The sequence below is a fragment of the Macrosteles quadrilineatus genome, unplaced genomic scaffold (assembly GCF_028750875.1).
Source record: "Macrosteles quadrilineatus isolate MER2022 unplaced genomic scaffold, UCM_ALF_1.0 Scaffold_4__1_contigs__length_99947679, whole genome shotgun sequence".
NCBI lineage: Eukaryota > Metazoa > Arthropoda > Insecta > Hemiptera > Cicadellidae > Macrosteles > Macrosteles quadrilineatus.
This window is the reverse complement of record NW_026542597.1, coordinates 38,915,991-39,164,504: the sequence shown is the minus strand read 5'-3', so window position 1 is coordinate 39,164,504 and position 248,514 is coordinate 38,915,991. Positions and strand designations below refer to the sequence as shown.

General features: G+C 35.9%; 5 protein-coding genes and 2 non-coding genes across 9 annotated transcripts; 4 read left to right on the top strand and 3 right to left on the bottom strand.

Annotated features, from left to right (window-relative positions):
- Positions 1-18,781: 18,781 nt before the first annotated feature.
- On the top strand, positions 18,782-111,849 carry LOC128991545 (proto-oncogene tyrosine-protein kinase ROS). 2 transcript variants are annotated; one of them, XM_054414527.1, is made up of 39 exons: positions 18,782-19,017; positions 25,061-25,120; positions 71,228-71,287; positions 73,224-73,314; positions 77,769-77,989; positions 78,694-78,804; positions 81,633-81,780; positions 82,373-82,489; positions 82,779-82,984; positions 83,407-83,501; positions 85,065-85,274; positions 86,300-86,435; positions 86,712-86,898; positions 87,924-88,255; positions 88,367-88,567; positions 90,539-90,728; positions 91,844-92,005; positions 92,288-92,449; positions 92,858-93,033; positions 93,557-93,766; positions 94,428-94,610; positions 95,456-95,722; positions 96,139-96,335; positions 96,887-96,997; positions 98,129-98,316; positions 98,895-99,089; positions 99,899-100,107; positions 100,649-100,796; positions 101,875-102,119; positions 102,391-102,545; positions 103,583-103,785; positions 104,543-104,767; positions 105,405-105,626; positions 105,986-106,314; positions 107,397-107,591; positions 108,083-108,321; positions 109,165-109,356; positions 109,943-110,094; positions 110,433-111,849. In XM_054414527.1, the coding sequence occupies exons 1-39, from the start codon at positions 18,907-18,909 to the stop codon at positions 110,720-110,722; spliced, it is 7,131 nt and encodes a 2,376-aa protein (XP_054270502.1). In that variant the 5' UTR covers positions 18,782-18,906; the 3' UTR covers positions 110,723-111,849. The 2 variants fall into 2 exon arrangements, with proteins under 2 accessions (XP_054270502.1, XP_054270501.1); XM_054414526.1 differs by having other exon boundaries at positions 78,694-78,933.
- On the bottom strand, positions 72,542-72,648 carry LOC128993673 (U6 spliceosomal RNA). The gene has a single exon (XR_008490802.1). It is a non-coding gene; the product is annotated as a U6 spliceosomal RNA (small nuclear RNA).
- A 1,442-nt stretch (positions 111,850-113,291) lies between the features above and the next one.
- On the bottom strand, positions 113,292-137,695 carry LOC128993253 (smad nuclear-interacting protein 1). Its single transcript, XM_054417038.1, has 5 exons — positions 137,524-137,695; positions 125,488-126,089; positions 123,722-124,044; positions 116,843-116,908; positions 113,292-114,066 (listed from the first exon to the last, which is right to left on the bottom strand). The coding sequence occupies exons 2-5, from the start codon at positions 126,049-126,051 to the stop codon at positions 113,448-113,450; spliced, it is 1,572 nt and encodes a 523-aa protein (XP_054273013.1). The 5' UTR covers positions 126,052-126,089; positions 137,524-137,695; the 3' UTR covers positions 113,292-113,447.
- A 991-nt stretch (positions 137,696-138,686) lies between these two features.
- LOC128991722 (lysosomal Pro-X carboxypeptidase) lies at positions 138,687-159,311 on the top strand. Its single transcript, XM_054414847.1, has 10 exons — positions 138,687-138,877; positions 141,060-141,201; positions 141,727-141,870; positions 141,980-142,078; positions 144,237-144,415; positions 144,567-144,724; positions 154,453-154,625; positions 154,815-154,973; positions 157,359-157,546; positions 157,678-159,311. Exons 2-10 carry the CDS (start codon positions 141,082-141,084, stop codon positions 157,889-157,891), a joined length of 1,434 nt encoding a protein of 477 aa, XP_054270822.1. The 5' UTR covers positions 138,687-138,877; positions 141,060-141,081; the 3' UTR covers positions 157,892-159,311.
- Positions 159,301-184,029, bottom strand: LOC128991721 (glucose dehydrogenase [FAD, quinone]-like). The gene is made up of 12 exons (XM_054414846.1): positions 183,959-184,029; positions 173,545-173,758; positions 169,136-169,385; positions 168,495-168,658; positions 167,759-168,013; positions 166,816-166,993; positions 165,434-165,609; positions 164,556-164,698; positions 163,424-163,561; positions 162,253-162,452; positions 161,515-161,679; positions 159,301-160,835 (listed from the first exon to the last, which is right to left on the bottom strand). The coding sequence occupies exons 1-12, from the start codon at positions 183,973-183,975 to the stop codon at positions 160,708-160,710; spliced, it is 2,028 nt and encodes a 675-aa protein (XP_054270821.1). The 5' UTR covers positions 183,976-184,029; the 3' UTR covers positions 159,301-160,707.
- Positions 184,030-194,774: 10,745 nt separating this feature from the next.
- Positions 194,775-194,879, top strand: LOC128993677 (U6 spliceosomal RNA). The gene has a single exon (XR_008490805.1). It is a non-coding gene; the product is annotated as a U6 spliceosomal RNA (small nuclear RNA).
- Positions 194,880-195,807: 928 nt separating this feature from the next.
- Positions 195,808-247,074, top strand: LOC128992191 (beta-galactosidase-like). 2 transcript variants are annotated; one of them, XM_054415652.1, is made up of 12 exons: positions 195,808-195,965; positions 217,996-218,168; positions 219,542-219,692; positions 221,194-221,257; positions 222,175-222,269; positions 223,094-223,274; positions 224,351-224,572; positions 226,111-226,241; positions 229,012-229,269; positions 231,427-231,558; positions 239,411-239,617; positions 245,395-247,074. In XM_054415652.1, the coding sequence occupies exons 1-12, from the start codon at positions 195,891-195,893 to the stop codon at positions 245,596-245,598; spliced, it is 1,893 nt and encodes a 630-aa protein (XP_054271627.1). In that variant the 5' UTR covers positions 195,808-195,890; the 3' UTR covers positions 245,599-247,074. The 2 variants fall into 2 exon arrangements, with proteins under 2 accessions (XP_054271627.1, XP_054271628.1); XM_054415653.1 differs by lacking the exon at positions 195,808-195,965 and adding an exon at positions 206,066-206,152.
- The last annotated feature ends 1,440 nt before the right edge of the window (positions 247,075-248,514 follow it).

Genomic DNA, 248,514 nt, shown 5'->3' with positions numbered 1-248,514 from the left:
CTTTTCCATTCTATACACCAACCCAAGTTTCGTCTACAGATGCAATTTGCCAACGAATATCACCTACGTATAATCTCCAAGAAGTGGTAAAAAAGGCAGAAACCAACCCATACAATAGATTTAATAACTCCAAAAGAAAAGAGTTTACTGTGATAATAGGATTTTCCACTGATTTGGTAATAGAACATTATATTGCAAAACATGACACGATGCAGAAGAAAATCCATTTTAAAATCAGAAAAACCCATTGAGAGAAAAGAATTTATTTACAAAAATAAATACCTCTGCCTTAAAAAAAATAAGGTTGCCAATGACACAGAAAAATAGTACACATAAAATATCAAAGGTTTATACAGCTATAAGACTGATTAATTTTGATGTTTGCCATATAGATGATTTCTCATTATGGTCAATGAACCTCTTAATGTTTCATGAATAATAATTTTCAAAAAGGATCTGTCCAAATCATATTGTTTCCAAAAGTTCACAAAAAATTTTGATAATGATACTGTACTTTATTTTGACAAATTCAATAAATCACAATTTAAATATTAAGAGGGTTCCCTACCCCCATTGAAAAACGTCAGAAAACCGCTTCGCGCGGTATCATATAGCGATTCTAGTTTTGACATTTAAATTGTGAACCAAACACCATTTTGTACATAAAGAGTGGTTCTACTAAGTTTGCTTTTTAAAAAATGTCTATGCTTACGCAATCAAGGGCAACGACTTGTCAAAGTTAGTGAACTTTAACTGTAAAGTGACGTATACTAAATTCATCATTTTGTTGAAACTATAAAAAAACTTGCCATGCAGTGGAGAATCAATTTAAAATCATAAATAACTAGTGGAACCCCGTCGAAATCGACGGTTAATCTTGAGGTTTTATGTAAATTCAGCTAACTGCGTTGGATAGAGTGAAGTCATTAAAATCTTAGTTATATGAAGGGAGGATAAGCAATAATAAGTATGACGATTGTGTTCCCTAAAAAACGTGATTGATGAATTCGTTTAACACAATATTTCCTACCTTTCTTTCTATCGGCTTTAGGTTGCCCAAAAAGTTTTTTTAGGAGTCTTATAATTGTTTGTTCATGAGTTTGTTTCATACCAAATCCACTTTCACTATATGGGAGAATGAGTTCATATAATTAGTCTATCATGTTACGGAAAGAGTCAATATTTATTACTAACCACTAATTCCATCTGCTTTAGGAAAATCATTCAGATTGTATCCGGATTTATAAGTAAATCTTCATCTTTTTTTATAAAAATATCTGATTCTCCAGAAAGCAGTAACATTCTTACTTCGATCTCAGCAATTTTAAATCCTTCTCTTGCCACATCGACCCATGTATTTAATCATCCTGTTCTTACTTGATAATTCATTAACTTATGGGGTAGTTTTGCCTTGGTTATATAGATCACACAAAGCTGTGCATGTATTTCGTGGATTGGAATGAACCAAAATTGTAGGAAATTTTATCACAAATCTTGAACATTTGCGGAACCAAATCCATAACCTAGTCCAGCATTGGTAACAAATTATGCAAATGCGATGAGATGTGACCTAGCTACATGTGTACATCAAAATAAAAACCCTGTACACATTTTTTTTAAATACCTGAATTTACATTAGTTCACCTACTTTACCAAAACCATAGACTCCGTAGTTAGTCTATTCCAAAACTTGAACACAGCTCTCATCCTCAACGTACTCATCTATGACACAATTTTCAACCCGATTATCAAAAACTGTTATACCAATAAATGAATCTCAGGTGTTCTTTCTTGAATTTAAAAATAAATGGTGATTGAAAGTAGGAAAAAAAGGCAAGTGCCAACCTTACAATATGTATAAGCTAACCCGATAAGGAATAGTTATATGTTCCTTTGAAATTGATAAGTCACACTTATTTCATAATTTAAAATTTTCTAAGAGCAATAAAGCATAGATTTTTGAACAAAACATTTCAAATGTATCATAAATTCATCATTTTGTTGAAACTATAAAAAACTTGCCATGCAGTGGAGAATCCATTTAAAATCATAAATAATAATGTAAACATTTAATTTTGACAGTTTCAGTAGAACTTTGAATACAATTTTAATATTAACAGCTGGTTCATTAAAAGTAATGTAAAATTATCCATATGGTCGAAATGTAAACAAAATTGCAGAGTGAACTTTAAAGGCCTCTGGGGCAGAGCCCCAAGGAAATTTACATCGTTTCTCTTTTGAGGGCTCTCCTACAGACCAATACCCGGCACCCCTACCAAGTTTCTACGCCCAGCCGTTCTCTCAAATTAGCTGTGACAAAAACCTCGTTTTCCTCCATAAGAATAACATGGGATGGGAATTTAAAGGCCACTGCGGCAGAGCCCCGAGGGAATTCTCCATGTTTCTCTTTTGATGGCTCATCTACAGACCAGGACCTTTCTTTAGACACCTCTACCGAGTTTCTACGCCCAGCCGTTCTCTCAAAATAGCTGTCACAAAGAAAAACAGTTTCAAATTAATATATAGATAATGTAAACATTTATTTTTGACAGTTTCAGTAGACCTTTGAATACAATTTTAATATTAACAGCTGGTTCATTAAAAGTAGAGTAAAATTATCCATATGGTCGTAATGTAAAAAAAATTGCAGAGTGAACTTTAAAGGCCTCTGGGGCAGAGCCCCAAGGAAATTTACCTCGTTTCTCTTTTGAGGGCTCACCTACAGACCAATACCTTTCTTTAGACACACCTACAAAGTTTTTACGCACAGCCGTTCTCTCAAATTAGCTGTGACAAAAACCCCGTTTTCCTCCATAAGAATAACATGGGATGGGAATTTAAAGGCCACTGGGGCAGAGCCCCGAGGGAATTCACCATGTTTCTCTTGTGATGGCTCATCTACAGACCAAGACCTTTCTTTGGACACCTCTACCGAGTTTCTACACCCACCCGTTCTCTCAAAATAGCTGTCACAAAGAAAAACAGTTTCAAATTAATATATAGATTCCGTTAATTCAAACTGTTACGGAATTTAAAATGCCCTTTAAACCACATGACTGTTAAATTAATGTTGTTGTAAGAGTGAAGTTACACTGTTTCCTACATTGGAAAATTACTTATATTGAAAGTATTGGCTAGTGAATCTATATTTTATTAAAAGATTTTGTTGGATTTTTGTATTCAGCAAATCGACCCCTTATTTTTACAGGCACATTGGGTATCCTCTATATGTGCCTTTTTCGGGTTTGGATCATGGTGGAAGGAAAAAAACATAGGTGTGTTATTAATTCCCGTCATATGCTGACGTCACTCAGATTGCAAACGAAAAAATCGCCTGATTGTATTGCCATACAAGTATATTTGTTTTGATTGTAATTGTTTTTTAATAATTTTTCTAAATGGTGTTTGAAATCTGGGTAACGTCAGCATATGACGGGAATAGCACACCTGTCATATGTTTCTTCCTTCCACCATGGGTTTGGATGATATCCAAGATATCCCGTGAAAGCCCTTCGTCCTAAAGGCTTTTTAAATTTCAGAGTTTGAACTTTTTCAAGTTTACATCAAAACTGATGGCCATGATACAATTTTGTTTACAGCCATACGAAAATGGGGTTATTGTTACAGTTGGTGATGTTTTAGTGAATTCAAGTAGAATATTGTAATTTTATTTGTATAAAATGTAAAGAAGAAAATGCCTCAGCCATACGCTAGATTTTGTCCTGTGTAAGGACCGCAACTCAAAATGTAATGTAGCATATAATTTTAAGATTAGCCTAAATTTATTTCGTTTCCGGTATTATTGAGCGGAGCGAAGCGAAGCTATACACTCCTGCTTTGGTTTTACAAATACTCCTCCTGAACGGCTGAAGCGATCTGCACCAAATTTAGCACAATTATCTGAAATGGCACAAATCAGTCCACAGGGTTTTCTCTATGTGGATTTAAACTTTTGGAAATTTAACATGGGCCTTATGAGTTAATTGGTTGCCATATCATTATTTGCGAGATAACAATAACATACTTCCAGTATGATAAATATGTTTGGCCATCACTCACCTCATTGAAATCAGGAGAACACAGTCCTAGGCATAGCACAGTTCATTGCACATGCACATTGATAATAAATACAAAAATAAAAATAAAACTAAATATAAAATCACAGACTATAAAGTTCTCAACTCCGACGTTTCGGAGTTGAAAATACCATGATGGAAGGTAGAAAATACAGTTTTAAAATACCATGACGTTTAGAAACAATAAAATAGTAAACAAGAGTCGCAACATATGTTAGTCAACGAATCATCTAAATAGCACATTACAAATACCATACAGATAAAAAGGGAAGAACAATCTGATTAATAAAATCCAGCATAATTTATTACAAGATGAATAACCAATAATTATGGTCACCGGAATAAGGCTGATGCACCATTGACTTTAAATAATCCAAATAGCCATTCCATTAGGTGAACCAAATATAGGCCTACAATTGAGTTTGGATACTGCAAGTAGACTTTTCATTTATGTTAACTAGACGTACCATTCAATAAAGCAGACTTTGAATGGATACTGCAATTAGGAATTCGGCGGAATTCCATAATCCAAAGATACCATCACTGAGTTTGGATACTGCAAGTAGACATTCCATTGACGTGAACCAGACGTACCATTGATTTTGAATACTGCAAACAGGCACTCCATTTATGTGAATCAAATGAACCATTGCTTTGGATCCTGCAAGTAGACAATTCCATAATTTTTGTGAACCAAATGTACCATTGAGTTTGGATACTGCAAGTTAACAACTCGTTTACGTGAGCCCGACGTATCATTGGCTTTGAATACTGCAAATAGACATTCCATTTATTTAGGTGTACCAGAAGAAACCATACCATTGATTTTGAATACTGCAAATACACATTCCATTTATTTAGGTATACCAGAAGAAACCATACCATTGACTTTGAATACTGCAAATAGACATTCCATTTATTTAGGTGTACCAGAAGAAACCATACCATTGACTTTGAATACTGCAAATAGACATTCCATTTATTTAGGTGTACCAGAAGAAACCATACCATTGGCTTTTAATACTGCAAATAGACATTCCATTTATTTAGGTGTACCAGAAGAAACCATACCATTGGCTTTGAATACTGCAAATTGACATTCCATTTATTTAGGTGTACCAGAAGAAACCATACCATTGACTTTGGATACTGCAAATAGACATTCCATTTATTTAGGTGTACCAGAAGAAACCATACCATTGGCTTTGAATACTGCAAATAGACATTCCATTTATTTAGGTGTACCAGAAGAAACCATACCATTGACTTTGGATACTGCAAATAGGCATCTTATTTATTTGAACCAAATGGACCATTGACTTTGGATACTGCAAGTAGATTTCTCATTAGAAGCAGGTTTACCATTGATTTAGGACTTCTCTCTAAGTTTTGTAAGTTGCAATAATTTCGTTAGTGTCCTTTTAAGTGTCTTATTAATTAATATTGAAAATATTTCTTTCTGCGTTTTGGGTTGGGAGCTTCAATAATAATTATTCATCTATACGTTTGTTAACTAAATTATCTTCGTTTATGGTTATTACCATTATTCCTAGACTAATTGTACACTAATTTCATTTAAAAAGGAAATGGCCTATAATTCACACACCATGATCATGAGTTTAATTTTATTGTCTTACTATGCTGCAAGTAGACAATTCATTTATGTGAGCCAAAATGTACTTTTTAAGTTTGGATACTGATACTGTAAGTAATCAATTAGTATACGTGAACCAGACGTACTATTCGCTTTTAGAACCTCGAACCTGTAAATATACATTCCATTTAAGTGACCCAGGCGCCTTTGGATACTGCAAATCGGCATTTTATTTATGCGAACCAAATGTATCATTGACATTGGATACTGCAAGTACACATTTGATATATGAGAACCAGATGAAACATAGACTTTGGTTCCTGCAAGTAGACAATTGGACAATTCATTGACGTGAACCAGACTTATAATAAATTGACTTTGAATACTGCAAATAGACATTGTATTTATGTGAACCAAATATACCATTGGTATTGGATACTGCAAGTATTTAATCTCATTTTGCGAGGAATAGAATGAAGCATTGACTTTAGAAAAGTATTGGATAATAGGCTAGCTCCGCTCAATATTGCAAGCAGACAACTGCATTTTACACCTATTTTAATTATATGTATTTTCAAAATATTAGAAACTATGAGATGGCAACCCTGAATACTGCTTGTATTGTTATTGAAAACAGCTGTTATTGTTGTTTTTAATTTGTTTATTTTTAGCCCTATTTCAACAAGTTAATTTTTTTCGAACACAATTTTTTTTTAGGATAGATTATAATCATGGAAGTTGAAGTCGACATTGTTGATGTGTGTGATCAGAAATTATATATTGTAGGAGACACTGTAACGCTTATCAGGAAAGAGGGCGAATAGCAAATGAAGCAAGACGATTCCGCAAAAGCGAATTTGCAACTCCTGGCGAAAGTGTTCATGTATTGTGTTGAAAAAATTTACCCATAAAAAGAATATTGGCATTTTAAAACGAAAATGTAGCTGTGAAGAAGGAAAAAGGAAAAGTGTGCGCTTGATTGATGACCCGGTTTCAAATAATACTCACTGTTTGTTTTGTGGAAAGTTTGTCGACTTCTCATCTAAACATAAGCCGAAGACCGAAAGTGTGAAAGTAAGAACCACACAGTTTGTTGAAGCCATAAAAAAATGCTGTGAACTACGCTGCGATGAATGGTCATTGTACGCGGCAGGTTGGCATACTGCTCAGAAGACCTTGTATCTGCAGGTTTTGTGTCTATCATCAATCATGCAGTGCCAATTTTCGTAGTTGGAGAAATATTCCTCAAGAATACTGCCCTAACAAGAAACCTTCAGAAAATGGGCGGCCAGCAAATGAAAGACAGTACAGGCGTTTCTTCGTACTTGTGAATTTTTTTTATGAAAATGAATAATATCTTCAGGGTGGACAGAGCCGTGCTTATGATCGTAAGTACAGGAATACAGTATACTTTTGTAATACTACGGAGAGAAACATTATAATAGTGTAGAGAAATCAGACATAGGCTACTATAACATTACGTGATACAGCGAATGGTATTCTTCGAAGTTATCATACAAATACATCACATTCTAGTGACATTGTGTTGCAGAAAATTCAACTAATTAAGCTGCTGCAACAATAATTTTAAAATTACGTCAAATCATTTACTAATACTAGCGTCGATGAGTACCCATCACCTAATGAACTAACAGCTGAAAATGCATTGAATTTCATTCCTAATACATTAAAATTGCTGTTGTCTAAATTGTTTGTTGGAAAGGATACGTCAGGAAAAATTTGGTTAAAGCATTATGGGTGATATTTAAGTTCTTGAAGTTTCTCTACTAGTATTTATACATTCAAGCTATCAAAGGCTTTTTCTATGTCTAGAAAAATACTTGTTGCTTGGAGTTTTTTCCCATGGTTATTTCTTCGCATAAATTTGCAAGAGCTGTATTTGTTGATCTGCCATGTCTAAAGCCGTGCTGGGATTGAGTAAACTTTCCTTTGTCCTCCAGGTATGTATGAAATGTTTACCTTTAGATATGACATTTGCATATTTTACCTAATTGAACTGCGGAATCGTTCAAATATAGGCCTACAATTTAATTAGAACAAATTTTACTTTTCACATATCAATAAACATGCACCATAAAATCACCTCTATGATAATACATTTTAGCCTCCTAATCACATATAAATACTGCACCAATTATTTAGTATAAGACTAGGGTACCGGTTGTTATGTTATACCATTAAGTTACACCTACAGGTTTATATAGGCCTAGTCAATGGTTATACGAACAAGAAAATGATAGAATGCGATGGTGTTGATGTTATTTGTTTGTCAGTAAAGATTAATTTTAGGCTACCATAACATTTTTATTCAAATTATTTCGGCAACATCGATCATTTATCCAACACTACCTAGCCTTATCGCCAACACATTGGATAGGATAGTCTCGAAAAATTCGCACAGTCTGTTGAGGCAATGAAAATCTAAGCCTCATATTGTCAAATGTACCTACACTCCGACATAATTTCTCCACAAGGGTTCGTTTTATCAGTTGATTTGGGTTGATTAGTCATTATTAATTATTATGATCAAAATCAGAAAAAAACTCCTCCAAAGAGGTTACGAAACCTTTCTTGGTACACTCTCCCTGGTCTGTTTGCGCATGTCCGGGCCGGCCCGCAGGCGCGGTGTCGGTGTTTGTTTGTTGTCCGGCACACCTGGGCAAACACCAAAGTAAAGAGTGAAGCAGTGAAGGACACGAAGAGTCTGAGAGGTGAAGATTCTGCGACAGCTGGAGTTGAGTCAGGAAAACAGGTATCAGCTCCGGGGGTGGGGAAGCTATCAGACTTTGTGATAAAGTGATAGGGAAGAGTAATCCTAATTGGGAATAATGGAAAGGTAGCCTACTCTAACTTAGGTGTAGGTATAATTCAGCATTGTTAGGTAAGTAATCAGACTTAGGGATCAAGAAAATTCTCAGGGATGAGAAGTCATCAGACTTAGGGATTGGGGGAATAATCAGAGTTAGGGATCAGGGAAAGTCTCAGGGACCAGGGACGTGAAGTCATCAGACTTAGGGATGGGGAAATAACAGACTTGAGGATCAGGGAAAGTCTCAGGGATGTGAAGTCATCAGACTTAGTGATGGGTGAAATAACATACTTGAGGATCAGGGAAATTCTCAGGGATGTGAAGTCATCAGCCTTAGGGATGTGGAAAATAATCAGACTTAGGGATAAGGGAAATTCTCAGGGATGTGAAGTCTTTAGACTTAGGGAGGGGGGAAAACAATCAGACTTGGGGATAAGGGAAAGTCTCAGGGATGTGAAGTCATGATGGGTGAAATAACAGGCTTGAGGATCAGGGAAAGTCTCAAGGATGTGAAGTCATCAGCCTTAGGGATGTGGGAAATAATCAGACTTAAGTCATCAGCCTTAGGGATGTGGGAAATAATCAGACTTAGGGGAAATAATCAGACTTGTGGATGCGAGAAAAATAATATTTACGAAGAGAATAGTTTACGAGAGTTACTTACTGCTGTCAACAATCAACCTGAAGGATATCCTGGTGTTTTAAAATGCAGTGTGCAATAGCTGGCAGCCCAATACTGTACAAAAAGGTATCTAATACAGTGACTGTAATCGTCAGTGTGAAAATGGCTATCTAAACTGTAAAATATAATTTAAATTGATTACCATAGTCCGGTAGCCTAATCGCTCATGCATTTTCCACAATATTTTCAGTCCATCTTCAATGAGATCACGGCCATGATTTAACTAGATTTGGCTCAATTCTGGTTACTGCGGCTCTTTCCTGTGTCTGAAAGAACATGACTGCGGGTTATATTTACACTCTCGGCATTGTGTAAGTTAACACACATATACTAGCGTAAAATTAGTGTTCTTTAGTCGTGTGTAGAATAATTTTAACATATTTTTAAAACCAAAAATTACATTTATCAATATCAATTTTAGTTAGCTAGGTAACATAGCGAATCTTCGGAAAAATAACTATCCAAACCAATATAAAGAACGTTCTATTTACAAAAACCCGTATTTTTAAATGTTTTACCACAAAATGAAATTAATATCGCCATTTTATAGCGTTTTGGATTCTAAAAAAGTATATTTTTACTCCCCACCTCCTTAACATCTTAATGAAAAACTTGTTACATTGACTGATATATTTATTGACAACTGTGCTGATCATTGTTAATTTTGATTGTTACATTGCAAGACCATCATAGGATGTTACGATCGTTGGTTCCTTTGGTTATTGCATTTCGTGGTCGTAGAGAATTTGGTAATCATTGTTTACTTTTGCTATTGTATTGTGTGATCGTGGACGCGGTGGTAATCAGTGGCTCCTTAAGGCACATATCATACTGTTTATTGCATTGCGTGGTCGTAGAGAATTTGATACGATTCAAATTTTCTTTTCGATTTAAATTTTTGAGAATTTGGTAATTTGGTGGTGCGATTTTTCAAAGACTGTGCTAATAATTTTTTCTCCGGTCTTTGGGAAACAATTGTTTCTTTTTACATAGATTATAACACTTTCAAGTTAGATGTACACTACACTGTTTGCTGTATTTCTGCATGTTGTACTGTACACAGCTATGATACTGTAGGCTGTGGCGCGCTAGATTGGCGCACAATGAGCGTTTCCTCCCGCCAAGGCCGCTCTGTTTGCCGCCAATTTGCTCTTTTCCCTCTGTTCAGTTCCCCAACGGCTCTTAACCTATTTTACCATTAAAACTATTCATAGAGAACCAAAATTCAACCACAAATGCCCCCATCGCAGCAAACCTGCTGACTAAGCGAATTTCCATATGCCTGAATTGATTTCCAATTATATCTATAAAATTAACATTTAAGTTTAACGAGTAACTAGGTTTGCTGCTACAGGGAAACTAAAGTGTGTTTTTTAGTCAAATATTATTAGCTTAGTATATGATAAATAAATTTGCCAAGTTTGATCAAAATATATCATAAACAAGCAAACTACATTTTACAATATTCTCCATAAGAAACATAGGAATTTTAAATGAAATTTTTTTTATTTTCTCCGTAACAAATAAAAGTACAAAACACTTAGACATACTAAATTATTTGTTTTTCAAGCTCTTTAAAAAGGGCTGGAGAGAAATTGGGAAATTTTGTGTTTTGAGGGTAAGAAAATGAGAACCCCCATTATTTACCCGTTAAACCCCGTTCCCATGGTCCTATCAAGCTGGTTCTCGAACTCATTAAAGCTTATCCCACCTTACGCCTTTAAACCAATAACTTCGCCAAAATCAACAAAAATTACTCAAGTTATCGTGTTTACGGACACATATATAATTCGATATAATACATATATAAAAATTTAAACGAATTGTGCTTTTCGCCTCTGGGGACGTCAAAATGAAAAAGTAAATCGGTCCCAGGCCTAGGTCTTAACCGTGCCACCAACGGTAATATAGCTACTATCCTATAGGGAAATTCGCTATACTTCCCTATAGGAAAATTCGCTATAAGTTCGTTTTATTGATGCATAACATCAATGTCCTGCGATGAGAATGACTTCTTATTCATTTTCATGAGTGCACTGAAGGATAATTTTCAAAAATTGTTACAATTGCATGACACTTTTAAAATCTAACATTATAGTTAGATAAACTGGTAGTGAATTTATGTCTAAAAATACCACACCTGTAGACCAACAAGTCAACGACTAACAGATTCAAGTGAAAATTACGTTACGTAAGTAGGTACGGGAAATAATTTTATTCTAAAGATGCTGTACAACTCTAAGGTTTTGTTTGTAATTGTTTTTTGTTATAATCTCCATTTCGTCGTGTTCTGATTTGGATTGCGAAAACATTAACGACTCGTAATTATTGTTAATAATTGTCGTTTCGGTACAACATGATAACAATTCTAAACGTTTGAGTGAGTATCAGTGGTGTAATATGTACTCTCCTCAGCTGTAATCATTTACATCATATAAGCGAATAGTAATAAAATGCAAAAACATAACTAAAGTAGTGTTTAACCCTATATAACACAATATCCTAGACTCAAACGTATTAAATTTACACAAGAGAGCGCAGCGAACGATTTCCAACCTGAAGGTGAGTGAGCGTAGCGAATGAACTTCAACCAGGACGTGATTGAGCCATGCGAATACTTATGAAGTTAAGCGGGGCAAGGCCCGCGGGTACAGCTAGTTTCCAATGACAAATCAATGTAATCAATGACAAAATAAAAGTAAATAAAATAACCTCATAGTTCCATAGTTTATATTTAACCAGCTGTTAGTTAAAACAAATTATATTGCTCTAAAACAAATCGAAGATTACAAAGATTGCTTTAAAAAATAATTTGAACATCCTAGTATTTTACTATGTATATTTAATTATACTGTAATCCTTTTACCGAAGAATTGAACGTATCAACGATTAGCATTAGATATAGTATAAATAAGTCAACCCTAAGTATGTCTTTACATTTTTATCCAAATGCTGAATTTGTGACACAAAAGCTGAATGTTTACAGCTGTTATGTTAAGCAAATTATTTTATGCCAAAAGCTAGTTTAGAATCTTAGCGTCGGCTGCTAGACTTTTTAAAAACATAAAATTTAATTTCTAAAAAACTTGGACCCTAAACTAAAATTATGGCTTCGACATTCCCTAGTTCTCAAAATTATCTTTCTTTCAACACAAAAATCATGAAAATCCGTCGAGTGGTTGATTCAGAATCGTGAAATAAAAAAACACTGTTTCGTTTTAATATTATAGATTGTTTTTTGACAACCCCTATGGACAAGGGTACTTTATTTACCCACTATACTTGAAACAGTAGGGACTTTGAGGAATGATGCTGTCATCTACAGGGTGTTACAGAGACCAGAAGGGGCGTCTGCTCCACCCCCAGCCCTCAGCCACCACAGATACCCAGCCAGGCCAGAAAATACAAACATTGTCATCATTCATTGTGGGACTATCTGGCAAATTTCACTGGATATTTGGATAAGCATGGCTGAGCTTTTGAAACAGCTTCAGAAAAACTATATTCCCTCTAGCTGTTTTTGAGGGAAGTTTTATCAAAGCTAAATACTGTATGTAGGGGTTTCAGAGGAGCACCAAAAAAATGTTCCTGAAGGTCAGCCTGATGCTGATAGATCAATAAAGAAGAGACAAAATACGCATGCAGTTACAGAAAAACACGTATTTGTAGAACAATCAGAGTAATTTTAATCTTGTAAAAATCACGCTTAGGCGAGGAGAAATATCTCTGCATTGGAGATCTACCTGCTTCTTTCACAAACATTGGCTAATTAAATAGTCCAGCACAATAAAGTAACACCTACTTGCTTGGGATTGTTCAGATTTTTTTTTATTTAGACAGTATTCCGATCAATGTCGAAACACAAAAACATCAGATTAAATTTTAGTTTGTACTACATTAGCTCAATATGCCACTGAACACAACTGCAGGACAACAAATTACTGTATACCTACGAAAGTTGTTTGTACAAAAAAAATATTATACCGTACTTTATTATTATATTATTAATCTATTCTATATATAATTCAGTTTTAAAAATCTTTGTACAACTAAATCTAGAGTTCTACTGGACCGATTTTATTAACTAATGGGTCGTTGGAAAGCTTAAGTCGTGTAGATTTGCAAATAATTATGAAAGTTTGTTTTCGTTATGATTTATCGTGACATCTTTAAATAAACATGTTTTCACGAAACAAACGGTGTCACGAAACAACGGTGTTTTTCACACTTTTTATTTGGGTGCGACTTTTTGCGGCCTTTTTGAGTGTTTTCAAGAAGTGTATGGTATCAATTTGTAGGAAATTTTACTCTCTTTCAGAATATCACCTTCCACTTTAGTCGATTTCCTCGCCATTTAAAAGTTATTTGCAAAAAAGCTAAGCAACCTCCGAATTTATAGTAAAGAGAAAATACTGAGTTAGGGATATTTTTGTTAAACTTTGTACGGGGATTGCCCAACTCCGCGCAGTGGTCAAATTTAATCCGAGGAAAAGTTTTATGGCCCCCGAAGGGTTCAGCCCAACTCCGCGCGGTGGTCACTTTTAGGGCCGATTCCAACTCCGCGCGGTGGCCACTTGTAATATTAAGGTTAGGTACCCGTCAATTACAGACCCATCAAAAAGTGTTTGAGACAGGGTAAAAAGTGTGAAATGTTAATAGTTAAGTGTAAAATAAATGAATTTGACAATTTAATCAAAATATGTTCCTTTTACAGGAATTTACAACAGTTTACTTATTCGCCATAAGAATAACATGAGAATTTAAAAATAAGAATTCTTTGGCATTTTTTCTGTAACTATTATGGCGCTTTTACGCTTCGATATACTGAATTATTTGTTTTTAAGCTTTACAAAGTGGTTTCAAAAGAAATTTCAACCCGTTATACTTTCATAATATATACATAAGCCCCCGTTCACATGGTTCAATCGTGCTGGTTTGTGAACTCGTTCGAATAAACGGTTTACACGTTCACACCAAATTTAATCAAAATCAGATCATTTTGCTCGAGTTATCGTGCTAACAGACTTACATATATCCACATAAAAAATATATACCGGTATATATATATATGAATTTGAACGGATGGTGTTTTCGGCCTTTGGGAAATAAAAACGAAAAATTTAATCAGTGAGTCCAGGTCTTACCATGAGACCTACGGTAATAGCCTATTCCCTATACAGGGTGATTGATATAAGTGTGCCAGCCGTTTTATTCGAAAACCATAAGAGATATCAAAAAAAGTTAAAAGGTAAGTGCCTTGGATGTTTTATTTAAAAAATTATAGTCAAGCCAAGAAAAATATTTTAGCCACCATTTTTCCAATATGGCCGCTAACTTTGATTTTTCTTATGGAACACCCTGTATTTCATGATGTATTCTGGTAGAAAATGTAATTTTAAGACGATTTTATTCTTGTAATTATTTTCATAAACCTAACCGTTTCAAAGATAATAATGGTTTAAGTTGTGAAATTTTGAATGGTTTTAGAATAAAACAGCTGGCATGCTTGCTTAGGCCTTTATCGAAACTCTTTCTCATGCAAAAATTTCAAAACTTAACCATTATTATCTTTGAAACGGTTAGGTTTATGAAAAAAAATTACAAGAATAAAATCGTCTTAAAATTACATTTTCTACCAGAATACATCATAAAATACAGGGTGTTCCATGAGAAAAATCAAAGTTGGCGGCCATATTGAAAAAATGGTGGCTAAAATAATTTTTTTGACTTGACTACCATTTTTTTAATACAAAATCCAAGGCACTTACCATTTAACTTTTTTTGATATCTCTTATAGTTTTCGAATAAAACGGCTGGCACACTTATATCAATCACCCTGTAAATGGGAAATCCGCTAAAACGTTGGCCTGGGTCTGGATTCAATGAAAACCCTCTTCATAGACGTAAAATTTGCCAATTTTAATAAGATGTAAAAGAAATATGCTCGTAAACCAATTTCAGCCAATTTTTTCCCCAATTTGAGGTGTATAGCTAACTGTTTTATGAAACAGAGATTACAGCCAATTTTTTGAAGCAATCTGTGGTTGTTTACAAGACTAACATTTTTGAATTTGGTACTCAAGTTTATCAGTAAGCTCATAAACCCAGTGCTAATGTGAATGATTGAGTATTGTAGACTTTGGAACATATAAATTTACAGTCACTCTTTCTCACGGGCTTTTTAAAACTTCTTATATTAGTGGTTTTTAAGCTTCGTCTCCTGTTTTGGGTAGGCATATACCTTTTTACTTTCCCTTTCTTATAAATGATTAAAATATATATCATAATTTCAAACTTAGAGCACAAACTCTCATCCGTCAGGGCTGTGAGAGCCAAAATTGACCACTGCGCGGAGTTGGGCATGTGCCGCGAGGGACCCGAAGTGACCACTGCGCGGAGTTGGGCAGTCGGTTTTGACAGATTTCTGACCACCGCGCGGAGTTGGGGTAAGCCCCTTTGTACAACTAAATCTAGACTTCTACTGGACCGGGCTTTGTACAACTAAATCTAGACTTCTACTGGACCGATTTTGTTAATTAATGGGTCATTGGAAAGCCCAACTCATGTAGATTTGCAAATAATTATGAAAGTGTGATTTTATTATATCTTTGTGGTAAAAAAGTAAAAATAACAAAAATAAATTAAAAACTGCCTTTTCAAGTTTCTGTTTTCAAGTTTCTATTTGTAGCCAGCTTTTGGCTGCCTTTATTAAGCATTTACAAGAAATGCATAGTAGTTGTTTGTAGTAAATTTTATTCTCTTTCAGAATATCCCATCCACGTTGGTCGATTTCCCCACCATTTAAAAGTTATTGGCAATAATCTATGTGATCTCCAAATTTATAGTAGTTAGAAAATACTGAATTAGATATATTTTTGTTAAACTTTGTACAACTAAATCTAGACTTCTACCGGACCGATTTTGTTACTTAATGGGTCGTTAGAAAGCCTAATTTGTGTAGATTTGCAAATAATTATGAAAGTTTGATTTTATTAGATATTTGAGGTGAAAAAAATAAAGATAAACAATAATACATTTAAAACTCATTTTTTTCCAAGTTTATATTTGTAGCCAACTTTAGGCTGCCTTTATTGAGTATTTTCAAAAAACACATGATAGTAATTTGTAGGAAATTTTATTCTCTTTCAGAGTATCGCCTTCCACTTTGGTTGATTTCCTCACCGTTTCAATGTTATTTGCAAAAACGTTAAGCAACCTCCCAATTTATAGTGGTGAGAAAATACTGAATTAGAAATGTTGTTGTTAAACTTTGTACAATTAAATCTACAGTTCTACTGAACCGATTTCATTAAATAATAGGTCATTGGAAAGCCTAATTTGTGTAGATTTGCAAATAATCATAAAAGTTTGATTTTTTAAAAGATTTACTAGGTCGTTTGACTATAAATCAATGATAAATAAATACATTTTTTGAACAATTTGTGTTGTACATCATTTAGCTGTGTGCTTTAGGTACGTCCGATTTTAATAATCTATAAATGAAATGGAAGCTGGTATTTCACAGAAGGTTCTTAGGTTAAAACAAATAGAATAACGTAATTAGAATTAAGTAAATATATCTAAAACTAAATTCCATATCCAAGATATAATCAAATTTATATTTTCTGATTGAGCGATACAGTATCTTAAACTTAACTGTTTAAAACTATCAATATCTCAAGTGAAAGCCTAAGAAGTATTTTAAGACCAAGACATATTAAAATAACTTAAATAAAAATAGAGTTACGTATCATTGATTGCAGATAAGTACGGTACTAAAACGATTGTAATTATTGTTGATTTGTGATTCAGCAGTGTGTTTTAGGTAGTCCGATCTTAATAATCAATAGCTCAAATGAAAGCTGGTATTTCACTAAAGGTTTTTAGACCAAAACGTACAGGGGTAACATATAGAACTGCTGGAATACAACTTTAATTGAAGTGAAAAATAAAAATAATAAAATTTAAATTCTTTCAAAATATACGTCAAAATGAATGCCGATGCTTTATGGGAAATCTGTGGTACGTCCATACCTTTAGTTTAAAGCCAAAATTATGAAAATCGGTTGGGTAAAAGAGCTAACCCGACTCGGAAAAGAAAAACCAATAATTTTTATAGATGGCAATAATTGGCTTACCAGTATGCAACATATAATTATCTAATGTTATGTGCTTAATCTGTACCATTAATATTAGTGAGTAAAGTGGTGTATGGATTTCATAACCATTATTTTACTAGAGACCGTTGTATTTAACCACAACGGGCACTGTTGCTAGTATTATTATATTATACAAAAATTGTTGAACTTAATGTAATGGTAAGTTCCACAATAAACCATTAAGCTTAATGTTAAGCTTAACCATTAGACTGTTAATTTATCTCTTTAATTAGTGAAAATAGTGTTGAGCTTTGTTTAGTGACACAAAATAGTATGAATAATTTCAGAAATATTTTTAATGAATGGGATTACTCCATTACATGATTTATTAATTGATTTTAGTACATTGAACACACATACTTTACTACAAATAAGGTCCGTTGGGAAATACAGTAGCAATTAATTGTTATTCGTATGATAGTTTGAAAGTTAATGGTAAAATATTTTACAATTTATCTAAGTTAGTTTACAATAAAATAATTTAATAAAACAAGTAACAAGATAACCATAAATTGTTGAAATTAAAAGCTAATGGTGTAAAATACTGTGCTGACGATCCCTGCAGCACATTTTTTTAAACTGTCGCCAAATATTTACCTGTAAAAATTCAAAATAAACATTAAAAAAAAAAAAAAATAAAAATACTTTTTAAAAATACCACATTTTTAAGCGCACTAAAAAGTAGAAAATAATTTATACCTAAATACCTGGAGAGAATAAATACTTGTAATATTTAAAACGAAAAACGTGGGGTATTATTATCTATTGCATGCGCCCCACGTTTTTCGTTTTAAATCTTACAAGTATTTATTCTCTCAACATATTTATAAATTATTTTCTACTTTTTAGTCTTTAATGTGTAAATATGTTAAATCTATTTTATATGGCCTGTTAATACAATATAACCAAAACCTTACTACTGTATATGTAATCAGATGGTTTACCTTTACTTTGAAATGCTTGCTTTGCAGAACCTGTACACCTTAACCTCTCTCTGCTCTTTTTTAACTGTCAAATTTAAGTACAGTATTTACAGCTGACTTCAATTGCTATATTTATAATCTTTCAAAATGTAAACATGGAAAATTTGGAAGCTCATGGGGCTTAGCCCAAGGGAAATAAGAAAAATAATTAAAATAAAGTGATACATTATTGCATTGTCATCCATTTGTGAGCTATGTTTCAAATTTCAAGTCTCTAGCTCATCGGGAAGATAGTTTAATTGATTGCAAAATTCGTACCGGACAAGAAAGCGAGCTCATTAAAACGTTTTATAATACAAATCTACGTATTCGTTTCGTTTACTAATTACAAAAAACTGTATTACCATTCATTAGTGCACCCCTATATACGGGGCGTGTGTCTGAGGGTGGGGGAGGGGTGGACAGTTTACAACTTCTGCTTCTCTTCTTCATCTTCAGTAGCGCGCCGAACTCGAGTGATGCACGGTCTGTCCGCCAGGCGCCGCGTTTGACATTTCGTTTGTTTACGCCCGCGTGTGTTCATCAAGTTGTGTTAGTTACTGTGCAGTGTTGGTTGTTCATGGCGTGCAATTTTACCTGACAATGCGGCTGTTGGTCGGATATTGGACTTTTCTAGTGATTTATGTTGTTTTTACAAGTGCCTTCATCGTGCCGAATTTCGAGAGCCAGTGTGAAACGAGATGCCCCCTTCAGGTAATTATTTGTTTGATTGAAAACAATTCACCCTTTATCCATGGTTGAGTTAAATGTATTTAGATTCTATGTTTGTTTTAAAACTAAACTTTTGAATTTCAGGTTCAATTTAGGTTAGTTTAACGTTTATTCGTGACTTGTCTCTGTTGTTTTCAACTATGTAATCATGACTGCAATAACATAGATAAACAATGTTGGAAACATTTTAGGTTAGATTGTTAAACGAGTAGTTGGTACTTGTGTCATTAATTAAGTTACACTATAAATAAAATGCTGTTGACGTTCACAATTCAAACTAGATTACTGCACTAAAACAACTGAAATATCTTTCAGATATCTGTTTATCACTGTTCTGTGTCGCGAGTTGTGAGGAATAAATGCTAAACGGGGTCTTATCGGAGAGTTTAACGATCAACGATCAAGGTTGATAAAAGCAATAAAAATCTTCATTACGCATCCTGTAAACATACGAATCTGCGCGTTCATTTGTGTATCAAAAAAGACTATCCCATATTTACTGGTGTTCCAAATTTTGAATTGGTGGAATGGGTGTTTTCACAAATCAAACTTTAGAATACTGTACCTGCGATTTTGGCTAGGGATGAGATACCTTGGGTTTGCGTCATTGTTATTCTCTTGACAACCCCTTCAAATGAGAGGTCACTATGTGTGGTTATAGGCGCAGATAAGAGAATTTTATTAGGGTGTGTTGCCTTTTCCCCCATGAAGAATTTTCCACAAACTTAACTAAGTTATAGGTTTCTAGTATTGTACTAGGCTTTTAATTAAAGTAAACCCTCCGTCAAAATGCGTACAGACCTTCGCTTGAGTTATTGTGTTGTATAAAATAGGCTATGTTTCATCGCGCTCAAGTAGTATCTTTCATTCTTTCAGGAATGCTGATAAGGTTTTGAAGTTATTGTTCCCTCGCCCAGTGTTATTCCCGCGCTCCTTCCCACGGTCCGCCGATGAATTCTCCCACTCATACTTTTTTTGCTAAAAAATAGTGTATATCGCGCACTGTGCACTGTGCAGTGTGCAGTATTCTGACCTGCGGGAAGCCAAAGTCAGCCTTGTTCTCACGAGGGAAATGTCTGTTTTATGATTTATAGATAAACAATAAACAAAACAGTATTTGGTTTTTTTATAATTACCAAATCTTCAACTTTGGTTTAATGTCGTGTTTAAGTATTTTGATAGATTCTTAAAGTAAAATAATGAACTTGTTTACGTTGGCCCAATGAATACAAAAACTATTGGCCTGTCAGTGAAATTCGACGAGTGTTACATGAAGCAAAGATCTAATATCCAACCCTAAAGTTACTGTATGATACTTTGTATAGCGAGAAAGAAGACTACAAAATTGTTAGGTTCGTTGTTTCATGTAAATTAGTTTTTACAACATTAACATTAGCAATACGTTTTGCTATAATATTATTTCATCTGCGCTTCTATATCGAATAGCTTTTTAACTTAATATCATTGAGTTTAGATTTTTATCGCTATACCGTGTAAAATACACCATCAATGATTCCTCACCAATATTTCTAAATTAAATATTGTAAATTGCAACCAAACTGCAAACGTCTTGCTAATAAATTTTCTTGTTCTTCACTTTTGGCAATGCAGTACTGTACCACAAAACACAAAATTAGTATTTCAGTAAGAGTTTTAGGCTTACAGTCCTCTTTTATTTACGCTAGGTACCACCATTGACTATGTAAAGTAAATGGTACCACTATTGCTAAATCAAGTATAGTTTTGTATCAAGTATCACGCTCTCCTCAAGTTTAACAATGATTATCTAATGCAATGGTAATAATTATTACTGCACTGTTATCAATAGTTTATTGTTCTGAGAGCACATTTTACAATCAAGTGTCTTAGACCTTGTCAAGATTGACGATGGACCTGGTCGTACAATAAAATGTCACATATTGAAACATGGACCCATGATGGAATAGTAACTAATAGACTATGTTCTCCCAGTTTTTCCATCTCACTCAACGGCAAAATGGTAAAAAAAACCTTATGCTTATACCTTATACCATGATCTATTAATTAGTCAATGCTTATACCTACATGACTTCTCTAGGGTTTATCTTACCAAAATGCAACGGGAGTATTACCCTACCCATGTACGGTTATTCAACATGTAATAATCGTTGTAACTAACCGTAGATTTACCTACCTAGACCTATTTGCAGGACGTTACAATACGATAACTTTAAACATTTCGTTTCATCCTATCTCGATGGTAAATATACAAATTCCCATATTCCCTTTTTAACTAGGCCTAAAACAATCTATGCAGCCGCTGGTGGTTTGTCTGATTTTGTCCAGTAGTATCCCCACTATGTGCTAAATACAGAGGAATCTGTCGGTGGTCGCGAAGACTTCAATGAAGGGTCAAGTGATGACGTCACGGTGGCTGTGGCTGTAGGCAGGCAGTGTGTGTACTCGTGCAGCTTGTCGCACTACAGTGTCTGCTAAACAAGGTCCATCACGCGATTCCTCAAAGCGTTTTCGCAAATCAGCTGAGTGTCGCCGACAAGTTGCATTAATTTGTCCACTTGCAGAGGCGGCTGCTTTCATTCGCGAAATGTTTTTGCGTAGTGACTATGTGTGATTGTATAAAATGTAATGTGAAATTAGGGCGGTATTTATGTATTGTTAAATATTGTTTTGTAAATGTTCCTTATGTTAACACCTTTCTAAATGGTATTCAGTCTCTTTGAGATTTAAAATCGCCTTTGGCAAGAAGTAAGCCTACCTACCTATGGTGGCCTCTATGATGGAAAATAGTAAAAGTACTATCCTGTTTTTATTGTGTTATTAACTAATATTAGTATCAGCGTTTTTACACAATTTCTGAAAAAATGCAGATAAAATAAAAAGATAATAGCTCTATGTTGTTTAAATATTTTAATTACGATGCATTAATGCATTGTGCTTGTTTAAGCTAGCTGTCAGACACGAGAGTATCTGGATAGTATAATTATTGATTGCTTTAAATAGTACAAGTGCGTCCTAGGCCTATAGTAGTAAAACTCAGTGTTTTTTTCATGTGTGTTTTATTTCGGTAACGTTCACACGCGCTAATGTCGCCTTAAAGTTTCTCTTTTGTTTTAGAATATACATTTTTTATTTGTGTTTTGTTTTACTGTTTCGTTATAGGCCCCTAATACTAGAGGAAAAACTTTCGTTGACGATTATATCATCTTTTTAGGCCAAACTTTTTTAAATATAAAGTAACCTGAAACAAACAATAAACTAAAAATTATTTTACAGAAACCTATCGAAACTAACCATTAAAGTTGTCTTCTTCTGATCCGTATGGATGATTATTGACGGGAGTGTTAATTTATGTCATAAGTTAGGCCTAATTACTTTATAGCAAAATTTGTATTATTTGAATTTATAGCTCGCATGATTTACAATTATTAAATCCTAACGGAAGGGTTTCCAACGACATTCTGTTCCGGAAACGGATCCTCGCGCCGTGGACAGGAAGACACGGGCTGTTGGAGTCCTGTCCAGAGCGACCTGCCGGGCACCCGCCCCTCTGGCTCTGGGCTGGGTACTCGCCCCCCGCATGTCGTTGGCAAAGCAAACTGATTTTGACGTCGTCCTCTCTCTAGCTGCGCAGTACCACCATTACAACGCAGGTGCCTACTGCCAGCCCAGGGAAGACCTACGAGGCGCCTCAACAGATATCCACCGCGCCTGTATCGAATGTCGTACGTTGCCTGTCCACAACAACAACACGGTCTAAACATAGGCCTGAGTGATTGTTTTGGAAAACGCAAGTGAATAGTGTTTACTGGGCACATACCTATCTAAGTATGTGTGGAAATATGAGCATCGTGTCGTGCCACTTAAGCCGCGTTTACACCGGAGTTTGAAACACGAGTTGCAAACAGAAATTGCAAACATCTCTAAAAACGCACATTTTTAGACGAAACATTTTGCTGTTGCAAACAGTTTTTCAGTGTTTGCAACAGAAATTTTTGTTTCCACTTGAAGTCGGTAAAGATCAAAGGGAGTTGCAAACTCTTTGTTTGCAACACTAGTTTCGGTCACTATGAGCCGTTGAAACACGAAACAGAAACATTTCTCCGCCATCCCCTTCCCTACATCCTCCACTCTCACTCACTACGTGATCACTCGCACCACCCTGTGTCTCGACTCAGTGTTAAATTAATCGGAAAAATGCTGTTTGACTGTCAATGAATTAACACTAACCTCAAATGACAAGGTCGTCTAATTTAAAAATAATAATAACGTCTCATGTGGATTAAAAGACTTATAATTAAGTCCTTGTAATCTTTAAAATTAATAATAATTTTAATTTGATGATTCATACAATCACCAATGTTCACCCAGCATCGTCTCGGCCTACGTTGATATGACAACACGACACACGCCGCCGCGGCTATCCTCGACACTTGACATCCTCGGAATAATCAGAACCAGAACGAGGCGAGTCATAATCAAGGTCGAAATTATTTCAAACATTTTCATGAAACGTGGAAACAAATCATGAAATAAAAATTGCAAACATTTATTTGAAACTACTGTTTGCAACTTTTTGTTTGAAACTCCGGTGTAAACGCGGCTTTACACCTATTTTACCCAAAATCATTATTCATTATACCATAGGTCAAACTTATTCCCTTGTAGAGTAATAGTGTTCATAAGTTCAAACATACTCTTTGTCAGAGTGATATTTTTTTGATCAGGTAAGCATAATTAAAATTTATTTATGTTTGGCTGGTGACCGGTAACACGTTGTTGTCTTATAGTTTTGCGTTGTTTTGGAAAAGTTCCTGATTTATGTCAGCATTTAAAACAGGGTGAGTTTTAATTGCCCCCTCCAAATTTTTTCTACATTTTTTTAAATATCAATATTAGACCACTTCCAAACATTGTTGGGTAGTAAGTACTTCATTTTAACAAGTTGTTCATTTTCGGCCGCCCTTGGATTCGCCATATTGGATGCAAAATATATTTTTCAAATGTAAAGGTGAGTTTGTGACCCATTATTTCAAACACGATTTTTATGCTGATTACAATGCCACAGTCCGTTTTTAGAAATATTGATCCGTTCCAAATTTATGAGGACTTTTTTTATGAGGACAAGATTTCTAAACTGGATGTGGCATTGTATTCAGGGTAAAAATCTTGTTTGAAATAATAGGTCACAACCCCACCTTTACAGAAAAAAAATATTTTTCATCCAAGATGGCGGCCAATAATGTCCATCTTGTCAAAATGAAGTACTTACTGCCCAACAATGTTTGGAAGTGGTCTGGGATTGATGAAAAAATGTAGAAAAAGTTGGAGGGGGACAATTAAAAATCATCCTGTATACATGCATGACTTAGAAATTAAAACGACCAAATAAAACTAAATTTTTTTACTAGTTCTTTTCCTTTATACTGTATTATACGACAACACAGTATAAGAAGTCCTTCCACCAGTATATAGAGTAAAGATTTATGCATTTTTTAGTCTATTTTCGAATTGTTTTACATAAAAAAAACCTCTTTTAAAGTACCTACACTGTTTGAGTGCAAATTTGCATAATTCTTTAAACACTTCAATCATGTGCTCCCAGCTTCTACATCGCTCCGACTGCCAGTACTTTGGTCAGTACGATCACAGAAAACATACTACTATAACCCCCCCTACTATAACATACTACTATAGGTATAGTAATATGTTTTCTGTGGTACGATTGAAATTGAACAAAAGCATGCCTACATGAGTAACAAAGTACCTAAACAATACTGACTTTTAATTTCAATGTGATAAGATCAGCTGATTTTGATTTTATTACATTGTTGCCATAAAAAAATTGTTTTACTATGGTGGATTTAATTTATCGCGTTCATCGATCTGATCTACTGTATATAATTTTTTTTCTCTGAAGAACGCATTCAAGAATTTATTTAACGATTTTATTTAGTTCCGGAGTTCTGCATTTTGCAGTCTTGACGTTAAGATTATTTAAACTAGTAAAATTTAATGGCTGTTTCAGAACCAGACAGATGACGGGCACGGTGACGTAGGTTGTGGACCTGACTGCAAAATCCAACAGGTGAGTCAAGTTATCCATTTGTGTAATCACGTGGAATGTAAAAACAGGCGTTTTGTGGAACTTTTCAGTTTAATTTCTGGATTTGCGTCACCCGAAAACCCACGGGTAAGGCAAATCACATGTCCGTGCATTGTATATCACAGACAAGGGAATAATAATATTATAATACTGTACTGTGTTTACATTTTTAACTTTATTGATTTTACTAGCATAGTAGGCCTACCCGTCCTTCGTAAGGGGTTGGAATATAAGTATAAAACTCTTATTGCAGTTATACTCAAGCTTTGCGTTTGCAATAAGGGAGGACACAGTTTGATAAAATTACCTTTTTTTAATTTACAGTATTCTATAGTATTACACATCTACCATAGCCATAATGTTCTACCACTTCACCTAAACAATAGAGAAAAATAAATTATCAACAATTCGCAAAATGTCCCAAATTATTCATGAAATGAAAAACATAAACATAACTGTAAACAATCCTACTTTGACAGTAAAGTTCTCATTGCGAATCACAGTTTTTTGTTGCTACTTAGTTCAAATTAGCTGTTTTCATAAATGCAAAAAAATTAGTGCTGCACCCTGTTGGTAAATCTTATAACTTTTTAATGCTTTTCCATATCATGGAACCAACTTTTTTAGTTGAAACAGCTGACTAAATTCTTTAATTCCCTTTAAATATGAATACTCATCATAAGGTTAACATCGGGGAATTACATAGCTTGTCACATATGTGCGGAAAAACATCTTCCGCAAACTAAACATATGTTATACATTTGGGATTTGAAACAGTTTTTATTACTTAATTTTAAACATTTAGATTTTTCGCCTCTCAAACTGACTCTTCGGTTAAAATGTTTAAGTTTTTCCACTCAGCAAAGCTTTTTAGACACTTTTGTGATATTCGAATTTTCTTATATGGACCACTAGTCAACGCATAATCTTTTCGTTGTACCGGCGCACCCCCCAAATGAGTCATCTAATCCTATTGACCATGGAGCTGGGTCGGCATCTTTGTATTGCCATGTTTCAATTTATCTCTAGCCTACTAAATAGAAATTTTGTATTCGATCAATATTTGCACAAAAGGCTAAAAAATAGCCACACGTATTCTCTCTAGTTATAGTCTTGAAAACATTTTGGTTTTGGAAAAAACCGTTATATTGATGTATCCCCTAAACAAAATAAATGCAAAACATTTTCATTGCCAAAATGAAATACAAATTAACCAAATATATTGTATTCTTCACGTTACAATCCCTACTGTTCGAATCAATATTGATTGTTTATCCTGGAAGTCTAAATATCCTAGTAAAGTGTAAAAATTTGAATTGATCTAGTTGTTGTGAAAACTTGATCTAAATGTATAGGTAATCAAAGTAAGTTGTTACCAACACTAGATCAAACATACCCCACCCCCTCACGGGAATATGTCTACATCGTCATAAAAAGTAATTTCTTTAGATAAAAATAAAACCGTGGATCAGGTTTGTCGCTCAAAGCTCTGGAGCACAACGACAATTTTAAAAGTCGCCTAATTTCCCTTGCCAGTTTCCCGGACGTGTTTTTGACTTTGGCGCCCTCGTGTGGCGGTAAACGGGGCTAATTTCACAGTCAGATGAGATTTGGTCACTTCCGGTGTTCAGGGGCGTACTTCCGGTCAGAGGCCACCCTTACAACAGGTGGCGAGTGGAGGAGTTTGATTGGAATAATGACAGAAGACAAGAAAGGGTGTGCGGCTCTAAAGTAAAGGTAAAGGTAGGGAAGTCTAAAGCACCACCCATTCATCCTAAACCAAGGTTAAAGAAAATGTGATGAAGAATTTCTTCGTCTTTTGAAATCATAACCGGATGCAATCTATATTAATTTTTTATTTAGCTGTCCAACAATTGTAGTCCCATAATTTTAATTTAAACGCTATACTGTTTTTTGGTCGCAATTATACATTATCGATTCACAATTTTGTTTTTAAACGGTTTGATTTAAAATATTGAATGATTGTTTTGATTTAGGTAACTAAAATATCTTTACTAAATTTACTAAATTCAAGGCCGGCGAAGCACTTGGTGGTCTCTGAAACTAGGTTTAGGTTGACGCAGTAAAGTTAACTACAAAATAACTCACTGGTTAATTAGTCTATATAGTTTCGTACCGCTATATTTGCAGTATTCGTCACATATTGTTTAATGTTATAGTTGTATGTAAGCAACTGTTGAGTAGTGTTTTAGAGTCGAATTTCAACCACCACTAATTCTGTGAAAATACTACAGTAAAATGTAATGCAACTTGTAGAATTCCACTACACTCTAGGCCTAGATCGAAGAAGTCTACAAATTTTGAAGCGATACCGTACTGATTGTTTAAACGTTTTCTCTAAGCTTTGTACTTCAGAACTACAACCAGAGATAATTGAAGTGGTGTACTGTTGTAAACAAAACATCGGTATAATTGACGGAACATGTAATGTAATGTTTGTGAAACTGATACAGCTACATTACGGGTCGTAATACTTCGAGCCATCGATTTTGAACATTATTCTTGAATATTTTTTGAAAGAAGACAAAATGTTTCTTCATGTATCTCCGCAAAACTAGATACCTCATTACTCAGATGAATGTGTCAGACCGTACAAGACTATGTATTGTGAGAATCGACCAGAAATTAGTCTTTACAGAAAATTGTTTCACTATCTGTGGAAGAAAATCATCGTAGAGTTAACGAACTGCAATTGCCAAGACAAAGTGCACCTGTCGTTTAAATTATCGCACACGAGAAATGCTTTCTATGCTGCAACATAAGCAAGGAAAATTAGAACACGGATTATAGACAGACATGAACAGCATATTACGTGTTCCTTCTTAAAATTAAATGTATAGATTGAAAAAAGGTTAATGGAGTTAAGGCCAATGGCGTTGGCGTTGTTTAGCTTAATCAATTACCGTAGTCAAACGTCCTGTAACTATTCATATACTTGAGAAGCCAAGTTTCACGAAGGTGTCATAACGTGATAAGAGGTCTGGAGAGTCTGGAGTTTGTAAGAAATCGTTACCACTACTTCGCTCACTGTCTTCTTTCTTATCATTTCACTCACTCAAGCGCAAAATACTGTTTCCTCTTTATTACCAAGTATACCTTTCCGACCGTGGATAAAAAGATGCAGAGCAATATGTTTCACAAGTTTTCACAATGTCCCCTGTTATTTTTGGATTCTTCTGTCCGCCTGTCGTTGCTTTTTGCATTTTAAACACCCAGGCACAACATACGAATAAGAATATGAATTTTCTATTTTATCCATCAATTTCACAATATTTACATTAGTAATTAACAATATGTATATATTACCTTTACATCAACAAAATATTAGTTCCCTTTTTCCACTTATGAAGACTGTAGTACGAAATTCCTTATTCTCTGTATACACTAACTTGGCGTCTGGACCCTTGACTACCTGCGACCGGGCCGGGGCCGTCCCTTGCTCGCTCGCTTCTTGAGCAGCTGTTTCCTTAATTAGTCACCTAGTCGCACCCCCACTGCAATTATAAACTTTTTTAAGCGGGGCGGAATTTTACATTTTTATCTGTACGAGCAAAAAGTCCATGAATAAATAAGTAAAATGATACCAAACTTGACCATATTCTTATTACGTTTGTAGAACCTACAGACTTATATGTACAGTAGCTACTGAGGAATAGAAACTTTATTAGGGATAGAAATAAAACTGTAATATCGTTATGTATGAATTATTTTTAATTGAATCAGACGTGCACCGCGAATCTGCAAACACAAATATGAATAGTGATTTATATATTTAAATTTCCTAATATTGTTTGGGGAATAAAGTTTAGAAAGTAAAAACGTGTAAAACTTGTTGAGGTGATGTGGTTTGTCACAACCTGACAACCTAATTCATATGTTTCATTGAGTAGATCTAACCAATCACATTTAAGACTATTGTAAACGTGAAACACTTTTAAACCGTACGTTTCATTAAGTATACGTAATGTTATTTGTTAAATGGTAAAAAAAAACTAATCGTAAATGCGAGTGAAAGTAGCATTTGGCTTGAAGAATCAAAATTGCGTGATTTTCTACGGGTCAAATTAAACTTAAAATTAATCAAACAATCATCATGTTTCTAAGGATATGGGAATTGTCGATACAAAATTACAGAATCATGTGCATGTGTTGAGTAAATGTTTTTAATTAATTGTCTGCATAAAGCGTATGCCTACGACGGGCCTGCCGTAGTTTTTCGGTAGATTATATATATTTCATCAATAGCATTTCTCCACGTCAGAATCGTCGTCACTCATCAGAGGTCTTAGGACGTGAATCACTCATTTCCCGGAAGACATGGGGGTTGGTTTAAAGATATAAAAATGGATATTTTACCCAACCCCCCCCCCCCTAACACGACATATTTTTAATATGAATAACATTGTTAGGTATTTTGGTAAATTAAATTTAAATACAATTATATCAACCAAATTAAAACAATTTAAACTTAAGCTTAAGTCAACGGAATGTGGTCAAGTTTGGTATCATTTTTCTTAATATTTCATGATTTTTTTGCTTGTGGAGAAAAAAAATTAAAATTCCATCACTCACAAAAAAGTTTATAATTGTAGTGGAGGTGCTACTAGGTGACTAATTATGGAAACAGCTGCTCAAGAAGCGAGCGAGGGACGGTCCCGGCCCCTCCGCAGGTAGTCAAGGGTTCAAACGCCAAGTTAGTGTATACAGAGAATAGTATCCACTAGAGGCTAGTGCGAAATTCCCTACAATCTTTGCGATATAATCATAATCCCTCAATACAGCTGGTATAGGGACGCCGAACATGAATGCCGTTCGATTTGCGCCGTTAGTCACACACTGCGTCCTGTTCGGTAAAATCGGATCAGGCATGCAGGATCAGGTTAATTTGGAAACCATTTAAAAACTATGAATTCTGATGGAAGTCCCCAGACTGCATCTGGTCCGGTCCGCTAAGATTATTTCCGATGGAAAGAGATTGGCTTCCAGCAATCTCCCTGCACCGGAGAGCTCGCGCATTTATGCGCAGATGACTTATACCATTGAGTATGCTTGTATACTCAATGCTTCTACTCACCACGTGACAGTGACAGTATGCACTTTTTTATTATTGGTGTTCTAAAGACATTTCATTCGGAAGTACTGGAAAATCTTTTTATTGTCCTAAATCAAACGGGGAAACAAGGTATGAAATCCTCCCTCGTATTTTGTTCTACTGGAGTTTATACCATGTACCCACAAACTCTTCTGTCGCCAATATTCTTCCTCTTTCGAGGCAAGAGCTGCTGCAACTACGAAGAGATCTCTTCTTCACTGTCACTGCCACTAATTGCTTCGAGAAACTGGGTTTTAACTAGCTAATTTGTTGATGGCTAAAAACTTCTCCAACTCGCAGTACCGCCCGCCTCGGAACTGGAACGCCTGATGCAGTGTGTGTAAATTTGACGGATCTGGTGAAAAACGCCGGATCAGATTTACCTGATCGGATGTTTAGACATTCTCCTCTTCACCCGGAGTCGTATCTTGTATCTTGCGAGACGCTCAATCACGACATTTTAACATACAAAATTTCCTCTTCTCTGCATGTCATTCATCCACTCCCGTAGTCGGTGCTTGGTGGCGTAACGCGATACAAAGCATGAATGACACCCAATCAGTGTAGGTAGGCGGAGGTATGCGGTTGTGTTCGGGGTGTTGTCGGTGGGGGGGGGGGGGGGTGAAGCCGATATCCGGTGTGACGGGATGGTACAGGAACTACGGAGAGTGATCTCATGGTCACAATGGTCACATCCAGCCTAGAGCAACGGTCAACACATAGCACGACTATTGACTTGACTTTTGGTGGCTGAAATAGACATATCATCTGTCATCTTGAATCCATCCCTTATTCGTTGACCATGTGATTTGATAGTTGATGTGGCATACAAGTTGCTATGGCACTTCGTCGTCCTTTTATTTTGGCGGGTATGCTTGGTCAACAAGTTGGTGCATTTGACAAAAAGCCTAAATTAACATCAGTACACAAACACAATCCACCTTCAACAACGTAAACTTTCATGTTTAAACTAGATAAAACTCATTTCTACCAATTTATTGTCAAAGACACAACTCTTTGGGGTAAATAATTTTAAATTTCAGGGCTGTGAGAGGTTTAACTTACTTTATTTAATTTTTTTTAATTTTTTTTTATTTTTTTTTTATTTTTATTTTAAAATCCAACTTCCAGCCAACATAGAGTTCTATGTGAGAGAATCTAAATTTTGATAGTTCTTCGTGTCGGATGGAATTGCGGTGTGTTTTCAGGACGCAATGACTTTCATTATGAAACTTGGAGTTTTGAACAAATACTATCACATTATTTATCTCTAATAAAGAGAAGGCATTCTGTCACAGCTATATAACTAGGTAAACCTGGTTCCTTGACTATTTAATTAACACATATTACGTTAACCAATAACCAATTAAAAAAATTATGAGCAAATAAAAAATATTGACAAACTGACCACAAATTTATCCTCCAATCGCAAAGACAAGCTCGATGACAATCAACTGAGAAACAAATGCGTTACACAGTAATCGTACAAGAGGCGTCCTTTTGACGAAAGAAATGAGGCCAGAAGTCAGATAGGGGTCTCCTACAATCGCGTAAGAGTATTTTTTCCGTGTTTTCTTTTTTCAAAATGTCAAGGCATATCTGTAAAGTCAACGGGAAAACGCCAGAAACGTAGAAGATAAACTAGAGACAAGTATTTATAGTGTCTTGTAAACAATTATCTTACCAATTTATGTAGTTGTTTATTACTTTTTTACTGACTTTTTAATCTGAATTTGATATAATATTGCAGATATGTCTTTTTAAACTCTTTGTATATTTGAAAATTATTTTTATAGTTCTTTCTCATTACGTACCCAATATTGTTTGTAGGCTTACACTACGTTTACCATAATCTTTCTCTTTTCAATTTTTATACTGTGCGTTTATTCCTTATGTTTTAATGTTGATCGTGTTATTTAGAGTGAATTGTTGTGTTACAGTTTGAAGTAGCTAAATATAATTTAAGCTCATCCGTCGCGGGATTTCCGTTGTTAAACAGGCTGCGTCATTTCCCGCGAAATTTAATCAGTCTTCCGACAGCATCGTCAATTAGTTGTTTACATACTCGTTCCGAGGTCTTTGACTTCAGGAACTTCAGTGGTGGTTGACTCTGCAGTTCTAGCAATTTGACATTTTCCTCTATGGTATTTTCGAAAACGCCATCTATGATAATCACCACACATTAATCGACACATCCAATTGTTTAATTGACACAATTATCTATAGTTTTCAAGTAATTTTACATTATAGTACTATCGTACTTCATGATATTTGTAAAATGTTTACGTTATTGTTCTATGTCGATCATCACAACTTGACAATATGTTTTCTGCTGTGTTTGAAGCGAGTATGAATGAATACTCGATGACATTTAGTAGTTTTTCTTCTTTGACATATCACTCTGCCGTGTTTGATGCTGCCTATATATTAGGCCTCTATGTATGTTTAAATTGTGGATTTTTCACTTCCCAACCCATATTTCGGGTATAAGAAACTTAAAACAAAAAGTTTCCTTGAAAGTTATCATCCGTCCCACAGATACACCGCATATATTCTTTAGGGGTGACAGAAAATGATCGGCATCATAGGCTAGTTGAGGAGTGTAGTTGCTATTTATATCTCACAGCTTTATCTGAAGAGTTTGCTGATGTTCTTTGTACCAGATATGGTTGCCAAGAAAAAAGTAAAAAATATTACATTTTGAGACAGGTATATTACGTACAAAGGAGTGACATCAATGATTCAGCGCCTTTGATTTTTATCTACGAATCATTGTATTTTTATTTGATTTTTTTATCCGACCATTTCAGCTTAAGTAAACGAGGTACTTTGTAGATCTTTCTTTTGACATTAAGGTAATCCAACATTTACATATAAATATAAAATTTAAAATCTATAATACCTCAAATCTAATAACATTATAATTTTTTAGGTAGTCAATTGGTTTTACTGCTCGACTTCAAATTTGAAGGGCACTAGTTCTGGTTATTGATGCTGCCTAAAAACTACAGTATTTACAAGTAAAGGTTCTCACCCGTTCCCTAACAAAGGACGTAAAAATGTTAATCGGATATGGTAAATAACCATGAGTAAAATAATATTGTTTCTGTGCAACACCAAATGTATGAAATAACTCTTGCAATGCAATAAACAGTATTTCCCAATGGGTATTATTAAATTTTTAAGCCGAATATTTGATTGTATATGTTTCTTGTAGGCCTACTAATGAGCATTGTTCTCTTTACACTCTATATCAATTTAAGTTACTGTACATGTATTGTTTTGAATTGCCTTCATAACGTAGCTTAAGTCACGACTTTTTAGACTATTAAAATGCAAATGGCATTGGTACATACAAATAAATTAATAACAAGGGGTGACTACAATGGAAGTAATAAATATACTATTAATCTTTGGATTTCGCAGCCACTTACATAACCACTTTAAGTGTTCAAGGCAAATCCATAACTTTTTATTACTCTATGGTGTTTATAAACCTTAACTTGTTACTCTATGGCGTTCCCACGCGTTAATGAATTCGCCACTTCCTACTTCCGGAATTTAAACGAACGCTTCGCGCCTGGGCAGACTGCCTACTGAGTGGACGATTAATATGCATGTTATGGTTATTTGGACTCTCGCCGGGGGGTGGGCGGATAGGGTGTAGGATATTTGAATATTACCGTGTAACTATGGAATTATTCTGGGAAGTGAAAGACTAAATTGAATAAAGGTAAAATTATATTAGGTGCAAAAGTGTTTTTTTATTATTATTAAAACTGTGCACTTTTGTGATGGTGCATTGCAAATAATGCATTTTTCATCACTCTGTATTCGAAAATAGCCCATTTCACAGCTGAGATATTCGAAAATCATCAATTTCCATACACCAAAAACAAATAGTGATCAGCTGACTTTTTTTGACATAAACATTACTTTCGCTACATAAACATTACTTTCGCTACACACACAATAGCTTGCCTGCCACCAACAAAGCTACAACTGAAGTCGTTTTGGCAGTTTGTTGATGTCCAATCAGACCAATTTTACACTAAAATTAATTGCAAATCCGTATTTTGTTTAGATTATAAAAATTAATATATTACGAAACATGAGATATTTTTAAGTTTGATTAAGTAGTTTTTTCATCGTGATGAAAAATTATCGTTCATTTCTCGTCACGAAAGACCTATTTCGGGGCGAGAAAGTGTTTCCCATGCTCGTCTTCGATTTGCATTTAAAACACACGACTTCGACATATCCGAAGTGAAAATGATGAAGACTCGCCGAGGAATGCCGACTGGTCTCTGGCTCCTCACGATCCGCAGGACGGAAGGATACTCCCTGCCGTCCACTGTTTATGAAATAAGGCGAGCCTTTTACTGCAAGGTGGAAGTACGGCAGTACAAGCGGCCCAACGGTCCCATTCAATGCCACCGTTGCCAGGGCTTCGGCCACGGATCGGGCCAGTGCCACCGCCAGGTCCGCTGTGTCCGCTGCGGTGACACCCATCCAGCGACCGAGTGCCCCAAGGAGCCAGCAGCCCAGGCGAAGTGCTGCAACTGTGGTGAGGCCCACACTGCCAACTACAGGGGCTGCACTTGCTACAAGAATCTGCAACGGGCTTCGTACGCGGCTGCGGCGAAATCGTCCACGGCACCGTCGGGCCGTCAACCGCGCCGGGTCGACCCACCGGCTCCGAGACCTGACCCAGTGGACGAAGAGGCGCCTGGGGCTCCCGAGGTCGATGACGAGGGCTTCCGGACTCAGCGCAGAAGACGTCGTCGAGCTCCTCGGAACCCGGACAACCGCGGCAGAGCTTCCGGCCCGAGACCCCGAACACCCACCCCTCCTGTGGAGCAGTCCGCCGCCCCGGCCGAGACCCCGAACCCTCGAGTGAGGCGAACTCCCCGCCCTCGCCTGGAAGTCCCACCTCGCCAGCCCAGCGGCCCTGCCCGGCAGCCCAGCAGCCCAGCCCCGCAGCCCAGCAGCCCAGCCCCGCAGCCCAGCAGCCCTGCCCCGCGTCCCAGCCGCCCTGCCCAGCCTATCGAGCCGGCCTCAACCCCGGCCCAGTCGTCTAGGAGCCCGTCGCAGCAGTCTGAGCTGGCTCAACTCATCTCCACGCTGAGGAGCATGTTGGTCGTCGTCGAGCGACTTGTTGACCAGTTGACCCAACATCATGCGTAGACTTCGCATCCTCACGTGGAACGCCGACGGGCTTGCCGACAGACGCTACGAGCTGACACAACTCCTCACTGACATGGACGTTGACGTTGCCCTCATCCAAGAGACGCATCTGCGCGGTGGGGACAGGTTCAACGTCCGAAACTACTACACTCACCGGACAGACAGGCCTCTGCAACAACGTCCCAGTGGTGGCTCGGCGATACTGGTTCATCGTCGGGTCACCCACAGGCCGATCGTCAGGAACCTCCCGCCTGGCATCGAAGTGACGACCATCGCCCTCCAGCATGACGGTGCAGAGCTGGAAGTCTCCTCTGCCTACAACCCCCCAGCGAGACGCCTCGACCCCGGACTCCTGGACATGCTGCTGCCCCCCGGCACCCCGGCGCTTCTGGCAGGCGACCTCAACGCGAAGCACCTAGACTGGGGTTGCAGGAGAGGCAACTTCACTGGAGCCGCTCTCAGGCGCTACCTCACTGCCCACCCTCACATCAACGTGGTTGCCCCGGCCGACCCCACACACTACCCCCGTGCTGGACACCCGCCTGACATCCTGGACATCGGTCTGGCTGGCTCGTTCGATGGCCCAGTCGAAATCTTCGTCGTCTCCGACCTCTCCTCCGACCACGTCCCGGTGATCATCGATCTGCCACAGGGAGGAGTCCCCGACCGCCCTCCAGTCCGCAGGAAGAGGGTGAACTGGGCGAAGTTCGCCAACCTCCTGGCCAACGCCCCTCGACCGCCTCCCCCGCCACCTGAGACGGCAGAGGAGCTCGACCAGCAAGTCCTGGACCTGTCAACGCTGCTGCAGGACACTGTGGTTGCCGCCAGCTCTGACGTTGACCCGAGGGCCCCCCCACCACTTCCCCAGGGGCTGCGGGAGGAGATCACCCTGCGACGTCGCCTGAGGAGGGCGTACCAACAGTCCCGCTGCCCTCGAGCGAAGGCGGACTTCAACCGGCAGGCCAGGAGGTGCTCCCGACTACTGGCTGAGCATCGGTCCCAGGAGTGGGAGGACTTCGTCGAGGGCCAGGCTGACACCAACGACGGCATCTGGAAGATCGCCAAGGCTCTGCGCGGCACGAAGACCCACAACAGGCCGCTGCATGGGGGACGCGGGCTCGTCTACTCGCCCGAAGACCGTGCAGAGACCTTCGCAGACTCGCTGGAAGACCAGTTTTCCCCACACCCGGACGTCTACGACGAAGACTTCTGCGAGGTTGTGGACGACTTCGTAGAGACCTACGAGCCGGACTCCGACGAAGAGGACATCCCCCACGTGACCGTCAGCGAGGTGAAGGGCCACATCGCTCGACTCCGTCCGAAGAAGGCCCCTGGACCGGACTCCCTCGGGACTCCAGCACTGAAGAACCTGCCGGCTTGGGTGATTGTTGTCATCACCTGCCTCTTCAACTCCTGCGTGAGGCTGGCCCACTTCCCCGACACCTGGAAGCTGGCGAATGTCATACTCATCCCCAAGCCCGGCAAGGACCACATCTTCCCCGAGAACCACAGGCCGATCTCCCTCCTGCCTGTGCTCTCCAAGATGCTGGAGCGGATCATCCTGGCGAGATTCCCCGAGGAGTTCTTCTCTTCGATCAGGACTGAGCAGTACGGCTTCAGGCGGGGCCACTCCACCACCCTCCAGCTGCGGCGGGTCCTCAACACCATCGCTGGAGCGATGGAACGGAAGCACCACTCGACCTCAGTCCTGATCGACGTGAGCAAAGCCTTCGACCGGGTCTGGCACGAGGGACTTCTCTACAAGCTGGCGTCCTCCCCTCTACCCGGCTCGATCTACAGGCTCGTCAAGAGCTACCTGACCGCTCGCCGCTTCAGGGTCTCCGTTGGACGGGCGACCTCCACACCACGGCCAGTCTCTTCGGGTGTGCCACAGGGGTCGGTTCTCGGGCCGATACTCTACCTGTGGTACACCAACGACATGCCCCTGGCGCCGAGAGTGCAGCTCTCGCTCTATGCAGATGATGCGCTCTTCACTGCCACCTCCGCCAACCTGAGGATGTCCAGGGTGTATGTCCAGCGACAGCTGGACCTGTTGCTGCCGTGGCTGACGAAGTGGCGAGTCAAAGTCAACGCTGACAAGAGTGAGGCCATCTCCTTCACGAGGTCGAGGAGGCAGGACGATGGTCAACACCTCCACCTAGACGGGGCCAACATCCCATGGAAGCGCCGGGTGAAGTACCTCGGCGTCCTGCTGGATCAGCGACTCACCCTGACTCCCCACGTCGAGAGGGTCTGCGACCTCGCCAGGAAAGGTCTTGGCGCCATCCGCCCGCTGCTCAAGTCACGGAAGTTGTCGACGGCTGCAAGAGTCCGACTCTACACGGCCCTGCTTCGGCCTGTCCTCACGTACGCAGCCCCTGCATGGTACCACCTCACCTGCAGAACCGCTAGACGGAGGCTGCTCGTCGTCCAGAGCAAGGCTCTTCGGCAGGCGACAGATTCACCCTGGTACGTGAGGAACTCCGTCATCAGGGACTCCACAGCAGTGACAACTCTCCGAGACTTCGTCGACGGCCTTCGAGCGAGACTTGAAGAAACGGCGGATGACTCTCCGTGGGAACACATCAGGGACCTGGTCGCTGAGGATGTTCCGCAGCTTCGCCCCCGGATCGACGACTAACTCCCAGAACGACGTTGACGTCTACAGGTAGCTGAGCTACCAGGGCTTGGACCCACAGCAGACCGGAAGTATATGCTCCCAGCGAGCAGGCACTTCCCCCAGACGTGGCGCTAGTCGCCACAGCCATATACACTTGGACTTGGAAAACACCATCTCGCCTCGAAATAGGTCACTTTCGTGACTAGTAGTGAAATATACTAGGTGTACAATGCAGTTTTCTGCTTGCATTATTGAGCGGAGCTAGCATATTAATCCAATACTTTTCTTAAGTCAACGATACAACATCTATTACTCGTAAATGAGATTAAATACTTGCAGTATCCAATGTCAATAATCTATTTATTTGCAGTATTCAAAGTCAATTATAAGTCTGGTTCACGTAAATGAATTGTCTACTTACAGGAACGAAAGTCTACGTTTCATCTGGTTCTCATATATTAAATGTCTACTTGCAGTATCCAATGTCAATGATACATTTGGTTCACATAAATAAAATGCATATTTGCAGCATCCAAAGTCAATGGTACGCCTGGTTCACTTAAGTGGAATGTCTATTTACAGGTTCTAAAGTCCACTAGTGGTACGTCTGTTTCACGTAAACGAATTGTGTACTTGCAGTATCTAAACTTAATAGTACATTTGGTTCACGTAAATTGTTTTCTTCCAGTATCATAAATCAATGATACACCTGCTTCACATAAATAAGAAATCTACTTGCAGGATCCAAAGCCAATGGTAGGCTTACTTCGGGTTTAATTAAATGGAATGTATATTTGCAGTATTTAAACTCAATGGCACTTTGGTTCACGTAAATGAATTGTCTACTTGCAGGTCCAATGGCTATTTGGATTTAAGTTAATGGTGCATCAGCCTTATTCCGGCGACACTAGTTATTGGTTATTCATTTTGTAATAAAATTATGCTCAATGATATTAATCCTATCGTTCTTTTCTTTTTCTCTGTACGGTATTTGTAATGCACTATTTCGATGATTCGTTGACTAACATATGTTGCGACTCTTGTTTCCCTTTTTATTATCTCGCAAATAATGCCATGGCAACCAATTAACCCATAAGGCCCATGTTAAATTTCCAATTTTTTTAATTCACGTAGGGAAAAGCCCTGTTGTCCGATTTGTACCATTTCAGATTTATAGTCCAGGAGCAAACTGCACATATCCAGCTTCCGTGGGATTTTTTGTGAAGGGAATGTGTGACTATGTGGAATCTCTTTATTATATGTCACACAATGGTGTAGTACCGGGTGTTTACCCTCAAATTACGGGGTTTGGTTTTTATGACGTCTTAAATCCAAGATGGCCGCCATGTGTGACATCTATTCATTAAATTGATAATAACTCTTTCCAGAGTAAAATAATCGAATTTTAATTTATACCATTGAATTCAGCTCAAATGGTTACCGAGATATTGAAGGCGGAAAACACAGAACATTGTCCCCAAGCCAGACCCCACTACCCCAATGTTATCCTTATGGGGAAAATATAAAAATGTATATCTAGCTTATTACTCAGCATGTCTTAATAATAATTGGTATATGGCTTCATTTAGTAGAGATCTACTTGATTATGACCTAAAATCCCCCATTTTTACATTTCCGTGGCAGCAAACCTGCATACTCACTTCCCATGTTATTCTTAAGGAAAATTTTGTGCATGCTTGTTTATGAACATACATGTTGAGAAATGTTAATGTGTGGCTCCATTTTAATTATTTATTGAAGCATTTGCAATTCGTTGAGTATACAGGTCTGCTGCCACGGAGGTATTGTAGCAATAAAAAAATCTCACAAATGATAGGTATAAAATAAAATAAAATATACTATAGTTCTGGGTCATTTTATGTAAATTCTTGTGATTTTGAACCAAGCAATTATTGTATGAGTGGTGGTGATAGATAGGTAATGACATAGAATCGTGTACTACCAGGTGTTTTGTCTGAAAGTGTGGCCTAGCTAGTGTTTTTGGCCCGCCGTCTTGGATCCACCATGTTGGATACTAATACAAAATTTTAAATCTACCGCTGGTGTTGTGACTCATTATTATTAACTAGATGTTTACGCTAATTCCAATTCCGAAAACCGTTTGTAAATACCGTTTTTCGTTTCGAAGATATATTGAAAAGAAAACTCCCCCCCACATACATTTCTTACGGACGTTTCGTACTTTGATTCATTTTCAGATTATTTTTCTCATTTATCCAGTTCTTATTATCGCTTGTAATTCGTTCTATTCTTAAAGTATTCAGTGATGTAAGATCTTTTATTTAAGCTATCGATCATTAAAATCGGACGAGTTAGAGTTGAGCTATGAACCACAACACAATATTAAATTTAACTTTTTCCAAATCCGTTTTTATTAAAAGATTCATATCTCGGGTTGTTAATACGTCAAAGGGTTCATTCTAGTCTCAAATTACTCAGTAAATGGTTGGTTTAAAATTGTATTAATCACTAAATGAAATCTGACTAATTAAAAATTAATCATGGACCTTTATTTTATATTTATTATTTTATATTTATTATTAATAATTATTTTTATTTTGAAATTTGTCTTTGGTTAAAGCAATTAAAGACATGCAGGGCTGGCTGGCCATCAGGGTTACAACATTTGTTTGGTGTAAGTACAAAGTAAATTATGTGTGATGAGGCATATAAGACATATAAGGCGTATAAGAGGTTCCACGTCTAAAAATTGTAACACTGGTGACCTTACGAAACGTCCGTAAGAAATTTATGAAGGAGAGTTTTTATTTGAATATCTCTTCCAAACGACAAAAGATATTTAAAAACATATTTCAGCATTGAAATCAGCGTGAAAATCTAGTTCATAATGATGTGTCACAACACTAGCATTGTATAAAAAAAGTTATTAATATCCAATATGGTGGATCCAAGATGGCGGCCGAAAACACCAGCTTGGCCACACTTTCAGACATGTCATTACCTATCTATTGCCAACAATCATACAATTGCTTTCAAAATCCTACAAAATTACATATGCCTCACAACTATGGTCTAATTTATTTTATTTTCTAATACCTGTAATTTGTTTATAGCTACAATACCCCGTAGCAGCAGACCTGTATATTATTGACCTGTATTGCTCAAAGAATTGCAAATGCTGCAATAAATAATTAAAATGGGGCCACACATTAACATTTCTCAACACGTATGTTCATAAACAAGCATGCACAAAATTTTCCTTAAGAATAACATGGGAAGTGAGTATGCAGGTTTGCTGCCACGGAAATGTAAAAATGGGGGATTTTAGGCCATAATCAAAAAGATCTCTACTAAATGAAACCACATACTAATTATTATTAAAATATGCTGAGTAATAAGCTAGATATACAATTTTATTTTTTTCCCATAAGGATAACATGGGGGTAGTGGGGTCTGGCTTGGGGACAATGTTCTGTGTTGTCCGCCTTCAATATCTCGGTAACCAATGGTCATAGAGCAATGATTCAAAACACCAAATTGTTTGATTTTTTGAGCTGAATTCAATGGTATAAATCAAAATTCGATTATTTTACTCTGGAAAGAGTTATTATTAATTTAATGAATAGATGTCACACATGGCGGCCATCTTGGATTTAAGACGTCATAAAAACCAAACCCCGCAATTTGAGGGTAAACACCCGGTACTACACCATTATGTGACATATAATAAAGAGATTCCACATAGTCACACATTCCCTTCACAAAAAATCCCATGGAATACATTTTGCCCCCCGACTATTATACCTTCCCATGGTTGGTTACTACGATTGTCTAAATTTGGTGCAGATCGCTTCAGCCGTTCAGGAGGAGTATTTGTAAAACAAAAGCAGGAGTGTAGTACCACAGACAATATAATACTTTAATGTTTATTCCATTGTCTGTGGTAGTACTGTATAAGAGCGTCGCTCGCTTCGCTTCGCTCCGCTCAATAATAATGTAACGTAGTACCTCAAAACATAGGCAAAAGTTACTTTGGTTCTTAACAGTTTAATGGTTAAACTTAAACATCTAGACAAGTTTTACGTGTGGTGAATTGTTTAAAGAACGTTTGAACAGGCGATCCAATACATATATTTTCCTAAGTGTAGGCCTATTGCCTTGTTGCTTTATTCTTCTTTAATGTTACAACATAATAAATTCCCGTTTGCATATTGAAACTTCTCAGTACATTATTGATCAAATGGTTTTACTCATTTATTTGCAGCGTTTGAATAAGATATAATTTTGTTCAATTATGATTTTTATAATTTTTTACCCTCTTAGTTTAACTGGCACAATACTTCCATGAGGATGTGAATTTAATATACATTAATTTAATTTTAATAAGCAAGTCAAGTTTTGTATTAATTTCATTGGATTGAATGCGTTGTCAGTGTACACGGTTTTTCGTATTGTAAGTCCTAACGTGATAGATTTTTCGCAATGGTTTTAGTTTCAAAGGTTTATCACCTACTTCTTTCACTGCTCTGTCCACTATTTTTAGAAATGCCAATTTTTAATTGATCGAACAACTAAAACATACTTCATATACTGCCATATTGTTGTACAAACTAAACAGTACAAACAAGAATTGCAACAGTGACCAGAAAATTGGCAACACACATAGTTTTCAATCAGCAATACTGCACTATGTGCTTCAATGGTTTACCTATATTACTATGATATAAACTTAATCTAGTACATTCACTTGGTAATCTAACCGTACAGTTTAGTATCATCTCGTAGTCCGTGTCGTAATCATTCTCTTGTCTTTCCTCTTCTCTAGAAGATGACAGTTACAATCTCGTGATTGACCGTTTCCTCTTCAGTCCTTCTGTTTCTTCTTCTTATACTCCTCCTCCCCCTCCTCGTCCTTCTTCTTCTTCTTCTTCTTAATCCTAGGTTTTCTTCGTTCGACAAGTTTAACATGAATATAACATAATTTCTATTATTCCGAATCTGACCTGTTTCATACTTTTAAATCATTCGAGGATGAAAGCATGGACATTTTGTTACAAAGTGTGAGACGTTATGAGGAAAACTAGGATTTAGATGAATAGTTAAGGCTAATGATAAGCATAGCTTCTTGTATGTACACTCTACCGAATAATGTGTATTGTGTGCTAAAATGTTAACATTCAATGTATTTTTATGATGATGTTTTGTTCTACCAATAATTAACATTCAATACTGTTCAGTTTTTGGGTTCCTTTTGTCAATAGTGTTAAACATTTTAATGTTATACGTATTGGTAACGATCAATACAATACAATCCATATTAATGAAAACTACAAACCAAACCTATTGATTTAGAAACCTTTCAGTATTAAAATGTGGCACCTATGCTACATTTCATTTGAAACATTCATACATGTACAGTTTCAATTGATTACTCGAACTTATTTGAATACAAATTCAAAGAAATGCAGGAGAAACTACATTTAATTTTTAATTAGCAATAATGTCAATAGCTGATTCCAACACACTGTTAACACAAAACAACATATTTCTTACATTACATGTAATATATAATATTTCGATCAGTAATCGGAAAGTGTTGTAGTTTTCAAAATTAAAAACAATTAAGACTAGAATACGAATACGAGGCAAATGGTAAACTACGTGTCCTTTCGCTCTAAACGATTATGAATCCTATAAATTCCACTTGAGATTACAGTTAATAGAAAAGTTCACCTCTTCGTCACTATTTCCTAAGGCCTTCCAGTTGGTTTTTGTTGAATTTTGTTGAGCTACGTAAGCGTACATAAAAACGTCCTATATTTATATTGTCAAACGATTCCCATGAGAACCCCTTTCCCCCGAAGACACTCGAAATATCCCGTCCTCATGCGATAATTCCCTCAAGAAGCACTATAGTCCGCCGCCGGGGAATCTTGTAGTGGGATGACAATGTTGGTGTTGGTGGGGATGCTAATTTCATACTTCCTCATCAGACTTCCACCTCCTCGCAGCTCGGACAGTGGCCACTCGGTCGGCGACCCGAGCCACGGACTGTCCTAGGGTCGGCGATCTAGGAGGCGGTGCATACAACCACAGAACAAATACTACATATCTAACATATCGATGGTGCTGACAATCGTCATGTAGCATACTACACGCACTGTAGTAGGTTCTGGCATTGACTAGGATGCTGAAGTAGACATCCTATCTATATGGACCAGCTGTAGCCATAAAAGTTAGTCACTCACATAGTTTGCCAAAGGTGAAAATTTAAATTCTTTGTTCTCAAGAGAGAAAATAATTTTATTCTATAGTAATCACATTAGCAAAGAGTAAATAGTTGACGCATTTGACAGAAACTAGTGATTTAAATTTGTACAATCTGTATGTGGCGTGATTAAGCTACAATTCCTTACTAATATTTGTAGTAGGATTTCTATGCTACTCATCTTCAGCCTTAAGATTAAGAAAACTCCATCAGAATATATCTTAATTACCTCCATTGCCTGTTGTAAACTTGTTGTAAATTTGCGTGATTTAGTGAAACAGTCATCATTTAAAATGCTGCTGATTGAAATTAACCGATTGAACAGTTTGTAAAATTTTGATTTGCACAAATAATTTGAACTGGAAATCATGATTTAATTATTGGAATATTAAAATTAGTATACTAATCTGATAAAATTGCAAGGTGGATTAAATCTTGTATTAAATCTTAGGTACCAAGATCGCTTAAAACATCGCCTGTATTCCGCTATTAGAAGTAAAAAGCAAGTTTTCGACATCTTGTAATCTGAGCAATTCACATAAATTATTATTATTCATGATAAATTAGGTCACTAAGGTTTGCACAAACAAACAAGATAAGAGCAATCTATAGCGTTAAGAAGCTTCTACAAAATATTGGGACGTAATATAATTCTGCATTTACAGATGTCAAATAATGTAATTAAAATATTGATTGTCTCCAAACAATCGTTATTATTCTGCTAAACATTGTTGCTCACTTTGGTACGTTTCACAGTTTTTTATATAATTTTGGCAATGCATTTATTTTAAGCATAATACATATAACTTAAATATTGAATTAGAAACCGCATAATTTTGAAATAATTGTAAGAATAACACGACTGACTTTTTTACTTTTAAAGCTACACAAAGTACGCTCTAAACGCCCTTAATTTAATTGAGTCTTTTATGTAACTATCAACTTATTTTGCTATGTAAACTACTTGATACAGAATATATTAATATTTGTCAAATCTATGAAAGGGTCATTAAACTATGTTCTTTATAAGTAAAATATTGTCTTCATTAGCCCATTCCTTTTATAATCCAATGCCAATTTAAGTATCGTCAGAAACTACAATCTGTACAACTGTACATCTTTATTTTATAAGTCAACTTTATTGACATGATTTGATAAAATGTCGAAATTTATTGATTTGTATGTTGTTTTTGTTTATGTTTACTCTCGGACTGCTGACGTCATTGTTGTTTTGAGGCTTCTCTTGGCGCTTTATCCTAGAAATCATTGAAGATAATGTCCGATCTCCAATGACAGAATTTAGAATTACCAGAACTTGCTGGTTTCAAATCAAATCACGTTTGTGCTGAAACTCTATTTAAAAGAAAAATCACGACTTCAATAAAAGATGCTGTAAACTCAGAATCGTTCTCGCTTGAAATTAAGCTCCGGTGTTGAAAATTCGCTTTCCTGAAGAAATGTCACAATTTTAAAAGATGCTTTACCACAAGAATAGCTCTGAGCTCAGCACTCCAAATCTATCATTGTTTAAATTTAGATTCAAGGTAAAAATTCATTTCCACAAAATAAAATAATAAATGACAAAAAACAACGTATTACCATGGTATTACTACCTACACTCTGTACAAAGTACATACGGCCGGAACATTCGAGCCCACCACTAATTGTACATACAAAGACCCAATCTACCGTCTTTTTACTAATTACCCCCCCCCCCCCTTCTAGGTGAGGTGCGCTGATCAGGACATCCTGTGCTGTGATTGGAGCAGACCCCCGCCCCCCACCCCCTCGTGGGAACTCGGACCTTACTTCCGCTAGCGTCCGATGCTGATGCTCTTGACTCCACAAGAGTAGTGATCGGAATATCAACAACCCTTATCGAGTGGGGGGAAAAGTAATTCCCAAACACCTTTATGTAGAAGGGTGGAATTTAAAATTTAATTTCAGTGGCATTTGTAATTGTTGTTCAATAAGAGAGTCCAGGCATTAGTTTTTTACCATCTTACTTACCAATCCTTAAAAAAAGGTTTATCATAATATCTTAAAAGTAACACATAACATCTGGATTCAGAATGCATCTTTCTCAGAATCTATCCAGCATTAGTTTATTTTGCGAGCAAACCATTGTGCAAGTCCGCCAATTGTTTGACATTTCTGTAGAGGAAATGATATATCTATCTAATTTGCTAATCGAGCTATATCTTCTACAGGGTGTCCCGGAACTCTCTACCAATATTTTAGGGCATTGCTCCTGGGTAGGAAACATACCTAAATATCATATTTAAATTGTCCGCAAGTCCTTAGTTACTCCCACATCCACCATTTTGTTTTTTCAGTTATTATTTTTTCTAAAGAATGGTTAAACATTCGAAATGACAACTTTGCACAAACATTTATGACAAATAAAGACTTCCGGACAATTTAAATAAGATATTTAGGTATGCTTCTTTCCCAGGAGCAATGCCCTAAAATATTGGTAGAGAGTTCCAGGTCACTCTGTACACTTCACCAAATTATTGGACTTTATTGTTACACAGTATAAATTACTAGTCCAGTATTCTACCCACAAGTATAACTCTATGGCAAAACATTTTCTTTAAGATTTTGATATATTGAATTGCCTATTAAAAGTTTCTTCACATCTCTTTTTACTTTTTAAATTTGGTATGTGGTTTTATTTAACCTACTTAGGAAATCATAGGTTAATCTAAAAACCACACATGATGATTTGTACCTACATCTATGATACATTCCTCTGCAGGACGACAGCCCCGGTCTATTTCCAGGCGATGAGTCCACTTGTGATGTTTTGTTATGGAAATATCTCGTCACTGCCAGAAAGTGAAGCCGGAATTTCGGTTTCGTGGGCGGAATTTTGATTCTTCGTTTCCCATCTCTTGTTACATTCGTAAAATAGTTGTTAAACTAATTATTTTTAGCTCACTTAGGCCTATGCCTACGTTTTAAATTATAGTGTACTATCTTAATTTTTTGTTTGCAACTGTTTGTAAGGATTGTTTACCAGCTATTGTTATCGCGCTGTTGTTTACTATTTTTTTGTTCTTTATTACACAAAAATCATATAATGTGTTAATCATGGTCAATCCTTGTCAATTTTATGGACTTCGTCTTGCGTAAATATAAGTGTAAACATTTGACCGAGTGCTAGAAATCGCGAGGAATATTACAGAACTCAATAGAATAGAACTGTAACTGTAGAAAAAGTGTGAATTTCTTCTTGAAATGGCATCTCAGTAACAGTTTACATAAGAAACACAACCCTCGATAAAAGATCGCAAATAGTATTCAGTCCATCTTTTGGACTGAAGATGGACTGCGTTTGAAAATTGAATAGCAAATAAATAACGCACTGTATTAATTCAATAATTTTAGCAAAATGTCATACCAGTTTTAAAGAATTTCCCGATTTTACTTTCTAGTTTTTCACCCGACGTAATTTGTTTTTACAAAATATTCAGATGCTGTGATATGTTAACCACATGGATTTTTTTTCTAAGAATCAAATACTTCTTTCTAGAGAATTCTACTACACAACACTTTCAACACCTTTACCAACCGACGAAATTTGTCGTGACAAAATATGAAGCTGTAGGCAGTTCATCACCAGTGCAACAGGAGCGTCTTTCAGTATAATTGACACTTCCATTTTACGGTTGTTAGTCGGACGATTATTAAGTGGCTGCGTCTGTGCCAAATGCACATCTACATCCACATCCTGTCAGCGGAACTTCCGGTAGTTCGCGCCAAAATTCCCCTGCGACCGCACGCGTGCACGTGCCGCGATGAACACTGTTGATATCTAGTAATTTGAACGTGTTTATTTTTTTATAAAATCATACATATTTAGGTAGAGTTTAAAAATATAGTACAGTAGTTACATATATTTATCGTGAAGTTAAAGAGTATATGATTACAGTATTGCAACAGTTGCCAGCCATAAATAAAAGCATGGGGGGGTGGTGGTTGGTGCCAGTTCTTTGGGGTGTAATTAAAAAAGTCAACAACTTTGTATTAATATTTTGACCGATCAATGAAAAGAGATTTGAAAAAAAACTTTGGCGTTAAAAAAAAAACTAGCTGTACCCGCGGGCTTTGCCCCGTTTTACTTCATAAGTGAGCTCGTTCGCATGGCTCAATCACGTCCTGGTTGAAGTTCGTTCGCTACGTTCACTCACCTTTAGGTTGGAGCTCGTTCGCTGCGCTCACTTGCCTCCAGGTTGAAGTTCGTTCGCTACGCTCACTCAGCTGGACCCGCGGGCTTTGCCCCGTTTTACTTCATAAGTGAGCTCGTTCGCATGGCTCAATCACGTCCTGGTTGAAGTTCGTTCGCTACGCTCACTCACCTTTTGGTTGCAAATTAGCTGTTGTCATAAATTTAAAAAAATAATAGTGCTGCACCCTGTTGGTAATCCTTGTAAGTTTTTAATCAGCTTTTGCATATCATAGAACCAACTTTTTAGTTGAAACAGCTGACTAAATTCTTTAATTCCCTTGAATACTCATAAGGTTAACATGGGGAACTATAGAGCCACTGGGGCGGAGCCCGAAAAGATTTTTGGGATAAGAATATGTCTATATGTTAATCGGGAATGTGAGCTATCATCATGCCAAATGTCAGCAAAATCCGTCCAGTGGTTAATGCGTTTACTTGTCACAAACATACATCCATACATCCAAACTTTCTCATTTCTAATATTAGTAGGATGCACCCTTCTAATTCAAGATTAAGTCCAAGTTAGTGCTGTATCAAATACACAAGTGGACGAGGGGAGTTCTACACATTAACCCTCAGTAATCTTATCGTTTCTCAAACCCGAAATTCATATCGCATTATCAATCAACCGAAATTCTAGGGACGTTAGGCCCCGGCCACACGAGGCGGTTTAACCGCGCGAAGTTAAGCCGCGCGAAGTTAAGGGCTTCGACAACACATTGAATCAAATGAGAGTGGCCACACGAGGCGAAGTTTAGCCGCATGTGCGGTTGAGCCGCGACATGTCGTCCCCCGACCGCGCGAAGTTAAGCCGCGTTGGAGGGGATGACACACGTAGTCTTATGAGAGTGGCCACACGATACGGTTCGACCGCGCGGCAGCCGCGCTTATTGGAGATATTCTTCGGACATTTCCAGTGGTTTTTGAGTTTGTATTGTGCATTTTTTACCGGATGTGTGTTGTTCAAACAATGTTTGATACATATGAACTCCGAACAATGGTTTCGCATGTGCTCGTAAACGGTTTGGAACACAAAAAATTGTTTTTCCGTTATGAAGAGATGGACCCAATGATTTATGTTAAAGTTCCAGATCACCGCACGCTTTTAATGGACAATCTAACATAAGTGTCTAATCTAACATGACTAAAAAGAGTGAAGTGAACTATGTTTTAATAGAGAACTGATACTGGGAAAACCCAACAGGAAGCGGTTCATCCGCCCCGTGTGGCCAGGCACTTCGCGCGGCTTAACTTCGCGCGAAGATAAGCCGCGCGGCTTAAATTCGCCTCGTGTGGCCGGGGCCGAAATCACCGATTCATTAATTGATCACATCCGTTGTAAAGGAAGCCCATGTCCAATGTTTAGACAGCAGTTCCGGTGGTTGGGAAACACCCCGATGTCACTGAACCCCTTATCAGCGCGCTGAGTTTTGATTTAGAGGTCTAATTATCCAGTATTCTGTCACGTGTCTGGTCTGTTTGAGACTATCTAACATCTGACAACCAGAGAATGGGGTTTATTAGAAGCAACATTGAAGTTAGATAATTGAACATTTTTTACATCATCACTCATTACTGCAAAATACTAAGGCACGGGGTGCTGCAACTCATTTTTTTATTTTTGATTAAATACAATGTTACTTGTCTGTTTGACTATGTGTTCTGCGCAAATTTGTTTTGTAATTATTGCATCTCAATGTTTATCCTACACAATATTCGCAAGACTGTTTCGCATGAGTGCAGGTTTAGTCTTATTTTATCTCTTTTTAGAGGCTAATTATTACAGTGACCACCCTATTCATCTGTTGGAAATGGAATATAAAATGATAAATGATAGATAAATGAATCCTTCTATTAGTTTTATTTTTCTTGAAAGTACATTATTAAAGTTAATAAACGAACAAAAATAAATTGAAGATATTAAACAGCTCAGTAGAGTACAGTAGGATGATGGCGACTAAACATACCTGTCACTAGGCCCCGTTTATGCACCAAGAGCGGGAGTGGTAGCGACAGCGGGAGCGATTTCTAACACCATTGAGTTAAATGGGGCTGTTTATGCACCAAGAGCGATAGCGATAGCGGTTGACCTCCCGCTGCGGTTTCTAATTCGCCCGCTGTGTAGTTAGAAATCGCAGCGGTTGCTTGGGATAGAGCGGTTTTCAACTACATTGAGTCAAATGGGACTGTTTATGCACGGCGGGAGCGGGAGCGGCTGAAGCCAGGGTTGCCAACTTGACCCACGAGCACGTGCACTTAGGACAAATAGTTGTGTTAATTATTTGGCAGAGTTTGGGTTGGCAAGACTGTGTCCCCCTTCCATTCTCCTTTAACCAACCGCTACCGCTATCGCTCTTCGTGCATAAACAGCCCCATTCACAGCGGGAGCGGGCCCGCTATCGCCCGCTTCCGCTCTTGGTGCATAAACGGGGCCTTTAAATGAGGGCAATTTTTACAGCGTTTATTCATTGATTATAAAGTCGAAGCCTACAAGCACATCGTTATTAGGTCTGTTTGTCTTCAAAATGGTATCATGTGCATCAGCGCATGGTTTAATTTGTTTTCACGTAAAATAAATCACCTTTGTTTTGAAACTTTCATTTTGTTCATGTTCTATTTTACCTCAGATTACATTTTCCTTTTTTGGCGGAAACAAACAACCAAAACTAGTTTAACTAAATGTAAAGTTCGATTAAAAGGTAAAGCTACAAAATACCTTCCACATTAAATAATTATTTTGACAGTTTAATGTTTGGTAAAACTAAAAATCATGGGCTGTATACAATTTATTATAACGATGTGTCCAAATTTCTTACCACAGAGAAAGGCATTTATTTCTCTGTGGTCACCAGGTGTTACAGTTAACAGTTATAGAATATAAACAACCACATATAAACAATTTATTAGGCCCTACTTTCTTCAAATTGATCGTAGACAACTAATGAAACGACAGTATAATCAACCCATAATTTAATAAACAATGGGTTTAGAAATAGAATAATTTAAGTAACAGTATTTACAAAGATGTTGAACTGTTTTCAGAAGACCTTTGTTCTCAAAGATGCGATCTTTCAAATTGATTGTCTGCTGTCTGTTTGCCAAGTAATAATTGGAGAAATTCAATATTAATTTTAAAATCAACCAATCAACAGAACAACAACGATAATGCCAGCTGAGATTGTTTTAATCTGAGTTGAAGTAAAGTATTTGAGGCAAATTAATACCAGTTTCGGATAACCTTTTCAGGTCATTGCCATCTGCTACGGGTTATCAGCTTGATTTTTCTACTTTTTTGTTTGTTACTTAATACCCCCAACTGGAGCACGCTGCTTCGTTCGTGTTATTTGATAAATGTTTAAATTGTTTTTGCATTATGTTAGTAGAAACTGAAATATAATATTTTTTTGGTGAAGAAACCGCGTATATGACTGAAACATGTTATTAGGTTATTATTTTCCGATTGTGGAACATTTTGGTACCGTATAATGTGCTGTGAAATGTGTTTCGGCCCTAAAGACTAAAGACATGAATACTGAAGAGGGTTGAAAAAATGTATGTTCCTAAACTCTTGTCTTCCATATCCATCGCTTTACGGCCAGAACTCTAGTTTAGAAATTAAAGCCAAAATACTTAAAATACAAAAAGTATTTTTTTAATTAACATGTACATAATATGTCATAATTTTACAACTAACTATGCAAATTAATTGGATAAGCGTCCCACAAACGAACGTAGGCTCCTGTTGAGACGTAATGCAACTTAATGTTGTTTATATTGTGATTCAGGTGGACTGAAGGCAGCTTGCTTAGTTTAAGTCTAATAAGGCGAGGTAATATTTTTGAACAATAATTACAAAAAAAGGAAAAAATCTAGCAAACGTGAAATAAGAAGGCATACATCAATAAGATATAAATAAACATAATTCAAGATTTTCAACGATAATGTTTGAAATTCCTCTTCATCCTAAACTTAGCCATTTAATCCCATTTATCCTTGATATTTGCAACTTCGTTGTGTGATATGTTTCTGTCTATAAATTAAGAAATCCAATGAAATACAATTTTTTTTTTAAATCTCCAAAAAATTCACCTCACGAATTATTATTACGTCGTACCTGTTTCACCTCTAGTTTTCATAAAGGGTGTATACTGTAAACGCAGACCATAACTGCGGTCAGTAGGATCTATACAGTAGGTGCTAATACATTCTGAACCGTGAGGCTGATTCTGTGTATCCCACTCAAAAATATTCCATAACCCTTACAAACTCCATTCACCCCCAAGCAACACTGCAATGACCTTCCCCTCCAGATATCCTCTAAGGGTCAATGCGGGCACCCAGCCCCGACCTATCCTTAAAACCGTGTCTTGTCTTTCGTTTCTTAATTCCTCCCATCAACTCAATTGTAGTGTTCCTATAACCCCGGGCTTGTCACATTCAATGTACCCTCCCCTCCCCTCTCTTCACACTCAGCTTCGTTCACGGCTAATTTTTTCTCATTAATCAATTGAAACCATTTGTTTTTCGTGGGAGTCCGTCACGCTTATGATTAATGCGTGTTTAACAGGAGTCATTGCTTTATTGCTTCTCTGGCACGTGTGGTTTTGTGATTTCGTATCAAGAATTGTATAAACTTTCTTAGTGTGTTCGTAAAGTATTGTTGATTGTACAAAACGAAGTAAATTCATACAATGTCTACATTGTTATGAAAATATGATCTAAAATATAAAATCAATCAATCTATTTTACTTTGTTTTCTTTGAAGACTATTTATTTTGCTGTGAAATGTGTGAATTTTCGCTCTACTAATACCCTATGTTTATTGTTTACCGAAATTTAAAGTCTGGGCAAACTGGAAGTCTCGTAAAACAGCCCGAATAGTTTGCGATTCGGTAAACAATAAACAAAACTAGCCTTCCAGACCGGAGTCATATTGTTGCTTACTCACATTGGTGGAGTTTCTAAATTTGTTTTAGACGAAGAAACCGCACATGTTTTAACCTTTAAAGTATTATATTGTCTGTGTTTTAATCCTTCAGAAATACAAAATGTCACATCGTAATATACACACACAAGTTTATTCTTTGTCTGAGAGTATTTGTAGTCTTGTAGATTCTTCGGCTAAATATAAACAATTGATAAGTGATACAGTTTGCTAGTGAGATGTACACAGTTTTCAAAATAATTGTATTTACCTTTTTTCCACAGTTCAATGAGTTGTAACTTCCGTAATTTTTTGGTTACATCACAGCTCAGGGACTAAAAATATGGATTTTAATACACATTTTGTTGCTTTTTTACGTATGTTCTGAACGAAAAAGTATGAATATTGACTTTGACTAAATGTTTTTCTCTCATTCGAGGGAAAGTTATAGTGTCCGGTTTTTTCTTTGCTAATTTACCCAATACAAACAGCGTATAAATACAGTAGCAATATATACTATTGCATTTTGTTTATGTTAGTGGATCTTGAAGAAATATTTGAATAAACAGTAATCATGAATACAGTCTGCTTGTACAAGACATTTTATATAGTAGAATTATCGTCAGTGAAGGAAAATTTAATGCTATCAGGGTGAGGTGTCATATTTAATCCATTTTGATGCTGTAGAGAAACTTTACTATTTATTCTTTGGCAATATGAACAAGAAAATGTTTTAATTATTTACATTTTGTTTTGTCCAAATGCATTGGGAGCGTACAGTATTCTCAGCACGTGCGTTGATGGAATCCAGAACTTTTTCCAGCGTGTTTGATAATAAACACCGATGGGAATGAAAACAAAGACAACCGAGTTGGGGTTCTGCATTCTTTCATTTGTACGTCTTTGCCTGACACTGACAGGCGCTTCATTTGACAATTCCGCTCCTCCATCGTTAGGGAAACAAACACGACATTATAGGCTATCAAACACTTTCCCATGGTGCACTTTCGTGCATGTTTGATAAGCTTGTTACTGTTGACGGGTTTGAGAGAAAGGCTGAAGTTAACACATACAAGTTGTGAAATTAAGTATGAATTAGTTACACTATTTACCTCATAGAGATACAATTAATTGTCCATATTGTTAGTAAAAGTGTGTTACAGTAATTTTCTGCCACTTAGTAAAGCCACCGAATAAATAGATTATACCGTGAGTAAAATCATTGAACATGACATTAACGTCTTTTAGGATCTGGAAATTTACCGGTAACCCATTTCAAACAATTTGAAATAAACCCTAGATTATGACACAAATATACATAAACAGAGTGATGCTGGAATACAACATCTGAAAACCGTATGTTTTGAGCAGCCAATTAAAAGACAAAACAGAAAACGTAGAAACAGTAAATTGGTCGAACCGAATCTGGCTTGTGTGTAACGATGAATCATAATCAATCAAATGAGCGTGATATCAAAGTAGGTATGTGGTAAGTTAACAGGTTAAAATTAAATGCACCTCGCACACAGCTATTAGCAAATTTCCCATATAGGGAATAAGCTATTACCGTAGTACTCATGGTAAGACCTGGACGTGGGACCGATTTTTTTTTTCGTTTTGAGGTCCCTTGAGGCCAAAAACACCATCCGTTCAAATTCATATGTATATATATATATTTATATATATATTTATATATATTTATTTATATATGTGTCCGTTAGCACGATAACTCGAGCAAAAATGGTCCGATTTTGATGAAATTTGGTACAAACGTGTAAACCTACATTTATTCGAACGAGTTCGCGATCCAGCATGATCGGACCATGGGAACGGGGGTTTACGGGGGGTTGTATGGGGTAAAAATAGGTTTTTCCCATTTTTGACCCAAAAAACATAAAATTTAGCAATTTCTTTCCAGACCATTTTGTAGATCTTAAAAAAACAAATAATTTAGTATATTGAAGCGTTTTTATGCGCCTAATGGTTACGGAGAAAATTCCAAAAAATTGTAAATTTAAAATTTCCATGTTATTCTTATGGAGAATAAGTAAACTGTTGTAGTTTGCTTGTTTATGAACATATTTTGATCAAATTTGGAAAATGTTTTTATTTCTTACTAACTATTAACATTTTACAAAAAAAAAACAGTTTTACCCTCCCTGATGCAGCAAACCTAAGTACTTGCTAAACTAATTTTTTTTAAATCGGGAATAAAAATGGTATATTTTTAAGTAGACATTTCAGTGTAAATCAAATCAGTCAAATGGAAATGTGCTTAGTCTGCAGGTTTGCTGCGGCGGGGGTATATTTCTTTTATTTATTGTAGCCTACTATGAATATTATAACACTCGACATGATCAAATGTTAGTTAAGGCCATAGTTTTCCTCTGTTTTATTTTTTTTAGTAAGTTAATTAGTCTAGATATAAACGAAACTGTAAACTTGGTCTCTTTTTATGTTTTTGATAATCCCTCGTCATGTTTACTATGAGTTTTACGATGTTTGTTACTTTGTTGTAGGGTCATGTAGTGTTTCGATAACCTTTGAATCTCCAGAAATACCGTTAATCTTCTTCGACTTTACGTAATACAGGCAGTTGTTCTTTTAGGGGTGGCGTCTTCCTATTGATTTTATTCTGTTACTAGTTTTTTTATCAACTGACAACTATTGTTTTCTGGAGCCATTTCTACTGAGATGATAATTATTGTAACATTGTACTTATAGAGACAATTTTTTCTGGAGCCACTTCTACTGAGATGATAATTATTGTAACATTGTACTTATAGAGACAACCAGTGTTCGCTGTTCTACTGTTAGGACCTTGAAAATGTTTGGCCAATTGTTATTACATTCCAGTTTTGATGCTGAGACAAAAGATTTTATTTTGACACGATTGGTAATGACAAAATAGTACAATGTCAAAAATAGAACATACAAAATAGAAAATGAACTCTAGTACAATGTCGTTTAGTAGCGGGTTGTATCTGGGAACTTGTGTTCGTTTTTATTTTGTTCACGCTGTAGGTCACCAGAATATTATTTTCTTAGTACGCTGTTAAATTGCGTTAGCATGCACTTTCAAATACGTTATATACTTTTCACAGTTTATTGTAAATTAAATTAAATGATATCGTATATGCGTAGGTTCAAAGGTCAATGTTGAAAGTCAGTGACAAACGGCATAATACTCAGAAGTGTCTGAACCCTGTACTTTTTCAATTATTCCCCTCACCAATTGACTTATCAAACATTGGGATGCTCATTATACTGCAGCTAAAGACTGATGAGCCCGCAGGACTTTGGCTTGGGCTAACACTTGAATTACATTTATATAATGACTATCATTTAATGGGAATGGTTTAAACGCACATTTTAAAATGAGTGGAGATGTCGTGTCTCGTGTCAATGTTTAGAGGGGTTTGCAAGTTGTAATGTATTGTATTAAATAACAAGATGTGATTTTTTGTCATCAGGAAGTGAAAAGGTAAAGAATTTTGCTGTAAAATAGATTATAACCTTGGTGTAGATTGAACCTTCAGTAAACATAAACTTGCCAGCTTTATCACTAGCTGTTGATATCAAAATATTTGTATGTGGTAAACTGTAGCTTTTGAAATACTCAATTCAGTACATAAGGCTAAATTATGGCTAACGTATTCATAATCCTCGGTGGGGGACTGTGCATGTATTTATTGATTTTCCTCCGTTTGGGGGAAAATAAATAGATGTAAAAATAAATAAATTTCCAAGTGCCACAATGTCCAACTAGTCCGAAATTGTCCAAAAAGTTTCAATTATAAAAGTATAATGAACAAGACCACATAAACTTTTAATGTTTTCAAATTGGTTCAAACGTACAGCACAAGTGGTTAAAGAAACGTGGTTATGACTTAATTCGCTGACAGACCACGCATCCAATTGCTGCGAAGTTATTGCAAGTGTCGTGCGAATTCATAACCACTTTGTTAAAGGCCGGTAATAATAAAATTAGTCTTCTTCTAATAAATTAGTCTGCTGCACTACATAGACCTACACTCTGTTGACAACACGTTGTAGCTTTGAGTGTATGTATACCGTGCGAGGTCTATTTGCGTTACCTACGACGATTAGGAAATCGTGCCACTTGTAAATTACACTTGAAGATCTTGGACGTTATGATACTTGTAAAATTTTGATTTTTGCACATTATGTGGCTAGTTGATGGTCTGTTACATTATGAAACACCCTCCTGTGCGTGTGTGTGTGTGTGTGTGTGTGTGTGTGTGTGTTTGTATTCACCGAATAGTGGCATCCTTCACAGGCACACGGCCGTACTGTGGCACCTTCAAAAATTGTGGCACCTTTTTCAGGGTGCCACAGCTAATTCGATCATTTTTGAGGTTTTCCAGCATTATTACGTCGTTTAAACATCACATGCCACAATTGAGTATTTTTGAACTCGTTTATGTGAGTTTAAGTAGCGCAGGTACACACCGAATTGTGGAACACGAAACCACACAGGTAGCTAGCGCGCCTCGCGCCGTCCGCCGGAACTATAACTTTCCTAATGCTATGTTGCCAATTCTCGCGCCAGCCTACACTCGAAATAGTGGCACCATGCCACAATTCAGTATATATCAACAGTGTGTGGACAGGATGCCACTATTAATGAGTTGTAGAGCTTGAGCAGTGTGTAGAACAGTGCAACAAGCAACTAATAAACTAATAATACTATACTGCCACGTACTATAAAACAATTTAAGTACCATAAATAATATACTTTTGCTCCGAGTGGTGAACAATGTTTTACATTACAAATAATGTGTGTAGTAAATAATAATTTAAATTAATTTTACCTAACCCGCAATGTTAAACTTCCCTATCCCAAGCGTGATGTATACAACTTCCTTACTTCTCGAGTGATGTAAAGTATCAAAAACTCACTCGGTGATGTAAAGAAACCCATTTAAATAACATTGAGTGCTTAACTTAAAAAATATAACTCTATGGAGCCAACGATGTTCAACGCTAGAAATCAGCTGTGCGCTTGAATGTTATTAGGCCTATTATGCTTTAAAGTATTTTCCTACCTAACCTAGCTTTTGTTAGTAAAAGAACGTTACTGATAGAAAATGAGTGAAATGGATAGTGAAAAATATTTTACCTACGACCGTTTTTTAAAGTAGCCATTTCAGTCCAGTTCTTAGAATTGAAAAGTTTCACTTTACAGCTGTTTACTTTCATATCCGCATAGTTTCATTTCATATCCGCATAGTTTTCTCATATCCACACAGGTAACGGACCAATGAGGTTCAAGTATTGAGAGAAAAGAATTAAAATTGTAATGCTTCGAACGTCAACTAATCAGCTGATCAGCTGATCAGTTGACTAATTTAATTGTTGATCCAACTTGTTCATGTTGATACTCGCGTATTCTTAATTAAGTTGGTGGAAGTCCAAAAATAAATGAAATATTTGCCGAATTGTACCTGATACAATATTATTTATGGTAAGAATGCTGCTGGCAATGTAATATTTAACGAAGTTTAACAAACACGTAATTACAGGAAATCAGCTGATTATACAACAAGTCGTTGCATCACTTTCAGTGGCAATGACAATACACGAAAACATAACCTCTCTAAAAAGTTATCAGTAGTGATTGTTAGTAATTAAATCCAGATTGATAGTAATTAAAAAACGGTCGTAGGTAAAGTAGTGTACGCAACTCGCGTTAATAGTCTTTACGACACTCGTAGAAGTTTTTAAGGCACTCGCCAAGGCTCGTGCCTTAAATTTTCTACTCGTGTCGTAAAGACTCACTTAACGCAATCGTTGCGTAAACTACTATTACGTAAACCCATGTTTATTGTCGGGTCAGGTAAAATATTGTACGTTACACGTTACGCAAGAGCGTGCTGTTTACATCACTGAGGTGAACATTCACCTGCGTTAAGTAAAAACGCTCTTACTACACTTGTAATGTAAATAGTTATTACGCAACCATTAAAAAATTGATTTTTGTTTACAAACATAAATTGGTAACGTAGTTATTTTGTATCAGTTGAATTTGTACACTGAAACAATACAATGTTTGAGGTTAGAACGCTATATAAGTTGTCCTAGACTGCTTTTTTTTATCTTACAAACTATTTCGTGCTGATACATCTATTTTTTTTTACATTTTAGTCATGTTGACAAAATATTTTGCAATTACATTTCTGAAATCAGTCAGTAAAGGTAGATTTCGATGCATCATTGCTGAAAGTTATGTTTTGCTTCTCACTCTCAGAGTATTCCAAAGACATCTAATGTTTCAATCCATGTTCAAATGTTATATGAGCTAAACATATAACCGAATCAATTAAAGTACTTAAATTAAAATACATATTATTATCAACACGCATAATCTAGTTCAGATTATAATATCATCTCACAATCATATTTGTAAAACCTACTTTGGTGTTTTAACCAGTCCCCACTAACAAAAGCATAAAATGAAAGGTCCTAAAGAGGTTAACATTGAGTCATAACAAAAGTAGTTTAAAAGTTGTAACCGTGATACAGTAAATAATTTGATATTGTTAGATATTATACGATCGTTTTACAATTTTGTCAATCTATCTGTTACTTTCATACAAATGTATTTTTATTATTCAATGTTTTGTTTTGTAGAACCTTTAGTATTCTCAACTGTATTAATAACTAGTAGAATACCCGTCCTTCGTACGGGGTTGGCATATAAGTAGAACATGATCATTGCAGTGATGGGAGAGGAAACGGTTTAAGAAAATATGGTCTTTTAATTTATACGGTATCCTATAGTGTAGCACACATATACCTATAATAAAAGAATGTGTTTAATGGTTTGCACTGTAAACGAAAACCTATCACAATAGTTCCAAACATGTTAATAGGGCAATTTTCTAACATATTTTAGTGAAATTATAATCAGGCAAACGGGAATTCGCTTAGTCTATAGGTTGGCTGGGGCAGGGGGGTTATATTACTGTTTACAAACAAATAAATCAAAAGAATATACCTCACAACTCAGGATAAGGGCCTAGGTTGATAAGGCAATATAGAATGTAGATTATTTCCTATATCCATCGAATGATTTCTTTTACAATGAATTATTATAAAAATAAATAAATATTATTACAACATTTCACAAAATTAAGTATATTTAAGTATAATTAACAAACAGACTCAGTATAGTTAGATCATAAACAAATGAAGTACTGTTACCGAAACAATCCTATAATAATGAAATTACATTTACATATGGTTTGGCAGCTTCTTTAGGTAATGTTAAATAATGTTTACATTCAGGCTAGTGACATCATTATTTTAAATTTATAATCCTTACCCTCTCTGTTCTAATATTCGTGCAGTATTTAATAAGGTTTGAACCAGCTGTGTTGAATTGTGAAATCAAAATCAACTAGTGTACCTGTTGCTCGAATTCGAGCAATTGCGAAGCATTACAGGCGACTCAAAGATTATGGAAATACTCACGATCTACACAACAGTTAGATATAATCAAAATCTTTTGTAAATATCTTATCTTTTTTCAAAAAGCCGATCTTGTTTTTAGTGTAAAAAAACATTATTTCTATTTCTTCTACTTGGTTGTGTTCTATACCTTTCTCTATGCTTCCATTGTTTGCAAATCGGTTATTTCAATGATTGCTCAAGAAATGTAGCACAGTGTTAGTTCAGTTTTATTTTTAGCCTATATCAAATTGTCCAGGATTTCTCGCTCTTTTCCATTGTAATAATTACACCAACCCAAGTTTCGTCTACAGATGCAATATGCCAAAAAATATCACCTACATACAATCTCCAAAAAGTGGTAAAAAAGGCAGAAACCAACCCATACAATAGATATAAGTTAACTCCATAAGAAATAATTTTAAGAGTTACTGTGATATTAGGATTTTCCACTGATTAGGCAATAGAACATTATATTGCAAAACATGACACGATGCAGAATAAAATCGATTTTAAAATCAGAAAAACCCATTGCAAATACTGTACTTCATTTTGAAAAATTCAATAAATCACAATTTAAATATATTAACAGCTGTTTCATTAAAAAGTAGTGTAGAATTATGCATATGGTAAACAAATTTGAAGAGGCAACTTCAAAGGCTTCTGGGGCAGAGCCCCAAGGGAATTTACCTCGTTCCTCTTTTGATGGCTCATCTATAGACCAAGACCTTTCTTTAGAGACCCCTACCAAGTTTCTACGCCCAGCCATTCTCTTAAATTAGCTTGGACAAAAACCCAGTTTTCCCTCCATAAGAATAACATGGGATGGGAATTCAAAGGCCACTGGGGCAGAGCCCCAAGGGAATTTACCACGTTTCTCTTTTGATGGCTCATCTACAGACCAAGACCTTTCTTTAGACACCTCTACCGAGTTTCTACGCCCAACCGTTCTCTCAATTTAGCTATGACAAAGAAAAACAGTTTCAAATTAATATATAGATTTGACAGTTAGTTAGTTCTGCTTGTTTACATTTTTAAACTTACTAGGTTTGTTCTTTGTTACCATGGATACCATCAATCAATATTTACTTTTAAATCTCTCATCTCAGATTTTTGAAAGCCCACGGGGCAAAGCCCTAGATGAATATCGAAGCGGCAATAGTTCTATATTATGTATCCTCGGAGCTGTAGCTTCATTTGTGTGCAATTTAAGCATAGTCGGAGCAGTATTTTTTTTAGATTGGCTCATACAAACACACACACCGACACCCCCTCTTCTTTATAATAGTGTAGAATATAGAATAGAATAGATAGATAGATAAACCTATTTCAACGTACAATATCAGTTTTAGGAAATTCCTAATCACTGTGGGATATATTTAACTTCACTTATTATTTATTTAATATGTTTCTACTTCTTGAAATTCTAACTGGGAGGCGGAGCAAACAGTTTGTTCTAAAATGAACTTGAAAATTTTAAAGAATCTTTTTCTGTTGGTTTACTTAAAGTATATAATGTTCTACTATGAATGCAAATCTTTAATATAGTCTAAATTTCCAGTCCCACCCTCAAAAACTATGATATTTAACAGTTGAATCTTTATAACGTATAAACACATTATTTTTAATCGGTCATCAAACTGATTCTTGAATTAGTAGTTGCAAGAGTACACAAAACTGCAGAGAGTCCTTGAAAATGCTTGTGCAATGATGTAGTTTTAAATTATAAAAGAAACCCTTCAAAAAATTGTATTAACAGGACCAGAGGACCAATATGCACATGGTATTTCATTTGTATAAGGCAAAAAGTTCAAATCATATTAACTTATGATTGCCAATAGATTTTGGGTTTCCTTAAAACAATTATTTAAAACTGTCTGCAAATGTCAATAAAACTAATTTTATAAGAAATTGTAGATTCTTCTGTTGCTCTGTAGGCGACCATTTTGGTCACACAAGGAAGTCCAAACTTATATCTTAGTTTGAACAACGTCATCTTGATTTTACATTGCTCAAGATACATAATCGACACATAGGCTTTCAAAAAAAATAAGTAAAGAAAGTAACTAGTGATGGACCGCGCAGACATAGGAACAGTCTAGACTTGCCTGTTACTGACGTTTTCCAAACGAATATAGAAGTTAGATCTACATTCTTCATTTTAGGCTTGAAATAAATTTGTTTGTGGGTAAGAGCGAATGAGTAAGCATGAACAATAATTTTACCCTTCTCCCCGACACGCCACCATACCACAGCATCTTACTAGCAGAGCTCAAGGTCATTGACGTAATTGTAATGAACTAAATTTAGACTTCCACCCCCCAATGTCACCAATGGGCCCTAAAGGTTGGTATGTAACAATTCATGACGGTTGAACAATGGCCTTTAAAATACGCTTTTAATTTGTTTTCTAGCGTTTACCGTATCTTAGAAAAAGTTAGTTTACAATAATTACAAAAACTTGTTGGGCGAAAGAAAAATTCTAAAAAGCTACAAATTAATTAATAATATATGTATCTATATCGTATTAAAGTGTGTTAAAGGTTTAGCGTTTGGTTTACAATGTAAAAATTTTCAAAGTCACAAAATGGTTTCTGAAACTCTTTATACAACTCTCCTTTATAAAAATTTAAAAAAAATATTATCCAAGATATTGAGCTCTTTAGCCACAAAATCCACCGTTTTTTTTCTTACCTGAAGAAGAAATAAAAACAGTAGCAGCCGACGAACTTTGTTATGTCATATTTAAAAACTCATTTAAAAGTACCGACTTTATTTCAAGATTTAAAATAGAAAATATAAACTTTTGAGCTTTTAATTAGAACCAATAGTGTCCTAGACTAATTGACATCTTTCACACGAAGTGTCAACGATTTACCTTTAGTCTAAATGTCAAGTTATTTTGAAGCTGGACGTTGAGTTTTGGTGCCGTTTTCATTGGCATCTACCACTTCTAACCTGCACTAAGATGGCGGACCAGAACTGCTTGTATGTTAGTTATATAGATGTGCTCCATCTATTGGTCTTATGTGATCGTTGATTTAAACTAACGGAATTCTGATGAAAATTTGATCATGAATTATTAGCAGTTTTGCAGGGATGATTAACAATAGTTTTTTTTAATTTAAATTGATTGTTAGTTGGCAACAAATCTTAGAGATGTGTATACATTTTTAGGACAAAATTGAATTGGCAGATGCCATGGTAAAGAAGCGTACTAGAAAAAGTTACTGTCGCCTCATCCAATTTTTACAGCAGTCAGCTGTTGACATGATAGGCGAGCAACCGCGACAGTGAAGACGGGGAACAGCTGATTTCATGTTCCTAGTTGGCAAATTGTCTGCTAGCTACTAACGTACACATGCATAAGCCATCAGCGGTAGCACCAGTAGCCTCAATGAATATATAAACACTTGTGTTAAGGTTTAAATACAGTAGTCAATGTTATTACTGAATTTGATACTATATATTGTTACTAATATATGAAATGGAGAAAAACGTTACCTTAAAAATACAAAATTTCCCAATTTATATCCAGACCTTTTTAAATAGCTTAGAAAACAAATAATTTAGTATATCAAAGTGTTTTTGTACGGTTATTGGTAACAGGACAAATTCAAAAATTGTAAATTTAAAATTCCCTTGTTATTCATATAAAGAATATTGTAAAATGTTGTAGTTTGCTTGTTCATAGATATATTTTGATCAAACTTGGCAAATTTATTCAAACAATTACAAAACTATTTGGATCATGAACGGTAATCTAGTTTTCCCAAGGTAGGACACGTGAATTGGAATTTTGGCGTTACAGGCACAATGACAGTAACAATCAAACAAACGTACAGATATTGACACAAGATTCGTTTCGGCTATCTTATTATATACAACGTAGAAATAACCAAACACTTCATGAGTCTACGCAATGTACAGACAAAACAGTAAAGACTTTATAATCTTATAACTAACTATCTGCCCATGCTTCGCAACGGGGTGAGAATCTTTGGGTCTCTAAATCCACCGTAAAAAAATATTATATTTCGTGCCTAGGGCCTACAGTGAGGTTTTGCCGACTCGATATCGGGTTTTAAGTTCGGGACGAAGTCGAGAACGTGAAACGATCGAGAGCTGCAAACCCATTTTGGCTCGTGGTACGAGCGCTATTTTTCACCCAAGTATGTTTTGCAATATAACGTTCATCTTATTTATGTGAAATATTTTGAGGGATCAGCAAAATCAAAAATAACAATAAATAGTTGTCTAGGCAGCTGTGACAAAAAACAAGTCTATTGCAATGCCATGGATACAGCTTGTGCATTTAATTTACATTAATGTTTTAAGTAAATAGGCGAACAAGTGATTTTGCGGCCCTAGGGATGTAAACCCCTGCTCGGTCCCCATATGACGATGACAGCTGGCATGGCCAGCAAAACGTAACTTTCAGCCACCAATATAAACCAGCTAAATGTATGTAAAACAGCTAAAAACATCATAGTGAGGTGAAAAATTCGTTACGCATACTTTTACATTACCATGAATTAATTATATGCATACAGAAAAAACGGAGTCATACTTATTGCGTATTTTAATGTAAACTAGTGGCTTGTAGGGACATGGTCCCTAAAAAGCTACGGAAAAGGAATTATTGTTGGAATATTTAAACAAACTCAGAATCAAATTATCTATATGTCAGGATAGGCCTAGATATCCCACTACAACATATCTTTTGTGCAAAAAAAAAAACACAAAACAGTTTGTTGTTTGTCTTTGTTTGCTTTTGTTTATAACGTTATGTTCAACCAGAGGTTTAACTGCTAAAGGCAGCAAACATGTTTATGAATAAATATTGGTTTATTAAGGTAGCTTTGGTTTTTTGGTTAATGCTGATAACAAGGCTTCCCCGATTGAAATACAGTATTGGAAATTGACTTCGTCAAATAAGAAAAGGCAAAAAATGGTGTGTTGAGATACCCTACCCAGTTATTATTTCTAAGTCTATGCTCATTTTGTAAAGGTTTAACAAAATTATTCTTAAGTAAAGGCATCCCATTGACTGAACTTGGACCTAAATTTGTTTGTGATCAACATTAAAAAACCACTATTAGCCTAGTGTAAGTATGTGGTGTTAATCCTCCTAAAGGTGCGATTGATTTACATATTCTACCAAAAAAGGGCCTAGTCAACGTCTAATTACTAACTATTTTGCGGCTAGTTAGGGTTCCATTACCCAGTTATCGAAACTAATCTCGACATAAATATTTTTGGTTCGTTTAAATACCTGTACGAACCTACTTCATCTCTATTCCCAAATTGTTTTCTAAGAGTAACCGTTGAGGTTATTCCACTTCATACAAAATATTGATTAAGCACTACAATAAATTTCAAATATAAATGTTAGTAAATTAAAAAAAAGGGAATAAATCTTTTACATATGTTTTGAAATAAAAACAAAGAAGATCTTCTTTTAATCTTGAATCGTTTCTTAAATCTTGAAAACAATTTATTTCAACTTTGACATAACTAAAAAGTCTTGATTATTAAAGGTAACGTTATCCCTTTACATAGTTGGTTTTATATAGTATACATTACGTTGCAGAATTGACTGGTAAATGAGTAATCCAAATGTAAGCTTACTTGCTAATGATAAAATCACGATCAGCTAGATTGAAGTAAACAAAAATCAGCAGTAAATGCCTTCTAATGCTATTCTTATGGAAAACATTGTACGTTATATCTAATTTTGTGTTAAGATTTTGGAAATTTCACTATTTTTCCCGCCGTCACGGGATAAAGACCTTTAATTTGAGCCCTCTCACGTCGTTCTACGACTTCCCAGTCGCCCACAATTTTGACGCAAAGAATCGGCTTACGTAATTAATATATAGATAGAATAAATGTCTTGTATATTCCCATGAAACTGATAATTTACCCAGCACATTAAGGCCTTTATTCCTAGTATCTCAGTTCGTAAACCATACATACAATGTGACGATAAAATATCAACAAAATAGCATGTAGTTTTATGTAATCCTCACGACATTTCATTTGGTCCATTGACTTTAAATCCATTAATTGTAAAAATTATTGGAGCTTTGAAAAAAACTTCATATAAAATCCTTACACTAATAAAAGACGACGTCATGAGCGCGGGAAATGAGCTACAGTGGCTAGGGCATAGCCACATGAATACAGAACGGAATGAAGGAACTAGAACGGAGAACTGGCAACAGCGCACGCGAGAAGTAGGGGGGGCGCACACACCGCTCAAGCACTACAACGCATTAGTGGCATCCTGTCCACACACTGTTGATATATACCGATTTGTGGCATGGTGCCACAATTTAAAAACTGGAATGTTAGATGTTAAAATGGAGTGTTCATTAAAAATATCGATGCAGACATGTTTCTACCACCTTCCTTCATCCACTGGTGGCCGCAGGTTGAAAGATGCCACAATTAGGTGTTTGCGAGTATTCGGTAAAACCCCGTATGTGTGTGTGTGTGTGTGTGTGGCGCCGTCTCATCAGTATACGGAGCGTGGAGTGTGCGACGGTCGTCGGATTACGTGGGCCGTGGACAGACAAGGCGTTGTGCTCATTGGATAATTACGGGGTTGTTTGAGAACCCCTCCTCACCCCCTCCCGGGACAGTTAACACTTAACAGTGAGGCACACAAAAGAAACCGAATGTTTACAAGCAAACAAAACCCGGACCCCAGCGTGGTTAACACTTCGGTAATTGGTTAGAGCTTGGTGAAGAGTTGGACAGAAAAAATCAGTTGAATGCTTTTGTTTATGCGTGGTTATAAACCAATCAGATGTCCCATCCTCGTCGGCATTGTCGCATCCGGACCTAGATGCGAACGAAGGATCAGATGATTGAAATGAAATAACTTAGAAAAACAGCATTATTGGCGTTGGCGAGCGGGAGCCGGTGAGGTAGGACGACGACTGGAGGGAGATACAGCGTGTTTTCGGGTGATCCAGGTAGCAGTGGGAACGGAAGGTGGTGTGATGGAACAACCAATAGGGTGAGTTTATTTGACCAGGCTATATGACGTCACATAGTAGCTATGATATCCAACGTTACATGGATTCAGCTAGCAGAATCATAAATCGAGAAATATACAATTTATTTAAGTTACACTACAGTTTATGAGGTTAACAATTTACATTATGATGATTGGGTGGACAAACACATTTCTGAATAACTTCTTGATCAGAACTTCTTGAATAACTTCTTCTGGTTTTTTTTGTTTTTTTCAAACACATTTCTGATACCGGTCAATAGGCTCCAATTCGCGCCAATCTTAGTCTGTTGCAGGTTGAATCCTGAGAAAGTCAATAGTGTTTGATGGTTCGAAACCGGGTTCACTGATAATTGTACTGTCTAAACGATCCAGTAGACTCGTGGCTACCTACTATACATGAAGATTGGCTACACAAACAATGTCAGACACCGTCCAATAGGCTCCAATCCTCACCAATCTTCTACTTAGCCGTAGCCTTGACCCTCTTGGCTGCATCTCCGTCGCTTTTCACTTTATATCGTTTATTGGTTCCATTTCCAAATCCCCCAGGCACTGGGTGATGCTGGTTTGTTAAGGCTTAAGCGATCTGTGATATAGCCAAAACTTCATAATTTGTAGTTCATCTTTAGATTTTGATTTATCAGCCATAAAATAATTGACTGCATCTAGAGAAACCTAATTTTTAATATAAAAGTCATACAAGTTTTATTTTATTATTAACGAAGTCCGGAAGCTGTCAGAAAAAGGAAGTAGAAATTTCTTGGTTAAACCGTTACTTTCTTTATAGATACTTTGTAAGCCTACTAATCATGAAATTTAACAACACTCTACCATTATTCATCCTTAAAAAACGTGCTACAAAAAGTGAGACAGGAAATGACCAATAGAGAATACTACTGTTTCTGTTTTACCGCATCATACAATGGTTCGGTTGAGAGGGTTGATCTAGATGATCTGTCGGCGCTTCAGTGGAATTAGGGGAGGTTTTAACACTGTGAAACTGACCATCAGCTGTCTGGTGATTGTTGTAACTGACCCCATCCCCCTCCTCCTTGACAACCCCATCTGGTTAGTTTACGCCCTGAGCTCTGCGCTTCCCTCTTCAACACGGTGTCTTCACACCCCGACCATCAGCAGATTAATAGCTTGCCGACAAGAAAATCCACACGTTGTGTCAAACAGTTAAGATTTATGTTACGGAGTTTTGGAAACGTAATCTCAGTCTCAGTTCTAGCTTGAATGAGGTTTGCGGAGATTTAAGACGTTAATTGAGTGCTGTAGGTTATTTAGGAGATCACGGAAGTTGGAATTCTATATTGTGGTCTGTACTATTGTTTGGGTAACATTACTGACCAATGATTTATATTCTTGTTTACTCTTGATATATGTAGTTGCGAAGAACTAAATCGTATTCTGAGCTCTGAGCTGACGAATCACAGTCTAGACTGATACGTAATATTCTCAACTACTGATAGGTGATAAATTATATTCTGGACCGTCGATTTATTCTGTGCTGCTGAAACATTATTATATACTGCTGTTAATACTGTACATTCACTAAGGAATGGTCTGGGTTACCGGAACTTATTTTATAATAATGGTGGATAATATCAATATATTTAATTAGGCGAGTAAGGTACAGTAATGTCCGTGTGGTGAAAATTGTGATTTCGTAAATAATTTTCTCTATGTTTTTTTAAGATCTCGTAGTAATCTGGAAACGATTTTTAAATGATTGAGTTTATGCTGTTTACAAAGCAGTTACCACAACTTGTTCACAAAATTCATCTTCAACATAATAATGTTATCTTCAACTTAGTGTAACACGTTAGTTGTATGCGGAACACGGAAGATATACTTATCAAAACTGTGCCAGATACGATCAAAACTTGTACAAATTCTCTCACGAAGAATTTCTATTTGAAATACGACCTTCGCACTCATTATCCAAGTTATAGTGCAACAGAATGCAAATCAATTGTCTTGGCGCCGGCTGTGTAAACGCTTAAGTGAAATCAAAATCTTGCATAACTAGTTTTTTCACAATATCAGGGAAAGATAACCTCGTGTGATAGAGATACAGTATCAGCAGCGTGCACTTTGGTGTGAAAAACTACTTTTGATTATTGGAGGAGTTTGCCATGAATATCTGCAGTGAAATGAAGGGGATTGTAATTTTATTCTGAACTAGTGTTCCTGTTGCTCGAATTCGAGCAATTGCTAAGTATAACAGGCGTTATTTTAAACCGAATTTTAACCAAGTCTGTAAATGTTTGTAGCAAACTTATTTACTGTTTACAATTAACATATGGTCTTCTTATCACTTTTAATTTCTGACAACAGCTGGAGTTTCATAACAATTTTTGTTTCCCATGTTAATCTTATGGAGAAATATGAAACTTTAAAGGGCCCCAGGGCCTCACTCTCTAATTATTTCCCTAAAAAGAAAGTTTCCTGCACAACTTCACGTTACGCTCTTTCCAATGACACCAAAAACATGCCAATCGGTTCAGTAGTTTCGGAGGAGTAATTGTCACAAAAATCTTGCTTGCGTATTAAATAAGTATAGATAGATTTGTTCCATCTCATTTGTATGCGAATACTCTGGGAAATAATTCAATTTTGATCTAGACAAATAAAAAAGAATGCATATTGCAGGGTACATTTGAGAGCTCATAAATCTTTAACTAGGTATTTATATCTATAGCCATTTTAGAGCATTGCGTTTAAAACTAATGGCGTGTAAATTTGCAAAAAAGATCATCTTTGACTATTTAAATAAGATAGCCTAACCACGTGAGGGGTTAATTTGGTGATTTTTTTTTAGTTAATATGTCTACATACGAGTCAATTCATATGTCAAAATTTACAATATTCTACTTGAATTCACTAAAAACATCACCAGCTATAATAACACCGTTTTCGTATGGATGTAAACAAAAATGTTTCATGGCTATCTGTTTTGATGTAAATAAAATGTAAACATGAAAAAGTTCAGATAATTGACAACATAATTCAGCACAAACCCTTCAATTTTAAAATCCTTCAGAAAGAAGGGCTTTAAGGGATATCCTCCAAACCAGCAAAAGGCACATCTAGAGAGAGATTTAAATTGATACCCAAATATGCCTATAAAAAATATTTAGGGGTCGATTTGATGCACATAAAAATTACACAAATTATTTTAATAATATAGATAGATTTTATTTATTTATGTTCAATTTGTATATATTAAAACTTATCGACAGCATGTTTTTTCAGTGCTCAAGAGGATGTGAGCTGTGGCAGAAGGCCCTGGAAAGTAGCTGTCAGGTGGTTTGTGTAAGTATATTATGTATCTTATTTATAGTCTTAATTGATTACCTGTATTCAATCGCTATAATAGTCTGTATTATTGAAAATCTCTCAATTTTTTTTTAATTAGACCACCAAACAAAAATATGGTTTCACGTTGTGGTTTTTTCAAGAGTGGTACAAAATCCTCTTACAGATGAGTGCTTGGAATCATCCCAATCACTGCAAACCTGCAAAATGGGATTTTTGTAGGTCATTCCATTTTTATTCAAACGAGGAACAATCAAGATTATTTAAAATTTACATCCTTGTGAACTGTGTTTTAGATTTAGAGGACCCGAACCTAGTAGTAGCATTGACTATATACCAATGGCAAAACCATAATATTTATCTATAGTATATAGTCAAAGTTAATGGTAGTATATAGTGTAGTAGTAGTGGCCCCATTAGTTGAGCAATTACAAAGTGTGTTTTTTTTTTGCTTTTTTTAATGTTTTTTGAACCCAGTGACACACTGTACAAAGTGTGGCCCCGGCCTATATAAAAACTTCCTAACTTTCCTACGTACCAGTAACAGCTGATTTCCCCATGAAGGGAAATTTGATTAGTGATGGGATGAATGTATTTCGGATCAGCTGGTTCTACTGTTACATTGTTGTAATTTAACAATTCGTTTATTTGCTCAGATACACAACGCTGTATTTTGAAAGTAACACGTGAGATGTAGTTAAAAGGGAAAATCGGGTTAGAAGGGATTTATTAAGAGAGGGGCGTATACACACCTACTAGTACGTCATTAGTTCCGGTCTCGGAAAATTTGAGAACTTTTTAAAATTTCTTAAAATTTTCACATGTTCTTAAAACTTGTGTACACAACAGCAATGGTAATAGGTATGCATTAAATTATACTCGTAGAGTGGTGATGTCGGGCATACGACTTTGCTTTGTAGGTCTGTCTACTGTATTTCTTAATAGTTTTTATTCTGATTTGATTTTTATTGAATCCACATCCAGCCACCGGTTGATAGATGTTTTTAATTTCATTCTCATCCTCTTTAACTAAAACTGTTTGAAAAGGGAAAAAATTATAAATTAAAATGTTATATAGAATAATCCATCAATAAGTGAATTTAACATTTTTTAAAATACCTATACTTTCTTTTAAAATTTTACCTAATCCATCCTGATTCTAAAACAGAACAAAGTAAGCTATGAATAAAAATCTCTTATTGAACCTAAAAAAATGATTTATTTAACTTTCATGTATGGTAATTTTTCTCAAAAAATGTGGAACGCTTCACGATTTTGCGTGTCATCCTTGCGCAGGGGCCATGCTAATCTTCTCTGTATCGTTCCAATTTTAGTATATGTACTGCCGAAGCAAGTACGAAAGATAGATGGAACAGTCGAGTATATATGCGAAGAAGCCAAACCAACTTTCTGTCGTCTGACGCCTACTTTTAACAGGCCGTATTAATAATGTTTGCTATGTAAATTAGTTTTGAATTGTGTTTAATAGTACACAATAAGTAACTTAACATGACGAAAGTGTTTGAAAGGTAAGTTAAATCGTTAAAAGTATTACTTTTACTACTTAAAATACCGTAGTTCTCACAAAAGTTTACCGGTAAGTACTGCTAGCGCTCCTAACGGCGCTAAGCAGTACTACGTCGAATCGAAACTCGCAACCGTACAGAACGTTGTCAATGGAGGTAGAGCGACGGCATTTTAAAACATTCACAAATCACATTGTACTGAGATTAATTAAATAATAATATTTAAAACTACTTTATAACAAACTCAGTATTATCTTTGACTATCAATACAACTTCAGTACCCAATAGTCAATGGTATTATAATATGTGGTTTTACCATGAATGTTTAATTTAAGTTATCCAAACATCAGCTTATAGCCTAACAAATTATCACTCCCTCCCACCTAACCTATCTGTGGATTTTTCAGAATGGAACCCAGGAGCTGGTTCCACTCAAGGAACTCTACTGTGTAATGGGATGCAATGATGCTGTGAATAGATATTTTCATGAGCTCAAAGGTATGTCTTGACATAGACTAAAACATACATGCTGCATGTTGTTTAGTTTCAACTCTCCAATAAAAGTTGCCAAATTCTTTTTTCATTAAATTTCACTAGAACCCTATAAAATTAACCAGGCACCCAGTAGATCTAGAAAAGGCTAAACACACTTTTGGATTAGGCTTAGGCAAAGCTTTATTATAGAAAATAATCAAAATTCTATGTTAGACATGTAATTTGTCAACTATTTACCACTCAACATGCTCATTGAAGAAAGGATTAGGATTTTGGAAGACAAGACTGGGCGTGGGTAGGACTACGTTAGAAAGCAAGAGTGCCAGAAGAGAGGAGACATTAGATGAGTGGCTAATGCGCTGGGAACAGAGTAAGAAAGTGAGGGAAACGTTCGTATATATTCCAAACATCAGAAGGAGACTTGATCAAGATTGGGAGATATACCATTATTGGACACAGTTTGTCACAGCATATGCAAATTGCAAGGTGAATGTGAGTGTGGATGGATGGAGATTTAACTTAGTGGAAGAGGACCCAGACAGCACACTTTATCCCAGGGACATCCCATAGTAGTCCCATATGTCCTGAGAATGTCTCGGGATATGTGCGCTATCCTCAGGATATCCCGCAAAATCCCGGGACGAGTACGAAATCCACAGGATATCCTACAATATACCGTAATGTCCCGGGATTTGTAAGTTAACCTCAGGATATCCTGTAAAGTCCCGGGATATGTACGAATGCCATAGGATATCCCAGAATGTCCCATGACATCCCGGGACATGTACAAAATCCACTGGATATCCTGTAATGTCCCGTAATGTCCCGGTAACAAACTGAAGAAAAAAAATACTACCACTGATGAAATGTACAGTATATCTAAATTTAAATGTTCAACAAGGCCAATATATAATAATTTGTTTTTTTCACTAGTGCTTTCAGAAACTTGGTTTCCATCTTCAGGCTGTGTTTACACTAGTACAAAAAGTAAATATTTACTTAATAAATTAATTTTAAACAAAGTTAAAACAGATGATTTAAAGGATATTGGAAAAATAAAAAATAATATTAGAAAAATTAATCTTTTGAATTTTGGATATGTTACAGTGTTGTTCTTGATGTAATTATTTTCAGTAATTCCGAATTTATAATTATTGGGCCGTCTTCATTATTTAACAAATAATTTTGGTCTGTTTTTTTTTTTCTAAAAATAAGATTCCCACGCATTAAGATGTTGAGGTTTTATAATTTATTTTAAAAGTTTAAGGTTTCCCAGATTGAAAATATGTCTTGTTAATACTATGGCTAGCAAGGGTTGACTTTACTTTACTGACATATTACTACCACTGAGTTCAGGAAAACTAGAGTTCTATCATAGTTGTGTGGAATGTGAATTTAATTCTAACTTTAAATTAATAAAACAACAAAAAACTAATTTTAATTATATAACAATCAATTATTACAGTGCTAATCTAATGGTGATTAAATAATCTATATTCAAATACCAGTATCCTCTCCAACTACCAGAAAAACAATTCAACTACTTGAGGCCTAAACAGATTAACAGAATCATATATAGCCTATACTGTAGTATCAAAAATATTTTAAGTATTGCGACCATTGCAACTGTCGGCTACTCTTTAACAACTTGAAAACATCCATAATCAACAAGCGCAGATAGCTCAGGAGGTAAGGTAAGAGGCTCACAAGGCGAAGGTACCAGGTTCAAAACCCGTCTGGGCCAAAAACTTTTTTCTCGTTTTTTTCTTCAAAATTTGTGTTTATTAACTATTTAATCAATTTACTAAACTTATAATTAAGCTTTTCATACTAAATCTATATTATTTTGTGTTTTTTATGTTCAGGCCCAGACCACACTTTATCCCAGGGACATCCCATAGTAGTCCCATATGTCCTGAGAATGTCCTGAGGACTACCCTGGGATGACCTCGGATGTCCCACGGATATGCGTGTGAGCTTATCCTTAGGACATCCCCGGGCGGGGACATTAGGCATTCCTGTGGATATCCTGTGATATCCCAAGTTGCCCATAGGACCACTATGGGATATCTTGCATATCCTGTCGCAATATCCGTGGGATGTCCTGAGGAGAAAGTGTGCTGTCTGGGGAAGTATGCAGATGCGGAGAAATAGAGACCGCGAGTCACGTATTGATGTTGAATTGTCCACTTCAGGAGGCAAATATGAAAGAACAGGAAGAAGTCTTGGATAGGAAAGGTCTAGAGAAGAGAAAATGAAAATTGATCAAAGACAAGGAAACAATTGAGATTCTTAGGAAAGTAGTTAAGAAATACATACAGGCTTTTTAATTTTAAAAAGAAACAAACATAAACAAAGAAGGAAAACTTTCTCCATGAAGGGGAGAGGAAAGGTTAGAGCGAATTCCAATTATCCCTATTGCTAAGGTGGTAGGGGGAAGGGAGTCATGATGTGTCTGGACGAAAATTATAAGTGGCCGAAAGGTGAGAAGAAAGACCATTTTTCATGGTTGATTGGCCTGGCAAATAAGTCCCAGACTTAAGCCAGGTGGTGGTGGGAACGAGGGGCTTTGGTTATCATGGTGGAATTTAGGTTATCGTCACGAATACTAGAAAAGACCCATAGGTCATAAACACAATCAGATTTGGGCCATAAACATCATTTGTTTATGTTTGATCCATACCAGTATTTTTCTAGTATTCGTGGTTATTGTTGATTAATCAAAAGATGATCTTTTACTAACTTTCGCAAAACTAACTGCAAAAACGGCAGATAAACTGCGAACTCAATCAGGCCTTTTACCGTCTCCACCTTTAACAATAAAACCAAGAAACCCGAAAACGCCAAATAAAAAAGATCAATACGAATCCTTCTTCTCCTATGTCTAGATTGCACACGATTCCTTGCGCTAGGTTGGCTAGTTATAGACTATTGTAAAAACATTGAATCTTTTAAAACTAGAGAACCCGAGCGGCTCATGAAACATAATGCCGAGGAAAACGTTATGCTTAAATTCAAGTAATTCTAGTTACAACTTAGAGTTGTTTAAACACTTGTTAGAAACTAATTTTAATATCTGTATTTGCGTCGTCAAGGTTCACCTACATTATTTCTGCTCTCAGTTTTAACTGATAACTAACTTCTAATTAATGCTAAACGATCTGCTTCAATTCGAGTTAACATGATGCTACAATGTTTTTCCAGCATTGAGAGAAGAAAACTGTTGCCTTACTGATAACCTGTGTTAAGTAATTTAAGTTGGGTCATTTACATAAATACTAATTCCTTCACTTGTTTGGTCTAATATTGCCACTAAAACTTTCAATAGCAAATGAGTTTTTGAAACTTCTTATTTCGACTTGAAATGTCTGGATTGTGTTGGTGAATTCAGTCAAAAAACTTTGTATAAGTTTGTCCGTGGAACTGGCAATATAACCTAGAAGTAAAACAATCCATTTGCGTTTTTCTAAATTGAAGTAGAGGAGTAATACAAAAGTTAACAATAAAAACATAAGGTCCGCCAAGATTTGGTATAATCTTACTACCGGTACCGGTACTTGAACTTATCATAGTCAAGGCATTCTTAATAAATGTTTTGAAATATCTCGATCCGTCAATGTCAGAAGTAAACATTTCTTCCATGCATTCATTTCATCTGACATTTACTTTACCACCGTGAAAACACTATGTGCTTCGTGTATTTTATCACTTCCAAAGTAAGTTGCATAGCAGAGCTGGCCAATATTATCCATCTCACCAAGTGAATGTGTATCTGGATGGGTATCTGTTAGACCAGGCCTCTCTTTTTATAGTCTCCTCATACGCATAAGATATCTTATTATTAATTGTCTCATCCTCCCGTTTTCAATATTTCTTCTTTGAACTTGAGGCATTTCTGATCTTCCAACAAAACTGATTAACTGTTTAACTTGGTCTTAACCTACTGAATATTACAAACATCAATATTTACTCCCAAAAAGCTAATGAATTTCTTTTTATAACCAGCTGTTTTTTGTTTTTAAATTTGTTCTATGTATTTCTTATGGGGAAAACCCGACCTTTGAGAGGGCCTCACCCCCTTAAGAGTAAGAATTTTAAAATTCTAAAACCTTAATGCAAAACTACATATTGAGACGAATCTTTTGACACCTTAAACGTTGAAATTGGTCCACAAATAAGGGAGGAGTTGCGTTAACAAAAAACGGCTTCACGTATTATATATATAGATAGATAGATAGATGTATGAATTAATTTATTACCCATGAATACATACTCTTGAAAGGTATTGCACTGTGAAAATGTGACTGAAGAAAAGCATTTCTGCATCAACACAAATCAAAATTCGATACAGTTCATAACATAGACCATTGACCCATTTATCACAAGTGTATCAACACTCTTAAGTGTCCAATTATTCCTCTATTTTTTGTCTATTCATATGAAACGACTTTTTACAGAGAGGATAGGCACACTGCCTCCGCCGGCACTCGTGGCAGATTCCCTTACAGCCACCTCTCTCAGCCTAGAGTGGGATGGTCCGAGACTTCCTAACATCAGCTACCTGGTCCAGTGGAGGTACGAGGAGATAGCAGACACATGGCAGTACTGCCGCAACCAGAGCTGGGGGCCTCACGCTACTGTCCGAGTAGACAATCTGCAGCCCTACACCAAGTATAGGGTGAGAGAATTGATTATAGAAATGTTGTATTAGTTGATTGTGTAAGTTTTCTTGTTAATTTTAGTTTCATATGTATCTAGGAGCTTTGTATTGTGTCCGTTCCTGTTCCTGGTGAAATCTATAGTATTCTCTGATAAGTTTTCATACCACGTAAATGGGTTTCTTGATTGTTATCTCAAGAGTTTCATTTCCGATCCCTGAGTCTTTTGGTATGTCTGATGTATTCTTATTGGCTTCAGAAAAAATTATCAATTTAGACCTACTGGTAAAATTATTTGTAGGATCAGGAAAGGCGAGAAATATTTATACACTCTCCTCCTTCAAGTAAATGGTCCCAAGGTTCAAAACTATCTTCTAGCAAAGTCCACCCAGTGTCAAGTCAGGGCTCCTGGCAACTTGGACAGTCAAAAAGGATCCCAAGAATAAATCCATGTAATGGGATTTATATGATGTCAACCGACTAAGAGATAATGTAAATTGAATAGCCAAAGCACTACCGATACTGGACATTTTCTTGTATTCAATGATTGGCATCCATCTTGGAGAAAGGCAAGTCAGATGGCCTCCTGGAGCGAACGGATGCTCAAAAAGTAAAGTCGTACACACTAGCTGTTACGGACTATGTTAAAAACCATACCAAACTAAACCAGTTAACCTTTATAGGTATTCTCTTTAACCTGACACCTCACTCTTTTATGTTTCAGTTCCGCATCGCCTTGCTGCTGTCGCCCCACCACACGGAGCCTATAGTTTCAGAGCCGTCTCTAGTGATCAGCACATTGCCCGGGGGCGCCCCTGCCTCTCCCCCCGCCATAGTACGCACCACCGCTGCCGACCCATCCCGTGTCTCCGTGTCTTGGGAGCCCGGTCCCTTCCCCAACGGTCCCATCCTCTCCTTTGTGCTGCAGATCAATGAGTTACCGCAGGGCTACACGGCCCTCAAGGTAACATGGAGAAAATTATAGCAATGAACCCTCAAAATGCTTTTTGGCATTGATTTTTCTAGTCGTGATAAAATGCTCTTAAGCATCGCTTCTTTGTGTATGACTCAAAAAATGTAGAATTGAGCTTTTTAAGATGCTTTTTAGCATGAAACTGCATACAAAAATGAGACGATAGAGCAATAAAACATTGCCATACACAGTTTTATTTATTATTACATACATTGAAAATTGTATCTTCAAGCTGTATAAAACATGCTTTTCTTCTTGAATAATTCTAAGTTAAAATGCTTTTCCCACTCCTTTACTGTTTCCATGTATCTGAAATTATCATGTTGCATACTGTGCTTTAGGCATGCTATATTCTACAATAATAGTTGAATCAAACTGAAAATGAATTGAAGAAAAAAAAATCAAAAGAATAATAATTCTATTTTAATATTGAAACAGGCAAGCTTTGTAGTTTACCAAAGGCTCATAGAGCTTTTAACATGTAGCTGATAAGTGACTCTAACTTATAAGTGGCTCTGAGAGCTTAGCATAAGGATCTAATACCAAAGGTTGGATCTAAACTACTATATAGTTTAAGATTGACAAAAATAAATCACTTTCATTTAACAACTGGTGTGGCTTTCAGAGCTTTTCTTGCCAGTCAGAAAGGTGTTTTGGGAATATGTATTTGTCACTAAGTGATATGTGTAGCTGGGATTGGTTCTGGCAGTTTTGTTTTAAACATTGTGTCTAATAAAATTATAAGTAATAATTTAAAAGTTAAAATATACTTTTTGTTGTAATAACTCTTATTTGCTTGGCGTCTTTACCAAAGGCTACATTGTGCTTAGAAAATCCAGGAAAATTATTTTGGTTTAATACAAAACCTGTGGTAAAATGGTATGATTATTGTGTACATTCCATCTTTTCTATATTAAAAAATAAATAATGTTCATTGCACTGGTATCCCAAAAAACCTTACCCATTCCATCTTTTCTATATTAAAAAATAAATAATGTTCATTGCACTGGTATCCCAAAAAAACCTTACCCCGAAAATGTTTGTTTTTTTGGAAATTTTACAACCCCAGTGTACATAAACAAAATGTATAGACTAATATCAGCAATTCGGTATTATAACTGAATTAGGGGGGTACTTTGATCAATTTATGACTTTCCAATATTTTTTATTCCATTTTGTATTTCAATCAGATTAACATATCTGTGACAAATTTTTATACAGTTCTATACTTTTTTTTAACTGCCAGAACAATCTTACATTCATAGAAAACACATTCCCTGAAAGGGAACGGGTATTCTATTGTGACCCTTGTTTTAAATGCAAAAATCCACCCAAAATTGTTGTAAAAAACCAACAGTATTTGGATCTGCAGCTGATGATCTACTAATAATTTTTGTTCCTTCTTCAATCTTTTGTGCTTTTGTCTGTTGTCCTGAGTGTTTTTATAAGCATGGGTGGCATTCAAATAGTTTTACAATACTAGCCCACTATTGTTTCATAATTAATCACAATTATTAGAGTAATATAACAAACTTTGACTTATTTAGTCGGAATAAGTAAAAAAAATGAAGAGTCAAAAAAAGAGTAAAGTTTCTGGGTTAAATCTCTTGAATCTGTGTTGTATCACAATTTCTTCACAACAACCTAATGAAATAGGGAAATACATAACATAATTATAGTTCGGCCGCTTAGAAAACGACCTGCGCGCTAATGCTAAACCAATGCTAGAGGAGGTCGCTTTCTAAGCGGCCGAACTATAATCAGTTATAACCATGATAATTTTAAATTAAACAATTACTGTTAGAATATTGTTAAACATTTTACTAACTAGCTATTTACACGTGTTTGTTTCACTAACCTAAGTGTCCTTTGTTTGTTTCTATGAATTAATATTTAATTACAGAAACATCCAGCATGCCATGTGTCTGCATGTTTTCGTAGTAGTGATAACTTTGTATAGTTTACATAATAATTTTATATAATTTTATGATTGAATTAGTTTTCAAGCTGTCAAAATCTATTATTTCAACAATTATTAAAAGTTAATAAGATGCAGGCCACTATACAACTCAAATGTAGATCAAATTCAGTCCTGATCAGTTACAGAATTAACAGTATTTTTATCAGCTTGTTAATCACAGTAAGAATTTGAAAGACGATAGTTTCATATTCATAGCGAGTCCGCAGTTTGCTAAACAGGTAGCTCTGTGGCTGCTCTATGGTTGGTAAGATAAACATTACAGGTTCTGAATCATCTAAACATCCACTGCTTTATCACTTTGGTTACTAGTGGCTTGCTAATGTGATTTATATGTACGTAGTAACAACCTACTCCACTGCCCTTAGATTTCTGCTCAAATCAGCAGTCTTTTTGTGACAGTTGAGATTTTCAAAATTTAAAAAATTAGAGTTAAGGAGTTAACTTCTTGTAGTTTTTAGAGATCTAAGTATTTTAGTGGGAGTTTGGAAGATAGTTGGTAACACGGCTACTGAGAGTCCTCTTATTAAATTGTTGACAATGTTTATTTTGTAATATAATAACCGATAAATTGGATCAATCATCAATGTTGACTTAATTTTCTTGTGTTTATTAAGGCATACTAATAATAGGGGTGGTGTAAATATAGTTTGTCTGTACAACGCACACGTTTTAGTTAGACGAGATTGTTTACCAACCTAAACTTCCCCAGGACATACCAGCTTCGGAGAACAAGGATTTCTACATGTTCCAAAACCTGATGCCGTCGAGAAATTATTCTGTTTCCGTCTCGATGAGAAATGCAGCTGGCCTGGGTCCTGTAGCCACTGCCTTTGTGACAACCCCGGCTTTTGCTGAAGGTGAGAGCTTAGTGTACAACAAAGAATGTCAAGCCTCTAGAACTATTGTTATCTAATATTTCAGTTATCCCTAAGTGTATAAGCTATGTACAGTAATATATTTGTTTATTACCCAAACAGAAATGAAAAGATTTTCAATAATGTGTATGAAATTAAGTAAACCTAAGTGTAACCTCTTTTTGCTTTATTATGACCCTTGAGATTTACATTAGCTCTTGGCATGTTAGCGTTACACTATTACTTTTGCCAAAAATAAACTATTAATCTTCTTACAATGTTCAATAACAATAACCAATATTTTCATCTAGTTAAAAAAGTTATCCATTTGGAAAAAGTTTTTGAAAGAAAATACAGGTAGAGGTCGTGCGGAACGAGGTGAAGCCTGAGATTTTCGGCGGGAACGGTCTAAAGCGGGGAAATCCATGGTGGGGGTAGGAGACGAGCCGATCGTCGCCTCGCATAGCGACACTTCCCCCGCCACACCACTATTCCCCTCCAAGCTTCACCTCGTTCCGCACGACCTCTAACTTATAATCAACTGTGGCTTTCAACTACGATTTCATTACTATAAAATGTTATTTGTTATTTTCAGTCAAAGAGACTCAACAGCTGATTCTGATAATGGGAGCCAGGAACACGGTCATCAGCCAAGCTGCAGATCTGTTAGACGATCCTGTAGTCATGTACAAGACAACTCATCATATCAAAGGTTTGTGGTTGATAAGCGAGTTTGAGGACTTGAGAATCAACTGAGAGTGTTTTCCTACTTGTCAAGAAAAATTTACTTATTCTTTAATAGGCTACTGTGTATGTTCTGTAAAAACTTAGGAATTCAAACATTCAAGTGTTTTTTTATTGTTGTGTATTTTATTATTTTATTTCAAACAACAAAAGCATTGTTAACTCTTAGTTACTTACATCCAAGCTCATCGTTTAACTAACCGACCAATTAAACTCACTTCAGTGTTTTTAGCTAGACAAACCTTTATGTTTTATAGGTGTGGCGGTGCATGTGCGGAAGGAGTTGCTGTTTGTGTCAGACTCGTCCAGTACCGTGTGGGTGTCGTCATCTCGCTCGTACACAACACCGGAGCCCCTTCTGCGTGGGGGCTCGGGGGGCCTCATTCCTCACCACCTGAGTGTAGACTGGCTAAACGATCAGCTGTATATCCTGGCACAGTCAAAGGGCAGCGCACTCTGGCAGGTGAGAGGTTTTACAAGTGTTGGGAAAAGTCAAGGAATATTGCTTTTTTTTGGCCGCAACATAGAGTAAAAGGGTCTAGGTTTTGAGGATTTTTGTCAGGATAGTAGGTTTATCTGGATAGGAAAGAGTCCTCTTTTGCACAACTAACATCAAATACTTTACACCACAATATTATGAAAGGGCGGAATTTTTGTATTTCACTGTCACTCACAGCACTTTCAACCGAGGAAGTTATGATGAGTTAAGAGAGGATTTGCCTGAGTGGACTCATACATTCATGTAAATCTACTATACCAACAAAGATTATTGGTTATGTGAGGAATATAGAATATATTGAATAAATCTCTCAAACTCTTATACTGATGCTGTTTTATATTCTACAATGTTTCTTCCTCTCAATTGACAACTCGAACATATTTCAGGTGGTTCGGTGTAACCTAGATGGCTCTGGGTTGACAGTTGCAGTCGCTGGATTCGTCACTAAACCTCACCATATGGAAGTCGACCCTTATAATGGGTAATTATGTCTAAATAACAAACAAATATACCTGCAATGCTACATTGTGTATCTTGTATATCTTGCATTAGATTAAGGAAACACCCAAGCTTGTGAAAAACTTTTGTAATTTATTCTACTGTAGTATTTAATTCTGCTTGGAACTAGTTCCACACTAAAAGGCTGGATGAATGTTAGTTTACTGGTTCGAAGCTTAATTATTCAATTCAATTATTTAAGATGGGAATCCCACTAGGAGCGTATTTTAACACAAATAAGAGTGCAGGATAAGTGTAGATAGTGGTGCGATCTTGTTAATTCTTGAGAGTAGTTCAAAGGTGTTTACTAGACTCACCTTCACCTACATTCTAATTTAGCTGAAAGACGCACATACTAAAATGTCACTGTGTGATATAAATGATTGAATATTTTAAATGATTTAATGGTTTTAATAATGAAATGGTCAAATATGATTGAGTTGTTGAAATTACCATGACTGAAACTCTTAAGTGATCTTTGCCCTAAAAAAACTTCCTGGTTAATTAATAACCATAACTTACAATAAATTATGTAGTAGTATTCAATAGTGCATCACTCTTACTTTCTCCCCCTATACCATAGTATATGGAGAAAGTAGCCTATTGTTTTCGTCAAAATTTTCGAGTTTGAGTTTTGAGTGGATATATTCGTTTTGGGTCCCCCTGGACCCAAAAAAGTGGTTTTCGAAGTGATGTCTGTGTGTCTGTGTGTCTGGATGTGTACAGAGCTAGGGACTACACCTGTGGTCCGATTTCAATGAAATTTGGTATGTAGGTTCTAATCCATGGTATCTCCAGGCGTTTTTTTCAATTTTTTAAAATTTTGATTTTTAATGGGGATTTTCCCATAAAAACCCATAAAAAACCGGAAAAATCACATTTTCTCGAAAATCGCCCGAACGATTTTGATAAAAATTTAGTATGTTGTAGCCCTTTAAATTCTGAACAAAATGGTACAAATCCCATTTCTGTAAAAATTACGGTTCAAAAGTTATGGTAAATTTTGTTATTTTCACATAAAAACCCCATAAAATAACAAAAAATAGGATTTTAGAAAAAATCCGGTTTTAGTTTAACATAGTATGTTATGGTCCTTAAAGTTTTGATAGTTTTTTCATTAAAAAAAAATATTTTTAATGGGAATTTCCCCATAAAACCCTATAAAATAACGGAAAAGTAGGATTTTCCCAAAAACGGCCCGAACGATTTTGATAAAAATTTGGTATGTTATAGTCCTTTATATTCTGAAAAAAATGGTATGAATCCCATTTCTGTAAAAATACGGTTCAAAAGTTATTGTAAATTATGTTATTTTCCCATAAAAACCCCATAAAATAACGGAAAAATAGGATTTTCAGAAAAATGGCCCGAACGATTTTGATAAAATTTTTGTATGTAGTCCTTTAAATTCTGAACAAAATTGTACTAATCCCAATTCCGTATATTTACTCTCACCGCTTACACCTGATAAAGGTTGTTGACAAACTTATGGGAGAAAGTATGTGTCAGAATGCTAATACCGTTTATTTTATATTGTGTTCTGCAGCTACCTGTTCTGGGTGGTACAAGGCCCGGTGGGAGGAGGTCTCTACCGACTGGACCTGGCAGACATCAGCAACGGAGTGAAACACGAGGTCATCCCAGACCAGATATTGGCCAGTCCTCACCTCGGGGCCTTCACTGTCGACCACACCAGCTTCCGCATCCTGGTACCCAACCAGGCGGAGAACACGGTCGTAGCTGTGTCACTGGACGGGTGAGTTCTTCACTTTATGATACTGAAGTAGACATTATCTAGGTGGACCAGCTGTAACACATTTTTAATAAAAAAGAACATAGTTGAATGAGCGCACACACAGAATGTGCTGATTTCAAAATGTATATTTTCTTCCTCAGTTTCCTCACTGTGATTGTTGATGTAACATAAAAGATGCTGTAGGTTGAACTCTCAGTTTTGTTTGGTTAACATGAGCAACGTGAGCCTTGAACTCGCCCTAGTTTGTGGAACATGCTTACTGGTTTTTAGAGCATACTGGTCTAACCACCAGTAAGCATTTTTGGCAAAAAAGGGCGAGTTCGAGGCTCACGTTTGGCAGCATTCGTCGTTGCAACTCGAGCAAAAAATTCCGCTAAACATTCAGCAGAACATCTGGCAATAGTGTATTGCAAGCATTAGAGTACACACAGATTAAAAATAGTCTACTAGATCAATAAGAAAATTTGTGAATGTAGGTAAGTGTAGTTTTGAGTAGTTATGACCCAGATGCCTTTTCAACGATAAGATAGAAAAGGAAACCAGCCATGTAAACATTCACTTGCTAAAGCTGTAACCAGTTTTGAAATAAAAATTAGTACTTGAATTGAGGCATCACTAGAGTCTGTCAATGTGAATTACTGATTTCCTTCAAAAATGTCAAAATTGTTAACCAAACAAAACTGAAAGTTCAACCTATAGCATCTTTTATGTCACATCAACAAGCACGGTGAGGAAACTGAGGAAGAAAATATACATTTTGAATATAAATAGTCATATTTTAACTTCTGGCACTCGTCTTTGCTCGTATACTTTGACTCGTCCCAAAGACAGACAAAAATGGAGCGCAGGTGAGCACGAATCATGGTGAGACAAACTGTCCCGAGCGTACACGAGCAGACCAGGTACTCTATCGCGCTTGCCTATATCTGGCAATAGTACTGCTAGCATAAGAAAACCATTTAAACTAACTAAAACCATTTAAACTAACTGTTCTCGAGGAAAATTCTAATTTCCTTGCATTACAGCCATGAAGTGACGGATATTCGCAGTAACACACAACAGCCGCAGTTTCACAACGTCATTTCCCTTGCGATGGCTAACGGCCTCTTCTACTGGACCAATGGGGAGAGAGTCCTGACAGAGGAGTATCACGCTGGACAGGTATGTATCATAGCTTAATTGGTGTACATTTGAATGTGAATGTGTCAACATTATTTATTATCAGTACCGGCACTGTTTGTCAGGAAAAGTAGACTTTTCTTGCAAAGGAATTTTTCTAGTACAAAGTAGTTATATCTAACAGTCTAATGATTGAAGGATAGTGCAATAATATTCCAAACCATTAAGTAGTAATCTATCCTACAGTTTTCAAATATAATTACGAACCAACAGTTGACCACTAATTATGATAGTGTCTGGCTTCTTTGTTACAAACAGGACAGTTATTTCCACAACCTAGTATACACTGATGAGGCTAAACCAGCGTTTGTGAGCATCACTGTGAACTTGCCTTCGTCCCAGCCTATACCTGTGCCTGTGAACCCTCCAACTGGAGTACAGGCTGTGCTAGGATCTCACACGGCCAAGGTGTCTTGGACTGTACCTCACCTGCTGGGCGGACAGGGTCAGTTGGTCAATTTTTAATTAAAGTTTTACATGTCATTGAACTTTTCCCAGTTTCAGGAACGGTTTAATGTTATTATAAATTTTACTAAGATTTTATTTTTTCAATGAGTTCTTTAGAGACTATTCCACAATTATATAAGAAAAAATATTTTGTCGCAGGTCTTCTGGATTATGTTTATTGGCATTGGCATTTTAAAAATTGTTTTAAAAAAACCGTCCAAATCTCGTTCTTATCTTTGTATAATGTTGACTTTCTATTTGGTAGCAGCATTAACACACTCGCTGCCCATCAATGGCCGGCGCAACCCAGTGTGGTGCGACGCAGTGTCAAACGAACCCGATTGACGGACAATTGGATTTAAAATTGCCAATTGCAGGGAGAAAGACCGGACAACAAGTCAATATCTAAGCTTGCCAAGCAGGGATTTTACGGGGAAATTTTCTACCAACCTACACCACAACAATAGACTGGTTTTAGATACACAATACTAACGTGTACCAACCGTCCTTGGCAAGAGCCTGAGCCACACTGACTGGGCAAACAATGCATTGGGTTCTGTCTCCCTGGTGACGCAGCCGCAGAGAGCGTGTTACAACCAAATGTTGCATCAAACCTGCTCAGGATCGAATCAGAAAACTTCAGATTTACTCGGCTTTCCAAACCATCGGCTTGACAGACTAAAATCATTGTCTACATCTATCTACATCACTCTCTATAACTGTGTTTGTAATTGTGACAATCCATATAAGGGTAAATATAGTAAAAGAGATACCTGATGAAGATGCTCACACCTGTGGTGAAATTCAGCGCATCATAATACCAGAATACAATACTCGTATACGATTGTAGAATACTACTTCTTGAAGAACTCAGGAAGAAAATGTTATCTTAATTATTGAAATGGCTTTTCATTCTCAATGCTGATTTTCCCTGGGTTTATGTCTACTGACAGAATTATTTATATTTTAACAAAAATAAATGATTTTATTATTATCAAAATAATTAAAACAAAACTTTTGCAGGTAAAGGCGCTTGGCAAAACTGGTCTTACCAACTGAGCATCCGTAACACAGCAGAAGAGCTAGTCAATGCAGAGGAGCTAGATTGGAGAGAAATCAACTCAACCTATTACACTGTGCACGACCTCAAACCAAAGGCAGAATATGTAGTGAAGGCTGCGGCATATACGAGTGCAGGCATTGGACCTTGGAGCTCCGAGTTTCGAGGGAAGACTCTGCGTCAGACAAGTGAGGCGAACGCCCCGAGTATCTTGTGGTCGGCCGCTGAGGGCCTGCTGAGATCTGACGTGACAGGGGAGCGAGTGGAGACTCTGATACATCGGGACACGCTCAAGGTAAGATGTAAATAAATATTGATAGTACTTTAAGGTTAGAGTTTATAACAAGATTGGAATACACTTGGGGTAGGAATAAACTTGAATGAAAACAAATAATTTTTCCAACAGGACAGAAACGGATACCATCACATCACGGACATAGCGTGGTATCGTGACCAGCTGTACTTGGTCAGCAACACAAGTCACGTTCACTGGTACAACGTGACCAGTCATAAACGTGGCCGACTACGTGACCTGGAGTCTGTGGGCAGTATAGCCGTGGACTGGGTGGGCAGAAAACTCTACTGGTCGAATCCCAAACAACAGCTGGTAATTCACTGTTTTATGTATATAATTTTTGTGAATGCTGAGTTCCATTGAAATGGCTTTACATTGCCGTCAATGTCTGTGAACAAAAAGTTAAAGGCTCTAAGTGTATTTCTTTTGTTCCGACTAAAACACAATCTTGGTCGAGGTATTTTTTAGGCTATTTAATTAATAAACATAAAAAAACACTATTTATAAATACCGGTAGTAGAAAGTATGTCTTAGGTATAATTTATCATAACAGTCAATGTCATGCTATGACTGATAGTACTAACTAGGGTGGTCTGCCGTTACACTTTAGACGCATAAATGAGCGAAGCATTATTTAAAGATTGTCAATGGCTAAAGCAGCTAACAACCTACAATATTTTCCCTTTCAACAGATTCACCGTTTGTTTGCCCGATATTATTTAAGTTCTAAAGAATGAAAAATTTATCTGATACCTAGTTCATTTATTTAGTTAAGAATAAGAATTGATAAAAGGTTATTAGACATGTGTATTTGACATTTCGTTTAAACGGTCAAGAGCTTCTTTCTTGTAGTTGGTGTAGCGCTTCATCACTAATGGTTATGTCAAAATAGAATGGGTTATTTGCCTTCAGCCAAATAAGTGCTTGCTGTAGTTTTTCACGTCGAACTTTGAAATCGATATGGCCAAAGACGCCTTGACGTTGGACAATGATGACTTTTAAGTTTTCGGGTAGTGTAGGTAAGACAGATGCTATTTCATTAATATATCTTGCTCAACAATGATGTTACCTTTGTAGTGAAACTGAATAGCGGGATGTACTCGTGCAATAAACATTTGTTCTACAATAGTCAGGTCAGTTAATTCGTTCGGGACACTTGACACATCCATATTATTTAACGCCGTGAATTTAGTTGCATTTGAACGACAACGCGAACAAATCGGAGATTGGTTTGAAGCTGTTTGTTGTTGGGGATGACAGTTAGTGCAAGTGTAAAATTTTAGTGCATCTAATTCATGTTGGAATTGATTAGCTAACTGCCTATCATTATCAGCTTCTTCCGCCACTGCTTCATCTGGTTCTTCTTGTTCACGACGCCACTCTCTTACAATATTTGCATTATTGGTGCGTCGACTAATATTACGACGTGGCCTTTGAGGCATACTCAAAACAAATATAGCAAAACTGTTACTTCCATAGATAAACTGTTACATTCCAACTTTAACCTAGGATGAAAGTAAACATTGAAATGTAAACAAAACAGTTACAAACAATTAACATATGTTTATCTTATTTAAATGAAACGAAATAAACCCATATGTCATAAACCCAATATAATTTTTCTTTCAACTTACATTAAAATAACAAGCGAAATTGCGTGACCCGTAAAATAAAATCCAGAAGGAAATTTGCAAATATTTTTTACCAAAACATTGTGCTCAGTATTCTTTAGCTGTTGGCCAAATTTCATATCAATTGGTCAAGCCATTACATTCTGATGATCTTACAAAGAAGTTACAAAGTGAGGGAAAGTGAGCTTCGCTCAATTATGCTGCATGAATATCATGTTAATTTCAAAGTTTTATACAGGTGAGAATTAATTTCTGAATGTAATGATAATGATGGTTATCACATCAGAAAAGTTATTCCTTTCCCTTCAATACTAGAAAAGAAGGATATTGGAAATTGGACTTGTTAGACACTCACTTGAAAATGTTGAGCTTGTATCATGACTATTGTTCTAAGTCTCCCTTTAAAATCTTTCACATGAGCTCTTTCAGAACCAATGTAACCAATGTAACCAATGTTTTCTCCATATAATCACATCTCCCATGACAACTTCTATCTCAATCTATGTTCCTCATATCGATTCAATCCCAATGATAACATTCATAAAGAAACTGCCAAATTGCAGCTGAAGTTCTTGACACGAGGCAAATCCAAAGTATTGATACAACTTTATCCAACATAACATCTTCTGAAGCCTGCAAATTATTTTTCCAGATTATCCGTGGCAACCTGAACGGCAGCCAGCAGGAGCCGTTACCCATCCTCACAGTTGCCAAGGAGTTAAACGTAGACGCTGTAGAAGGTTTTATCTACTGGTCCACAGGTCACGCGGTGGAAAGTGCGAGGCTCAACGGCAAACACAAGAAAACATACTATCCTGCCGAACTGTTTTCTGGCAAACAAGGTGAGATTTTAGCAATTTCATCCATGTTGAAGATTTGTATTTTCATGAAAATATGTGTATTTCTTTTATTCCATTGTAGAAATAATTTAGATGAATTTCATTATCTATTTAGGGTAAACATTTTGTATTGTATTTTTTTTTTTTGTATAGTAAAGTGGGTTGGTAACATATAGAATTTTTGTGAATATTACTTTACTACCATCGATGATAAACATACTTGGGGCAACACTGAAGAGACTATTGTTTCTTTAGTGATACAACACTGACACACTAGCACTAGAACTGTTAACTATTAGCTCATGTTTGGCGTAGTAAAACAAAATATTTGCCTATGCATAAAATAATATAGCTATTTCAGCAGTAAATATATTCTTATATACTAAAAAACTGTTACGAATCTTATGACAGCTAGCCTGGCCATACTACTTGACCGAATTACACGCGGTTGGTACCAAATGAAAGATATTTGCCAGTAGATGTGCTGAATCCCTTTGTAAATTAAAATAGGCTCAAAAATAAACACGAAAAATGAATTTGAAATTAAAAAAAAAATAACATGGGCCTTATGGGTTACCGATGGTGACAAAATTATAGCAAAATATTAACAGAAAATCCAAACAAATTCCAATCACATGTTTATTTACAGTGTGGGGTGGAAAATAGAGAAGTCTGTACATTACATATTTTTGATCGAGTAAACATTCCACATTGGTTTGACCACGGGGCTACCTCTAGGAACCAATATAAAAATAAACTTTTCTTATGGAGATTTAAAATAGGGCAAAAAATTGAAGCTTATGACAGCTAGCCTGACTATACTGCTGGACCAAATTACACGTGGGTTGTATTAAATATTCAAATGAAAGTCGGTCCTATATGAGCAGGTTTTATTTTTATTTTGGAAATATTTATGTTAATTGGGTCAAAAATGGAAATTAAACTTTTCATATGGAGATTTAACATGGGGCTAATTCTATATATTAATAGACAAGCATGTTTATTAAAAACCTTTTTTCTCAGCTCCTGTGCATCGCAGGGAAAATCTATGCATACTGTTGGAAATATATTTGCCTGTAGATGTTCAGAATCCATTGTTTACTATCTTCATTTTTCAGTTATGGGTCTTACGATTGACATGGATACTCGGTCGGTTTTTTGGATCGTGAGAAGTTACGAAGGATCCTCACTTTTTCGAGCTGCTACAGCAGACAGACTGAAACATGGAGAAGAAATCGAGCCTCAGAAAGTGTCCAGTTTACAGTACCCCAACATGCAAGGTAGGTTATTTAATGGGCAATGAAGTTAAAAAAAAAGTTTAAATTCCACAAAACAGATATTTTGTGATCATGATTTCCTGTAAGCTTTCTAATAAGTTGCCTAGACAGGTTACGACACTTTCATAAGGAGTGTTTCAGATATAAGATAATTTTATTTTATAATGAACCATTATTTTTGCATTGATAGGGAATTCAAGTAAACAAAGTGATAAGCCAATGTTTTAGTGTCAGATATTTTTTGGCTGGTAAATAGTTCTAACAATCTGTTCCATGACATTGCAGGACCTCTATGTTACTTCGACAATCATCTAGTGTGGTTGAGAGATGATCGCTACGCAGTCATAGGAGACATGCAGGGACAGAACTCTGCAGTCCTCAGTGGCCTTAGTCTCTCTGAGCTGAACATGGTGACTATCATGGATCACGCTCTGCACTACGCCCCAAGTGAGTTCAGAATCTGTATCTCTTTATTGTCAATTTCACCATTACATTTGCTATATGGTTTATGGCAAAGTCATACAATTTTATATATAGGTACACACAGTATATTCCTGATGGGCAGTAGACTTGTCTCATTATTTTCTTTATTACACTGTGATTTTTGTCTCGGTTCAGCTATTAAATCAGCTGATTGTAATTCAAGAATCAGCTGTGGTTGCATCTTATTGTCTTTATAAAATTTATCAGTTATTATAGATTCTCTTACAAAGTATGTCATTTAAAGAAATTACACAAATGAAGCTAGTTACTACCTGCTTTACACAGGCAGTTCCCTTGACTTAAATTCAGTTGAATTTTATTCTCAGAAATTTTTTCAAACACCTTGAGGTAAAAATATTTCATGTTTATTAGGAGGAAGAAAATTGTCAGAAGTGAGCGTCATTCCACAGCCGATATCTCAACAGTCATTGAGAGTTGAAGGAGGTTTTGAAGAGTTTACAATACTGTGGGATCCGGTCACCAACGTCAACTATGGTCAAGTCTTTTATGAAATCAAAATCAGAAACCTGAACAAGAAAGACATAACAGTAAGTGCAAGTCTCTGACTAATGTTTAGAGTAAAACTAGTTTATCTGCCAGTGTAACTGTAATTGGTGAGTTAATTAAACATTATTAAATTAATTTGAATATGCCTGATCGTATCAAAAGAAGTTTATTATAGAACACTCAGCTTGTCCTGAGCTCTTTATACTGAGGCATATTTTTCAAAAATCACCAGAAAGCAGCTAGTAAAGGCAATATAAAGGCAATATTCTACCTCAATATATTTTTTCAAACACCAGAGTAATTGTAATTTAAATATCTAGTAAACTGTGAGATTAGACTTTTTTGTTGTTGTTTTTAATTGTTTTACAAGCTAGAACGTCTAGGCTCCAAGGACTCTTAAGATGCCTGAACCATAGACTATAACTAATTGTAGATAAACAATTTACGACTCGGTTACAAAGAATGACAATGAATAAATGACAAATGAGTGATTGTAAGGGGCTTAAAGGAATTAATAAGAAAGCTATAAGACACAAGACATTTTTATTTACGACTTTGTTACAGAGAGAGACGACAGAGCCTTTCTGGGTTTACGAGAGTCCGAGTGAGTTGGTGCCATACTCTCCACTGTTTGTGAGTGTGCGAGCACTGACCTACTGGGGAGCCTCATCGTCTGCTAGGGCGCTTCTCCACTCTCCTCCTTCTATACCCTCCCCTCCCACCAACCCCCGAGTCTTTGTGTCCTACAACAGGAACCCAGTCAAGGAGAACAGAGTGAGCATATCCTTGTGTTTTAAATTGTTAGTTTGATGCAAAAGTACGTCTAACAATTTTAGTGAGTCTGTGGCTCAGTTGGTAGCGTCACTGACTTCAGGCCCAAGGCAGCGATGTCGTGGGTTCGGATCCTGGTCACTGCCAAAAACATTTTATCAGTACAGATCACCTTCATACCGTACCGGCCCACTCCTTCCTTTGCTGTATACGATCCACGCACAGGCAGTTATTCTATGTAAACGGGCAAATGCAAGGTTAAAAGAGGCTGCTGACCTCTTTCAAAAAAGTCCTGAGGTACAGAGTAGTGGTAGTATGACACTCAGGAAACATGGGATCCAGTTTAAATCCTGTCAATTACAAATTTTAATGGATTGCTATGTAATGCGGCTTAGAGCTGATGAAAAAAATCATTTTGCTAACCTCTTCAAAAAAACAATGCTATCTTTCAAGTATTTGTATCCATACCAAAAGCTGTTTAAAAATTGCTCTTAACAAGTTTTACCAAACACTGGTCTTAAAAAACTTTGACCCAATTTATAAAACTTACACAATAATCCATGTGTAATATTAAGTTGCTCTTAAATTAACTCAACAGCCATTTCTTCCTCACACTATTTAGACACCGATTCTTCTAGTCATATTTGATTGTTCTCGCTTCCAGGAGATCATCGCCGTGTTCCGATGGGACTCGCCGGTGTCGCCCAACGGTGTTGTGGTCAAGTACCAGGTCAAGTGTTGGTTGGATGGTTCAGACTTCCAGGTGTGTGACAACACAGAACTGCCTGCCTCAACCCTGGAATATGTAGTTCCAAACCTGCCTCAAAATACCACCATTTACTTTAAGGTACGCCATGGATCAATAGAAATACTCTTTGATTCAGTGCTTGTCCTATTGAGCTTAACTTAATGCTGACTAATAAATACTGTCAACTTCAAGCAACATGTGACTATAAGCTTTGGACATGAGGCTCCACCACTTTTAAAATAGACTAGAGAATGAAAGACAATTACCTGGATCCTGTCTGGTGTTTTTGTAACCTCATCTACAGAACGATCATTATCAACATGTAGAAGGTAGGAATCAATAACATTTTACTTAATTCACATGTTGAAGTGATTCAAGAAAAACAAAAATTAAGGTAAAACATGTTGATTTCTCCAAGTTTCTTCCTGTATAAGCCTTGCATTGCACCCACTGATTTCTATTGAATACACTAATTTCTAATCAAGTAAAACTGAAATGAGATCTTATGATAAACTATGTCTATCTTCTATATAACAAATTATTACAGAAACTACGGGGAAACAATAATTTTAGACTGTGGCACAATTTGAGTTGATCCAACTACAAGCACTGTGAGTGGCTCATTCAACTGTTCTTGCTGGACTATAGATTGGATGTATACTTCAAAATTACAAATTCGATAATTAATTGTACTGTATAATTGTTCACTATTCCTTCATTCACATCACGATAATATAATGTGATAATGTGCCACTTTCCCTTAGAAAAGTATAGAATTGGTTATTGTCATTAAACCTATACATGTAATAGACAGTGTCACATTTAAAATCATATCAAGCCTAAAAAATAGCTATGATTGATACCTTAAATATACACCTTACACGACTACAACACAGACTTTGCGTATAGCAATGAATTATTCTAAACTATTTGACGTCCCACAGGCAGCTGCTTGCACAGAGGTAGGCTGCGGGTCGTTCACACCACCAGTTTTTGGAGACTCTGGTATTGAGACACCAGTGCCTCGGCTGCTGCTCTCTACTGGCGACGCCGTGCAGATCACAGACTGTGACAAACGTGAGAACCAGACGTTGTCTCGCAGCGGTGCTGTCGTGGACCTAGCGTACTCTAGCCATGATGACCGAGTGTACTGGATAGACGACAACAACCATCTAGTCACATCTCGGCTGTATACTCCGGAGAAGACAAAGGTGAGGGAAAGATCTGAATGGCTTGTAACGGTTTTTGGACATTTTGAAAGGAAACAGTGTTAATGCTGGTATCGAACCTTCAACATAATATGTAATATGTTTCTAAGAACCGATCTGAGTTGAATATTGAGCACTCCCAGATACCAGCATATACAACAGTCCAGATTGTACTAACATCTTGCACAGAAGTGTCCGTTGTGTTTCCCTATCCATCATTTGTACTAAATGTTGTTTTCCTTCAGGATTGTTTTTGTTTTGGCTTCTACACAGTACTCTGTGTAGTGGTTTAATTAAATCCCAGATCCCAAAAAATCTTAAAAACTTTTTCTTTTCAAGCGTGATTTAAAAATTCCTCAGTAACTCCTTAAATAACAAAATATCTTATCAACATCTTTAGTTTGTGCCATTCTGTTCAGTTGCTGAGCCTCAACAACACAGGACTGAGTCTAGCTGTAGACTGGGTGGGAAGATTCCTGTACTGGGCCGAGCGTAGTTACAACAGTAGAGCGTCTGTCATACACTCGCTCGACCTCAACACTGAGCGGCCGACACAGCGTGTTGTACTCTCCCGTCCTGCTCCCGTCGTCAAACTCCAGGTCCATCCTCTCACCAGGTACCCTAACACTGTTCATATTTGATTGGGTAGGAACTTCAGCTACATTGTGCCATGATATACTAGAAGTACAAGCTGTTTTTGAAATATTAAAAAATGTTTTAATCTTAATGTTATTTATATTTGGCATACGGTACAAAAATAGTTATTATAAAACTAAATGTTATTTTGCATGTAAATATAATTGTTTGAAAAGGTTGTTGGGAATACTGTGTACTGTTAGGGAACATTAACTACTAATATTCATGTTAAAACACTAAAAAATATGTCTATAATAACTTAAACTAGTTTTATTATTAAAGACTTAGATGTTAATTCATGTCCATAAAAATTTGTTTTGCCTTCTTCAGCAACAAAGTACAAAACTATAAATTGAAAACACCAAATTTATAGTTCAATCAGATTTGAGAAAAAGCTTTTTATTATAACTTTGAAAATGAAGGTGAACAATCATTTGACAGACAAATTAAAAAATGTATGACTCTGTTGAGGTTAAATTGTATTAAACTCTAGTTTTCAGTATTCGTACATACTAAGCTCATATTTTTCAGTATGCTGTACTGGGTGGAGGAAAGACTACATGGTATAGGAAGTCTAATGAGAAGTAGGACAGATGGTTCTGAAATACGTCCTTTCTTCCCAACTAGCCTAACAGTTTCCAGGTACCATAATTCTTAAATACTTCTACTTCGCCTCTTAAATAAAGACATTTTTCATTTCATAATTGGAACATGTACTTCATAGTTTTACTTGTAGTAAATACTGAAGCCATTATTCATAATGAATTTTAACTCCATGATACTTTATTTAGTTTCTCCGAACAGAGGAGGTACGTTTGCTAACATTTTGTAAAGTTCATAAACTGTCAATGATCATACATTTTCTTCATTACATTTAAAGTTATGTAACACTGTTACAATTAAAATAGTCACAGTATAACTGATATGGTATGCACACGAGGCCTTTCTGTAAATTAAGGTCTATTTCTAGTTTCTACCAAACTCATGTTCAAAGAAAGCTACGGTAAAAAGCCACTAATCCTACCTTGGCTATGATTCCTTGCTTAATCCGACCTTGCCATCTCATATTGATGAAAATTTTATTGTGGTACTATTGTGTCAAGGTCATGCATGGGGAGACCATCACCATCTCCAACAACAGCGGCAAAAATCCAGATAATCCCCCCAGGATCCCGGAAACATTTATTCATCCTCCGCAACGTGACAAACTATTGATCGTCTCCCAAGGACATGGGAATATTATCATTGTCTTCTACGATCATGGAATAATCCTAGATAAATCCAACGGTCATGGGACATTAAAATTGTCTCCAACAGTCACGGAAACCATCATTATCTGCGATTGCGGCAATAACCTCCTAAATATCTGCTGCGGTAAAGGAAACATCACAATGTCTCCCGCGATCGTAACAAGTTATTAAACCTCTCCTGCGGGAACATTATTATCGTCTTCCACGATCCTGTGGGATCATTAAATGTCAGCAAAAACAATTAATTTTGTCATTTAATATGCTTCTCGGATAATAAGACCTTTCACTGTTCCGACGATGTTGGTGACGGGGGACGGATAAACAGGGTTGTACTGTAAATACAAAACCTCCCTAGCAGGATTCTCGCATTGTTACCAAAGTAGTTGGATGGAAACCTTAAGCTGAGGATAGACCTTGTACATATTTATATTTTGATTTCATACAGAGAACTGTATCTGTATTGTAGATCTCCCTCCACTAAAAGCTGTAACGTAGTTCCTAAATTACTATATGTATGTGTTAGATGGACCCGTAATGCATGTAACTGTCCTGACGCTCCTGACGTGGGCGCTGCCATTGCCATCGACCAATCAGAACCTGACTCTCCACAGCTGCTGTTTGTTGACGCGTGGACCAATCACATTGTAGCATCAGATATGGACGGCTGTTCTTGTAACATGCTTGTCAACACTTCCTTCGTATCTGCAGCTGGTCAGTACCAATCATCGCTCTAGATTTATGACTAAGTATATACTACATTTGGATTAAGTTTGGTTATTCAAAAGAGGGTGGTTAGTAATTAGACAGAAGAATCTCTTTTATTTGGAAACCTCAGGACTGGATCTTTGTTTGAATTTAAAAACCATTAGATTTTAAAGTAAAGATGAAAGGGTGGGTTTCCAAACCAAACATGGGATTTGAACAATTACAAAACTTCAGATATCAGGTTCTGACTTTTTTGTTTACATGGCACATATGCAAAATCGAATGAGATAAAATAAATTTCTTTTGATTTCCTTCCAAATTTTTTCTCAAAGCTAACTTATTATAAGTCAAATTCAAACCATTTGTAAAACCTATTTTTTGCCTTTTTGGCCTTGTTGTTTGCTTTATCGTTTGTAACAGATTCCTTTGTTCCCCACCATGTTTGAGTTTTATTATCTTTTTATTGGTCCACAGATTTTCTCAATAGGTACTCAACAGGTAAAACCTTTACTCACCACTTCTATATATAGACTTCATTCTAACACTTAAACATACTCCATCTTACCTAACAATATTGTGTTCAGGCCTACCTCCCACCTCAATGACAGTAGATCATCGTCTGGTGTATTGGTCCAACGCCTCTGAAGGGAGGATCTACTCTGTAGTCAAGGCTTCTGACAACTCGATGATGGCCAGTCTGGTCGGAGGAGTGTCATCCATCAACGCTACAGGAGTACGCAACATAGCAGCCGTCGGTTCCCACCTACAGCCTTACCCAGGTAAACGATTCACTCCTACATGACGTTAAATATTTATTACAAAACAAGATGAGTTTAAAAACTTTATTTTCTTCAGTTTTATTTTCTCCTCTAACCATCTTAAAACTCATGTCAAACTAAAACTTCACTACTTCTTTACTATTTCGGCCATTTTTGGGTAACTGGGAAGAGTGACAAGTGATTTGATTAATTCAATCAACTCTGTGAAGAAATAATATTCTGTGAAATATCAGTGTTATGTGACCTGTTATTATGTATCTAGGCTCATGTACTTTAATTTTCCCAAGTATGCTAGTTCTTATCTTAATGACATTTAAAAAAAGTCCTATTCAAAAAATGAATGAATTAATTTAAATTATTCTTCAGAAAACATATTTATACTATGTTGTCCTTGTAGTTAGGAAGAACGTATAATTAATATATCACACAGACAGATAAAACTTAACCCTACATAAAAAAAATTGTTGTCCCATTTAGCTTCTACCTTGTTAACAATAAGGTGCAATCTTTATAGAAATGAAATACAGGCTAAGACTAAAAATTGTGGTTTTTAGTAGTATTTGTTACAATTAACATAGCCTTGGTTAAACACTCTTAAAACATCCCCTATTCTAGAGTCACTGATTTAAATTACTGATATTCAATTCAACAATCACATCGGCTAACGATGGTTCGGCCACTTTAAAATGTTTGTCCTTGTAATACAGGAATTGGATTTTTAACACTTCTGTATGGCACCACTTCTACAAAACCTAAACAATGTATTCTCTTTTTGGTGAGTTGAGTAACAATCGTAAATGTGTTTCCAGTTGTCCATTGTCTCACGCCCAAGCAGACGACTGCCGTACCTCAACTGGTGAACCGCACAGATCAGACTATCACTCTGGAACTGCCTCTGCCCGAGCGAGAGAGAGATTGTGGAAACGTCTCTCTCGCAACGGTCCTTTTCACCGTCTTCTACGGCCCCAGTGATGCATCTCCTTCATGCTTAGAGGACATAAAGATGTGCGGGAAAGTGGTGGGTGACTTGAGTTTGTAGTTTTGTTGTTTTTAAGTGTCTTTGGCTCTGAGATATGAGTAGTAAATTTTGAGGAAATAAAATGTGATAGCTGTTATCAATATTGGACTCGATGAACGGAATTACGTTAAAGCTCGGATAGTTAACTTTAGTTAGATGGACTTAATGAAGTTGATAATTAACTGCTCAAAACTTATAAAATAGTAAAATTAAACACAGAACAGGTAATGTGAACAATTTGTAGTAAGTGTGTATTTGATCTAATTGTAAAAAAATTAAGACTGAGTATATGATTTGGGAAAAAAATGTTTTCAGGAAACGTAATGTTCATTGAAACACTTCTATACAAAGTATATTTGGATCCACATTTTTTTTTAAATAATAATGGTCCTCAGATAAGTTACAAGACAAAAACTGGAAAAGATTTGTGGCTTTTCTGCATGACTTAAGTGCATTTTTAAACCAACCATCTAAAATCATTTGATAAATAAACATCTTGTCGAAATCTCTGTTGATAACTCGTATTTTTCTCACTCTACAGGAAAGTTTCGATCGTATAGTCACTATTGAAGGACTCCAAGAGCTAACGGAGTACACATTCTTCTTGACGTTCAGCAATCACTACAGCGAGCTCCAGGGAAGTGAGGACACATTGAGTGAACCAGTGTCATTCAGAACACTTTCTGCTGGTAAGTTGAACTGGTTTGAAGGTGTCTCTTGTGTTCTCAATTGATGAAGCTATAAATTACATTATTCTGTCAAAACATCTTGGAGTAAAGGGCCTCCACTGTTTTGTTTTCCTTAATTTAATTTCAATTTATTTATGTCTTTTTCTCTCTGCGCTACCAAGTTATTCATGTCATTTTTTATTCTCTGTTTTTTTCTGTAACTGTCACAAATGCACAGATCTTGAGTCTTTGTGGACGCATTTTCCGAATTAGCTTTTGATACTCATTACATTATGTGTTACCTTATTCAATCCCAGTAGTGTTTATACAGTGGTGTAGTCTTAAATATTCCAGTGTGGGAATGCTCACTATTTTCACAGAAAAATACAGTTCGCTTACCCAAAATGTTGGTTCTTTGGAAAAAGCAGAGTGGGAACGCCGTTCCTGCACCACTACACCACTGTGTTTATAAAAATCTCATAAAATAAATCTATGTAAATACAAATAGAAAGATGAGGAATCAATTTATTTCCAAACAAATTTTTACATTAATTTTTGTTTAGTTAATCCTAGCTACAGTAGTGCTTACTAAACTTTTGGACGCATCCAAAATAGATCACTAAAAATACTTAGTTTTTTGCAATTTTGTAAATTGTTAGCATTTTATTGAAATTCTGGCACTTCACCTCTCTTCTTACACACGTAGTATAAGTTGGTAGCATACAGTAGACTTCCCTCTTATCCGGACACCTTTTAGCTGGACAAAACACTCAGCGAAAATGACATCTCTTTAACCGGACAATATTTACCAGTACATTGGTTTAACTGGACTAGATCGGCAGGAAGTGGGTGGTACTGAAACGAGTGTTCTCGTGGGAAAGATTTGAGACCAGTGATCACGTGTCTAAATACAATGCTCTCCTGTCGAATACCACAGTAAACGGTCCGTTTTAACGAGTTTTTGGGGAGGTTGGTTTAACCAGAAAAACCATTATCCGGACTGGCCTCGGTCCCGAGGAGTCCGGATAAGAGGGAGTCTACTGTATTGCTTAATCTAACAAAATAGAATAAATAATAAATCTAATCCATCTTGTTTCAGAAATATCGCCACCACAGAACGTTTCTGTGATACCGTTGAGCCCCACCGCCTTGAGGATCTTGTGGAACCCCTCGACAGTGGAGTTTGTCAGCTACCAGGTGTTTTGGCGTAGGAGGGTGGAGGGAGAAGTCGAAGGGATGTACCACCAGAACGGGGAGTTGCGCAGTGAAAGTTTAAATGACAACTTGACCATCAAATGGGCAGACATCTTTGATCTAAGCCCCGGACAAGAATATGTTCTAGGGGTGAGTGATTTACTACGAAATTAACAAATTTGATTCAAGTACTTATAATTTTGTTGGTTTGGACAATTGACGGGTAATTTGAATAATGAATTTATGTTGAAAATATTTGTATACATAGTTTTGTGCCATGGTGGAGTCACAAAACCAGTGACAGAAGGCTTTTAGAGTTGGATTTTAACAAGAGAAGAGAAAATACTGTTTTTATATAAGGAGAGAACTACTATACTCCTGGTTTTGCGTCAGACCCCATCTCATGCAATTCCACTCCTAGGTGCGAGCCAAGACAGAAGACCACAGACAGTACTCAAACACTGTTGAAATGATCGCATCGACCTTCCCCGACCCGGAGGACATCGTCTTGGAAGCTGCAACAGCCACATCACTCAACGTGTCCTGGCCCAAGTATATCAACTACTCGTATGTCTCGTAAGTACTATTATTTTTATACCAACCATATTGCCATTTTACACTTTTTTTCTAAAGGAGGAGACCAAACTTTGGTCTTATGACCATTTTATATTGACCTGATGTTGTAAATTACATTAATCAATAGCCCTTTGACAAATGATTGATAATTGATAATGGCCTCTGAGTCCAGCAATCCACATCTTGATTAATCAATAAAACAACATAGGCCTACAGTGATGACAATTGTTTAAATTTTCATCCTATTTTACTTCTTAGAATGAGTATTAAAATATAAAAAAAATTAGAGATATAATTCTTTACTTTAAACATCTTTGCCACCAAGACTGATATTCGAATATATAATAGGTTACGTACCTTATTGGTCCATCTTCAGTCTTATTTTAGTCAATGGATGACTAGTTTCGGGTACAAAGACCCATTGTCAAATCCTTTTTCAAAACATCATGTAGAAGCTGGTCAAAAATTCGACGGAAGTCTTCATCATTATATATAAATACAGGTTAACACATAAAGTTTATTATTTACAAAACACAAGTTACGGAACATATAAGACGATTGATAGGCCGGCCACATTTAACACGGGACAAACTGACGCAGGTTACACGGCGGACACGACAGAATCTTGTCAATTCTTTGCATATTATCCTTCCTATAATATTATTATATATGTATTATTAATATTAAAAAAATATTAAAATGTATTCATTCATATATAATTATAATCATAAAAAAATTATAAAATATGTATTTATATTATGGTCAAAAATAGATGTATATAATATGCATAGATAATATGCAATCTTCAGAATTCTTTACTTGTCAATCAAGAAACTCTTATAAGGTCAAACTACTAAAGCAATTAATTTATTGTTATGAAATTTATTTTGGATCATCAGATTAAAATAAAAACAACTGTGGGTGAATTCATCCTTTTTGAAACCAAGCAAGAAATGCCCGTATTAGAAAATCCTATGATTATAAATTAAGTCTTTATGTCTGTACAAAATGGAAGTAATGTGCTGTGTATTGTTCAGGAGTGAACTGGAAAGCTGCTATCTAAGAAGCCAAATTTGGGTTCCCGTACCTCTGCACAGCTCTTCCTCAACGGCAGAGTTTTACATTTTAGAAAATTTGACTCCGAAAACACTGTATTCATTCCATCTCAAAATTACATACACGAATGTGAGCACTCCCTACATCTGGCCGTCTGACTACCGTTTTACATTTGAAACTTTGGGTAAGCACAATTATCTTACATACTTAGAAATTACAATCTCTAATTTACAACTCATAAACAAATAACAATTTTCAACTTCACAATTTCAATGATCCTAAGGAAGTAGTAGCAGTTGGTATTTCTATAATACACAAACACATATCTTGAGTGAACTTAAATCAAAATTCAGGATCTGTACTATACTACTCTATATCTACTCCATTAACTATCTATCTACTATCTACACATCTACTAACTACTAACACCCCATCAACTAGTGGTAGTATAGGCACTTACTCTATAGTATAGGCTTTCTCTATTCACCAGCAACGGAATCAGTTTATTTGGGCTCCGGAGGTATTGATTAAAATGAAATAATGTTATCAATCATTGATATAGTTCCATGAATCTTATACTTCCACTGAAAAACTGAAAAATACTACCAGAATCCTTTGGTTGAAGTTGGACCTAGCCAAAGCTGGAAAACTACTGAAGAAATACCCCACACAGAACCAAAACATAGTAAACAAAAACAAAACAATAGTAACAAAACATAGTAGCACCAAAACAAAAATTGAGATAAAAGTTTGAGATAAAACTATAATTAGTTTAGTACAAATGCAGGGTAAAAACAAACCATAAACATGTCACACAAAATGGTTGCTCAAATGAAACCACTTTGTGTTAGAAAATGTTTGCAATAACTTAGCAAAATATTAAGTTTTCCAACTACACGACATTTCTTTACAGAAAATTAAAAATGTTGTTGTCTTTGAAGGTGACCGCCCCAGCAGACCTGGGTCACCAATACTGCATCAGCTGAGAGGCAATGTTAACCAGGTGGTCTGGGATGAACCGCTGACTGACAACGGCGCAAAGGTCGACATGTACTGGCTGGAGGGGCGAACGGACGAAGGCGTGAGGGAAAAACGAGAGGCAAACTTCTCATCAGGCGAGCGGCACAGCCCTAACGAGGACTGGGTCTTGTACTACAATGGATCCAGTAAGTTCTGAGGGAGTAGTTGATATTTTTGTGCGGTGTTTCCCAAGAAAATTTTAACTAAGTAGTTGTAAGATACACAAGTAAAAAGTAATTCTGTATGCCAGTAAAGTGGTAAACATTTGGTCATCTGCATTTTGAAAGTGATTGATCTGAACTCCATTGTAAATTTTGAACAGTAAATTTATCAGGTAATCGGTTCTTTATGGATTCATTGCTCATGAAGTTAGCCACCAAACCATAGCAAATGTGTAAATTTTCCTTTGGATTTCCTAGATTGCTACCCTATTTATGCTTCATGTTATGTTTTTTTTTCGAACAGTATATTAATTTCTTGTAATGGATGTTCTTTTATCTCAAAGTATGTGAGGACAGTAGTTTTTTTGTGTTTTGATAACTAAATTATCAATTGTATTCTTTTAAGTACCATTTAGTAGATGGTAAGTAACAAAGCAACTGGGTTTGAAGGTAATTTTAAAAACAGAAGGTAAGTAGGTACGCTATTTTCTCTTCAAATGTAGTCTTGTCATCTTTTGCTTTTGTGAACCAGCCACTGTTGAAACATGTTTATCTATTGAAACATTAATGTAAACGTATTGTAAAAAGATCATTGAAGACTCAACATCCCAATAATTTCCAGAACCGTACTGGATCATGGCAGAGCTGAGTTCCTTCATGAAGTACCAGTTCCGAGTGAAGGCCAGGAACACGTATGGCTGGAGTGAGTTGAGTGAGCCGAGCGAGTGGTTCTCTCTCAACCGAGCGGCCATGTTGCCTTCGCAGGAACTTGGAGTCATTGTGTGGGTCCTGACACCTCTGGCAGTCCTTGGGCTCATCCTCACACTCATGTGCCTGATGTGCAGTAAGTCACGATTCTTTATGGACAATATGAAATATTTGATTTTAAGAAAAATCCAGTTTCATTCCTCTATGATCAGAGGCAAAAAATGTTTTCAATCCTACAAAATGTGTTGCTGATTATTAGTGTCAGAACTTGTTCCAGAAAACATAAAACATATACCTGTTATGACGATTCCCTTGCTCAAAAATGTAAATTATACTCAAATCTTTTGCTTAATGGTTTATTGTAAAAAGGTTTGTTTTTAAGGTTCATCTGTTGCACAGGTAATTTGTTTTATTACCATTTTAACTTCATTTTGACATCCGCTACTTTACAATATTCACCCTAGCAGTATAACAAACTGTCTTCATATTATCCAGCTGTCTTCACAAAGAGAGAGAAAGAGAAGAAGACTCAACAACTGTTGAACATGAATTCCAACATACACATGCCGGGAAACACAGATGTCGAGTTAGCCAACCTGAGGGAACTGCCGAGACGACCAAACTTTGTGCAGAACATAAACGCCTTGTACACTGCGGCAGACTTCATCCCGACTGATAGTGAGATAGCGTTGTTGCCTCACATCCGGAGAGAGCACATCACACCAACAAAGTTCCTTGGTAGTGGAGCGTTTGGAGAAGTGTTTGAAGGAAAAGCAAAGAATCTACCAGGAACGGACGGAAGGGAAACTAGAGTAGCAGTAAAGGTAATTGCGTATTGATCAATACTTTGGTAGAGTTAAAATAAAAACCTTTCATAAATCTAAGGATTAAACAGCTTGTCAAATGTTTCCTATTTGGCTCTTTGATGTAATACATTTTATTTGTTGACTGTGTTCATGCTGACACAAAAAAGAGAACTCAAGGAAAATTTGAGTCAGTGATTGAAGAATTAGATTATATTAATCATACTTTTGAGGAAACTCTCAGATTATTAGGCGAAAATTTTAGTATATCAGCCACCTTATTTACAAATCACTTACACTATCAAATATTTAAAAAATCGGTGTAATATGGTTTTGTCATAATCCCCCAAGGCTTCTAGCTTGTTTTATCAAAAACTAAATTCAAAGTAAATCATTCACACAAAAAAATATACCAACCGAAAACTTCTATACATAAATGAAAAGAACAGATATTAGAAAAAAATTAACACCTAAACAAAAATCAGAAAAGGAAAAATACTGTAATAAAAAGTACAAAAATACACAAAAAGAACTTGAGACTCAAAAACGAGAAACTGATAAAGCACACTCCAAAACCATTTATCTAGAGGAAAATCTCTAAAGGAAATACATTTTTCCTACAGTTACCTAACAATGTACATGTTCTCTCTGGTTTATTAACATTGTCTCACTCTAATTACTTTGTCTCACTCACTCCAGATTTGCAACGTGAAGGCACAAAATAGTGAGCGCGTAACATGCAGACAAGGTCCTATGCGCGCAAAATACGTTGGCAGCACTGGCTGTAAATCAGCTGGTCAGCTGTTGTACTGTTGTATCATTAAATTTAATATTAAAAGTTCACTTCTGTGTAAAAATATGTCATGTTTCTTTACCAATTTATTTGTTTTTAGTAACTGTAGGAAAAATATAAAGTGCAACTCGAGTGCAAAGTGCAATTGCCTCACTCGAAAAACCATTCCTAGTAAGTATTCCTCTCGAGTGAGTCAATTGCTCCCTTGTTGCACAAATAACTATAGGTACATAGCAAGATGACGAAATAAATGAAAAGTTCAACACATTTAGTTTAAAACCTGCTTGACAATTCCTGTTTTCTCCCGCAGACACTCCGTAAAGGAGCGTCACAACAGGAGCAGTTGGAGTTCCTCAGGGAAGCTCAGCTGATGAGCAACTTTAAACATGAGAACATTCTGCAGCTGCTGGGAGTGTGTTTGGACATTGACACCTTCTTCATCATCATGGAACTGATGGAAGGAGGAGACTTACTGGTCTACTTGCGGTCCCATCGCCCACTTATTGTGAGTTAACTGACTAGTTGGTTGACTTTGCGTTTGTTTTTATTATTTTGAATCAAAGTAGTTGTTTTTGATAACTTCAAAATGCTTTTTTTTAAATTCCAAACACTTTTTTTGCATACACATCCGTTATCTTGGCATTGACTTTCAATAGAGATGAAGGACAACAATGCCCTTTATAATAATAGTACCAGGGACTATTAAATAAATCAAATAGCGGTAGTATCAGATTTTAACTAGCTTGTTTGGCAACAACAGGAGCTCGTTGGTGACCTTCATTTACGGAATAGTTTTGTATATGGGATTCTCAAGGAGTCACAACATTTGCTTGAAACGTATACTTCCTCAAACACAGTCAACTCATGGGACAAAAGTATACTTATTAATTTGATAATTCTACCTGGCTTTTATGCCAAATCAAATCAGATAACGGTTTATAGATATGTTAATTTTTGTCAGGATAAAAGTTTAATGATTGTGTTCTCTTCTTGCAGACAACAGAGTCCAGCCTAACGCTGCCTGATTTACTGTCCATGTGTGTGGACGTGGCCCGTGGCTGTAGGTACCTGGAGGAGATGCATTTTGTTCACAGAGACTTGGCGTGTCGCAACTGCCTCGTCTCCTCCACTGACCCGCATACACGTGTCGTCAAGATCGGCGACTTTGGCCTGGCGAGGGACATTTACAAACACGACTACTACAGGAAAGAGGGAGAGGGTCTTCTTCCAGTCAGGTATACACAGTGTTTGTTTAGGTTTCCAACTAAGAAAATATTTTAACTTTTAAAATATATATTTTATATAAACTTAGAACTTCAATATCAGTAATCATCATAATAATAAAAGAAAAATAATAATATTCAAATCATAATAAATAATAATAATCAATAATCATAAAATAAAAAAAAACTTTGATAGATGTTGCTCAATCATTATCTGAAAATAAAAAGTCTTTTATAAAATTTTTCTACTAGCAGTATGTTTTAGGGTTTCATCAAGTTTTAAAAGACAAAACATTAAATAAATAAATACTGATGAAGCACTACTATTACACTCAAAATTTTATATCTTAGCAATGTACATTTTTAAAATTTAATAATTATTAAATATTGTTAACAACTACTGCGACAAATTTCTAAGTGCTCAAATTGTAAAAGCTTAAGTAGGTCAAACACTATAAAAATAATCTCAAAGTAATGTTTTAAAAGTTAACCATTGTAGCAAATCTTCCAGCTCTTGGCTATTTCAAAGCAAAATCAACCATGTGACCAACACTGTAAATCTAAAGCGTTTTAAACAATCCAGATTAGGCCTAAAAATGTCAGTACTTCATTTTTAGGTATTGCCTTCCGGATTACTTAACAATATTATTCTAGAAGGTATTTAACCTCTAGAATAATAATGTCAGTACATCAAACGATCTATATAACAGATGTTTTAACTTGATAAATGCTGATAAGCAAAAAGTTCAACTCTCCTATCCATATTACATCCATTGCATATTACGGTCAGTCAACTCAAACAGTGGTCTATATTGTTTTGTGACAATTGATGTAACCAAAGTGCTTGATCGTCAGGTGGATGGCACCAGAGTCGCTGGTAGACGGAGTGTTTACGTCACAGTCAGACGTGTGGGCATTTGGAGTGCTCCTGTGGGAGATCATGTCTCTCGGACAGCAGCCGTACCCGGCCCGCAACAACCTAGAGGTGTTACACTACGTGCGCAACGGAGGACGTCTCGGGTGTCCACCCAACTGCTGCCAGGAGATGTAAGTACTATTCAACACTCCGTAGACAAAGGGGCGTAAGTACAATATGATGAGTACTTTCGTATCTTCCTCTAGCAAGCGACAAATTACAGAAGGTGAAAACTCCTTAGAGTTAGGTTTGTAAATACAGATAGAACTTGACATTCCATCATCATATTAAAGTTACAGCCAGAAGAATTAAAACAAATGTTAGACAAAAACAGCGTGTGCTGATATGAATTGACAGTTCCTATCAAACGCGTAATCTTTTTAACCAATCCAAACTGAAAAAAAATGATTTGGTTTTAGCAACTTTTATGTGTAATAATGATGTTCAATTGTTTTAAATTTCTTCATCCATCAGGTTGTAAGTTATTTTTGCGCCTTATCAACTCCTCTTCCTAATTCTTATGCCACCTTATAAAAATGTCTAATTGTTTAATTTAATGTGTACAGGGACTTTCTAGCAGGTTTACTACCTGCTTTCTACTTAATCATCAGTTTGTTACATCAAATACATTTTTTTACAATCTCATCCGAATTATAAAAGCAAGTTTACTTGTACTGGAAAGAATTCTAGAAATAAAGTTTTACTTTGTTGTTCCAGGTATGATCTTATGCTACGTTGTTGGAGTTTTAATCCAGAAGAGAGACCGATGTTCATCTACTGCCTGGATGTTCTGATGGAGCTCAAGAGGAAATCGGCAAACGGGCAAGCATTGGGCATCCCAGAAGTGCAAGAGACTGTACATAAAAAAGGTACGTGAAGAAAGACACTTGGGCTTAGAATATTAAAGTTGGGTACTCTTGGATCTTGGAAGTAGAAGGCAAAATAATATAAAAAAATTAAAGAGAAAAAATCATGCTTTCAATATAATGTGAGGATGTTGTGACAATATGGGAAAATAGAGTACCTTATAAATACTTTAATACTTTGAATCTTCTTATATTATGTATACCGTTTTGTTTGATATCTTTCAAATTTTTTACCATCACTCACCAAACAAAAACTTTAATATAGGCTTGCTTTACAATTATTGTTTTAGACCTTTATATTAGCTGTAACTTAATTTTACTATGACAACTTATATTTTCAGACGAATGGAGGAACGAGGGAGAACAATTGCAAACAGATGCTGGTGGCACCCGTAAATATCTAGAGTTGATTTATGACGAAGGTTACGAAATCCCGAGGCCGTTGCAGCAGAGTGCATTAAACGATGTCGCAGAAAAAACGAGCCTGACAGTCAGTGAAGACGAGGTTTCTAGTTTGGACAAGTTGCTGCCTGTGACCAAAGCTAGTCCTTACACCAATGTTGTTAAACAGCTGTCAATCGCTGAGAGTTTAAGTGAAAACACGATAAGCAATGAAGACATTCACAGGTAGTGCAAAGTGAACGTTGACGATTTTAGTGCAATTCTAGACGCTCTGTAAATATGATAAATATTGTGAATATCGTTATGTAAAATTCCTGGGAGGATTGAATGGCGTACACGTGAGTGATGTTCTTATAATTACCATACCAGATTGGCTGTCTTTGAAAACAATGGGTCCATTATTAGACAGTCACTTTACAACACAGCTTCAGCTGAATACAATATAAAAAGAATTTGGTTATGTTTAAAAACTTGTAACTTTTCCTATTGGTTTATTTATTTTTCTCTGTTCAAGAAAGTAGGTAGATGCAAAACAATCTATGTTAAAGTATACAGAACCTGTAATTTACTTTCAATCAAAATCATAGCTTTAGAATTACCAAATTATTGTAAAACCTAGTGATGCTTAAATATTTTAACTTTCTGTGATAGTACAACTCATTGGTGTGCTCAGTAGACAAATATGAACTGAATTTTGTATGTTTTATATGATGATTGCATTTATAAAACTGATGTAGATAATTTCTTATTTATTACTTGTTAAATTAGTTGTAAGTTAATGAGAATGTTATTCTTATGTTATTATCAGTATTTCTCTCAAGTTTGATGTGATTTACTTTTGGATTCGATGAATCAATTTGTTGATTATCATTGACAATCTTTTTGTGATTGACGAACAAAATTTGTCATTCACACCACTTAGAGGTTTAATATCCTATTTGTTAGTGTTGTTTTTGTCTACCTAGAGTATAATGTAGATATGTCTGATTAGTTATATTTATAACAAAATATGTATACTATTTTCACTTTATGTAGTTTATTGTAATAATTTAAATTTGAAGCATATGATAGATAACAAATCACAATCAAAGATTTACAAGTTAATGTTATTATTATTTGTTTGTATTTACTTTGAAATTTATTTGTATAAAATACATCACGTCATGTTTATGGCATATCTCGATAAGAGTGAGAAAGAGTACAAATTATTTCCGAGCCAAAAACAATATATAACAAGGTAAAGTCAATCTAAGGATGTTACTTACTTCTAAAAGTTAGTTGTCTTCGGTGCCTTAATGTGTTATAATGTGCTCAAATTCGTGAAATATATAATTTTGTTAGAATTATAACAGTTAATTGTTTCTATTCTATTCCAACCTCATTCCAATTAAAAAGAAGACTCGAGAACTGCAGATGGCCATATAGGCAAGCTTTAGTTGAGTGGGGCCATACATTTTGAGAGCGGCAATGACTTTGTTCTCTAATATACACAAGATTTTTCCCACCACCAAACTCATCATAACACACAGATGAACTTTTTAGTTGTATATAAAATGTCATTTAGGTTATGTTATCTTTATTTACATTATGTTATTTGTTTGTTGGTGTTCTATAGAAACGCCAACAGTGAATTCAGCTGATTGGTGAAATGAACTATTTGGCCTATAGTTGATCAGTGGAAAGAAAATTATGGATGCAGGGGAAAAAATACATTAAGCTATGTAAAGCATGAACAATGCAAACAGTTTAAGTGACTAACAATTTTTTTACGAGTTGCTAGATAATTGCAGGTTCACAGAGACTTTGTCATTAATTTCCATGACTTTCCATGACCATTTACCATTGATTTCCATGATTCACAAACTTTACTCAAAAATTATAATATAACGTACACATCCAAATAATACTGCCTGGACAAGTTATTTCTCAGATAATACTGAAATATGTAAGTATGTAACAGATAACAATGGAGAGTAATATATTTTGCAAAAAATATGGTATTTAAAATAAGGAAGGAAAAAAGAAAACCTAGCCTCCTCTGTCCCCATAGCTGGCCAAGTTCTCTCTCCACTTTCTTTCTCTTTCCTATATACTTTTTATAATTTATTTTTTATTGAGTTTACAGTGTTTACAAAATTTAGCTTCACTTTTAGAAAAGACTTAAGACAACTCAAAACATTATAACAATATTTGTATTGCAATTTGAGTTGTAATAATAAAGTTGTGGCATTTTAATATACACTACTGTTGCAACAATATCCTACAAATATTAAATTAAATCATAAGATAAAGTGGGGACAGATTGCATTGAACTAATACAAACTCAAAACTCATAAACTAATACAACTGTAATAAATTGAATTGTCGAACATTTTTTTAAAATCCTGAAAAATGCTACAATAATCGGGGCTACCGCCGACTAGACCATTGAAAAGTGACCTCAAATCCATCCATCATTTGGGTATTTCCATGACTTTCAATGACCAGAATTTTTGTCTATGACTTACCCTGACTTTCCAGAATGTGGACACCCTGAATTGATAATTTGATTTAGCCAATTACATTTCCACTCAATAGCAATTGTGGTGGCTCATAGCTTGAGATAATTTCCATTTAGTAGTACTAAAAAGTTTCATTTTCCTTAGTTTTCATGGGACTGTTATTTTTTTTTATTCAGTTACAACTAACAGTTAAATCTAAAAGAGATGAGATGGAACATAAAAATCATATATTTACTAAGCTATTAATTTTTTTATCGCTTCATTCACAAGAAAAGAGAATTTCAGATTGAACTTTATGAAATATACTATAGAAGGAAAAGTTCTGATCAAGAAGTTATTTAAAAGGAAAAGGTACAGTATATAAAACTTGTTTGTACAAATAATCATTGTATAATTACAATGGCCCACAATATTATATACAGTTAGAAAAATCAACATTTAATTTTCAAAATACTAATCATCGTTATTTACATCATCGTCAGCCTCCGAATCTTTACTGTGCTCATGAAGAAGAACATACTCTCTCGAACTATAACCGAATTTGACCACATCTCGTTCCTTCAGTTCATAATATTTTTTCGGCTCGATTTTATTGTTGTTGAGGTAAGTTCCATTAGCAGACTCCAAGTCGATGACGTACAGTTTAATTTGTCTCCCCTTGGACCCGTCGGCTCTGGTGAACGGGACGAGGCGATACTGCAGGGCGGCGTGTTGCTTGGAGCACGAAGGGTGGTCTATGGGAATGTCCGCCACTTTGCGATCCCTACCCATGAGATACGCACTCTGACGGTGAATGTGAAGCACGGGCAAAGACGTTTCTCCCTTGAACGGATACAGACGCCATCGTCTCTTTGGTTTCCTCGCCTCAGGAGGTTCGCTGTATTTGATCACGACTCCATTGTAAGTGTTAGTGTCCTCTGTAAGTTTGCCTGACAATCCAAAATCAGGCTTGGCAGCGTTTTTGGCCCCTTCTTTTTTCTCTGTTTTTAACTCTTTTTTACCCCATTCTGGTTCTTTCTCACTTTCTTGTTCTTTAACGTACTTACTACTTCGATCTCTTGAATCTGAAGATCTGTAAAGTAAGAATTAAATATTAGACATATTTTTTAAATAATTTAAGTTAAGTAAAACAGTTTCTTTTAATCTTGAATTTACCCACCCAAGAACACAAAGCAAGGGGTTAGCTCAGTAAGTAATGGCTGGACTAGTAGGTAAAGTCACAGAAAACATACTACTATGCCAACCGCATGGTAAAAAGCATTAAGCGGTTTGAGAGAGCTTTGCCTGTCAATCCGTAGGCAGCGCCACCAGCGTTGCCATGCAATAGCATAGCAACGCTGGTGGCGCTGCCTACGGATTGACAGGCAAAGCTCTCTCAAACCGCTTAATGCTTTTTACCATGCGGTTGGCATTCTGGGTTATAGTAGTACGTTTTCTGTGGTAAAGTGCAGAACTTGTGTACTAGAGGCTTGGTTCAATGATTCAATGCTTGGTATCAAATCCCGCCAATGACCATTTGACCAATGGCTATGTGACATTGTTTTTACCTGATGGTGAGGAGGCCACCTTAAGGGTGCGCTCTACCTCAGCTCGGAAATCTCAGCTCAGGCTTCAGTAGCTATGTTGCGCCATTGAACAGCGCCGCGAGAAGCGTTTGCAGACGTTCACGGCAACTGTCTTTGTAAAATACCCATACATGCTAGTAAAAAACAATGAGTGGGGTTTTACAGAACAAAGAACAATCTATGGGACCCTGGTTTTAGAGTTTTAAAGTAACAATTCTATAATGAGTTAAAGTAGTTTAAAATTGCCGATTTTCGTCTACATTCAAAGAAGATTTTCTGGCTCTATGGTATGATACTAAACATATTAAACCACAACAATCTAGATAATTTAATCCTCTTCAAAATGCCACCCTAACTTTGATTCTATGCTAAGTGTAGACTTCGGAAACACTGTTCCCCTAGACCCTTGCGTTTACACAAAACGGCAGGGGTAGAGCGGTGTAGGTGTATTTATTTTGAAAACAAAGAAGGATACGTCTTTCAGGCGATGAACAGTTTTTCACTATCTTAAATAAAAGTCATATGACAAAAGAGTGATTTTATTGACGGCACATCACTGTCAATAAAAGAAACAAGATCATCAACTTTGTTGGTAGTTTGTAAAGGTCATAAAAACAATAAAAGCTCTAAGAACTTAAAATACTGTTTTCCCGATAAAGTAAATTAGTTGTATTGAATTCAAGTTTTTTTTTAAGATCAACTAAAGGACCCATGCTGCTCCGCAGCGTTAAAATAAATATAATATCCGAGAAATGAAATCAAATTTATGATTTTTTATTGAGTAATACAGTATCTTGAGCTTAAGAGTCCTTGGAGCCTAGACGTTCTAGCTCATAAAACAATGAAAAAACTACAAAGCAAATTTCAAATCCCGTATACTAGATATTTAAATTAAAATCACTTTGGTATTTGAAAAAATATGTTGAGGTGGTAAATAACTAACTCTTCAGCGGCTGTTTGAAAATAACAAAAATAACATTGCTCTTATGGGGGGCAAATCCAAGATGGCCTTTGGATTCCATGGACTCCCTTGGAAATACATTCAAAAAACAAACAACATTTCTAATCTCATAGTATACAAGATATTTACATTATGATCATTTTGGTGTTTGAAAAACTATTTTTGGTTGTTAATTAACTCTTCAGCAGCTGTTTAAAATTATCCAAGATGGCCACTAGCCTCCAAGGACTCTTAACTGATTCAAATGATCAATAGCTCAATTTAAAGCCCATAATTTACTGATTATTTTGAGTCTAAAACATATGGAAAAACATTAAAAATACTGGAGCTATTCATTTTTAATCATAGAAACACCTTATGAAAAATAATTTTTATGTTGCTTGTTCACCTTGCGTTTGCTTGAAACTTGCCCGATTTGAATAACTAATAGCTTAAACAAAATCCGGTATTTGACTGAAGGTTCTTAGACTAAAATATATAGGATTATAATTCTAACTGGTGAAATACATATTAAATTAAAGTAAGAATTTGGAAATAAATCAAATTATGTGTTTTGGTAGAGTAATACAGTAGGTAAATATCTGCCGATGCTTGATGTGAAAACTTGGCGTGCATACCTTTAATTTGAGACCTCAATGATAAAAATCAGTCGGGTAGAAGAGCCAAACAAACTGGGAAAAGAGAAACCAAATTTAACTCCCATAAGAAATACATGGGGAGCAAATGTTGTTTACGTATAAGCAGAGTGGAATTATAGATAAATATATGCCGATGCTTGATGGCAAATCTGTGCATGCAATACCTTCATTTTGAGACCTCAATCATGAAAATCGGTCAGGTAGAAGAAGAGTCAAACGAACTCAGCGAAGAGAAACCAAATTTAACTCCCATATGAAATACATGGGGAGCAAATTTCATTTACGTATACACCAAGTGGGATTATAGATAGATATATGCCGATGCTTGACGGCAAATCTACACACTCTAAGCTTCATTTTGATATGCCATATTGTGACATAAAAAAAACGAAATGTTGTTATGTTTATCATACGGTAATTAATATGATAAATGTCATAATTTATCATATTTTTTTTTTGGTTAATGGCCGTTTACAATTTACATAAAATTTGATTGTATTACTTTAATAATACAATATTTTGTTTTAAATACAATTTTCCAACTCACGGAGGTAATACATAGGCTATTTTAGCATATGACGGATTATCCAACAAATTGGTTATCCGAAACGGCTCTCCCCCCTTTATTTCGGTTAACCGGGATTCTACTCTAGAAAAATAGATGAATAAAAAATAAATACATACTCATTTCTTCTCCTGTTGTCTTCTCTTTGATTTCTTGACTCATTTCTTCGTGTGTCATCTGCCGCTCTGAAAAGATAATAGTAGGTGAATACCCAGAAAGATAGTTAAATATTTATTCATAAGATGTTTCAGATAAGGCGATATCGAATCTGAAGATTTACAGACATTGGCCAAAATGGTTTTAAAGTATTAGAAGAAACTATAGGGATCAAAAAGTGTTACAAATTGTAATGCATTTAGAATAAATTATCAAATACTATATATCCCTAACATTTCTAAAATACAGTTAAAATGCATGTAATAAGACCAATGTTCTAACCCAAAGTAGAAGGGGGAGAAGCCTAGTAGTCACCTACCTTGATAGTTTTTTTTTTTTTTAGGGAGAGGAGGGAAAATGCTTTTACGCACACAGGTAGCCAGCCTGTAGTGTGAGACTCCTGAAATTATCAGACTACTCACTAAAAAACCCCCTCTACTCTGTTGGACACAGACCTGGAATTGTTTGTCACATTACTTCAAGTCAGGCCAACATGTGACCTAAGCCCTCAGGGCTCGCACCGTTTCTGGCATTTTGATTCTTTATGACCTACACCGCATCCCGGTCAAGGTCGATCTTCTTGGCGCGGAGGATACCCTGGATATAATGTGACACACAGGTCCAATTGTCCTCACCCTCCGTCATAATCGGTATGACCGTGTCCACCGACAGCAGTCCTATTAACTGTTGAGCCTCCAGGCGGGGCCTTTCCCAGCGCTGGCAGTGGAAAAATGTATGTTCCACGTCATCGAGAATGCCTGGGCAGTATATGCAGTCGGGAGACACGGCTTTGCCCATCCTGAACAGGTACGACCGGAAAAAGCCGTGTCCCGTCAGAAATTGGGTGAGGTAAAAGTCCACCTCTCCGTACCGCCGATCAACCCAAGGTTGGACTTGTGTATCAGTCGCCTGGTCCAGAGTCCCCGTGTCTCCTGTTCCCAGCCCTCCTGCCACAGCTGGTAGGTGCGGGTGCGTTCCTCTTTTCGTGCCTCGTCCTCCCCACGGCGCCGGTAAATTGCCTTTCTCTCCGCCGCCAAAAGTTTGACGGGGATGACTCCAGCAATCACCAGGACGGCGGGCTCGGACACTGTTCGGTAGGCAGATGCTACCCTCAGTGCTGCCTGACGCTGCACTCGGGCGAGCCGCATCCTGTATGCCTCCTTATTTAGTGCGTCTGCCCACACCTCCGCACCGTACAAGAGTACGGACTGGACCGAAGACATTAACAGCCTTCTACGACTGGACCGAGGCCCTCCGACATTGGCCATCAACCAGCTAAGAGAAGAAACCACCCTAGCGGCCTTGTCCGCTGTTCGGAAGATCTGATCCCGCCAGCTAAGCTTGCTGTCTACCATGACCCCAAGATACCTGGCAGAACGAACAGTTTGAACCTCGACGGCTCCCACCCTCAACGGCACGATGGTGTCAATCCGTATGTTTGTCAAAATCACAATCTCGGTTTTGCTCAGAGCAAGTGAGAGACCGTGGTCTGCCATCCATGCGTTTATGGTACGCATAACTCGGTTTAGCTTTAGCTGAGCCAGCTCAACGCTACGTGCAGCTATCAAAGCTGCAACGTCGTCTGCGTACCCAACCAAGACCGTTTCCTCAGGCATTTCAGACCTCAGAAGGCTGTCATAAGCGACGTTCCAGAGGTCTGGGCCGAGTATGGAACCTTGGGCAGCACCAGAAGTGACACTCATCGTCCGCGGGCCCTCCGCAGTGTCATACGTTAGGAGGCGAAACCGGAGATAATCCTCTATGATGCGCATGAGGTATGCCGGCACGTGGAAGGTGTTCTCCAGAGCGTCCAGCATATCGCACCACCTCGCCGAATTAAATGCATTTCGCACATCGAGCGTTACGAGCAGCACAACCCTGCGAGAGTAGTGGTTAAAATCCTCAGCTCTCATCACTGCTTGCTTCACCTCCTCAATCGCATCAATCGTTGATCGCCCCGTCCTGAATCCATACTGACGAGGGGAGAGGTCCCCCGCAGCGACAACGGCTGAATTCAGCCGGGAACGGATCAATTTCTCGAGGACTTTGCCAGCCGTATCCAACATACACAGAGGTCTGTAAGAGGATGGCAGATCTGGGTCTCCCTTGCCCTTCCCAACAAGCACAAGCCTAGCTGTCTTCCAGCACAAGGGGAAAACCCCTTCGACCAGGCAGGCGTTGTACATGCTCAAAAGGATCAAGGGGTTGGTAGTCAAAACCTTCTTGAGGACTTCACCGGGTACCCCATCAGGACCAGGAGCCTTGTTGTTCTTCAGGGATATGACGGCCGCCACCAGCTCTTCAGGGCTGAAAAGTGGGACGTCGTCCACCCTTCCGAAATCCCGCAGTGGTCGCAACGCGTGAGCCGGGAAAAGGGACTCGACTATCCTCTCCATAGTGACCCTGTCCATAACGGAAGGTGGAGAGCGGGTTCCAAGTTTCTTGGTTACAAGTTTGTAACCCAGGCCCCACGGGTTGGAATCAACATCGTCCCTTAATTTATCCCAGCAACTGCGTTTACTCCGATTGATGGCTCGACGAAGATACCTCCTAGCCGCCCTATAAGCATCCGACTTACGCCGTCTGTCTAGGGGTTCTCTAGCCCTGGTAGCAAGTCTTCTGGCTCTCAATGCTGCTCGTCGCAATTCCGCAATCTCGGCAGTCCACCAGTACACAGGACGCTTATTGCACCGGTATCTCCTGCGAGGCATAGATTCATCGCAGGCCGAGGCAATCAGTTCCATCGTGGATGCAACTAACGCCTCTGCGTGAGGCACGCCAGTTGCGGGATGAATATCCGGCGTTCTTCGTAGGATGGCTCCATTGAATTTTGCCACGTCCAGTTTTTTAATGTTCCATCGAACGGGCACTTGACGAAACGCTGCCACTTGTCTCTGATGACCATCCAGGACGTCAAAAATTATGTACTGGTGGTCACTGCCCGTGTAATCCTCCAGGACTCTCCAGGCTGTGATCCTTGGCAAAAGGGACTCAGATGCAAGGGTAATGTCTGGGATCGTCCCCCGCATCCCAGGGCGGCGGAAAGTTGGCGTGTTGCCCTCATTCAGTACAACGAGTCTGGCTCTGGCAGCAAAGTCCAGAATATACTTGCCCCGGGAGTTGGTGAGGGTCATTCCCCACTCGACAGCCCTAGCATTAAAATCACCACCCACGACGACGTGTCCGGTGGTATCGCGCACGCTCTCTTCTAGGCGGTCTATCTTCTCACGAAAGTCACGGATGGCCTCGTTGGGAGTAAGGTAGACACTGAAGTAAGTGACATCCCTGCACCGAACCCAAACGAAACCTCGGCCATTCGCGTGACCCCGCACTTGTACTTTAGCTGCATTACGAGCCCAGAATGCAGCAGTACCAAGACTATCAGGGAACCATAAAGATGGGTCCCTATCTCGATACTGGTACTGTTCGCTGATTAAGAGAGCGTCGACATCGTGTTCGAGGGCAAACTGACAAAGAAGTGCGTCAGCCGTCCTGGATCGCTCCAGATTGCACTGAAGGATTCTTATCTTCGTGGGAGAGATTTCGCTTGCTGTAGAGCAGTTTTAAATACACTACACTGCCCAGATCCAGCTATATGCTTTACGTGTTTGTCAGCGAGCCCATTTTCTTTGCAAAGGAAACAGGACTCGACTTTGCAGTCCTTACGGATGTGACCAACCTCCCCGCACCGAAGGCAGTTCTTGCTTCGGTCGGGTCCCTTGCAGTTTCGGGAGGAATGGCCGAAACAGAGGCATTTAAAACACCTCTTCACTTCCACTCTTCGTCTGAGCCTGCAGTTGACCCAGCCGACTCTCAGATGCTGGAGTGCCAGCACCCTAGTGGCAAGCGCGTCTGCCATTTCGGCGATTGCCATCCGCTGCTGACTCCTATTGGGTTTTGTGAGCCAAACCCTTAGGATGGCCGTTTGCCCGGCAAGCTCGGGTACAGCTTTCTTCAGGGCCTCAACAACGTCACTCTCCGTCGACACACAATCAATGTCTCGAACCTCAATTGATGTCTTGGGCTCAAGAGCACGGACGGTGCCCTGGCCTTCAACAGCTGCCTTCAGTTCGGCAGTAAAAGCAGCCTTGTCTTTCGACTTACCCAGTTCAAGGAGAACGTCCCCTTCCCGGGTTTGTCTAATCAACCGTACAACCGTATCGGTCTGCTCCGGTTTAGCTTTGGCCTTTATTATGCCCAAGACCTCGGCAAAAGATCTCCCCCCTGAGGGTTTGACAAGGATTGCCTCCGTCCTGGGCTTTTTGGGCCGCGACCTTTTCGGAGCAGGGACCGAGCCGGGCCCAGTTTGGGCCACGCCGGTTGGCTGTGCCTTCACTGCCTCATTCTTCATGGAGGCGACCTCCGCCCGCCTCAATTGCCTCTTCTCCTTTTTGGAAAGGCGTTTTTCCCACACAGCCTCAGGTGTCTCCACCACTGACCCCTTTCGGGAACTTCCCTGAAGGGGGGTCGTGGGTTGCTGTGCCTGTCGGCGCCTCGCTGGAGCTGCAGCTACGTCCGAAAAGGATCTGGACACAGCAGACGAGAGGTCCGTCTGAGTCGCCTTGGCCTTAACCGTGGTCTTTTTGGTCTGGACGCCTTCTTCTCTTTTTGGAGGACTCTCCGATGTGGAAGGCCTCCGACGTTTCTTAGAGGGCAGCGCTCTTTCATCGGGCAGGGACACCACCTTTTCGGCAATCTTTTCCATGGTCGCCTTGCTTACCAGACGGCAGGCAAAGACAAAGCCAAGGTCATCCTCTAGTTTGGCCATTCCATTTTTGACCACTTGATTTACGGCTCTCTGGGTCCGGAAGGTGTCCAGCATAGCCTTTTCCATGGTTTTATACCCAACGAGGCCATCCGTGACTTTCGTGAGAAGATAGACCGCCTAGAAGAGAGCGTGCGCGATACCACCGGACACGTCGTCGTGGGTGGTGATTTTAATGCTAGGGCTGTCGAGTGGGGAATGACCCTCACCAACTCCCGGGGCAAGTATATTCTGGCATAGCCATGGTCTTTTCCATGTCACGGAGCCGGGTTTCAATGTTACTATCTGCGTCAAGATATTCCTGACGCAGAAGCACAATCTCAGAGCTTTCCGACCGCGACGTCGCTGTGAGGGTTTCCTTGATAGTACCTACCTTGATAGTAGTAAAGTATTGCACACAAACAATGCAAATGGCTATTTTTTTTTTAATTAGCAATATTACATCTATCTATCTATACTATTATAAAATACCCCCGCCGCAGCAAACCTGCCGTCTAAGCGAATTTCCATTTGGCCGAATTGATTTTCAATTGATCTATTTAAATAACATTAGGTTTAACGAGTACCTAGGTTTGCTGCTACAAGGAAACTAATAAAGTAGTGTATTTTTAGTAAAATATTGATAGCTTACTATAAAATAAATAAATTTGCCAAGTTTGATCAAAATATATCCATAAACAAGAAAACTACAACATTTTACAATATTCTCCATAAGAATAACATGGGAATTTTAAATTTACCATTTTTTTAGTTTTCTCCGTAACCAATAACCGTACAAAAACACTTTGATATACTGAATTGTTTGTTTTTTTAAGCTCTTTAAGAAGGTTTAGAGAAAAATTGGGAAATTTTGTGTTTTGAGGGTAAAAAGTGAGAAAAACCAATTTTTACCCCATAAAACCCCCCATAAAACCCTGTTCCCATGGTCCGATCATGCTGGATCGCGAACTCATTCAAGTTTATCCCGCCTTACACCTTCAAACCAAATTTCATCAAAATCGGATAAAAATTACTCAAGTTATCGTGTTCACGGACACATATATATATATATAAATCTATATATATATATAAAAATTTGAACGAATGGTGTTTTTGGCCTCTGGGGACATTAAAATGAAAAAGTAAATCGGTCCCGGGCCTAAGTCTTACCATGAGACCTACGGTAATAGCTACTTCCCTATAGGGAAATTCGCTAAAAGCGGTGGTGTCTGTGTGTATGGGAAAAGTAAACGCGAAAACTACTGGTCGGATCGGGCTGAAATTCGGCATGGTGATAGCTCATATTCCCGATTAACATATAGGCATATTTTTATCCCAAAAATCCTTCCGGGCTCCGCCCCAGTGGCTCTGGAGCAAAGGTTCCCATGTTAACCTTATGAGAAATGGAATTAATGAATCTTAACAGCTGTTTCAATTATACAAGTTGGTTCTGTTCTATGATTTTCAATAGCATTAAAGTTACAAGGATTACCAACAGGGTGCAGCACTAGCATTATTTCTTTTACATTTATGGCAACAGCTAATTTGCAACCAAAAGGTGAGTGAGCGTAGCGAACGAACTTCAACCTGGAGGCGAGTGAGCGTAGCGAACGAGCTAACCTGAAGGCAAGTGAGCGTAGCGAACGAGCTAGCCTGAAGGTGAGTGAGCGTAGCGAACGAACTTCAAAAAGAACCGAAATTTCTTAAACCATGTCCTCACTCATAACTGCTATAAGCATTTGATACTTATGCCAACCCCGTACGAAGGACGGGTACTCTGCTAGTTTAATATAAAATTGTATGAAAGAACTTTAACTTCTTAGACACTAAAGGGAATCTAATATTTTTTTACACTTACGGTTGGAACTTGATGTTTTTATCAACTTTTTTTCTTTAGTTCTCAAAAGCATTTGCAGTTGTTATCCAAATTAAAAGATGCATAAATTAATAGTATTTCTATATAGGTAACGATCTAGGAAAATTATTAGATCAAACAATTTAATCAACACAGCTGATTGACAAACAATAATCGTTTTAGGCATTAGGGAAATATTTAAGCTAGCAACTAAATACCTGATTTAAAAAATATTCACATTACCTGTGCTTTGCTTTCCTACCCCTCTCATCTTCACTGATAGGTTCTTCTTTCACTCTGACACCACTAAATGCACCAGTGTCTCTCAATCTGTCAGTCTTACTCTCTCTGGATTTGTATCTACTGTCTTCTTCACTGCTTGAATCCCCTCGGTTCTTCTGTGGTCTGTTATGTTTTCTCTGGTAGTTTCTTTCAGGACTCTTAGTTGATTTCTGAGCTTTCCGTTTAGGGCTCTCATCGCTATCCGTGTACTCCGATGAACTTGATGAGCTTCTTGATCGCTTCTGTTTCTTATTCATTGAGCTGTGAGTGGATTTTTTCCTAGTCTGGAACATAAAGAACTACATTATCATTGGTAGTAATAGATGACGAGGTTGATGCAATATCATGTTTTTTTTTGTCCTAGGACGCTAGACACGAGCCCGGGATTGTTTTTCACTTCAGGCTAGACCTAGGGGTTGCGGCATTATCACTTAAATCAAATCCATTGGTGATTTGGCGGGACCCCAGGGATTTACGTGGTTTAACGTCCGCACTAGTGAGTACTACCGTACTACGACTATCCGCAGTACTATACTGATAATTAGACCAATTCGGTAATACCAAGGCAAAACTGTAGGTCCCTTAGTTGCCATTAGCTGTATGGGCTTTAACTAAAAGCTGTGTATAAGGAATATGTCGGCCTTAGTCACTAACAAGACTACAAGATCGCGCCACTCATCTCCATTCATACTTGGCTTAAAATACCTACTTTGTATGGGCGTCATTTCAATGAAAAGTATTAAAAGGGACCAAAGTCCCGTGCTCTATCCACTAGACTAGCTCGCTCCCCAATACCAAGTAGGCCTTCCATTTAAACAAAACCCATTCAAACCTAAGCCTCGGAGTTGAAAGCCCGGTTTTCGGCTAATGGGCTTAGGCCACATGAAAGATAACATTTACTAAAGATATTTACAGTCATTGTAATCAAGTATAGTTTAAACTCCTTAGGAGCCTACTTAGGATTTAGGGTTTAACGGTACCTTTTCAAATGTTCTAAGCACTTATAACGCCAAGCTAAACTGCCTTGTGCACTTAATTTGTTGTGAGTTTTCCACAATTCTATATTAGTACTAAAAATTTTCCAATAATACACATGACCAAAACATTTGTTTCACAGATTCAATACCTAAAATTATTCCACTATTCTATATTAGTACTAAAATTTTTCAAATAATACACATGACCAAAACATTTGTTTCTCAACTTCAATATGAACCATAGATAAAATGAAGCCAAACATTACATTAGACAACTAAAAACACAATTTTCAACCCTGATGTTACTGTAATTCCTAATTAATGAACTAGAAACATATGGTTAACAAATAAAAATGTTTCTATACATATCCTTAAACAGGTCTCTTTGAAAGAAGTAGGCCTATACACACAACTAATAGCATTAAATTACCAGTACTATTATTTAGATACGATACCTAATTTAATTTACAAAACATTACGTTGGTTAGAAAATGACACAAGAAAGAAATGAAAATTCTTGAGAAAAGATCAGAAGTGTTTTCATAAATGTCTGTTCATCGTGGGATTAAGACTGTATTCACTTTTCCGTAGAAGAAAATTCATCTAATGTAATTTTCATAGACTACTCCCTAATCCAAAAAAGTATTAGGCCTAGGCCTAATCAAAACAAAATTACAGTTTGGTAAATCTATCCTCTCCAACATTCCGTTATCAAAATGCGAGAAAAAACAGTGCAACAATGACACTCACTTTTTTTACTTTCCTAGACGTAATTTTTTCATCTGACTCCATCATTAACGTGAGAGATCCTTCCTTCGCCTTTGAGATAAGCCTGTTCCGAAGCTCGCTCTCTTCCCTCTTCAACCATTGTTCTCTCATGACTTCCTTGTATGTCCGGGAGCCAGTAGCAGGAGTCTTACCTCCATCTGCAAACGGGTCCACTCGCTCGGGGGAAATCACAAGTTTACGATGTCGTTTCCTGTAATCGTCTTCCTTTTCAGCAATTGTTTTACGACGTTTATCCGCAAAAGGATCACTGTCTGCTCCTGCTTCTGCAATTTCTTTGTAAAGAGCTGCTGGAGCAGTATAAGTGTTCTTCTTACTCACCAGAGAAGGTTCATCTTCAACATCATCATCCACAGCAATGGATTTAGAATACCCCTCAAATTTATTTTTGCTTCCGTATATTTCTTTGTCAAACGATCCAGAATCCCCAAAGCCAACTCGTTCTTCAACCTCACTTCCAAATTTCTTCTTCCTCGATTGAATCTCTCGAATTTGCGCTTCAATTTCTTCATGGGTTCTTGGTATCATTATTTCAGTTTAAGGACACACTATTTTGCTCTTTTAACCTAAAACAAGTATATAAGAAGTGATACCAATTAAGTAACATTAGGCCTACCTACTTAAAGCACTAGCCTACTTCCACTTTCTTATGTTTTGAAACTGAGGCTTAAGCCTAACTTATCTCTAAAAATCTAAAAAAAACTTTATAATCGACCTTACAGTGTAATGGGATCCAAACGCTAACTTTAAAAATAGTTGAAAATAGACATAGGCCCCTTACGAGTACACGTCTAATTGTCACCACGACAGATTGGAACCCCAAGAAAGGTGGTGCCAATCTGGTTTTCGAATCATCGAGGGACGGTCCACGGTGGAAGTCTTTAAATTCCTAAACGAAAGCATACCAATCTTCAAGGTCCTATTTAGTAGATCAAAACAGCACAAACCTGTTTAAAACGTCAAGTTTAAAATTTGGAAAACGTCTGATACCTACTAAAGTATTTGGCACCATTCCATTAAACTTTGCAGTCATGTTTCTAATGCAATGAAAAAAAAATTAACATTATTTACTTATATTAGGGAATTTCCCTATAGGGAAGTAGCTATTACCGTAGGTCTCATGGTAAGTCCTAGGCCCGACACCGATTTACTTCTTCATTTTGAGGTCCCCAGAGGCCAAAAACACAATTTGTTCAAATTTGTATAGGCTACATGTATATATATATATATATATCTAGGAATTTATATATATAGGCCTAGGTACATATAAAAAAGGATGTTTGATAGGTCAGGACAATAACTAGAGTAATTTTTGTCAGATTTTGATTAAATTTGGTTTGAAGGTGTAAGGCGGGATAAACTTGAATGAGTTGCGAACCAGCATGATCGGACCATGGGAACGTGGTTTAACAGGGGGTTTTATGGGGTAAAAATGAAGTTTTCTCATTTTTTACCCTTAAAACACAAAATTTATAAATTTTTCTAGACCTGTTTAAAGAGCTTAAAAAACAAATAATTTAGTAGGCTATATCAAAGTGTTTTTATACAGTGAATGGTTTCGGGGAAAATTGTAAAATGTTGTAGTTGGCTTGTTTATGGATATATTTTGATCAAACTTGGCGGATTTATTTATTTCATACTAAGCTATATTTTAATAAAAAACACACTTTATTAGTTTCCCTGTAGCAGCTAACCTAGGTACTCGTTAAAACATAAATGTCAATTTAATAGATTAATTGAAAATCAATCCCGGCAAATGGAAATTCGCTTAGTTGGCAGGTTTGCTGCAGCGGGGGTATTTTACTTGTTCAAGGGACGGTCCACGAAAGAATTCATGGAACGTTTTGACTTAGACCCACCTTGAGTTATACCTCGTTTTACAGGTCTCTGTTAGTAGATCAAAACAGTGCAAACCTGGTTAAAAAAGGTTTATTCTTTCAGAAGTTACAGCTTGTCAAAGATATGATAATTTATCATTCAGTTTACTAATATTATTTCAATAAAACGGTATTTTTCATGCATTATTGAGTGATAAATTATTATATACTTGAGATGTTGTAATTTCTGACTGAATTTATCTTTTTGTAACCAGGATTGCGGTTGCACGCAAGTAGGCTTGCGTTATAAATTAATTACTTCCTTTGTGGACTTTGACAAGTGACAAATTAGCAATTCATGTTGATTTATTTGTCATTGCAAAAGAAACGCGACTGCGAGGTTTCATTTATTTGAGCCAAGTACTTTAATAAATATTAGACGTTTTACAAATTTTAGCCTTGAGTTTTACTTGCATAGGTACCATTTTAAAGTTTATATATAATTCGTCTAACTCCGATAAATAGAAATTTTACAAATTTTGATCATTTAGCATTGTTTAATGAGTAATAAGTGTACAAACAATTATGACTATTGCGTTGGTCATTCAATGAATAAAATATTTCCCATACCGTACGTCACCGGAGTTATTATTACCATGTTAACTGGTTTTTTTCCTTTTGGAAGAACCTTTAAACAGTATTAAAATTGTATTGGTGGATCTTTTGTGGCAAACACTGCCGTGATCTCATCAGTGTAATACAAATTGAATCTATCCTTTTATTTGAGAAAATATAACTGTTTGGTGAGAAGGCACGTTCTTATTTCAAAGGGAGGTCCACCCTTAAGCTGTTTAAGTTTGATTTTTTCCTTTGACTTGTTGGTTACCATAGCATACTCCTGTGCCAACGAGTAACCCTCTAGCATAGTTTTGAGAAATCGGTCGTAGGGTTACTGATTAAGCTAGGATTCCTTGATGCGGCAAATGTCAGTTGTCGCTGTCTTATCAATTACATAAAGTTGTCAAAGATGTAATCTCTCTTCGGAATGTTAAGTATAGTGGAATATACTTGTAGTGAAACTGGCTTAAATTAATCTTGAACTGTTATGGGCCTCGTTCATATGGTCGTGCAACTTCATTGGCAACAAATAATGCAAATGATGAGAAAGCCATGCTGCATAATTTCCAAAAAGCAAATTCTGTAAATTGTTACGTACATAGTGACGTTTACATGCATTGTTGTTAATCAACGTAGCTTATAACGGACAATGAGCTCTATTTTAAAAGAACATTCGACCTTTTAGTAATTACAGTTAATTACTTAAATGGTTATTACTCTTTCTGTAATTTTTCGAAGTGTAGTTTTATTTTTTTTAAAATTGTGGGCCACAATCCGTAATAGGTCACTGCAAATCATCTGTCAACCATAGGTACTATTTTAGGCAATGTTTCTTTTTTGCATTTGGATGTTATTAGACACGATAAGAGCACAATGAACTTCTTCTGCAGATGAATAATCTGTTGGTCAAGAGAAATATAAACCGAATGATAAATGTCACAATCCAAGCCCAATAAAATGGCTATGACCTGAACTTTTTTGTAGTATCAAGTTCAAGCATTTATGTAGCTATCAGGGTTAGCTACACAGTATTGTTTTGGCTGCTGCTCGGTGAACTTTGAGAATATATTTTTTTGAGATATAAATTATATGGATTTTGTTGCTGAGTAGCACTTCTAAATGTGCACAGCCCATGTCGTTGGTCTAATAACATTCAAAGGCTCTCTAAGAGTTTTAAAGTTCTTATTTGTATACATATCTATATTATGTTTTCACTATGCTGAATGAATACATCGAAGTAACCTCTCTGAAAACCCTGCAGTAAATTGCAATTTTCCAGCTAAATGACTTTCTAAATCTTGCACATATTATTTCTACATAAAAATGTAATCCAGTTGCTGTAAACCCCTAATAATTTAATAAAGTATGAACACGGTTCATGTAGGTGACGTGCCTTTCTGCACTTGTATTATTTTGTATTGTAAGTTTATTACACAACCGAAAATTTGTAAAATGATTGGAATCTTGTATGACAATAATCTCATGAACCATAGTATGATGATGTGTCTTGATAAAATGATAAAATATAGGCAAAAGTGGTCAAAAGGCAGGCATCAAACTGTACAATAGATATAGATAAAAGATAATTCAATAACAAAATAATTTTAAGAGTTACTGTGATATTAATATTTTCCACTGTTTTTGTAATGGAACGTATTGTAAAATATGACATGATGCCGAAAAAAATCTATTTTAAAATCAGAAAACAACACTGCAAATACTTCTTTTCTGAATAATCCAACTCCGTAATGTGGGTTGTTACAAATTCAATTATAAACAGCGGTTTCATTAAAAAGTAGTGAAAAATTATCCATAAGGCCATAATATAAACAAATATGGGGAGGGAACTTTAAAGGTCACTGGGGCAGAGCCCCGAGGGAATTTACTTTGTTTTTCTTTTGATTGTTCATCTACAGACCAAGACCTTTCTTAAGACACCTCTAGCTACCAAGGTTCTACGCCTAGCTGTTCTCTCAATTTAGTGGATACAAACTTTCCAATTAAATATATAGATTCCACCATGTTAACTTTATGGGAGAAACCCCAACTTTGATGGAAGATCCTGCCCAAACTAATAAAGATTTAAAAAACGAAAACCACTTTGCAAAACTACACATTGGGGCCATTTTTTTGATACTTTAATTGTCAAAATCCGTCTAAAAATGAAGGAGGAGTTCTGTTCACAAAAATCGGCTTAGCGTATTATATATAGATGCTGCTGCGCCTATTTCATGTGGTGATAAAATCAACTGTTCATTATGATGAAATGTTTCAAAAACGGGCTAAATGTAATGTCCCAAACCTCAAATTTATTACCTAAGTCTATCCACAAGAAACAGTTTACAAACTAAATATGTAAAAATTTACAACTAGCCTAATAAATATGATTTAAAGTGATAAAGTCTCAGCTGCGATATTCGTTGTTGGTAAACAGTCAATAAAGTTCACAAAACTGGCTAAAAGTAGTGTCTCGAGTTTCTAAAAGTAATGTCACATTTTAGTCAAGGCACAATAAATAAAATCATAGATAAAACATACTCCCTTAGTAGATTTCTCATCCTTATGGAACAGCTGGAGACAATTTTATTGTTAGTTCTGTACGGTTTATGTAGAGGTCGTGTTTTGTTTACAATTTGTTTCCCGTTATTACAGTCATTTAAAACCTCGTTTAGCCAAATAATACGATCTAATCATAAACAACAACTTGTCCCCTAGTTATACCCTATAACCAAACAGTATAGCAGAAATCAAGAAATTAACCCTAAAATAATGGAAACAAAATTTTGTCGACACTAGCCCCCAGTGTCACCGTACATTAACTAGACACTAAAACGTGCTTTAAAATTTACAATGGGGGAAGTCTACTTGTGGTTGGTTAGTCTATGATAATATCCAAATAAACATTTACAGATTTAAAACTTATAATCACGACGTAAAATCACACCAAAACTCGACTTATTAGTTGTCTTGGTCAACAGAGATTGAGGTTAGTTAGACAAATATTCAGGAAAGACAACAGCTGATAACTTCAGCACCAGTGGTACAATCTAAAACAATTAAATACCACAATGCACAGAATTTAATGGACTTTCGAATGAGATAATTTGTTATAAGAATGATTATAGGCCTATATTTTAGTGAATAAAACGTGGTTTACGACTGCGACTACTAGTCGCTCTGCCACTTCACGAACAGGTAAAAATTGCTTGATTTGTTTTTGTTATTGTGAGATCATATGTAATTATATCGATATGATTTTTGCACCATGATATAGGAAATTTTTTCCTTATTTCAGAGGTATCACTAGTTGGTAGACAAAAATATCCTTTGTTATAATTTTTTTGAAAATAACCATGTTTGGCAGTTTTGTGACGCATACATGGTGCAACTGACTTGCAACTGAAATTTTCAATCACTTTAGTGCTTAATTATAGTGATCTAATTGTAAGATTAAGTTCATCTATGTAACAAAGTACGTGTTTAGAATCTTATCTTTCTAAAGGTATAAAAATTATTCCATTTTACAATAGTTTTTAAGCATTTATTTGGATTTACCCAAAACCTTGCAATCAGTGGCGACGACAAGAGCCCGCAACTTTGTTTACCGGGCCCTCCTCTCCCAATAATCTTTAAAAACATTATCTCATGTATTACCGCCTAAACTTGCACTTTAGCTTGGCACGGCATCTCCCGTGGCACCGAGGCGTTATCATCGTCTTACATGATCACAGTAAAATCCAGAATACTTCCCGTAGTCATGGAAGAAACATTATCATAGTCTACCATGATTGCAACCAAACCTAAGACATCATTATCGTCTCCTGCGTTCACGGCCCAATCTCCCGTGACCCGTGGTGATGGGGAAATATTTTTTCCCGCAATCGCGGCAAATCCAAAATATATCTCTCCTGGAAATAGAAGCGTCATATCGTCTTCCGCAATCCCGGCAAAATATTTAATATATCCTGTGGCCGTGGATACATCGTCAACGTCACCCGCAGGGAAATGTTCTCGTCAATATACGCGATCGCGGCAATAGCGTAGACCTTTTCTATCAATTTTGTGAGCGTGATCCTCGTGGATATAAAAGCTTTTACTTTTAATTTGGCCTTATTATATTGAGTACTGAGAAAATCGGCTCGAGCTTGATTTTCTGACTTTGTGCTTGATCTCTCAAGATTGCAGACCAGGCTCTGCTCGACTCAAAAATCAACATTATATCAAAATCAACAGTTTCCAAAAAGCAAACCGATTTGAACCGATCTGATTTGGCCCGAGGCCATAGGTAAGTAGGTAACATTTTTTACCTGACTCGAAGTAAAGAAATCTAAAGTGCAGCCTCCTGATAGTAAGAAATAAAATGAAATTAAAATCCTTCTTTAGCATCAATGAAAAAATGGAACTATTTATTAGCTAGTGTCCTAGCCACCGAGGTTAATTCGCCGATTTGATTGTAAAAAACTTGTAAATTTCATTTACAGTAGAGTCCCGCAAACTCGGCACCTGATAACCCGGCAGTCTGGATAACTCGGCCATCACCTGGTTCAGATAATTAGTGATTTTTTGAGTCCGAGTTAAACATGGACTCAAGCCAGCTCAAGTCATTTGTTGTTATATCTGATGACTTAATACTGACTTGTAATATAATTATAAATATAAATAAAAAAGACGATTAAAAGCTTTAAAATCCCATTGTTCTTATTTTTAACCCTAGTTCCCCATAACCCGGCATTTCACAAACTCAGCACCCTTCCAGTCCACATTACGCCGAGTTTGCGGGACTCTATTCTACTTGAATCAGCATAAAGTGCCCTCTCTGGTGTGACCTGCTGGGGGCTAGGAGGATTAACATGTTTTATCCATCGATATATAACTACTACTGGATTGCGCGCTGTCCATAAGAGCTGTGTAGGGAAATTCGGTCGCGTACAGGTGTGTGTGGCGGGACGTATCGCGGTGTTGCAGGCGCCCGGTAGGGGCAAAACAGCAACTCGCGCCGCCGCCCGCTGCTATTCCCGCCAACGAACTATCCCGCCACTAGCAACCCCGCCAAATCTATAATAGTTTTTTTTAACAATTCAAGGTCATGTATGAAGAAGCAAAAGTAAACCACCTGTGAATGAATCATCCTGCCAGTTATTAGTGGACGGATAGCACTTTCACGTGGTAGTATGGTTAGCAATGTATGAATTAATGAAATATGAAATAATGATTTATTCCACCATAATTACATTACCGTACATACAAATGAAATAAAAACTTGGAATTACGTTGCCACAGCATCCAGTTAATGTGACAACGTTCAATAAAAATTAACAATATAAAGTACATTCTATAAACTTTCAGTCCAGTCCACACATGAAAAACACCTGGCCGCAATCTGTGGCGTCTTGATGACAGTTGTTAAATTAAACAAAATAACAATATTATTACATTAATAGATATTTACAATAAAAATATACGGTATTAAAAAATGAATCCTATATAAGTAGTATAAAATCATGTAAATCGACAATTTAAAACAAGATAATGCAGATTTGATAATTACAATACAAAACGTTAAATTTGCAAAGATTTAGAAAAAAATTCTTTATGTTACAACACTATTTTAAAAATCTATATTTGGCGTCTCAATTAACCACTTTTTTATTTGAATAGAAAATGACTTTAAATTTGCACTGCTTTTGATATCGTGAGGTAATTGGTTGAAATATTTTGGCCCTTGTACTGATAAGACTGTCTAAATATTGATTTGTTTACTTTGGGCAATCTAAATAATTTTTGACTGTTGCTTCTTGTGTTGTATGAAAGATTGTTTTTTCCATTATTCCCACTTCGAATATAAAAAAGTCTTAATACTTTATAAAAGAACAGGTGGTGAATTAGAAGTATTTTTAAATGGACAAATAATGGATAGGAACTATGTCCTTTCTGAGACGGAAGGTCAAAATTCTTCAACCGCGGCTAAACAGAAGAGATGCTAGGATAAAATCCAAGCGTGAAATGATTGTAGTGTTTAAGAAAAAACTTAAAGCACCTGATAGGTTATAGATGTTTTAGAGGAAAAGTTGTCAGGATTTCCGTTAGATTTAATTGCCCATTCTATGAAAAATAGTAACACCAGTAAATTCAGGACCGTGTATTCAGAAGAAATTAAAGAATTTGCACTCACTGTCTATTTTTACCGTCCTAAGGCATATAAATACAGAGACAAAGGCAATTTATTGTTAATTGCGATATTGATGACTGTGAAGAAAACGATGTAATTGACTTTCAAAGCGAGTGGTATCTGCGGAAACTGGATCATACTACAAGAATAATGTATCAATATTATATGTCTGGTTTTATTGTTAGAAAAATATTAGGTACAGTAACATGTGAAGAATGTGTTAGTCTTTTGACAGCTGATGAATGCAATTTAAGTAGCTACACCCATATGTCTAACGTTGACTTTGCAGAGGACACACACGAAATTAAGCTGATAAAGTTAATCGGAAATTTGTTTTTTTTATAATTTGCTACAGTCATGCTAAAGAGCAAACCATTATTGCACTGTCAAAAGCTAACAAAATTAGTACTTTTTAATCATGCGTGAAATGTAGGCTACTCTGTGTGGTACTGTATTCAAATACAGTAAATGGTTTTTATAAACTGTGCTGTATTTTTATTGTTTAATTTATCAACCTTTTTATAAAACTCATAACCCAAACCATCCAAGCCATTTTTTAAATAGGCCTACAAATACTATGTTATCGCCCAACTTTATAACAATGTAAATACACGTTGTACTGTATAGCAATTACCGGTAATTGATTAGGCCTACTTACTTAGCCTATATACTTTTGGTTTTTAATATAACTATATAAGTGAGTCAAAATATCCCCCGGTGAACATTTTTCGTGAATCAATAATTAAAATAGGGTAAACAAATGGTATCACAGCGTCAGTGCGATGTAAAACCCAAGCACCGTGCGGGTTTCTTGCCCGTACCCGACGCCTTCAAGTGCAGAACGCAACCACTGATTTCGGCTCGGGCTAGCGAGCTCAGCCAGCAATCCAGTAGTAGTTATATATCGATGGTTTTATCCTCCTAGGCTGGGGGGCCACATTGGTTCTAAATAAGGCCCTATTATAACGCCTTCACACATTCCACGAGGACAGTTGATGCAACCTGCATGACTGATGACAATTATTTTACTTAGGTTGGTAGAGAATTCATATTGATCGGTCAAGTAATAGTGACAGTTTAGCTGTTGTAAACTACTTGTCCTAGTGCTCTAGCTGGTGTTAACAAATTTTCCTCAACGTATAGTAATTCTCATAGCCTACAGCCTAAATATTGTTATGCTAGGGGGATTGTTAATCCGTCACACAATCGCAGGCCCCTGTCCCGGTAAAATTTCCCAACTTACTGCGACTATTATAGTCGTGCTGCCAGTTGGAGGATTAGGCTAATTAACCTAGGCCTACGCATCAAACTGAAACAAGAAATAACGGTATTTATTACGTATAGGTGCCTCTAAACAAATTTCTAGTTTTGATATCTTACTTTAAATAGTTTTTTACCTCCTGAATCCAACCATTATTTTTCACCGCTGATGAATATTTCTTAAGATATCGCCGTAATAATATACAACAGTAATAAACATGGTAGGATGGATAACTTAAGTTACAAGTGGAATGAACTGTGGGTTAAAACTAAGCCTACAGCTGACTGTTTTCAACCACACGACAAGCAACTGGAAGTAACAACTTTTGAACTTTATTAACTCACTCTGATTCTGTCATCGGCAATATGCCTAGTGACGTCATTTTACTTCACTACAACTAAAACACGATACCAAAATACTCATACTCATACGTGCTGCGTAGTGCTAGTCTGCTATGCCCCGGGCCGTCACAAGTTCAGGTTAAGTTAAGAGAGTAACATGGTTGATGAGAAGAATAAGTTGATCAAACATGATAACATCATTGTAGAAACATTTCAAGTAATTCTGTAGTCAATAATGTTTTCTATAATTTAGGGATTTCGTCACATTATGGAGATGTAGATGGACTGGTGGACTAATTACATGTAGGCCCTAGTTATTATTTAGGCATGTCAGGGTGGTAGATCGTGCTTTATGTAAATTGGTGACTTCAAGCATTATAAATAGTAATTTGAAGTGTTTTTCTCAGGATTTTAATAAAAAAAAAGCAGGCATTGATGGCCATACATTTGAAAAAGTCAACAGTTGTAAATACCTAGGAGTAATTATATCTAACCAAAATACTGATGAACTAGAAATCCAAACCCGAATAAATTCAGCAAATAAATGTTTTCATGCTTGCAATAAATTACTTTCATCTAAATCTTTGTCCCGCAAAACAAAAATCAGGCTGTACAAAACAATAATTTGTCCAGTTCTCCTATATGGACCAGAAACCTGGAAATTAAATAAAAGAGATTAAAAGAAACTAATAGTATTCAAAAATAAAATTTTAAGGAAGATTTTTGGAACAATATTTGAGCAAGGAGAATGGAGAATAAGACAAAATAGGGAATTAAGGCAACTGTATAATAGCACAGATGTAATTGGAGAAATCAAGTGCCGAAGAATCAGATGGACTGGTCATATAGAAGATTTGGAGAGAATTGGGGCAACGGTGGATGATGCGAAAGACCGGTTAACTTGGCGAAGATTTGTTGGTGCGGCCAAATATCACCTCCTATATAATTGGCCCTGGCAGTAAGTAAGTCTGCAGGCAACATAAACCAACAAATCGATACATTATAACCTAAACTTAAACTTAGCTAATCCAACCTACCTTCAAAGGACTTAAGGGCCATTTTCAAATCATAGCCTAAACTTAAACTTAGCTAATCCAACCTACCTTCAAAGGACTTTTAATGCATTCACCAATTCACATAGCTTTATTTTGGTGTAGGTTTAAAATTTCCCGTAAAATCTCGTCCGACAATGCTTTTGTCCCGGTTTTGGGGATTTTCTCTCCTCAAGCCATATTACAAAGCCACTGACTACTGATCCAGGCAGTGCTGCTACCTTTGGGTGTTTTAGGGAACTACGTCCAATCTCGGGCTAACGTAGTACAATCGCCGCTGCTCTTTTTGTTATTTGTCAGATTGAAATATTTGAATGCCAATTGCGTTTTCTGTTACGGTTACGGTACCGCGTCGGGGCTTCGCCCGGGCCCTGCCGCCATTGGCGAGCGCCTGTTGGAATGCCTGCCGCACTGAACGTGTTAACTGAAGGTTCTTACAAGGCTAGCCCAGCCAATGAGATTTTCAAGAACAAAAAGCAAACATAGGTTGGCCATTCAGCATTTTCAATTAAGTTAGGCTTACTGGTGGTATAAATGATGATTATGAGAACTGGAGCAAAATCTAGATAGAGATAAAGCCTATTGTAGCAAATAGGCTAATTGTTCAAGTTTTGCTGATTTGTTTAGTTGTCACGAGAAAAGAAATCAGTAGTTCCTAAGTTAGGATAGCCTACCCTTTAAGACCCTTTAAGTAGGCCTACTAGCTTAACACAAGAATAATACTTTTTGGTTGTGTACTTACAATAATTATCCTTATTGGAACAAGTTTATGCTAGGCTATACACATTTCAACAACGATTAACTTAATTCTTAATTGTGTTATTTTTATTATAAAGGACGAAAACACAAAACAACCAACACACACACGTAACGATTCTAAATTTGAGCCAATCGAGCCCTTTCTTTCCCCTTTCTTTGGTTGGATTGGATTTTGTTTTGGATTTCTTTCCTGTATTGACTTGACTTTGCTTTGACACAACTGTAACTCACTCCACTGCACTCTAATAACTCATACTCACTCAACACGACGGTCTCAGTCAGTACGATGTGAACAAATCTTTGCTAATTAACTTTCCCCCAATGATTATACCCACGCCCTGGGAGTTTTGTGATATTAGCATTTTAACATTTTAATTTAGGTACTGTGGAAATCAGTTATGTTAGGTCCTGTTCTTGTTTGATATTTTTCGTAGACCAATTGTGTAAATAACGTTTTATGCGCTAAACCACATTGATTTCGATAAACATTTTATAAAACTCTAAAATATCATCAAGTTTTTAGCTTTAACCATCTTCCCCCCAAACCCAACGTTCAATGTGGTGTAACCTTTTACCATATAATACGGGGGGTATTTTAAACAGTTTGTATCAAAAGTTAGGGACCGTCCACATATTGGGTAACGCTCAAGGAGCGGGAATTTGGCTAAGCGTTACGCAATTTTACACGTGGCTGGATTCTGGATAAGGTTTTCAAAATCGTTACGGTAACGTACTATGTTTTTCTAACCGCCTAAATGTTTTCTAAGTACCAAAATCTAAAATCTCTTACTTTAGAAACAGTATTTTTGGTAAAAATATTTATATTTTTATTATAGGTTTAATTTTGAATAGTTTTTTTTTGTCTGGAACTGATATTCTAGTTCAATAAAGTCTTATCAACCCCAAGCTCTGGTTTACCTACCTGTTATCTCACAATTAATATTACAAATAAATAATATCATGGCGATGCGGACCAATACCATACCCATAAGGCCCATGTTAAATTTATAAAAGTTTTAAATTCACGTTTGCGTTTGCTCCGCTCGCTTCGCTTCGCTCTGCTCAATAAAGAACTCCGGCCTGATAATAATAATAATAAATAATAATAATAGGCCTAACGCCTAACCAATTAACCAATATGAAGCAAGCAAGCAAGCAAAGCAAAGCAAAGGTTATCTTTATCTGGCCACCTATCAACCGGCGTGAAGGATTGATTTGATAAGAATTGTTTTAAAATGTGAAATCATCAGGAAAAAAACATTTAGTTTTGTTTGTAAGTGGGCCCATCAACTCAATTCTAGTGCCTAGTGAATAAATAGGCCTAATAACTTATCCAGGTAAACTAACTTAAATGGTTCTTTAACTTACTTTGTGATTTGTTCTAAGTTTTTTTTTTTTAATATATTACAATAATCCTATTTTAAAATATTATTACTTGTCGTTTATGGATATACTTTAATGGTAATGCTGAACTTGTAACTTACTACAGTAACTTACTTATGTTATAATTGCATTTCTTTTAAGTTATACCTTATCTACCAAAATTAGGCTAGGGTACAGTTTCTTAACTGGGCTATGCTAATATCGATTGAAACTATCGAATTGAAACTATTGATTAACAATCGATATTTTAAAATATATCTATTATAAAACTAGGTAAACCATCATAACCTAACCTAGCCAACCAAACTTGCTGATGGTGAAAAAATTTGCATGAAGGTTTAGGTTCCCTACTAATCAGATCGATAGTTTCAATCGATATAAGCATAGCCCAGTTAAGAAACTGTACCCTTAGGCGATTTTAAGCACTTATTACCTTTGGTCTTTTTGGGAGAACCTTAACTTACTATTTTACCTTGAAAATTGTGTTTGAATATCGCAAAAAGCGCTAGAAATCAATGATTTTTGGGGCTTGAAAGGGTACACTTCTGTACTCTGTTGTCAAAATAATCGATATATCAAAATCCATATTTTCATTCGGTTGTTTTGACAACAGATAACTTACGGTAAATTAGTCTACCCTAAATAACTATAAACTAACTTTTAAAATTGAAATGGCCGAAATAATGAGAAAGTGGAGAATATTATCCGCTCATTAAAAATAATATCCTGTTATTTAAGTTAGTTTCTGTAAAACAAAGATCTTAAAAATCACAACAAATAACTTATTGTAACTGCTGTACCGTCAGTTGACTTTTAAATTTATTGAACCTAGCCTAAATAAGCCCCAACCTAACCAAACCAACCAAACCTAACCTAACCTAACCAACCCAACCTAACAAGCAACCTGGCAGTATGACACCAACCAATGAATAGGTTGGTATTGAAAGATTTCCCAATTCTAAGCAAATTTCCCAAACTAACTTAATTCTCCCGACTAAATTAATAACCCATTACGCCTATTTCCCATTAAATAACCATTTTAAACATAGCCTTTTCCCCCGCCTAATTTCCGATGATAAACCACATTAGATGGTTCCCCCATCCAAAACACCGAATTCCCACCTGTCCCCTAGTGAGTTGGGGTTATTGCTGGTAGTATCACATTTTTGTCAAAATCTTATTTGAACGTCGGATCCAAAACATTCTTGCATATTCGTGATCTGCTTAATAGTATTCCGGTTAATTTGAGTCCCTACATGACGTGTTTTTGTAAAAAACATATTTTTGGTAATTATCGTAAGTTAGTTTTTTCACGTTAGGCCTATGGTCATATTCCGCGGAATAAACATTATTTTCAGAATCAGCGTTGGATTTCGAGTAGAATGAAAAAAATTCAAAAATCGTGTTCAAACCTTAAAATGTATTTTAACCCACGAAGATAACAATTTAAATTAATTATTTGTTACAACATTTGAAGAAAATCGTCGAAGCCGTTTTTGTTATCTTTGTGCAAGCAAGCATACATACTTAAGCAAACATTGTTCATATAAGAGTATAGGATAGGATATAGATATATGTAAATGATTTGTCAACAGCTAAAAGTAATACTTGTAACTTAGCAAGTATTACTTTAACAGTACTTCAACCTGTTGCCAACTGAGGTCAAGAACACAAGTCCAAGGCTGCTCAAGTCGAGGCTGAACGAGTGGTTGCTGAATCACCCTTTCTACAGCATCAACGAGTTCATCGAGTGGAGGAACAGCTGAAATTAGAAAATCTGAAATTTCCCAATTCCAAAGACTTTATTCCACTAATGTACTGTAATTCTGTAATAGGTACTGTAATTCTCTGACACTATTACAATCTTGAAGATTGTTAATAAAGATCTCTCTCTCTCTCTCTCTTATTTGAATGCGTTGTGATGGGGCGATTTATATCGAGTTGCTCAAACCTAAATTTGGCTAGTCAGATGTTTAGTCATTGAAGTTATGACTGGCTGCAGAAAATTGTCTTGTCTCAACTCAAACTCAAGAAATAAAGTTTGATATTTCACAATCATCTCAGGTTATTTTCAGACTGTTTACAGTTGTTTATGTCTTATGGAGCCTATTATTAATTTTTTTAATTTTGTTTCAGAAACAATTTAAGAACCAAAGGGATGGATTTATCAAGATACAATTTTCCTTTGGTCACCAGTGGCTTAGGGTTACTGATGCTAGTTACCCTTGGTGCTTCCACAGCTCCTTACGTTTATAAGACTATGTACTTTGAAACACTGGTTAGTATTAGTAGCCTGTCATGAATATAATATGATATGATTATAGGTTTATAATCACGATAAATGCCGACAGAGAGGTCCCTCAAGATTCTAAACCATTGACTGTTAAGAAAACAAGTTAGGCCCATTCTAAATTCTTTTCTAGGCCTAATTAAACCAAAAACTCGACCAACAATATATATTTACAGACTTTTCTATTTTCACCCTACAATGTAAATAAATATGTGATTGGAATTTCTTCCATTTGTTTTCTGTTTAATTGCATTGTTATTTTGACACCAATATAGCAACCCATAAGGTCCATTTTAATAAAAAAAAATAATTTTTTGTGCTTACTTTTGAGCCTATTTTAATTTATGAAGGGATTTTGCACATCTACAAGACAATATCCTTCCAACAGTGTGCGTAGATTTTCACTGCAATGCACACGAGCTGAGAAAAAAGGTTTTAAAGAAACATGCTTATCTATTAAAATACAGACTTTCTATAAATCTAGTCATTACCTATCTTCTCTTCTTTCTTCAGGTGGATCATTTCAATTTCAACTCCAATGCTACATTCAAACTTCGATACCTCATCAATGATACATATTGGTCGAGGAAACCAAATGCGCCCATATTTTTTTATACTGGAAATGAAGGAGACATAACCACTTTTGCTGAAAATACGGTAAGTGCAATAATTCTTTATATTGAATTTGTGTTGTTTTATCTGTTGTATAGGTAAAAAGGAATATTTCAGACTTTAAACTTGAATAATATAATTTTCCACTTTTCAGGGGTTCATGTGGGAAATTGCTCCAGATTTCAAGGCTCTCATAGTGTTTGCTGAACACCGCTACTATGGCGAGTCCATGCCTTTTGGCAACAAGTCAAAGGTGAAATATTATTTTAATTTTAAAATGCCAGTGTTTTTGTTGTTTAGTGGTCGTAAACTGACAATAAATTCCATTAAGCCAGTTAAGGGGCTGATTTCTGAAACCTCAATAAATCTATCACACAATGTGATTTATGCTTGATTGATAGCTTTGATTTTCCCAACCACTGTTATTGAAATGAAATGAAAAATCATTTATTTACACAGGCAAAGTTAGGGTAACGTGGCCCTTTCTTACACTTAACCTGTACTTTAAAACATAATATAAATATTTTATCATATTCATCTTATAGAATAATACAAAACAGAAATTATAGATACCTACAGAAACTTTTGTAAAAAATCTGTAAATTTTAAAAATTCTTACACACACACTCTCACTCACACATACATACAAGTCAGCGACCGCCATGCGCATAGGCCCCTACGACAAACCTACCATGGTCATACTGCTATGTACATTCCAAAACTACTGGCTATAAGTGGTTCATAAACATCTGTTCTTATTTATTATTGTTTATATAATGATTTAGTTACATAATAGAATTGTGATTAAATAAAGAAAAATTGAGTTACTACATTTTAAATGTTACATTATTAAAATATCTAACAAATGGCGACGAGAATAATGGAAGAAATAGAAAATATAGCAGAAGATGTAAATAAAGTCAAGAAATTGAAATTATTGCGAAGAACAGTCAAGTTCCAGCTTGGAAATGTAAAGAAGTATGTGGATATAGGAACATTTTCCATCAATGACAACAAACAACACATCTTCGAACAATGACTTCAAATGTGCAAAGGTAGTGAGGGAATTTAAAAAAGGGGAGAGAGTTCAAGCATACGACTTCAGACATAGTAAAAACAAGTGGCTGTTTGGTTATGTGAAAAGCAAGGAAGGTAAATTAATTTATGTTCTTAATTTATGTTCTGAAAATGGATGATGGATCTACATGGAGACGGCATGTCAATCACATGTTACCGATCAAATTCAAGGGGGAGGATTGATATGTACATTCCAAAACTACTGGCTATAAGTGGTTCATAAACATCTGTTCTTATTTATTATTGTTTATATGATGATCTAGTTACATAATAGAATTATTGTGATTAAATAAAGAAAAATTGAGTTACTACATTTTAAATGTTACATTATTAAAATATCTAGCACATACGTTCAAAATAGAGATTTTTTAGTGCTGCCACAAACCGGGAACGACTATCGAGGGATTTAATAACCAAAGGGAGATTGTTATTGGCTATTTTAATTAATTAAACTAAATGTCACATTGCCAAGGGCACCAGCTGGAGTGTTAGTGGAGGAGAGAAAGAACATGGAGGTACTCCGTTGTGACGGGAGCTCGTTGGAAACCATAATTTATAAACAACCATTAAATTTTATCAGTTTCTCCGTCAAGATTCTTACCTATTTCATTCGGTAAAAATGATTAGCTACAGATAACAATCACTTACAAATTTTAAATTTGTCTCGGAGAATGAATTTGTTAAAAAACATAGATCTACTGTATTTACAATATTTTGTTCAAATTATTTAGTAAATAAGAATCACTTAAAATAGTTCTTTATAATAAATAAGCACTCAAACCTTGGCACTTTCTTCAGTTAAAAAGCCAAAATCACTTAATTTAACGAATTGAATTAAATTTGTATACTTAAGCCAACCAGCTATTTTAACTTAAATAACATAAAAAAATGTAAGCTCGTACACCTGAAATTGTTTTAATTAATTTTAGACGACTGAATAATATAGCTTTTACATACGATATACAATATTACGACATATTCCTTAGACATAGCTGTTAATTAATAGCCCATACAGCTAATAGCAACTATGGTGGAATCTGAACCACATTTTTGCCTTGGTATTAACGAATTGGTCTAATTATCAGGATAGTACTGCGGATAGTCGTAGTACTCACTAGTGCGCAGCGGACGTTATCCACACCAGGGAGTATCACATTCACAGTGCATGCTTATAAATATCCACAACTCGTGACCTCGTAGTAGCTAGATTAAAGGTCGACGCCATCTTCCTAATCACTGTTAATATTAACATATTATATTAATATGTATTAATATATAATATTATATAAGAATATTAACATTCACAGTTGCAATTAATATACTTGTTATGTTAGGAATTGCAACACATGGGCTACCTATCGTCATCCCAGGCTCTGATGGACTACGTGGAACTAATTGATCACCTACAGGATAAACAGGGTCACCATAACCATCCTGTGATTGTGTTCGGTGGATCCTACGGGGGAATGCTGTCTGCCTGGATGAGGATTAAATTTCCTGCTACGGTTGCGGGGTAGGTTCTTTCTGTCTCAGTGTATGATAAAATGTATTTGACTTATACAGAAACAAAATATAGTTTAAGACTAGAGACAACACAAACGTACCCAGTAGGCCTACATTATAACTTACTTTCCTTCTCAATAATGCTCATGGTTATCTTCCAGAGCTATCGCGTCGTCTGCACCAATCTGGCAGTTCCAGGGTATGACACCTTGCGAGGCGTACAACAGAGTTCTGACCTCTGCTTACAAGGTCGAGTCCACCAAGTGCGCTGACAACATCCGCAAATCTTGGGATGCAATCAATGATGTCACAAAAACAGGTAATTGGTTCTTTTATTTCGTTAAAATAAATTGAGTTGTGTATTGACCCATACATTAGATTGGTGAAGAAAGTATTTTTACCTAAAGTTTAAACCGTTCAAATTACAGTTGTAACGTGCCGTTTTTCTAGCTAGAAATATATACGCTAGTCCGTAGTAATAGCGGTAAAGACGTCATCAACTCGATAACAAACAGCGCCACTGTACCATCATCTTCGCTCACACCTTGGAGTATCTAATTGAATTAAATTTTGAAATAATAAAAATTCTCACAACTAATAAAATTCTAAAAAAAAAACTTTTTGCAGTTTCAGCAACCTCACAATTTATAATCACTATCTTTATGCTGGGGGCTATAATGTGTTGGGGAGGCCAAGTACCATCTAGGGTACCAGTGGCCACAGCAGTAAGTAAGTAAGTATCTTTATGCTAACGTGCTCACCCGACCTCGACGGTTCCACTCTGCCTGCAGCAGTTTAACACCAACAAGGGTGTCTACCAAGGGAATTGTACCTACATTTTTTACTGGCCATGAAATGTCCAGTAATTTGTCCTTAAATGTCAGACTATGTCCTTAAATAGTGTTATGGGCCATTTTAAGTAGGGCATAAAAAGTGGTTAAGGAACACAAAAGGTTTTGTAATCAGATGTTTGTTTGCATTTTCATAATCTATTACTAGAGTAATTATGCAATAAAAACCCCATAACAGTCTCAAACCCATTAAAATTTTATCATGACATTCATTGTCAAGTCAAGTGCTTCCAAGAATTTGTTGACTCAGTAGCTTTACAACTTCTTTATTTATTACTAGGGTAATTATTATTAGATACAAACCTATTTTATCATTAAAAAAGTAGTATTATAACGGCTGTTAAATTTAACTTCTTACTTGTACTTTCATCTTGAAGATTCAACTTGCCGCTGGCCATTGCCTACTGCCATAAAACTGTTTATGTTTTCATATTAAACTTTTAACTAATTTAGAGTCTTATTTTGTAAGTTACAACCCTTTTTATGGATATTTTATCTTTCAATTGACAAAACCACAAGCATTGTTGTTTGTATTTTTTTTTATCATTACGCAGTCCTCCTTGTGCCACACCCTATCCAACGACACCTCAAACTTGCTAAACGGATGCATAGCAGCTTCAAAACAATTATGACAAAAATATGCCTAGCGTATTAAATATATATAGATAGATAGATACTCATAAGGTTAACATGGGAAACTCTAGAGCCACTGGGACAAAGCCCAAAAGGATTTTTGAGATAAGAATATGTCTATATGTTAATCGGGAATGTGAGCTATCATCATACAAAATTTCAATCCAATCCGACCAGTAGTTAATGCGTGATTGAACTTCACACAAACTTTCACATTTATAATATCTAGGTACCATATATATTGTGATGAGGGCTACTACTAAATAAACAATCTTATATATATAAAAAACTTGGTTTTTCTTTTCCGACTACGTTTGGCTCTTCTACCCGACCGATTTTCATGACTGAGGTCTCAAATTGAAGGTATGCACGCACAGATTTGCCATCAAGCATCGGCATATAATTATTTATAGTATCACTCGGTTTATACGTAAACAAAATTTGCTCCCCATGTAATTCTTATGGGAGTTAAATTTGGTTTCTCTTTGCCGAGTTCATTTGGCTCTTCTACCCGACCGATTTTCATGATTGAGGTCTCAAATTGAAGGTATGCACGCACAGATTAGCCATATAGCATCGGCATATATTTATCTATAATCCCACTCAGCATATACGTAAACAAAATTTGCTCCCCATGTATTTCTTATGGGAGATAAATTTGGTTTTTCTTTGCCGAGTTTGTTTGGCTCTTCTACCCGACCGATTTTCATGATTGATATCTTGAATTAAAGGTATGTACGCATAGATTTGCCATCAAGCATCGGCATGTATTTATCTATAATCCCACTTCTACCCGACCGATTTTCATGACTGAGGTCTCAAATTGAAGGTATGCACGCACAGATTTGCCATCAAGCATCGGCATATAATTATTGAGCGAAGCTCTTATACGTCGACTTTTATGCATTTCGTAATACGCAAACTCCTCCTAGACGGCTGAATCAATCGTTTTCAAATTTTCGATGGTGGTAAAGACCATATCGGTGAGTGCCAACATCTATATGGCGTTAAAAATAACTCTCAGGAATCCGCCCCACTGGGTCTCAAAGTTTCAATGTAATCCTTATGGAAGCAGTATTTGACACATAAACAAAGACATCTGATCAGCTGTTGACTTTTGAATGCAGTAGATAAATAAATAGCTGATATCATTATTCCACGGATATTAAAACATAAACGGTGGTATGGATCATAAAATAATCAAATGACGACACAAGCTTGAGGTCCGCGACGTAGGAAGTGTTGAAGGAAGTACTAAAGGTACACAGTCTGGAGTGTGGAAACTGTTTATGACAATTAGATTTAGGTATCTGCATTCCTAAAATTCTATGGGAAGGGAGGAAAACGGATCCGCGACGTAGAAAGTGGTGAAGGAAGTACTAAAGGTGAGCAGTCTGGAGTGTGCAAACTGTTTATGACGATTAGATTTAGGTATCTGCATTCCAAATATTATAAGGGAAGGGAGGAAAATGGGTCCGCGACGTAGGAGGTGATGAAGGAAGTCGTCAAGGCAAGCTGTCCGGAGTGTGGGAACTGCTTATGACCATTATATTAAGGTATCTGAAATCATAAAATGCTATGGAAGGGAGAGAAACAGGTCCGTGGCGTAGGAAGTGGCGAAGGAAGTAGTAAGGTGAGCAGTCCGGAGTGTTGGAACTGTTTATGACGATTAGATTAAGGTTTCTGCAATCATAAAATGCTATGGGAAGGGAAGAAAACGGGTCCGCGACGTAGGAAGTGATGAAGGAAGTAGTCAAGGCAAGCTGTCCGGAGTGTGGGAACTGCTTATGACCATTATATTAAGGTATTTGCAATCCTATGATGCTATGGAAAGGGAGGGAAACATGTCCGTCACGTAGGCGAGCTGTCCGGAGTGTGGGAACTGATTATGACGATTAAATTAAGGTATCTGAAATCATAAAATGCTATGGAAGGGAGAGAAACAGGTCCGTGGCGTAGGAAGTGGTGAAGAAAGTAGTAAAGGCGAGCAGTCCGGAGTGTGGGAACTGTTTATGACGATTAGATTAAGGTATCTGCTATCATAAAATTCTATGGGAAGGGAGGATAACGGGTCCGCGACGTAGGAAGTGATGAAGGAAGTAGTCAAGGCAAGCTGTCCGGAGTGTAGGAACTGTTTATGACAATTAGATTAAGGTATCTGCAATCATAAAATTCTATGGAACGGGGGGGAAACAGTTCCGTGGTGTAGGAAGTGGCGAAGGAAGTAGTAAAGGCGAGCAGTCCGGAGTGTTGGAACTGTTTATGACGATTAGATTGAGGTATCTGCAATCATAAAATGCTATGGGAAGGGAGGGAAACAGTTCCGTGGCGTTGGAAGTGGCGAAGGAAATGGTAAAGGCGAGCAGTCCGGAGTGTTGGAACTGTTTATGACGATTAGATTGAGGTATCTGCAATCATAAAATGCTATGGGAAGGGAGGAAAACGGGTCCGCGACGTAGGAAGTGATGAAGGAAGTAGTCAAGGCAAGCTATCCGGAGTGTGGGAACTGCTTATGACCATTATTATATTAAGGTATCTGCAATCATAAAATGCTACGGAAAGGGAGGGAAACAGGTCTATGGCGTAGAAAGTGGCGAAGGAAGTAGTAAAGGCGAGCAGTCCGGAGTGTTAGAACTGTTTATGACGATTAGATAAAGGTATCTGCAATCATAAAATGCTATGGGAAGGGATGAAAACGGGTCCGCGACGTAGGAAGTGATGAAGGAAGTAGTCAATGCAAGCTGTCCGGAATGTGGGAACTGCTTATTACCATTATATTAAGGTATTTGCAATCCTATGATGCTATGGAAAGGGAAGGAAACATGTCCGTCACGTAGGCGAGCTGTCCGGAGTGTGGGAACTGTTTATGACGATTAAATTAAGGTATCTGCAATTATAACATGCTATGGAAAGGGTGGGAAAAAGATCCGTGGCTTAGGAAATGGTGAAGGAAGTAATAAAGGCGAGCAGTCCGGAGTGTGGGAACTGTTTATGACGATTAGATTAAGGTATCTGCAATCATAAAATGCTGTGGGAAGGGAGGAAAACAGGCCCACTATGTAGGACGTGGTGAAGGAAGTAGTAAAGGCGAGCAGTCCGGCGTGTGGGAACTGTTTATGACGATTAGATGAAGATATCTGCAATCATAAAATGCTATGGGAAGGGAGGATAACGGGTCCGCGACGTACGAAGTGATGAAGGAAGTAGTCAAGGCAAGCTGTTCGGACTATAGGAACTGTTTATGGCAATTAGATTAAGGTATCTGCAATCATAAAATGCTATGGGAAGGGAGAGAAAAGGTCCGAGACGTATGAAGTGGTGAAGGAATTAGTAAGGTGAGCAGTGTGGAGTGTGGGATCTGGAAACAGTTTGTAGCAGTTATATTAATGTATCTGCAATGCTGAAATGTTATGAGTAGGGATGGAAGCATCCCCACGACATAGAAAATTGTGAAAGAAGTAGTAAAGGCTAGCAGTGCGGAGTGGGGGGAAATGTTTGTGGCAATTAGATTAACGTATCTAAAATACTAAATTGCTATGGAGAGTGATGAAAACAGGTCCACGATGTAGAAAAAGGCTTAGAAAGTAGTAAAGTATGAGCATAGTGTGAAAACCGTCTGTGGCAGTTAGATTGATGTATCTTTAATTCTAAAAATGCTATGAGAAGGGAAGGAAACAAGTCTATGACGTAGGAAATAATGAAGGAAGTGGTAAGGCTTGCAGTGCAGAGCGTGGGAACTGTCTTTGGCAATTACATTAATATATCTGCAATCCTAAAATGTTATGGGAAGAGAGGGAAATAGGTCCACGACGTAGGGGGTAGTGAAGGAAGTAGTAAAGGTGAGCGTGTTGAGTGTGGGAATGGATTAATGTATCTGCAATGCTAAAACGCTATGGGAAGAGACTGTAGACTGTAGGTTAAAATTATTTCGAAGCAAGAATCGATACATTATTCGATACATGCAATCGTTTTTAATAAAAATTCACAACTGAGTTGACAACAGCTGATTTTTACTCCATAGAGAATAAAAACTATTTTTACTCCATAGAGAATAAAAACTATTTTTACACCATAGAGGATAAAAACTTTTTTTACTTCCTAAAGAGTAAAATTGCTACTTAGACCCGCAACGCATGCATTAAAACGACTGGTATTACCGCAGTATGACCAAAACAATATAATATAAACCCTTGATGACTCCGCTCAATTTTGTGGATGCCTCTGCAAACGCCACCTAGTTTATAGTATCACTCGGTTTATACGTAAACGAAATTTGCTCCCCATGTAATTCTTATGGGAGTTAAATTTGGTTTCTCTTTGCCGAGTTCATTTGGCTCTTCTACCCGACCGATTTTCATGATTGAGGTCTCAAATTGAAGGTATGCACGCACAGATTAGCCATATAGCATCGGCATATATTTATCTATAATCCCACTCAGCATATACGTAAACAAAATTTGCTCCCCATGTATTTCTTATGGAAGTTAAATTTGGTTTTTCTTTGCCGAGTTTGTTTGGCTCTTCTACCCGACCGATTTTCATGATTGATGTCTTGAATTAAAGGTATGTACGCATAGATTTGCCATCAAGCATCGGCATGTATTTATCTATAATCCCACTTGGGTATACGTAAACGAAATTCGCTCCCCATTTATTTCTTATGGGAGTTAAATTTGGTTTATCTTTACCGAGTTCATTTGGCTCTTCTACCCTACCGATTTTCATCATTGAGGTCTCAAATTGAAGTTATGCTAGGCACAGATTTGCCATCAAGCATCGGCATGTATTTATGTGTAATGCCACTCAGCTTAAACACGTTAACGAAATTTGCTCCCCATGTATTTCTTATGTGAGTTTAATAATGGTTTTTTTCCGAGTTCGTTTGGCTCTTCTACCCGAGCAATTTTTATGATTGAGGTCTCAAATTGAAGGCATTCACGCCAAGTTTTCTCATCGGCAAATATTTACCTACTGTATTACTCGACCAAAACACATAATTTGATTTATTTTCTAATTTTTACTTCAATTTAAGATGTACCTTCACCAGTTATAATTTTATAATCCTATGTAGCCTATTTTAGTCTAAGAACCATCAGTGAAATACTGGCTTTCATCTAAGCTATTATTTATTCAAATCGTACGAGTTTCAAGCAAACGCAATGTGAAAAACCAACATAAAAATTATTTTTCATAAGGTTTTTATATGATTAAAAATTAATAGCTCCAGTATTGGTAATGTTTTTCTATATGTTTTTTTTTCTCATAAATTTGATTACTTCTCCGATATTATATTTGTTTCAACTCTGAAGAGCAGCGTGGGTCCTATAGACTCAAAATAATCAGTAAATTATAGGCTTTAATTTGAGCTATTGATCGTTTGAATCAGTTAAGCTCAAGATACTGTATTACTCAATCAAAAAATTTAATTATTTCTCGGATATTATATTTATTTAAAGCTGCAGAGCAGCATGGGTCCTCTAGTTGAATCATTATAAAAAAATTAGTATGGTACCCTTTTCATTAATTTCTTTTTAATAATCAAACAACACTTAGGTCATAGTCATGTAAACATTTTACAATTGATAAAATCAAAATGTCAAAAGGACTATGACCATCTACTATTGGATGACCTAAGTGTTGAAACTAGTCGTTTGATAATTAAAATGAATTAAAAGGGTACTAATGTTTTTATAATGTTTTCAATTGTTTATATGTATATACATATATACAAATTTGAACGAATTGTGTTTTTGGCCTCTGGGGACATCAAAATGAAAAAGTAGATAGGTCCCGGGCCTAGGTCTTACCATGAGACCTACGGTAATAGCTACTTCCCTATGAGGAAATTCGCTGAAAATTAACCAAAAATTAAATCCTATACTCTAATACGAGCAAAGTTTGCTTGTATGTATGTATGTATGTATGCTTGCACCAAGATCTCGAAAACGGCTCCGACGATTTTCTTCAAATGTTATATATATTTAGTCTAAGATCTATTTCTGGCCTAAAAACGAGTTTACTGCAGTTAGAACTGCCAACAAAAATCTAATTACGTAGAAAAATTAAAATGAATATTACATTTTTTTAACATTAGTCTTATGGGTTGCTAGGTAACCATGTTGGCTGGATTAAATAACAAGGAAAAAGTAAACAACAGACTTGAAGTTGTAGCATGTGTTCATAATAAGCCAACAACCCACAGTATACTAGCAAATTTCAAATACAGTACAAAAGAAAAAAAACATCACTTGTTAATATCTAGCAAAGATTGTACTGAAGATTACTCGATTGTAGTCAAGGGTAGCAGTGCGAAGTCTGGGATCTATGTTTATGACGATTGCATTAAGGTATCTGCAATCCTAAAATGCTATGGGAAGAGAAGGAAACAGGTCCGTGACGTAGGAAGTGGTGAAGGAAGTAGTGAAGGCAATTATAAAATGCTATGGGAATAGAGGGAAACAGGTCCGTGACTTAGGAAGTGATGAAGGATATAGTTAAAAGGCGAGCAGTCCGGAGTGTGGGGACTGTTTATGACGATTAGATAAGGGTATGGACAATCCTAAAATGATATGGGAAGGGAGGGAAACATGTTCGTGACGTAGGAAGTGGTGAAGGAAGTAGTCAAGGCGAGCTGTCCGGAGTGTGGGAACTGTTTATTAGATTAACGTAATTGCAATCCTAAAGTGCTATGGGAATGGAGGGAAACAGGTCCATGACGTAGGAAATGGTGTAGGACGTAGTAAAGGCGAGTCGTGTGGAGTTTGGGAGTGGATTTATGTATCTTCAATACCAAGACTGCTTTCAGATTGAACTAATGATTTTTTCCGAGCAAAGCTCGGTCCCCATGTACTTGATTATAAACTAATCAAGGCCCAGTAATATTACAACTTCAGTTGTATTGTGAGGCGTGTTGTTAAAAGTATTTGTTTCATTTTGAATTATTGGATGAATCTGATTACCACTCTCTGACCATTGATGTGTCAGGGGGGGGGGAGGGAAATTTTCTGTTTTCGTTTGAAATAATCTGTAGCCATAATAAAAAATAATACCTAAATTACAATTGAACAAGTTTCAAGCCTGTATAACTTTATAATTTACTAGCTGTACCCGCGGGCTTTGCCCCGTTTAACTCCATAAGTGAGCTCATTCGCATGGCTCAATCATGTCCTGGTTGAAGTTTGTTCGCTATGCTTACTCACCTTTAGGTTGGAGCTCGTTCGCTGCGTTCACTTGCCTTCAGGTTAGCTCGTTCGCTACGCTAACTCGCCTCCAGGTTGAAGTTCCTTCGTTACGCTCACTCACCTTTTGGTTGCAAGCTGTTGTCATAAATGTAAAAAAAATAATAGTGCTGCACCCTGTTGGTAAACCTTGTAACTTTAAAGCTGTTGAACATCATAGAACAGAACCAACTTGTTTAATTGAAACAGCTGTTAAGATTCATTAATTCCTTTTAAATGTTAAAAATAATAAGGTTAACATGGGAAACTCCAGAGCCACTGGGGCGGAGCCCGAAAGCCCGATCAGAATAAAAACTACTTAGTTTAACTATTTAATGCCCAAAGAATCGGTGTACCGAATTTCAGCCTCCTAGGTAAATGGGAAGTGGGAGAATTAATGATGAGTGAGTGAGTCAGTGAGGGCTTTGCCTTTTATATATATACTAGCTGACCCGGCGAACTTTCGTATCGCCTAAGTTATAGGTTTCCCCTAAGACAGACCGATGGAAAGAAAGTACCGTTACGTTTAATTTTCAAGATGATCTCGTTCGCATCGCTCAATCACGTCCTGGTTGAAGTTCGTTCGCTACGCTCACTCACCTTTTAGTTGGAGCTCGTTCGCTACGCTCACTCACCTTTAGGTTGGAGCTCGTTCGCTACGCTCACTTGCCTTCAGGTTAGCTCGTTCGCTACGCTAACTCGCCTCCAGGTTGAAGTTCGTTCGCTACGCTCACTCACCTTTGGGTTGGAGCTCGTTCGCTACGCTCACTCACCTTTACGGTTGGAGCTCGTTCGCTGCGCTCACTTGCCTTCAGGTTAGCTTGTTCGCTACGCTAACTCGCCTCCAGGTTGAAGTTTGTTCGCTACGCTCACTCACCTTTTGGTTGCAAATTAGCTGTTGTCATAAATGTAAAAGAAATAATAGTGCTGCACCCTGTTGGTAATCCTTGTAACTTTAATGCTATTGAACATCATAGAACAGAACCAACTTGTTTAATTGAAACAGCTGTTAAGATTCATTAATTCCATTTCTCATAAGGTTAACATGGGAAACTCCAGAGCCACTGGGGCGGAGCCCTTTTAAGAATTTCGAAACGGGAAATAGTTTACGTCCGATTCGCATATCTACAGAATTTACACACCAAATTTCATAACGATCGGTGAAGTCGTTCCGGAGGAGTTTGCAGACAAACACTGTGACACGAGAATTTTATATATTAGATAGATTTGCAATTTTTATTCAGAATTTAAAATGACACATGTAACTACTACATCTTTATCTCACCCAATTGATTTACAATAGCTCCTCACTTATTGCCGATACTCGTGAACTTGTATGATTCTAGATGAAGGTAAAGCTTGGCTCTCGTCCACGTGGAAGTTATGCCATCCATTGAAGACAGCCGAGAATGTGACCAAGTTGAAGTCTTATTTGAATGATGTGTACAGCAATCTGGCTATGGTCAACTATCCGTATCCCTCCAGCTTCCTTATGCCTCTTCCTGGCCATCCGGTCAAGGTAGGAACTGTTTCACTGTTAACATGTGATTTACTTACTTTAAAAAATAATTTATTGCAATTGCACATGTAGAATTTTACATTTAGGAAGTTTTGTCTACTGAAATAATGCTTAGTAAACAAACAATTATTTGGCTTTTCATAGCTGTGATTCTGTTGTAGTTTTAACCAATTACCATTTCCATTGTAGGTCTTCTGCAAGACCATCAAGGAAGACATGCAAGGCAAGAAGTTGTTGGAGACAATGTTTAAAGGTTTGAATGTGTATTTCAACTACACAGGCAGTGCACACTGTCTGGATTATTCCTCTGCCTACGTCACAATGGATGACACTATGTGGAACTACCAGGTAAGGTTTGCTGATTAGTTAGACCTCAAAAAAAATGGCTTTTATTAAAAAATATGGATCCAGTTTCAGGACTTGGTATCTCAAAAAGTATAAATCGTAAACAAATAAGTTTTACACTGTTGTAAAGAGAAAATTTAAAAGTTTTATTTACACTTATTACAACGGTTTTGTGCTGCACGGTAAACATCTTAACGATAATTGAATTTGTCCCACAATTCGGCGACCTATTCCCTATTTGTTTTATTTTACTCACACATCCAATTTCTTCTTGAAGCTGCCTAAGCTAACGAGCTATGCTTTTTCTAGTCGGTAGTTCAATACCAAATTCAATGTGAAAAGCCCCTAACACTGTAATAGGAGACTCAGTTTTTGCAAACTCTGTCACACAGAAAATCTTATGTTTGATGGTAGCCATCTGACTAACAACTGATGGTAAAACAAAATGGCTGTCCATTGTTGTGATAACGTTGTCTGCCGTCTACGAAACCACGGTAAAAAAAATTAGAAATATACTCTTTTACTTTTTTTAATCGTGTAAAGTCTATGTCTGCCCGATTTATACTTTTTCAGATACAAAGTCATTAATATGGGTCCATATTTTTGATTGGCCCTGTATTTCAACTCTTGAATACTATTTGTATGGGTAATATACTAATATAATACAATGAGTCAATGAGCCACATAGTATGAAACAAAGTCGAGGAAAGCTTTGTGCTTAAATTAGAGTAACTGTATCAGCTGTATTATTCTTAGGAATTATTATAAAACTTGTTAAAAATTGATTTTTAATATCTCTAATTGCATCGTGAACGTTCACATAAATTTCTGCTCTCAGTAATTACATGATTATTTCTAATAAATGCTAAACGCTCTCCTTCCATTTGAGTGATTATGTCTAAAGTATGTTGCAACAAAGTTTTTCCAGCAACCGATGACATTGTTGCCTCACTGTGTGAATCTGTGTGGAATAAATTCAAGTTGGGTAATTTTATTTCTTTGATTTGAGACATCCCTCTAACCATAGGATTTTCTCCATGTAGGAATCCTGAAAAGTGGGGTGATATCGACCATTTAGTGTGTACCATTTTTGAGGTATACAACAAACTCTGGGTTACCAACTGGTCAGCCATCATCTGATTTGAATATAGCAGCAACACCTTTGGAAATTAGTCAACTGTAACGTCTTTTAATGTGTTGTATGTCAGTCAGAGCATATGCCCTACTCGGGGGAAAAAATGGGATGATAAATAGTTGAAATAATACGATTTTTAGTTGTAAAATGGAACAAACCTGACTAGCTTCTGCCTTCTTCTACCCCATTTTACAACTAAAAATCGTAATATTTCAGCTTGATTTCTTATCCGATATTTTTGAACATGATATTGTTTGATAGGGAATCAAAAATGCCAAATAAAAAATCCATAGATAAAAATGTTTAGCCTATATAAAAAATAGAAAATGAAGGATCCAGTTAACGAAGCAATTTTGGAAAAAAATGCTATTCTTGATTTTTTTTTATTTTTACCCCAGGAATCACTAGGTAAATTATGTCCCCACCTTTTTTGAACACCCTGTATACATAACAGATGAGAAGTGGTGATCGATTTCGATTGGTCACTCCAATCATCATCAGACCCAAAAAGGCGAATTATTCCTATAAAATATGGTACGTCTCGTCTACAATGAACCTTTTAACGAGAATAAAAAATGTACATGGTAAACTGTGATATAATTTTCCTTATGTTCTTTGACATTATTTCTTCACAACAAAAGTTAATTTGATATGCAAATTTTAAAGTTGATCATATATATTTATAATTTTAACCATAGACTAACCAACACAAGTAGACTTCTCATCCCACTGTAAATTTTGAAGCCCGTTTTTCACGTATAGCTCATGTCTGGTGACACTGATCACTAGTGTTGACAAAATTTTGTTTCTGTTATTTTAGGGTTAATTTAATGATTTGTGCTTAACTGTTTGGTTATATAACTAGGGGACGAGTTATCGTTTATGATAAGATCGTTTTATTTGGTTAGACAAGGTTTAAAATGACTTAAATAACAAGAAACAAATTGTAAACAAAACACAACCTCTACAGTGCACCGGACAGAACTAACGATAAAATTGGCTTCAACTGTTCCATAAGGATGAGAAATCTACTAAGGGAGTATGTTTTAAAATTCTTAGATTTTCACAAATTTAACCTAATTTAAAACATAAATCCAAAGGAATGTGTTATATGAAAGGTATTTAAACTATTCTATGAGAAAAATAGAAAATCATTTGTTGTAAAAATAAAGATTTTTTATATCCTGCCTTACCTGAAAAGTTTCCGAAGGGCAAATGTCTGCAATTTTGTCAATTTCTGTAAAACTTTCCAGGCCTGTTCAGAAATGATAATGCCAATGTGTTCGGATGGCAAGAATGATATGTTTGAACCAACCAAATGGAATCTGACGGAGTTAGCCAGCGAGTGCTACAAGAACTATAAGGTTCAAATCCAGACTAACCTGGTGAAAAACTTGTATGGAGGAAAGAACATCGGTACTGTGTCCAACATTATTTTCAGGTTAGTGGCAAAAGAAAGATTTAACTTAAGATTGAAGTAAAATTAGTTGACAAAAATTTACATGTAAGTTGGGAAGTTGGCCCAACCTTTCTAATTTTTTCTAATCTAAACCTTTCTCTTTTTATTTTTAGCAACGGACTTCTCGACCCCTGGTCTAGCGGTGGAGTTCTGCGTAACGTCTCTGAGACAGCCATCGCTGTGATCATGACAGACTCTGCGCATCACTTGGACCTCCGAGCGTCCAACCCACTAGATCCAGCAGACGTCACCAACGCAAGGAACTACTACAGATACACGATCCACAAGTGGATAGAAGACCACCGCCGCCTGCACTGTTACGCTTGATTGTAGGTAATATTATGTGTCAATTGTCAAATTTCTTAAACTATTTAGGAAAGGACAGGAAATGCGTAAAATGTACACTTTTTAGACGTTTTTATGTTTCTTGTGCCATTATGACCTCACCAGTTAAGGTTAACTTAATTTCCCAATTAGAATCCTTGCAATATAGAGCTATATGTATTACAGAATCAATTTTTGAAATCATATCGATATGATTTCATTTCTATAAAATCATTCATTTCTGAATCAGGTTCCATTAATTAAATGGGTAGACATCGATTATAGGCATTGATAATAGGTTTGGGTTATTTAATTGTTACACATGACTGATTTGTGATATGGACTTTTTGTGGGTTGTCAGCTGCCAGGATATCTTTTCCTAGGTAAGTTAGGTATCCACTCCTTCTTCCTTGATGCACTTCTAAGCCAAGTACTTTTTCCTCTAAAAACTAACACGGACAATTTAATAATATTAGTTGTTTTTTAAATTATTCATCAATAGGGCTACTACATTGTCTGTTTTACTTTGTCTCTTACATTTTTCATTAAACTTTGTATTTTTATTCGTAGAAAAATGTAAAAAAATATCAATTAAGAAATATCTGAATGTGACGAAAACCAAAAATATTTCCCATAAGTAAACATTTGCTGGTTTTCTAGAATTGATCATTGGTACGGGATTTACTATTTAGGTTACACAAATATAACCTATAGCAATCTAACAAATAGGATGATTATGATATTCCCCGACTCACTGTATTTATGTTTTATTTGGAAAAAGAATTTTCTCTACAGTAAAGATTTTGTCCATAGAGCTTCTGAATTAACCTCTTGACATAGTTGATAAGGGTTTGATTTGGGTTTAGAGTATGATAACATAATTTTATCAGTTACTTCATTCAAGTACTTTTCAAAATACTCAACACGTGTAATCAATCATAACAAATCACAGAATTGTTGAAAACTTGAATAATACTGAAAGTTTAAGTAACTTTCAAGCAATAAATGTTATTACACACAAAAGACTAAACAAATAACAAAGTGTACATCATTGACATTTTTTCTAGGTTAAAATAATTGTTGGCAAAAAAATATTTAATATTTTATTTTTTATTTCTAGACTAAGTTATTACAGAAAGCATATGAATATGATTGCACGTTGTATAATGTAACAACTAACTACAACAACATTTTTTTGGACAATAAAGTAAATTTTATGTTTGTGTGAAATACAAATTAATACAGGCATTAAAACTACAGGAAGTTATGACTTAATATCTACAAAGAATGTATGTAAAAACACTGGATATTATATAGGCTAGTGAAATGTAATATGTGATGGTTTTGACAGTTGTTGTAAGAAAATAATCAAGAATTTCCTATTAGCTATATTTTTCTAATAATAAATGATTGTTATTTTACAGCTTTTATGATTCATTATTCCCATTATTCTATTAAACTTACTATCTGTGAGCAGTTCAACAGAAAAAATCTGTACAAGAAGGGCAGTCAAGATATTGGAACAAAACAATAAATAGGTAATGGATTGTCTCTAAATCTAAACTGTTTCTCTGATAAGGAAAAAATCAAATTATATTTTGGCTTTAGAACAGATCTCCAATACTAAAACAGTTTCCTTCATTTAGATACTTTTCTTTTATTTTCCTAAATTAGTGGATCTCCAGCCACCAAATAGCATTGCATCTCGAACTGCCATTCGTAATAGATAAGGATTTAAATGTGAACTCTACGCAAAAAAATTTAAATCATATTTTTTAACCATAAAAAACAAATAAAAATACTAAAATAAGTATTTTATTTATTCTTAGAAGCCTACATTTATTTTATACATTAATGATGCCTACTCTGCAAAAATGCCCGCTAAAACGTTATAAAAATCTTAATTAGATCAACTACAGCATTTTTAAGTAGTTTTTCTCTCTTGGTTTACATGTCAATTGCTCTACGGCTAAATTGCATTGTGTGTGTTTTTCTGTTAAACTAAACAATACACTTTCTGTACCATGATATAAATAGCTCACAATAACCATGGAATGATGTTTTAATCCTTTTTGAAGTTACAGGATTTACGATGAAGTACCATTATCAGGAGTTTATTTCACTCCTACATCATACACCAAACACCATCAATTATAGTTTCCTTGCTAAATATATCAAATTGATCGTTTTCATTAAAATCTCTAAAAACATTATCTTTTGTGTGAAATTGTGTGTTAATGTAACTTAATTAATTGCCTTATATTTTTAAAATAACCTTTTTATATCTTGACACTCTTATCAAATTGGTGATTTCCAATAAATTGTTGTGAATGTTTTCTTTACTTTAAAAAAATATTTAGTTTTATCCTAACCTAAATTTACCGCACATCATACATTTAAGTTACTTGCGACATATTGAAAGCTGCATTGGCCTAATATTTATCATAACATAAATTCAAAATAAATCTAGTAACCGAAATGTAAAAATGTATTATAAGACTAAACAAATAAAAATTGTAGATTCTGACCTCTCAACTTGATAACATTATATGTATACTTTCTACTTTAATTTATATTAGAACACATAACATATTACTTAATATTTACAAAAGCAAAGACTATAAAGCAACAACAACTTCTACTAATCTAATTTACCTGGTGAACTTTGTGCGAAGTCTTTAACCTACGAGTTTTGATTAAAATAAACTATATTGCTCTATCACAGCAGATTTGAGATTTACCTAAGGCATTTCAAATAAATAGAAAATAAAACTAGAGGGAAACTAAAAGGTTGTAAGTCTCCCAAATTTATACAATATTTAACTAAGATAATAATAGTCATGATGAGTACGAGGTAGAATTGATAAATTTGGACTTGAGACTTGTTTTCGAATCAGCGTGTACAACATTGCATTTCTGGGCGAACCAAATTCTTCAAAGTTTGTTCCTGAAACATAACAGTTTTTATTTGGCAATGGTATTTGTAATGCAGTTACAAATAAAATACAAGAAAAATTATAAAAGCAAAATTTAAAAAAAACGTCATACGAAAATGGTATTTTTTTTTAAGTAAATCGCCTATCACTAATTTACTTAGATTATTATTACAATTATTTACATAACTGACAAAAGCTCAATATATTAGAACTTAGCTAGTAAATTAGATATCCCTTTTCAGCATTTATAGTTATACCTTTAATTGGATTCTGAAACTAAAAATTTAAATGTAAAAAAAAATCTGACACTATAACCTGTCAACTTGGCTTTAAAAGACAAACCCCTTAGTACTGGTTCTTAAAATTATTTTTCTAGGTACTTTTAGATAATTTAGTTTATCTATGAACATTTGACAATATAAATAAACCCTATTTCTAATTTCTATACCACATGCAACTGTTGTTCACACACTCTTGGAAAATTTCTGCTAAGCGATTTTTTCCTTAGTTTTCTGTACCCACCACTAGATGTCATGCAAAAGCAGGTAAATATTTCTCATGCGGTTCTAAATCCTAATCTGAAAAAATCATTCCAAAAGTTACTTTTGTTCCTTCATTTTCTGTAACTACTATTAGAGTCATGCATAAGCAGGTTTGGTAGTCGCCATGCACCATGTAGCTTGGAGTTACTTTGTCCGAGCCAAGTTTCCTTGACCATGTCCGCCCCCTTCTCCCCCACCATGACGACGACGGCATTGGTGTTGCCTGACACTACGCTAGGAAGAACTGAGGCGTCGATCACACGGAGATGTGAAACCCCTCGTACTCTCAGCTTATCATCCAGTACTGCAAAAGCTGCGGAGGAAAACATGATTGAAGGTGGTCTGAGCTATGAATAACTTATTTTTACGTTGTTTAAACGTTTTTTTTATTACATTAAATCAGGTATTTAACTTTTATAAATGTAAAATGTAAAAATTAGGTTTCTTTACTTAGAACTGTGGTATATAATGGTGAGACCTTCTGTTTTCACATATAAAACAACCACTCATATGGGAACATGTGTAGCATATGTTTTTTAATTCCAAAGTAGTTATTCTATTCCCATTTTGTAGCTGTAGTTATAGAATACAAATGAATGCCGATGAGTTGAACCACTGACAGAGTGAGCTAACGTAATATACGTTATGTACTGTACAGTACTGATTTCTGTCACCTACGCTCACTTTAAACCAAACCAAACTGAAATTATTTGTTGAAAACTATAGCATCATTTGTATCCTCAATTAGTCAAAGTACTTATGAATATGAAAGTATTGAAAAGTAAGAGAAAAAATAATTTTTACAGTAATTTATTCTGTTGGTGGCTCATTCTACCATAAATAAAATAAATTCCTTTAGCTTGTCCAACTAACGCAATATTCTCACCGTCTTCCTCCGTCCCCATCTTGCAGGTGGCCACTTGATGGTTCTCTGGGTTTGTGATGTGTTTGATCATGCATCTCCAATACTCGTCTGAATCCTCCCTGACAGCTGTGCACGGCTTGGCAATGTCATTCAGGTATCCGAACAACAACTCTGCTTTCTGTTTCCTCATCACTTTAGTTCTAATAAACTTTTGGACGAACCTGAAACAGTTAATTACTTACTCTTACTCCCATTGCCATTTATATTGGAGGTGATATTGAGTCGTACTAACAAATTTTCGCCACGTTATCCAATTCTCAGCATTTTTCTTCCATAATCAAATTCTCAACATATCTGCATTTACTTGGTTCCACCACTTCTGCTCAGGTTTCCTAGGGGTCGTCTTACATTAAGGTTGCAAGTAAAGTATTAAAGGTAACCCTTTAATACATTTTTTTAGTCGACATCCCTTCTCTCTCAGCTATAATGGAAATATTTAGCTTCTTATGATGCACTTCGTTTTCATCCCGTATTAATAACTGCTTAACAAAAAGTTGTGGTTGTATTTAAAAAATCTAAATTTAGAATACAACATGTCTTTCCTTTACTTGCAGATCAGTCCGATTCTTGTCCCTAGCATCTATGTATATTCTAAATTTAGTCATGATAGTAATTAAATCGTTGTGCTGTTTTATAAAAAATTTTTTTGGAAAAGAGATATTTATGTGAAAGTGTAAACAAACAAGGCAGCAAATTCCAGACAGTGACCTCAGGACACATTCTCATCAACCACCTAAAAATAACAGCTTAAACTAGGGTATTTTTAATGGCTTTTAGTTTGCAGGTGAACATATCAACATGTTGGTATGCTTGATTTCCAAGTCTGTGTAGCTGTGGAATTGTCCTGTGGAAGGCGTAGTTTGTAGAAAAAGAAGCTTTGTTGAACAGTTGAATAAGCCTGAAGTGTCGAGGAACGTGGAAATTAATTAGGCGAAGTATTATAAAATAGTAGAGAGTAGGTAGTTGAGGAACTTGGAATTTGGGGGTTTTAGACCCTTAATTAATCACAACGCTTTTCTTAAGACAATTTTTCTGGGTAGGCAATGGACAACTACATTATGTCAGGAAAAAAGTAAAGAATCAATGTATAAAGGAATGGACAATACTTCTATGAAATAAAGCTTCACATTACCTTATTCCCTTGACTAACAAGTTCAAGTCTCTTTCATCACTGAAGTAGTTGGAGACAATTCTGGGATACATGAATGGGTCTGAAGAGGCTAGTTCCAAGAAACCTCTACTAAACGGGGAAAGAAGAGTGGGTGTCATCCTAAAAAAAATACAACATATTTTAAGAGAGAAAAAAACATAATTTAGTGTGTAGGCCTATATTTTGTTACCCTGAACTATGGATTTCTCAAATGAGCTGGTTGAACCATTTTTTATACCATAACCCATAGCCTGATCATGCTGGTTCGCAAACTCTTTATTCGCTGATTATACTGTATTTGGGTGGCAATGAGTGGTTATAAAAAAACATAACCTCTCTTAGAGGTTACGACTAGTGATTTTTAGTCCTTTAGTTGGTGGTAATATATAAAGATTTGAACGGATTTAGTAGTATAGCGTAAACTATCGTACGTCAATCGTCCAAAATGTGTTTACCAGACTCGTATGGTAATCCCTAATCGACCTCGTCTCGCACGGGAACGACCACACTCGTCCGGTAAACACTTATTTCCGGGACTAGTAACGTAATATACTATTGAATAAATGTAGGTTTCACGTTTATACTAAATTTAATCAAATATTGGATAATTTTTTCTTGAGTTATCTTGCTAATGGACAAATGTACAAAAAATTAATTCAACTGGATGGTGTTTTTGGCCTCTGGGGACCTCAAAACGAAGAAGTAAATCCAGGTCCAGGTCTTACCATGAGTACTACGGTAATAGCTTATTCCCTATATAGGAAATTTGCTAAATCCAAAAACATTAGATAGGTATTATTTGCAATAGAAAACATTTTCAACTTAGTTATAGTTTTTCATAAATTATCTAATGAATGTATTAAAGCTTGTGAAATTGAAATAACTAATTGAGTTATGGATTTTTTACATGAAGTTTGCTTCATTATTAGAAGTCCAAATATATGTCAACAATTAAACCGGAGGGACACAGAAAAGTAGAAAATGACATTTGGGAAATTTTTTTGTTTAGGTTTAGAAGGATTTTACTTATTTCATATATTGATTTCACTACAGAATTTTAAAAGATATTTTCAACTTGGGCATCAGCCCAATGTCAGTACTGTTATTAACTTACTTGATCAACGTATAGTCAGGCTGGTCTTCCAGCGCAGAGAACCCAGTAGAGGAACAGTTTGCGTTGAGACCTTCAAAGAAGAACTGAATATCCGGAACATCTGTGTCTTGGTTTCCATCATCCAGATGTGCAAAGCCGGTCATCTGAGACAATAAAGTGTTGTCAGTTGCAACATTGGCAAAGATTTTAAACTCTCATATCTTATGCTGTGTGTTTGTGTATTACTTAATTAAAAATACTATGCTGTTTATATACTGAAAGGATACCCTACTAACAGTTTAAAGAACTTCCTATAAAAATTACTTGGAATTCTTTCTTGAATGAAAGAATACTGAAAGCGTCAACTCTTTGAACACCCAAAACTATTAGATTTTTAGAGATTGATTGGGCAATTATTTTGTTTAACATTCCATAAATATAATTTAGGAATAAAGGTTATTTTGATTAGCTAACAGTAAAATACTCAATCTTAAAATATTCTAGTTGGAAAAACTTTTTATACTATTGCGCTATTTGGAGATTAAGTTTGTAAACATAAAATGCTTGTGAACACACCCAAAAAATGTAAATCAAACAGTTGAAATCATAGAAAATAACTAATTTACAGAGAAATTACACTGATTTTGATGCAAAAGAGACCATAACTAGCCTAAAGAGGATAAGAGGTACAATTTCTCCCAAAGAGACATGAGTTCGTTATGAAACAATTGCAATGTGTAACACTGAATTATTTAGCGCTGAAAACAATTGTCAAGTATAAATGGTGACTGTGTCATTCAGTTTTATAATTTATTCTAACAGATTCCTATTATTTGTAGACATACATATGACAATCAATACATAGAAAATTACTAAAAACTGAAAAGAAAAGGAAATACTTGTGACAGTGCGGTGGATGATAGAGGACCTCTCCTGTACGACAGATATTCAGCCAAAGTTGTCACATTCAGTCTACTCGGGTTTCTTCTAGTTTTAAACAATATCGGAACACCAATAGATACATGGTTGTGTAGATTCATCCCAACTCCTGGTACATCGGCTAGTATAGGAACACCTGCAAATCCAGCATCATACTCAACGTACATGAAAATCTCAACTTAAAATCAGGTTTGCGGTTTGCATATGAAGAGATATGGGCCCAAGATATGATTGTGACCTACCTTGAGAGGAATTCCTTTCTTCATTGCGCCCCCAACAAACCTAAACCCTCTGGGCCTGGGCTCATCTGGGCCATTTATTAAAGAGGCCCTGCTTGAAATGTAAAATGTACTTGTCAAAATAACAATGCATTTAATTTAAAAAAAAATTTAGAAAGCCATTGGAGGTTAAGGGTGTAACATAGCATGGCTTGTGGTTTAAAGATCGTTGTTAGGATACGATAGCAGGTTTACCCAAATGGTTATAGAGTCCATTTTGGCACAAGAAAGACAAACAACCTAGCACTATACACTCAAGGTAGAATATAGATTTCACTGTCACTTTTTTTTCTTTAACCAGGAAGGTTTGAAATGAGTATTTTATGTTCTCAAATCAAACCTTAATTTTTTTTAAATTCTAACTGTGGCCACTGAAAAATCAAATTTGGTTGATGCTGTTTATAGAGCATTAAAGTATCTCTTGTGCCGGGTTAGCATTTTAAAGAGAAAATTCATTTAAAGAATTGGTGTAAATACCTGCATTTATGCGATCAAATGTCTTGCTAAATTGCAAAACACGTACACGAGCAAAATAACGAACATTTAGGGTTAAAAGGAAGGGTAATACTGCAACGGCACGGGACACGACATGATCAGGCAGGAGTTATGTCTAGACTTCCAGACATCATTCTAGACATCTAGAGTCAGTCTAGACATAACTCCCGTCCGATCACATCATGTCCCTTGTCGTTGCAGTTTAACCCTTCATTTTTTACCCTAATTGTTCGTTTTTATGTTTGTGTAGGTTCTTGTGCTCTATGTATTTATGTATGTTTGTATGAATTGACGACCTTCAAAAGAAGCGACAAGACATCTGTACTGTCGCGACTCCTATGTTGGTAAAATCCAATTACAATTTAGCAACACATTTGATCCCATAAATGCAGGTATTTACACCAATTCTTTAGTATTTAAATGCCATGAGGAGGCTAAAATTCAATATAATGAAGAAACAAATTCTTTTAGCATTAACTTTTTGTCTTATTTCCTATCATCAAAATGTTTCCCTGACCATTATAAGTTACAAAACTCTGGTCACTAAGATCTTTGGATACTTCACTTACCCTTATCCAGAAGGTGTCTCCTTGGTCCCACCCCTGACAGAAGGAGCAGATGGGGAGAACCAATAGCCCCTGCACTCAGGATCACCTCCTTCTTGGCGTAGAGGTTTCTGTATGAACCATCCTTGAAGTACGTAACTCCGATGGCCCGTTTGCTGTCGTCAAATAAAACCTTTGTTACCTGAACAAAATGAATGTGTTTGCAAACTTGCTGAGTGCCAAAATAAAATTCAGTCAAAATCCCCAATTTGACGAGGTCTTGCCCAACTAAGTAATGGGCTGGAATTTCAATCATAATTTCATAATTCCTCTGATATAACAGGGAAGTTTTACCTGGGGTCTCCTAAGTACCATCTTTATACAAATCCTTAAAATTCACACATTTTTGAAACCATGAGAAACTGATCTGCTGCTAGGTGTAAATGATATGTGTAGTTAGTTTGTGAGCTATATGTTATGTGCTGTTCTGAAAAAAAAAATGGTACTTTCCTGTTAAAGGGAACATTCATTATTATCGATGATTTTGTTTTGATATATCGATATTTTTGTTTTCCGATCCGATCCATTACAAATTGACAACAATAACTAACTGATCTTGTTTAGGCTAAAATAGTCTAATATATGGATTAAAAAATGAAACTGTTCTAAGCTAACCTAACATAACCAACCAAACTTGCTGTACCATTTAAAAATTCCGTTTGGGTTTGTTAATAGAAAAGACAAGTTAAACACAGAATTTTTAAATGTTACAGCAAGTTTGGTTAGTTATGTTAGGTTATATTTTTAGAACAGTTTCATATACTGAACATCTTAGTTGTCAGCTGATATGTTTCAATTTGTTAATATTGATATATCGAAAAAATCATCGATAATAACAAATGTTCCCTTTAACAGGAATGTACCAAAAAAAACTTACTGATTTAAAAAGTATAACTTTCAAACGTACATAGGCATTTGGAATGATATTAAGGTTCTTCCTGCTGAGCACGTCCGATGGGTAGAGGAAAGCTTTGGAAGTAGTCAGTCTCTCTCCGTTTCTCACTGTCATCTGAGCGATGGTGAACTGAGTTTGGTTGCGTCCCGTAGCATCCCCCATGGTCTCAAAACCAAGCTCTCTAGCAGCCTCGATGAAATACTTCCCAAAACTTGGGGTCTCGGGGTAGCGAGACACAGTCATCAGCCCACCTTGGCCATGGAACTCCTAATTGATATGTAATTTTAATGTTTTAATAATTTCTGCATTTTAATGTGGATAAACTATGGTGAAGAAGTAGATTAATGATCTCCACTTCAAGGTATTGCCAGTTCTGCACTTAAACCTTTAAATCATGCTACCTACATTTATTATTTTATAGCTTTTAGTCTTTTCATGTAACATCAATCAACTATCAAGTCACACAATAAACAAAAAGATAAATTTAATTGATGCGCAATCTTTGACTAGTACACTTGCACACTCGTTACAATGGTAACTGTGTTCCCTTTGAATAAAATTTAACTATAGATGTCGATAAATAAAAAGTCTACTCTCAAAATTCAAAAAACCCAAAATCAATTTTTCTGCCAAAGATACTTTTAAACATGAATTTGAAATAACACGTTCATCAGATTGAATGTAGTATTACCGGTACCTATAAATAAAGTGTGCGTAATTATAATGGAAATTAATAACTTTTTACTACCTTAGAGGGAAAATCAAGGTTATCCTCAGACTTCTTGAAATATGGCAAAACGTCTTTGAAGCCCCATCCTTGGAGTCCTAATTTTTCATATTGGTCGTAATCTTTCTTGTTCCCTCTCATGTACATGTTTCCATGAAGTACTGAAGTCCCTCCCATCACTTTTCCTGTAATAATAGAACCATTCTAATAATTTCTATTTGACATTTCTGTTACTTAAGGCTTGTCGTATTTTATCACCTAATATTTTACAAACAATTTGATTTACAGTTATGTATTTTTAAATGTGATTTTTAAGCTTTAACAACAGATTCTTGTTAAGAATTTACTGGTTGTAGTTTTAGTCTACAAGAAAGATCACAAAACTCTCACTTCTTTAGCCATATTAAGATTTTAACAGATCCCAAGCCATCTTGTTGCAGGATTTTTTAGACAAATCTAGAGATTTGGAGTTGATGCTCATGTGTTAAGCCATTTCCAGCCCCTAGTCTGAGTCTAACCACTCAGAATGACTCTTCAAAGAAAGTATAATAAGTCTGGCAGCAAATAAATAAAAAATAAAAAAATAGATGCTGAAGCCCATTAAATATTTCTAATTACATCCAATGCAAAAGCCCACCAATAAAGTTTAGTTTCAAAATCACCTCTTGGGTAAGAGCAGAATCCACCAGGTCTACTGAGGCAAGAATTGGCTTGCTTCTCTATGGGGAAGTTCCAGTCAATGTCGGAGCCCTGGTAGTTGAAGTACATGGACGGAAGCTGTGTCCCTGCTGGTGCCGCTCCCCCCGCCTCTAGTAATGTCACATTCCAGCGGGGCTCTTCACTGAGTCTGGAGGCCACCACACTCCCAGCGGACCCAGCCCCCACCACCACAAAGTCTACCACCTCCGTCTCCTGGGGTGAGAAATTTAGGATGAATTTTGCTTATTCTTTCTTTTAGTTACGATGTATTAAAATGAGGCTTCATTTCTTTTATTACAGACTGAAAACTCCAATATGAAAGAAACACTAAATGACAAAAAACAGTGATGATTTGATTTAACTTAACTGATGACTAGTGTACATGTTGCTCGAATCGAGCAATTGCAAAGAAGTAAAGTAAACTTATTTAAAAACTAATAAAAGGCATCATTTCCGATGAGTTTAAAAGACTCAACTCATATTTTACGTACCTAACAGTTCCATATAATCATAACATTTCTTGTAAATATTTTATTATTTTTCAAAAGCTGATGGTTTTTTAGTGTATTCTACAAATGTTCCCCACTTATAGCCACATTAGGTTGTCCATGTTGATCTTCGTCAGGGATAATGTAGTCTGCTTGGTACTACCCATTATCGCCAGTACCTACGTTTACAAATTTCAGTAATTTTTTTATAGCGATAACATTTTGTTTACAATACTTAAGAACTGCCTGATTATCTGCATAACCTCTCTATCACAATAATTGTATTTGCTTCAGTCAGCATTAATTTGGTTAGTTACTGTTATAACGCAAGTTATATTTCTGAGAAAAATCCAGAATTGAAAGGCTTAATGTTGTTCAGTTGGTTTTTTGTTTCCCTTAAATGTGGATAATGCAATTCCTTCAAATGAAAGTTTTATTAAAGGTTTCTTGGATGTAGTCATGTTATTTTAAAATCACTTGACTTTTATGAAAAAAATATATTTTATTTAATGTCCTTGCGGTACCAGTTTAATTCAGCCTTAGAGTGTTTTCTTTTGCCAATCATAAAGTTTTGTCCGTGTTTCCTACAAAATAGTAACACTTCGGCTAACATCCTTGTTGATTGTTTGTGAGCATCTTTATATTGTAGGTGTTCTTCATTATATAGAAGGTAAAATAATTTATAAATAAAAAACTTTTTTAAACAAAACGTTTTTAAACGCCCTAAAAAGTAGAAAATAATTTACAAATAATTTATAAATATGTTGAGAGAGTATAAATACTTGTACGATTTAAAACGAAAAACAAGGGGTGCATGCAATAGAGTTTACAATTACCTTCACCTACTGAACTAATGTATTATTATCAATTAATTGCATGCACCCAACGTTTTTCGTTTTAAATCGTACAAGTATTTATACTCTCTCAACATATTTATAAATTATTTGTAAATTATTTTCTACTTTTTAGGGCGTTTAAAAACGTTTTGTTTAAAAAAGTTTTTTATTTATAAATTATTTTACACTTTTTAGTTTTAATAAAAGGCTGAGAAGTCTCCACAAATGAGTTGCTGGAATAAATCTCGTAGGCTGGTGGAGTGCTTGAGCCTCTGATAGGTGGCAACTGAAACAAATCTCCAAAAAACATAACGTTGATGCCACCGAATGGTTCACTTTCCTCCTCCTTAATTTGTCGCAACCTAGAGTCGATCATGCACAACATTTCGTATGGGACCATGGAAATCTCATCGATGAACAGGAATTTGATATCCTTCCACTGACTTCGAAGGATCTTTAAATAGTTACCAATGAGTGGTGACAAATGTTGTACCATTTTTCCATCTTTTTCAACTGGTAATTTAAATAATGTGTGCAGCGTAGTTCCGCCAATAAGTCTAGCCGCAACACCAGTCAATGCGCCAACGTTAACTGCTTTCTTGCCATAGCAACGATTGACCTGTTCTTTTAGCACATTGAATGTGAATGTTTTGCCAACTCCAGCACCTCCAGTGACAAACATTCTGATGCGATTTGGGGTTCCATTCAATTGGGTCTGGATACTGCGAGTAATGGTGTTAAATATATCTCGCTGTTGTAAATTCATTGCAGAACACACATTCTAGAACTGCTCATTTGCCATAGCTCTTTCGGTAACTTCATCTTCAAGTTCTGCCTCAACATTTTCTTCTGGACTTTCAAGAAGATTGAAAGTATGTGCCTGATTGAATGCAGTTTCAAGTTGTCTGTCTCTGGCTTGATATATTTCAAGGTATGCATTTGTTTCTCTCAATTGATCTTCTCGAGTAATAAAAGACTCGCGTGCATTGTTATGCTCATCAATTAACTCATTCTCAGAGTAAAATGGTACATATTGTACCAGGAGACTGTAGAAGTAATTTTCAGGATCTGTCTGCATTTGAAAGAATGGCACTCTTCATTTCTTATTACCATTTTCGTATTGTTTTGCAGTTTGATGAGTCTTCGTTTTATTTGTTGACCGTCTTCTTCTGCATCTATGCTTTTCAACTTCCCGTTGAGCATAGGCCTGACGCTGACGTAGTAGTCTTGCCGATTTACAAACCTGCGTAGCTCGCTTACGCCATTTGGCTAATCTTGCCGATTTACAAGTCTTCGATTCATGTTGAAGCTTAACTTGTCTTTTTTTTTCTCCTTCTCTAGCCGTAGCTTGCGTTGGGAGGCTGTCTCCTTCCAATAAGCCGTGGATTGAGCATAGGCCTGACGCTGACATAGTAGTCTTGCCGATTTACAAACCTCCGATTCCTGTTGAAGCTTAACTAGTCTGTTTTTCTTTTCCTTCTCTAGGCGTCGCTTGCGTTGGGTGACTGTCTCCTTGACCATAATATGAGTTATCATGCAATATTCACAAATAATTTATATTATTACATGTTTACAGTTCGTTAATCCGAAAACTCACAATATATAATAATTTAACTATAGTTTGTTATGGAATTTCTCTGCAATGCATTCACTCAAAATATTTATTGTTTACTTTATAGAATACTAAATAAACAAAAATTGACATTATTTACAAACACCTTGATACCTGCAATCAGATTGTTTATCTTTATTTTGAAACGTTTTTTTGTATAAAGAATCTCTTGGGAGCATAACCTGTACCTCTTAACATCTGCTCTTCGAACTGTCAAATTTAAGTATTTACAGCTGACTTATATTAGTTGATATATTTACATCCTTTCAAAATGTAAACATGAAAAATTTGGAAGCCCATGGGGCGTAGCCCAAGGGAAATATGAAAATTAAATGATATAATATTGCATTGTCATGCATTTGTGAGCTATGTTTTAAATTTCAAGTCTCTAGCTTATCGGGAACATCGTTAAAAATTGATATCAAAATTTGTAGGAAAGCGAGCTAATAAAAACAAGCCCATGGGGCGTAGCCTGAAAGGAAATATGAAAATTAAATGATATAATATTGCAATGTCATTCATTTGTGAGCTATGTTTCAAATTTCAAGTCTCTAGCTCATCCTGAAGTATCAAAATTTGCAAGAAATCGATTTAATAAAAACAAGCCCATGGGGCGTAGCCCAAGGGAAATATGAAAATTAAATTGTATAATATTGCATTGTCTTTCATTTGTGAGATACGTTTCAAGTTTCAAGTCCCTAGCTCATCGGGAAGTTAGTATAAAATCGGTTGCAAAATTTGTAGCGGACAAGAAAGCGACCTAATAAAAACGTTTTAATATATCAAATTGCCCAGGCTTCCTCGACATTTTACATTGTAAATTAAAGTGGTAAATATTTAATTTCAACAAAATCAGTAAATGTACCCTAAGCGTTTTGTTGAATTGAAAATAAATAACAGCAATTAAATTATACAGCTGATCAAAATGTAAACAATTATGTTCTCCAAAAGGATAACATTGGAACTTTCAAAGCCACTGGGGCAGAGCCCAAGGGACTTTTTCAAAAATGTAAGGCCAGTTTGCAAATCTACGCGACACGCTCTTTCCAATGAGACGTCAATGGATAAAATTGGTTAAGAAATGGTGGAGGAGTTCAACCGACAAAGTTTCATGTAGCGTATTAATTATTTAGATAATCATTTTAAATACAGAATAAAAAAGAACCCGCCTAATCAAAATCCCAATCTATTTGATCATCTGAGGGCGATTCAAAGAACACGATAGTTTATCAGAGAAAGAATCAGATGCAGCCTTACACTCTTACAAGAAAAATGTGAAACATGTTTGCTGAAATAGATAATTGAATGGATACAGGTAGACAAATGGTGACTATATTGTAAAATTTATCATACACACAATCTGTACGTCTCATAATTTTAATATGAATATATGACACTATAATTTAGAGAAGAAAAAAAATCCTCTTGGTACTCACCAGGTCAGGCTTGTAGCATAGTATGGGGTCCTTCAGGGAACACTGGGATAGTATGAGGGCTTCCATGAAGACCATGAAGGGAGAAGACCCCTCACAGGTCCTAGCCAAGGTGGGTCTCTCAGAGGCGGAGCAGGGACATCTACTGGAGGCTCTGGAGGTCTGCTCTAGACGCATGCTCCAGGAAGCGGAGCAGAAGATTAGAACCAGGCATGTCCTAGAAACAAGTTTTTATCAGTTGAACGAGTTATTATTGCAAATTGAGATAGCCTACTGCATGGAGACACAACTGAGCATGTTTAAAATTTTTTACCCAAATATGAATGAGGAATGAGGGAGTAGAATGGACTGAAATTTATTGTTTAGCTTTGTTACTGACTAAGACTGGGTGTTGCTTTAGTCAGGACCATCTATTAAAAGCCCAATAATCACAAATGGCTGGGGCAAGTTTTTAACCATCAATTAGTTATACTGTACTGACTTGACTCATGATTGAAAACGCGACCTCTTGATGCTAGTTAATGCTAGTTACTCAGTAGTACTACAACTACAGCAGTTACCAATGATTACAGTGGTGAGGAAAGAGCTAATTTTAATTTTGAAAATATTGAAAGGTATGACATTAGAGGTAGTTAAAGGAAAGCATTAGAAAAAGGCTTATGAAACACATTTTTAGCTAGAAATGTTCTTAAAATATTTAATTACTTTGGCAAAAGAAACCCGACCATTATAAACGAGATTTGGTTTTACAGTTTTAAAGTCCATATGACCGTGTAATTTCATTGGTTATCTCTCATGGAACCTCAATAAAAAAGCTGAAAATAGTTTATTCTTAAATTTCCATTAGAAATTCACAAAGAAGATATTTCATCTACCAAAGTTTTTGAATGTGAAATGCGGATGGCAAAACAATTAGGACATTGTGGTATGAAGCTAAATAATGTATTTAATCTTGTTAAGTTATGACTTTTGGACTGATGTACCTCGCTTTTCTTTTGCATTAATTAACATAGATAGTAAGAATATACTGTATGCTTTCTATATTTAACAATGTTTATGTTGATGATAGGTAATTACTGTACTTTATGGTTGTGTTTCAAAGTCATACTGCACTATTATGAATACTTGGAAGTCACTCCTTCCTGCTAAAAATTATGATATTTTTGTTTAATAATCAGAAGTCAATTCTTGGACTATTATTTTACTAACAGTCCAATGGTAGTTAAACGTTTCAAAAAAATAACTGTGACAACTTTATCTTTATTCTATGTTTTTTGGGGTGCTGAATCAGAATCTGAAGAGATCTAACAAAAACTCTGTGTGCGTTTTGAGGTACACGTAAAAAATATGAAAATCTTATAACTTGGAAACTATGCGTTCTACTAATTTTTACTAAGTATGAAAATGAAAGATCATGAAATTTCCTACAAAATACATACATATCATTCTTTATCAAACGCACAGTTAGCCTGCTAGAGCGCGCTCCTTCAGGTACCTTAAAACGCACAAAGAATTTTGTTGGATCTCTTCAGATTCGGATTCAACACCCCAAAAAACATAGAAATGAGAAAAAAAATCGCTGCAGTTATTTTTTGTAAGGTGAGGTAATTTCCTTGCCGATTTGACTGGATTATAATGGTTAGTCTTACAGGAAGAACAGTTAAAATATCTCATACCTCTTGTAAATAATGAGGATCGTGAAACCCATTATTTGTTTTTAGATTATTTCCGTATACCATTAAAATTCTCATTCAGTTTTTACCGATAGAATTTTACATATTAAATTATACTGTACAGTAGGTAAGCATGTTAGCATGTTTCTTGAAAACCTTTTTCTCTGCTCGTGTGCATCCCAAGGAAAATTTACGCATACTGTTAGAAATATATTTTGCTGTTGATGTGCAGAATCCCTTTCTAAATGAAAATAGACTCAAAAATAAGCATAAAAAATGAACTTAACATCTAAATAAAATTAATATTGGCCTCGTGGGTTGCCATGCTGGTGACGAAATAACAAAGAAATAGAAACAGAACAAATCAAAACAATAACAAATTGAAGCAATTCTAATCATGTGTTTTATTCACAGCATGGGATGAAAATAGAAAAGGCTGTACATTAATATTTTTGGTTGAGTTTTCGACCAATAGACGACCTCTAGTTAGTATTTCAAGTACAACTATCTAAATCACCATTTATTTAATCTTAATTGATCAAACATTTCTGTTCTTTAAAAACTCTTGAGCAATTCTGTGGCGTTTTTACAAGGAAGGTTAATTTAAGGACGAAGTTCTCCCTTTAGGTTGATGGATCACAAGTCACAAATATGTACACACTCTACGTTCCACTTTGCCTTATTACACTGGGGATACCGACATCATAGTAAAATTTCAATATGATTGACTGTAGATTCCAAAGCTATGGTAAATGGGGTATATCAATCATTGCTCACGGGGTTTTTAATTAGTGATTCTAGAGTGGCTAAAGAATCATTTGTTTTTACTGCTTTGTCAGTTGGTAATTTTTTTGAGGAATTCAGTTATATTTTATCAGAATCGAACAATAGCTTTAATCTTTTGTTAAAAAAAATATGTAAATATACTCCTATTGCTAAGACAATTTGTAATAGTAAGCTAATAACTTCCTATAGTACTTCCAAAAACATTTAGATATACACATCTTCCAAAACATACTCCCTAATCGATTGGCTGAAGAATATGCTATAATATCTGTCAAAAGAACAGTGGATGACATCCCCAGCACTGATTTATATCTTACAAACTAGTCTTGGAATAAAAGTTTAACATTTTTCAAACAGCATGAGTTAGATTAGGCCTACATAAATTGATTTGAATTGGAACTTGAGCATTATAAAACACTTTAAAGTATTTTGTTAGGCACTTTTCTAAAACATTGGTTTTTAGTAATTTAGGTACGGTTTGATTCTTTTTGCACGTTAATTAATTCTTGGACATTTCAGCACTCTTGACATAACAAAACGTGTCCCTTAAGAAGTCTGGTATAAAGTAGGCCTATCTAAAGTCAATGATGATGTAGTGTTCTATATTCCTCCATCCCGCCACCCACTCGCCGGCCGGTTTACTTACACAAGTTCCTGTTACTACAACTGCCTTCTTGATATAATTAACGAGTCGCCACCATTACAAACCTTATCTGCATTGCCTTGAACCCTTCTAGTAGTACAGCAATATCCGTAGTTGTTACAGTTAGTTCGTCCGACTTGAACGGTTTATTAATTGAACATTGTAATTAATGGTTTTAATTAATACTCTCGTTACATAACGTTCAACCAATTTCGATGTTAGATGAAGCTAAGTAAAGTTACTTATCATACGCTTCTAGATGTAGTGAAATGATCAATTTTCCTGATTGTATTATTCGAGCCACCCATAAGCCCAGAAATCGTATTCATAGATACTAATGAGGAAACTAATAAGACTAACATCATAAAGTTATTGAAATTTATACAAAAGTTTCTTCTCTGGTTCCAAATATATTTTTCCACAACAACTTCTATAGCATTTTGCTTTGAGGGGCCATCTCAATAGGCTAGGTTGCTTGCTGCGAGGAACAGCGTACCATACAACTTAGTCTCTGCATGGTTCTTTGAAACTATGGAACAATTTTACGGGGTTTGGCTGTTTACTTAAGACGCCCTGCTATATACTATTCTGCAATTCAATTCTAATACCAAGCAATTCACAAGAAAAAAATGGCAACCATTATATAAGCTTTGTAGGGTGGAGATTAAAAAAATAAAAACATACCTAAGTATGTTGGCATATTGGCTCTATTCCTGTAAAATTTCAGCTCAATCGGTCCAGTACTTTTCACGTGATGGCCATATGACACACACGTTCAATGACATTAGATGAGAAATCTTATAACAATATAGTAAGACTTTATGGCACAGCAACTATCACAGAAATAATGGCAGAAAATTTTATTTTTGACAGAAGCATACTGTCAGAGTCCCATATTCAACTATTTTTTTGAAATAAAAGTGTCTATACAGCTGTTCTATAGACTATGTATGGCTTCGGGATAGGAAGGTCAACAATTAAACACAAACAAAGGTCAAAACAGCTGAAACCCAGGTGAGTGCAGTGCAGTGAAAGGTGTGAGCTAACTTCGCAAGACCACGACCACGGAGACAACGGCAAACAAGGGCAGTCTAGAGGCTAGACAGTTCCGCTCATCGAGGTTGCCAAATATCTGCTTCAATAAATAATCCTTTCTCACGCGAAATCATTGCCAGATTTGTTACTTTCAAACCCACTTTTACTTCATCTGGATATTGTATGAACTTCAGAAGGTCGGTTTGCGAAAAAAAGTCTCAATTTAGGGTTCGAAAAACATCCTCAATCATTCAATAACTTTGTTGGCCATGTAGCATACATCAATAGGTTATGCGATTTTATATGAATCAACCTAATAAAGGGAATGAGGAAAAGAAACAAATTTATGAATCAACCTTTGAATATTTCAAGAAAAATTTCCAAATTTCAAAAATGGAGGTGATTGGGTTGTTTATTGGTTCTAGAGGAACATCGTCAAAGTGAACTTTTGGAAACAATATGATTTGGACGGATCCTTTTTGAAAACTATTATACTTGAAACATTAAGAGGTTTATTGCCTATATAATGAGAAATCATTAATATTGCAAACATCAAAATTAATTGGTCTTATAGTTATAATCTTTTAATATTTTATTTTTAAGTGTATAATTTTTCTGTGTCATTGGCAACCTTATTTTTTTAGACGTGTTTATTTTTATTAATAAATTATTTTTCTCTATTTATATTAGTAAGTTGTTAAATTTCAGTCCATCTCAAGACTTATCATCCGGCACCTGTATAAATAGTACCTAAACAAACATACCAAACACATTATGTATCCTACTACTTTTAAACTAGGGGTTGATATTGAATAGAGAATAATCTTCTCAAACGGTAGTAAAGATACGTGAAAAACGTCGACTTTTATGCATTTCGTAATACGCAAACTCCTCCTAGACGGCTGAATCAATCGTTTTCAAATTTTGGGTGGTGATAAAGACCATATCGGTGAGTGCCAACATCTATATGGCGTTAAAAATAACTCTCAGGAATCCGCCCCACTGGGTCTCAAAGTTTCAATGTAATCCTTATGGAAGCAGTATTTGACACATAAATAAATACATATGATCAGCTGTTGACTTTTGAATGCAGTAGATAAAGAAATAGCTGATAGCATTATTCCACAGATATTAGAACAGAAACGGTATGAATCATAAATATAATCAAATGACGACACTAGCTTGAGGTCCGTGACGTAGGAAGTACTGAAGGAAGTACTAAAGGTGAGCAGTCTGGAGTGTGGAAAATGTTTATGACGATTAGATTTAGGTATCTGCATTCCTAAAATTATATGGGAAGGGAGGAAAACGGGTCCGCGACGTAGGAAGTGGTGAAGGAAGTAGTCATGGCGAGCTGTCCGGAGTGTGGGAACTGCTTATGACCATTAGATTAAGGTATTTGCAATCCTATGATGCTATGGGAAGGGAGGGAAACAGGTCCGTGACGTAGGAAGTGGTGAAGGAAGTAGTATAGGCAAGCAGTCCGGACTGTGGGAACTGTTTGTGACGATTAGATTAAGGGATCTGCAATCCTAAAATGCCATGGAAAGGGAGAGAAAAAGGTCCGAGACGTAGGAAGTGGTGAAGGCAGTAGTCAAGGTGAGCTGTCCGGAGTGTGGGAATTGTTTATGACGATTAGATCAAGGTATCTACAATCCTAAAATGCTATGGGAAGGGAGGAAAACAGGTCCGCGATGTAGGAAGTGGTGAAGAAAGTAGTAAAGGCAAGCTGTCCGGAGTGTGGGAACTGTTTATGACGATTAGATTAAGGGATCTGCAATCCTAAAATGCCATGGAAAGGGAGAGAAAAAGGTCCGAGACGTAGGAAGTGGTGAAGGCAGTAGTCAAGGTGAGCTGTCCGGAGTGTGGGAATTGTTTATGACGATTAGATCAAGGTATCTACAATCCTAAAATGCTATGGGAAGGGAGGAAAACAGGTCCGCGATGTAGGAAGTGGTGAAGAAAGTAGTAAAGGCAAGCTGTCCGGAGTGTGGGAACTGTTCATGACGATTAGATTAAGGGATCTGCAATCCTAAAATGCCATGGAAAGGGAGAGAAAAAGGTCCGAGACGTAGGAAGTGGTGAAGGCAGTAGTCAAGGTGAGCTGTCCGGAGTGTGGGATCTGTTTATGACGATTAGATTAAGGTATCTAAAATCTTAAAATTCTATGGGAAGAGAGGGAAACAGGTCCGCGACGTAAGAAGAGGCGAAGGAAGTAGTAAGGTGAGCAGTGCGGAGTGTGGGAACAGGAAACCGTTTGTAGCAGTTAGATTAATGTATCTGCAATGCTGAAATGCTATGAGAAGGGACGGAAGCATCCCCACGACATAGAAAATAGTGAAAGAAGTAGTAAAGGCTAGCAACGCGGAGTGTAGGGAATGTTTGTGGCAATTAGATTAACGTATCTAAAATACTAAATTGCTATGGAAAGTGATGAAAACAGGTCCACGATGTAGGAAATGGCTTAGAAAGTAGTAAAGTATGAGCATAGTGTGAAAACCGTCTGTGGCAGTTAGATTGATGTATCTTTAATCAAAAATTCTATGAGAAGGGAAGGAAACGAGTCTATGACGTAGGAAATGGTGAAGGAAGTAGTAAGGCTTGCAGTGCAGAGTGTGGGAACTGTCTTTGGCAATTACATTAATGTATCTGCAATCCTAAAATGCTATGGGATGAGAGGGAAACAGGTCCACGACGTAGGGGGTAGTGAAGGAAGTAGTAAAGGTGAGCGTGTTGAATGTGGGAATGGATTAATGTATCTACAATGCTAAAACACTTTGGGAAGAGACTGTAGCACGAATCGATACATATTTCGATACATGCAATTGCTTACAATAGAAATTTACAACTGAGTTGACAACAGCTGATTTTTACTCCATAGAGGCTTAAAACTATTTTGACTTCCTAAAGAGTAAAAATGCTACTTTAGACCCGCAACGCATGCATTAAAAACGACTGTTATTACTGCAGTATGACCAAAACAATACAATATAAACCCTTGATGACTCCGCTCAATTTTGTGGATGCCTCTGCGAACGCCACCTAGTTATTGAATCTCTTGGCTTTATACACGAGTGTGTCCGAAAATATTCGTGCTCAACTTTTGTTTATATGGTGGTGCATCAACACCCCTTTTACATGAATTACTTTATAACGAAATCTCTATAGTATAAACATTGCAAATTTATAATTTTTTGTTAACGAAAAAAGTACACTGAATGTGAAAGGTTAGTTGGATTACGACATTGAAATTAAACACAAATAATACATTTAACTATTGTCAACGCTGGCTCTTACAGTAAATAGTGTTATTTTAAACTGTTACATACTGTGATAGAGATTATGTATTTTAATTAAAAGAAATGTATATAGTAAAGCTTAAATTTTAATGTCTACAGCGTATGTTAAAACAAATAATTATTTGCGCAGACTAAAAATATTGGGCTTTTAACAAGTTGAGTTTCAAAGATTAGAGTTAGCTTTACAGTAGGCCTTTCCGTTTACAGTACTTAATCACGTTTGGTGTTTTTAAAAACTGATATCTACAAATAGCCTAAGAATTAAATTACCTATTCTTGTATAAAAAAATAATCCACGAATGTGAGACTGTGAGTGCATAATCTGTTGTCAAATTAATATGAAGTTGTAGTTGATTTAACCTGTACTACTATTTTCTATCTGAAGGAAACCTGAGAAACCCTCGCTTATGATTCAAAATTTTGCGGCTTGTTTGTGAAGTACTTACTTGTTTGTGAATATCTGGAATGCGGATATTCAGGGGTAATCAGGAAAGGAAATATACACTTACAAATTTGAGTTTTCCCAAACATTTACTTGGTGATAGAGAAATATTGAATTATCGCATGGTTTCGACGGAGACAGTCTTTCTGTCTCAATTAAGTTCCCTCTCGGTAGAGATCAATCCTTCCATTATCAATTATAGATGTACCTACTGCTAAGGTGGGCTCAAACAACCGAGTAAAGACGTCATCAAATATTTCCCTAAAACGCGAAATACATCGGTGATTGGTGCATGGGTTTATAACCTGAACCTTCATGACAGAAATCCTACGCTCCAAGTTGTAGTAACAAAACCAGCCGCGTTCCCATGATATTAAACTAAAACCTTTGCGTTTTGAGCTAATCTGACATTTAACCCATCCAGCATTAGGCCTAGCTCTTTAATAGCCTAAACGAAACTTTAGGCATTTAACTAAGTTAAATATGAAAAAGTTGGATTGGAAAGAAATCTTAAAATCAATCTTGTACTTTGCCAGAAATATGAAAACCCCTAAGAATATTTTCATCGGGGATGCAAATATTTAATACATTTTATTTTAGTTGTAATCATCATCGGAGTTCTGAGTTGTATTACGAAAATTCATAGGAATCTAAATCTTAATTAGAGTATGCATAACCTAATATATGCATTATTGCACCATTACGCTTAGTTACATGTTTACCAATACAAGAATTACATAAGGTTTCTAATGAGATTTTACGTTGTAATATTTTGCGTTCGGCTTTGTTCGCTGATTTGTGAAACTTAAGTAAGAAGCTCATAAAAGAATTTGTTACTGTCATTGAGAACTGATATCAAACAAAATATACATACAATAGTCCAAATTTAGCCACAAGATTAAACTAATAGACCAGTTTCGTGTACACACTATACAACCTTTTATTTGTTGTACATTTCAACATCCAACCAACCTCATTGTGTTGGTTAACCTAAGGAAAATTTCATATAACTAACGCAAGACGAAATAGCTACCTACTCAACTCAATAGTCTTGCATAGTTAAGTTCAGGGGCTAAAGTTGATCTCAATAAGCATGCAGGTGCAGTTATATTATCTATATACTATTATACAGGGTGAATTTTAAATGAGTTCCCCCCCTACTTTTTTCTACATTTCTTAAGATATCAACTTCGGACCACGTCAGATCATTGTAGTGTAGTAAGTACTTCATTTTGACTGAATAAACATTTTTGGCCGCCATCTTGGATCCGCCATATTGGATACAAAATTTTTTTTTCAAATGTAAAGGTAGGGTTGTGACCCATTGTTTCAAACTAGAACTTTACGCTGATTACAACGCCGCAATTAGTTTTAAAAAATCTTGATCCGTTCTAAAGTTATGAGGACTTTTTATAACTTTATTTTTAGCCCATTTTAACATTGTGCATTTACCAACTAAGACCATAATCTCAAAATAGTACTAGATAAAGATAAGTATACACCACCATTCATGTTTTGTTCAACTGGCCAAGTCAGCAAGGGTTTCCTTCGGAACAAACTACAATTGTAACAAGCTAGACTAGACTATTTACAGTAAAGCACTCGTTCGTACCCACGTAATAGTATATTTTTCATAAAAACCACTAAAATCCCCTCAATGCTTTAGACTATATAAGCACTAGTTCGTACCCACGTAAAATATATATTTTCCTAAAAGACCACTAAAATCCCCTCAAAGCTTTTCTCTATGGTTTACCAAGATGCGTCGATCTCAAATACGTCCGATTGAACGAAATAATAGCTCGTTGTATATGATTAAATATTGTATAATAAATGTCCCTTATAATTATAGCTCTACTGTATATCTAATATTGTCTGCATATAATTAAGGGATGGGGTTTAGAAAATGTGTACGTACTATGATTTTAGATTTGTTGAACGATTTTTAGCACCAATCTTGAAAAATGCTCGCTTTAAAGATTGTAGAACTGTAGATTTCCGTTTTTTAAGTTACACATACTTTAATCAAGCTGGTTGCTAGTTTTGTAAATTATACTTCACACGCACTTCATCCTTTTTTAAGGGGTTATATTTCAAATAGATAACAAAAAATATGTCTACGTAGCAGCCACATTAGAGAAAAATCTATTCATACAGCAAGGTGATTATTATTGCATTCACGGATTGTAAAAGAGTCTTCTAGTTCTAGTTACAGTTGAATCATATTTTTACCCATAAAATATTCACAAAAATATGGTAGCCTAAATATAAATGAAAAAAGTTGTGATCGATTCTATTTGATGACGCATTGAGTGAATTTGATGTACGATTTTAATATTGAGTCTGACAATGATAAGTGTTCAATAAAAACCACTTACCAACATATTGGTCCTGTATTGGAGGATAAAAATGTAAAAATTGTTGTGTTTGTGTACGTTGTAAATTTGCAAATCTCTAAATATATTTTTGGAATGAAAATAAAAACGATTTTTTATAGACAAAAAGATGTCTACAACCTTGTACTAGACTTACGACTCACCTGGTCTGCAGTAGCATTGTGTCTGGTCGAGACCTGGGGCTGTAGTGTACAATGTACAGAGTGGTGTACAGTGTGGTATGGCGCGGTGAGAGGCGCGAGTGACCAAGGACCTGAGACTGCGCGAGACACTTTACCGGACACTGGTCTAATCGTCACTTCCACATATTACCATTATATTACCTTACAGTGAACCACGTGGTGATTCATCGATGGTGATCTGTCTGAGGTGATTGAAAATGAATCCGATGCACTGATGTGTTGAACGGATTTTAAGTCGGTGACTTGCGCTAGTGACATGTAAAAAGGTTTGGCTATTTGGAAAGGAGTGCCAATATGTTGAAAATTTGAGAAATTCAAGACACACTTTCATTTACATTAAATACCTAATATAGGTTTAAAATTACCGAAATAACAAGAAACAAATTGTAAAAAAATCACGAAATCTACAGAAAACCGGACAGAACTAACAATAAAATTGGCTTCAGCTGTTCCATAAGGATGGGAAATCTACTAAGGGCCTATGTTTGGTACAATGCTGATTGAAGAATTGTTAGATTGTGTGGTGATTTGCAGGTGCATTTGCTAGTGTGATTTTTTGGAGGATTGTCCGTTAGAGTGGTTAGTTGTTGTTGCTGAGTGGTTAGTTGTTGTTGCTGAGTGGTTAGTTGTTGTTGAGTGGTTAGATTTGTTGGAGATTCGTTTAATGGTTAGTTTGATCAGATCAGCTGACTACGACACACTAGGAGGTATAATTCGAAGATGATTATGATGGAGATGGTGAGATGAAGAGTTTTGCGCATGGTGGGTGGAAAAACGGGTGTGCTATTCGCACTTATTCTGACGTCACTCGGATTGCAAACAAAAGATCACCTGATTGTAACTGTCAAATTAGTATGTATTTGTTTTGATTTGATTGTTCTTGTTTTTATAATAATAAAAACAATAACAACCAAATAAAAAAAAAAATACATAAATACACATTTGACAGTTACAATCAGGTGATCTTATGTTTGCAATCCAAGTGACGTCAGAATATGTGGGAATAGCACACCTGTTTTTTCCTTCCACCATGAGTTTTGCGTGGAAATTGACACAGCGTTTAGAGGCCGAATCTTCGATGGTTATGTTGATTACGTGTAGATAGGAGATTTGATATACGATTTTTCAAGTCGTTGACGAGTGATCCAAGAAAAGGCTACAAGTCTGTGAGAATTTGAAAGATTAAAGATTTTCTGGGTGTTGACTGTTTTGTGGATAGTAAGGGGAAACTAATTTGGGTGTCGTTAAAGGGACTGAAAATGTATTGGAGGGGCGATTGGTTTAGTTGGGAGCTAAGGGGATATTCATTTGTTGAAGTAGTTATCGGTTATATAGACCAATCCTGTTTCCATCTTTAAAAAAAGGGTATTGGGGGTGAATATTAAATTTAATGTAGTGGTGAAGTTTAGAGTACAAAATTATTTGTTGCGTCATTATTTAAACTGCTTATTGTGAAAAAGCAACTTTTTACATGTTTATGCATTTTTGTTCATCGAAATTATTAGTCCAGGACCTGACTAGGGTTCTGTGTGCATGTCGTGTATAGAGAATTTTGCTTTTGCATTTCAATATAGGTGTCTTAGGAAGTGTTTTCCACTCGGGTGTCAAGTTCGCACCTGGTACGTTTTCGAGCTATGACGTCATCAAAATGGCGGCCATTGATTTTTTTAAATCGCATATTTCGCAAACTATTTGTCGGATCGGAATGAACTTTTTTTGTTTGAAAGATAATTTTAAATGCTACCTGTTTTACATTTACACATTTGTTGTATGTTTAGTACATTCTTCGTAATTATGCAAAAACCTGTATTTTTAAATATTTTTGTGTTATTTTTGTTTGTAACGTTTTATTGATACAATTTATCAAAAACCACCAATGAAAAAAGTTGTAGAACGTTTAAAAATCTTTACAAAAATACCAAATTCGATATGTTTTACTCAAAAGATTACGTCAAGAAACTAGATAAATCTCATAAAAACACCGATTTTGGCGCAAAAACGCCTATTAGTCCGGCATCTAGGGCAGTTCGCAAGTCTTATAAAGACAGTTTTACCATTCAATGTTGATTTATGTGTCTAAATAAGTGTTTTCAACTCGGGTGTCACGTCTGCACCCACTGCAGTTTCCGGTTATGACGTCATTAAAATGCCGGAAAGGGCTATATTAAAAATAACTATATTTTACATACCATGTATCGGATCGGAATGAACTTTTTTTGTTTGAAAGATAAGTTTACATGCTATCTTTCTTACGTTTACACTTTTGTTGTATGTTTAGTACATTTTTCGTAATTTTGCAAAAACCTATATTTTTAAACATTTTTGTGTTATTTTTTTCGATAACGTTTTATTGATACAATATATCAGAAATAACTTAAAGACAAAGTTGTAGCACGTTAAAAGAGCTTTACAAAAATACCAAATTCGATATGCTTTACTCAAAGGATCACGTCAAGAAACTAGAAAATCGTACAAAACAACCTAATTTGGCGCAAAAACGCATATAAATCCGACATCGATGGCTGTGTACGAGTCATATATAGACAGTTTTACCATTCAATGTTGATGTATGTGTCTATAGAAGTGTTTTTAACTCGGGTGTCACGTCTGGACCCACTGCAGTTTCCGGTTATGATGTCTTTAAAATTGCTACATGTTACGATTTCACCAACTATTTTACTTAAAATAAGACCATTACCCTCTTTTATGCAAATAAAAACACAACAAATCAATTAATTAGTCCATTAATTAGTAATTAGTCCAAAGGAATGTTTCCATTATATAAATACCCCGGTGCAGCAATCCTGTCGACTAAGCGAATTTCCATTTGCCTGGATTGATTTTCAATTAATCTATTAAATTAACATTGTTTAAGAGTACAGTACCTAGGTTTTTTGAACGGTAAAAGTGTTTTTGAACGGTTATTGGTTAATGAGAAAATAAAAACATTTTTCATTTAAAATTCCAATGTTATTCTTATGGACAATATTGTAACTGTAGTAGTTGGCTTGGTTATGGATATATTTTGAACAAACTTGGCAGATTTATTTATCCAATACTAAGCTATTAATATTTTAATAAAAAATCCACTTTATTAGTTTCCCTTAAGCAGCAAACCTAGGTATTCTTAAACAATGTTAATTTAATAGATTAATTGAAAAATATCCAGACAAATAAGAAAAAGAATTAATTAATTAATTAATTAATTGAAGATATCCAGGCAAATGGAAATTCGCTTAGTCGACAGGATTGCTGCACCGGGGTATTTATATAATGGAAACATTCCTTTGGAATAATTACTAATTAATGGACTAATTAATTGATTTGTTGTGTTTTTATTTGCATAAAGGAGGGTAATGGTCTTATTTTAAGTAAAATAGTTGGTGAAATCGTAACATGTAGCAATTTTAAAGACATCATAACCGGAAACTGCAGTGGGTCCAGACGTGACACCCGAGTTAGGCCGGGGCCACACGACGCGGATCATCCGCGCGGACGGACCACGCGGATGATCCGCGTGGTCCGACAACACATTGAATCAAATGAGAGTGGCCACACGGGGCGATCCTAAGCCGCCTGGGCGGATTGTCCGCGCCATGTCGCGGATTGTCCGCGCGATCATAAGCCGCGTTGGAGGGGATGACACACGTAGTCTTATGAGAGTGGCCACACGATACGGATTGTCCGCGCGGTTGGAGCTCATTTTCAAGCATTTGTAGTGGTTTTTTGTTTAGTTTGTGCTTGTGCATTTCGGTTTCTAGGTGTAAAATGTTTGATACAGACAAATCAATAGAACTTGTTAAAGATCATGTGGGATTTCTCATGTTGTACATTTCTCATCAGTATATCTTTCTTAGTTATATGCGGTCAAAGCAATTGAAGTAGCTCGTCAAACGATGCTATCTACATGCGATAGTAACAAAAAAAAAAAAACTCCGAACTATGGTTTCGCATGTGCTCGTAAAAGGTTTGGAACACAAATGGTTTATCGGTTATGAAATGATGGACCCAATGATTTCGGTTTGCCTTAGGCTCTAGCTCACCACACGCTTCTAATGCACAAACTAACATACGTGTTTCTTCCATGACTACAACGAGAACAGAACGAGTGAATTAAACCATGTTATAATCTCAGTACGTAGGCTGGGAAACCTCAACCGGAAGCGGTTCATCCGCTCCGTGTGGCCGGGACATCGTCGCGCGGGATCATAAGCCGCGCGGACGATCCGCCACGTGTGGCCCCGGCCTTAAAAACACTTCTATAGACACATACATCAACATTGAATGGTAAAACTGTCTATATATGACTCGTACACAGCCATCGATGTCGGATTTATATGCGTTTTTGCGCCAAATTAGGTTGTTTTGTACGATTTTCTAGTTTCTTGACGTGATCCTTTGAGTAAAGCATATCGAATTTGGTATTTTTGTAAAGCTCGTTTAACGTGCTACAACTTTGTCTTTAAGTTATTTCTGATATATTGTATCAATAAAACGTTATCGAAAAAAATAACACAAAAATGTTTAAAAATATAGGTTTTTGCAAAATTACGAAAAATGTACGTATACAACAAAAGTGTAAACGTAAGAAAGATAGCATGTAAACTTATCTTTCAAACAAAAAAAAGTTCATTCCGATCCGATACATGGTATGTAAAATATAGTTATTTTTAATATAGCCCTTTCCGGCATTTTAATGACGTCATAACCGGAAACTGCAGTGGGTGCAGACGTGACACCCGAGTTGAAAACACTTATTTAGACACATAAATCAACACTGAATGGTAAAACTGTCTTTATAAGACTTGCGAACTGCCCTAGATGCCGGACTAATAGGCGTTTTTGCGCCAAAATTGGTGTTTTTATGAGATTTATCTAGTTTCTTGACGAATCTTTTGAGTAAAACATATCGAATTTGGTATTTTTGTAAAGATTTTTAAACGTTCTACAACTTTTTTCATTGGTGGTTTTTGATAAATTGTATCAATAAAACGTTACAAACAAAAATAACACAAAAATATTTAAAAATACAGGTTTTTGCATAATTACGAAGAATGTACTAAACATACAACAAATGTGTAAAAGTAAAACAGGTAGCATTTAAAATTATCTTTCAAACAAAAAAAAGTTCAATCCGATCCGACAAATAGTTTGCGACATATACGATTTAAAAAAATCAATGGCCGCCATTTTGATGACGTCATAGCTCGAAAACGTACCAGGTGCGAACTTGACACCCGAGTGGAAAACACTTCCTAAGACACCTATATTGAAATGCAAAAGCAAAATTCTCTATACACGACATGCACACAGAACCCTAGTCAGGTCCTGGACTATATAGGGAAACATAAGAATATATTTTTTTCAGACAACACATTGACCAAGTCAATACGTGACTAGGGTATACTAATTGGTATTTTAAAAAGGGGAGCTGGATGTTCTGTTCCTACTGAAAGTTACAAATATGTAGCCCTACTCATATCCACTTTCTTCAACGCTCCAACAATCGTAATTTTTTCAACACCTGCCTGGAAACATTTACATTCCTACAAAAATGCATCTGAATTCCTTTGGGAATATATTCATACTCACAGTATCTATTTGCATGTGATTGTGTTTTAATGGCAAAAACTCATACCGAGTGACCTACCATTATAGGTAGGCTATCCTTAATGGGTAACTTGAACTATAACTTACCCTTGGAAACAAATCGTTAAATCCACTCTAAAATATTAACATTGCCATTGTCTCTACAGTTGGTGATAAAATGTCTATTTAACTTGATCGCCTTAACAGTTAGTTATTCTTCTGAAACAATAATATGTTTTCGAGATAAAGTTTAATGTGATTTGGTTGTCCAGAGAAAATCTTCAACCCATGCATTGAGTCTTATCAGATTATTGGATGGTATAAAAATATATTTTCTGTTTTAAAATCTTGTTTAGTTATAGAATTAAACTGACTAAAATGTTCTTAATTTTTGTGTGGATTTTACTAATATTGCCTTCTCTCTAATCATAATAGTGGAAACCCAATAATTTATCAATTAAATTAATATATTTCGTTAAACAGGTTTAAAGTGGGTTGATTTTAAAAATGATAAAAAATTTTAGGAAATTTACATTTACTGGAAACATGTCTTAAAACTATACTAAGCTTGAGAGTATGATAAATACGAAGGAGTATGTTTGTTCTATGCAATGATGAATGATAAGTCAAGCTCGCCAGTGCGCCTTCTATTCGTTAACTCGAGCAGTTTATTTTGTAAAACAACGCTAGGCATGAACGCCTTCAGTTGAAGCAATGCTGTAACTCAGACAGCATGTATTCAAACATGTATTACGGGCGCACATGAAAAGAGCCCCAAAACTCAGGCAGACGCTTGAAAAGCGCCCGGACCTCCAAGGTCCCACCCAGGTCGGTGCAAAAAGAGCCTGGTCTCTTTCTAGAACTTTCACGACGGGTCTTCAAAGGAGAAAGAACCAATAACACAGCTGAAATACATGAAATTATTTACAATATTAAAAGATACACTGTTAAAAGATACATTAATAAAATCTATATATTAATTTGAAACTGTTTTTCTTTGTCACAGCTATTTTGAGAGAACGGCTGGGCGTAGAAACTCGGCAGAGGTGTCTAAAGAAAGGTCTTGGTCTGTAGATGAGCCATCAAAAGAGAAACATGGTGAATTCCCTTGAGGCTCTGCCCCAGTGGCCTTTGAATTCCCATCCCATGTTATTCTTATGGAGAAAAACAGGGTTTTTGTCACAGCTAATTTGAGAGAACGTCTGGGCGTAAAAACTTGGTAGGGATCTCTAAAGAAAGGTCTTGGTCTGTAGATGAGCCATCAAAAGAGGAACGAGGTAAATTCCCTTGGGGATCTGCCCCAGAAGCCTTTAAAGTTGCCTCTTCAGATTTGTTTACATTACGACCATATGCATAATTCTACACTACTTTTTAATGAAACAGCTGTTAATATTTAAATTGTGATTTATTGAATTTGTCTAAATGAAGTACAATGTGGTTTTTTAATACATAGAGGATACGCGTCCGGTAACCGGACGTGGATAAGGCGTACGGCAATGACGTCATGGGGTTGCGGGAGCCTGGAACGGCTTTACCACAACAATACAACGTTCAGCCATCGGTGGTCGTGGTGTAGTGGATAAGGTGCTCGGCTGATATGCAAGAGGTCCAGGGTTCGAATCTCATTGATGACCTTAACTTTTTGTCGAAGAGTTTGCATTGAATACCATTTATTCTTAACTGTACATCTTTTATTAGAATTTTTGGCATTTATAATTTTTTTATAGAGAAAGAATTTAACCTTAATTAGATTTTTTCATTATCAGCAAGTTTGGTTGGTTAGGTTAGGTTATGACAGTAATTGCCGGACGTCTAATCCACGTACGGTTACCGGACGTGTATCCTCTGCCTTTTTAATATCACAGCAACTCTTAAAATTATTTCTTTTGGAGTTAACTTATATCTATTGTATGGGTTGGTTTCTGCCTTTTTTGCCACTTTTTGGAGATTGTATGTAGGTGATATTCGTTGGCATATTGCATCTGCAGACGAAACTTGGGTTGGTGTAATTATTAGAATGGAAAAGGGCGAGAAATCCTGGACAATTTTGATATAGGCTAAAAATAAAACTGAATTAACACTGTAATACATTTCTTGAGCTATCATTGAAATAACAGATTTGCAAACAATGGAAACATAGAAAAAGTCATAGAACACAACCAAGTAGAAGAAATAGAAATAATGTTTTTTTTTCATTTATAATCGTTATCATAGACAACCTAATGCGGCTATGTCAAGGGAAATTTTTTAGAAAACACTAAAAACACAAGATCAGCTTTTTGAAAAAAGATAAGATAGTCCTATTTACAAAAGATTTTGATTATATCCAACTGTTGTGGAGATTGTGAGTATTTCCATAATCTTTGAGTCCCCTGTAATGCTTCGCAATTGCTCGAATTCGAGCAACAGGTACACTAGTATATATTATTCAAAGATATTTACATTACTAAAAGATAGTCTGTTTATCTAATCTAACCTAACCTAACCTAACTTAACCTAACCTAACCTAACCTAACCTAACCTAACCCAACCAAACACATCACTATTTACTAAAACACTACAATATATACACACAATTATTTATAGTCAGCGTCCTCCTCCTCAGGTACCTGTGGAGACCCGGGCTCTTTCCATGCTTAAGATTAGTGAACCTTTTTGGGGATTAAAATTTCGGGCTCTTTTCATGTGCTCCGTGTATTACGTAGTTGTTGTTTTGTTAAGCAGACTAAAATTTGTAGTAAGATGTATTTTTTTATAATTTTGGAATTTATATTATGACCTTGAGGAGGGGGTGCTGTGACCTTTACAACCACTGCTTATCTATAGCATTCATTTCATCCTCGTTTATATCTTTATGTGACGTGTTTTCAGGTTGTCCAATTTAGTAAGTTTTGAGAAGCTACAAACTCGGTCAGTCGAGCTATTACAGTAACGGTTCCAGGATTTCATTTCGGGGGGGGGGTGACCACCGGTGGGTCAGGGGGTATGGAGTATACCCCAGCGGAAAAATGTGAATCTATATGCTCAAGCTAATAGTTTTTATGTTTAGCTAAATAAAATATGAAATATTTCGGGGGTGGGTCCCTCCCATCCCCTCCCTTGGTACCACCACTGAGTTATTACGATCGAGTATCAATGGTTTTGTATTTTAAATTAAAAATAACGTTTATCAAAATTGTACATAAATTAGGTGTGAGTATTTTATGCTTGAAAAACTCTATATTCCATCTGAAATTTGCCAGTATCGAAAAGCTGTGCAAGAGTTGAACAGATTTGATGTTCAGACAGATCCAAGTGTGCCTTGATGTAATATAAACCATGTAGCACCCTGCACACTTAACACGTAAGCCGTGAGTAAATACACATTTTAGATACCGTGCATTAGATAAGTTACTCATTTTCCATGTTTCAGCCATTTTGGGAATAAATCTATAAATATAAAATTAGAGTTTTGTCTGTACATTGGTCAGAATTATATATTTTTAGGTTATTTTTACGTTTTATACATTGAAGAATCAGAAACAAGTCTTATTTCTATTTATGTCTGTCTGTCTGTCTGTCTGTCTGTCTTTCTGTCTGTCTGTAACACTCAAGATGGCATTTTACGCAATCTTCTTCATGAAAACGAGAGTACCTATCAAGATACAAGTCATTTTAATGTATTCACTGGATTGGCGAGAGTGTCTTTAGCCGTTAAAACATGGCCTCTCTACTTTGTAAATAAAATTACGGACGTTCAAAAATGCAGTTTTGTGCGATTTTTGTCAAGTTTTCGTTCAATTTTAATCCCATAATCATCTATGAAATAACGAACAGCTGATCGGATCAAGATTATTTTTTCTAGCTGTCACTGATATGTTTACAAATACCGCAATCATTTCCGATCATGTTTTGAAAGCAAATCCCAAACAAAGTGATATTAAAAACGTTTTTCTTACATAACGGATTTAATTAATCGCTAGTGCAATATTATAGTGTAACCGTAAATGAAATTAAATAACCAGGCATCATCCAGGTCAAGAACCAGAGATTCTTTGTGTATAAAATTGTTCTTGAGTTTTGATAACCAGAAAGAAGACCTTGAATCAGTGTTGTATAGGGCTGGGCTGGGAGACTTAATGATCGTCGCCAATAGCTTACAAACAAGGTTTCCACTCATTTACGGCACTTCAATGGCGGTTGTGTAAAGTGTAAAGTAAAAAAATCACAACTGCAGTGGGTGATTGTAATAGAGGTATACGGATGATGCTAATCTCGCTTTTCCAATGTGTCACTTTCTGTTTCTACTCACCGTGTGATGCAATCGCTGGACCATACAGCTAATAGGCCCATAGTCCATCTCTTGGGTACGTACGCCTACCTGTTTATTCATAACAATCTTTTCGATTACGATCCTTGATACCGGTACTTTTTCATGGAATAAATGGCCTACCTACTTAAGAAATAAAGTTACAAATGTCCAAAAACCCAACATTGTGTGATTTTTGTCACATTCAACTGACTACTATAAGATCACCTTGCGTAGAATGGGCACACAGCTAGTTTAATAATAAGTTTAAATAAACACGTATTAGTTTAATTAAGCAACAGACAGATTGTGCCGATGTACAATACTATCATTGATTATTGATACAACGTATGAATCCATACTCAATGATACTATCCTGAGAAAAGTCAGTGGGTTTTTAACATCGATCTCTATTATTACTACAGCTAATAGAGATCGATGTTTTTATGGTTCAAAACTGGACCCAGCTGTTCCTGATCATTGGGCTTTAATTATAAATGGTCCTGGCTAATGAAACAGCTGATCTTAGTCAGTAACAGCTCTACACAGATCATCTCACAACATTCTACACTCATCCCTCACACATATTTGGGGTAAAATACATTGTAGCGTCCCCATCTCAATGATTGATAACTGATATCTCCTTTTGAATAGCCTATATTCATTTCTTTCATAATGTCAGACTGTAAGGACAACTAATTACATTCTGTAACTTTTACGTTCCCATTAGAGTTAGATAGCTTAGTGGCTGTAGTGCTCGCCTGACAAACAAAATGTCGCTGGTTCGATCCTTAGATCTTTCGATTGGTCGAAACTAAACCCAGCTGTGTCTTAATTAAAAATGAGCCTAGTCAAATAAACAGCTGATCTTAGTAAACTCACTCAATTTTACACTCAATTTTTTGCTCCGGCAGTACATATACTAAAATTGGAACGATACAGAGAAGATTAGCATGGCCCCTGCGCAAGGATGACACGCAAAATCGTGAAGCGTTCCACATTTTTAGGCAGACAGTGTAAGATATTTAGGTCTAACTCTTGACAAAAAATTAAATTGGAAATCTCATATCTGGTGCAAGAGACAGCAAATGGAATTAAACCTTCGTAAACTCAATTGGCTACTAGGTACGAATTCAAAATTATCATTGGCTAACAAAATTTTACTGTAAAAAAGTTATGATCAAACCAATTTGGACATACGGAATTCAACTTTGGGGGACCTCGAGCAAATCCAACATCGAAATTCTTGAACGATTTCAGGCTAAGGCACTGAGAAGAATTATTGGCGCACCCTGGTTCGTATCTAACACTACAATTAGGAATGACTTCAAAATTAAATCGGTGAAAGAAGAAATTACAGACCTTAGCAAAAAGTATCAAGAAAAATTAGAATATCATCCGAACAGTCTTGCTGTTAATCTGCTGGACTATAGTCAGTGCATTACCAGATTAAAAAGTGTTGTTCATATGCTGGACCTAAGCTACAGATTTCTATAAATATTTAAATTATTGATCCAATTTTTGGCAAGACTTGTTGATGAACAAGTGCTTGCTTCCTGACATTGTTTTGATAAATGTTTTACTTATTGTTCTCATATTTGTTTGAACAGATTGTAAAATAAATTCTGATAAAAAAAAATTTACACACTCTTCATGTTGAGCTTGAAATACGCACCTATTCAGTGTACGCAACTTGGCAGCGTTTTTGTCTCAAGAGTAATAATAAACAGTCACACTTGAAAACACAAAATAAGTTCACCAGTAGCACAACCTGTGAGAGAATCATTAAACTACGCGTGTGTTCTGTATATAGCCACAGCTGGTCCATATAGGCTTACCTCAGTACCACATAAAGACAATGACACAACGCACAGGTGTCACACATATGTTTACCACAGATGAGTGTGTCAGTTTATGCAGATGTGGAAACTGAAGGTCTAAGCATATTCTACAGATGTACGTGATCGCACATTGGCTCAGTAGAGTATTACACTGTGATATGAATGCATTGTTGAAATGAAAGTTTCTAGACTAGAAGTGTGTTGCGGCGTTGCATTGGTGTTGCTAGCAAGTGTTATAGTAATATTTTTCGTAAGTATTATTTCTATAAATATCTTTAAATAAATATATTTTTAAATAAAATTAAAGAAAAGTGTAAGATTTAATGTTTATGGATTTCTAGAAAATTTATATCTCAGATTTGCAACATATAAGGTCTACTATTTATTATAGGCTAAAATCTAATATTAAAATCTATATAATTAATACGCTACATGAAACTTTGTCGGTTGAACTCCTCCACCATTTCTTAACCGATTTTATCCATTGACGTCTCATTGGAAAGAGCGTGTCGCGTAGATTTGCAAACTGGCCATACATTTTTTTAAAAGTCCCTTGGACTCTGCCCCATTGGCTTTGAAAGTTCCCATGTTATCCTTATAGAGAACACAATTGTTTACATTTTGATCAGCTGTATAATTTAATTGCTGTTATTTATTTTTCAATTCAATGAAACGCATTGAGTACATTTATTTACTGCAGTATTTGAGTTTGTGTAAACATAACCCCCAAGACGGATCGTGTTAGTATGGTTGTATCTCAAATTTGTGCATTTATCGTTGTTTTGTGTAGATATAATGTGTTTAATTGTTGTTTTTTTCTTTTAAATGTCTACGACGTGACGACAACGAAACATAGACAGGAGGCGTAATCGTGATAACGACCGTAGCTACAGAACAGTGGCGCGTAATAGGCTTAACTCATCACAGTCAGCACCTGACCCTGGACAATCTATAAATTAATTTGAAACTGTTTTTCTTTGTGACAGCTATTTTGAGAGAACGGCTGGGTGTAGAAACTCGGTAGAGGTGTCTAAAGAAAGGTCCTGGTCTGTAGATGAGCCATCAAAAGAGAAACATGGAGAATTCCCTCGGGGCTCTGCCCCAGTGGCCTTTAAATTCCCATCCCATGTTATTCTTATGGAGGAAAACGAGGTTTTTGTCACAGCTAATTTGAGAGAACGGCTGGGCGTAGAAACTTGGTAGGGGTGTCTAAAGAAAGGTATTGGTCTGTAGGTGAGCCCTCAAAAGAGAAACGATGTAAATTTCCTTGGGGCTCTGCCCCAGAGGCCTTTTAAAGTTCACTCTGCAATTTTGTTTACATTTCGACCATATGTATAATTTTACACTACTTTTAATGAACCAGCTGTTAATATTAAAATTGTATTCAAAGGTCTACTGAAACTGTCAAAATTAAATGTTTACATTATTATTTATGATTTTAAATGGATTCTCCACTGCATGGCAAGTTTTTTATAGTTTCAACTAAATGATGAATTTATGATACATTTGAAATGTTTTGTTCAAAAATCTATGCTTTATTGCTCTTAGAAAATTTTAAATTATGAAATAAGTGTGACTTATCAATTTCAAAGGAACATATAACTATTCCTTATCGGGTTAGCTTATACATATTGTAAGGTTGGCACTTGCCTTTTTTTCCTACTTTCAATCACCATTTATTTTTAAATTCAAGAAAGAACGCCTGAGATTCATTTATTGGTATAACAGTTTTTGATAATCGGGTTGAAAATTGTGTCATAGATGAGTACGTTGAGGATGAGAGCTGTGTTCAAGTTTTGGAATAGACTAACTACGGAGTGTATGGTTTTGGTAAAGTAGGTGAACTAATGTCAATTCAGGTATTTAAAAAAATGTGTACACAGTTTTTACTTTGATGTACACATGTAGCTAGGTTGAACAACGTATATAAAACCTCACTACATACAAAACATTCGGAAACACAACAGTGTCATCACATCTCATCGCATTTGCATAATTTGTTACCAATGCTGGACTAGGTTATGGATTTGGTTCCGCAAATGTTCAAGATATGTGATAAAATTTCCTACAATTATGGTTCATTCTAATCCACGAAATACATGCACAGCTTTATGTGATCTATATGGCCAAGGCAAAACTACCCCATAAGTTAATGAATTATCAAGTAATAACAGGATGATTAAATACATGGGTCGATGTGGCAAGAGAAGGATTTAAAATTGCTGAGACCGAAGTAAGAATGTTACTGCTTTCTGGAGAATCAGATATTTTTATAAAAAAAAGAAAAAAAAGATGAAGATTTACTTATAAATCCGGATACAATCTGAATGATTTTCCTAAAGCAGATGGAATTAGTGGTTAGTAATAAATGTTGACTCTTTCCGTAACATGATAGACTAATTATATGAACTCATTCTCCCATATAGTGAAAGTGGCTTTGGTATGAAACAAACTCATGAACAAACAATTATAAGACTCCTAAAAAACCTTTTGGGCAACCTAAAGCCGATAAAAAGAAAGATAGGAAATATTGTGTTAAACGAATTCACCAATCACGTTTTTTAGGGAACACAATCGTCATACTTATTATTGCTTATCCTCCCTTCATATAACTAAGATTTAAATGACTTCACTCTATCCAACGCAGTTAGCTGAATTTACATAAAACCTCAAGATTAACCGTCGATTTCGACGGGGTTCCACTAGTTGTAAAGATTTTGAAATCCGATTTTGATGAAATCTGGTACCTACGTTTATTCGAACGAGTTCGCGAACCAGCATAATTGGACTATGGGAACGGGGGTTTATGGGGGGTTTTATGGGGTAAAAATCAATTTTTCCCATTTTGACCCCAAAAACACGAAACTTCATAATATCTCTCCAAACCAAATTATTTTCTACTTTTTAGTGCGTTTAAAAACGCGGAATTTTTAAAAAGTGTTTTTATTTACTTTTTTAGCCAATTTCCATATAGGGAATAATCTATTACCGTAGGTCTCATGGTAAGACCTATACCCGGGACCGATTTACTTTTTCGTTTTAAGGTCACCAGAGGCCAAAAACACAATCCATATAAATAATCCATATATATAAATTCATATATCTATATCTATATCTATATCTATATCTATACTTCTATACTTCTATACTATTATATAAAAATCTAATGGTGTCTGTATGTGTATTACTAATAGGTGCAAAAACTACTTAACCAACTGGGCTTAAATTTTACAAAAATATAGCTACCATACCAAGGACCATTATAGTACTATTCACATTTCGATACTGACCGTAGGCTTTGCCCCTTTGGCTTTAAAAGTTCTGAGGTGAACATTTTAAAAGTAAATATTGATTGGTCTCCATGGCTGTGATGAGAACACTAACAATGTTTGTTTACATTTGCTTTGACATTTAAATATAAACAAGAAGAACTGCTAAACTGCATATTTCACAATTTCAGACAGCTGATACAAAGAAATTAAATATAATATTTTCCATAAATATGAGGTAGGTTTATTTTAAACTAACCTTTTATCATGGATTATTTATTCTAAAACTATGTCATTGATTATAGAAAAAAATATTTTATAACCGTTGCTGTATCAACTCTGGCTCTGCTTTGGATTTTTTAAAGCGTCTTAAGTTAATAATCTTAAGTGAAAATAATGTTATTGATATGTTTTCATGGAAACAGTATGAAAATTACAATGTAGCCTATAGATGTTTTGTATGAATTTGGAGGCTACTTTAAATAAATTCTAACTGCTTCACATGTGTTATATAAATTCAAATTTATTTAAAAAATTGAAATCTTACTACACATTGTAGTCTGCTGTAGAACAAAGAATAATATTACATTAAATTTTGCAAGTTTGTTTAAACCTAATTATGATAATTGTTATATAGGTGGTTTCTTATAATATTAATAGAAAATTTTATGGCTGTTAAAGATATTAGATATAGCACTTGATTTTCTAACTTGAATTTCTTCCAAAATTTCTCAACTTGTTGAGGAATTGTTCCTCTTGATCCAATGAGTAGTCCATATACTTCGAATTTTGATATTTTATATTTCTCTGAATAATATGGGATAGTTTTCTTATAAATATTAACTTTTTCTTCGTGGACTTCCTGTGGCTGATTTTCATTTGTCTCAAGACGAACTGTTGGGTCTATAATGAGACCGAAATCTTTCTCCTTGTCTATAACAATGATGTCACTCCGCCTCACAGAGCCCTCTTCTTCTATAGCCGTGACCTCTTCATAGACCTCGTAACTTTTCTTTCTGAATAGATCAGCTATGATTTTTCTGATGGTATGGTGGCGGGTATTTCGTAGAAGACTACTAAATGGGCACTTTCCAAGGACGTGGGCAAGAGTTTCAAGAATAAATTTCTCAGATACAGGACAATGCCTGCACTGGTTCCCGTCCCTGGATCTCCCATGAAGACTTCTAAGAGGAATAACGTCTCCGACCATTTTCAAGTATTGTTTGAACTCAGCTTCTGTGAGGCCACAACCTCTAGCCAAATTTTTATTGATCTTGTTACATTCTTTGAAAAGAACCACCCCATTCCCTTTGTATGGAAGTTTACACCAATTTTGATACTCTAAGTCTCGTAAGGTTTCTCGCAGTATCTTGGGTTTTGATTCGATAAATTCAATACTTAAATTCAATTTTTCCAGACAAAACCTAATTTCTTCGTCAAATTGACGAATATTAAGTAAGTAGGGGTTTCCCGTTTGTTTTAATACGCGACATATGTTTATATGTTGGATTGATGATTCCCACATTGATTTACATAACCCAATCCCTTTGTTTTTAGTACTTGTATAAAACATAGAATTTGGCATATCATTTGGAAGATCTAAGATTTCCTTTGTTGTTGATCTTATCACTTTATCAACATCGTCAAAGAATTTCATTGTAATTTTCTTAATTGGTGCGGTTTGAAAAGGATATATTAAAGATGGCCAAATATTATGATTCAATACATACATTTTTTGTTCAGACCTTAAAAAAGGAGAACATGTTAATTTTTCAATTTTGTTTATCAATGAACTAATTGTTTTTTCGGAGTCAAATACTATGCTTTCAGAAAAATTTACTCCTAAGTATTTAATTTTTTCATTAAATGTTATAGATTTTATTTCTTTTGAACATATTTGGAAGTTTTCCTCTTGTAATCTACCTTTTTCAATGTTAATAATTTTAGTTTTTGATATATTTATAGTTAATCCAATTTCTCTGAAGAAGTCACAAATCGAATCGAATAATACAAGAGCACTTTCTCTATTCTTACCAATTAAAATGGTATCGTCAGCGAATCCTAGAATACTTAGAGAAGGCATGTCCTTGCATAGCTTATACCCTAGCTCCTCACTTACGGCATGTTGTGACATTTCAGAGAGGATATGGTCAATACATAGGTTATACAAAGTGGGTGACAATGGAGATCCCTGCATTACACCCCTCTGTATTTTGATGTCTTTTGTTTTCCCTCTATGAGTTTCAACTTTTGTAACATTGCCTATTTGGAGTTTAATTATTATTTCAATCAGTTTCCTAGGAATAGGCAGCTCCTGCAAGACTGAGGATAAGTGGTTATGGCCGATATTGTCGTACGCTTTCTCAATATCCAGAAACATAATACAGCAGTCGGTTTTCTTTGATTTTGCTGATCTCAATACCTCATTTAGAATACTTGTATTAAGATGGGAACCAGGGGTATTAGAAAAACCTCCTTGAAACTGGTTAAATTTTATATATTCTTTTAGTCTTTTGTCCAATATTTTTTCTAATATCCTCCTTAAAACAGAACATATTGTGATTGGTCTCCAGTTATTAACCTCTTTTTTGTCTCCACCTTTATCAATTAAAATAGTTCGTGCTCTTTGAAATGATGAAGGTATCTGGTTTGTAAGGTGTATTGTGTTATAAATTGAACAGAGGATCTTTGCTACTTTCTTAAGTTTTACAATTCTCATTAATATATTGTCAGGTCCCGGAGAAGTGTCAATTTTTATTGCATTTATTGCTCTCACGACTTCTTCTACAGTAATTTTTTGATTATAATGCGAATCTAAGTCTTTCACTATTGTGTTAACTTAACTTAACTTAACTTGCACATCACATTGTTTTTTATATGTATATTTTGGTAAATTAAGTTATTGTGTTTTGCTAAACCTATGCTTTAATTAAACTAAAGAATATCATCAATAACTAAATTGACGTTGATTTTTGTTTTCTAAAATCTGTTGTATATGTGTAATTATATTTAATTATCAGATGGTAATGCAAAATACTCTTATTTTATCTTAACATAGCTTTCAGTTCACATTTACTTTATTTGATACATTTATTAGTTGTGTTTTTCCACACCGCTGATTAAATTAAACCAAGGAAAATATCATAAAACTAAGCAGTACTTAGTGTTCTTTTCTTTCTAAAATCAATGAAATATCTGTTACTATGTTTTCTTAATGGTAAGTGTGAAAATGTAAAGGCAATGGACGATGGAACTGATTAAAAGAACTGGTTTGTATATTAAGTTGTTTGTTGATATTTTTGTATAGGTGGTAGAATCAGAGATGCAATGAAACATATACTGTATTTGCTATTACATTTTTTTAGTCCTTGATGCTTTGATAATCATATTAGTTTTGTCTGCTGTCTTTAATGCTAAATTATTAGTTTGAATTTTTTATAGTACCTATAGATATAGTTTCTTTAATATTTCAAAAGACTGTATTGATAATGCACAGCAATATTTCTAAAGTTTATAACAGCTGACTTAGTTTTGCTAATGATTTACTGTGAATGAAAAAACTTAAGATGAAAGGATTTGAGATTTAATATAGAGAAGAGTTTAATATAAAGATATTTAAATTTAATAATTAGTATTTTCGCAACTTCAAAATTGAAATTTAAAATGTCAATAATAAATTAAAACATGAGTAATTAAGGGAGATGAAGATAAATCTGGTAAATCATGTATGTCAAAGTTTTACTCGAAGATTTGGTCAGTTTTCTCATATCAGCCTACACAAGATTTAAAATTAATCAAAACCAAAATGGTGGTATCCACTACTTACCAGATTTAAAAGTCATAACTTAAACGTTTCTATTAAGGCCATGAAAGTTGAATTTTGTTTCTAAAAGTATTGGCAGATGTGTAACTATTATATGCAAGAGATAAAGATTAAAATGTTTCTATTTTGTGTCCTCTTCCCGTTGCAAAGCACGGGTACAACAGCTAGTATATAATATATATACTTATATACTTGGTTATGTGTGTGTGTCCGCGTAAACCAACGTTCATTCGAACGATTTCGCGAACCAGCATAATCGGACTATGGGAACGGGTGTTAATGGGGTAAAAATTAATACTCCCATTTTTGACCCAAAAAACACAATATTTCATATTTTCTCTCCAAACCATTTTGTAGAGAATAAAATAAAAATAATTTTGTATATTGTAGCGTTGTTGTATGCCCATTCACGGAGATGATTATAAGATTGTAAATTTAAAATTCCCATGTTATTCTTATGGAGAATAAATAAACTGTTGTAGTTTGCTTATTTATAGATATATTTTAATCAAATTTGGCAATTTTGTTTATTTCATACTAAGCTATCAACATTTCAATAAAATATCACACCTCAATATCTTCCCCGTAGCAGCAAACCTAAGTACTCACTAAAATTATTTTGTTATTTAAATAGGAAATAAAAATCTGAAAACTTTTAGGGAATATTTTTGTATCAATCAAGTAAATGGAAATTCACTTAGTCTGCAGGTTTGCGGTGGCGGGGGTATTATAGTTATGGGACATTTTGAGACTATTTATATTACATACAAGTATAGAATAACTACTCTTAGATATTTAATTTTGACTATGGACGTTTAATTAGTACATCCAATTAGTGGGCTAATTGGATCGTTGACTATTAATAGTATTATTAAGTAAATGGTTTCTTTTTACTCAAATAAATAAACTATCCAACAAACTTTTATGGAAGTAACAAATTATCTAAACGGATAAAGTAAACATTAAACATTATATAGTTTGCCTTTTTGCTTCAACATTCAAATTTCTGTTTAAATTGGTATGATTCAATTAATAAAACGTATTTTATCATTCAAGATGGTTCATTGGCAATTTATACAACTCGGTCTCTTTAAAATCAAACAAAAATGTCAAAGGTTATTTTGCTGCGCAAAAAGAATATTTGTTTGGAATAACTAAAATACAGGTTTGCAACGTTTTATGTTTTTACACTTAGGAGGTTGGATTTACAATTTCCTCTGTACATTATAACTATACGGTACTATTATATAGGGTGAATGACGAGTAAAAAAATGATCTGCTACGTAAGGTGAGCTGAATCTGGTCTAATTGAATCCGGATTTCTAGACAGAAACCCTTCCTAACCACTACTTTAAAACCTTTGATTCACGTTCTTACCCATCATTGAGCCTCCAAAACATAATTAACTTGCAAATACCTTCCTGATAGTTTACATAAAAACAAACAAGTTTGTTAGTCGCACTGACTCATAGAATACGAATATTGCACTAGGGCATCTACAAATCCTATATATGGTTGATGATACCTGTGGATGCATAAGCAAGAGGGGGATATTTCAATATTTTTGAACGTAATAATGGACTAAAACTTAAATTTTAATAATAAAGTTTTATCAATCTAAAAAGTTGCTTAGAAAACACTTTATCATGCCCTTGTACAGTCTCATGCTTTTGGTATTGTTTTATATGGCAATACGTCGAATGAACATTTAAATAAACTTCTTATAAAAAAAAAAAAAAAAATACCCCCGCCGCAGCAAACCTGCTGACGAAGCGAATTTCCATTTGTCTTAATTGATTTTCAATTAAATATATTTTAATAACATTAGGTGTAACGAGTACCTAGGTTTGCTGCTACAAGGAAACTAATAAAGTGTGTTTTTTTGTAAAATATTGATAGCTTAGTACAAAATAAATAAATTTGATCAAAATACAAAATATATCCATAAACAATCAAACTACAACATTTTACAATATTCTCCATAAGAATAACATGGGAATTTTAAATTTACAATTTTGTTAATTTTCTCCGTTACTAATAACCGAACAAAAATACTTTTATATACTAATTTAATTGTTTTTTTAAGCTCTTTAAAAAGGTCTAAAGAGAAATTGGGAAATTTTGTGTTTTGAGGGTCAAAAGTGAGAAAAACCAATTTTTACCCCATAAAACCCCCCGTAAAGCCCCGTTCCCATTGTCCGATCATGCTGATTCGCGAACTCATTCAAGTTTATCCCGCTTTACACCTTTAAACCAAATTTCATCAAAATCGGACAAAAATTACTCAAGTTATCGCGTTCACGGACGTATATATATATATATATATAAAAGTCTATATATATATATTATATAAAAGTCTATATATATATATAGACATATATAAAAAATTGAACGAATGGTGTTTTGGCCTCTGGGGACATCAAAATGAAAAAGTAAATCGGTCCCGGGTCTAGGTCTTACCGTGCCACCTACGGTAATAGCTACTTCCCTATAGGGAAATTCGCTAACAAGCAATAATAATAATTTAAAAGCTAAATTGGGATGATTCTGTTAAACACATATTTTGTTAATTAGGAACTATGACTGTAAGTCTATACATTAATGAACTTATTTTGTTTATAAAACATTCTCATAGAATGAAGACGTTTGGTCAAAACCATAATCATAATACTAGAAACAATAGAGTTTTTGATTATACAAGCCACAATCAATCTTAAATTATATTAAACTTAACCTTCCTTCGTGGGTATTAAATTCTATAATGATCTTTCTGTCGATTTAAAATCCGTAGAATATTTTAGTATGTTTAAGAACAAACTTAAAAGCCTTTTCCTATCTAAACAACCTTTATATTCTCTAAATGAGTTTTTTTATTAATGTAAATCGTTATAACTTATCTCTATGTTAGATGTTTCATTTAATGTTTATAGCAGTGTTAATTATTAACTTACATTGGTTTTGTGTATTTTAAGAAAGTAATGTGATAGCAAATATTTCTATTTAAAGAATGATGCTGGATCTACTTTTATTGACATAATTGTATAAAAATGAGTAACGATATTTGAATCTTGAAATCAAGTATTACTTCTGTACAACAACAGTTGAAACAGCTAACAGCTGATCGAGTGGGAAACTCGTTCGTGCTGGATTTGCTAAAACCAAACCGATTAACGGAATCCTCTTCCTTCCCCCACTCTTCAACCAGATCGGTTTGTTTTGTTATTGTTGACAATGGTCTGTTTCCGTGACTGGCGTGACTGTTGTCTACTTGCGCGTGTGTGGTTCAATATGATCAGCTGTTTGTTTGTTTTTTGGTTTTCGATTTCGATTGTTGCAACAGATGTGGTAAGATTCATTTCATTCACACGTTAATTTAATCATCGATTAAACATATACTCTCTCACTTTTCACTATTGACATCCTTAAGGATAAAAGAGAATAAACATGTTTTTCTTTACGGTTTTTGCAGAGTGAGATTTTTATTATGAAAGAGAGAAAACAAATTTTGGACTAAATAGAACGATCTAGCTGTTTAAACTGATACCCACTGTGGTTGATATTTCTATTCTTCCCAACACGTACATTATTCTGAAATTCTAATTTAGATCAATTAAATAAGCTACGATATATTGTTGTGGCTTAGAGACAAAATACGTGTTGTCCACAATACAATAATAGTTGTATTCGCTAGAGTTATATAAAATTAATAAGTTACATTAATATTTTATACATTCCATCTATTACGTATTACAACTCCCGTATAAGTGATAAACGTCAAAAACGCTCATTGATTGATTATTTTACATGTTTCTCCACGATTACTAGAAAAATACCTGTTTCTCCAATCCTAATGTCGACCTATTTTCGTAATTTGGGTACATCCTCTTTATAAATCAGCTGACTATAAAATTAGCCCAAAACAATGATATAACCTAGAAATTAAAGTGTATACATTTTTACTCTTTATTTAAAGTTGTTCAATTTTAAGTACAAATTTCATCTCCCTGAAAATTGTAATTGTTGACAATGCCTAGACGTATCTTTATACAGATTAAAATGCACAAAAATAGCAATAATAACGTACTTAATTGACTGAAAAATAAACGTGTGCGTGTATAATTCCAACAAACTGAGAATGAATGAGTCAGTGCATCAGTTTCATGAATGGACAGAAGAAGACAAGAGTTATTTTGAGAACAGCGCGAATACGCGTTATTTGCAAATAGAACAACGGTAGACAACTTGGACTGGGTGACTGGGTTTACATTACAAATAACGGTGCTTCCCCTTCTCCCCTCCCCAAACGCCGTTCATCCTGCGCTTGGCGGCATAAGTAGATATAAAACATGAACAAACGTTTTTTGCATTGTGTTGTTTTGTTTTTGGTCATAGCAACTTTTGGGGTAAGTGACATTATTTGAGTAGGTATGGTACACTCATCTCTCAACATAAAACTAATGCCCTAACTGCAAATAACTTGGTGTACAATGCAGTTGTCTGCTTGCAATATTGAGGGAGCAAGCATATTAATCCAAATACTTTTCCAAAGTAAATGCTTCATCTGTTTTGCATAGAGGGATGTATAATTGCAGTATCCAAAGTCAATGCTAGATCTAGTTCACGTAGCCGAGATGGGTTGATTTAATTTGAATCAACTGTAAAGTTTAACAATATTTGAGTAGGTATGGCACACAAATTCTTAACATAAACAATAGTCCCACTGCAAATAATTAATTTAGGTTAGGTTAGTAGGTTAAGTAATTTAGTTTTAATACATTTAGATGAAAATTTGATAGGTTAATTGTTTTTTTTTATCTTAGTTAGCTTCTTTTAGTTGGTTCCTATCAGGTAGGCTAATATTTTAAAACCAAGTGAAGATTGTTCTTAATAATGTAGATAAATGACATTTTTCTGTCAAGCTAGGGGCGGATCCAGAGACAAAGATTGGCGGGGACCTTCCAGGGGGTCTTGGGGGGTATGGAAACCTCCCAGGCAGAGCCCCGTGCACCACTCCTGGAAAATTTTGAGCCTTGAAACAAGCATTTTTAGCTATAACGACACTGTAATAGCAATGCCCAGAATGTAGTTAATTCCTAGCAAACTAATCCCAATCCATTTAATTTGGTTTGTTTTCTACCGGCTTCGACTGGGTCTTGGGTCTGTGACAAAAATAAAAAAACACCTTGGTTCCAAGGCCAAGCTTGACCCAACGATCGTTTTAAATTATTTTTATTTTTTGTGAAGATAGTTAAACATATTTGAACCCAAACTTAAATCAGTTTTTCAAAAAATCACTCACTTCACTATGGAACTATCATTTAATAGGTAGGTAGTTAGAATTATTTACTTTATGTTTATATTGCATTGGCGTTCCAAATACAGTAGAACTCCAATTATCCGAACTCCAATTAACCGAATCTCCAATTATCCGAATCGCTTATTTCAACAATTTTAAAAACGTAAAGCTAAAGTAACAAGTTTTGCAAAATATCAAAGAATTGTTATTTTAAACACATTTAGCCAATTTTGGACTTTGATGGAACACTATTGACTTAATAACATGTATAGAACACTTGTACTATGAGCATTGTAAACTGTAAAAATGTTCTGATTTAAATTATTATTAATTATAAGTTCACTTAGTACCGAAAATGAGGATTTTTCTTTAAAATTCCTGGAATTCCGGTAAAACTCCGATTATCCGAATTTTTGATTATCCGAATGGGGTCTGGTCCCTATTGATTCGGATAATCGGAGTTCTACTGTATAGCCTAGACTAGCTGAGTACCCGTCCTTCGTACAGAGTTGGTATACAATGCTTATTGCAGTTTAATACTCGGGCTTTGCATTTGCAATGAGAGAGGACACATTTTGAGAAAATTTGGTTTACTATAATCTACGGTATACTATAGTAAATTATAGAACATCTACCATAGCCATAATGTTCTACCACTTCACCTAAACAATAGAAAGATGTAAAGTTCACACACTCAGGTTTTGTTGCTGCTTGGTTCAAATTAGCTGTTGTCATAAATGTATAAAGAACGAATGGTGCTACACCCTGTTGGTAAACCGTATAACCTTTGAATGCTAATGAACATCATAGAAACAAATTGTGTAGTAGAAGCAGCTGGCAAAATTATTTAATTCCTTTTAAATATGAATACTCATAAGGTTAACATGGGAAACTCTAGAGCCGCTGGGGCGGAGCCCGAAAGGATTTTTGAGGTAAGAATATGTCTATATGTTAATCGGGAAGGTGAGCAATCATCATACCAAATTTCAACAGAATCCGATCAGTAGTTAATGCGTGATTGAACTTCAAACAAACAAACAAACAAACACACAAACTTTCACATTTATAATATTAGTATGATTATAAAAAGGGCAATGAATATGACAATTTTTGATTGCTATTTTTTGCAAAGCTACCCTATTCCCTAGCATATCAACATATACAATATCCTAATAATAACTTGGGTTTTTTAGCTTTTCATTGTGAAACTGAAATTCGAGAGATAAAAATTTTCCACTTATTAAAAGTGATTTCATTTATTTAAAATGATAAATTTTGTATATTTTGACAAAAAAAATCTTTGTTTGGGAAGGGGGCGTTCCCAGGACCCCTTGGATCCACCCCTGCAAGCTTCACATTAACAATTTGTCATTATCGCTGAAGTAGGTGGGTATTGAAGTATTTTGTTAGTATTGAAGTAGACAGTAGGTATCCATTTCCTAGTAGGCTACTTATTTTAATTTGCATTATACTGTATATGAATTTTCACCACTTTTTCTGGAGGGAAATCTCCAATACAGAGACGGTTATTGTTTAGTATTCTATGGTTTATTTTATTTCAGTCTGGCTTCAACACATGTTTTGGGGGTTTTCAATTTTACTACATGTGATTATTGTTTTGATAATATTAATGTTGTTCAAAATGGTCAAGAAATACATCACAGTTTTTTCCTAATTCATTTTGCATTTATTTGTTGGTGATTTTCTCTATAGATTATGTAATTGTATTTTAAAGTTATATAAAGGACTTTCTCATTCTTCGACAATATTAACCTCAAGACTAAAATCAAGATTAGAAAGATATAACTATTCAAGGTAAATCTCTATCCTTTTCCATTATACATCAAGCCTAAAACTATTCTCTCCACTTTAAATTCCCTAATAATTTCATTGGTCCTTCGAACATCGGATGAAAGAATCAAGAATATGGATATTCAAAATTACTAATATTGTACATTATTATTTGTTATTTCATCAAGATATTTAAAATTCAATCTTAAAAATCTACTAATGTACTCTGAAAAATTGGAATGTTTGATTCTGTTGCCTTGGTAACAATATTACTACCCCTTTCTATCTTTGCCTTTACAACCACATTTTTCCAATCAGCTCATTAGTACATTCCTTTAATATACAAAATGAAGTATCAAACCTTTGTCAGATTTTCTAACCTAATCAAAGTTCGTCTCAATAATATTCTTTCATTTATTGACACTATATCAGAAAATGATCATGTTGAATTAGTTGATCAACAAAAAGTTAATTCCTATAAAAGTGAAGTCAATGAAAAGCGTTGTGAATTTAATGAACACATTAGAAAATTACTGGACGTGCCGAATCTGCCTGGTGACTATGATGAACAAGATCTAATTGATCGACAGGAGGCAATAAATGAACTTTGTATCAGCATAGAAAGTAAAATAAATTCTTATCTTTTGGAAAGTAAAGGCAATGATGGCAATCAATCTATTACCTCTCATCTCAATGAACGGGAACACTCTAACATGTCTGTGGTGCGCTTACCGAAAATAGAATTAAAAAACTTTAATGGTGACTCTCAAACTTGGATAGCCTTCATCAACCTCTTTGATACCACAATTCATTCAAATTCATCTCTCTCGAATGTGGCTAAATTTCAATATCTACTTAGTATTTTATCTGGTGAAGCACTCAATCTGGTCAAATCCCTACCCATCTCTGAAGCAAACTACACCATCGCGTACAACATGTTGCGAGATCGTTACCACTCAGTGTGAAGGCTTTCATCTCTTCACATCAATAAAATCATTGATTTGCCCAGTGTTAGTTTTTCCTCTACTAAGGATCTCAGAAACTTGCTAAACTCTTTTAATGAAAATTCCCAAGCTCTAACAGCATTAGACTGTGATGTAGTGGAAAACAATCCTCTCTTAGCATCAATGCTATTACGAAAACTAGACTCAAAATTGTTAAATAAATATGAATCTTCAAGAAATGACTCTGAATCTCTACCCTCAGTCAATGAGGTAATAACTTTTCTGTCAAATCATTGTGCACATGCTGAAGATGTGTCCATGCACTCACCCAATAGTAGTAAATGGGTCAAACCTCACTCAAATATCCCACCTTTGTCCAACTTCAACCGCAAAAATGAAATGACTCATCCCAGACCATTTACCCTAGCATCAACACAAAGCTCCACTGATTTCCCTTGCTTCGTTTGCTCTAAACCTGGACACAAAGTATCTTCCTGTACTTTATTCAAAGAAAAATCTCCTCAAGAACGGCATGAACTAATCAAAACCAAGCAACGTTGTTTCTCTTGTCTTGGAAATCACAAAGTCAGTATCTGCAAATCGAAAAACTCTTGTTTTAAATGTCATAAAAATCACCACACCCTGTTACATTTAGAACCATCGAAAGACCTCACATCAAGAAATTCTGTATCATGTTCATCTTCATCTCAAAGTCAAAATGAATTTGCTGGAGTATCAACAAATTTTTCTCAACCTCAAAAGAACACCACTGTTTTATTAGCAACCGTATTGGTAAAGTTGGTGTTTAAGCAAGGTGTTGCTCATGTCTTCAGAGCTCTAATTGACTCGTGCAGTCAATGTGATTTCATAACAGAAAGAGCAGCCCAACTGTTGGGAATTAAACGTCAAAAGTCAACTCTTCGTGTTAATGGAATCAATCAGTCTCTTACATCCCCAAAGGGAATGGGCTATGTGGACATCGAAACACTAAACGGGAACAAAGTTTCAGAAAATCATCCAATGTTGATTTTGGATAAGATTACCTCGGACATGCCAAGATCTCCTCTTGATCCAAATTTATTGGAAATAGTGAAACCGTATACCCTAGCTGACCCTACTTTCCACCGCCCTGGGCCTGTTGACGTTTTACTAGGTGGGGGTTTATTCCCATTCATTTTCACAGGAGAGAAACGACAACTTGGGCCTAACCTACCATTTGTAATGAACACAGTGTTTGGTTACACTCTCATGGGACATGCTCCATGTGAAAGTAATTCTAATAACAAAGATTCTTCTCATCTCACAACTATGTTAACTGTCTCTGATTTTGATCTTCATTCCTCTTTACAACGGTTTTGGCAACAAGAAGAACCTCCCAAATACTCTAAACAAACCGAAGATGAAATTTTGAGTGAAGAACATTTTGTAAAAACACATTCTAGAGAACCCTCTGGCAGATACTGTGTTAGACTGCCATTCAAACCTAATCACCCTCCTCTTGGCAACTCAAGTAACATCGCTAAATCCAGATTATATGCACTAGAAAAAAGATTTGAAGCTCAACCATTGTTCAAAGAAGCATACGTCAAATTCATGGACGATTATCAAGATTCTGGGCACATGAAACCTTGTGATTTGATCCCTGACGAAAACTACTTTCTCCCACATCACGGTGTGATAAAAGACTCAAGCTCCACTACAAAACTGATAACTGTCTTTGATGCTTCATGTAAAACCTCTTCTAACATTTCCCTAAATGATATTTTACTCACAGGATCAAAATTGCAGGTGAATTTATTTGATGTTTTGTTTCATTTCCGACGTCATAATGTTGTTTTTACATGCGACATTCGGCAAATGTACAGACAAATCCGCATTCATCCTGAAGATCAACAGTATCAACTAATTTTTTGGCGCAAGGACACTTCTCAACCCATCAAAGCATTCTTCTTAGAAACTGTGACTTTTGGCATGAACTGTTCTCCTTTCCTGGCTTTGCGATCTCTTCGACAGACAACTAGCACAAGATGAGTACCAATGTTACCCTGAAGCTTCATCAGTTCTTCTCAACCATACCTATGTCGATGATGTCATAGCAGGGCATGATGATGAAGAAAATGCTCAGGTTTTACAATCTCAACTGATTGCCTTACTTAAAAGGGGTGGATTTGAATTAAGAAAGTGGACTTCAAACTGTCCTAAGATCTTAGGCTCACTTCCTGCAGATCATCATGAAGTTCCCAAATTCCTACAATCAACCGACCAACCCTTTTTTAGCATTCTAGGCCTCTTCTGGTCACCTACACTTGACACATTTTCGTTTGATTTTCACTTGAAAGGGATTTCAAAAAACACAAAGAGAAACATACTCTCACTAATTGCAAAAATTAGCTATGACCCGTGTGGGTTTTTGTCTCCTGTCACAATGTGGGCCAAGGTATTCATGCAGCTTATTTGGTCTAAAGGTTTCTCTTGGGATGAACCACTACCTGAAGATTTAGTTCAAGTCTGGAACTCTTTTATAGCACAATTAAATCGTCTATCCGAGATACAAATACCCAGAGCGTTAAAAAAAAGCAATTCTCAGGAGATTCAATTGCATGGTTTTTCTGATGCTTCGGAAAGTGGCTACAGTGCAGTTGTCTACTTACGCTGCTCATCTGATTCTGAGCCAACTCAGATAAGATTACTCATTTCAAAAACTCGTGTATCCCCCTTGAAAAGGATCTCATTACCTCGTCTAGAACTTTGTGGTAGTCATCTCCTAGCAAATCTACTGACTTATTGTCTCTCATTATTGACTCCTCATTACACTGTTAGCAAAACTTATGCATGGACTGATTCAACCATTGTTTTAAGCTGGATCCACACTCCTCCCTACAGGTTGAAGACCTTTGTAGCAAATAGAGTATGTGAAATTCAAGAACAAATTCCTGCTCATTTGTGGCATCATGTAAGCACTCATTTTAACCCTGCAGACTGTGCCTCTAGAGGCTTAATGCCCAGTGAACTAAAAGACCACCCACTTTGGTGGCATGGACCTCAATGGCTTCAAGAACCGGTCTCCTGCTGGCCTCTAAACCATTTCATTCCCACTAAAGAAGAAAATTTAGAAGAAGTTAAGCCTGAAGGAATTACAGTGCTAACTACCACCAAAGCTGAACAACATATCTCAATTAAAAGATATTCGTCGTGGAATAAACTTATCCGAGTCTTCTCATATGTTATGCGCTTCATTAGAATAATAACGCAAAAGGAAATTATCTCAGGACCTTTGACTGTTGATGAATTGAAAACTTCCACTTTAAAAATATACCAGCTAATTCAAGCAGAAGTGTTTTCAGAAGAAATCAAGCATCTGAAAAACAACAAACCTTGCTCAACGAGGATTCAGCGACTCTCCCCATTTCTTGACGAAACTGGAATCATGAAAGTTGGAGGGAGACTTAAACATTCATTGGAATATGATGCCAAGCATCCTGTCATTTTGCCAAGAAAGCACCATGTTGTTTGTTTGTTAATTGACCACTATCACCTGAAATATCTTCACGCCCCTCCACAACTTTTACAGTCGCTGTTAAGTCAAGAAGTTTGGATCTTATCTGCCAGAAGTGTGATTCGTTCAAGAGTGTTTAAATGCATCAAATGTTTTCGTACCAAGCCCAAGAACAGAACTCCTTTAATGGGAGAACTACCTGAATCTCGAGTTACTCCGTCACGACCATTCTTGGACACTGGAATTGATTTTTGTGGTCCATTCACTGCTAAAGCTTACAATCTTAGATCATTGCGTCTATTTAAATTATACATATGTATTTTTGTCTGTTTTACTACAAAGGCTGTACACTTTGAAACTGTAACCGAACTTTCTTCCGCTGCTTTTATTTCTGCGTTGACCAGATTTGTATCAAGACGAGGTCTTTGTAAGAATATTTACTGTGACAATGGAACTAATTTTGTGGGTGCTAACAAGATCTTGAAATCATCAGTTAAGTCATTTTTAATGAATCACGATGATAAACTTAATATTATAGAATTTTCAACTCAAAACTCAATCAAGTTTCACTTTAATCCACCTTCATCTCCTCATCAAGGAGGTCTCTGGGAAGCTGCTGTCAAAAGTATGAAATACCATCTGCGGAGGGTTGTCGGAGAAACTGTTTTGACAATCGAAGAATACAACACTGTAACAGCAAAAATAGAAGCGATCCTAAACTCTCGCCCTCTAACGCCTCTCTCTGCAGATCCATCAGATCTACTGGCACTGACACCTGGACACTTCTTAGTAGGAACTCCACTTACTGCAATTCCTGAAGAAGATGTAAGAAACAAATCAGTAAATAGACTCAAAAGATGGCAACAACTTCAAAACTTTACTCAACACATATGGCAACGATGGAGTCGAGACTACCTTCACACTTTACAAGAGCGCAACAAGTGGAACAAACAAACACCAAACTTGAAAGTTGGAGATCTCGTTGTGATTCAAGACATCCTTACACCTCCAATGTGTTGGCCACTGGCTAGAATTGTTGAAACACACCCTGGTTCAGATAACATTACAAGAGTTGTGACTGTGCGTACGAAGAGTGGCCTTCTCACTAGACCGGCAATCAAGGTTTTCCCACTGCCTGTACTTGAAGACTAAATTTTATTACAGTTCCGCCCCTTTTGTTGCTTTAACTTTCTCTGTTTTAATTAGGCCTACTGTTTCTGTACTCACTTGTTAAATTAATTAATTGAACCTGCGGTTCAAGGGGCCCGGCATGTTTAGTATTCTATGGTTTATTTTATTTCAGTCTGGCTTCAACACATGTTTTGGGGGTTTTCAATTTTACTACATGTGATTATTGTTTTGATAATATTAATGTTGTTCAAAATGGTCAAGAAATACATCACAGTTTTTTCCTAATTCATTTTGCATTTATTTGTTGGTGATTTTCTCTATAGATTATGTAATTGTATTTTAAAGTTATATAAAGGACTTTCTCATTCTTCGACAATATTAACCTCAAGACTAAAATCAAGATTGGTAAGATATAATTAATTATTCATGGTAATCTCTATTCAGTTCCATTACATCAAGCCTAAAACTATTCTCTCCACTTTAAATTCCCTAATATTTTCAGTTATCGTAATTTAAATTCCTAAATCTCTTACTTTTCATAGGGACCTTCTGCTTAAGAGGCTCCAACCCACAGCGTCTAACTATTATCACTTGGTAATTGGGCATTGGTGACTGGCAAGAATTGAACCCAAGCCTTCAGGACCAAAGCCCCAATCAGTCAGACCCTAGTGTGATATTGTTGTAAATATAGATAGTGAGATTTGAAGAATGATGTTTGTAAAACAAATTTATTCTGTGACAAGCAACAACTTTAAATTGGGAAGTATATTTATTTGAAACTGTAACAACTGATATGGAACAAAGCGGGGAAATTTACTGAATCATTTTGACTTCAATTGTTAGATTTTTTGCTGTTTCCACTTAAAGCTCAACAGACCATGGCTTGATGATTCAGAAGTTTAGTCCACTATGAAAAAATTGACAATTTTCACGAAATTCCCTTGCAACTCTCACTGTTGGTACTACTAAATTGTGTACACTTGTAACTATATAATTTTTTATTGCACTTAAACAATGTTAGGGGTACGTTAGTAAGCTTTAAAATAATCAAGTTTTAAATGACTATAACAGACTTGTTCCGCACAGTGCTCACTGTTCGGGCTCTTCTCTTACTTGCTCGTTACAAATACATTTCCGCCCCAACATACCAGAGCTAAAAGCTCGCGGTTGTCCCATACGTCTATTCCTCCGTATCTTACTTATATAAGAAATATTTTTTATGCTGTGAAGATCATAATCTCAATCACAAAGAGTCACACTAATATAGAGAAGATCGCAAAAAAATGTTGATGGAAATTAATAGTTGATTTAACACCTATAGAATTCAATCTCGTTTCATAGAACTCAACCTTCCATCCCCACGCTTACAGTATTTGAATCCTGTTTAAGAATGGGAATGAATGTAGTAGTTGAATAGCCACAGATAGAGTATTTACTTGTGCTAGTGTAAGTCTCTGACGACTGATTTCTGTCAAAAAACGACAAACTTTCAACCATCTCCTATGGGAGCATAGAGCATCCAGAAGAGCTCTCCATCTGTCTCTGTATCCACCAAGGGCATTCACTTCTCCCCAACGTGTGGCGTCGTCGTGTAATCCAGCTACTAGGAGGTTACAGAGGTGGATATTTATAGAAATGCTTTGTGGATGCGATGCTCCCTGGTTTGGATTAACGTCCGCACCAATGAGTACTACGACTATCCGCAGTACTATCCTGAAAATTAGACCAATTCCCTTCCAAGGTGGCAAAAATGTGGTTCGGATTCCACTATAAACTGTAGGTCCCTTAGGTGCCATTAGCTGTATGGGCTATTAATTAACAGCTCTATCTAAGGAACATGTCGGCCTTAGTCACTAACAAAACTACAAGATCTCGCCACTCATCCAACACTCATCTCCATTCATACTTGGCTTAAAATACCTATATACTTTGTATGGTTGCCATTTCATTGAAAAGTATTAAAGTAAGTATTAAATTCTTGTTAACCTCTTTCGCTTCTTTAATAATGGTCCTCTTCCAGGTTTCTCGGGGTCGACCTCTTCTTCTAAAACCTTACAGGTTCCAATCCAGGCCCTCTTTGGCTTCCTCAGAGTATGTTCCAGCCACCTTCACATGCTCTCTCGAATTTGCAGTTTGACCTGAATTTGACCATTTCTCTCCATAAATATTCGTTTGCGATGACCTCAGGCCAGTGAATGTTCATGACACGGCAAAAACACCTATTGATGAACACTTGCAGCTGAGACGCTTGAGAACTTTCAACCATATAAAACCGGAAAAAAGGTTACAGTCCCGTAAACCATAGCATATGTAAAAGAAATCATAAGAAGGTATAAAAAATAAGAGCGAAAATATTATTTTGACAGTGAAACACTCTGGAAGTGGCTCACTCAATCTATGTTCTATAAAAAAATTATTGGCTTTATATACATATACATGGGTTCATATACATACATGAGTCATATAATTCAGTATCGAAAAAACAATGACATAATTGTAATAATTGCTGCTAATAATATTTGTGTTTCAGTGGACAAAAGAAGTCAGGGAGTTCAAAATAGATTATGAAAATAATCGGTTCCTCAAAGATGGAGAACCATTCCAGTACATCTCCGGTAGTCTGCACTACTTCAGAGTTCCTCGGGTCTACTGGCAGGATAGACTGAGGAAACTACGAGCTGCTGGGCTAAATGTTGTTAGTTTGTAAGTTTACCCTGACCAAAAAGCCAGCTCATCTGGTATCAAACGATTCAACAGGTTTTTAAACTCTAAACGAGCCTTTCTGGTGTGTTCGGTTAAGTTCACGTGTGTTTAACAAACTTTGCTCTAAAATCACAATTGAATACAGAGAGACCAGATACTTTTAATACCCCTATTCAATCTCTATTTTAGCGAGACTTCCAATATTATCGTAATAACTGCTATTTACATTACATGTTCAATAATCCTGCTTCTTTGAATTTTAACAATTGCGGATGTCCAGAATATTGTTATATTACAAAATTAGAACACAATACTTGTGGTTCAGACAGTTAAGAATAACTGTGGTATTGGTACATATCACAGGTAAGGAATAAACATTTTTCCCTTGTATGCGATTCTATTCACCCTTTCTACAGCAAACTGTACTATTTGATTATAAGTAGTATTGAATCTAAACTAAGCTGCAAAAATATTTAATGATAAAATGTCATCCAACAGGTAATTTTTTTTTAATTTTCCACCAGTGGGGTTTCAATAATAATTTAAAGTAGGCTAGATTATTAGTTGACATTGATTTTACTAATATTGTTGACCCATCCTCAATCCCCGGCAAAATAATTTGTGTCATTCAAAAAGAAAGCACAAACTACATTAACTTAAGTGTTACTGTACTAGAAGCTTACACCAAAACAAGCTTCAAATCCAATAGGATGAGAAATCTACTTGCAGTATACAAAGTCAAATTAACTGCAGTGCTTTTATCATCAGTACTTAAGAAACTTACTTGTCATATTCTGAGTGTTCTTGTGCAGTCTCTGGGTTGAAATAGAACCGCTGCCTTCTACGGTATGTCTTAATAGGCGACTAAAAGGGGTTGGGAGAGCCTTCTTTTTATGCTCCCAGCTTTCTCTGAGGCCAAGTTTCTTTCTTATCTTTGGCATTATCCTCAAAATCTGTTGTCTTTCCTTTTACTCTTCTTCTTTCAACTCCATTTCAGGAGTTTTTTCCCTTCCTCTTTTTTTTTTGGCTCGCACTATTAACTACAAGTCATGGGAGTGCCCTTCTTGTGCAGAGGAGCTGATTTGTGCCTCGCGCTGCCGATGGAACTTCGTCAGGAACAAGCCCCTTTGGGCCTTATTGAGGGTGTGGAATCTGCACTGCTGGGTAGCCCTGAGTGCATCAGGTTTTCCCATATACTCGGCAAACAGAGACCGGGGCCCATCGAACTGGGGTAGGGGTTTTGCCTCCGAGGGAATAACTTTTCCTAAATTTCTGCATCTAAATCCAGTGTGTAAAAGCATTTTTACCTATTCTCCCTAAAAAGACTTTTACATAACTTGGTTGTGATTTTTCTGAATTTTGAATCATTTCAGATATGTAGAATGGTCTCGGCATGAGCCTCAACCAGGAGTGTTTGACTTCACAGGAGAAAATGATTTGGAACACTTTATCAAGCTGGCTGAGGAGGAAGGTTTGCTGGTCATCTTGCGCCCAGGACCATACATCTGTGCAGAAAGGGATCTGGTAGGTTGTCCAACTCAAGCACAATCAATATCCTACTAATATTATAAATGAGAAAGTTTGGATGTATGGATGGATGTATGGATGTATGTTTGTGACAAGTGAACGCGAAAAATACTGGTCGGATTGGGCTGAAATTTGGCATGATGATAGCTCACATTCCCGATTAACATATAGGCATATTCTTATTTCAAAAATCCTTTCGGGCTCCGCCCTAGTGGCTCTGGAGTTTCCCATGTTAACCTTATGAGAAATTGAATTATTGAATCTTAACAGCAGCTGTTTCAATTAAACAAGTTGGTTCTGTTCTTTGATGTTTAATAGGATTAAAGTTACAAGGATTACCAACAGGGTGCAGCACTATTATTTCTTTTACATTTATGACAACAGCTAATTTGCAACCAAAAGGTGAGTGAGCGTAGCGAACGAACTTCAACCTGGAGGCGAGTTAGCGTAGCGAACGAGCTAACCTGAAGGCAAGTGAGCGCAGCGAACGAGCTCCAACCTAAAGGTGAGTGAGCGTAGCGAACGAGCTCCAACCTAAAGGTGAGTGAGCGTAGCGAACAAACTTCAACCAGGACGTGATTGAGCCATGCGTACGAGATAATCTTTAAAATTAAGAAGTTAAACGGCTAGTTATTTATAGTTAGTTAGTTAGTTATTATAGTTAGTTATAGTTAGTTATTTATAGCTAGTTACCTATAAATATCCAGGTCTTAATTTCAAAGAGTAGAGTGGAACGGCATCCGAGACCTCTTGCTCTAGAGGAAATGTTTGAGTTTCTTACTATTGTTGAAGAATAAATTGTTCTTATAAATACTTGTGAGCTACATGTTGTTTTTCTGCTTTTAGCAGCTAGTTTGGCACAATTTTTTAAGGAGTTGGGGATAAGAGGAATAGTGGATGTCAACGAGGAGGGGTCGTTATAGAGATCAATGGCTCTCACTAAGTTTTAGTTCCGGCATGTAAAATTCTAAAAATGAAACACTGTCAAAGGTCTACCCAGTAGGGATCTGCACACACATCTGTCAAGTGGCGAGCGAAGCTTTAAAAAGGGGTTGACAAATAAGATAATCAACATCTATAAAATACAGAACACTATTTTATTTTTACCTGGTGGGAGCATAAATTTTCTTTCACAACTCTTTTGAATGCTATGTGGGGACTATAATTGTCCCATATGGGTGGGAGCCATGTAGAACAGTAGTGTAAGAAGTAAGGATAGTATTCAGATCTGAACTAGCTCGCTGATAGGGAGTTTTATCGCAACCTTAATTTACAGACATCCTAGTATTTTATAATATAAAATTTTATTATTATAACCCTTCAAAAAGGATACAATTTTGCTTGTTATAACATACTAAGATGGATAAATTTGTATTTATTTAAAAAATATAATTTAAAATTATTAAAATTAAATTAATATATAATTAATTTAATTATAAAATATAATTCACAAATCCATTTAGGGATACTAATGTACAGTGAAAAAAAATTGTTTCAGGGCGGATATCCCGTCTGGCTACTTCATAAAAATCCAAAAATGCAACTGAGGACTAGTGACCCAAATAAGTTTATTTAGAATTCAGTAAGTCATAAGAATTTAAAGGCAAACAGTAAACTTGATTATCCAAAGTAAACCATCCACGGCAAGATTGGATAAAACAAAAAATAATGAATCCCATTTTAAGAATATAGTTTATAAAACAACACTTAATCGTGTAAAACTTTCCAAATACATTTATATTATTGAATATTCTGTAATAAGTTAAAAAAAAAAAAAAAACTTGGGTAAAAAAGATTGTAAAACCGGCATAGCTTTCCGGATGTTTGATATTTTCTGGTTACTAAATTCCGCTGTTACTTCTGAAGGTACAAAGAGAACTCGGTTCAGTACACAGCTCGAGATGAGAGTGTGAGCTATGAGAATTCTCAATTATTAAGTGGTGGAGAGGTATGCAGATATGAAGAGTTAAAAGAAAAGGGGGACATGCAGCTTGCAAAAAAAAAAAAAAAAAAAAAACTGTCAAGTGCATGATTCAAAGTCTGTCTTCTGAGTACAGGCAGGGGTGGCAAAATACTTGTTTATATGCATTCACTATAGTGCCCAGTCTTTCCACTCAGCAATATCATACAATCTCAGCTGTATTGATTGATCAGAGAGGCTTGGAAACCAGTAACAATAGTCGGACAATCGATGATCCTGCTATCATAGTAATATCCAGGGTTTTCATCCCAGATTATAGTAGAAAAAACTACTTAAAAGTAGTAAACTTAAAAACTCTCTTGACATAAAAAAAATCTAAAGTTTTGGGTAGGTACCTACAAGAAGCTACAAGTCAAACTACAAGTATGCATATGTACACTGTTATGCACACATATTTATTGCATACGTACTTGTTTTGTGGTAAAAAATCTACTCAAACCGTATTCTGTTATTTTACCTTTTAAAATAAAAGATTATAAAAGATTTGTGTGTTTTCAGGTCACACAAAGTATGTTCAAATATGGATAGACACTCTCTTGTCAAGGCTAGAACATCTTCTGTATGGGAATGGTGGTCCAATTATTATGGTCCAGGTGAGTGTATTGTCATCTTAATAGCTCCCAAGGTCTATCCTCATATAATAATATGGCATAGCAGCAATAAAATGCATAAGACTGCATAAGAAGCCCATAAGATTAACATTAGCATAATGTAGGAGAAATAAATCAGTTTCTTAAATCAGTGTTCAATTTTCTATACAAGTTCAATAATCCATTCTTCATGATTGGTTTCTAGTTTGAAAAACAAGATTGGTGTAGCAAGATTTCTGAAAATCTTTTCTTCCCAATAAGCATGCACTTTCATATTTTCAGTCTACAAGCCAAATTTTCTGTGTATCCAATCTTAAATCAAATGAAAAGTGAACTCCATCTCTATATTACTCTTTAAGTAAAAAAAAAAAAAAAACTCCCATTACTCTCTAAAATTATATACTTTTTTGGACTAAATGAAAGACACAGAGAACATACCAAATAAAAAGGAAAACTGTTCATAGAATGATCTAATATTTTACAATAGTTATTCGTGTAATTATTGGGCGAAGTGGCACTTTGGTGCACACGAGAGAAATGTTTACGCCCGAGCCATAAGCAAGTGTGTAAAGTTTAAATGGGGCTTTGGGGAACACTTTTTTGTTATGTTAGAAATCACACTAGCAGGTGAGTCACAATGTCCTATAATTTAGCGACTTGGACAACTCCTATCCCTAGGATATCCAGAAAAATCTGATGAGTTTGGACTGCTATTCCTCAAACACCTTTATGATTCTTGAAACCTTTATGAACAAAATCCTCTGGCGTAGACACTGCCAAACTAAGAGAACTTTATTTAGGATTCTACTTAATTTTCATTATCTCAGGTAGAGAACGAGTACGGAAGTTATTCGACGTGCGACAGGAACTACACACTGTGGCTGAGAGATCTGTTTGTCAAACACGTCGGGACGAAGGCTGTGCTGTTTACGACTGACGGAGCTGCCAAGGGCTTCCTGAAGTGTGGACCAATACCTGGAGTCTTCATCACTGTTGACTTTGGATCAGGTGAATATATCGCAAGGCCTTAGTTATCTGCCGTAGTTAGTACAAAGATACTGCATACTAATGGTGCATTTGCACTGGCCAGTTTTTATTGACTTAGTAGTTATTATTGTTTGTTTCTGGTCTTCTGTAGCAGTTTCAACATCACACGGATCACTCCAAAGAGTAGGTATTCTACATCATTTTAAGGATTTAGTGATCCAGAGGTCGATTCATCTCTAAGTCTGGTGCCACACTATCCTGTTTAGAGGGATGTGTTTTTACCACATTGATATTACCCTGTCACACCTTCCCGCTCTACTGCAACATACTTTGAGTGAAGAGCGCGAGCATCTCACACTGTGCACTGTTGATAGCGACACCTATTACAGTATCCAGACACCTTTTAACCGGACATTGGTTTAACCGGACTACACTCGGCGGAAATGACATCTCTTTAACCGGAAAATTTTTATCAGCACATTGGTTTAAAACGGACTAGATTGGCAGGACGTGGGCGGTACTGAAACAACTCATGTTCTCGTGGGAAAGATTTGAGACCAATAATTACATGTCTAAATACAATGCTAAGTCAAATATTTGAGTTACATGTATACAGTATGCATTTAAACGGTCTGTTTTAACGAGTTTTTGGTCTCGGTCCCGAGGAGTCCGGATAAGAGGGAGTCTACTGTATTGGACAGAGACATACCTTAGAGCTTAAAAGTTTTATTCAGCTTAGCCATACTGTACGTACCAAACTTACTGACTTACCGAAGCGAACACTCCTTGTTCCCTAGTCGGTACTTGATTTTTTCACCAGAGCCTCTGTAGTAGGTTCCGCCTGTAGAATCCTCCTCATAAAACTCCAAGTTTATGATATTCCTCCAAAACTGTATCCCCATCTTGTTTTTGGCCTACCATCTGGTCTTCTTTTCAGGAAAATTGTTTAGTATTTTTCTTGAGTTACCTTCTTTACACAAAATGTGTCTACAGTCCAACATAACCTGTTCAACGCAGCTTATCCAGAAGTATGGCAAAGTTCAAAGTGAGTGTGTTTGAAATATGCTCATCAGAAGAAAAATATATTTTTTTTTCAGGCGCAAATATCACTAAGGCGTTTGAGCCCCTTAGGGCCATTCAACCTAAAGGTCCGCTGGTTAACTCGGAATTCTACCCCGGGTGGCTCACACACTGGGGTGAGTCTGTGAGTACAGTGGAGACGGAACGCATAGTGAACACTACCAGAGATATGCTACAAGCAAATGTGTCCTTCAACTACTACATGTTCTTTGGAGGAACCAACTTCGGGTACACCTCAGGTGAGAAAAGATAAATTTGTTGTATAGACCATTGACCCTTTATGAGGCCAACACACACCAGCCGTCTGTCTCCCGGGAGACGAACATCTGCCAGCAGATGTCCAGAGGCTGTAAACACACATTTTAGCTCCCAAGTTACGGAGTAGTCATGACTGGGATAACTATGCTCTTAACAGCCAAACCCATTACATTATCAACTATAGCAACTATTATCATTAGATGCATGGACATTTTAGTAGTTTCAAGCAACAAGTAAATTTTAAAATTACTACTTATAAGTAAAGATGTTGGATGAATTACTCTTCATTCCCATCAGACTGTTTGCCACATTATCTTTGGCTTTTTTTTTTCTTTGCAAATATGGGAGAGGGGTAACACCCGGGCATAGATATCTTCCCTGAATCTCTCACTGAGCGATTTGTTGCATTGGCTTGCAAACGGATGGCTGTGTCTGTGAGCCAACAAACACGATGTTTGTTCACCATTTAACAAGCAGGGTAGCAATGGTTTCGTTGTCCACCGGCAGATGGACAGCCGGTGTGTGTGGCCTTTAATTATCTGTGTTTGGTTTGTTAAGCTTTATACGTTATCAATTCTTTAAAATAGAATTTAGGTGAACAATCAATGTTTTAAAAACCATCCTTAAGTTTTTTCCTCAAGAAGGAAAAAAATCATCTCTTTGTTCGATCCACACTCTTTTTTTGTGGGAGTTAGAGGAGAGAACCCAGAAGATTAAAGTTAAGCAAAAGTGTTTTATTATTTGGTTTCATGGCTAATTGATGCATGCAGTGTTATTTTATAAACCGTCCTTTCTTTATTCACTTTGTTTTAGATTGTTGATCACATGTTATTTATTTATAGAAGTTATAAAGGTGTGCATGTTGTATCACAAATTTAAGTTTTGTTTTTATATCTACTGTCTTCTCACTCTGTTATTTCCTCCGTTATTAGTGCCTCTTTTTTACGTCTCTATTATTGAGGCAGATGCCGCTACCGCGCACGTCTGTTCCAAATGACGCCACATTACGTTAATCCAGTTAGGTACTTTTATAACTGTTTGGGGACAGGTTGCACACAAAGAGAACCTAGTATTAGGAACGGTAGTACCTCTCTAAACTCATTAGCCGAAATGGTTGGAATCAACTTCATGTTATCTGCCCGCAGCTTGATTATGAAATGAAACTGTTCTAAAACTAACCTAACCTATCAAAACTTTCTGTAACATTTCAAAAATTCATTTTGATAGCAGAAATGGCTTTCGCGTTCCATCGACTGTTCTAGAACGTTCAATCCATAACTCAGTATGCTCGTCTTTTTCTTTTTTTGAAATAAATTATTTTAAAGCTTCAAAATAGCAAAATTGTAAAAGGAACCTCCATCTTAACCGAAATTTATGTGAGTGAGTTAAGTAAGTAATTCAAAATGGCTTCTCTAGAAGTAAAATGCTCCCTTTTTGCATTATTTTTTTTGCCATATTGGTATGGGAACGGGTTGTGACGTTATTATGACGTGCGATAGTCACTTCGTATTATTTACAGGAGCGAATTACAGAGACTCTCCAAACACCAGTTTCCAGCCGCAGCTAACATCATATGATTACGACGCTCCCATTACCGAGGCCGGAGATTTGACGCAGAAATATTTTGCTATTAGATCTGTCATATCGGAGGTATGTTTTTCAGATAAAACTTGAAACATTAATATTCCTTGGAGTAATATGGTAAGAAAAAATCATACTGAATGCTAAGACACAATAGTGAAATTATTATTATTGATAAAAATTTCTACAAATTAAACACATACTCTAAAAAGCTTTGTATCTCATTAAAATCTTTTCTTACCGGCACTGAAATAAATATTTACTTTTTACTTTTCCCTAAATTAATTAGGTGTAACATCCTTAGTCTCTGAAAACATGATGTGTGATTTTGAATTTTACGTTTCTAAAATATTTTTATTTCAAAATTTTACTTGAGTGGTTGTTGAAAAGTTATAGAACAAAGCAGAACAAGGTACAGAAGAAACCTTGTTTACCTACATATGCATAAAACAATATACAGTAAATTAAACAAAATACTAGCATAAATATATATTATACAGGGTGCTGAGTTTTAAATGAGTTCCCCCCCTACTTTTTTCTACATTTCTTAAGATATCAACTCTGGACCACGTCAGATCATTGTAGAGTAGTAAGTACTTCATTTTGACTGGGTATAAATTTTTGGCCGCCATCTTGGATCCGCCATCTTGGAAACAACGTTTTTTTTCAAATGTAAAGGTAGGGTTGTGGCCCATCGTTTTAAACTACTTTCTTATGCTGAATACGATGCTGCAATCCGTTTAAAAAAATCTTGACCCATTCTAAAGTTATGAGAACTTTTTATAACATTATTTTTAGCCCATTTTAACATTGTGCATTTAGAAACTAAAAACATAATCGCAAAATAGTGCTAGATAAAGATGAGTATACACCACATAATATACATAAATCTTTATCTAGCACTATTTTGCGATCAGGGACCTATTTAAGTATCTGCCGCCTCTAGGCAACAAAGTTTGCCGCCAGCCCTCACGCTCCCACTTTTCAACGCACTACCCGACCTCACTAATATCACCCCAATGGCCAATACATGCCCTGTCAGTTGGTTTTGTGGAAAAATAATTGGTAATATTGCATGCTGCATCAACAAATTTAATAACTTTTCACCACACTATGATGTTTTTAGCTTTTTTACATGCGTTAATTGGTGGCTGAAAGTTACGATTTAAAGCCCAAATGACAATTTAAAGTCATCGTCATTTGGGGACCGAGCAGGTTCTTACATCCCTATTAGGGCAGCAAAATCAGCTGATCGCTTACTTTTTAAAACATGAATGCATATTAAATACACAATCAGTATCCATAGCATTGCAATAGAATTGTTTTATTGTCACCGCTGCCTAGCAACTATTTATTTTAACTTTTGCTGATTCCTCAAATTATTTCTTCACATAACCTTAAAGTTCTAGTTATGTTGACTATCAGTGTGCATCATTATTGTGGTGAATTAAGGTGCAATTTAGGTATAGTGTGGTGGAAAATAGCGTTCGTACCACGGACCGAAATGGTTTTGCAGCTCTCGATCGTTTTAAGTTGACTTCGTCTCGAACCTAAAAACTATCTCGAGCCGACGAAACCTCATTTTCGGCCCTAGGTACGAAATATACTATTTCGACCCCTTTTAACTGATTTTTTGTGCCTTTTTTTTGCAAAACATTCTGACTTGGATAGGCCTACACGGAATGCAACTTTTTTGATCTAATCAGTATTTTTACAATCCCATTTCGTGGCTTGAAACGGCACACAAAATCGTCTGTATACAATGGTTCTTATAACGCTTTTCATTGAACACTATTAGTCAGATCCACTTGAGAGACGTGCTATTGGCTTTGATTTGAAATGAAAGAAATATGTTTTCTTATACTTTTTATTTCTTCCAAAAGCACATGAATCGCAAAGAAAAATTACGTACTAATACTGAAAGAATAATATACAATTTTAAATTAGTTAAGTTTGGTACAGTGGGAAGTATTTAGTTCACACTTTCCTTCTTGATTTTAACCTAGCAAAAGAATCTTTCAGCTGTAGAGCTGCCGCTGCGTAGTGGTGCATGAAGTCAACAGAAGGGAGTGTTTTCTACGTTTGTCACTACATAGCGGCCGGCACGGCGACCCGCTCCCGCGGCGAGCGTGTCCGCCAGACCAATAGGGCAGCACGGACAACTCTACACAGCTGTGTAATAAACTATTGACGTTTGTTTGACTTGGATGTGTTCTGAAATAGTTGTATACTTAATCAAAATATTTGAAATGGCTATTTTGCCGTTCCCAAAATTATTTGCTATTTTTTTTTTAGATTAAAACTTCGTTTTTTATATTTTTTTACCCTCAAAATTTTGCCGCCCCTAAAATTTGCCGCCCTAGGCGGGCGCCTAGTCCGCCTATTCGGAAATATGTCCCTGTTTGCGATTATGTTTTTAGTTTCTAAATGCACATTGTTAAAATGGGCTAAAAATAATGTTATAAAAAGTTCTCATAACTTTAGAATGGGTCAAGATTTTTTAAAACGAATTGCAGCATCACATTCAGTATAAAAAAGTAGTTTAAAACGATGGGTCACAACCCTACCTTTACATTTGAAAAAAAAACTTTGTATCCAATATGGCGGATCCAAGATGGCGGCCAGAAATTTATACCCAGTCAAAATGAAGTACTTACTACTCTACAATGATCTGACGTGGTCCGGAGTTGATATCTTAAGAAATGTAGAAAAAGGTAGGGGGGGAACTCATTTAAAACTCACCCTGTATATATATTTAATAAGCAATACTCTATACTATTCATCCAATAACAAAATTTTATGCTGAACTAAATTTGTTCTTACATTTCAAAATTTCCAGTTTGTCACAGTACCAGGAATTCCAGTTGAAAATTCCAAAAAGTTCAGCTATAGTGGTTTGGTTTTGGATCCCAGAGTGTCGTTGTTCGACTCACCTGGTGTTGTTTACCCAGAGACAACATATCCAAAGACATTCGAGGAGCTGGGACTTTACACAGGGTTTCTATTATACGAGACAAGGTTACCAGAAACTTTCTCAAGTCAAGGATTGTTGACAGCTAAGCACTTACACGACCGAGCTCTTGTCTACATTGATAAGGTAAATATGAGTGCTGTAGCAAAACTTTAATGTGAGATGAAGTAAGTAGGCCTACAACTGTCTTACTTACAAGAAATCGGGAAAATTTTCAAATTAATATTTCTAAAAAAGCAATTTCAAACAAAACTCCAACTGTTTCTGGGATAAAATACTATAACTACCTTCCTTAAATCATAAAATCTGAAAAGAGTTTGAAATGTTTTGAAAGGAAATTAAAAAGATTTCTTGTGGCCAAAGCGCTATAGGTACAGTTTTGAGGAATTTTTTAGTGTGTAAGGATTTAAATAAATATTTATTTTATATGTGTAATGTATCAATTTTCTATCTAGTTATTAGGCGATATAATGTATGATGTATTTGTATGATGTATATCCAAGATGTTAGCATTTTGAAGACACTACACAGCCCTTTATCATCAGCAAAACATAGGCACTAGGTAACACAGAGCTACTAGTTACAAATAAAGTAACTCTAAAAGGCCTATTTTGCCAGAAGCGGCTGGTGTGTCTAACGCTCAGCGATGATTGCTTCGCGTCAATCGTTACCCACTGCTTTGCTTTCAGGTTAGTCTATTTTGCCAGTAACTGAGTCACTAGCGTCTATTGCGGACCACTGCTCCTGAAGCAGACGTAGACACAGTCGCTAGTGTCTATTAGAAGAAGAACACGTGTTTTGTTGTTGACAGTTCTCAATTTTTTAAAGTTGGGTTTTTATGAAATGTTATTTAGTTGGTAAATTTAGAGTTATTTCATCTGGGTCTAAAGAGTTAATTTACAAAAAAAAAAAGTTATCAATTTGTAAATTGTTAATAGTTATTTTGTCTTTGACTAAATAGGGTTTATTTATACTGTATAAATACACAAAAAAGTGTTATTCAGCTTTTTAAATTATTGAATTTGTCAAGAATTTCAATTTTTAAAAAATCATATTAGGTTTTTGTTTTATGGTAAAGAGTTTTCAAAGTAGCATAGTATTTTGGCTGCAGATTTTTTGGGACTTCAAGATGTTTGTGATAACAGGCTAGAGAGATAAGGAGGACACAAACACTGACTGATGGAAGTGATAAGAGTTTGGACTTGATTTCCCTTAGTTTAATGAGCTGCAGACAAGCCATGTCAGGCTTTTGCAACATTTAACATGGTGTAAAATGATATGTAAAAATGTGTGGTTAATTTGTTTCAAATAAATAAATAAAATAAATAAATTAATAACTGACGTTCCAGTAGTAGGAATGAATTCTAATTGGGTTTTTAACTCCGTCTGTAAGTTTAGTGACATGTCACAATCAAATTAAGGATTTAATAGCAAAGAAGATGCGTGATTGAATGAAGCTATTTCTAGAACGAAGGCGGAAGGCTATTTTCTATTAATAATTTATAATTTCTCCCTTCAGGTATCTTTAAAAACATAAAACGCCAATTATCATTGTCCAATTCTTTAGCTAACAAATACTTCACCATTAGCTTTTTACAGCTCATTTCAAGAACAATACTCCTTTCGCCCCCAAAGAAAATCACTCACTGACCAAATAATCGTAAGGAACAGACGTTCCAGCCGCTTCTGGCTAAACAGGCCTTAAGGTGTTGTAAGGGGGAGGGGGGCGGGGTTGTAAGGCCCTCAAAATACCTAAATCTATTTGAGTCACATAATTTTCTGCAGGCAACGATGACAGTGAGAGGATAGTACTAAGAGTGGTTTCTGCAATTTGTGGTGTCTACAAATTCATTTGAGATGATGTTCTGACTTTATCACTTACGATGTAAAAGGTTAAGAAGTCAGTGAAAGCTAATGTTACCTCTTGACATACCAACTCAAACTTTACAAACAAACACTCATGTTCTTGACTGTATGGTTTTATTTCCAAAACTTAGATGGTCCTCTACACTTGTTAACATCAGTTACAAGCTACAAGGTATAAGATGATTTTAAATTTTACAAGTGCGAATCAAATTTTGTCTATCAAGAAACTTCTAACCTACATTCCTGAAGAAATTTCATTTGGGCAATACATTTATTTGGTAAAAGAGTCAAAAAGTTTCAATGTGGGAAAAATTTATCTTGTACACTTCTTTTACAGCAATCATAAGGTGCACTATTGTCCTTAGCTTGAAGTTTTTAAAACGAAAATAAAACTAACTATATATATTTCTATAACAGCAACCAGTTGGCATTTTGGACAGAAGTAATGCTACCTTCTCCTTGAATATATCAGGAAAGCCACATCAAACATTGAGCCTTCTGGTGGAGAATCAGGGACATATAAACTATGGAATTATGTCCGACTTAAAGGTACATAATTCTTAATGCATATAAAGCCGGGATTTCCTAGGCACGGAATCGGCGAACGGAGAGAGGAATGTGGAGAGCGGACTCCACTTGTCTTAGGCAATTTAATGTTACTGTTTTCCTAGAAGCAGAGCGGAATGCCATGTTAATTTCAATTCCGCTCTCCGCGTTCCTCTCTCCGCTCTCCACTTCCGCGCCTAGGAAAACCCAGCTTTAGGCACGGTATGGTTAAATTATAAAATCCAGTGTAGTGTGATATCAGTGGGGTAGTGTACAATTTCTGGTGAGGCTTTTGTAGTTTTACTGTAGAAGCTAACACTGAGGTTGAATCACCATAAGTAATACAGCAGAAAGCATAAAAATGCTGTTGATTTGCTTCCCTGTAAAATTAATGACATTACTAGTTAATCATACTGAAGTGGAAGTGACACTCATTGTCCAAGAGTTTCCCATGTTAGTCTTATGAGTATTCATTTAAAAGGAATAAAAGAATTTTGTCAGCTGTTTCAACTACACAAGTTGGTTCAGATATTAAAAAGCATTAAAAGCTATAAGGTTTACCAACAGGGTGCAGTACTATTATTATTTTTTATGCATTTATGACAACATATAATTTGAACAAAATAGACACAAAAATCTGTGAAAGATGAGAATTTCACTTTTATTATTTTTTAGGGGCAGTGGTAGAACATAATGGCTAGGGTAGATGTGCTATACTATAGCATACCGTAAATTAAAAGAACATGTTCTTTAAAAAAAAAAACATAAAAAAACATAAAAAACATGTTTCTTTTTTTCTTTCTTTAAGAAAATTTTCTTAAACCATGTCCTCTCCCATTGCAAACGCAAAGCAATAGTATAACTGCAATAAGCATTTTATAATTATACACCAACCCCGTACGAAGACCGGGTACTCTGCTAGTACACAATATGTTGAAAGAAACAACATTTGAATATACAATAATTGTGTTTCTCATAGAAAAGATGTTACACTACTTGCCTGTACAGTATAGTTATTGCATATGCCATTCTTTGAAAGTGTAATTCTATGCAGAATTTTTTATCGTACTATCTATCTATATATATAATACGCTAAGCCAATTTTTGTGAACAGAACTCCTCCCACATTTTTGGACCGATTTTAACCGATGATTAAAGTGTCAAAAAAATTGCCCTGATCTGTAGTTTTGCAAAGTGTTTTTGGTTTTTTGAAATCTTTATTAGTTTGGGCAGGATCTTCCATCAAAGTTGGGTTTTCTCCCATAAGATTAACATGGGGAAATCTAAATATTTCATTGGGAACTTTGTCTCCTCTAATTTGAGAGAACGGCTGGATGTAGAAACTTGGTAGAGGTCTCCAAAGAAAGACCTTGGTCTGTAGATGAGTTATCAAAAGAAACACAAAGTAAATTCCCTTATGGCTCTGCCCCAGAAGGGAACCTCGAACTTAAAAATACCTCGACAAATTTGTTTACATTTCGGCCATGTGGATAATACTTTTTAATGAAACAGCTGTTGATTTTTCAATTGTGTTTTAAACAACACACATTTATCAGGAGTTACTAAATTGTCCAAAAGAAGTATTTGCAATGCTATTTTATGATTTTAAAATGTATTTTCTTCTGTATCATGTCATGTTTTGCAATATAATATTCCATTACGAAATCAGTGGAAATTCCTTTTATCACAGAACTCTTACAATAATTCCTTATTGAACTATCTTATATCTACTGTACGGGTTGTTGTCTGCCTGTTCCCCCACTTTTGCCTATATTTTATCATATTATTCTACATATCATCATAGGTTCACGAGATTATTGTTACCTATACATGTTTTCAATCATTGTAAAAATCTTCGATTGTGTAATACAATACAAAATTATACAAGTGCAGAAGGGCACGGTGCCCATTTGAGCAGTGTCCACATTCTGCTAAATTATTAGTAGTTTACAGCAACTGGATAAAACATGTTACAATATTTATGTAGAAATATGTGCATAATTTAGAAAGTCAAAACTGCAATTTACTATAGACTTTTCAGAGAGGTTACTTCGATGTTGTTAATTCAGCTTAGTGAAAACATAATATAGAAGTATACAAATAAGAATTTGAACTCTTAGAGAACCTTTGAATGTTATTAGAATAACGAAATAGCGCATGCTTACTAACGCTACTCAGCAACAAAAACCATTTAATTTATCTCTAAAAATATATTCTTAAAGCGCACTGAGCAGCAGCCTCGAAAATACTATGTAACTTACCTATATAGTTACAAAATGATCAAACTCACATTGTGACATTTATAATTCGGCTTATATTTCTCCAGCAGATTATTTATCTGCAGAAGAAGTTTGTTGTGCTCTTATCGTGTGTAATAATATCCAAACACAGAAACCTGGCCTAAAATGGTACCTATCTTGACAAATTATTTAAAGTGGTCTAAATTACGGACCGTGGCTCACTGGGTTGTTAACATGATTTAAAATAACACAAAATTTTGGCTGTAAAAAAGGCACAAAGAGTAAATACTATTTAAGCAGCTACTGTCATGACAGAAAGGTCATATTCCTTTTAAACTAGATCAGATCACCCTTTATAAGATACGTTGTTTAACAATGCATGTAAGCGTCAATATTTACGTAACAGCCAATTTACATTATTTATTGCTTTTTCCAAATGCCGCATTGTTATGTAATTTGAATTATTTGTTGCCAATGAAGCCGCACAACCATATAAACGAGGAGGTCCCTAACAGTTCAAGAGTAAAAGCCAACTTCACTTCAAGTATATTCCACTACACCTAACTTTCCGTAGATGAATAATTAGCGTTAAGCCTTGACAGTGACCATCGATTTCGACGGGTTTCACCTAGTCTACAAAAAATTGATAAACATAAAAACATGATATTAGTGCTATTTTCTACAAAAATGCCAATAATCAAATTTTATTACTCTTTTTGAACTATGAGTTGATTCATATAGATTGTCTGACATGTTGCCGAAAAAAAAATAGATGTTATGATTCAAGCCTTGACATTGTATGTTCCAACCAAATCTCTAGCACTTTGGTTAAAGAACCACCAAAATAATGAAAAAATGATATCGGGAACATATATGTATGTTAAAATATTCATATAGTTAACATATTATGGAATATGTTTTGCAGTAACCCCAACAGCTACTTTTGCAAGAGGCACAGGTGCAGGTAAAATTAAACTCAATGCACAGATCCTCAGCATAAATTCACAAGAAGTATGTCTTGTTGTTTAAAGGTTTATTGAGGACATTTTCCATCACGATGGTAAAAAACACAATACACAACATTTTGGGATCCTGAATCTTTTCCTCTCCTCAGGTGAAAAAAAACCTAACTAACACATTATAACTAACAATACAAATACAATACAAAATGGTGTTTACTGTTAGATAAATAAATACCCCCGCCGCAGCAAACCTTTCTGACTTAGCCAATTTCCATTTGCCTGAATTGATTTTCAATTAAACCTATTTAAATTAAATAACATTAGGTTCAATGAGTACCTAGGTTTGCTTCTACAAGGAAACTACTGTAAAAAAGTGTATTTTTTTAGTAAAATATAAAATAACTTAGTATAAAATAAATACATTTGCCAAGTTTAATCAAAATGTATCCATAAACAAGCAAACTACATCATTTTACAATATTCTCCATACTATTTTTTTAGTTTTCTCCGTTACCACTTACCCTTTAAACCAAATTTCATCAAAATCGGACAAATATTACTCAAGTTATCGCGTTCACGGACATATATATATACGATCAAACAAACAAACAAACACACAAACTTTCACATTTATAATATTAGTAAGATATATATATCTTACTAATATTATACATGTGAAAGTTAGTGTGTTTGTTTGTTTGTTTGAAGTTCAATCACGCATAAACCACTGGACGGATTGGGCTGAAATTTGGCATGATGATAGCTCACATTCCCGATTAACATATAGGCATATTCTTATCTCAAAAATCCTTTCGTTCTCCGCGCCAGTGGCTCTGTAGTTCCCCATGTCAACCTTATGAGTATTCATATTTAAAGGGAACTAGTGAACCTGTGCGGCTCAATGCCCCGCAAAAACATATGAATTTAGAAAACAAATTCATCTTGTTATATATTGACTCGACGTCGAAAATTAATTACAGTAATAATAAAACCTTAGAGGGGAAGCAGTCCAGCCATTTTCTAGCTTTATGCATATTATATTTAGTAAATTAATAAGTGTTCAAGTATGTTATAGGGTAGTTATTTGTTTTTCAAGATAAAAAACACATTTAACAAAACATTTTATCATATCAAACCAATAGGCCTATGTAGCATATTTTGAGGGTCATAAAATGCAGCTTGAAGAAAACACTTTTAAAAATAAACACTAAAAAACAATATTTTTATCACAAAGCATTTCAAAGAATACTACGCTTTTAGTCTTAAAGCTACCTTCAGGAATATTACCCAGGTCAGAATTTTCCGTAATGAATATGCGTATCCTATTAAAAGATGTAGCCTTACTTAAAGCAACATATATATAGTTGCTCATGACTGAAATTGGTCTAGCTAAGAAGAGTGCTGCTCTTTAATTAAAGTGCTTGTGCTGCAAATGCCAAAGATAACAGAAATTAGCATCTTTCCATTTTAAAAGGTAAGTTTGTTTCAGACGGGCAAATTTGTATCCTCGAAATCAAAATATGTCCCTACTCATTTGTTCCAGTTAGGACTTTACATTCTACCTTACATTGTTCTTAACCATTCTGATCACATGAAGCATTGTGCCATTAATGAGGCCCTTTTTGATGTTTTAATATCAATAAAACCACTGCCCCCTTTTATTAGTATAATCTGTGTCTTGACAATCCACTGACCTCTATATTTAAAAACTCAGTTTGATTTTCTAGATGGGTGTCTCCGCCTTCGACTGTTTTCGAGGACCCACTCTTCTTCCCCTTGGTATACTGACAATTAATTACCTGACTTGTCAAGTTCATGTAGTAATTCATTTACACTGTTAGTTTATAAAGAAAATTAGATAAAAGTTACTTGGCTTGGTGCTTTCATAACTGCAAACTCAAAATACACCCACAAGTAAAAGAGAATCAAGTTATTGGTAAAAAAACTATGTTTGTGTAAAAACATTATTCACATGAAGTAGATGATTTGTTTGATTTCTCGATCAGCTGTTTAGTTTCTAATGAATTAAGAATGTCAAAGATTTGTGATTTTACATACATAAATAAATTATATTATAGTAAAGTTTTCTAAATCATGGTAACTTAGTCTCAACTGAATTTTACAATTCCCAGCATTAAAAATAAAGTAGTAAGATCCATTATGAGTAAACTTTAAGGTACTTAATCCTTGATTGAAATGTAGTATACATTAACAGTCATAATACACAGCAATTATTAGTAGACTTTGACTATTTTCAAGTTACAAACATATGTTTCTGTAAATAAAAAATTATCTCCCATGTTATCCTTATGGAGAAAAATGAAACTTTAAAGGGCCCCCAGGGCCTCACTCTCAAATTATTTCCCTAAAAAAGACAGTTTCCTGCACAACTTCACGTTACGCTCTTTCCAATGACACCAAAAACATGTCAATTGGTTCAGTAGTTTCGGAGGAGTAATTGTCACAAAAATCGTGCTTGCGTATTAAATAAGTACTAGACGTCGTCCAGTGGTCGGAAACTCGAACAAAAATGAAAATGAAAATGATGTAAATGAAATGAAAAAATAATAAATTAAATGAAAAATTCTCTATTTATTCAGGCAAAGTTAGGGCCACAGGGTCGTTTCTTACACTATGTAATGTACAGTGTTAACCCCACACTGTAAATAAAACATGTGATAGGAATTTGTTTTGATTTTCTGTTTATATTTTGTTGTTATTTCGTCACCATCATGGCAACCCATAACTCCTATGTTAATTTTTTTAAGTTTTCAAATTCATTTTTTGTGCTTATTTTTGGGCCTATTTTAATTTTCAAAAGGATTCTGCACATCTACAGGAAAATGTCTCTCTAACAGTATGCGTAGATTTTCCCTACGATGCACACGACCTGAGAAAATACCCCCGCTGCAGCAAACCTGCAGACTAAGCGAATTTCCATTTGCCTGATTTGATTTTCAATTAAATCTATTCAAATAACATTAGGTTTAACGAGTACCTAGGTTTGCTGCCTACAGGGTAATAAAGTGTGTTTTTCAGTAAAATATTAACAGCTTAGTATAAAATAAATCGATTGGCCAAGTTTGATCCAAATATATGCATAAACAAGCAAACTACAAAAGTTTACTTATTCTCCATAAGAATAACATGGGAATTTTTAATTTATAATTTTCTCCGTAACCAATAACCATACAAAAACACTTCAATATACTGAATTATTAGTTTTTTTAAGCTCTTCAAAATGGTCTAGAAGAAATTTGGGAAATTTTATGTTTTGAGGGTCAAAAATGAGAAAAACCAATTTTTACCCCATAAATCCCCCCATAAAACCCCATTCCCATGGTCCAATCATGCTGGCTCGCGAACTCGTTCGAATAAACGTAGGTTTACACGTTTGTACCAAATTTCATCGAAATCGGATCATTTTTGCTCGAGTTATCGTGCTGACGGACACACATATATATATATATAAATATATAAATATATAAATACAGGGTTATTACAAATGATGTTCCTGATTTTGATTATAAATATTACTGGGCTAATTTGTTTCAAGACTATTTTAATTGGTACCATTGGAAAGAAAAACTCATAAAGTTTAATTTACATTGGTTTGGGTGCATATCAGCTGTTTGTCAAGTCAATTGTTGTAAGTGTTGTGTAATGGCTGAATTTGAAGGCAGGAAAGCTTTTTGCCAGTTGGAATATTACATTAACCAATCTGTTATTAGTGTGCAACGACAATTTAGAACCAGGTTTAACGTTTATCCTCCTAGTAACCACTATATTGGCAAGTGACACTTGAAATTTAAGAGAAATGGCTGCATTTGAATGTTACTTGTAGTAGGGCTGAACTTAACAATGTGCTGCCTGAGATATGGAACGAGCTCGGTTGTCCGAATAATGACACACCCCTGAACTGGCCTACAAGATCTCCGGACATCACCCCCTGATTTTTTCTTGTGGGGATACATCAAAGATAAGGCGTACACACCACCATTATCAAGCATACTTGAGATCCAGCAACGGATTACCAATGCTATCGAAACAATAGACCTAGACACACTTTTCAAAGTCTAGCAAGAGCTTGACTACATTATTGACATCTGTCGTACCACAAGGGGTTCCCGTATCGAGCATTTACAGTTCTGTGTATCTGTGTAAAAACTTTTTGAGTTTTTCAAAAGTTGTAACCATTTTATTTCTTTGTATAACAAATAAAACTATATTTCATGTATGTATGAAATCATGAACATCATTTGTAATAACCCTGTATATATATATATATATATATATATGAATTTGAACGGATGGTGTTTTTGGCTTCTAGGAACATCAAAATGAAAAAGTAAATCGGTCCCGGGACTAAGTCTTACCATGAGACCTACGGTAATAGCTTATTCCCTATAGGGAAATTCGCTAATATTCCCTATAGGGAAATTCGCTAAAAGGTTTTAAAGAAACATGCTTGCCTATTAATATATAGAAGATATAGATTAAATAATTTAGTCAGCTGTTTCAACTAAAAAATTTGGTTCTATGATACAAAAAAGCATTAAAAAGTTTTCACAAAAAAAAAAAAACTATGGTTCATGCTCTACGCTACATTTTTTAAATACTTAAGATCTTTTATACTTAATTTTTGTCTTTTAGGGTCTTACTGAGAACGTAACACTTAATGGAGATGTTCTCTTGAACTGGAAGCAGACAGGCTTCCCTACGGAGGATGTTTCTCATGTTGTAGACCTCCCAAAATCTGAGACAGTAAAACTTCCTGCCTTCTACTCCCAGAAGTTCCAGCTCACGAATACAGCAGAAGACCCAGGAGATACATTTGTTGACATGTCTGGTTGGACTAAGGTGAATATTGGTATTTTCTTTTTGTAAAGTTAAAACTAGAAAATATAGAACTACCCTACTGCGTTTAGTGTATTGAGTTTTTTTAGGGCAAGATTTCCTTGCAGATACTCAATCTATTGTTTTCTAGATGGGTGGATCGTGGATCTACATTTTTGGATAGGCCTATACCTTTGGGTGGGCCTACACCTTTGGTAGACCTACACCTTAGGATGGGCTCCAAACCACTCAAAGCATGGTGTGAGCAAAATCACATAGCTAAAATCCATTAATGATTGGCGGGATTTGAACCTGATACCTTTAAATGGAAGTCATGTATTCTAACCATCAAACAAGATGTTCCCACCCCAATCAGTACGTACATACAGGGCCGGCTTACATGGTTTCATACTGAATCCTTACTTATTACCTACCCTTTAATTGGCTCTTCCTGTTGGGTTTCTCATTAACAGCGTAAGCAAAGGCAAAACTTTGGAAGTTCATCTTTTCAGTGGTGTAGTCGTAAAGTTTTCAGTATGGGAAATCTCACCATAGTCTAAAAACTGACCACAGACTAGGGAACAAAAGTGTGTTCCCTACTCTGTGAACTGACTTAACAAATATAGGATTAATATTTTATAAGACTACCGGTACTGGAGAAAGCTGAATAAGAACGCTGCTCACTTGCGTTCCCACTCCTTTACACCACTCTGCTTCTTTTCCTTTGTTTTAACACTTTAGTTCAAAATAAATTTGCCTGTACTGAAGATTTTCACAGCTTCTTTTTTAGGTTAGTCATTTTTAACACTATTATACAAATACTTCTGTGCAAATATTAAGTTAATTTGATTTTTAAGTTTGGTTTTGTGGATAATTATTTATGCTTAAGAAATATTTTAGGTGTTTTATAAAAATAAAATTGTAAACTATAATCAGCTGGTGTCCGGAAAATTCATAACTGCATAGTAGTACCAAAGATTACATATGCTAACGCAAAACTTTTGCGTTAGCATATGTAATCTTTGGTAGTACCAAGAACATACTCTCTTTAGTTTTTAGTAGAGATTTCATCCTTATGGATCAGCTGAAGACAATTTTTATCGTTAGTTCTGTCCAGTGCACTGCATCGATCTCTATTACTTTAATAATACAGATCGGTGGTGCACTGTAGACGTAGTGTTTTGTTTATAATTCGTTTCTTGTTATTTCAGTCATTTAAAAACCCAATTGGCCAAACAAAATGATCTAATCATAAACAATAACTTGTCCTCTACTTATATAACATAACGGTGAAGTACAAATCCTGAAATTAACCCTACAATAATAGAAACGAAATTCCGTCCACACTAGCGATCGGTCGAGAACTACACCTTTTCTAATTTTATTTCAGAAAGTGTCAAGTCTATTTCAGAAAGCATCAGTTATTGTACAGTATTTCAGAAATTGTCACATTTACTTCAGGGTTAGTCAAATGTATTTCAGACAAAATCAATTGTATATCAGAAATGATCGATTAAACAATTTTGCACAGTCGTAGCGGATCTGATTCAAATTTAATTATAAAAAGCCCAGGGTTAAGTTTAGGTTAATTAGGTTAGCCTAGAAAATTCAGCCGTTTATCAAGATCTTTTCCTGATTTGACCTAATGAGGTATTTTTTCCGAGTTGAATCACATCCTATATGATACCAAAATTCTACTAAAGGTTTTTTTCTCATAATGAATTCATAGCTAAATCCTAATGCTGATGACAAAGTTGTTAACACAAATTATTTCTGAAATACAATTATTGATATCTTCTGAAATGCAAATAATCATTTATGGAATATAAATTATAATTTCTGAAATAAAAGTGATGATTCTGAAATTAAAATTACTATTCTATACAATTGACACTTTCTAAAATTAAAATCTTACATCTGAAATACTAATAGCCATTTCTGAAATACAAATGACTATTCTGAAATACAATTGATCCTTTCTGAAATAAAAGTGGAAAAGGTATAGACACGAAAGACGAGCTTTAAAATTTACAATGGGATGAGAAGTCTACTTGTGTTGGTTGGTCTGTAATGAAACCCTATTTGGTAAAACTATATGAGTGAAAAGTCCATTATATAGAGTAGTTTAGCGAAAATATAATTTCTTATTCCTCTTAGCTTACGCCTCTTTCACACGAAGCGGCGCGCGCCGTACGGCACTCCTAAATATTTATTATTATCTGTTCAGTTGTGGCTTTTAAATGAATACTCCACTTAAAAGTTCAAATAAAATGAATAGGCTAATTTAATTTCCGTTCACTTGTGGCTTTTAAATGAATACTCCACTTAAAAGTTCAAAAAAATGAATAGGCTAATTTAAAATATAATAAACTAGTGCACCTGTTGCTCGAATTCGAGCAATTGCAAAATATTAAAGGAGTTTTTTTTACAAATAATTGTCACAATTTCCGTTGGCTTACAAGAGTCAACTCAAAGATAATGTAACCAATCACTCCACTCCAGTTATCGAAACTGGAAACAAACTCAATCTGAAAACGAACGCTTACTCCACTCCATCTATCGAAACTGAAAACGAAAACTCTTGTGTGTATCATGTGTGTACTATGAACAGCTGTAATTAATACAAATTATTCGTCTGTTTAACTAAACAAAATCTTGTCTTCATAAGATATACATTGGGATTTTGATGGCCTGAGGGGCAAAGCCTGAGGACTTTTACTACAGGAATTGGTGAAAGGGGGCGTGTACACAACAAATACAAAATTTTGACACATCGTTTGTAAAAATCCGTCCATTATTAACGGAGGAGTAGAGGTGTATAGTCAATGGTAGTATTTCGTAGAAATCGCCTTCACGTATTATATATAAGTATTCGTCATATCTGAAAATATTGTATTCTAGAAGTTAAAAAAAAATTTTTCATTAAGGATAAATTACTAAATTATTAATTTAATACTAAATATTCTCCTCTAGTTATTAAAGGAAAAATTTTGTTTTAATACTTTAAGTTGGCCGATTTGCATGGGATGAACATAAAAATATATGTTTTCTAATAACTTTAAATATATTATTTTCTGATACAACGATATATAATTTCTTAATTAACTGTTGCACCCTCTTGGTCAGGTAGTTTGCCTAAATTGAGACAGCGTAGGGGTTGGGCCGTGCGGCGCACGCCGCACCGTGTGAAAGCTCTCATAAGAACCAATGCACCTTCACCGAGTTGTCCGGCGTGGACGCCGCGCGGCGCTGTCGTCCGGCTGAAGGTGCATCCGGCGGTAACTCGCATGCCGTGCGGCGAATTCGCCGCGCGGCGCGTGCCGGACATAGTGTGAAAGGACTCATATACTCCCATAGCCCTAAGCCGGATCCAGCGGGCGCCGTACGGCGTCCGCCGCGCGGCGCTGCGCCGGACAAGCGTATGTCTTCACACTAGTACGGTTTCGTGCGGCGCGCGCCGTACGGCACTCCTAAATATTTATTATTTTCTGTTCAGTTGTGGCTTTTAAATGAATACTCCACTTAAAAGTTCAAATTAAATGAATAGGATAATTTTAAATATAATAAACTAGTGCACCTGTTGCTCGAATTTTACGAATAACTGTCACTATTTCCGTTGTCGTGTGAGAGCCAACTCAAAGATAATGTAACCAATAACACCACTCCAGTTATCGAAACTGGAAACGAACTCACTCTGAAAACGAACGCTCGCTCCACGCGAGCCTTTCAAGACCGGAAAATGCCGCGCGTCTGCGCATGCGCAAGTAAGCGTTATTCGTAGCACTTGTAGCAGCTGCAGCTGTTTCAGAAAATCACACTAGTATCTTCACTGCAACTCTTGCAACAATCTACTTGAAACTGGAACGGTTCTCCCGCGCTTAACTCCAAACCATTTAATTACTGTAACTGAATGAAGAATTTTACAGATTATGTTTATGTATGTGTTACTTTACTTACTGTAACCTCTGGCACCTCCTTTATTTTATAAAATAAATTTTAAGTAACTTGGGTGGGCTACGTTACCGTTATCATCTATTCATCTATCTTCAATTGTACCCAAACATGTTTTCCAAAAGAGAAGATCCCAATTCTCATTTCATTTTTAATGGTCTAAGCTTTTTGAGAATTATTGGCATCTTGCTTACAATGAAATATGAAATGTATAACAAAATGTAAATGTTCAACAACGCTAATACATAATAATTTATTTTATTCACTAGCGCTTTCAGAAACAAGTTTTCCATTCAAAAGCGCTAGTGAATAAAACAAATTATGTTATTGGCTTTGCCTTGTTGAACATAGCTGGCTTATTAATTGGAATCCTTCTGTACTTCTCGTCCATAAACTAAAAATAAAATTTTCCACATAAACTACAAAGTACTCCAGTGTTATTGATGTCTTCCATATTACTCGTATTTCTCAGAATCTTCGCATTGAAGAAGGAGCACATCATCGATAATAAATGACCTCCGCAACACAGCAGCAATAAAAATCTATCAATAACATTAACCCCAACTTCAACTCAGACATAACTCGATCATAACATAAAGAATAATAAACTATATGAATAATAATTATGAGGAACTAGTTGCAGTTGCAGTGCAGTCAAGATAAATATTACGACAACGACGCTAGTTAGTGGTTAGTGACCGTGACTTTCTGAAATAGCTGCTGCTACGCCACCAGTTACTAGCGCATGCGCAGAAGCGCGGCATTTTCCGGTCTTGAAAGGCTCGCCACTCCACTCTGCCACGATTGTCACAACTCCATCTATCGAAACTGAAAACGAAAACTCTTGTGTGTATCATGTGTGTACTATGAACAGCTGTAATTAATACAAATTATCCGTCCTAACTGAACAAAATCTTGTCTTCATAAGATATACATTGGGATTTTGATGGCCTGAGAGGCAAAGCCCGAGGACTTTTACTACAGGAATTGGTGAAAGGAGGCGTGTACACAACAAATACTTAATTTTGACACATCGTTTGTAAAACTCGGTTCATTATTAACGGAAGAGTAGTATTTCGTAGAAATCACCTTCACGTATTATATATAAGTATTCGTCATATCTGAAAATATTGTATTCTAGAGGTTAAAAAAATGTTTCATTACGTATAGATTACTAAATTATTAATTTAATACTAAATATTCTCCTCTAGTTATTAAAGGAAAATTTTTGTTTTAATACTTTAAGTTGGTCGATTTGCATGAAATTAACATAAAAATATATGTTTTGTAATAACTTTAAATATAATATTTTCCAATACAACGATATATAACTTCTTAATTTACTGTTGCACCCTCTTGGTCAGGTAGTTTGCCTAAAATGAGACAGCGTAGGGGTTGGGCCGTCCGGCGCGCGCCGCACCGTGTGAAAGCTCCCATAAGAACCAATGCACCTTCACCGAGTTGTCCGGCGTGGACGCCGCGCGGCGCTGTCGTCCGGCTGAAGGTGCATCCGGCGGTAACTCGCGCGCCGTGCGGCGAATTCGCCGCGCGGCGCGCGCCGGACATAGTGTGAAAGGACTCATATACTCCCATAGCCCTACGCCAGATCCGGCGGGCGCCGCACGGCGCGCGCCGCGTCGTGTGAAAGAGGCGTAACTCGCATGCCGTGCGGCGAATTCGCCGCGCGGCGCGTGCCGGACATAGTGTGAAAGGACTCATATACTCCCATAGCCCTACGCCGGATCCAGCGGGCGCCGCACGGCGCGCGCCGCGTCGTGTGAAAGAGGCGTTAATAGTATTCAAAAAAGAGTTGAAGTGTTTTGATGATATATTGCATTTTATTGTTCAAGGGTGTTGTGTATGTCAACGGCCACAACCTAGGACGCTATTGGTCCACTGAAGGACCTCAACAAAGCCTGTTCTTGCCAGGACCTTTTCTGCACAAGCATCCTGAGTATAATACCATCGTTGTCCTGGAACTGGAGACAGAGAATTCTCTCAGGAAGGTGTTCTTCTCCCCAACACCTGTGTGGTCTTCAGGAAACTCTAGATGAGTTTGAGAATGCAAATATTTATATTTAATAGAACAGATGATCGTGAGATATCTATATATATAAAATCCAATGTATGTTTGTTTGTTTGTTTGTTTGTCCTTTATGGACTCCGAAACCGCTTGACAGATTGTAATGAAACTTTCAGGCATTATATTAAGCATTATCATAGATAAAACATACTCCCTTAGTAGATTTCTCATTCTTATGGAACAGCTGAAGACACTTTTATTGTTAGTTCATGTACGGTTTATGTAGAGGTCGTGTTTTGTTTACAATTTGTTTCCCATTATTACAGCCATTTAAAACCTCGTTTAACCAAATAATACGATATAATCATAAACAATAACTTGTCCCCTAGTTATATAACCAAACAGTAAAGCAGAAATCAAGAAATTAACCCTAAAATAATTGAAACAAAGTTTCATCGACACTAGCGCCTTTGTGTCACGTACATGAACTAGACACGAAAAACGTGCTTCAAAATTTACAATGGGATGAGAAGTCTACTTGTGTTGGTTAGTCTATGGCATTATTCAAGGATGGTTTGTGTGAAGTTTGGTGCAGATCCGTCAAAAGGGCTTCGCCCCAGTGGCTTTGGAGTTTCCCATGTTAACCTTATGAGTACTCATATTTAAATGGAATTAAAGAATCTTAACAGCTGGTTCAACTGAACAATTCAATTCTGTGATGTTCAATAGCATTAAAAAGTTAATAGGCTTACCAACAGGGTGCAGGACAATTATTTTTTTAAATTTATGACAACAGCTTATTTGCAACCAAAAGGTGAGTGAGCATAGCGAACGAAACCGTGATGCGAGTTAGCGTAGCGAACGAGCTAACGTGAAGGCAAGTGAGCGTAGCGAACGAGCTCCAACCTAAAGGTGAGTGAGCGTAGCGAACGAACTTCAACCAGGACGTGATGAGCCATGCGAACGAGCTCATCTTGAAAATGAACGAGCATTTGGCATGAAACCACATTAGGACAGGACGACGTCTGTCGGGCCAGCTAGTTTAACATAAAAAGTATGTGGTAAATAAATATCTAAGGTGACAGATTCATGACTAAACAAATAAACAAAGTCAAAAACTATTGTTATAAGCACTACAAATAATTCAATTTCCACTAAAAGATAATAAAATAAGTTTTTAATTCTTAATAGTAATCCGGCTGTTTAGTTAAATGAGGAGTTTTTATAATTTAACAGTTTTTTTTGTGATGATAGCCAACTAATATTAAACAACAGAATTTCTCTCAAAGTTATTTTACAAAACATTGTGATTGAAAACTGTTGTAATTTAATTTTTTTAAAGATTGATTAATTAAATGAAAATTAAAAGTTTTAGGATTTATTTCACAACAATACGATCTGAAATATGAAATCAATAACATACTTAGGTGGTAAGTTAGGTTGTTATTATTATGATTACTTATTAAATCTACATTTTGTACAATGTAAATAAATATAGCCCATTTATTAACTAAGATTTGTTGTAATAAATGTTGCTGTCCATGGTAAAAATATTTGATATACATTTTGTATTTATTTATACATGACTGCATAATAAATATGTAAGCCACCCTTTATTCTTTTTATTTAACTCATTAAACCCGCTAGACTTATATCGGATATCATGTGGAGCTACCAAAACCTTGCAATAATTTACACAGAAAAGACAACAAAATAAGCTGTGGCTGACATGACATGCTCTGCAGATTGAGTCAACCTTATAACTACTATAGACCCGACTGTACTCCGTTTACACAATTTCGGCAGTTTTAGGGGAAGAAATCTATTCCCTCCACTTGAACCTACCTTTAAAACGATAGCTCAACAGCTGAGAACAAAAGCAAACCCATCAGCAGCACAACGTGTAGTGCATCAGCTAACACTGTCCCTCAGGCCAGCATCTTAGATTGAGGGTCGAATTTATTCCCAATCAATACACTCCTGTGTGAAACTGACTTGGGACTTGGAAGGAGGTGATAAACTTAAGTTGGAAAGAGCGAGAGTGGTTTCATTGTAATTTCACCTCAAGTAAAAAAGTTTTTTTGCTATACTTTACTTATCATTAACATTTCTTAGAGAGAAACTAATTTTAAGAAATTGTGTAAAGAGTGAATAAAATTTAAAATATGACAGAGTAAATATATAGCTTAGTTTGGAAGGAATCTAAAGTGTTGTTAAATTTATCAGTTATATTGTTGGACTATTTATTAATTATACTCCCCGACTCTCACGGTTATAACCTTGAAATGATTTATATAATTTATTACTATTAGAGAAGTAGTTATTGCCGTAGGTGGCCCGAGACCAATTAATTTTTTCTTTTTGATGTATTCAGAGGCCAAAAACGCCATTCATTCAAAATTTTATATATGTTTGTAGGCCTGTATACATTATATGTCCGTGAATCCGATAACTTGAGTAATTTTGGTCTGATTTTGATAAAATTTGGTTTAAAGGTGTAAGGCGGGATAAACTTGACTGAGTTCGTGAACCAGCGTGATCGGACCATGGGAGCGGGGTTTAACATTTATGGCGTAAAAATTGGTTTTCCTCATTTTTGACCATAAAAACACAAAATTTCCCAATTTCTCTCTAGACCTTTTTAAAGATCGTAAAATAAAAAATAATTTAGTATACAGTATCGTATCAAAGTGTTTTTGTACGGTTATTCGTGATGGAGAAAATAAAAAAATAATTTAATTTAAAATTCCCATTACACATATTATTATTTATTTATTTATTGGTTATTTGCTTGTGGAGAATATTGTAAAATGTTGCAGTTTGCTTGTATTTTGATCAAATTCGGCATATTTATTTATTTTATACCAAACTATTAATATTTTACTAAAACATACTTTATTAGTTTCCTTGTGTATCAGCAAACCTAGGTAATCGTTAAACCTAATGT

Excerpts from the sequence above, each read along its gene's own strand:
- LOC128991722 (XM_054414847.1), top strand. The coding sequence starts at position 141,082 with ATGGATTTATCAAGATACAATTTTCCTTTGGTCACCAGTGGCTTAGGG. Across the intron at positions 144,416-144,566 it reads TTTCCTGCTACGGTTGCGGG|AGCTATCGCGTCGTCTGCAC; the intron begins GTAGGTTCTTTC and ends GTTATCTTCCAG. Across the intron at positions 144,725-154,452 it reads CAATGATGTCACAAAAACAG|ATGAAGGTAAAGCTTGGCTC; the intron begins GTAATTGGTTCT and ends GTATGATTCTAG.
- LOC128991545 (XM_054414526.1), top strand. The coding sequence starts at position 18,907 with ATGCGGCTGTTGGTCGGATATTGGACTTTTCTAGTGATTTATGTTGTT. Across the intron at positions 82,985-83,406 it reads AGGGCAGCGCACTCTGGCAG|GTGGTTCGGTGTAACCTAGA; the intron begins GTGAGAGGTTTT and ends AACATATTTCAG. Across the intron at positions 107,592-108,082 it reads GGTCCCATCGCCCACTTATT|ACAACAGAGTCCAGCCTAAC; the intron begins GTGAGTTAACTG and ends CTCTTCTTGCAG.
- LOC128992191 (XM_054415652.1), top strand. The coding sequence starts at position 195,891 with ATGAAAGTTTCTAGACTAGAAGTGTGTTGCGGCGTTGCATTGGTGTTG. Across the intron at positions 222,270-223,093 it reads GTCCAATTATTATGGTCCAG|GTAGAGAACGAGTACGGAAG; the intron begins GTGAGTGTATTG and ends TCATTATCTCAG. Across the intron at positions 231,559-239,410 it reads GAATTATGTCCGACTTAAAG|GGTCTTACTGAGAACGTAAC; the intron begins GTACATAATTCT and ends TTTGTCTTTTAG.
- LOC128993253 (XM_054417038.1), bottom strand. The coding sequence starts at position 126,051 with ATGATACCAAGAACCCATGAAGAAATTGAAGCGCAAATTCGAGAGATT. Across the intron at positions 116,909-123,721 it reads GGTAGGAAAGCAAAGCACAG|AGCGGCAGATGACACACGAA; the intron begins GTAATGTGAATA and ends TTATCTTTTCAG. Across the intron at positions 114,067-116,842 it reads GACAACAGGAGAAGAAATGA|ATCTTCAGATTCAAGAGATC; the intron begins GTATGTATTTAT and ends CTTACTTTACAG.
- LOC128991721 (XM_054414846.1), bottom strand. Across the intron at positions 166,994-167,758 it reads ATATCATTCCAAATGCCTAT|GTAACAAAGGTTTTATTTGA; the intron begins GTACGTTTGAAA and ends CATTTTGTTCAG. Across the intron at positions 165,610-166,815 it reads GAGACACCTTCTGGATAAGG|GTGTTCCTATACTAGCCGAT; the intron begins GTAAGTGAAGTA and ends CTGGATTTGCAG.